A 288358-nucleotide genomic window follows, 5' to 3' on the forward strand; every position below is an offset into this window, starting at 1 on the left:
TGCATTATTTAAGGACTCTGCTGCATTATTTAAGGACTTTGCTGCATTATTTAATAACTTTGTTGCATTATATAAGTACTCTGCTGCATTATTTAAGGACTTTGTTGCATTATGTAAGGAGTCTGCTGCATTATTTAAGGACTTTGCTGCATTATTTAACGACTCTGCTGAAGCATTTGAGGACTCAGCTGCATTATTTAAGGACACTGCTGCATTATTTAAGGAATTTGCTGCATTATTTAAGGACTCTGCTGCGGTATTTAAGGACTCTGCTGCATTATTTAAGGAATTTGCTGCATTATTTAAGGACTCTGCTGCGATATTTAAGGACTCTTCTGCATTATTTAAGGACTTTGATGCATTATTTAAGGACGCTGCTGCAGAATTTAAGGAATCTGCTGCATTATTTAAGGACTTTGTTGCATTATTTAAGGTCTCTGCTGCATTATTTAAGGACTCTGCTGTGGTATTTAATTACTCTGCTGCATTATTTAAGGAATTTGTTGCATTATTTAAGGACGCTGCTGCATTATTTAAGGACTTTGTTGCATTATTTAAGGACTTTGCTGCATTAATTAAGGACTTTGCTGCATTACTTAAGAACTCTGCTGCATTATTTAATTACTTGCTGCATTATTTAAGGACTCTGCTGCGGTGTTTAAGAACTCTGCTGCATTATTTAAGGACTTTGCTGCATTATTTTAGGACTCTGCTGCATTATTTAAGGACTTTGCTGTATTATTTAAGGACTCTACTGAATTATTTAAGGACTTTGTTGCATTATTTAAGGACTCTGCTGCATTATTTAAGGACTTTGCTGTATTATTTAAGGACTCTGCAGCATTATTTAAGGACTTTTTTGCATTATTTAATGACTCTGCTGCATTATTTAAGGACTTTGCTGCATTATTTAAGGACTCTGTTGCATTATTTAAGGACTTTATTGCATTATTTAATGACTCTGCTGCATTATTTAAGGAATTTGCTGCATTATTTAAGGACTCTGCTGCATTATTTAAGGACTTTGCTGCATTATTTAATGACTCTGCTGCATTATTTAAGGACTTTGTTGTATTATTTAAGGACTTTGCTGCATTATTTAAGGACTCTGCTGCGGTATTTAAGGACTCTGCTGCATTATTTAAGGACTTTGTTGCATTATTTAAGGACTCTGCTGCATTATTTAAGGACTTTGCTGCATTATTTAAGGACTATGCTGTGGTATTTAAGGACTCTGCTGTATTATTTAAGGACTTTGCTGCATTATTTAAGGACTCTGCTGCATTATTTAATGACTTTGTTGCATTATATAAAGACTCTGCTGCATTATTTAAGGACTATGTTGCATTATGTTAGAAGTCTGCTGCATTATTTAAGGACTTTGCTGCATTACTTAAGGACTTTATTGCATTATTTAAGGACTCTGCTGCATTATTTAATGACTCTGCTGAAGCATTTGAGGACTCAGCTGCATTATTTAAGGTCTCTGCTGTATTATTTAAGGACTCTGCTGCATTATTTAATGACTCTGCTGCGGTATTTAAGGACTCTGCTGCATTATTTAAGGACTTTGCTGCATTACTTAAGGACTGCTGCGTTATTTAAGGACTCTGCTGCATTATTTAAGACTTTGCTGCATTATTTAAGGACTCTGCTGCAGTGCTTAATGACTCTGCTGAAGCAATTGGGGACTCAGATGCATTATTTAAGGACTCTGCTGCATTATGTAAGGACTTTGCTGCTTTATTTAAGGACTTTGCTGCATTATTTAAGGACTTTGTTGCATTATTTAAGGACTCTGCTGCATTATTTAAGGACTTTGTTGCATTATTTAAGGACTCTGCTGCATTATTTAAGGACTTTGCTGCATTATTTAAGGACTATGCTGTGGTATTTAAGGACTATGCTTTGGCATTATTTAAGGACTTTGCTGCATTATTTAAGGACTCTGCTGCATTATTTAATTACTTTGCTGCATTATTAAAGGACCCTGCTGCGGCATTTAAGGATTCTGCTGCATTATTTAAGGACTTTGATGCATTATTTAAGGACGCTGCTGCAGAATTTAAGGAATCTGCTGCATTATTTAAGGACTTTGTTGCATTATTTAAGGTCTCTGCTGCATTATTTAAGGACTCTGCTATGGTACTTAACGACTTTGCTGCATTATTTAAGGACTTTGCTGCATTATTTATGGACTTTGATGCATTATTTAAGAACTTTGTTGCATTATTTAAGGACTCTGCTGCATTATTTAAGGACTTTGTTGCATTATGTAAGGACTCTGCTGCATTATTTAAGGACTTTGCTGCATTATTTAAGGACTCTGTTGCATAATTTAAGGACTTTATTGCATTATTTAAGGATCCTGCTGCATTATTTAAGGATCCTGCTGAAGCATTTGAGGACTCAGCTGCATTATTTAACGACTCTGCTGCATTATCTAAGGACTCTGCTGCTTTATTTAAGGACTTTCCTGCATTATTTAAGGAGTCTTCTGCATTATTTAATGACTCTGCTGAAGCATTTGAGGACTCAGCTGCATTATTTAAGGACTCTGCTGCATTATTTAAGGACTTTGCTGCATTATTTAATGACTCTGCTGAAGCATTTGAGGACTCAGCTGCATTATTTAAGGACTTTGCTGCATTATTTAACGACTCTGCTGCGTTATTTAAGGACTCTGCTGCATTATTTAAGAACTTTGCTGCATTATTTAAGGACTCTTCTGCATTATTTAATGACTCTGCTGAAGTATTTGAGGACTCAGCTGCATTATTTAAGGACTCTGCTGCATTATTTAAGGAATTTGCTGCATTATTTAAGGACTCTGCTGCGTTATTTAAGGACTCTGCTGCATTATTTAAGGACTTTGATGCATTATTTAAGGACGCTGCTGCAGAATTTAAGGAATCTGCTGCATTATTTAAGGACTTTGTTGCATTATTTAAGGTCTCTGCTGCATTATTTAAGGACTCTGCTGTGGTATTTAAGGACTCTGCTGCATTATTTAAGGAATTTGTTGCATTATTTAAGGACGCTGCTGCATTATTTAAGGACTTTGTTGCTTTATTTAAGGACTCTGCTGCAGTATTTAATGACTCTGCTGAAGCATTTGGGGACTCAGATGCATTATTTAAGGACTCTGCTGCATTATGTAAGGGCTTTGCTGCTTTATTTAAGGACTCTTTTGCATTATTTAAGGACTTTGTTGCATTATTTAAGGACTCTGCTGCATTATTTAAGGACTTTGCTGCATTATTTAAGGACTATGCTTTGGTATTTAAGGACTCTGCTGCATTATTTAAGGACTTTGCTGCATTATTTAAGGACTCTGCTGCATTATTTAATTACTTTGCTGCATTATTTAAGGACTCTGCTGCGGTATTTAAGGACTCTGCTGCATTATTTAAGGACTTTGATGCATTATTTAAGGACTCTGCTGCATTATTTAAGGAATTTGTTGCATTATTTAAGGACTCTGCTGCATTATTTAAGGACTTTGCTGCATTATTTAATAACTTTGTTGCATTATATAAGTACTCTGCTGCATTATTTAAGGACTTTGTTGCATTATGTAAGGAGTCTGCTGCATTATTTAAGGACTTTGCTGCATTATTTAACGACTCTGCTGAAGCATTTGAGGACTCAGCTGCATTATTTAAGGACTCTGCTGCATTATTTAAGGAATTTGCTGCATTATTTAAGGACTCTGCTGCGGTATTTAAGGACTCTGCTGCATTATTTAAGGACTTTGTTGCATTATGTAAGGAGTCTGCTGCATTATTTAAGGACTTTGCTGCATTATTTAATGAATCTGCTGAAGCATTTGAGGACTCAACTGCATTATTTAAGGTCTCTGCTGCATTATTTAAGGACTCTGCTGAAGCATTTGAGGACTCAGCTGCATGATTTAAGGACTTTGCTGCATTAGTTAAGGACTCTGCTGCATTATTTAAGGAATTTGTTGCATTATTTAAGGACTCTGCTGCATTATTTAAGGACTTTGCTGCATTATTTAATAACTTTGTTGCATTATATAAGTACTCTGCTGCATTATTTAAGGACTTTGTTGCATTATGTAAGGAGTCTGCTGCATTATTTAAGGACTTTGCTGCATTATTTAACGACTCTGCTGAAGCATTTGAGGACTCAGCTGCATTATTTAAGGACACTGCTGCATTATTTAAGGAATTTGCTGCATTATTTAAGGACTCTGCTGCGGTATTTAAGGACTCTGCTGCATTATTTAAGGACTTTGTTGCATTATTTAAGGTCTCTGCTGCAGTATTTAATGACTCTGCTGAAGCATTTGGGCACTCAGATGCATTATTTAAGGACTCTGCTGCATTATGTAAGGGCTTTGCTGCTTTATTTAAGGACTCTTTTGCATTATTTAAGGACTTTGTTGCATTATTTAAGGACTCTGCTGCATTATTTAAGGACTTTGTTGCATTATTTAAGGATTCTGCTGCATTATTTAAGGACTTTGCTGCATTATTTAAGGACTTTGCCGCATTATTTAAGGACTATGCTTTGGTATTTAAGGACTCTGCTGCATTATTTAAGGACTCTGCTGCATTATTTAAGGACTCTGCTGCATTATTTAATTACTTTGCTGCATTATTTAAGGACTCTGCTGCGGTATTTAAGGACTCTGCTGCGGTATTTAAGGACTCTGCTGCATTATTTAAGGACACTGCTGCAGAATTTAAGGAATCTGCTTCATTATTTAAGGACTTTGTTGCTTTATTTAAGGTCTCTGCTGCATTATTTAAGGACTCTGCTATGGTACTTAAGGACTTTGCTGCATTATTTAAGGACTTTGCTGCATTATTTAAGGACTCTGCTGCATTATTTAAGAACTTTGTTGCATTATTTAAGGACTCTGCTGCATTATTTAAGGACTTTGTTGCATTATGTAAGGACTCTGCTGCATTATTTAACGACTTTGCTGCATTATTTAAGGACTCTGCTGCATAATTTAAGGACTTTATTGCATTATTTTAGGATCCTGCTGCATTATTTAATGACTCTGCTGAAGCATTTGAGGACTCAGCTGCATTATTAAAGGTCTCTGCTGCATTATTTAAGGATCCTGCTGAAGCATTTGAGGACTCAGTTGCATTATTTAAGGACTTTGCTGCATTATTTAACGACTCTGCTGCGTTATTTAAGGACTCTGCTGCTTTATTTAAGAACTTTGCTGTATTATTTAAGGACTCTTCTGCATTATTTAATGACTCTGCTGAAGCATTTGAGGACTCAGCTGCATAATTTAAGGACTCTGCTGCATTATTTAAGGAATTTGCTGCATTATTTAAGGACTCTGCTGCGATATTTAAGGACTCTTCTGCATTATTTAAGGACTTTGATGCATTATTTAAGGACGCTGCTGCAGAATTTAAGGAATCTGCTGCATTATTTAAGGACTTTGTTGCATTATTTAAGGTCTCTGCTGCATTATTTAAGGACTCTGCTGTGGTATTTAATTACTCTGCTGCATTATTTAAGGAATTTGTTGCATTATTTAAGGACGCTGCTGCATTATTTAAGGACTTTGTTGCATTATTTAAGGACTTTGCTGCATTAATTAAGGACTTTGCTGCATTACTTAAGAACTCTGCTGCATTATTTAATTACTTGCTGCATTATTTAAGGACTCTGCTGCGGTGTTTAAGAACTCTGCTGCATTATTTAAGGACTTTGCTGCATTATTTTAGGACTCTGCTGCATTATTTAAGGACTTTGCTGTATTATTTAAGGACTCTACTGAATTATTTAAGGACTTTGTTGCATTATTTAAGGACTCTGCTGCATTATTTAAGGACTTTGCTGTATTATTTAAGGACTCTGCAGCATTATTTAAGGACTTTTTTGCATTATTTAATGACTCTGCTGCATTATTTAAGGACTTTGCTGCATTATTTAAGGACTCTGTTGCATTATTTAAGGACTTTATTGCATTATTTAATGACTCTGCTGCATTATTTAAGGAATTTGCTGCATTATTTAAGGACTCTGCTGCATTATTTAAGGACTTTGCTGCATTATTTAATGACTCTGCTGCATTATTTAAGGACTTTGTTGTATTATTTAAGGACTTTGCTGCATTATTTAAGGACTCTGCTGCGGTATTTAAGGACTCTGCTGCATTATTTAAGGACTTTGTTGCATTATTTAAGGACTCTGCTGCATTATTTAAGGACTTTGCTGCATTATTTAAGGACTATGCTGTGGTATTTAAGGACTCTGCTGTATTATTTAAGGACTTTGCTGCATTATTTAAGGACTCTGCTGCATTATTTAATGACTTTGTTGCATTATATAAAGACTCTGCTGCATTATTTAAGGACTATGTTGCATTATGTTAGAAGTCTGCTGCATTATTTAAGGACTTTGCTGCATTATTTAAGGACTCTGCTGCATTATTTAAGGACTTTATTGCATTATTTAAGGACTCTGCTGCATTATTTAATGACTCTGCTGAAGCATTTGAGGACTCAGCTGCATTATTTAAGGTCTCTGCTGTATTATTTAAGGACTCTGCTGCATTATTTAATGACTCTGCTGCGGTATTTAAGGACTCTGCTGCATTATTTAAGGACTTTGCTGCATTACTTAAGGACTGCTGCGTTATTTAAGGACTCTGCTGCATTATTTAAGACTTTGCTGCATTATTTAAGGACTCTGCTGCAGTGCTTAATGACTCTGCTGAAGCAATTGGGGACTCAGATGCATTATTTAAGGACTCTGCTGCATTATGTAAGGACTTTGCTGCTTTATTTAAGGACTTTGCTGCATTATTTAAGGACTTTGTTGCATTATTTAAGGACTCTGCTGCATTATTTAAGGACTTTGTTGCATTATTTAAGGACTCTGCTGCATTATTTAAGGACTTTGCTGCATTATTTAAGGACTATGCTGTGGTATTTAAGGACTATGCTTTGGCATTATTTAAGGACTTTGCTGCATTATTTAAGGACTCTGCTGCATTATTTAATTACTTTGCTGCATTATTAAAGGACCCTGCTGCGGCATTTAAGGATTCTGCTGCATTATTTAAGGACTTTGATGCATTATTTAAGGACGCTGCTGCAGAATTTAAGGAATCTGCTGCATTATTTAAGGACTTTGTTGCATTATTTAAGGTCTCTGCTGCATTATTTAAGGACTCTGCTATGGTACTTAACGACTTTGCTGCATTATTTAAGGACTTTGCTGCATTATTTAAGGACTTTGATGCATTATTTAAGAACTTTGTTGCATTATTTAAGGACTCTGCTGCATTATTTAAGGACTTTGTTGCATTATGTAAGGACTCTGCTGCATTATTTAAGGACTTTGCTGCATTATTTAAGGACTCTGTTGCATAATTTAAGGACTTTATTGCATTATTTAAGGATCCTGCTGCATTATTTAAGGATCCTGCTGAAGCATTTGAGGACTCAGCTGCATTATTTAACGACTCTGCTGCATTATCTAAGGACTCTGCTGCTTTATTTAAGGACTTTCCTGCATTATTTAAGGAGTCTTCTGCATTATTTAATGACTCTGCTGAAGCATTTGAGGACTCAGCTGCATTATTTAAGGACTCTGCTGCATTATTTAAGGACTTTGCTGCATTATTTAATGACTCTGCTGAAGCATTTGAGGACTCAGCTGCATTATTTAAGGACTTTGCTGCATTATTTAACGACTCTGCTGCGTTATTTAAGGACTCTGCTGCATTATTTAAGAACTTTGCTGCATTATTTAAGGACTCTTCTGCATTATTTAATGACTCTGCTGAAGTATTTGAGGACTCAGCTGCATTATTTAAGGACTCTGCTGCATTATTTAAGGAATTTGCTGCATTATTTAAGGACTCTGCTGCGTTATTTAAGGACTCTGCTGCATTATTTAAGGACTTTGATGCATTATTTAAGGACGCTGCTGCAGAATTTAAGGAATCTGCTGCATTATTTAAGGACTTTGTTGCATTATTTAAGGTCTCTGCTGCATTATTTAAGGACTCTGCTGTGGTATTTAAGGACTCTGCTGCATTATTTAAGGAATTTGTTGCATTATTTAAGGACGCTGCTGCATTATTTAAGGACTTTGTTGCTTTATTTAAGGACTCTGCTGCAGTATTTAATGACTCTGCTGAAGCATTTGGGGACTCAGATGCATTATTTAAGGACTCTGCTGCATTATGTAAGGGCTTTGCTGCTTTATTTAAGGACTCTTTTGCATTATTTAAGGACTTTGTTGCATTATTTAAGGACTCTGCTGCATTATTTAAGGACTTTGCTGCATTATTTAAGGACTATGCTTTGGTATTTAAGGACTCTGCTGCATTATTTAAGGACTTTGCTGCATTATTTAAGGACTCTGCTGCATTATTTAATTACTTTGCTGCATTATTTAAGGACTCTGCTGCGGTATTTAAGGACTCTGCTGCATTATTTAAGGACTTTGATGCATTATTTAAGGACTCTGCTGCATTATTTAAGGAATTTGTTGCATTATTTAAGGACTCTGCTGCATTATTTAAGGACTTTGCTGCATTATTTAATAACTTTGTTGCATTATATAAGTACTCTGCTGCATTATTTAAGGACTTTGTTGCATTATGTAAGGAGTCTGCTGCATTATTTAAGGACTTTGCTGCATTATTTAACGACTCTGCTGAAGCATTTGAGGACTCAGCTGCATTATTTAAGGACTCTGCTGCATTATTTAAGGAATTTGCTGCATTATTTAAGGACTCTGCTGCGGTATTTAAGGACTCTGCTGCATTATTTAAGGACTTTGTTGCATTATGTAAGGAGTCTGCTGCATTATTTAAGGACTTTGCTGCATTATTTAATGAATCTGCTGAAGCATTTGAGGACTCAACTGCATTATTTAAGGTCTCTGCTGCATTATTTAAGGACTCTGCTGAAGCATTTGAGGACTCAGCTGCATGATTTAAGGACTTTGCTGCATTAGTTAAGGACTCTGCTGCATTATTTAAGGAATTTGTTGCATTATTTAAGGACTCTGCTGCATTATTTAAGGACTTTGCTGCATTATTTAATAACTTTGTTGCATTATATAAGTACTCTGCTGCATTATTTAAGGACTTTGTTGCATTATGTAAGGAGTCTGCTGCATTATTTAAGGACTTTGCTGCATTATTTAACGACTCTGCTGAAGCATTTGAGGACTCAGCTGCATTATTTAAGGACACTGCTGCATTATTTAAGGAATTTGCTGCATTATTTAAGGACTCTGCTGCGGTATTTAAGGACTCTGCTGCATTATTTAAGGACTTTGTTGCATTATTTAAGGTCTCTGCTGCAGTATTTAATGACTCTGCTGAAGCATTTGGGCACTCAGATGCATTATTTAAGGACTCTGCTGCATTATGTAAGGGCTTTGCTGCTTTATTTAAGGACTCTTTTGCATTATTTAAGGACTTTGTTGCATTATTTAAGGACTCTGCTGCATTATTTAAGGACTTTGTTGCATTATTTAAGGATTCTGCTGCATTATTTAAGGACTTTGCTGCATTATTTAAGGACTTTGCCGCATTATTTAAGGACTATGCTTTGGTATTTAAGGACTCTGCTGCATTATTTAAGGACTCTGCTGCATTATTTAAGGACTCTGCTGCATTATTTAATTACTTTGCTGCATTATTTAAGGACTCTGCTGCGGTATTTAAGGACTCTGCTGCGGTATTTAAGGACTCTGCTGCATTATTTAAGGACACTGCTGCAGAATTTAAGGAATCTGCTTCATTATTTAAGGACTTTGTTGCTTTATTTAAGGTCTCTGCTGCATTATTTAAGGACTCTGCTATGGTACTTAAGGACTTTGCTGCATTATTTAAGGACTTTGCTGCATTATTTAAGGACTCTGCTGCATTATTTAAGAACTTTGTTGCATTATTTAAGGACTCTGCTGCATTATTTAAGGACTTTGTTGCATTATGTAAGGACTCTGCTGCATTATTTAAGGACTTTGCTGCATTATTTAAGGACTCTGCTGCATAATTTAAGGACTTTATTGCATTATTTTAGGATCCTGCTGCATTATTTAATGACTCTGCTGAAGCATTTGAGGACTCAGCTGCATTATTAAAGGTCTCTGCTGCATTATTTAAGGATCCTGCTGAAGCATTTGAGGACTCAGTTGCATTATTTAAGGACTTTGCTGCATTATTTAACGACTCTGCTGCGTTATTTAAGGACTCTGCTGCATTATTTAAGAACTTTGCTGTATTATTTAAGGACTCTTCTGCATTATTTAATGACTCTGCTGAAGTATTTGAGGACTCAGCTGCATTATTTAAGGACTCTGCTGCATTATTTAAGGAATTTGCTGCATTATTTAAGGACTCTGCTGCGTTATTTAAGGACTCTGCTGCATTATTTAAGGACTTTGATGCATTATTTAAGGACGCTGCTGCAGAATTTAAGGAATCTGCTGCATTATTTAAGGACTTTGTTGCAATATTTAAGGTCTCTGCTGCATTATTTAAGGACTCTGCTGTGGTATTTAAGGACTCTGCTGCATTATTTAAGGAATTTGTTGCATTATTTAAGGACGCTGCTGCATTATTTAAGGTCTTTGTTGCATTATTTAAGGACTCTGCTGCAGTATTTAATGACTCTGCTGAAGCATTTGGGGACTCAGATGCATTATTTAAGGACTCTGCTGCATTATGTAAGGGCTTTGCTGCTTTATTTAAGGACTCTTTTGCATTATTTAAGGACTTTGTTGCATTATTTAAGGACTCTGCTGCATTATTTAAGGACTTTGTTGCATTATTTAAGGATTCTGCTGCATTATTTAAGGACTTTGCTGCATTATTTAAGGACTATGCTTTGGTATTTAAGGTCTCTGCTGCATTATTTAAGGACTCTGCTATGGTACTTAAGGACTTTGCTGCATTATTTAAGGACTTTGCTGCATTATTTAAGGACTCTGCTGCATTATTTAAGAACTTTGTTGCATTATTTAAGGACTCTGCTGCATTATTTAAGGACTTTGTTGCATTATGTAAGGACTCTGCTGCATTATTTAAGGACTTTGCTGCATTATTTAAGGACTCTGCTGCATAATTTAAGGACTTTATTGCATTATTTTAGGATCCTGCTGCATTATTTAATGACTCTGCTGAAGCATTTGAGGACTCAGCTGCATTATTAAAGGTCTCTGCTGCATTATTTAAGGATCCTGCTGAAGCATTTGAGGACTCAGTTGCATTATTTAAGGACTTTGCTGCATTATTTAACGACTCTGCTGCGTTATTTAAGGACTCTGCTGCATTATTTAAGAACTTTGCTGTATTATTTAAGGACTCTTCTGCATTATTTAATGACTCTGCTGAAGTATTTGAGGACTCAGCTGCATTATTTAAGGACTCTGCTGCATTATTTAAGGAATTTGCTGCATTATTTAAGGACTCTGCTGCGTTATTTAAGGACTCTGCTGCATTATTTAAGGACTTTGATGCATTATTTAAGGACGCTGCTGCAGAATTTAAGGAATCTGCTGCATTATTTAAGGACTTTGTTGCAATATTTAAGGTCTCTGCTGCATTATTTAAGGACTCTGCTGTGGTATTTAAGGACTCTGCTGCATTATTTAAGGAATTTGTTGCATTATTTAAGGACGCTGCTGCATTATTTAAGGTCTTTGTTGCATTATTTAAGGACTCTGCTGCAGTATTTAATGACTCTGCTGAAGCATTTGGGGACTCAGATGCATTATTTAAGGACTCTGCTGCATTATGTAAGGGCTTTGCTGCTTTATTTAAGGACTCTTTTGCATTATTTAAGGACTTTGTTGCATTATTTAAGGACTCTGCTGCATTATTTAAGGACTTTGTTGCATTATTTAAGGATTCTGCTGCATTATTTAAGGACTTTGCTGCATTATTTAAGGACTATGCTTTGGTATTTAAGGACTCTGCTGCATTATTTAAGGACTTTGCTGCATTATTTAAGGACTCTGCTGCATTATTTAATTACTTTGCTGCATTATTTAAGGACTCTGCTGCGGTATTTAAGGACTCTGCTGCATTATTTAAGGACTTTGATGCATTATTTAAGGACTCTGCTGCATTATTTAAGGAATTTGTTGCATTATTTAAGGACTCTGCTGCATTATTTAAGGACTTTGCTGCATTATTTAATAACTTTGTTGCATTATATAAGTACTCTGCTGCATTATTTAAGGACTTTGTTGCATTATGTAAGGAGTCTGCTGCATTATTTAAGGACTTTGCTGCATTATTTAACGACTCTGCTGAAGCATTTGAGGACTCAGCTGCATTATTTAAGGACTCTGCTGCATTATTTAAGGAATTTGCTGCATTATTTAAGGACTCTGCTGCGGTATTTAAGGACTCTGCTGCATTATTTAAGGACTTTGTTGCATTATGTAAGGAGTCTGCTGCATTATTTAAGGACTTTGCTGCATTATTTAATGAATCTGCTGAAGCATTTGAGGACTCAACTGCATTATTTAAGGTCTCTGCTGCATTATTTAAGGACTCTGCTGAAGCATTTGAGGACTCAGCTGCATGATTTAAGGACTTTGCTGCATTATTTAAGGACTCTGCTGCATTATTTAAGGAATTTGTTGCATTATTTAAGGACTCTGCTGCATTATTTAAGGACTTTGCTGCATTATTTAATAACTTTGTTGCATTATATAAGTACTCTGCTGCATTATTTAAGGACTTTGTTGCATTATGTAAGGAGTCTGCTGCATTATTTAAGGACTTTGCTGCATTATTTAACGACTCTGCTGAAGCATTTGAGGACTCAGCTGCATTATTTAAGGACTCTGCTGCATTATTTAAGGAATTTGCTGCATTATTTAAGGACTCTGCTGCGGTATTTAAGGACTCTGCTGCATTATTTAAGGACTTTGTTGCATTATGTAAGGAGCCTGCTGCATTATTTAAGGACTTTGCTGCCTTATTTAATGACTCTGCTGAAGCATTTGAGGACTCAGCTGCATAATTTAAGGACTCTGCTGCATTATTTAAGGAATTTGCTGCATTATTTAAGGACTCTGCTGCGATATTTAAGGACTCTTCTGCATTATTTAAGGACTTTGATGCATTATTTAAGGACGCTGCTGCAGAATTTAAGGAATCTGCTGCATTATTTAAGGACTTTGTTGCATTATTTAAGGTCTCTGCTGCATTATTTAAGGACTCTGCTGTGGTATTTAATTACTCTGCTGCATTATTTAAGGAATTTGTTGCATTATTTAAGGACGCTGCTGCATTATTTAAGGACTTTGTTGCATTATTTAAGGACTTTGCTGCATTAATTAAGGACTTTGCTGCATTACTTAAGAACTCTGCTGCATTATTTAATTACTTGCTGCATTATTTAAGGACTCTGCTGCGGTGTTTAAGAACTCTGCTGCATTATTTAAGGACTTTGCTGCATTATTTTAGGACTCTGCTGCATTATTTAAGGACTTTGCTGTATTATTTAAGGACTCTACTGAATTATTTAAGGACTTTGTTGCATTATTTAAGGACTCTGCTGCATTATTTAAGGACTTTGCTGTATTATTTAAGGACTCTGCAGCATTATTTAAGGACTTTTTTGCATTATTTAATGACTCTGCTGCATTATTTAAGGACTTTGCTGCATTATTTAAGGACTCTGTTGCATTATTTAAGGACTTTATTGCATTATTTAATGACTCTGCTGCATTATTTAAGGAATTTGCTGCATTATTTAAGGACTCTGCTGCATTATTTAAGGACTTTGCTGCATTATTTAATGACTCTGCTGCATTATTTAAGGACTTTGTTGTATTATTTAAGGACTTTGCTGCATTATTTAAGGACTCTGCTGCGGTATTTAAGGACTCTGCTGCATTATTTAAGGACTTTGTTGCATTATTTAAGGACTCTGCTGCATTATTTAAGGACTTTGCTGCATTATTTAAGGACTATGCTGTGGTATTTAAGGACTCTGCTGTATTATTTAAGGACTTTGCTGCATTATTTAAGGACTCTGCTGCATTATTTAATGACTTTGTTGCATTATATAAAGACTCTGCTGCATTATTTAAGGACTATGTTGCATTATGTTAGAAGTCTGCTGCATTATTTAAGGACTTTGCTGCATTATTTAAGGACTCTGCTGCATTATTTAAGGACTTTATTGCATTATTTAAGGACTCTGCTGCATTATTTAATGACTCTGCTGAAGCATTTGAGGACTCAGCTGCATTATTTAAGGTCTCTGCTGTATTATTTAAGGACTCTGCTGCATTATTTAATGACTCTGCTGCGGTATTTAAGGACTCTGCTGCATTATTTAAGGACTTTGCTGCATTACTTAAGGACTGCTGCGTTATTTAAGGACTCTGCTGCATTATTTAAGACTTTGCTGCATTATTTAAGGACTCTGCTGCAGTGCTTAATGACTCTGCTGAAGCAATTGGGGACTCAGATGCATTATTTAAGGACTCTGCTGCATTATGTAAGGACTTTGCTGCTTTATTTAAGGACTTTGCTGCATTTTTTAAGGACTTTGTTGCATTATTTAAGGACTCTGCTGCATTATTTAAGGACTTTGTTGCATTATTTAAGGACTCTGCTGCATTATTTAAGGACTTTGCTGCATTATTTAAGGACTATGCTGTGGTATTTAAGGACTATGCTTTGGCATTATTTAAGGACTTTGCTGCATTATTTAAGGACTCTGCTGCATTATTTAATTACTTTGCTGCATTATTAAAGGACCCTGCTGCGGCATTTAAGGATTCTGCTGCATTATTTAAGGACTTTGATGCATTATTTAAGGACGCTGCTGCAGAATTTAAGGAATCTGCTGCATTATTTAAGGACTTTGTTGCATTATTTAAGGTCTCTGCTGCATTATTTAAGGACTCTGCTATGGTACTTAACGACTTTGCTGCATTATTTAAGGACTTTGCTGCATTATTTAAGGACTTTGATGCATTATTTAAGAACTTTGTTGCATTATTTAAGGACTCTGCTGCATTATTTAAGGACTTTGTTGCATTATGTAAGGACTCTGCTGCATTATTTAAGGACTTTGCTGCATTATTTAAGGACTCTGTTGCATAATTTAAGGACTTTATTGCATTATTTAAGGATCCTGCTGCATTATTTAAGGATCCTGCTGAAGCATTTGAGGACTCAGCTGCATTATTTAACTACTCTGCTGCATTATCTAAGGACTCTGCTGCTTTATTTAAGGACTTTCCTGCATTATTTAAGGAGTCTTCTGCATTATTTAATGACTCTGCTGAAGCATTTGAGGACTCAGCTGCATTATTTAAGGACTCTGCTGCATTATTTAAGGACTTTGCTGCATTATTTAATGACTCTGCTGAAGCATTTGAGGACTCAGCTGCATTATTTAAGGACTTTGCTGCATTATTTAACGACTCTGCTGCGTTATTTAAGGACTCTGCTGCATTATTTAAGAACTTTGCTGCATTATTTAAGGACTCTTCTGCATTATTTAATGACTCTGCTGAAGTATTTGAGGACTCAGCTGCATTATTTAAGGACTCTGCTGCATTATTTAAGGAATTTGCTGCATTATTTAAGGACTCTGCTGCGTTATTTAAGGACTCTGCTGCATTATTTAAGGACTTTGATGCATTATTTAAGGACGCTGCTGCAGAATTTAAGGAATCTGCTGCATTATTTAAGGACTTTGTTGCATTATTTAAGGTCTCTGCTGCATTATTTAAGGACTCTGCTGTGGTATTTAAGGACTCTGCTGCATTATTTAAGGAATTTGTTGCATTATTTAAGGACGCTGCTGCATTATTTAAGGACTTTGTTGCTTTATTTAAGGACTCTGCTGCAGTATTTAATGACTCTGCTGAAGCATTTGGGGACTCAGATGCATTATTTAAGGACTCTGCTGCATTATGTAAGGGCTTTGCTGCTTTATTTAAGGACTCTTTTGCATTATTTAAGGACTTTGTTGCATTATTTAAGGACTCTGCTGCATTATTTAAGGACTTTGCTGCATTATTTAAGGACTATGCTTTGGTATTTAAGGACTCTGCTGCATTATTTAAGGACTTTGCTGCATTATTTAAGGACTCTGCTGCATTATTTAATTACTTTGCTGCATTATTTAAGGACTCTGCTGCGGTATTTAAGGACTCTGCTGCATTATTTAAGGACTTTGATGCATTATTTAAGGACTCTGCTGCATTATTTAAGGAATTTGTTGCATTATTTAAGGACTCTGCTGCATTATTTAAGGACTTTGCTGCATTATTTAATAACTTTGTTGCATTATATAAGTACTCTGCTGCATTATTTAAGGACTTTGTTGCATTATGTAAGGAGTCTGCTGCATTATTTAAGGACTTTGCTGCATTATTTAACGACTCTGCTGAAGCATTTGAGGACTCAGCTGCATTATTTAAGGACTCTGCTGCATTATTTAAGGAATTTGCTGCATTATTTAAGGACTCTGCTGCGGTATTTAAGGACTCTGCTGCATTATTTAAGGACTTTGTTGCATTATGTAAGGAGTCTGCTGCATTATTTAAGGACTTTGCTGCATTATTTAATGAATCTGCTGAAGCATTTGAGGACTCAACTGCATTATTTAAGGTCTCTGCTGCATTATTTAAGGACTCTGCTGAAGCATTTGAGGACTCAGCTGCATGATTTAAGGACTTTGCTGCATTAGTTAAGGACTCTGCTGCATTATTTAAGGAATTTGTTGCATTATTTAAGGACTCTGCTGCATTATTTAAGGACTTTGCTGCATTATTTAATAACTTTGTTGCATTATATAAGTACTCTGCTGCATTATTTAAGGACTTTGTTGCATTATGTAAGGAGTCTGCTGCATTATTTAAGGACTTTGCTGCATTATTTAACGACTCTGCTGAAGCATTTGAGGACTCAGCTGCATTATTTAAGGACACTGCTGCATTATTTAAGGAATTTGCTGCATTATTTAAGGACTCTGCTGCGGTATTTAAGGACTCTGCTGCATTATTTAAGGACTTTGTTGCATTATTTAAGGTCTCTGCTGCAGTATTTAATGACTCTGCTGAAGCATTTGGGCACTCAGATGCATTATTTAAGGACTCTGCTGCATTATGTAAGGGCTTTGCTGCTTTATTTAAGGACTCTTTTGCATTATTTAAGGACTTTGTTGCATTATTTAAGGACTCTGCTGCATTATTTAAGGACTTTGTTGCATTATTTAAGGATTCTGCTGCATTATTTAAGGACTTTGCTGCATTATTTAAGGACTTTGCCGCATTATTTAAGGACTATGCTTTGGTATTTAAGGACTCTGCTGCATTATTTAAGGACTCTGCTGCATTATTTAAGGACTCTGCTGCATTATTTAATTACTTTGCTGCATTATTTAAGGACTCTGCTGCGGTATTTAAGGACTCTGCTGCGGTATTTAAGGACTCTGCTGCATTATTTAAGGACACTGCTGCAGAATTTAAGGAATCTGCTTCATTATTTAAGGACTTTGTTGCTTTATTTAAGGTCTCTGCTGCATTATTTAAGGACTCTGCTATGGTACTTAAGGACTTTGCTGCATTATTTAAGGACTTTGCTGCATTATTTAAGGACTCTGCTGCATTATTTAAGAACTTTGTTGCATTATTTAAGGACTCTGCTGCATTATTTAAGGACTTTGTTGCATTATGTAAGGACTCTGCTGCATTATTTAAGGACTTTGCTGCATTATTTAAGGACTCTGCTGCATAATTTAAGGACTTTATTGCATTATTTTAGGATCCTGCTGCATTACTTAATGACTCTGCTGAAGCATTTGAGGACTCAGCTGCATTATTAAAGGTCTCTGCTGCATTATTTAAGGATCCTGCTGAAGCATTTGAGGACTCAGTTGCATTATTTAAGGACTTTGCTGCATTATTTAACGACTCTGCTGCGTTATTTAAGGACTCTGCTGCATTATTTAAGAACTTTGCTGTATTATTTAAGGACTCTTCTGCATTATTTAATGACTCTGCTGAAGTATTTGAGGACTCAGCTGCATTATTTAAGGACTCTGCTGCATTATTTAAGGAATTTGCTGCATTATTTAAGGACTCTGCTGCGTTATTTAAGGACTCTGCTGCATTATTTAAGGACTTTGATGCATTATTTAAGGACGCTGCTGCAGAATTTAAGGAATCTGCTGCATTATTTAAGGACTTTGTTGCAATATTTAAGGTCTCTGCTGCATTATTTAAGGACTCTGCTGTGGTATTTAAGGACTCTGCTGCATTATTTAAGGAATTTGTTGCATTATTTAAGGACGCTGCTGCATTATTTAAGGTCTTTGTTGCATTATTTAAGGACTCTGCTGCAGTATTTAATGACTCTGCTGAAGCATTTGGGGACTCAGATGCATTATTTAAGGACTCTGCTGCATTATGTAAGGGCTTTGCTGCTTTATTTAAGGACTCTTTTGCATTATTTAAGGACTTTGTTGCATTATTTAAGGACTCTGCTGCATTATTTAAGGACTTTGTTGCATTATTTAAGGATTCTGCTGCATTATTTAAGGACTTTGCTGCATTATTTAAGGACTATGCTTTGGTATTTAAGGTCTCTGCTGCATTATTTAAGGACTCTGCTATGGTACTTAAGGACTTTGCTGCATTATTTAAGGACTTTGCTGCATTATTTAAGGACTCTGCTGCATTATTTAAGAACTTTGTTGCATTATTTAAGGACTCTGCTGCATTATTTAAGGACTTTGTTGCATTATGTAAGGACTCTGCTGCATTATTTAAGGACTTTGCTGCATTATTTAAGGACTCTGCTGCATAATTTAAGGACTTTATTGCATTATTTTAGGATCCTGCTGCATTATTTAATGACTCTGCTGAAGCATTTGAGGACTCAGCTGCATTATTAAAGGTCTCTGCTGCATTATTTAAGGATCCTGCTGAAGCATTTGAGGACTCAGTTGCATTATTTAAGGACTTTGCTGCATTATTTAACGACTCTGCTGCGTTATTTAAGGACTCTGCTGCATTATTTAAGAACTTTGCTGTATTATTTAAGGACTCTTCTGCATTATTTAATGACTCTGCTGAAGTATTTGAGGACTCAGCTGCATTATTTAAGGACTCTGCTGCATTATTTAAGGAATTTGCTGCATTATTTAAGGACTCTGCTGCGTTATTTAAGGACTCTGCTGCATTATTTAAGGACTTTGATGCATTATTTAAGGACGCTGCTGCAGAATTTAAGGAATCTGCTGCATTATTTAAGGACTTTGTTGCAATATTTAAGGTCTCTGCTGCATTATTTAAGGACTCTGCTGTGGTATTTAAGGACTCTGCTGCATTATTTAAGGAATTTGTTGCATTATTTAAGGACGCTGCTGCATTATTTAAGGTCTTTGTTGCATTATTTAAGGACTCTGCTGCAGTATTTAATGACTCTGCTGAAGCATTTGGGGACTCAGATGCATTATTTAAGGACTCTGCTGCATTATGTAAGGGCTTTGCTGCTTTATTTAAGGACTCTTTTGCATTATTTAAGGACTTTGTTGCATTATTTAAGGACTCTGCTGCATTATTTAAGGACTTTGTTGCATTATTTAAGGATTCTGCTGCATTATTTAAGGACTTTGCTGCATTATTTAAGGACTATGCTTTGGTATTTAAGGACTCTGCTGCATTATTTAAGGACTTTGCTGCATTATTTAAGGACTCTGCTGCATTATTTAATTACTTTGCTGCATTATTTAAGGACTCTGCTGCGGTATTTAAGGACTCTGCTGCATTATTTAAGGACTTTGATGCATTATTTAAGGACTCTGCTGCATTATTTAAGGAATTTGTTGCATTATTTAAGGACTCTGCTGCATTATTTAAGGACTTTGCTGCATTATTTAATAACTTTGTTGCATTATATAAGTACTCTGCTGCATTATTTAAGGACTTTGTTGCATTATGTAAGGAGTCTGCTGCATTATTTAAGGACTTTGCTGCATTATTTAACGACTCTGCTGAAGCATTTGAGGACTCAGCTGCATTATTTAAGGACTCTGCTGCATTATTTAAGGAATTTGCTGCATTATTTAAGGACTCTGCTGCGGTATTTAAGGACTCTGCTGCATTATTTAAGGACTTTGTTGCATTATGTAAGGAGTCTGCTGCATTATTTAAGGACTTTGCTGCATTATTTAATGAATCTGCTGAAGCATTTGAGGACTCAACTGCATTATTTAAGGTCTCTGCTGCATTATTTAAGGACTCTGCTGAAGCATTTGAGGACTCAGCTGCATGATTTAAGGACTTTGCTGCATTATTTAAGGACTCTGCTGCATTATTTAAGGAATTTGTTGCATTATTTAAGGACTCTGCTGCATTATTTAAGGACTTTGCTGCATTATTTAATAACTTTGTTGCATTATATAAGTACTCTGCTGCATTATTTAAGGACTTTGTTGCATTATGTAAGGAGTCTGCTGCATTATTTAAGGACTTTGCTGCATTATTTAACGACTCTGCTGAAGCATTTGAGGACTCAGCTGCATTATTTAAGGACTCTGCTGCATTATTTAAGGAATTTGCTGCATTATTTAAGGACTCTGCTGCGGTATTTAAGGACTCTGCTGCATTATTTAAGGACTTTGTTGCATTATGTAAGGAGCCTGCTGCATTATTTAAGGACTTTGCTGCATTATTTAATGACTCTGCTGAAGCATTTGAGGACTCAGCTGCATAATTTAAGGACTCTGCTGCATTATTTAAGGAATTTGCTGCATTATTTAAGGACTCTGCTGCGATATTTAAGGACTCTTCTGCATTATTTAAGGACTTTGATGCATTATTTAAGGACGCTGCTGCAGAATTTAAGGAATCTGCTGCATTATTTAAGGACTTTGTTGCATTATTTAAGGTCTCTGCTGCATTATTTAAGGACTCTGCTGTGGTATTTAATTACTCTGCTGCATTATTTAAGGAATTTGTTGCATTATTTAAGGACGCTGCTGCATTATTTAAGGACTTTGTTGCATTATTTAAGGACTTTGCTGCATTAATTAAGGACTTTGCTGCATTACTTAAGAACTCTGCTGCATTATTTAATTACTTGCTGCATTATTTAAGGACTCTGCTGCGGTGTTTAAGAACTCTGCTGCATTATTTAAGGACTTTGCTGCATTATTTTAGGACTCTGCTGCATTATTTAAGGACTTTGCTGTATTATTTAAGGACTCTACTGAATTATTTAAGGACTTTGTTGCATTATTTAAGGACTCTGCTGCATTATTTAAGGACTTTGCTGTATTATTTAAGGACTCTGCTGCATTATTTAAGGACTTTTTTGCATTATTTAATGACTCTGCTGCATTATTTAAGGACTTTGCTGCATTATTTAAGGACTCTGTTGCATTATTTAAGGACTTTATTGCATTATTTAATGACTCTGCTGCATTATTTAAGGAATTTGCTGCATTATTTAAGGACTCTGCTGCATTATTTAAGGACTTTGCTGCATTATTTAATGACTCTGCTGCATTATTTAAGGACTTTGTTGTATTATTTAAGGACTTTGCTGCATTATTTAAGGACTCTGCTGCGGTATTTAAGGACTCTGCTGCATTATTTAAGGACTTTGTTGCATTATTTAAGGACTCTGCTGCATTATTTAAGGACTTTGCTGCATTATTTAAGGACTATGCTGTGGTATTTAAGGACTCTGCTGTATTATTTAAGGACTTTGCTGCATTATTTAAGGACTCTGCTGCATTATTTAATGACTTTGTTGCATTATATAAAGACTCTGCTGCATTATTTAAGGACTATGTTGCATTATGTTAGAAGTCTGCTGCATTATTTAAGGACTTTGCTGCATTATTTAAGGACTCTGCTGCATTATTTAAGGACTTTATTGCATTATTTAAGGACTCTGCTGCATTATTTAATGACTCTGCTGAAGCATTTGAGGACTCAGCTGCATTATTTAAGGTCTCTGCTGTATTATTTAAGGACTCTGCTGCATTATTTAATGACTCTGCTGCGGTATTTAAGGACTCTGCTGCATTATTTAAGGACTTTGCTGCATTACTTAAGGACTGCTGCGTTATTTAAGGACTCTGCTGCATTATTTAAGACTTTGCTGCATTATTTAAGGACTCTGCTGCAGTGCTTAATGACTCTGCTGAAGCAATTGGGGACTCAGATGCATTATTTAAGGACTCTGCTGCATTATGTAAGGACTTTGCTGCTTTATTTAAGGACTTTGCTGCATTATTTAAGGACTTTGTTGCATTATTTAAGGACTCTGCTGCATTATTTAAGGACTTTGTTGCATTATTTAAGGACTCTGCTGCATTATTTAAGGACTTTGCTGCATTATTTAAGGACTATGCTGTGGTATTTAAGGACTATGCTTTGGCATTATTTAAGGACTTTGCTGCATTATTTAAGGACTCTGCTGCATTATTTAATTACTTTGCTGCATTATTAAAGGACCCTGCTGCGGCATTTAAGGATTCTGCTGCATTATTTAAGGACTTTGATGCATTATTTAAGGACGCTGCTGCAGAATTTAAGGAATCTGCTGCATTATTTAAGGACTTTGTTGCATTATTTAAGGTCTCTGCTGCATTATTTAAGGACTCTGCTATGGTACTTAACGACTTTGCTGCATTATTTAAGGACTTTGCTGCATTATTTAAGGACTTTGATGCATTATTTAAGAACTTTGTTGCATTATTTAAGGACTCTGCTGCATTATTTAAGGACTTTGTTGCATTATGTAAGGACTCTGCTGCATTATTTAAGGACTTTGTTGCATTATTTAAGGTCTCTGCTGCAGTATTTAATGACTCTGCTGAAGCATTTGGGCACTCAGATGCATTATTTAAGGACTCTGCTGCATTATGTAAGGGCTTTGCTGCTTTATTTAAGGACTCTTTTGCATTATTTAAGGACTTTGTTGCATTATTTAAGGACTCTGCTGCATTATTTAAGGACTTTGTTGCATTATTTAAGGATTCTGCTGCATTATTTAAGGACTTTGCTGCATTATTTAAGGACTTTGCCGCATTATTTAAGGACTATGCTTTGGTATTTAAGGACTCTGCTGCATTATTTAAGGACTCTGCTGCATTATTTAAGGACTCTGCTGCATTATTTAATTACTTTGCTGCATTATTTAAGGACTCTGCTGCGGTATTTAAGGACTCTGCTGCGGTATTTAAGGACTCTGCTGCATTATTTAAGGACACTGCTGCAGAATTTAAGGAATCTGCTTCATTATTTAAGGACTTTGTTGCTTTATTTAAGGTCTCTGCTGCATTATTTAAGGACTCTGCTATGGTACTTAAGGACTTTGCTGCATTATTTAAGGACTTTGCTGCATTATTTAAGGACTCTGCTGCATTATTTAAGAACTTTGTTGCATTATTTAAGGACTCTGCTGCATTATTTAAGGACTTTGTTGCATTATGTAAGGACTCTGCTGCATTATTTAAGGACTTTGCTGCATTATTTAAGGACTCTGCTGCATAATTTAAGGACTTTATTGCATTATTTTAGGATCCTGCTGCATTATTTAATGACTCTGCTGAAGCATTTGAGGACTCAGCTGCATTATTAAAGGTCTCTGCTGCATTATTTAAGGATCCTGCTGAAGCATTTGAGGACTCAGTTGCATTATTTAAGGACTTTGCTGCATTATTTAACGACTCTGCTGCGTTATTTAAGGACTCTGCTGCATTATTTAAGAACTTTGCTGTATTATTTAAGGACTCTTCTGCATTATTTAATGACTCTGCTGAAGTATTTGAGGACTCAGCTGCATTATTTAAGGACTCTGCTGCATTATTTAAGGAATTTGCTGCATTATTTAAGGACTCTGCTGCGTTATTTAAGGACTCTGCTGCATTATTTAAGGACTTTGATGCATTATTTAAGGACGCTGCTGCAGAATTTAAGGAATCTGCTGCATTATTTAAGGACTTTGTTGCAATATTTAAGGTCTCTGCTGCATTATTTAAGGACTCTGCTGTGGTATTTAAGGACTCTGCTGCATTATTTAAGGAATTTGTTGCATTATTTAAGGACGCTGCTGCATTATTTAAGGTCTTTGTTGCATTATTTAAGGACTCTGCTGCAGTATTTAATGACTCTGCTGAAGCATTTGGGGACTCAGATGCATTATTTAAGGACTCTGCTGCATTATGTAAGGGCTTTGCTGCTTTATTTAAGGACTCTTTTGCATTATTTAAGGACTTTGTTGCATTATTTAAGGACTCTGCTGCATTATTTAAGGACTTTGATGCATTATTTAAGGACTCTGCTGCATTATTTAAGGAATTTGTTGCATTATTTAAGGACTCTGCTGCATTATTTAAGGACTTTGCTGCATTATTTAATAACTTTGTTGCATTATATAAGTACTCTGCTGCATTATTTAAGGACTTTGTTGCATTATGTAAGGAGTCTGCTGCATTATTTAAGGACTTTGCTGCATTATTTAACGACTCTGCTGAAGCATTTGAGGACTCAGCTGCATTATTTAAGGACTCTGCTGCTTTATTTAAGGAATTTGCTGCATTATTTAAGTGCTCTGCTGCGGTATTTAAGGACTCTGCTGCATTATTTAAGGACTTTGTTGCATTATGTAAGGAGTCTGCTGCATTATTTAAGGACTTTGCTGCATTATTTAATGAATCTGCTGAAGCATTTGAGGACTCAACTGCATTATTTAAGGTCTCTGCTGCATTATTTAAGGACTCTGCTGAAGCATTTGAGGACTCAGCTGCATGATTTAAGGACTTTGCTGCATTATTTAAGGACTCTGCTGCATTATTTAAGGAATTTGTTGCATTATTTAAGGACTCTGCTGCATTATTTAAGGACTTTGCTGCATTATTTAATAACTTTGTTGCATTATATAAGTACTCTGCTGCATTATTTAAGGACTTTGTTGCATTATGTAAGGAGTCTGCTGCATTATTTAAGGACTTTGCTGCATTATTTAACGACTCTGCTGAAGCATTTGAGGACTCAGCTGCATTATTTAAGGACTCTGCTGCATTATTTAAGGAATTTGCTGCATTATTTAAGGACTCTGCTGCGGTATTTAAGGACTCTGCTGCATTATTTAAGGACTTTGTTGCATTATGTAAGGAGCCTGCTGCATTATTTAAGGACTTTGCTGCATTATTTAATGACTCTGCTGAAGCATTTGAGGACTCAGCTGCATAATTTAAGGACTCTGCTGCATTATTTAAGGAATTTGCTGCATTATTTAAGGACTCTGCTGCGATATTTAAGGACTCTTCTGCATTATTTAAGGACTTTGATGCATTATTTAAGGACGCTGCTGCAGAATTTAAGGAATCTGCTGCATTATTTAAGGACTTTGTTGCATTATTTAAGGTCTCTGCTGCATTATTTAAGGACTCTGCTGTGGTATTTAATTACTCTGCTGCATTATTTAAGGAATTTGTTGCATTATTTAAGGACGCTGCTGCATTATTTAAGGACTTTGTTGCATTATTTAAGGACTTTGCTGCATTAATTAAGGACTTTGCTGCATTACTTAAGAACTCTGCTGCATTATTTAATTACTTGCTGCATTATTTAAGGACTCTGCTGCGGTGTTTAAGAACTCTGCTGCATTATTTAAGGACTTTGCTGCATTATTTTAGGACTCTGCTGCATTATTTAAGGACTTTGCTGTATTATTTAAGGACTCTACTGAATTATTTAAGGACTTTGTTGCATTATTTAAGGACTCTGCTGCATTATTTAAGGACTTTGCTGTATTATTTAAGGACTCTGCAGCATTATTTAAGGACTTTTTTGCATTATTTAATGACTCTGCTGCATTATTTAAGGACTTTGCTGCATTATTTAAGGACTCTGTTGCATTATTTAAGGATTTTATTGCATTATTTAATGACTCTGCTGCATTATTTAAGGAATTTGCTGCATTATTTAAGGACTCTGCTGCATTATTTAAGGACTTTGCTGCATTATTTAATGACTCTGCTGCATTATTTAAGGACTTTGTTGTATTATTTAAGGACTTTGCTGCATTATTTAAGGACTCTGCTGCGGTATTTAAGGACTCTGCTGCATTATTTAAGGACTTTGTTGCATTATTTAAGGACTCTGCTGCATTATTTAAGGACTTTGCTGCATTATTTAAGGACTATGCTGTGGTATTTAAGGACTCTGCTGTATTATTTAAGGACTTTGCTGCATTATTTAAGGACTCTGCTGCATTATTTAATGACTTTGTTGCATTATATAAAGACTCTGCTGCATTATTTAAGGACTATGTTGCATTATGTTAGAAGTCTGCTGCATTATTTAAGGACTTTGCTGCATTATTTAAGGACTCTGCTGCATTATTTAAGGACTTTATTGCATTATTTAAGGACTCTGCTGCATTATTTAATGACTCTGCTGAAGCATTTGAGGACTCAGCTGCATTATTTAAGGTCTCTGCTGTATTATTTAAGGACTCTGCTGCATTATTTAATGACTCTGCTGCGGTATTTAAGGACTCTGCTGCATTATTTAAGGACTTTGCTGCATTACTTAAGGACTGCTGCGTTATTTAAGGACTCTGCTGCATTATTTAAGACTTTGCTGCATTATTTAAGGACTCTGCTGCAGTGCTTAATGACTCTGCTGAAGCAATTGGGGACTCAGATGCATTATTTAAGGACTCTGCTGCATTATGTAAGGACTTTGCTGCTTTATTTAAGGACTTTGCTGCATTATTTAAGGACTTTGTTGCATTATTTAAGGACTCTGCTGCATTATTTAAGGACTTTGTTGCATTATTTAAGGACTCTGCTGCATTATTTAAGGACTTTGCTGCATTATTTAAGGACTATGCTGTGGTATTTAAGGACTATGCTTTGGCATTATTTAAGGACTTTGCTGCATTATTTAAGGACTCTGCTGCATTATTTAATTACTTTGCTGCATTATTAAAGGACCCTGCTGCGGCATTTAAGGATTCTGCTGCATTATTTAAGGACTTTGATGCATTATTTAAGGACGCTGCTGCAGAATTTAAGGAATCTGCTGCATTATTTAAGGACTTTGTTGCATTATTTAAGGTCTCTGCTGCATTATTTAAGGACTCTGCTATGGTACTTAACGACTTTGCTGCATTATTTAAGGACTTTGCTGCATTATTTAAGGACTTTGATGCATTATTTAAGAACTTTGTTGCATTATTTAAGGACTCTGCTGCATTATTTAAGGACTTTGTTGCATTATGTAAGGACTCTGCTGCATTATTTAAGGACTTTGCTGCATTATTTAAGGACTCTGTTGCATAATTTAAGGACTTTATTGCATTATTTAAGGATCCTGCTGCATTATTTAAGGATCCTGCTGAAGCATTTGAGGACTCAGCTGCATTATTTAACGACTCTGCTGCATTATCTAAGGACTCTGCTGCTTTATTTAAGGACTTTCCTGCATTATTTAAGGAGTCTTCTGCATTATTTAATGACTCTGCTGAAGCATTTGAGGACTCAGCTGCATTATTTAAGGACTCTGCTGCATTATTTAAGGACTTTGCTGCATTATTTAATGACTCTGCTGAAGCATTTGAGGACTCAGCTGCATTATTTAAGGACTTTGCTGCATTATTTAACGACTCTGCTGCGTTATTTAAGGACTCTGCTGCATTATTTAAGAACTTTGCTGCATTATTTAAGGACTCTTCTGCATTATTTAATGACTCTGCTGAAGTATTTGAGGACTCAGCTGCATTATTTAAGGACTCTGCTGCATTATTTAAGGAATTTGCTGCATTATTTAAGGACTCTGCTGCGTTATTTAAGGACTCTGCTGCATTATTTAAGGACTTTGATGCATTATTTAAGGACGCTGCTGCAGAATTTAAGGAATCTGCTGCATTATTTAAGGACTTTGTTGCATTATTTAAGGTCTCTGCTGCATTATTTAAGGACTCTGCTGTGGTATTTAAGGACTCTGCTGCATTATTTAAGGAATTTGTTGCATTATTTAAGGACGCTGCTGCATTATTTAAGGACTTTGTTGCTTTATTTAAGGACTCTGCTGCAGTATTTAATGACTCTGCTGAAGCATTTGGGGACTCAGATGCATTATTTAAGGACTCTGCTGCATTATGTAAGGGCTTTGCTGCTTTATTTAAGGACTCTTTTGCATTATTTAAGGACTTTGTTGCATTATTTAAGGACTCTGCTGCATTATTTAAGGACTTTGCTGCATTATTTAAGGACTATGCTTTGGTATTTAAGGACTCTGCTGCATTATTTAAGGACTTTGCTGCATTATTTAAGGACTCTGCTGCATTATTTAATTACTTTGCTGCATTATTTAAGGACTCTGCTGCGGTATTTAAGGACTCTGCTGCATTATTTAAGGACTTTGATGCATTATTTAAGGACTCTGCTGCATTATTTAAGGAATTTGTTGCATTATTTAAGGACTCTGCTGCATTATTTAAGGACTTTGCTGCATTATTTAATAACTTTGTTGCATTATATAAGTACTCTGCTGCATTATTTAAGGACTTTGTTGCATTATGTAAGGAGTCTGCTGCATTATTTAAGGACTTTGCTGCATTATTTAACGACTCTGCTGAAGCATTTGAGGACTCAGCTGCATTATTTAAGGACTCTGCTGCATTATTTAAGGAATTTGCTGCATTATTTAAGGACTCTGCTGCGGTATTTAAGGACTCTGCTGCATTATTTAAGGACTTTGTTGCATTATGTAAGGAGTCTGCTGCATTATTTAAGGACTTTGCTGCATTATTTAATGAATCTGCTGAAGCATTTGAGGACTCAACTGCATTATTTAAGGTCTCTGCTGCATTATTTAAGGACTCTGCTGAAGCATTTGAGGACTCAGCTGCATGATTTAAGGACTTTGCTGCATTATTTAAGGACTCTGCTGCATTATTTAAGGAATTTGTTGCATTATTTAAGGACTCTGCTGCATTATTTAAGGACTTTGCTGCATTATTTAATAACTTTGTTGCATTATATAAGTACTCTGCTGCATTATTTAAGGACTTTGTTGCATTATGTAAGGAGTCTGCTGCATTATTTAAGGACTTTGCTGCATTATTTAACGACTCTGCTGAAGCATTTGAGGACTCAGCTGCATTATTTAAGGACTCTGCTGCATTATTTAAGGAATTTGCTGCATTATTTAAGGACTCTGCTGCGGTATTTAAGGACTCTGCTGCATTATTTAAGGACTTTGTTGCATTATGTAAGGAGCCTGCTGCATTATTTAAGGACTTTGCTGCATTATTTAATGACTCTGCTGAAGCATTTGAGGACTCAGCTGCATAATTTAAGGACTCTGCTGCATTATTTAAGGAATTTGCTGCATTATTTAAGGACTCTGCTGCGATATTTAAGGACTCTTCTGCATTATTTAAGGACTTTGATGCATTATTTAAGGACGCTGCTGCAGAATTTAAGGAATCTGCTGCATTATTTAAGGACTTTGTTGCATTATTTAAGGTCTCTGCTGCATTATTTAAGGACTCTGCTGTGGTATTTAATTACTCTGCTGCATTATTTAAGGAATTTGTTGCATTATTTAAGGACGCTGCTGCATTATTTAAGGACTTTGTTGCATTATTTAAGGACTTTGCTGCATTAATTAAGGACTTTGCTGCATTACTTAAGAACTCTGCTGCATTATTTAATTACTTGCTGCATTATTTAAGGACTCTGCTGCGGTGTTTAAGAACTCTGCTGCATTATTTAAGGACTTTGCTGCATTATTTTAGGACTCTGCTGCATTATTTAAGGACTTTGCTGTATTATTTAAGGACTCTACTGAATTATTTAAGGACTTTGTTGCATTATTTAAGGACTCTGCTGCATTATTTAAGGACTTTGCTGTATTATTTAAGGACTCTGCTGCATTATTTAAGGACTTTTTTGCATTATTTAATGACTCTGCTGCATTATTTAAGGACTTTGCTGCATTATTTAAGGACTCTGTTGCATTATTTAAGGACTTTATTGCATTATTTAATGACTCTGCTGCATTATTTAAGGAATTTGCTGCATTATTTAAGGACTCTGCTGCATTATTTAAGGACTTTGCTGCATTATTTAATGACTCTGCTGCATTATTTAAGGACTTTGTTGTATTATTTAAGGACTTTGCTGCATTATTTAAGGACTCTGCTGCGGTATTTAAGGACTCTGCTGCATTATTTAAGGACTTTGTTGCATTATTTAAGGACTCTGCTGCATTATTTAAGGACTTTGCTGCATTATTTAAGGACTATGCTGTGGTATTTAAGGACTCTGCTGTATTATTTAAGGACTTTGCTGCATTATTTAAGGACTCTGCTGCATTATTTAATGACTTTGTTGCATTATATAAAGACTCTGCTGCATTATTTAAGGACTATGTTGCATTATGTTAGAAGTCTGCTGCATTATTTAAGGACTTTGCTGCATTATTTAAGGACTCTGCTGCATTATTTAAGGACTTTATTGCATTATTTAAGGACTCTGCTGCATTATTTAATGACTCTGCTGAAGCATTTGAGGACTCAGCTGCATTATTTAAGGTCTCTGCTGTATTATTTAAGGACTCTGCTGCATTATTTAATGACTCTGCTGCGGTATTTAAGGACTCTGCTGCATTATTTAAGGACTTTGCTGCATTACTTAAGGACTGCTGCGTTATTTAAGGACTCTGCTGCATTATTTAAGACTTTGCTGCATTATTTAAGGACTCTGCTGCAGTGCTTAATGACTCTGCTGAAGCAATTGGGGACTCAGATGCATTATTTAAGGACTCTGCTGCATTATGTAAGGAATTTGCTGCTTTATTTAAGGACTTTGCTGCATTATTTAAGGACTTTGTTGCATTATTTAAGGACTCTGCTGCATTATTTAAGGACTTTGTTGCATTATTTAAGGACTCTGCTGCATTATTTAAGGACTTTGCTGCATTATTTAAGGACTATGCTGTGGTATTTAAGGACTATGCTTTGGCATTATTTAAGGACTTTGCTGCATTATTTAAGGACTCTGCTGCATTATTTAATTACTTTGCTGCATTATTAAAGGACCCTGCTGCGGCATTTAAGGATTCTGCTGCATTATTTAAGGACTTTGATGCATTATTTAAGGACGCTGCTGCAGAATTTAAGGAATCTGCTGCATTATTTAAGGACTTTGTTGCATTATTTAAGGTCTCTGCTGCATTATTTAAGGACTCTGCTATGGTACTTAACGACTTTGCTGCATTATTTAAGGACTTTGCTGCATTATTTAAGGACTTTGATGCATTATTTAAGAACTTTGTTGCATTATTTAAGGACTCTGCTGCATTATTTAAGGACTTTGTTGCATTATGTAAGGACTCTGCTGCATTATTTAAGGACTTTGTTGCATTATTTAAGGTCTCTGCTGCAGTATTTAATGACTCTGCTGAAGCATTTGGGCACTCAGATGCATTATTTAAGGACTCTGCTGCATTATGTAAGGGCTTTGCTGCTTTATTTAAGGACTCTTTTGCATTATTTAAGGACTTTGTTGCATTATTTAAGGACTCTGCTGCATTATTTAAGGACTTTGTTGCATTATTTAAGGATTCTGCTGCATTATTTAAGGACTTTGCTGCATTATTTAAGGACTTTGCCGCATTATTTAAGGACTATGCTTTGGTATTTAAGGACTCTGCTGCATTATTTAAGGACTCTGCTGCATTATTTAAGGACTCTGCTGCATTATTTAATTACTTTGCTGCATTATTTAAGGACTCTGCTGCGGTATTTAAGGACTCTGCTGCGGTATTTAAGGACTCTGCTGCATTATTTAAGGACACTGCTGCAGAATTTAAGGAATCTGCTTCATTATTTAAGGACTTTGTTGCTTTATTTAAGGTCTCTGCTGCATTATTTAAGGACTCTGCTATGGTACTTAAGGACTTTGCTGCATTATTTAAGGACTTTGCTGCATTATTTAAGGACTCTGCTGCATTATTTAAGAACTTTGTTGCATTATTTAAGGACTCTGCTGCATTATTTAAGGACTTTGTTGCATTATGTAAGGACTCTGCTGCATTATTTAAGGACTTTGCTGCATTATTTAAGGACTCTGCTGCATAATTTAAGGACTTTATTGCATTATTTTAGGATCCTGCTGCATTATTTAATGACTCTGCTGAAGCATTTGAGGACTCAGCTGCATTATTAAAGGTCTCTGCTGCATTATTTAAGGATCCTGCTGAAGCATTTGAGGACTCAGTTGCATTATTTAAGGACTTTGCTGCATTATTTAACGACTCTGCTGCGTTATTTAAGGACTCTGCTGCATTATTTAAGAACTTTGCTGTATTATTTAAGGACTCTTCTGCATTATTTAATGACTCTGCTGAAGTATTTGAGGACTCAGCTGCATTATTTAAGGACTCTGCTGCATTATTTAAGGAATTTGCTGCATTATTTAAGGACTCTGCTGCGTTATTTAAGGACTCTGCTGCATTATTTAAGGACTTTGATGCATTATTTAAGGACGCTGCTGCAGAATTTAAGGAATCTGCTGCATTATTTAAGGACTTTGTTGCAATATTTAAGGTCTCTGCTGCATTATTTAAGGACTCTGCTGTGGTATTTAAGGACTCTGCTGCATTATTTAAGGAATTTGTTGCATTATTTAAGGACGCTGCTGCATTATTTAAGGTCTTTGTTGCATTATTTAAGGACTCTGCTGCAGTATTTAATGACTCTGCTGAAGCATTTGGGGACTCAGATGCATTATTTAAGGACTCTGCTGCATTATGTAAGGGCTTTGCTGCTTTATTTAAGGACTCTTTTGCATTATTTAAGGACTTTGTTGCATTATTTAAGGACTCTGCTGCATTATTTAAGGACTTTGTTGCATTATTTAAGGATTCTGCTGCATTATTTAAGGACTTTGCTGCATTATTTAAGGACTATGCTTTGGTATTTAAGGACTCTGCTGCATTATTTAAGGACTTTGCTGCATTATTTAAGGACTCTGCTGCATTATTTAATTACTTTGCTGCATTATTTAAGGACTCTGCTGCGGTATTTAAGGACTCTGCTGCATTATTTAAGGACTTTGATGCATTATTTAAGGACTCTGCTGCATTATTTAAGGAATTTGTTGCATTATTTAAGGACTCTGCTGCATTATTTAAGGACTTTGCTGCATTATTTAATAACTTTGTTGCATTATATAAGTACTCTGCTGCATTATTTAAGGACTTTGTTGCATTATGTAAGGAGTCTGCTGCATTATTTAAGGACTTTGCTGCATTATTTAACGACTCTGCTGAAGCATTTGAGGACTCAGCTGCATTATTTAAGGACTCTGCTGCTTTATTTAAGGAATTTGCTGCATTATTTAAGGACTCTGCTGCGGTATTTAAGGACTCTGCTGCATTATTTAAGGACTTTGTTGCATTATGTAAGGAGTCTGCTGCATTATTTAAGGACTTTGCTGCATTATTTAATGAATCTGCTGAAGCATTTGAGGACTCAACTGCATTATTTAAGGTCTCTGCTGCATTATTTAAGGACTCTGCTGAAGCATTTGAGGACTCAGCTGCATGATTTAAGGACTTTGCTGCATTATTTAAGGACTCTGCTGCATTATTTAAGGAATTTGTTGCATTATTTAAGGACTCTGCTGCATTATTTAAGGACTTTGCTGCATTATTTAATAACTTTGTTGCATTATATAAGTACTCTGCTGCATTATTTAAGGACTTTGTTGCATTATGTAAGGAGTCTGCTGCATTATTTAAGGACTTTGCTGCATTATTTAACGACTCTGCTGAAGCATTTGAGGACTCAGCTGCATTATTTAAGGACTCTGCTGCATTATTTAAGGAATTTGCTGCATTATTTAAGGACTCTGCTGCGGTATTTAAGGACTCTGCTGCATTATTTAAGGACTTTGTTGCATTATGTAAGGAGCCTGCTGCATTATTTAAGGACTTTGCTGCATTATTTAATGACTCTGCTGAAGCATTTGAGGACTCAGCTGCATAATTTAAGGACTCTGCTGCATTATTTAAGGAATTTGCTGCATTATTTAAGGACTCTGCTGCGATATTTAAGGACTCTTCTGCATTATTTAAGGACTTTGATGCATTATTTAAGGACGCTGCTGCAGAATTTAAGGAATCTGCTGCATTATTTAAGGACTTTGTTGCATTATTTAAGGTCTCTGCTGCATTATTTAAGGACTCTGCTGTGGTATTTAATTACTCTGCTGCATTATTTAAGGAATTTGTTGCATTATTTAAGGACGCTGCTGCATTATTTAAGGACTTTGTTGCATTATTTAAGGACTTTGCTGCATTAATTAAGGACTTTGCTGCATTACTTAAGAACTCTGCTGCATTATTTAATTACTTGCTGCATTATTTAAGGACTCTGCTGCGGTGTTTAAGAACTCTGCTGCATTATTTAAGGACTTTGCTGCATTATTTTAGGACTCTGCTGCATTATTTAAGGACTTTGCTGTATTATTTAAGGACTCTACTGAATTATTTAAGGACTTTGTTGCATTATTTAAGGACTCTGCTGCATTATTTAAGGACTTTGCTGTATTATTTAAGGACTCTGCAGCATTATTTAAGGACTTTTTTGCATTATTTAATGACTCTGCTGCATTATTTAAGGACTTTGCTGCATTATTTAAGGACTCTGTTGCATTATTTAAGGATTTTATTGCATTATTTAATGACTCTGCTGCATTATTTAAGGAATTTGCTGCATTATTTAAGGACTCTGCTGCATTATTTAAGGACTTTGCTGCATTATTTAATGACTCTGCTGCATTATTTAAGGACTTTGTTGTATTATTTAAGGACTTTGCTGCATTATTTAAGGACTCTGCTGCGGTATTTAAGGACTCTGCTGCATTATTTAAGGACTTTGTTGCATTATTTAAGGACTCTGCTGCATTATTTAAGGACTTTGCTGCATTATTTAAGGACTATGCTGTGGTATTTAAGGACTCTGCTGTATTATTTAAGGACTTTGCTGCATTATTTAAGGACTCTGCTGCATTATTTAATGACTTTGTTGCATTATATAAAGACTCTGCTGCATTATTTAAGGACTATGTTGCATTATGTTAGAAGTCTGCTGCATTATTTAAGGACTTTGCTGCATTATTTAAGGACTCTGCTGCATTATTTAAGGACTTTATTGCATTATTTAAGGACTCTGCTGCATTATTTAATGACTCTGCTGAAGCATTTGAGGACTCAGCTGCATTATTTAAGGTCTCTGCTGTATTATTTAAGGACTCTGCTGCATTATTTAATGACTCTGCTGCGGTATTTAAGGACTCTGCTGCATTATTTAAGGACTTTGCTGCATTACTTAAGGACTGCTGCGTTATTTAAGGACTCTGCTGCATTATTTAAGACTTTGCTGCATTATTTAAGGACTCTGCTGCAGTGCTTAATGACTCTGCTGAAGCAATTGGGGACTCAGATGCATTATTTAAGGACTCTGCTGCATTATGTAAGGACTTTGCTGCTTTATTTAAGGACTTTGCTGCATTATTTAAGGACTTTGTTGCATTATTTAAGGACTCTGCTGCATTATTTAAGGACTTTGTTGCATTATTTAAGGACTCTGCTGCATTATTTAAGGACTTTGCTGCATTATTTAAGGACTATGCTGTGGTATTTAAGGACTATGCTTTGGCATTATTTAAGGACTTTGCTGCATTATTTAAGGACTCTGCTGCATTATTTAATTACTTTGCTGCATTATTAAAGGACCCTGCTGCGGCATTTAAGGATTCTGCTGCATTATTTAAGGACTTTGATGCATTATTTAAGGACGCTGCTGCAGAATTTAAGGAATCTGCTGCATTATTTAAGGACTTTGTTGCATTATTTAAGGTCTCTGCTGCATTATTTAAGGACTCTGCTATGGTACTTAACGACTTTGCTGCATTATTTAAGGACTTTGCTGCATTATTTAAGGACTTTGATGCATTATTTAAGAACTTTGTTGCATTATTTAAGGACTCTGCTGCATTATTTAAGGACTTTGTTGCATTATGTAAGGACTCTGCTGCATTATTTAAGGACTTTGCTGCATTATTTAAGGACTCTGTTGCATAATTTAAGGACTTTATTGCATTATTTAAGGATCCTGCTGCATTATTTAAGGATCCTGCTGAAGCATTTGAGGACTCAGCTGCATTATTTAACGACTCTGCTGCATTATCTAAGGACTCTGCTGCTTTATTTAAGGACTTTCCTGCATTATTTAAGGAGTCTTCTGCATTATTTAATGACTCTGCTGAAGCATTTGAGGACTCAGCTGCATTATTTAAGGACTCTGCTGCATTATTTAAGGACTTTGCTGCATTATTTAATGACTCTGCTGAAGCATTTGAGGACTCAGCTGCATTATTTAAGGACTTTGCTGCATTATTTAACGACTCTGCTGCGTTATTTAAGGACTCTGCTGCATTATTTAAGAACTTTGCTGCATTATTTAAGGACTCTTCTGCATTATTTAATGACTCTGCTGAAGGATTTGAGGACTCAGCTGCATTATTTAAGGACTCTGCTGCATTATTTAAGGAATTTGCTGCATTATTTAAGGACTCTGCTGCGTTATTTAAGGACTCTGCTGCATTATTTAAGGACTTTGATGCATTATTTAAGGACGCTGCTGCAGAATTTAAGGAATCTGCTGCATTATTTAAGGACTTTGTTGCATTATTTAAGGTCTCTGCTGCATTATTTAAGGACTCTGCTGTGGTATTTAAGGACTCTGCTGCATTATTTAAGGAATTTGTTGCATTATTTAAGGACGCTGCTGCATTATTTAAGGACTTTGTTGCTTTATTTAAGGACTCTGCTGCAGTATTTAATGACTCTGCTGAAGCATTTGGGGACTCAGATGCATTATTTAAGGACTCTGCTGCATTATGTAAGGGCTTTGCTGCTTTATTTAAGGACTCTTTTGCATTATTTAAGGACTTTGTTGCATTATTTAAGGACTCTGCTGCATTATTTAAGGACTTTGCTGCATTATTTAAGGACTATGCTTTGGTATTTAAGGACTCTGCTGCATTATTTAAGGACTTTGCTGCATTATTTAAGGACTCTGCTGCATTATTTAATTACTTTGCTGCATTATTTAAGGACTCTGCTGCGGTATTTAAGGACTCTGCTGCATTATTTAAGGACTTTGATGCATTATTTAAGGACTCTGCTGCATTATTTAAGGAATTTGTTGCATTATTTAAGGACTCTGCTGCATTATTTAAGGACTTTGCTGCATTATTTAATAACTTTGTTGCATTATATAAGTACTCTGCTGCATTATTTAAGGACTTTGTTGCATTATGTAAGGAGTCTGCTGCATTATTTAAGGACTTTGCTGCATTATTTAACGACTCTGCTGAAGCATTTGAGGACTCAGCTGCATTATTTAAGGACTCTGCTGCATTATTTAAGGAATTTGCTGCATTATTTAAGGACTCTGCTGCGGTATTTAAGGACTCTGCTGCATTATTTAAGGACTTTGTTGCATTATGTAAGGAGTCTGCTGCATTATTTAAGGACTTTGCTGCATTATTTAATGAATCTGCTGAAGCATTTGAGGACTCAACTGCATTATTTAAGGTCTCTGCTGCATTATTTAAGGACTCTGCTGAAGCATTTGAGGACTCAGCTGCATGATTTAAGGACTTTGCTGCATTAGTTAAGGACTCTGCTGCATTATTTAAGGAATTTGTTGCATTATTTAAGGACTCTGCTGCATTATTTAAGGACTTTGCTGCATTATTTAATAACTTTGTTGCATTATATAAGTACTCTGCTGCATTATTTAAGGACTTTGTTGCATTATGTAAGGAGTCTGCTGCATTATTTAAGGACTTTGCTGCATTATTTAACGACTCTGCTGAAGCATTTGAGGACTCAGCTGCATTATTTAAGGACACTGCTGCATTATTTAAGGAATTTGCTGTATTATTTAAGGACTCTGCTGCATTATTTAAGGACTTTTTTGCATTATTTAATGACTCTGCTGCATTATTTAAGGACTTTGCTGCATTATTTAAGGACTCTGTTGCATTATTTAAGGACTTTATTGCATTATTTAATGACTCTGCTGCATTATTTAAGGAATTTGCTGCATTATTTAAGGACTCTGCTGCATTATTTAAGGACTTTGCTGCATTATTTAATGACTCTGCTGCATTATTTAAGGACTTTGTTGTATTATTTAAGGACTTTGCTGCATTATTTAAGGACTCTGCTGCGGTATTTAAGGACTCTGCTGCATTATTTAAGGACTTTGTTGCATTATTTAAGGACTCTGCTGCATTATTTAAGGACTTTGCTGCATTATTTAAGGACTATGCTGTGGTATTTAAGGACTCTGCTGTATTATTTAAGGACTTTGCTGCATTATTTAAGGACTCTGCTGCATTATTTAATGACTTTGTTGCATTATATAAAGACTCTGCTGCATTATTTAAGGACTATGTTGCATTATGTTAGAAGTCTGCTGCATTATTTAAGGACTTTGCTGCATTATTTAAGGACTCTGCTGCATTATTTAAGGACTTTATTGCATTATTTAAGGACTCTGCTGCATTATTTAATGACTCTGCTGAAGCATTTGAGGACTCAGCTGCATTATTTAAGGTCTCTGCTGTATTATTTAAGGACTCTGCTGCATTATTTAATGACTCTGCTGCGGTATTTAAGGACTCTGCTGCATTATTTAAGGACTTTGCTGCATTACTTAAGGACTGCTGCGTTATTTAAGGACTCTGCTGCATTATTTAAGACTTTGCTGCATTATTTAAGGACTCTGCTGCAGTGCTTAATGACTCTGCTGAAGCAATTGGGGACTCAGATGCATTATTTAAGGACTCTGCTGCATTATGTAAGGACTTTGCTGCTTTATTTAAGGACTTTGCTGCATTATTTAAGGACTTTGTTGCATTATTTAAGGACTCTGCTGCATTATTTAAGGACTTTGTTGCATTATTTAAGGACTCTGCTGCATTATTTAAGGACTTTGCTGCATTATTTAAGGACTATGCTGTGGTATTTAAGGACTATGCTTTGGCATTATTTAAGGACTTTGCTGCATTATTTAAGGACTCTGCTGCATTATTTAATTACTTTGCTGCATTATTAAAGGACCCTGCTGCGGCATTTAAGGATTCTGCTGCATTATTTAAGGACTTTGATGCATTATTTAAGGACGCTGCTGCAGAATTTAAGGAATCTGCTGCATTATTTAAGGACTTTGTTGCATTATTTAAGGTCTCTGCTGCATTATTTAAGGACTCTGCTATGGTACTTAACGACTTTGCTGCATTATTTAAGGACTTTGCTGCATTATTTAAGGACTTTGATGCATTATTTAAGAACTTTGTTGCATTATTTAAGGACTCTGCTGCATTATTTAAGGACTTTGTTGCATTATGTAAGGACTCTGCTGCATTATTTAAGGACTTTGTTGCATTATTTAAGGTCTCTGCTGCAGTATTTAATGACTCTGCTGAAGCATTTGGGCACTCAGATGCATTATTTAAGGACTTTGCTGCATTATGTAAGGGCTTTGCTGCTTTATTTAAGGACTCTTTTGCATTATTTAAGGACTTTGTTGCATTATTTAAGGACTCTGCTGCATTATTTAAGGACTTTGTTGCATTATTTAAGGATTCTGCTGCATTATTTAAGGACTTTGCTGCATTATTTAAGGACTTTGCCGCATTATTTAAGGACTATGCTTTGGTATTTAAGGACTCTGCTGCATTATTTAAGGACTCTGCTGCATTATTTAAGGACTCTGCTGCATTATTTAATTACTTTGCTGCATTATTTAAGGACTCTGCTGCGGTATTTAAGGACTCTGCTGCGGTATTTAAGGACTCTGCTGCATTATTTAAGGACACTGCTGCAGAATTTAAGGAATCTGCTTCATTATTTAAGGACTTTGTTGCTTTATTTAAGGTCTCTGCTGCATTATTTAAGGACTCTGCTATGGTACTTAAGGACTTTGCTGCATTATTTAAGGACTTTGCTGCATTATTTAAGGACTCTGCTGCATTATTTAAGAACTTTGTTGCATTATTTAAGGACTCTGCTGCATTATTTAAGGACTTTGTTGCATTATGTAAGGACTCTGCTGCATTATTTAAGGACTTTGCTGCATTATTTAAGGACTCTGCTGCATAATTTAAGGACTTTATTGCATTATTTTAGGATCCTGCTGCATTATTTAATGACTCTGCTGAAGCATTTGAGGACTCAGCTGCATTATTAAAGGTCTCTGCTGCATTATTTAAAGATCCTGCTGAAGCATTTGAGGACTCAGTTGCATTATTTAAGGACTTTGCTGCATTATTTAACGACTCTGCTGCGTTATTTAAGGACTCTGCTGCATTATTTAAGAACTTTGCTGTATTATTTAAGGACTCTTCTGCATTATTTAATGACTCTGCTGAAGTATTTGAGGACTCAGCTGCATTATTTAAGGACTCTGCTGCATTATTTAAGGAATTTGCTGCATTATTTAAGGACTCTGCTGCGTTATTTAAGGACTCTGCTGCATTATTTAAGGACTTTGATGCATTATTTAAGGACGCTGCTGCAGAATTTAAGGAATCTGCTGCATTATTTAAGGACTTTGTTGCAATATTTAAGGTCTCTGCTGCATTATTTAAGGACTCTGCTGTGGTATTTAAGGACTCTGCTGCATTATTTAAGGAATTTGTTGCATTATTTAAGGACGCTGCTGCATTATTTAAGGTCTTTGTTGCATTATTTAAGGACTCTGCTGCAGTATTTAATGACTCTGCTGAAGCATTTGGGGACTCAGATGCATTATTTAAGGACTCTGCTGCATTATGTAAGGGCTTTGCTGCTTTATTTAAGGACTCTTTTGCATTATTTAAGGACTTTGTTGCATTATTTAAGGACTCTGCTGCATTATTTAAGGACTTTGTTGCATTATTTAAGGATTCTGCTGCATTATTTAAGGACTTTGCTGCATTATTTAAGGACTATGCTTTGGTATTTAAGGACTCTGCTGCATTATTTAAGGACTTTGCTGCATTATTTAAGGACTCTGCTGCATTATTTAATTACTTTGCTGCATTATTTAAGGACTCTGCTGCGGTATTTAAGGACTCTGCTGCATTATTTAAGGACTTTGATGCATTATTTAAGGACTCTGCTGCATTATTTAAGGAATTTGTTGCATTATTTAAGGACTCTGCTGCATTATTTAAGGACTTTGCTGCATTATTTAATAACTTTGTTGCATTATATAAGTACTCTGCTGCATTATTTAAGGACTTTGTTGCATTATGTAAGGAGTCTGCTGCATTATTTAAGGACTTTGCTGCATTATTTAACGACTCTGCTGAAGCATTTGAGGACTCAGCTGCATTATTTAAGGACTCTGCTGCTTTATTTAAGGAATTTGCTGCATTATTTAATGACTCTGCTGCGGTATTTAAGGACTCTGCTGCATTATTTAAGGACTTTGTTGCATTATGTAAGGAGTCTGCTGCATTATTTAAGGACTTTGCTGCATTATTTAATGAATCTGCTGAAGCATTTGAGGACTCAACTGCATTATTTAAGGTCTCTGCTGCATTATTTAAGGACTCTGCTGAAGCATTTGAGGACTCAGCTGCATGATTTAAGGACTTTGCTGCATTATTTAAGGACTCTGCTGCATTATTTAAGGAATTTGTTGCATTATTTAAGGACTCTGCTGCATTATTTAAGGACTTTGCTGCATTATTTAATAACTTTGTTGCATTATATAAGTACTCTGCTGCATTATTTAAGGACTTTGTTGCATTATGTAAGGAGTCTGCTGCATTATTTAAGGACTTTGCTGCATTATTTAACGACTCTGCTGAAGCATTTGAGGACTCAGCTGCATTATTTAAGGACTCTGCTGCATTATTTAAGGAATTTGCTGCATTATTTAAGGACTCTGCTGCGGTATTTAAGGACTCTGCTGCATTATTTAAGGACTTTGTTGCATTATGTAAGGAGCCTGCTGCATTATTTAAGGACTTTGCTGCATTATTTAATGACTCTGCTGAAGCATTTGAGGACTCAGCTGCATAATTTAAGGACTCTGCTGCATTATTTAAGGAATTTGCTGCATTATTTAAGGACTCTGCTGCGATATTTAAGGACTCTTCTGCATTATTTAAGGACTTTGATGCATTATTTAAGGACGCTGCTGCAGAATTTAAGGAATCTGCTGCATTATTTAAGGACTTTGTTGCATTATTTAAGGTATCTGCTGCATTATTTAAGGACTCTGCTGTGGTATTTAATTACTCTGCTGCATTATTTAAGGAATTTGTTGCATTATTTAAGGACGCTGCTGCATTATTTAAGGACTTTGTTGCATTATTTAAGGACTTTGCTGCATTAATTAAGGACTTTGCTGCATTACTTAAGAACTCTGCTGCATTATTTAATTACTTGCTGCATTATTTAAGGACTCTGCTGCGGTGTTTAAGAACTCTGCTGCATTATTTAAGGACTTTGCTGCATTATTTTAGGACTCTGCTGCATTATTTAAGGACTTTGCTGTATTATTTAAGGACTCTACTGAATTATTTAAGGACTTTGTTGCATTATTTAAGGACTCTGCTGCATTATTTAAGGACTTTGCTGTATTATTTAAGGACTCTGCAGCATTATTTAAGGACTTTTTTGCATTATTTAATGACTCTGCTGCATTATTTAACGACTTTGCTGCATTATTTAAGGACTCTGTTGCATTATTTAAGGATTTTATTGCATTATTTAATGACTCTGCTGCATTATTTAAGGAATTTGCTGCATTATTTAAGGACTCTGCTGCATTATTTAAGGACTTTGCTGCATTATTTAATGACTCTGCTGCATTATTTAAGGACTTTGTTGTATTATTTAAGGACTTTGCTGCATTATTTAAGGACTCTGCTGCGGTATTTAAGGACTCTGCTGCATTATTTAAGGACTTTGTTGCATTATTTAAGGACTCTGCTGCATTATTTAAGGACTTTGCTGCATTATTTAAGGACTATGCTGTGGTATTTAAGGACTCTGCTGTATTATTTAAGGACTTTGCTGCATTATTTAAGGACTCTGCTGCATTATTTAATGACTTTGTTGCATTATATAAAGACTCTGCTGCATTATTTAAGGACTATGTTGCATTATGTTAGAAGTCTGCTGCATTATTTAAGGACTTTGCTGCATTATTTAAGGACTCTGCTGCATTATTTAAGGACTTTATTGCATTATTTAAGGACTCTGCTGCATTATTTAATGACTCTGCTGAAGCATTTGAGGACTCAGCTGCATTATTTAAGGTCTCTGCTGTATTATTTAAGGACTCTGCTGCATTATTTAATGACTCTGCTGCGGTATTTAAGGACTCTGCTGCATTATTTAAGGACTTTGCTGCATTACTTAAGGACTGCTGTGTTATTTAAGGACTCTGCTGCATTATTTAAGACTTTGCTGCATTATTTAAGGACTCTGCTGCAGTGCTTAATGACTCTGCTGAAGCAATTGGGGACTCAGATGCATTATTTAAGGACTCTGCTGCATTATGTAAGGACTTTGCTGCTTTATTTAAGGACTTTGCTGCATTATTTAAGGACTTTGTTGCATTATTTAAGGACTCTGCTGCATTATTTAAGGACTTTGTTGCATTATTTAAGGACTCTGCTGCATTATTTAAGGACTTTGCTGCATTATTTAAGGACTATGCTGTGGTATTTAAGGACTATGCTTTGGCATTATTTAAGGACTTTGCTGCATTATTTAAGGACTCTGCTGCATTATTTAATTACTTTGCTGCATTATTAAAGGACCCTGCTGCGGCATTTAAGGATTCTGCTGCATTATTTAAGGACTTTGATGCATTATTTAAGGACGCTGCTGCAGAATTTAAGGAATCTGCTGCATTATTTAAGGACTTTGTTGCATTATTTAAGGTCTCTGCTGCATTATTTAAGGACTCTGCTATGGTACTTAACGACTTTGCTGCATTATTTAAGGACTTTGCTGCATTATTTAAGGACTTTGATGCATTATTTAAGAACTTTGTTGCATTATTTAAGGACTCTGCTGCATTATTTAAGGACTTTGTTGCATTATGTAAGGACTCTGCTGCATTATTTAAGGACTTTGCTGCATTATTTAAGGACTCTGTTGCATAATTTAAGGACTTTATTGCATTATTTAAGGATCCTGCTGCATTATTTAAGGATCCTGCTGAAGCATTTGAGGACTCAGCTGCATTATTTAACGACTCTGCTGCATTATCTAAGGACTCTGCTGCTTTATTTAAGGACTTTCCTGCATTATTTAAGGAGTCTTCTGCATTATTTAATGACTCTGCTGAAGCATTTGAGGACTCAGCTGCATTATTTAAGGACTCTGCTGCATTATTTAAGGACTTTGCTGCATTATTTAATGACTCTGCTGAAGCATTTGAGGACTCAGCTGCATTATTTAAGGACTTTGCTGCATTATTTAACGACTCTGCTGCGTTATTTAAGGACTCTGCTGCATTATTTAAGAACTTTGCTGCATTATTTAAGGACTCTTCTGCATTATTTAATGACTCTGCTGAAGTATTTGAGGACTCAGCTGCATTATTTAAGGACTCTGCTGCATTATTTAAGGACTTTGCTGCATTATTTAAGGACTATGCTGTGGTATTTAAGGACTCTGCTGTATTATTTAAGGACTTTGCTGCATTATTTAAGGACTCTGCTGCATTATTTAATGACTTTGTTGCATTATATAAAGACTCTGCTGCATTATTTAAGGACTATGTTGCATTATGTTAGAAGTCTGCTGCATTATTTAAGGACTTTGCTGCATTATTTAAGGACTCTGCTGCATTATTTAAGGACTTTATTGCATTATTTAAGGACTCTGCTGCATTATTTAATGACTCTGCTGAAGCATTTGAGGACTCAGCTGCATTATTTAAGGTCTCTGCTGTATTATTTAAGGACTCTGCTGCATTATTTAATGACTCTGCTGCGGTATTTAAGGACTCTGCTGCATTATTTAAGGACTTTGCTGCATTACTTAAGGACTGCTGTGTTATTTAAGGACTCTGCTGCATTATTTAAGACTTTGCTGCATTATTTAAGGACTCTGCTGCAGTGCTTAATGACTCTGCTGAAGCAATTGGGGACTCAGATGCATTATTTAAGGACTCTGCTGCATTATGTAAGGACTTTGCTGCTTTATTTAAGGACTTTGCTGCATTATTTAAGGACTTTGTTGCATTATTTAAGGACTCTGCTGCATTATTTAAGGACTTTGTTGCATTATTTAAGGACTCTGCTGCATTATTTAAGGACTTTGCTGCATTATTTAAGGACTATGCTGTGGTATTTAAGGACTATGCTTTGGCATTATTTAAGGACTTTGCTGCATTATTTAAGGACTCTGCTGCGTTATTTAATTACTTTGCTGCATTATTAAAGGACCCTGCTGCGGCATTTAAGGATTCTGCTGCATTATTTAAGGACTTTGATGCATTATTTAAGGACGCTGCTGCAGAATTTAAGGAATCTGCTGCATTATTTAAGGACTTTGTTGCATTATTTAAGGTCTCTGCTGCATTATTTAAGGACTCTGCTATGGTACTTAACGACTTTGCTGCATTATTTAAGGACTTTGCTGCATTATTTAAGGACTTTGATGCATTATTTAAGAACTTTGTTGCATTATTTAAGGACTCTGCTGCATTATTTAAGGACTTTGTTGCATTATGTAAGGACTCTGCTGCATTATTTAAGGACTTTGCTGCATTATTTAAGGACTCTGTTGCATAATTTAAGGACTTTATTGCATTATTTAAGGATCCTGCTGCATTATTTAAGGATCCTGCTGAAGCATTTGAGGACTCAGCTGCATTATTTAACGACTCTGCTGCATTATCTAAGGACTCTGCTGCTTTATTTAAGGACTTTCCTGCATTATTTAAGGAGTCTTCTGCATTATTTAATGACTCTGCTGAAGCATTTGAGGACTCAGCTGCATTATTTAAGGACTCTGCTGCATTATTTAAGGACTTTGCTGCATTATTTAATGACTCTGCTGAAGCATTTGAGGACTCAGCTGCATTATTTAAGGACTTTGCTGCATTATTTAACGACTCTGCTGCGTTATTTAAGGACTCTGCTGCATTATTTAAGAACTTTGCTGCATTATTTAAGGACTCTTCTGCATTATTTAATGACTCTGCTGAAGTATTTGAGGACTCAGCTGCATTATTTAAGGACTCTGCTGCATTATTTAAGGAATTTGCTGCATTATTTAAGGACTCTGCTGCGTTATTTAAGGACTCTGCTGCATTATTTAAGGACTTTGATGCATTATTTAAGGACGCTGCTGCAGAATTTAAGGAATCTGCTGCATTATTTAAGGACTTTGTTGCATTATTTAAGGTCTCTGCTGCATTATTTAAGGACTCTGCTGTGGTATTTAAGGACTCTGCTGCATTATTTAAGGAATTTGTTGCATTATTTAAGGACGCTGCTGCATTATTTAAGGACTTTGTTGCTTTATTTAAGGACTCTGCTGCAGTATTTAATGACTCTGCTGAAGCATTTGGGGACTCAGATGCATTATTTAAGGACTCTGCTGCATTATGTAAGGGCTTTGCTGCTTTATTTAAGGACTCTTTTGCATTATTTAAGGACTTTGTTGCATTATTTAAGGACTCTGCTGCATTATTTAAGGACTTTGCTGCATTATTTAAGGACTATGCTTTGGTATTTAAGGACTCTGCTGCATTATTTAAGGACTTTGCTGCATTATTTAAGGACTCTGCTGCATTATTTAATTACTTTGCTGCATTATTTAAGGACTCTGCTGCGGTATTTAAGGACTCTGCTGCATTATTTAAGGACTTTGATGCATTATTTAAGGACTCTGCTGCATTATTTAAGGAATTTGTTGCATTATTTAAGGACTCTGCTGCATTATTTAAGGACTTTGCTGCATTATTTAATAACTTTGTTGCATTATATAAGTACTCTGCTGCATTATTTAAGGACTTTGTTGCATTATGTAAGGAGTCTGCTGCATTATTTAAGGACTTTGCTGCATTATTTAACGACTCTGCTGAAGCATTTGAGGACTCAGCTGCATTATTTAAGGACTCTGCTGCATTATTTAAGGAATTTGCTGCATTATTTAAGGACTCTGCTGCGGTATTTAAGGACTCTGCTGCATTATTTAAGGACTTTGTTGCATTATGTAAGGAGTCTGCTGCATTATTTAAGGACTTTGCTGCATTATTTAATGAATCTGCTGAAGCATTTGAGGACTCAACTGCATTATTTAAGGTCTCTGCTGCATTATTTAAGGACTCTGCTGAAGCATTTGAGGACTCAGCTGCATGATTTAAGGACTTTGCTGCATTAGTTAAGGACTCTGCTGCATTATTTAAGGAATTTGTTGCATTATTTAAGGACTCTGCTGCATTATTTAAGGACTTTGCTGCATTATTTAATAACTTTGTTGCATTATATAAGTACTCTGCTGCATTATTTAAGGACTTTGTTGCATTATGTAAGGAGTCTGCTGCATTATTTAAGGACTTTGCTGCATTATTTAACGACTCTGCTGAAGCATTTGAGGACTCAGCTGCATTATTTAAGGACACTGCTGCATTATTTAAGGAATTTGCTGCATTATTTAAGGACTCTGCTGCGGTATTTAAGGACTCTGCTGCATTATTTAAGGACTTTGTTGCATTATTTAAGGTCTCTGCTGCAGTATTTAATGACTCTGCTGAAGCATTTGGGCACTCAGATGCATTATTTAAGGACTCTGCTGCATTATGTAAGGGCTTTGCTGCTTTATTTAAGGACTCTTTTGCATTATTTAAGGACTTTGTTGCATTATTTAAGGACTCTGCTGCATTATTTAAGGACTTTGTTGCATTATTTAAGGATTCTGCTGCATTATTTAAGGACTTTGCTGCATTATTTAAGGACTTTGCCGCATTATTTAAGGACTATGCTTTGGTATTTAAGGACTCTGCTGCATTATTTAAGGACTCTGCTGCATTATTTAAGGACTCTGCTGCATTATTTAATTACTTTGCTGCATTATTTAAGGACTCTGCTGCGGTATTTAAGGACTCTGCTGCGGTATTTAAGGACTCTGCTGCATTATTTAAGGACACTGCTGCAGAATTTAAGGAATCTGCTTCATTATTTAAGGACTTTGTTGCTTTATTTAAGGTCTCTGCTGCATTATTTAAGGACTCTGCTATGGTACTTAAGGACTTTGCTGCATTATTTAAGGACTTTGCTGCATTATTTAAGGACTCTGCTGCATTATTTAAGAACTTTGTTGCATTATTTAAGGACTCTGCTGCATTATTTAAGGACTTTGTTGCATTATGTAAGGACTCTGCTGCATTATTTAAGGACTTTGCTGCATTATTTAAGGACTCTGCTGCATAATTTAAGGACTTTATTGCATTATTTTAGGATCCTGCTGCATTATTTAATGACTCTGCTGAAGCATTTGAGGACTCAGCTGCATTATTAAAGGTCTCTGCTGCATTATTTAAGGATCCTGCTGAAGCATTTGAGGACTCAGTTGCATTATTTAAGGACTTTGCTGCATTATTTAACGACTCTGCTGCGTTATTTAAGGACTCTGCTGCATTATTTAAGAACTTTGCTGTATTATTTAAGGACTCTTCTGCATTATTTAATGACTCTGCTGAAGTATTTGAGGACTCAGCTGCATTATTTAAGGACTCTGCTGCATTATTTAAGGAATTTGCTGCATTATTTAAGGACTCTGCTGCGTTATTTAAGGACTCTGCTGCATTATTTAAGGACTTTGATGCATTATTTAAGGACGCTGCTGCAGAATTTAAGGAATCTGCTGCATTATTTAAGGACTTTGTTGCAATATTTAAGGTCTCTGCTGCATTATTTAAGGACTCTGCTGTGGTATTTAAGGACTCTGCTGCATTATTTAAGGAATTTGTTGCATTATTTAAGGACGCTGCTGCATTATTTAAGGTCTTTGTTGCATTATTTAAGGACTCTGCTGCAGTATTTAATGACTCTGCTGAAGCATTTGGGGACTCAGATGCATTATTTAAGGACTCTGCTGCATTATGTAAGGGCTTTGCTGCTTTATTTAAGGACTCTTTTGCATTATTTAAGGACTTTGTTGCATTATTTAAGGACTCTGCTGCATTATTTAAGGACTTTGTTGCATTATTTAAGGATTCTGCTGCATTATTTAAGGACTTTGCTGCATTATTTAAGGACTATGCTTTGGTATTTAAGGACTCTGCTGCATTATTTAAGGACTTTGCTGCATTATTTAAGGACTCTGCTGCATTATTTAATTACTTTGCTGCATTATTTAAGGACTCTGCTGCGGTATTTAAGGACTCTGCTGCATTATTTAAGGACTTTGATGCATTATTTAAGGACTCTGCTGCATTATTTAAGGAATTTGTTGCATTATTTAAGGACTCTGCTGCATTATTTAAGGACTTTGCTGCATTATTTAATAACTTTGTTGCATTATATAAGTACTCTGCTGCATTATTTAAGGACTTTGTTGCATTATGTAAGGAGTCTGCTGCATTATTTAAGGACTTTGCTGCATTATTTAACGACTCTGCTGAAGCATTTGAGGACTCAGCTGCATTATTTAAGGACTCTGCTGCATTATTTAAGGAATTTGCTGCATTATTTAAGGACTCTGCTGCGGTATTTAAGGACTCTGCTGCATTATTTAAGGACTTTGTTGCATTATGTAAGGAGTCTGCTGCATTATTTAAGGACTTTGCTGCATTATTTAATGAATCTGCTGAAGCATTTGAGGACTCAACTGCATTATTTAAGGTCTCTGCTGCATTATTTAAGGACTCTGCTGAAGCATTTGAGGACTCAGCTGCATGATTTAAGGACTTTGCTGCATTATTTAAGGACTCTGCTGCATTATTTAAGGAATTTGTTGCATTATTTAAGGACTCTGCTGCATTATTTAAGGACTTTGCTGCATTATTTAATAACTTTGTTGCATTATATAAGTACTCTGCTGCATTATTTAAGGACTTTGTTGCATTATGTAAGGAGTCTGCTGCATTATTTAAGGACTTTGCTGCATTATTTAACGACTCTGCTGAAGCATTTGAGGACTCAGCTGCATTATTTAAGGACTCTGCTGCATTATTTAAGGAATTTGCTGCATTATTTAAGGACTCTGCTGCGGTATTTAAGGACTCTGCTGCATTATTTAAGGACTTTGTTGCATTATGTAAGGAGCCTGCTGCATTATTTAAGGACTTTGCTGCATTATTTAATGACTCTGCTGAAGCATTTGAGGACTCAGCTGCATAATTTAAGGACTCTGCTGCATTATTTAAGGAATTTGCTGCATTATTTAAGGACTCTGCTGCGATATTTAAGGACTCTTCTGCATTATTTAAGGACTTTGATGCATTATTTAAGGACGCTGCTGCAGAATTTAAGGAATCTGCTGCATTATTTAAGGACTTTGTTGCATTATTTAAGGTCTCTGCTGCATTATTTAAGGACTCTGCTGTGGTATTTAATTACTCTGCTGCATTATTTAAGGAATTTGTTGCATTATTTAAGGACGCTGCTGCATTATTTAAGGACTTTGTTGCATTATTTAAGGACTTTGCTGCATTAATTAAGGACTTTGCTGCATTACTTAAGAACTCTGCTGCATTATTTAATTACTTGCTGCATTATTTAAGGACTCTGCTGCGGTGTTTAAGAACTCTGCTGCATTATTTAAGGACTTTGCTGCATTATTTTAGGACTCTGCTGCATTATTTAAGGACTTTGCTGTATTATTTAAGGACTCTACTGAATTATTTAAGGACTTTGTTGCATTATTTAAGGACTCTGCTGCATTATTTAAGGACTTTGCTGTATTATTTAAGGACTCTGCTGCATTATTTAAGGACTTTTTTGCATTATTTAATGACTCTGCTGCATTATTTAAGGACTTTGCTGCATTATTTAAGGACTCTGTTGCATTATTTAAGGACTTTATTGCATTATTTAATGACTCTGCTGCATTATTTAAGGAATTTGCTGCATTATTTAAGGACTCTGCTGCATTATTTAAGGACTTTGCTGCATTATTTAATGACTCTGCTGCATTATTTAAGGACTTTGTTGTATTATTTAAGGACTTTGCTGCATTATTTAAGGACTCTGCTGCGGTATTTAAGGACTCTGCTGCATTATTTAAGGACTTTGTTGCATTATTTAAGGACTCTGCTGCATTATTTAAGGACTTTGCTGCATTATTTAAGGACTATGCTGTGGTATTTAAGGACTCTGCTGTATTATTTAAGGACTTTGCTGCATTATTTAAGGACTCTGCTGCATTATTTAATGACTTTGTTGCATTATATAAAGACTCTGCTGCATTATTTAAGGACTATGTTGCATTATGTTAGAAGTCTGCTGCATTATTTAAGGACTTTGCTGCATTATTTAAGGACTCTGCTGCATTATTTAAGGACTTTATTGCATTATTTAAGGACTCTGCTGCATTATTTAATGACTCTGCTGAAGCATTTGAGGACTCAGCTGCATTATTTAAGGTCTCTGCTGTATTATTTAAGGACTCTGCTGCATTATTTAATGACTCTGCTGCGGTATTTAAGGACTCTGCTGCATTATTTAAGGACTTTGCTGCATTACTTAAGGACTGCTGCGTTATTTAAGGACTCTGCTGCATTATTTAAGACTTTGCTGCATTATTTAAGGACTCTGCTGCAGTGCTTAATGACTCTGCTGAAGCAATTGGGGACTCAGATGCATTATTTAAGGACTCTGCTGCATTATGTAAGGACTTTGCTGCTTTATTTAAGGACTTTGCTGCATTATTTAAGGACTTTGTTGCATTATTTAAGGACTCTGCTGCATTATTTAAGGACTTTGTTGCATTATTTAAGGACTCTGCTGCATTATTTAAGGACTTTGCTGCATTATTTAAGGACTATGCTGTGGTATTTAAGGACTATGCTTTGGCATTATTTAAGGACTTTGCTGCATTATTTAAGGACTCTGCTGCATTATTTAATTACTTTGCTGCATTATTAAAGGACCCTGCTGCGGCATTTAAGGATTCTGCTGCATTATTTAAGGACTTTGATGCATTATTTAAGGACGCTGCTGCAGAATTTAAGGAATCTGCTGCATTATTTAAGGACTTTGTTGCATTATTTAAGGTCTCTGCTGCATTATTTAAGGACTCTGCTATGGTACTTAACGACTTTGCTGCATTATTTAAGGACTTTGCTGCATTATTTAAGGACTTTGATGCATTATTTAAGAACTTTGTTGCATTATTTAAGGACTCTGCTGCATTATTTAAGGACTTTGTTGCATTATGTAAGGACTCTGCTGCATTATTTAAGGACTTTGTTGCATTATTTAAGGTCTCTGCTGCAGTATTTAATGACTCTGCTGAAGCATTTGGGCACTCAGATGCATTATTTAAGGACTCTGCTGCATTATGTAAGGGCTTTGCTGCTTTATTTAAGGAATCTTTTGCATTATTTAAGGACTTTGTTGCATTATTTAAGGACTCTGCTGCATTATTTAAGGACTTTGTTGCATTATTTAAGGATTCTGCTGCATTATTTAAGGACTTTGCTGCATTATTTAAGGACTTTGCCGCATTATTTAAGGACTATGCTTTGGTATTTAAGGACTCTGCTGCATTATTTAAGGACTCTGCTGCATTATTTAAGGACTCTGCTGCATTATTTAATTACTTTGCTGCATTATTTAAGGACTCTGCTGCGGTATTTAAGGACTCTGCTGCGGTATTTAAGGACTCTGCTGCATTATTTAAGGACACTGCTGCAGAATTTAAGGAATCTGCTTCATTATTTAAGGACTTTGTTGCTTTATTTAAGGTCTCTGCTGCATTATTTAAGGACTCTGCTATGGTACTTAAGGACTTTGCTGCATTATTTAAGGACTTTGCTGCATTATTTAAGGACTCTGCTGCATTATTTAAGAACTTTGTTGCATTATTTAAGGACTCTGCTGCATTATTTAAGGACTTTGTTGCATTATGTAAGGACTCTGCTGCATTATTTAAGGACTTTGCTGCATTATTTAAGGACTCTGCTGCATAATTTAAGGACTTTATTGCATTATTTTAGGATCCTGCTGCATTATTTAATGACTCTGCTGAAGCATTTGAGGACTCAGCTGCATTATTAAAGGTCTCTGCTGCATTATTTAAGGATCCTGCTGAAGCATTTGAGGACTCAGTTGCATTATTTAAGGACTTTGCTGCATTATTTAACGACTCTGCTGCGTTATTTAAGGACTCTGCTGCATTATTTAAGAACTTTGCTGTATTATTTAAGGACTCTTCTGCATTATTTAATGACTCTGCTGAAGTATTTGAGGACTCAGCTGCATTATTTAAGGACTCTGCTGCATTATTTAAGGAATTTGCTGCATTATTTAAGGACTCTGCTGCGTTATTTAAGGACTCTGCTGCATTATTTAAGGACTTTGATGCATTATTTAAGGACGCTGCTGCAGAATTTAAGGAATCTGCTGCATTATTTAAGGACTTTGTTGCAATATTTAAGGTCTCTGCTGCATTATTTAAGGACTCTGCTGTGGTATTTAAGGACTCTGCTGCATTATTTAGGGAATTTGTTGCATTATTTAAGGACGCTGCTGCATTATTTAAGGTCTTTGTTGCATTATTTAAGGACTCTGCTGCAGTATTTAATGACTCTGCTGAAGCATTTGGGGACTCAGATGCATTATTTAAGGACTCTGCTGCATTATGTAAGGGCTTTGCTGCTTTATTTAAGGACTCTTTTGCATTATTTAAGGACTTTGTTGCATTATTTAAGGACTCTGCTGCATTATTTAAGGACTTTGTTGCATTATTTAAGGATTCTGCTGCATTATTTAAGGACTTTGCTGCATTATTTAAGGACTATGCTTTGGTATTTAAGGACTCTGCTGCATTATTTAAGGACTTTGCTGCATTATTTAAGGACTCTGCTGCATTATTTAATTACTTTGCTGCATTATTTAAGGACTCTGCTGCGGTATTTAAGGACTCTGCTGCATTATTTAAGGACTTTGATGCATTATTTAAGGACTCTGCTGCATTATTTAAGGAATTTGTTGCATTATTTAAGGACTCTGCTGCATTATTTAAGGACTTTGCTGCATTATTTAATAACTTTGTTGCATTATATAAGTACTCTGCTGCATTATTTAAGGACTTTGTTGCATTATGTAAGGAGTCTGCTGCATTATTTAAGGACTTTGCTGCATTATTTAACGACTCTGCTGAAGCATTTGAGGACTCAGCTGCATTATTTAAGGACTCTGCTGCTTTATTTAAGGAATTTGCTGCATTATTTAAGGACTCTGCTGCGGTATTTAAGGACTCTGCTGCATTATTTAAGGACTTTGTTGCATTATGTAAGGAGTCTGCTGCATTATTTAAGGACTTTGCTGCATTATTTAATGAATCTGCTGAAGCATTTGAGGACTCAACTGCATTATTTAAGGTCTCTGCTGCATTATTTAAGGACTCTGCTGAAGCATTTGAGGACTCAGCTGCATGATTTAAGGACTTTGCTGCATTATTTAAGGACTCTGCTGCATTATTTAAGGAATTTGTTGCATTATTTAAGGACTCTGCTGCATTATTTAAGGACTTTGCTGCATTATTTAATAACTTTGTTGCATTATATAAGTACTCTGCTGCATTATTTAAGGACTTTGTTGCATTATGTAAGGAGTCTGCTGCATTATTTAAGGACTTTGCTGCATTATTTAACGACTCTGCTGAAGCATTTGAGGACTCAGCTGCATTATTTAAGGACTCTGCTGCATTATTTAAGGAATTTGCTGCATTATTTAAGGACTCTGCTGCGGTATTTAAGGACTCTGCTGCATTATTTAAGGACTTTGTTGCATTATGTAAGGAGCCTGCTGCATTATTTAAGGACTTTGCTGCATTATTTAATGACTCTGCTGAAGCATTTGAGGACTCAGCTGCATAATTTAAGGACTCTGCTGCATTATTTAAGGAATTTGCTGCATTATTTAAGGACTCTGCTGCGATATTTAAGGACTCTTCTGCATTATTTAAGGACTTTGATGCATTATTTAAGGACGCTGCTGCAGAATTTAAGGAATCTGCTGCATTATTTAAGGACTTTGTTGCATTATTTAAGGTCTCTGCTGCATTATTTAAGGACTCTGCTGTGGTATTTAATTACTCTGCTGCATTATTTAAGGAATTTGTTGCATTATTTAAGGACGCTGCTGCATTATTTAAGGACTTTGTTGCATTATTTAAGGACTTTGCTGCATTAATTAAGGACTTTGCTGCATTACTTAAGAACTCTGCTGCATTATTTAATTACTTGCTGCATTATTTAAGGACTCTGCTGCGGTGTTTAAGAACTCTGCTGCATTATTTAAGGACTTTGCTGCATTATTTTAGGACTCTGCTGCATTATTTAAGGACTTTGCTGTATTATTTAAGGACTCTACTGAATTATTTAAGGACTTTGTTGCATTATTTAAGGACTCTGCTGCATTATTTAAGGACTTTGCTGTATTATTTAAGGACTCTGCAGCATTATTTAAGGACTTTTTTGCATTATTTAATGACTCTGCTGCATTATTTAAGGACTTTGCTGCATTATTTAAGGACTCTGTTGCATTATTTAAGGACTTTATTGCATTATTTAATGACTCTGCTGCATTATTTAAGGAATTTGCTGCATTATTTAAGGACTCTGCTGCATTATTTAAGGACTTTGCTGCATTATTTAATGACTCTGCTGCATTATTTAAGGACTTTGTTGTATTATTTAAGGACTTTGCTGCATTATTTAAGGACTCTGCTGCGGTATTTAAGGACTCTGCTGCATTATTTAAGGACTTTGTTGCATTATTTAAGGACTCTGCTGCATTATTTAAGGACTTTGCTGCATTATTTAAGGACTATGCTGTGGTATTTAAGGACTCTGCTGTATTATTTAAGGACTTTGCTGCATTATTTAAGGACTCTGCTGCATTATTTAATGACTTTGTTGCATTATATAAAGACTCTGCTGCATTATTTAAGGACTATGTTGCATTATGTTAGAAGTCTGCTGCATTATTTAAGGACTTTGCTGCATTATTTAAGGACTCTGCTGCATTATTTAAGGACTTTATTGCATTATTTAAGGACTCTGCTGCATTATTTAATGACTCTGCTGAAGCATTTGAGGACTCAGCTGCATTATTTAAGGTCTCTGCTGTATTATTTAAGGACTCTGCTGCATTATTTAATGACTCTGCTGCGGTATTTAAGGACTTTGCTGCATTACTTAAGGACTGCTGCGTTATTTAAGGACTCTGCTGCATTATTTAAGACTTTGCTGCATTATTTAAGGACTCTGCTGCAGTGCTTAATGACTCTGCTGAAGCAATTGGGGACTCAGATGCATTATTTAAGGACTCTGCTGCATTATGTAAGGACTTTGCTGCTTTATTTAAGGACTTTGCTGCATTATTTAAGGACTTTGTTGCATTATTTAAGGACTCTGCTGCATTATTTAAGGACTTTGTTGCATTATTTAAGGACTCTGCTGCATTATTTAAGGACTTTGCTGCATTATTTAAGGACTATGCTGTGGTATTTAAGGACTATGCTTTGGCATTATTTAAGGACTTTGCTGCATTATTTAAGGACTCTGCTGCATTATTTAATTACTTTGCTGCATTATTAAAGGACCCTGCTGCGGCATTTAAGGATTCTGCTGCATTATTTAAGGACTTTGATGCATTATTTAAGGACGCTGCTGCAGAATTTAAGGAATCTGCTGCATTATTTAAGGACTTTGTTGCATTATTTAAGGTCTCTGCTGCATTATTTAAGGACTCTGCTATGGTACTTAACGACTTTGCTGCATTATTTAAGGACTTTGCTGCATTATTTAAGGACTTTGATGCATTATTTAAGAACTTTGTTGCATTATTTAAGGACTCTGCTGCATTATTTAAGGACTTTGTTGCATTATGTAAGGACTCTGCTGCATTATTTAAGGACTTTGTTGCATTATTTAAGGTCTCTGCTGCAGTATTTAATGACTCTGCTGAAGCATTTGGGCACTCAGATGCATTATTTAAGGACTCTGCTGCATTATGTAAGGGCTTTGCTGCTTTATTTAAGGAATCTTTTGCATTATTTAAGGACTTTGTTGCATTATTTAAGGACTCTGCTGCATTATTTAAGGACTTTGTTGCATTATTTAAGGATTCTGCTGCATTATTTAAGGACTTTGCTGCATTATTTAAGGACTTTGCCGCATTATTTAAGGACTATGCTTTGGTATTTAAGGACTCTGCTGCATTATTTAAGGACTCTGCTGCATTATTTAAGGACTCTGCTGCATTATTTAATTACTTTGCTGCATTATTTAAGGACTCTGCTGCGGTATTTAAGGACTCTGCTGCGGTATTTAAGGACTCTGCTGCATTATTTAAGGACACTGCTGCAGAATTTAAGGAATCTGCTTCATTATTTAAGGACTTTGTTGCTTTATTTAAGGTCTCTGCTGCATTATTTAAGGACTCTGCTATGGTACTTAAGGACTTTGCTGCATTATTTAAGGACTTTGCTGCATTATTTAAGGACTCTGCTGCATTATTTAAGAACTTTGTTGCATTATTTAAGGACTCTGCTGCATTATTTAAGGACTTTGTTGCATTATGTAAGGACTCTGCTGCATTATTTAAGGACTTTGCTGCATTATTTAAGGACTCTGCTGCATAATTTAAGGACTTTATTGCATTATTTTAGGATCCTGCTGCATTATTTAATGACTCTGCTGAAGCATTTGAGGACTCAGCTGCATTATTAAAGGTCTCTGCTGCATTATTTAAGGATCCTGCTGAAGCATTTGAGGACTCAGTTGCATTATTTAAGGACTTTGCTGCATTATTTAACGACTCTGCTGCGTTATTTAAGGACTCTGCTGCATTATTTAAGAACTTTGCTGTATTATTTAAGGACTCTTCTGCATTATTTAATGACTCTGCTGAAGTATTTGAGGACTCAGCTGCATTATTTAAGGACTCTGCTGCATTATTTAAGGAATTTGCTGCATTATTTAAGGACTCTGCTGCGTTATTTAAGGACTCTGCTGCATTATTTAAGGACTTTGATGCATTATTTAAGGACGCTGCTGCAGAATTTAAGGAATCTGCTGCATTATTTAAGGACTTTGTTGCAATATTTAAGGTCTCTGCTGCATTATTTAAGGACTCTGCTGTGGTATTTAAGGACTCTGCTGCATTATTTAAGGAATTTGTTGCATTATTTAAGGACGCTGCTGCATTATTTAAGGTCTTTGTTGCATTATTTAAGGACTCTGCTGCAGTATTTAATGACTCTGCTGAAGCATTTGGGGACTCAGATGCATTATTTAAGGACTCTGCTGCATTATGTAAGGGCTTTGCTGCTTTATTTAAGGACTCTTTTGCATTATTTAAGGACTTTGTTGCATTATTTAAGGACTCTGCTGCATTATTTAAGGACTTTGTTGCATTATTTAAGGATTCTGCTGCATTATTTAAGGACTTTGCTGCATTATTTAAGGACTATGCTTTGGTATTTAAGGACTCTGCTGCATTATTTAAGGACTTTGCTGCATTATTTAAGGACTCTGCTGCATTATTTAATTACTTTGCTGCATTATTTAAGGACTCTGCTGCGGTATTTAAGGACTCTGCTGCATTATTTAAGGACTTTGATGCATTATTTAAGGACTCTGCTGCATTATTTAAGGAATTTGTTGCATTATTTAAGGACTCTGCTGCATTATTTAAGGACTTTGCTGCATTATTTAATAACTTTGTTGCATTATATAAGTACTCTGCTGCATTATTTAAGGACTTTGTTGCATTATGTAAGGAGTCTGCTGCATTATTTAAGGACTTTGCTGCATTATTTAACGACTCTGCTGAAGCATTTGAGGACTCAGCTGCATTATTTAAGGACTCTGCTGCATTATTTAAGGAATTTGCTGCATTATTTAAGGACTCTGCTGCGGTATTTAAGGACTCTGCTGCATTATTTAAGGACTTTGTTGCATTATGTAAGGAGTCTGCTGCATTATTTAAGGACTTTGCTGCATTATTTAATGAATCTGCTGAAGCATTTGAGGACTCAACTGCATTATTTAAGGTCTCTGCTGCATTATTTAAGGACTCTGCTGAAGCATTTGAGGACTCAGCTGCATGATTTAAGGACTTTGCTGCATTATTTAAGGACTCTGCTGCATTATTTAAGGAATTTGTTGCATTATTTAAGGACTCTGCTGCATTATTTAAGGACTTTGCTGCATTATTTAATAACTTTGTTGCATTATATAAGTACTCTGCTGCATTATTTAAGGACTTTGTTGCATTATGTAAGGAGTCTGCTGCATTATTTAAGGACTTTGCTGCATTATTTAACGACTCTGCTGAAGCATTTGAGGACTCAGCTGCATTATTTAAGGACTCTGCTGCATTATTTAAGGAATTTGCTGCATTATTTAAGGACTCTGCTGCGGTATTTAAGGACTCTGCTGCATTATTTAAGGACTTTGTTGCATTATGTAAGGAGCCTGCTGCATTATTTAAGGACTTTGCTGCATTATTTAATGACTCTGCTGAAGCATTTGAGGACTCAGCTGCATAATTTAAGGACTCTGCTGCATTATTTAAGGAATTTGCTGCATTATTTAAGGACTCTGCTGCGATATTTAAGGACTCTTCTGCATTATTTAAGGACTTTGATGCATTATTTAAGGACGCTGCTGCAGAATTTAAGGAATCTGCTGCATTATTTAAGGACTTTGTTGCATTATTTAAGGTCTCTGCTGCATTATTTAAGGACTCTGCTGTGGTATTTAATTACTCTGCTGCATTATTTAAGGAATTTGTTGCATTATTTAAGGACGCTGCTGCATTATTTAAGGACTTTGTTGCATTATTTAAGGACTTTGCTGCATTAATTAAGGACTTTGCTGCATTACTTAAGAACTCTGCTGCATTATTTAATTACTTGCTGCATTATTTAAGGACTCTGCTGCGGTGTTTAAGAACTCTGCTGCATTATTTAAGGACTTTGCTGCATTATTTTAGGACTCTGCTGCATTATTTAAGGACTTTGCTGTATTATTTAAGGACTCTACTGAATTATTTAAGGACTTTGTTGCATTATTTAAGGACTCTGCTGCATTATTTAAGGACTTTGCTGTATTATTTAAGGACTCTGCTGCATTATTTAAGGACTTTTTTGCATTATTTAATGACTCTGCTGCATTATTTAAGGACTTTGCTGCATTATTTAAGGACTCTGTTGCATTATTTAAGGACTTTATTGCATTATTTAATGACTCTGCTGCATTATTTAAGGAATTTGCTGCATTATTTAAGGACTCTGCTGCATTATTTAAGGACTTTGCTGCATTATTTAATGACTCTGCTGCATTATTTAAGGACTTTGTTGTATTATTTAAGGACTTTGCTGCATTATTTAAGGACTCTGCTGCGGTATTTAAGGACTCTGCTGCATTATTTAAGGACTTTGTTGCATTATTTAAGGACTCTGCTGCATTATTTAAGGACTTTGCTGCATTATTTAAGGACTATGCTGTGGTATTTAAGGACTCTGCTGTATTATTTAAGGACTTTGCTGCATTATTTAAGGACTCTGCTGCATTATTTAATGACTTTGTTGCATTATATAAAGACTCTGCTGCATTATTTAAGGACTATGTTGCATTATGTTAGAAGTCTGCTGCATTATTTAAGGACTTTGCTGCATTATTTAAGGACTCTGCTGCATTATTTAAGGACTTTATTGCATTATTTAAGGACTCTGCTGCATTATTTAATGACTCTGCTGAAGCATTTGAGGACTCAGCTGCATTATTTAAGGTCTCTGCTGTATTATTTAAGGACTCTGCTGCATTATTTAATGACTCTGCTGCGGTATTTAAGGACTCTGCTGCATTATTTAAGGACTTTGCTGCATTACTTAAGGACTGCTGCGTTATTTAAGGACTCTGCTGCATTATTTAAGACTTTGCTGCATTATTTAAGGACTCTGCTGCAGTGCTTAATGACTATGCTGAAGCAATTGGGGACTCAGATGCATTATTTAAGGACTCTGCTGCATTATGTAAGGACTTTGCTGCTTTATTTAAGGACTTTGCTGCATTATTTAAGGACTTTGTTGCATTATTTAAGGACTCTGCTGCATTATTTAAGGAATTTGTTGCATTATTTAAGGACTCTGCTGCATTATTTAAGGACTTTGCTGCATTATTTAAGGACTATGCTGTGGTATTTAAGGACTATGCTTTGGCATTATTTAAGGACTTTGCTGCATTATTTAAGGACTCTGCTGCATTATTTAATTACTTTGCTGCATTATTAAAGGACCCTGCTGCGGCATTTAAGGATTCTGCTGCATTATTTAAGGACTTTGATGCATTATTTAAGGACGCTGCTGCAGAATTTAAGGAATCTGCTGCATTATTTAAGGACTTTGTTGCATTATTTAAGGTCTCTGCTGCATTATTTAAGGACTCTGCTATGGTACTTAACGACTTTGCTGCATTATTTAAGGACTTTGCTGCATTATTTAAGGACTTTGATGCATTATTTAAGAACTTTGTTGCATTATTTAAGGACTCTGCTGCATTATTTAAGGACTTTGTTGCATTATGTAAGGACTCTGCTGCATTATTTAAGGACTTTGCTGCATTATTTAAGGACTCTGTTGCATAATTTAAGGACTTTATTGCATTATTTAAGGATCCTGCTGCATTATTTAAGGATCCTGCTGAAGCATTTGAGGACTCAGCTGCATTATTTAACGACTCTGCTGCATTATCTAAGAACTCTGCTGCTTTATTTAAGGACTTTCCTGCATTATTTAAGGAGTCTTCTGCATTATTTAATGACTCTGCTGAAGCATTTGAGGACTCAGCTGCATTATTTAAGGACTCTGCTGCATTATTTAAGGACTTTGCTGCATTATTTAATGACTCTGCTGAAGCATTTGAGGACTCAGCTGCATTATTTAAGGACTCTGCTGCATTATTTAAGGAGTTTGCTGCATTATTTAAGGACTCTGCTGCGGTATTTATGGACTCTGCTGCATTATTTAAGGACTTTGATGCATTATTTAAGGACGCTGCTGCAGAATTTAAGGAATCTGCTGCATTATTTAAGGACTTTGTTGCATTATTTAAGGTCTCTGCTGCATTATTTAAGGACTCTGCTGTGGTATTTAAGGACTCTGCTGCATTATTTAAGGAATTTGTTGCATTATTTAAGGACGCTGCTGCATTATTTAAGGAATTTGTTGCATTATTTAAGGACTTTGCTGCATTAATTAAGGACTTTGCTGCATTACTTAAGGACTCTGCTGCATTATTTAATTACTTGCTGCATTATTTAAGGACTCTGCTGCTGTGTTTAAGAACTCTGCTGCATTATTTAAGGACTTTGCTGCATTATTTTAGGACTCTGCTGCATTATTTAAGGACTTTGCTGTATTATTTAAGGACTCTACTGCATTATTTAAGGACTTTGTTGCATTATTTAAGGACTCTGCTGCATTATTTAAGGACTTTGCTGCATTATTTAAGGACTTTTTTGCATTATTTAAGGACTCTGCTGCATTATTTAAGGACTTTGCTGCATTATTTAAGGACTCTGTTGCATTATTTAAGGACTTTATTGCATTATTTAATGACTCTGCTGCATTATTTAAGGAATTTGCTGCATTATTTAAGGATTCTGCTGCATTATTTAAGGACTTTGCTGCATTATTTAATGACTCTGCTGCATTATTTAAGGACTTTGTTGTATTATTTAAGGACTTTGCTGCATTATTTAAGGACTCTGCTGCGGTATTTAAGGACTCTGCTGCATTATTTAAGGACTTTGTTGCATTATTTAAGGACTCTGCTGCATTATTTAAGGACTTTGCTGCATTATTTAAGGACTATGCTGTGGTACTTAAGGACTCTGCTGTATTATTTAAGGACTTTGCTGCATTATTTAAGGACTCTGCTGCATTATTTAATGACTTTGTTGCATTATATAAGGACTCTGCTGCATTATTTAAGGACTATGTTGCATTATGTTAGAAGTCTGCTGCATTATTTAAGGACTTTGCTGCATTATTTAAGGACTCTGCTGCATTATTTAAGGACTTTATTGCATTATTTAATGACTCTGCTGAAGCATTTGAGGACTCAGCTGCATTATTTAAGGTCTCTGCTGTATTATTTAAGGACTCTGCTGCATTATTTAATGACTCTGCTGCGGTATTTAAGGACTCTGCTGCATTATTTAAGGACTTTGCTGCATTATTTAAGGACTGCTGCGTTATTTAAGGACTCTGCTGCATTATTTAAGACTTTGCTGCATTATTTAAGGACTCTGCTGCAGTGTTTAATGACTCTGCTGAAGCAATTGGGGACTCAGATGCATTGTTTAAGGACTCTGCTGCATTATGTAAGGACTTTGCTGCTTTATTTAAGGACTTTGCTGCATTATTTAAGGACTTTGTTGCATTATTTAAGGACTCTGCTGCATTATTTAAGGACTTTGTTGCATTATTTAAGGACTCTGCCGCATTATTTAAGGACTATGCTTTGGTATTTAAGGACTCTGCTGCATTATTTAAGGACTTTGCTGCATTATTTAAGGACTCTGCTGCATTATTTAATTACTTTGCTACATTATTTAAGGACTCTGCTGCGGTATTTAAGGACTCTGCTGCATTATTTAAGGACTTTGATGCATTATTTAAGGACACTGCTGCAGAATTTAAGGAATCTGCTTCATTATTTAAGGACTTTGTTGCATTATTTAAGGTCTCTGCTGCATTATTTAAGGACTCTGCTATGGTACTTAAGGACTTTGCTGCATTATTTAAGGACTCTGCTGCATTATTTAAGAACTTTGTTGCATTATTTAAGGACTCTGCTGCATTATTTAAGGACTTTGTTGCATTATGTAAGGACTCTGCTGCATTATTTAAGGACTTTGCTGCATTATTTAAGGACTCTGCTGCATAATTTAAGGACTTTATTGCATTATTTTAGGATCCTGCTGCATTATTTAATGACTCTGCTGAAGCATTTGAGGACTCAGCTGCATTATTAAAGGTCTCTGCTGCATTATTTAAGGATCCTGCTGAAGCATTTGAGGACTCAGCTGCATTATTTAAGGACTTTGCTGCATTATTTAACGACTCTGCTGCATTATTTAAGGACTCTGCTGCATTATTTAAGAACTTTGCTGCATTATTTAAGGACTCTTCTGCATTATTTAATGACTCTGCTGAAGTATTTGAGGACTCAGCTGCATTATTTAAGGACTCTGCTGCATTATTTAAGGAATTTGCTGCATTATTTAAGGACTCTGCTGCGTTATTTAAGGACTCTGCTGCATTATTTAAGGACTTTGATGCATTATTTAAGGACGCTGCTGCAGAATTTAAGGAATGTGCTGCACTATTTAAGGACTTTGTTGCATTATTTAAGGTCTCTGCTGCATTATTTAAGGACTCTGCTGTGGTATTTAAGGACTCTGCTGCATTATTTAAGGAATTTGTTGCATTATTTAAGGACGCTGCTGCATTATTTAAGGACTTTGTTGCATTATTTAAGGACTCTGCTGCAGTATTTAATGACTCTGCTGAAGCATTTGGGGACTCAGATGCATTATTTAAGGACTTTGATGCATTATGTAAGGGCTTTGCTGCTTTATTTAAGGACTCTTTTGCATTATTTAAGGACTTTGTTGCATTATTTAAGGACTCTGCTGCATTATTTAAGGACTTTGTTGCATTATTTAAGGATTCTGCTGCATTATTTAAGGACTTTGCTGCATTATTTAAGGACTATGCTTTGGTATTTAAGGACTCTGCTGCATTATTTAAGGACTTTGCTGCATTATTTAAGAACTCTGCTGCATTATTTAATTACTTTGCTGCATTATTTAAGGACTCTGCTGCGGTATTTAAGGACTCTGCTGCATTATTTAAGGACTTTGATGCATTATTTAAGGACTCTGCTGCATTATTTAAGGAATTTGTTGCATTATTTAAGGACTCTGCTGCATTATTTAAGGACTTTGCTGCATTATTTAATAACTTTGTTGCATTATATAAGTACTCTGCTGCATTATTTAAGGACTTTGTTGCATTATGTAAGGAGTCTGCTGCATTATTTAAGGACTTTGCTGCATTATTTAACGACTCTGCTGAAGCATTTGAGGACTCAGCTGCATTATTTAAGGACTCTGCTGCATTATTTAAGGAATTTGCTGCATTATTTAAGGACTCTGCTGCGGTATTTAAGGACTCTGCTGCATTATTTAAGGACTTTGTTGCATTATGTAAGGAGTCTGCTGCATTATTTAAGGACTTTGCTGCATTATTTAATGAATCTGCTGAAGCATTTGAGGACTCAACTGCATTATTTAAGGTCTCTGCTGCATTATTTAAGGACTCTGCTGAAGTATTTGAGGACTCAGCTGCATTATTTAAGGACTCTGCTGCATTATTTAAGGAATTTGCTGCATTATTTAAGGACTCTGCTGCGTTATTTAAGGACTCTGCTGCATTATTTAAGGACTTTGATGCATTATTTAAGGACGCTGCTGCAGAATTTAAGGAATCTGCTGCATTATTTAAGGACTTTGTTGCAATATTTAAGGTCTCTGCTGCATTATTTAAGGACTCTGCTGTGGTATTTAAGGACTCTGCTGCATTATTTAAGGAATTTGTTGCATTATTTAAGGACGCTGCTGCATTATTTAAGGTCTTTGTTGCATTATTTAAGGACTCTGCTGCAGTATTTAATGACTCTGCTGAAGCATTTGGGGACTCAGATGCATTATTTAAGGACTCTGCTGCATTATGTAAGGGCTTTGCTGCTTTATTTAAGGACTCTTTTGCATTATTTAAGGACTTTGTTGCATTATTTAAGGACTCTGCTGCATTATTTAAGGACTTTGTTGCATTATTTAAGGATTCTGCTGCATTATTTAAGGACTTTGCTGCATTATTTAAGGACTATGCTTTGGTATTTAAGGACTCTGCTGCATTATTTAAGGACTTTGCTGCATTATTTAAGGACTCTGCTGCATTATTTAATTACTTTGCTGCATTATTTAAGGACTCTGCTGCGGTATTTAAGGACTCTGCTGCATTATTTAAGGACTTTGATGCATTATTTAAGGACTCTGCTGCATTATTTAAGGAATTTGTTGCATTATTTAAGGACTCTGCTGCATTATTTAAGGACTTTGCTGCATTATTTAATAACTTTGTTGCATTATATAAGTACTCTGCTGCATTATTTAAGGACTTTGTTGCATTATGTAAGGAGTCTGCTGCATTATTTAAGGACTTTGCTGCATTATTTAACGACTCTGCTGAAGCATTTGAGGACTCAGCTGCATTATTTAAGGACTCTGCTGCTTTATTTAAGGAATTTGCTGCATTATTTAAGGACTCTGCTGCGGTATTTAAGGACTCTGCTGCATTATTTAAGGACTTTGTTGCATTATGTAAGGAGTCTGCTGCATTATTTAAGGACTTTGCTGCATTATTTAATGAATCTGCTGAAGCATTTGAGGACTCAACTGCATTATTTAAGGTCTCTGCTGCATTATTTAAGGACTCTGCTGAAGCATTTGAGGACTCAGCTGCATGATTTAAGGACTTTGCTGCATTATTTAAGGACTCTGCTGCATTATTTAAGGAATTTGTTGCATTATTTAAGGACTCTGCTGCATTATTTAAGGACTTTGCTGCATTATTTAATAACTTTGTTGCATTATATAAGTACTCTGCTGCATTATTTAAGGACTTTGTTGCATTATGTAAGGAGTCTGCTGCATTATTTAAGGACTTTGCTGCATTATTTAACGACTCTGCTGAAGCATTTGAGGACTCAGCTGCATTATTTAAGGACTCTGCTGCATTATTTAAGGAATTTGCTGCATTATTTAAGGACTCTGCTGCGGTATTTAAGGACTCTGCTGCATTATTTAAGGACTTTGTTGCATTATGTAAGGAGCCTGCTGCATTATTTAAGGACTTTGCTGCATTATTTAATGACTCTGCTGAAGCATTTGAGGACTCAGCTGCATAATTTAAGGACTCTGCTGCATTATTTAAGGAATTTGCTGCATTATTTAAGGACTCTGCTGCGATATTTAAGGACTCTTCTGCATTATTTAAGGACTTTGATGCATTATTTAAGGACGCTGCTGCAGAATTTAAGGAATCTGCTGCATTATTTAAGGACTTTGTTGCATTATTTAAGGTCTCTGCTGCATTATTTAAGGACTCTGCTGTGGTATTTAATTACTCTGCTGCATTATTTAAGGAATTTGTTGCATTATTTAAGGACGCTGCTGCATTATTTAAGGACTTTGTTGCATTATTTAAGGACTTTGCTGCATTAATTAAGGACTTTGCTGCATTACTTAAGAACTCTGCTGCATTATTTAATTACTTGCTGCATTATTTAAGGACTCTGCTGCGGTGTTTAAGAACTCTGCTGCATTATTTAAGGACTTTGCTGCATTATTTTAGGACTCTGCTGCATTATTTAAGGACTTTGCTGTATTATTTAAGGACTCTACTGAATTATTTAAGGACTTTGTTGCATTATTTAAGGACTCTGCTGCATTATTTAAGGACTTTGCTGTATTATTTAAGGACTCTGCAGCATTATTTAAGGACTTTTTTGCATTATTTAATGACTCTGCTGCATTATTTAAGGACTTTGCTGCATTATTTAAGGACTCTGTTGCATTATTTAAGGACTTTATTGCATTATTTAATGACTCTGCTGCATTATTTAAGGAATTTGCTGCATTATTTAAGGACTCTGCTGCATTATTTTAGGACTTTGCTGCATTATTTAATGACTCTGCTGCATTATTTAAGGACTTTGTTGTATTATTTAAGGACTTTGCTGCATTATTTAAGGACTCTGCTGCGGTATTTAAGGACTCTGCTGCATTATTTAAGGACTTTGTTGCATTATTTAAGGACTCTGCTGCATTATTTAAGGACTTTGCTGCATTATTTAAGGACTATGCTGTGGTATTTAAGGACTCTGCTGTATTATTTAAGGACTTTGCTGCATTATTTAAGAACTCTGCTGCATTATTTAATGACTTTGTTGCATTATATAAAGACTCTGCTGCATTATTTAAGGACTATGTTGCATTATGTTAGAAGTCTGCTGCATTATTTAAGGACTTTGCTGCATTATTTAAGGACTCTGCTGCATTATTTAAGGACTTTATTGCATTATTTAAGGACTCTGCTGCATTATTTAATGACTCTGCTGAAGCATTTGAGGACTCAGCTGCATTATTTAAGGTCTCTGCTGTATTATTTAAGGACTCTGCTGCATTATTTAATGACTCTGCTGCGGTATTTAAGGACTCTGCTGCATTATTTAAGGACTTTGCTGCATTACTTAAGGACTGCTGCGTTATTTAAGGACTCTGCTGCATTATTTAAGACTTTGCTGCATTATTTAAGGACTCTGCTGCAGTGCTTAATGACTCTGCTGAAGCAATTGGGGACTCAGATGCATTATTTAAGGACTCTGCTGCATTATGTAAGGACTTTGCTGCTTTATTTAAGGACTTTGCTGCATTATTTAAGGACTTTGTTGCATTATTTAAGGACTCTGCTGCATTATTTAAGGACTTTGTTGCATTATTTAAGGACTCTGCTGCATTATTTAAGGACTTTGCTGCATTATTTAAGGACTATGCTGTGGTATTTAAGGACTATGCTTTGGCATTATTTAAGGACTTTGCTGCATTATTTAAGGACTCTGCTGCATTATTTAATTACTTTGCTGCATTATTAAAGGACCCTGCTGCGGCATTTAAGGATTCTGCTGCATTATTTAAGGACTTTGATGCATTATTTAAGGACGCTGCTGCAGAATTTAAGGAATCTGCTGCATTATTTAAGGACTTTGTTGCATTATTTAAGGTCTCTGCTGCATTATTTAAGGACTCTGCTATGGTACTTAACGACTTTGCTGCATTATTTAAGGACTTTGCTGCATTATTTAAGGACTTTGATGCATTATTTAAGAACTTTGTTGCATTATTTAAGGACTCTGCTGCATTATTTAAGGACTTTGTTGCATTATGTAAGGACTCTGCTGCATTATTTAAGGACTTTGCTGCATTATTTAAGGACTCTGTTGCATAATTTAAGGACTTTATTGCATTATTTAAGGATCCTGCTGCATTATTTAAGGATCCTGCTGAAGCATTTGAGGACTCAGCTGCATTATTTAACGACTCTGCTGCATTATCTAAGGACTCTGCTGCTTTATTTAAGGACTTTCCTGCATTATTTAAGGAGTCTTCTGCATTATTTAATGACTCTGCTGAAGCATTTGAGGACTCAGCTGCATTATTTAAGGACTCTGCTGCATTATTTAAGGACTTTGCTGCATTATTTAATGACTCTGCTGAAGCATTTGAGGACTCAGCTGCATTATCTAAGGACTCTGCTGCATTATTTAAGGAGTTTGCTGCATTATTTAAGGACTCTGCTGCGGTATTTATGGACTCTGCTGCATTATTTAAGGACTTTGATGCATTATTTAAGGACGCTGCTGCAGAATTTAAGGAATCTGCTGCATTATTTAAGGACTTTGTTGCATTATTTAAGGTCTCTGCTGCATTATTTAAGGACTCTGCTGTGGTATTTAAGGACTCTGCTGCATTATTTAAGGAATTTGTTGCATTATTTAAGGACGCTGCTGCATTATTTAAGGAATTTGTTGCATTATTTAAGGACTTTGCTGCATTAATTAAGGACTTTTTTGCATTACTTAAGGACTCTGCTGCATTATTTAATTACTTGCTGCATTATTTAAGGACTCTGCTGCTGTGTTTAAGAACTCTGCTGCATTATTTAAGGACTTTGCTGCATTATTTTAGGACTCTGCTGCATTATTTAAGGACTTTGCTGTATTATTTAAGGACTCTACTGCATTATTTAAGGACTTTGTTGCATTATTTAAGGACTCTGCTGCATTATTTAAGGACTTTGCTGCATTATTTAAGGACTTTTTTGCATTATTTAAGGACTCTGCTGCATTATTTAAGGACTTTGCTGCATTATTTAAGGACTCTGTTGCATTATTTAAGGACTTTATTGCATTATTTAATGACTCTGCTGCATTATTTAAGGAATTTGCTGCATTATTTAAGGATTCTGCTGCATTATTTAAGGACTTTGCTGCATTATTTAATGACTCTGCTGCATTATTTAAGGACTTTGTTGTATTATTTAAGGACTTTGCTGCATTATTTAAGGACTCTGCTGCGGTATTTAAGGACTCTGCTGCATTATTTAAGGACTTTGTTGCATTATTTAAGGACTCTGCTGCATTATTTAAGGACTTTGCTGCATTATTTAAGGACTATGCTGTGGTACTTAAGGACTCTGCTGTATTATTTAAGGACTTTGCTGCATTATTTAAGGACTCTGCTGCATTATTTAATGACTTTGTTGCATTATATAAGGACTCTGCTGCATTATTTAAGGACTATGTTGCATTATGTTAGAAGTCTGCTGCATTATTTAAGGACTTTGCTGCATTATTTAAGGACTCTGCTGCATTATTTAAGGACTTTATTGCATTATTTAATGACTCTGCTGAAGCATTTGAGGACTCAGCTGCATTATTTAAGGTCTCTGCTGTATTATTTAAGGACTCTGCTGCATTATTTAATGACTCTGCTGCGGTATTTAAGGACTCTGCTGCATTATTTAAGGACTTTGCTGCATTATTTAAGGACTGCTGCGTTATTTAAGGACTCTGCTGCATTATTTAAGACTTTGCTGCATTATTTAAGGACTCTGCTGCAGTGTTTAATGACTCTGCTGAAGCAATTGGGGACTCAGATGCATTGTTTAAGGACTCTGCTGCATTATGTAAGGACTTTGCTGCTTTATTTAAGGACTTTGCTGCATTATTTAAGGACTTTGTTGCATTATTTAAGGACTCTGCTGCATTATTTAAGGACTTTGTTGCATTATTTAAGGACTCTGCCGCATTATTTAAGGACTATGCTTTGGTATTTAAGGACTCTGCTGCATTATTTAAGGACTTTGCTGCATTATTTAAGGACTCTGCTGCATTATTTAATTACTTTGCTACATTATTTAAGGACTCTGCTGCGGTATTTAAGGACTCTGCTGCATTATTTAAGGACTTTGATGCATTATTTAAGGACACTGCTGCAGAATTTAAGGAATCTGCTTCATTATTTAAGGACTTTGTTGCATTATTTAAGGTCTCTGCTGCATTATTTAAGGACTCTGCTATGGTACTTAAGGACTTTGCTGCATTATTTAAGGACTCTGCTGCATTATTTAAGAACTTTGTTGCATTATTTAAGGACTCTGCTGCATTATTTAAGGACTTTGTTGCATTATGTAAGGACTCTGCTGCATTATTTAAGGACTTTGCTGCATTATTTAAGGACTCTGCTGCATAATTTAAGGACTTTATTGCATTATTTTAGGATCCTGCTGCATTATTTAATGACTCTGCTGAAGCATTTGAGGACTCAGCTGCATTATTAAAGGTCTCTGCTGCATTATTTAAGGATCCTGCTGAAGCATTTGAGGACTCAGCTGCATTATTTAAGGACTTTGCTGCATTATTTAACGACTCTGCTGCATTATTTAAGGACTCTGCTGCATTATTTAAGAACTTTGCTGCATTATTTAAGGACTCTTCTGCATTATTTAATGACTCTGCTGAAGTATTTGAGGACTCAGCTGCATTATTTAAGGACTCTGCTGCATTATTTAAGGAATTTGCTGCATTATTTAAGGACTCTGCTGCGTTATTTAAGGACTCTGCTGCATTATTTAAGGACTTTGATGCATTATTTAAGGACGCTGCTGCAGAATTTAAGGAATGTGCTGCACTATTTAAGGACTTTGTTGCATTATTTAAGGTCTCTGCTGCATTATTTAAGGACTCTGCTGTGGTATTTAAGGACTCTGCTGCATTATTTAAGGAATTTGTTGCATTATTTAAGGACGCTGCTGCATTATTTAAGGACTTTGTTGCATTATTTAAGGACTCTGCTGCAGTATTTAATGACTCTGCTGAAGCATTTGGGGACTCAGATGCATTATTTAAGGACTTTGCTGCATTATGTAAGGGCTTTGCTGCTTTATTTAAGGACTCTTTTGCATTATTTAAGGACTTTGTTGCATTATTTAAGGACTCTGCTGCATTATTTAAGGACTTTGTTGCATTATTTAAGGATTCTGCTGCATTATTTAAGGACTTTGCTGCATTATTTAAGGACTCTGCTGCATTATTTAATTACTTTGCTGCATTATTTAAGGACTCTGCTGCGGTATTTAAGGACTCTGCTGCATTATTTAAGGACTTTGATGCATTATTTAAGGACTCTGCTGCATTATTTAAGGAATTTGTTGCATTATTTAAGGACTCTGCTGCATTATTTAAGGACTTTGCTGCATTATTTAATAACTTTGTTGCATTATATAAGTACTCTGCTGCATTATTTAAGGCCTTTGTTGCATTATGTAAGGAGTCTGCTGCATTATTTAAGGACTTTGCTGCATTATTTAACGACTCTGCTGAAGCATTTGAGGACTCAGCTGCATTATTTAAGGACTCTGCTGCATTATTTAAGGAATTTGCTGCATTATTTAAGGACTCTGCTGCGGTATTTAAGGACTCTGCTGCATTATTTAAGGACTTTGTTGCATTATGTAAGGAGTCTGCTGCATTATTTAAGGACTTTGCTGCATTATTTAATGAATCTGCTGAAGCATTTGAGGACTCAACTGCATTATTTAAGGTCTCTGCTGCATTATTTAAGGACTCTGCTGAAGCATTTGAGGACTCAGCTGCATGATTTAAGGACTTTGCTGCATTATTTAAGGACTCTGCTGCATTATTTAAGGAATTTGTTGCATTATTTAAGGACTCTGCTGCATTATTTAAGGACTTTGCTGCATTATTTAATAACTTTGTTGCATTATATAAGTACTCTGCTGCATTATTTAAGGACTTTGTTGCTTTATGTAAGGAGTCTGCTGCATTATTTAAGGACTTTGCTGCATTATTTAACGACTCTGCTGAAGCATTTGAGGACTCAGCTGCATTATTTAAGGACTCTGCTGCATTATTTAAGGAATTTGCTGCATTATTTAAGGACTCTGCTGCGGTATTTAAGGACTCTGCTGCATTATTTAAGGACTTTGTTGCATTATGTAAGGAGCCTGCTGCATTATTTAAGGACTTTGCTGCATTATTTAATGACTCTGCTGAAGCATTTGAGGACTCAGCTGCATAATTTAAGGACTCTGCTGCATTATTTAAGGAATTTGCTGCATTATTTAAGGACTCTGCTGCGATATTTAAGGACTCTTCTGCATTATTTAAGGACTTTGATGCATTATTTAAGGACGCTGCTGCAGAATTTAAGGAATCTGCTGCATTATTTAAGGACTTTGTTGCATTATTTAAGGTCTCTGCTGCATTATTTAAGGACTCTGCTGTGGTATTTAATTACTCTGCTGCATTATTTAAGGAATTTGTTGCATTATTTAAGGACGCTGCTGCATTATTTAAGGACTTTGTTGCATTATTTAAGGACTTTGCTGCATTAATTAAGGACTTTGCTGCATTACTTAAGAACTCTGCTGCATTATTTAATTACTTGCTGCATTATTTAAGGACTCTGCTGCGGTGTTTAAGAACTCTGCTGCATTATTTAAGGACTTTGCTGCATTATTTTAGGACTCTGCTGCATTATTTAAGGACTTTGCTGAATTATTTAAGGACTTTGCTGCATTATTTAAGGACTCTGCTGCATAATTTAAGGACTTTATTGCATTATTTTAGGATCCTGCTGCATTATTTAATGACTCTGCTGAAGCATTTGAGGACTCAGCTGCATTATTAAAGGTCTCTGCTGCATTATTTAAGGATCCTGCTGAAGCATTTGAGGACTCAGCTGCATTATTTAAGGACTTTGCTGCATTATTTAACGACTCTGCTGCATTATTTAAGGACTCTGCTGCATTATTTAAGAACTTTGCTGCATTATTTAAGGACTCTTCTGCATTATTTAATGACTCTGCTGAAGTATTTGAGGACTCAGCTGCATTATTTAAGGACTCTGCTGCATTATTTAAGGAATTTGCTGCATTATTTAAGGACTCTGCTGCGTTATTTAAGGACTCTGCTGCATTATTTAAGGACTTTGATGCATTATTTAAGGACGCTGCTGCAGAATTTAAGGAATGTGCTGCACTATTTAAGGACTTTGTTGCATTATTTAAGGTCTCTGCTGCATTATTTAAGGACTCTGCTGTGGTATTTAAGGACTCTGCTGCATTATTTAAGGAATTTGTTGCATTATTTAAGGACGCTGCTGCATTATTTAAGGACTTTGTTGCATTATTTAAGGACTCTGCTGCAGTATTTAATGACTCTGCTGAAGCATTTGGGGACTCAGATGCATTATTTAAGGACTTTGCTGCATTATGTAAGGGCTTTGCTGCTTTATTTAAGGACTCTTTTGCATTATTTAAGGACTTTGTTGCATTATTTAAGGACTCTGCTGCATTATTTAAGGACTTTGTTGCATTATTTAAGGATTCTGCTGCATTATTTAAGGACTTTGCTGCATTATTTAAGGACTCTGCTGCATTATTTAATTACTTTGCTGCATTATTTAAGGACTCTGCTGCGGTATTTAAGGACTCTGCTGCATTATTTAAGGACTTTGATGCATTATTTAAGGACTCTGCTGCATTATTTAAGGAATTTGTTGCATTATTTAAGGACTCTGCTGCATTATTTAAGGACTTTGCTGCATTATTTAATAACTTTGTTGCATTATATAAGTACTCTGCTGCATTATTTAAGGCCTTTGTTGCATTATGTAAGGAGTCTGCTGCATTATTTAAGGACTTTGCTGCATTATTTAACGACTCTGCTGAAGCATTTGAGGACTCAGCTGCATTATTTAAGGACTCTGCTGCATTATTTAAGGAATTTGCTGCATTATTTAAGGACTCTGCTGCGGTATTTAAGGACTCTGCTGCATTATTTAAGGACTTTGTTGCATTATGTAAGGAGTCTGCTGCATTATTTAAGGACTTTGCTGCATTATTTAATGAATCTGCTGAAGCATTTGAGGACTCAACTGCATTATTTAAGGTCTCTGCTGCATTATTTAAGGACTCTGCTGAAGCATTTGAGGACTCAGCTGCATGATTTAAGGACTTTGCTGCATTATTTAAGGACTCTGCTGCATTATTTAAGGAATTTGTTGCATTATTTAAGGACTCTGCTGCATTATTTAAGGACTTTGCTGCATTATTTAATAACTTTGTTGCATTATATAAGTACTCTGCTGCATTATTTAAGGACTTTGTTGCTTTATGTAAGGAGTCTGCTGCATTATTTAAGGACTTTGCTGCATTATTTAACGACTCTGCTGAAGCATTTGAGGACTCAGCTGCATTATTTAAGGACTCTGCTGCATTATTTAAGGAATTTGCTGCATTATTTAAGGACTCTGCTGCGGTATTTAAGGACTCTGCTGCATTATTTAAGGACTTTGTTGCATTATGTAAGGAGCCTGCTGCATTATTTAAGGACTTTGCTGCATTATTTAATGACTCTGCTGAAGCATTTGAGGACTCAGCTGCATAATTTAAGGACTCTGCTGCATTATTTAAGGAATTTGCTGCATTATTTAAGGACTCTGCTGCGATATTTAAGGACTCTTCTGCATTATTTAAGGACTTTGATGCATTATTTAAGGACGCTGCTGCAGAATTTAAGGAATCTGCTGCATTATTTAAGGACTTTGTTGCATTATTTAAGGTCTCTGCTGCATTATTTAAGGACTCTGCTGTGGTATTTAATTACTCTGCTGCATTATTTAAGGAATTTGTTGCATTATTTAAGGACGCTGCTGCATTATTTAAGGACTTTGTTGCATTATTTAAGGACTTTGCTGCATTAATTAAGGACTTTGCTGCATTACTTAAGAACTCTGCTGCATTATTTAATTACTTGCTGCATTATTTAAGGACTCTGCTGCGGTGTTTAAGAACTCTGCTGCATTATTTAAGGACTTTGCTGCATTATTTTAGGACTCTGCTGCATTATTTAAGGACTTTGCTGAATTATTTAAGGACTCTACTGAATTATTTAAGGACTTTGTTGCATTATTTAAGGACTCTGCTGCATTATTTAAGGACTTTGCTGTATTATTTAAGGACTCTGCAGCATTATTTAAGGACTTTTTTGCATTATTTAATGACTCTGCTGCATTATTTAAGGACTTTGCTGCATTATTTAAGGACTCTGTTGCATTATTTAAGGACTTTATTGCATTATTTAATGACTCTGCTGCATTATTTAAGGAATTTGCTGCATTATTTAAGGACTCTGCTGCATTATTTAAGGACTTTGCTGCATTATTTAATGACTCTGCTGCATTATTTAAGGACTTTGTTGTATTATTTAAGGACTTTGCTGCATTATTTAAGGACTCTGCTGCGGTATTTAAGGACTCTGCTGCATTATTTAAGGACTTTGTTGCATTATTTAAGGACTCTGCTGCATTATTTAAGGACTTTGCTGCATTATTTAAGGACTATGCTGTGGTATTTAAGGACTCTGCTGTATTATTTAAGGACTTTGCTGCATTATTTAAGAACTCTGCTGCATTATTTAATGACTTTGTTGCATTATATAAAGACTCTGCTGCATTATTTAAGGACTATGTTGCATTATGTTAGAAGTCTGCTGCATTATTTAAGGACTTTGCTGCATTATTTAAGGACTCTGCTGCATTATTTAAGGACTTTATTGCATTATTTAAGGACTCTGCTGCATTATTTAATGACTCTGCTGAAGCATTTGAGGACTCAGCTGCATTATTTAAGGTCTCTGCTGTATTATTTAAGGACTCTGCTGCATTATTTAATGACTCTGCTGCGGTATTTAAGGACTCTGCTGCATTATTTAAGGACTTTGCTGCATTACTTAAGGACTGCTGCGTTATTTAAGGACTCTGCTGCATTATTTAAGACTTTGCTGCATTATTTAAGGACTCTGCTGCAGTGCTTAATGACTCTGCTGAAGCAATTGGGGACTCAGATGCATTATTTAAGGACTCTGCTGCATTATGTAAGGACTTTGCTGCTTTATTTAAGGACTTTGCTGCATTATTTAAGGACTTTGTTGCATTATTTAAGGACTCTGCTGCATTATTTAAGGACTTTGTTGCATTATTTAAGGACTCTGCTGCATTATTTAAGGACTTTGCTGCATTATTTAAGGACTATGCTGTGGTATTTAAGGACTATGCTTTGGCATTATTTAAGGACTTTGCTGCATTATTTAAGGACTCTGCTGCATTATTTAATTACTTTGCTGCATTATTAAAGGACCCTGCTGCGGCATTTAAGGATTCTGCTGCATTATTTAAGGACTTTGATGCATTATTTAAGGACGCTGCTGCAGAATTTAAGGAATCTGCTGCATTATTTAAGGACTTTGTTGCATTATTTAAGGTCTCTGCTGCATTATTTAAGGACTCTGCTATGGTACTTAACGACTTTGCTGCATTATTTAAGGACTTTGCTGCATTATTTAAGGACTTTGATGCATTATTTAAGAACTTTGTTGCATTATTTAAGGACTCTGCTGCATTATTTAAGGACTTTGTTGCATTATGTAAGGACTCTGCTGCATTATTTAAGGACTTTGCTGCATTATTTAAGGACTCTGTTGCATAATTTAAGGACTTTATTGCATTATTTAAGGATCCTGCTGCATTATTTAAGGATCCTGCTGAAGCATTTGAGGACTCAGCTGCATTATTTAACGACTCTGCTGCATTATCTAAGGACTCTGCTGCTTTATTTAAGGACTTTCCTGCATTATTTAAGGAGTCTTCTGCATTATTTAATGACTCTGCTGAAGCATTTGAGGACTCAGCTGCATTATTTAAGGACTCTGCTGCATTATTTAAGGACTTTGCTGCATTATTTAATGACTCTGCTGAAGCATTTGAGGACTCAGCTGCATTATTTAAGGACTCTGCTGCATTATTTAAGGAGTTTGCTGCATTATTTAAGGACTCTGCTGCGGTATTTATGGACTCTGCTGCATTATTTAAGGACTTTGATGCATTATTTAAGGACGCTGCTGCAGAATTTAAGGAATCTGCTGCATTATTTTAGGACTTTGTTGCATTATTTAAGGTCTCTGCTGCATTATTTAAGGACTCTGCTGTGGTATTTAAGGACTCTGCTGCATTATTTAAGGAATTTGTTGCATTATTTAAGGACGCTGCTGCATTATTTAAGGAATTTGTTGCATTATTTAAGGACTTTGCTGCATTAATTAAGGACTTTGCTGCATTACTTAAGGACTCTGCTGCATTATTTAATTACTTGCTGCATTATTTAAGGACTCTGCTGCTGTGTTTAAGAACTCTGCTGCATTATTTAAGGACTTTGCTGCATTATTTTAGGACTCTGCTGCATTATTTAAGGACTTTGCTGTATTATTTAAGGACTCTACTGCATTATTTAAGGACTTTGTTGCATTATTTAAGGACTCTGCTGCATTATTTAAGGACTTTGCTGCATTATTTAAGGACTTTTTTGCATTATTTAAGGACTCTGCTGCATTATTTAAGGACTTTGCTGCATTATTTAAGGACTCTGTTGCATTATTTAAGGACTTTATTGCATTATTTAATGACTCTGCTGCATTATTTAAGGAATTTGCTGCATTATTTAAGGATTCTGCTGCATTATTTAAGGACTTTGCTGCATTATTTAATGACTCTGCTGCATTATTTAAGGACTTTGTTGTATTATTTAAGGACTTTGCTGCATTATTTAAGGACTCTGCTGCGGTATTTAAGGACTCTGCTGCATTATTTAAGGACTTTGTTGCATTATTTAAGGACTCTGCTGCATTATTTAAGGACTTTGCTGCATTATTTAAGGACTATGCTGTGGTACTTAAGGACTCTGCTGTATTATTTAAGGACTTTGCTGCATTATTTAAGGACTCTGCTGCATTATTTAATGACTTTGTTGCATTATATAAGGACTCTGCTGCATTATTTAAGGACTATGTTGCATTATGTTAGAAGTCTGCTGCATTATTTAAGGACTTTGCTGCATTATTTAAGGACTCTGCTGCATTATTTAAGGACTTTATTGCATTATTTAATGACTCTGCTGAAGCATTTGAGGACTCAGCTGCATTATTTAAGGTCTCTGCTGTATTATTTAAGGACTCTGCTGCATTATTTAATGACTCTGCTGCGGTATTTAAGGACTCTGCTGCATTATTTAAGGACTTTGCTGCATTATTTAAGGACTGCTGCGTTATTTAAGGACTCTGCTGCATTATTTAAGACTTTGCTGCATTATTTAAGGACTCTGCTGCAGTGTTTAATGACTCTGCTGAAGCAATTGGGGACTCAGATGCATTGTTTAAGGACTCTGCTGCATTATGTAAGGACTTTGCTGCTTTATTTAAGGACTTTGCTGCATTATTTAAGGACTTTGTTGCATTATTTAAGGACTCTGCTGCATTATTTAAGGACTTTGTTGCATTATTTAAGGACTCTGCCGCATTATTTAAGGACTATGCTTTGGTATTTAAGGACTCTGCTGCATTATTTAAGGACTTTGCTGCATTATTTAAGGACTCTGCTGCATTATTTAATTACTTTGCTACATTATTTAAGGACTCTGCTGCGGTATTTAAGGACTCTGCTGCATTATTTAAGGACTTTGATGCATTATTTAAGGACACTGCTGCAGAATTTAAGGAATCTGCTTCATTATTTAAGGACTTTGTTGCATTATTTAAGGTCTCTGCTGCATTATTTAAGGACTCTGCTATGGTACTTAAGGACTTTGCTGCATTATTTAAGGACTCTGCTGCATTATTTAAGAACTTTGTTGCATTATTTAAGGACTCTGCTGCATTATTTAAGGACTTTGTTGCATTATGTAAGGACTCTGCTGCATTATTTAAGGACTTTGCTGCATTATTTAAGGACTCTGCTGCATAATTTAAGGACTTTATTGCATTATTTTAGGATCCTGCTGCATTATTTAATGACTCTGCTGAAGCATTTGAGGACTCAGCTGCATTATTAAAGGTCTCTGCTGCATTATTTAAGGATCCTGCTGAAGCATTTGAGGACTCAGCTGCATTATTTAAGGACTTTGCTGCATTATTTAACGACTCTGCTGCATTATTTAAGGACTCTGCTGCATTATTTAAGAACTTTGCTGCATTATTTAAGGACTCTTCTGCATTATTTAATGACTCTGCTGAAGTATTTGAGGACTCAGCTGCATTATTTAAGGACTCTGCTGCATTATTTAAGGAATTTGCTGCATTATTTAAGGACTCTGCTGCGTTATTTAAGGACTCTGCTGCATTATTTAAGGACTTTGATGCATTATTTAAGGACGCTGCTGCAGAATTTAAGGAATGTGCTGCACTATTTAAGGACTTTGTTGCATTATTTAAGGTCTCTGCTGCATTATTTAAGGACTCTGCTGTGGTATTTAAGGACTCTGCTGCATTATTTAAGGAATTTGTTGCATTATTTAAGGACGCTGCTGCATTATTTAAGGACTTTGTTGCATTATTTAAGGACTCTGCTGCAGTATTTAATGACTCTGCTGAAGCATTTGGGGACTCAGATGCATTATTTAAGGACTTTGCTGCATTATGTAAGGGCTTTGCTGCTTTATTTAAGGACTCTTTTGCATTATTTAAGGACTTTGTTGCATTATTTAAGGACTCTGCTGCATTATTTAAGGACTTTGTTGCATTATTTAAGGATTCTGCTGCATTATTTACGGACTTTGCTGCATTATTTAAGGACTATGCTTTGGTATTTAAGGACTCTGCTGCATTATTTAAGGACTTTGCTGCATTATTTAAGAACTCTGCTGCATTATTTAATTACTTTGCTGCATTATTTAAGGACTCTGCTGCGGTATTTAAGGACTCTGCTGCATTATTTAAGGACTTTGATGCATTATTTAAGGACTCTGCTGCATTATTTAAGGAATTTGTTGCATTATTTAAGGACTCTGCTGCATTATTTAAGGACTTTGCTGCATTACTTAATAACTTTGTTGCATTATATAAGTACTCTGCTGCATTATTTAAGGACTTTGTTGCATTATGTAAGGAGTCTTCTGCATTATTTAAGGACTTTGCTGCATTATTTAACGACTCTGCTGAAGCATTTGAGGACTCAGCTGCATTATTTAAGGACTCTGCTGCATTATTTAAGGAATTTGCTGCATTATTTAAGGACTCTGCTGCGGTATTTAAGGACTCTGCTGCATTATTTAAGGACTTTGTTGCATTATGTAAGGAGTCTGCTGCATTATTTAAGGACTTTGCTGCATTATTTAATGAATCTGCTGAAGCATTTGAGGACTCAACTGCATTATTTAAGGTCTCTGCTGCATTATTTAAGGACTCTGCTGAAGCATTTGAGGACTCAGCTGCATGATTTAAGGACTTTGCTGCATTATTTAAGGACTCTGCTGCATTATTTAAGGAATTTGTTGCATTATTTAAGGACTCTGCTGCATTATTTAAGGACTTTGCTGCATTATTTAATAACTTTGTTGCATTATATAAGTACTCTGCTGCATTATTTAAGGACTTTGTTGCATTATGTAAGGAGTCTGCTGCATTATTTAAGGACTTTGCTGCATTATTTAACGACTCTGCTGAAGCATTTGAGGACTCAGCTGCATTATTTAAGGACTCTGCTGCATTATTTAAGGAGTTTGCTGCATTATTTAAGGACTCTGCTGCGGTATTTAAGGACTCTGCTGCATTATTTAAGGACTTTGTTGCATTATTTAAGGTCTCTGCTGCAGTATTTAATGACTTTGCTGAAGCATTTGGGCACTCAGATGCATTATTTAAGGACTCTGCTGCATTATGTAAGGGCTTTGCTGCTTTATTTAAGGACTCTTTTGCATTATTTAAGGACTTTGTTGCATTATTTATGGACTCTGCTGCATTATTTAAGGACTTTGTTGCATTATTTAAGGATTCTGCTGCATTATTTAAGGACTTTGCCGCATTATTTAAGGACTATGCTTTGGTATTTAAGGACTCTGCTGCATTATTTAAGGACTTTGCTGCATTATTTAAGGACTCTGCTGCATTATTTAAGGACTTTGTTGCATTATGCAAGGAGCCTGCTGCATTATTTAAGGACTTTGCTGCATTATTTAATGACTCTGCTGAAGCATTTGAGGACTCAGCTGCATAATTTAAGGACTCTGCTGCATTATTTAAGGAATTTGCTGCATTATTTAAGGACTCTGCTGCGATATTTAAGGACTCTTCTGCATTATTTAAGGACTTTGATGCATTATTTAAGGACGCTGCTGCAGAATTTAAGGAATCTGCTGCATTATTTAAGGACTTTGTTGCATTATTTAAGGTCTCTGCTGCATTATTTAAGGACTCTGCTGTGGTATTTAATTACTCTGCTGCATTATTTAAGGAATTTGTTGCATTATTTAAGGACGCTGCTGCATTATTTAAGGACTTTGTTGCATTATTTAAGGACTTTGCTGCATTAATTAAGGACTTTGCTGCATTACTTAAGAACTCTGCTGCATTATTTAATTACTTGCTGCATTATTTAAGGACTCTGCTGCGGTGTTTAAGAACTCTGCTGCATTATTTAAGGACTTTGCTGCATTATTTTAGGACTCTGCTGCATTATTTAAGGACTTTGCTGTATTATTTAAGGACTCTACTGAATTATTTAAGGACTTTGTTGCATTATTTAAGGACTCTGCTGCATTATTTAAGGACTTTGCTGTATTATTTAAGGACTCTGCAGCATTATTTAAGGACTTTTTTGCATTATTTAATGACTCTGCTGCATTATTTAAGGACTTTGCTGCATTATTTAAGGACTCTGTTGCATTATTTAAGGACTTTATTGCATTATTTAATGACTCTGCTGCATTATTTAAGGAATTTGCTGCATTATTTAAGGACTCTGCTGCATTATTTTAGGACTTTGCTGCATTATTTAATGACTCTGCTGCATTATTTAAGGACTTTGTTGTATTATTTAAGGACTTTGCTGCATTATTTAAGGACTCTGCTGCGGTATTTAAGGACTCTGCTGCATTATTTAAGGACTTTGTTGCATTATTTAAGGACTCTGCTGCATTATTTAAGGACTTTGCTGCATTATTTAAGGACTATGCTGTGGTATTTAAGGACTCTGCTGTATTATTTAAGGACTTTGCTGCATTATTTAAGAACTCTGCTGCATTATTTAATGACTTTGTTGCATTATATAAAGACTCTGCTGCATTATTTAAGGACTATGTTGCATTATGTTAGAAGTCTGCTGCATTATTTAAGGACTTTGCTGCATTATTTAAGGACTCTGCTGCATTATTTAAGGACTTTATTGCATTATTTAAGGACTCTGCTGCATTATTTAATGACTCTGCTGAAGCATTTGAGGACTCAGCTGCATTATTTAAGGTCTCTGCTGTATTATTTAAGGACTCTGCTGCATTATTTAATGACTCTGCTGCGGTATTTAAGGACTCTGCTGCATTATTTAAGGACTTTGCTGCATTACTTAAGGACTGCTGCGTTATTTAAGGACTCTGCTGCATTATTTAAGACTTTGCTGCATTATTTAAGGACTCTGCTGCAGTGCTTAATGACTCTGCTGAAGCAATTGGGGACTCAGATGCATTATTTAAGGACTCTGCTGCATTATGTAAGGACTTTGCTGCTTTATTTAAGGACTTTGCTGCATTATTTAAGGACTTTGTTGCATTATTTAAGGACTCTGCTGCATTATTTAAGGACTTTGTTGCATTATTTAAGGACTCTGCTGCATTATTTAAGGACTTTGCTGCATTATTTAAGGACTATGCTGTGGTATTTAAGGACTATGCTTTGGCATTATTTAAGGACTTTGCTGCATTATTTAAGGACTCTGCTGCATTATTTAATTACTTTGCTGCATTATTAAAGGACCCTGCTGCGGCATTTAAGGATTCTGCTGCATTATTTAAGGACTTTGATGCATTATTTAAGGACGCTGCTGCAGAATTTAAGGAATCTGCTGCATTATTTAAGGACTTTGTTGCATTATTTAAGGTCTCTGCTGCATTATTTAAGGACTCTGCTATGGTACTTAACGACTTTGCTGCATTATTTAAGGACTTTGCTGCATTATTTAAGGACTTTGATGCATTATTTAAGAACTTTGTTGCATTATTTAAGGACTCTGCTGCATTATTTAAGGACTTTGTTGCATTATGTAAGGACTCTGCTGCATTATTTAAGGACTTTGCTGCATTATTTAAGGACTCTGTTGCATAATTTAAGGACTTTATTGCATTATTTAAGGATCCTGCTGCATTATTTAAGGATCCTGCTGAAGCATTTGAGGACTCAGCTGCATTATTTAACGACTCTGCTGCATTATCTAAGGACTCTGCTGCTTTATTTAAGGACTTTCCTGCATTATTTAAGGAGTCTTCTGCATTATTTAATGACTCTGCTGAAGCATTTGAGGACTCAGCTGCATTATTTAAGGACTCTGCTGCATTATTTAAGGACTTTGCTGCATTATTTAATGACTCTGCTGAAGCATTTGAGGACTCAGCTGCATTATCTAAGGACTCTGCTGCATTATTTAAGGAGTTTGCTGCATTATTTAAGGACTCTGCTGCGGTATTTATGGACTCTGCTGCATTATTTAAGGACTTTGATGCATTATTTAAGGACGCTGCTGCAGAATTTAAGGAATCTGCTGCATTATTTAAGGACTTTGTTGCATTATTTAAGGTCTCTGCTGCATTATTTAAGGACTCTGCTGTGGTATTTAAGGACTCTGCTGCATTATTTAAGGAATTTGTTGCATTATTTAAGGACGCTGCTGCATTATTTAAGGAATTTGTTGCATTATTTAAGGACTTTGCTGCATTAATTAAGGACTTTGCTGCATTACTTAAGGACTCTGCTGCATTATTTAATTACTTGCTGCATTATTTAAGGACTCTGCTGCTGTGTTTAAGAACTCTGCTGCATTATTTAAGGACTTTGCTGCATTATTTTAGGACTCTGCTGCATTATTTAAGGACTTTGCTGTATTATTTAAGGACTCTACTGCATTATTTAAGGACTTTGTTGCATTATTTAAGGACTCTGCTGCATTATTTAAGGACTTTGCTGCATTATTTAAGGACTTTTTTGCATTATTTAAGGACTCTGCTGCATTATTTAAGGACTTTGCTGCATTATTTAAGGACTCTGTTGCATTATTTAAGGACTTTATTGCATTATTTAATGACTCTGCTGCATTATTTAAGGAATTTGCTGCATTATTTAAGGATTCTGCTGCATTATTTAAGGACTTTGCTGCATTATTTAATGACTCTGCTGCATTATTTAAGGACTTTGTTGTATTATTTAAGGACTTTGCTGCATTATTTAAGGACTCTGCTGCGGTATTTAAGGACTCTGCTGCATTATTTAAGGACTTTGTTGCATTATTTAAGGACTCTGCTGCATTATTTAAGGACTTTGCTGCATTATTTAAGGACTATGCTGTGGTACTTAAGGACTCTGCTGTATTATTTAAGGACTTTGCTGCATTATTTAAGGACTCTGCTGCATTATTTAATGACTTTGTTGCATTATATAAGGACTCTGCTGCATTATTTAAGGACTATGTTGCATTATGTTAGAAGTCTGCTGCATTATTTAAGGACTTTGCTGCATTATTTAAGGACTCTGCTGCATTATTTAAGGACTTTATTGCATTATTTAATGACTCTGCTGAAGCATTTGAGGACTCAGCTGCATTATTTAAGGTCTCTGCTGTATTATTTAAGGACTCTGCTGCATTATTTAATGACTCTGCTGCGGTATTTAAGGACTCTGCTGCATTATTTAAGGACTTTGCTGCATTATTTAAGGACTGCTGCGTTATTTAAGGACTCTGCTGCATTATTTAAGACTTTGCTGCATTATTTAAGGACTCTGCTGCAGTGTTTAATGACTCTGCTGAAGCAATTGGGGACTCAGATGCATTGTTTAAGGACTCTGCTGCATTATGTAAGGACTTTGCTGCTTTATTTAAGGACTTTGCTGCATTATTTAAGGACTTTGTTGCATTATTTAAGGACTCTGCTGCATTATTTAAGGACTTTGTTGCATTATTTAAGGACTCTGCCGCATTATTTAAGGACTATGCTTTGGTATTTAAGGACTCTGCTGCATTATTTAAGGACTTTGCTGCATTATTTAAGGACTCTGCTGCATTATTTAATTACTTTGCTACATTATTTAAGGACTCTGCTGCGGTATTTAAGGACTCTGCTGCATTATTTAAGGACTTTGATGCATTATTTAAGGACACTGCTGCAGAATTTAAGGAATCTGCTTCATTATTTAAGGACTTTGTTGCATTATTTAAGGTCTCTGCTGCATTATTTAAGGACTCTGCTATGGTACTTAAGGACTTTGCTGCATTATTTAAGGACTCTGCTGCATTATTTAAGAACTTTGTTGCATTATTTAAGGACTCTGCTGCATTATTTAAGGACTTTGTTGCATTATGTAAGGACTCTGCTGCATTATTTAAGGACTTTGCTGCATTATTTAAGGACTCTGCTGCATAATTTAAGGACTTTATTGCATTATTTTAGGATCCTGCTGCATTATTTAATGACTCTGCTGAAGCATTTGAGGACTCAGCTGCATTATTAAAGGTCTCTGCTGCATTATTTAAGGATCCTGCTGAAGCATTTGAGGACTCAGCTGCATTATTTAAGGACTTTGCTGCATTATTTAACGACTCTGCTGCATTATTTAAGGACTCTGCTGCATTATTTAAGAACTTTGCTGCATTATTTAAGGACTCTTCTGCATTATTTAATGACTCTGCTGAAGTATTTGAGGACTCAGCTGCATTATTTAAGGACTCTGCTGCATTATTTAAGGAATTTGCTGCATTATTTAAGGACTCTGCTGCGTTATTTAAGGACTCTGCTGCATTATTTAAGGACTTTGATGCATTATTTAAGGACGCTGCTGCAGAATTTAAGGAATGTGCTGCACTATTTAAGGACTTTGTTGCATTATTTAAGGTCTCTGCTGCATTATTTAAGGACTCTGCTGTGGTATTTAAGGACTCTGCTGCATTATTTAAGGAATTTGTTGCATTATTTAAGGACGCTGCTGCATTATTTAAGGACTTTGTTGCATTATTTAAGGACTCTGCTGCAGTATTTAATGACTGCTGAAGCATTTGGGGACTCAGATGCATTATTTAAGGACTTTGCTGCATTATGTAAGGGCTTTGCTGCTTTATTTAAGGACTCTTTTGCATTATTTAAGGACTTTGTTGCATTATTTAAGGACTCTGCTGCATTATTTAAGGACTTTGTTGCATTATTTAAGGATTCTGCTGCATTATTTAAGGACTTTGCTGCATTATTTAAGGACTATGCTTTGGTATTTAAGGACTCTGCTGCATTATTTAAGGACTTTGCTGCATTATTTAAGAACTCTGCTGCATTATTTAATTACTTTGCTGCATTATTTAAGGACTCTGCTGCGGTATTTAAGGACTCTGCTGCATTATTTAAGGACTTTGATGCATTATTTAAGGACTCTGCTGCATTATTTAAGGAATTTGTTGCATTATTTAAGGACTCTGCTGCATTATTTAAGGACTTTGCTGCATTATTTAATAACTTTGTTGCATTATATAAGTACTCTGCTGCATTATTTAAGGCCTTTGTTGCATTATGTAAGGAGTCTGCTGCATTATTTAAGGACTTTGCTGCATTATTTAACGACTCTGCTGAAGCATTTGAGGACTCAGCTGCATTATTTAAGGACTCTGCTGCATTATTTAAGGAATTTGCTGCATTATTTAAGGACTCTGCTGCGGTATTTAAGGACTCTGCTGCATTATTTAAGGACTTTGTTGCATTATGTAAGGAGTCTGCTGCATTATTTAAGGACTTTGCTGCATTATTTAATGAATCTGCTGAAGCATTTGAGGACTCAACTGCATTATTTAAGGTCTCTGCTGCATTATTTAAGGACTCTGCTGAAGCATTTGAGGACTCAGCTGCATGATTTAAGGACTTTGCTGCATTATTTAAGGACTCTGCTGCATTATTTAAGGAATTTGTTGCATTATTTAAGGACTCTGCTGCATTATTTAAGGACTTTGCTGCATTATTTAATAACTTTGTTGCATTATATAAGTACTCTGCTGCATTATTTAAGGACTTTGTTGCTTTATGTAAGGAGTCTGCTGCATTATTTAAGGACTTTGCTGCATTATTTAACGACTCTGCTGAAGCATTTGAGGACTCAGCTGCATTATTTAAGGACTCTGCTGCATTATTTAAGGAATTTGCTGCATTATTTAAGGACTCTGCTGCGGTATTTAAGGACTCTGCTGCATTATTTAAGGACTTTGTTGCATTATGTAAGGAGCCTGCTGCATTATTTAAGGACTTTGCTGCATTATTTAATGACTCTGCTGAAGCATTTGAGGACTCAGCTGCATAATTTAAGGACTCTGCTGCATTATTTAAGGAATTTGCTGCATTATTTAAGGACTCTGCTGCGATATTTAAGGACTCTTCTGCATTATTTAAGGACTTTGATGCATTATTTAAGGACGCTGCTGCAGAATTTAAGGAATCTGCTGCATTATTTAAGGACTTTGTTGCATTATTTAAGGTCTCTGCTGCATTATTTAAGGACTCTGCTGTGGTATTTAATTACTCTGCTGCATTATTTAAGGAATTTGTTGCATTATTTAAGGACGCTGCTGCATTATTTAAGGACTTTGTTGCATTATTTAAGGACTTTGCTGCAATAATTAAGGACTTTGCTGCATTACTTAAGAACTCTGCTGCATTATTTAATTACTTGCTGCATTATTTAAGGACTCTGCTGCGGTGTTTAAGAACTCTGCTGCATTATTTAAGGACTTTGCTGCATTATTTTAGGACTCTGCTGCATTATTTAAGGACTTTGCTGTATTATTTAAGGACTCTACTGAATTATTTAAGGACTTTGTTGCATTATTTAAGGACTCTGCTGCATTATTTAAGGACTTTGCTGTATTATTTAAGGACTCTGCAGCATTATTTAAGGACTTTTTTGCATTATTTAATGACTCTGCTGCATTATTTAAGGACTTTGCTGCATTATTTAAGGACTCTGTTGCATTATTTAAGGACTTTATTGCATTATTTAATGACTCTGCTGCATTATTTAAGGAATTTGCTGCATTATTTAAGGACTCTGCTGCATTATTTAAGGACTTTGCTGCATTATTTAATGACTCTGCTGCATTATTTAAGGACTTTGTTGTATTATTTAAGGACTTTGCTGCATTATTTAAGGACTCTGCTGCGGTATTTAAGGACTCTGCTGCATTATTTAAGGACTTTGTTGCATTATTTAAGGACTCTGCTGCATTATTTAAGGACTTTGCTGCATTATTTAAGGACTATGCTGTGGTATTTAAGGACTCTGCTGTATTATTTAAGGACTTTGCTGCATTATTTAAGAACTCTGCTGCATTATTTAATGACTTTGTTGCATTATATAAAGACTCTGCTGCATTATTTAAGGACTATGTTGCATTATGTTAGAAGTCTGCTGCATTATTTAAGGACTTTGCTGCATTATTTAAGGACTCTGCTGCATTATTTAAGGACTTTATTGCATTATTTAAGGACTCTGCTGCATTATTTAATGACTCTGCTGAAGCATTTGAGGACTCAGCTGCATTATTTAAGGTCTCTGCTGTATTATTTAAGGACTCTGCTGCATTATTTAATGACTCTGCTGCGGTATTTAAGGACTCTGCTGCATTATTTAAGGACTTTGCTGCATTACTTAAGGACTGCTGCGTTATTTAAGGACTCTGCTGCATTATTTAAGACTTTGCTGCATTATTTAAGGACTCTGCTGCAGTGCTTAATGACTCTGCTGAAGCAATTGGGGACTCAGATGCATTATTTAAGGACTCTGCTGCATTATGTAAGGACTTTGCTGCTTTATTTAAGGACTTTGCTGCATTATTTAAGGACTTTGTTGCATTATTTAAGGACTCTGCTGCATTATTTAAGGACTTTGTTGCATTATTTAAGGACTCTGCTGCATTATTTAAGGACTTTGCTGCATTATTTAAGGACTATGCTGTGGTATTTAAGGACTATGCTTTGGCATTATTTAAGGACTTTGCTGCATTATTTAAGGACTCTGCTGCATTATTTAATTACTTTGCTGCATTATTAAAGGACCCTGCTGCGGCATTTAAGGATTCTGCTGCATTATTTAAGGACTTTGATGCATTATTTAAGGACGCTGCTGCAGAATTTAAGGAATCTGCTGCATTATTTAAGGACTTTGTTGCATTATTTAAGGTCTCTGCTGCATTATTTAAGGACTCTGCTATGGTACTTAACGACTTTGCTGCATTATTTAAGGACTTTGCTGCATTATTTAAGGACTTTGATGCATTATTTAAGAACTTTGTTGCATTATTTAAGGACTCTGCTGCATTATTTAAGGACTTTGTTGCATTATGTAAGGACTCTGCTGCATTATTTAAGGACTTTGCTGCATTATTTAAGGACTCTGTTGCATAATTTAAGGACTTTATTGCATTATTTAAGGATCCTGCTGCATTATTTAAGGATCCTGCTGAAGCATTTGAGGACTCAGCTGCATTATTTAACGACTCTGCTGCATTATCTAAGGACTCTGCTGCTTTATTTAAGGACTTTCCTGCATTATTTAAGGAGTCTTCTGCATTATTTAATGACTCTGCTGAAGCATTTGAGGACTCAGCTGCATTATTTAAGGACTCTGCTGCATTATTTAAGGACTTTGCTGCATTATTTAATGACTCTGCTGAAGCATTTGAGGACTCAGCTGCATTATTTAAGGACTCTGCTGCATTATTTAAGGAGTTTGCTGCATTATTTAAGGACTCTGCTGCGGTATTTATGGACTCTGCTGCATTATTTAAGGACTTTGATGCATTATTTAAGGACGCTGCTGCAGAATTTAAGGAATCTGCTGCATTATTTAAGGACTTTGTTGCATTATTTAAGGTCTCTGCTGCATTATTTAAGGACTCTGCTGTGGTATTTAAGGACTCTGCTGCATTATTTAAGGAATTTGTTGCATTATTTAAGGACGCTGCTGCATTATTTAAGGAATTTGTTGCATTATTTAAGGACTTTGCTGCATTAATTAAGGACTTTGCTGCATTACTTAAGGACTCTGCTGCATTATTTAATTACTTGCTGCATTATTTAAGGACTCTGCTGCTGTGTTTAAGAACTCTGCTGCATTATTTAAGGACTTTGCTGCATTATTTTAGGACTCTGCTGCATTATTTAAGGACTTTGCTGTATTATTTAAGGACTCTACTGCATTATTTAAGGACTTTGTTGCATTATTTAAGGACTCTGCTGCATTATTTAAGGACTTTGCTGCATTATTTAAGGACTTTTTTGCATTATTTAAGGACTCTGCTGCATTATTTAAGGACTTTGCTGCATTATTTAAGGACTCTGTTGCATTATTTAAGGACTTTATTGCATTATTTAATGACTCTGCTGCATTATTTAAGGAATTTGCTGCATTATTTAAGGATTCTGCTGCATTATTTAAGGACTTTGCTGCATTATTTAATGACTCTGCTGCATTATTTAAGGACTTTGTTGTATTATTTAAGGACTTTGCTGCATTATTTAAGGACTCTGCTGCGGTATTTAAGGACTCTGCTGCATTATTTAAGGACTTTGTTGCATTATTTAAGGACTCTGCTGCATTATTTAAGGACTTTGCTGCATTATTTAAGGACTATGCTGTGGTACTTAAGGACTCTGCTGTATTATTTAAGGACTTTGCTGCATTATTTAAGGACTCTGCTGCATTATTTAATGACTTTGTTGCATTATATAAGGACTCTGCTGCATTATTTAAGGACTATGTTGCATTATGTTAGAAGTCTGCTGCATTATTTAAGGACTTTGCTGCATTATTTAAGGACTCTGCTGCATTATTTAAGGACTTTATTGCATTATTTAATGACTCTGCTGAAGCATTTGAGGACTCAGCTGCATTATTTAAGGTCTCTGCTGTATTATTTAAGGACTCTGCTGCATTATTTAATGACTCTGCTGCGGTATTTAAGGACTCTGCTGCATTATTTAAGGACTTTGCTGCATTATTTAAGGACTGCTGCATTATTTAAGGACTCTGCTGCATTATTTAAGACTTTGCTGCATTATTTAAGGACTCTGCTGCAGTGTTTAATGACTCTGCTGAAGCAATTGGGGACTCAGATGCATTGTTTAAGGACTCTGCTGCATTATGTAAGGACTTTGCTGCTTTATTTAAGGACTTTGCTGCATTATTTAAGGACTTTGTTGCATTATTTAAGGACTCTGCTGCATTATTTAAGGACTTTGTTGCATTATTTAAGGACTCTGCCGCATTATTTAAGGACTATGCTTTGGTATTTAAGGACTCTGCTGCATTATTTAAGGACTTTGCTGCATTATTTAAGGACTCTGCTGCATTATTTAATTACTTTGCTACATTATTTAAGGACTCTGCTGCGGTATTTAAGGACTCTGCTGCATTATTTAAGGACTTTGATGCATTATTTAAGGACACTGCTGCAGAATTTAAGGAATCTGCTTCATTATTTAAGGACTTTGTTGCATTATTTAAGGTCTCTGCTGCATTATTTAAGGACTCTGCTATGGTACTTAAGGACTTTGCTGCATTATTTAAGGACTCTGCTGCATTATTTAAGAACTTTGTTGCATTATTTAAGGACTCTGCTGCATTATTTAAGGACTTTGTTGCATTATGTAAGGACTCTGCTGCATTATTTAAGGACTTTGCTGCATTATTTAAGGACTCTGCTGCATAATTTAAGGACTTTATTGCATTATTTTAGGATCCTGCTGCATTATTTAATGACTCTGCTGAAGCATTTGAGGACTCAGCTGCATTATTAAAGGTCTCTGCTGCATTATTTAAGGATCCTGCTGAAGCATTTGAGGACTCAGCTGCATTATTTAAGGACTTTGCTGCATTATTTAACGACTCTGCTGCATTATTTAAGGACTCTGCTGCATTATTTAAGAACTTTGCTGCATTATTTAAGGACTCTTCTGCATTATTTAATGACTCTGCTGAAGTATTTGAGGACTCAGCTGCATTATTTAAGGACTCTGCTGCATTATTTAAGGAATTTGCTGCATTATTTAAGGACTCTGCTGCGTTATTTAAGGACTCTGCTGCATTATTTAAGGACTTTGATGCATTATTTAAGGACGCTGCTGCAGAATTTAAGGAATGTGCTGCACTATTTAAGGACTTTGTTGCATTATTTAAGGTCTCTGCTGCATTATTTAAGGACTCTGCTGTGGTATTTAAGGACTCTGCTGCATTATTTAAGGAATTTGTTGCATTATTTAAGGACGCTGCTGCATTATTTAAGGACTTTGTTGCATTATTTAAGGACTCTGCTGCAGTATTTAATGACTCTGCTGAAGCATTTGGGGACTCAGATGCATTATTTAAGGACTTTGCTGCATTATGTAAGGGCTTTGCTGCTTTATTTAAGGACTCGTTTGCATTATTTAAGGACTTTGTTGCATTATTTAAGGACTCTGCTGCATTATTTAAGGACTTTGTTGCATTATTTAAGGATTCTGCTGCATTATTTAAGGACTTTGCTGCATTATTTAAGGACTATGCTTTGGTATTTAAGGACTCTGCTGCATTATTTAAGGACTTTGCTGCATTATTTAAGAACTCTGCTGCATTATTTAATTACTTTGCTGCATTATTTAAGGACTCTGCTGCGGTATTTAAGGACTCTGCTGCATTATTTAAGGACTTTGATGCATTATTTAAGGACTCTGCTGCATTATTTAAGGAATTTGTTGCATTATTTAAGGACTCTGCTGCATTATTTAAGGACTTTGCTGCATTATTTAATAACTTTGTTGCATTATATAAGTACTCTGCTGCATTATTTAAGGACTTTGTTGCATTATGTAAGGAGTCTGCTGCATTATTTAAGGACTTTGCTGCATTATTTAACGACTCTGCTGAAGCATTTGAGGACTCAGCTGCATTATTTAAGGACTCTGCTGCATTATTTAAGGAATTTGCTGCATTATTTAAGGACTCTGCTGCGGTATTTAAGGACTCTGCTGCATTATTTAAGGACTTTGTTGCATTATGTAAGGAGTCTGCTGCATTATTTAAGGACTTTGCTGCATTATTTAATGAATCTGCTGAAGCATTTGAGGACTCAACTGCATTATTTAAGGTCTCTGCTGCATTATTTAAGGACTCTGCTGAAGCATTTGAGGACTCAGCTGCATGATTTAAGGACTTTGCTGCATTATTTAAGGACTCTGCTGCATTATTTAAGGAATTTGTTGCATTATTTAAGGACTCTGCTGCATTATTTAAGGACTTTGCTGCATTATTTAATAACTTTGTTGCATTATATAAGTACTCTGCTGCATTATTTAAGGACTTTGTTGCATTATGTAAGGAGTCTGCTGCATTATTTAAGGACTTTGCTGCATTATTTAACGACTCTGCTGAAGCATTTGAGGACTCAGCTGCATTATTTAAGGACTCTGCTGCATTATTTAAGGAGTTTGCTGCATTATTTAAGGACTCTGCTGCGGTATTTAAGGACTCTGCTGCATTATTTAAGGACTTTGTTGCATTATTTAAGGTCTCTGCTGCAGTATTTAATGACTTTGCTGAAGCATTTGGGCACTCAGATGCATTATTTAAGGACTCTGCTGCATTATGTAAGGGCTTTGCTGCTTTATTTAAGGACTCTTTTGCATTATTTAAGGACTTTGTTGCATTATTTATGGACTCTGCTGCATTATTTAAGGACTTTGTTGCATTATTTAAGGATTCTGCTGCATTATTTAAGGACTTTGCTGCATTATTTAAGGACTTTGCCGCATTATTTAAGGACTATGCTTTGGTATTTAAGGACTCTGCTGCATTATTTAAGGACTTTGCTGCATTATTTAAGGACTCTGCTGCATTATTTAATTACTTTGCTGCATTATTTAAGGACTCTGCTGCGGTATTTAAGGACTCTGCTGCATTATTTAAGGACTTTGATGCATTATTTAAGGACACTGCTGCAGAATTTAAGGAATCTGCTTCATTATTTAAGGACTTTGTTGCATTATTTAAGGTCTCTGCTGCATTATTTAAGGACTCTGCTATGGTACTTAAGGACTTTGCTGCATTATTTAAGGACTTTGCTGCATTATTTAAGGACTCTGCTGCATTATTTAAGAACTTTGTTGCATTATGTAAGGACTCTGCTGCATTATTTAAGGACTTTGCTGCATTATTTAAGGACTCTGCTGCATAATTTAAGGACTTTATTGCATTATTTTAGGATCCTGCTGCATTATTTAATGACTCTGCTGAAGCATTTGAGGACTCAGCTGCATTATTAAAGGTCTCTGCTGCATTATTTAAGGATCCTGCTGAAGCATTTGAGGACTCAGTTGCATTATTTAAGGACTTTGCTGCATTATTTAACGACTCTGCTGCGTTATTTAAGGACTCTGCTGCATTATTTAAGAACTTTGCTGCATTATTTAAGGACTCTTCTGCATTATTTAATGACTCTGCTGAAGTATTTGAGGACTCAGCTGCATTATTTAAGGACTCTGCTGCATTATTTAAGGAATTTGCTGCATTATTTAAGGACTCTGCTGCGTTATTTAAGGACTCTGCTGCATTATTTAAGGACTTTGATGCATTATTTAAGGATGCTGCTGCAGAATTTAAGGAATCTGCTGCATTATTTAAGGACTTTGTTGCATTATTTAAGGTCTCTGCTGCATTATTTAAGGACTCTGCTGTGGTATTTAAGGACTCTGCTGCATTATTTAAGGAATTTGTTGCATTATTTAAGGACGCTGCTGCATTATTTAAGGTCTTTGTAGCATTATTTAAGGACTCTGCTGCAGTATTTAATGACTCTGCTGAAGCATTTGGGGACTCAGATGCATTATTTAAGGACTCTGCTGCATTATGTAAGGGCTTTGCTGCTTTATTTAAGGACTCTTTTGCATTATTTAAGGACTTTGTTGCATTATTTAAGGACTCTGCTGCATTATTTAAGGACTTTGTTGCATTATTTAAGGATTCTGCTGCATTATTTAAGGACTTTGCTGCATTATTTAAGGACTATGCTTTGGTATTTAAGGACTCTGCTGCATTATTTAAGGACTTTGCTGCATTATTTAAGGACTCTGCTGCATTATTTAATTACTTTGCTGCATTATTTAAGGACTCTGCTGCGGTATTTAAGGACTCTGCTGCATTATTTAAGGACTTTGCTGCATTACTTAAGGACTCTGCTGCATTATTTAATTACTTGCTGCATTATTTAAGGACTCTGCTGCGGTGTTTAAGAACTCTGCTGCATTATTTAAGGACTTTGCTGCATTATTTTAGGACTCTGCTGCATTATTTAAGGACTTTGCTGTATTATTTAAGGACTCTACTGCATTATTTAAGGACTTTGTTGCATTATTTAAGGACTCTGCTGCATTATTTAAGGACTTTGCTGTATTATTTAAGGACTCTGCTGCATTATTTAAGGACTTTTTTGCATTATTTAAGGACTCTGCTGCATTATTTAAGGACTTTGCTGCATTATTTAAGGACTCTGTTGCATTATTTAAGGACTTTATTGCATTATTTAATGACTCTGCTGCATTATTTAAGGAATTTGCTGCATTATTTAAGGACTCTGCTGCATTATTTAAGGACTTTGCTGCATTATTTAATGACTCTGCTGCATTATTTAAGGACTTTGTTGTATTATTTAAGGACTTTGCTGCATTATTTAAGGACTCTGCTGCGGTATTTAAGGACTCTGCTGCATTATTTAAGGACTTTGTTGCATTATTTAAGGACTCTGCTGCATTATTTAAGGACTTTGCTGCATTATTTAAGGACTATGCTGTGGTATTTAAGGACTCTGCTGTATTATTTAAGGACTTTGCTGCATTATTTAAGGACTCTGCTGCATTATTTAATGACTTTGTTGCATTATATAAGGACTCTGCTGCATTATTTAAGGACTATGTTGCATTATGTTAGAAGTCTGCTGCATTATTTAAGGACTTTGCTGCATTATTTAAGGACTCTGCTGCATTATTTAAGGACTTTATTGCATTATTTAAGGACTCTGCTGCATTATTTAATGACTCTGCTGAAGCATTTGAGGACTCAGCTGCATTATTTAAGGTCTCTGCTGTATTATTTAAGGACTCTGCTGCATTATCTAATGACTCTGCTGCGGTATTTAAGGACTCTGCTGCATTATTTAAGGACTTTGCTGCATTATTTAAGGACTGCTGCGTTATTTAAGGACTCTGCTGCATTATTTAAGACTTTGCTGCATTATTTAAGGACTCTGCTGCAGTGCTTAATGACTCTGCTGAAGCAATTGGGGACTCAGATGCATTATTTAAGGACTCTGCTGCATTATGTAAGGACTTTGCTGCTTTATTTAAGGACTTTGCTGCATTATTTAAGGACTTTGTTGCATTATTTAAGGACTCTGCTGCATTATTTAAGGACTTTGTTGCATTATTTAAGGACTCTGCTGCATTATTTAAGGACTTTGCTGCATTATTTAAGGACTATGCTGTGGTATTTAAGGACTATGCTTTGGCATTATTTAAGGACTTTGCTGCATTATTTAAGGACTCTGCTGCATTATTTAATTACTTTGCTGCATTATTAAAGGACCCTGCTGCGGCATTTAAGGATTCTGCTGCATTATTTAAGGACTTTGATGCATTATTTAAGGACGCTGCTGCAGAATTTAAGGAATCTGCTGCATTATTTAAGGACTTTGTTGCATTATTTAAGGTCTCTGCTGCATTATTTAAGGACTCTGCTATGGTACTTAACGACTTTGCTGCATTATTTAAGGACTTTGCTGCATTATTTAAGGACTTTGATGCATTATTTAAGAACTTTGTTGCATTATTTAAGGACTCTGCTGCATTATTTAAGGAGTTTGTTGCATTATGTAAGGACTCTGCTGCATTATTTAAGGACTTTGCTGCATTATTTAAGGACTCTGCTGCATAATTTAAGGACTTTATTGCATTATTTAAGGATCCTGCTGCATTATTTAAGGATCCTGCTGAAGCATTTGAGGACTCAGCTGCATTATTTAAGGACTTTGCTGCATTATTTAACGACTCTGCTGCATTATCTAAGGACTCTGCTGCTTTATTTAAGGACTTTCCTGCATTATTTAAGGAGTCTTCTGCATTATTTAATGACTCTGCTGAAGCATTTGAGGACTCAGCTGCATTATTTAAGGACTCTGCTGCATTATTTAAGGAATTTGCTGCATTATTTAAGGACTCTGCTGCGGTATTTAAGGACTCTGCTGCATTATTTAAGGACTTTGATGCATTATTTAAGGACGCTGCTGCAGAATTTAAGGAATCTGCTGCATTATTTAAGGACTTTGTTGCATTATTTAAGGTTTCTGCTGCATTATTTAAGGACTCTGCTGTGGTATTTAAGGACTCTGCTGCATTATTTAAGGACTTTGTTGCATTATGTAAGGAGTCTGCTGCATTATTTAAGGACTTTGCTGCATTATTTAACGACTCTGCTGAAGCATTTGAGGACTCAGCTGCATTATTTAAGGACTCTGCTGCATTATTTAAGGAATTTGCTGCATTATTTAAGGACTCTGCTGTGGTATTTAAGGACTCTGCTGCATTATTTAAGGACTTTGTTGCATTATGTAAGGAGTCTGCTGCATTATTTAAGGACTTTGCTGCATTATTTAATGAATCTGCTGAAGCATTTGAGGACTCAACTGCATTATTTAAGGTCTCTGCTGCATTATTTAAGGACTCTGCTGAAGCATTTGAGGACTCAGCTGCATGATTTAAGGACTTTGCTGCATTATTTAAGGACTCTGCTGCATTATTTAAGGAATTTGTTGCATTATTTAAGGACTCTGCTGCATTATTTAAGGACTTTGCTGCATTATTTAATAACTTTGTTGCATTATATAAGTACTCTGCTGCATTATTTAAGGACTTTGTTGCATTATGTAAGGAGTCTGCTGCATTATTTAAGGACTTTGCTGCATTATTTAACGACTCTGCTGAAGCATTTGAGGACTCAGCTGCATTATTTAAGGACTCTGCTGCATTATTTAAGGAGTTTGCTGCATTATTTAAGGACTCTGCTGCGGTATTTAAGGACTCTGCTGCATTATTTAAGGACTTTGTTGCATTATTTAAGGTCTCTGCTGCAGTATTTAATGACTTTGCTGAAGCATTTGGGCACTCAGATGCATTATTTAAGGACTCTGCTGCATTATGTAAGGGCTTTGCTGCTTTATTTAAGGACTCTTTTGCATTATTTAAGGACTTTGTTGCATTATTTATGGACTCTGCTGCATTATTTAAGGACTTTGTTGCATTATTTAAGGATTCTGCTGCATTATTTAAGGACTTTGCTGCATTATTTAAGGACTTTGCCGCATTATTTAAGGACTATGCTTTGGTATTTAAGGACTCTGCTGCATTATTTAAGGACTTTGCTGCATTATTTAAGGACTCTGCTGCAATATTTAATTACTTTGCTGCATTATTTAAGGACTCTGCTGCGGTATTTAAGGACTCTGCTGCATTATTTAAGGACTTTGATGCATAATTTAAGGACACTGCTGCAGAATTTAAGGAATCTGCTTCATTATTTAAGGACTTTGTTGCATTATTTAAGGTCTCTGCTGCATTATTTAAGGACTCTGCTATGGTACTTAAGGACTTTGCTGCATTATTTAAGGACTTTGCTGCAATATTTAAGGACTCTGCTGCATTATTTAAGAACTTTGTTGCATTATGTAAGGACTCTGCTGCATTATTTAAGGACTTTGCTGCATTATTTAAGGACTCTGCTGCATAATTTAAGGACTTTATTGCATTATTTTAGGATCCTGCTGCATTATTTAATGACTCTGCTGAAGCATTTGAGGACTCAGCTGCATTATTAAAGGTCTCTGCTGCATTATTTAAGGATCCTGCTGAAGCATTTGAGGACTCAGTTGCATTATTTAAGGACTTTGCTGCATTATTTAACGACTCTGCTGCGTTATTTAAGGACTCTGCTGCATTATTTAAGAACTTTGCTGCATTATTTAAGGACTCTTCTGCATTATTTAATGACTCTGCTGAAGTATTTGAGGACTCAGCTGCATTATTTAAGGACTCTGCTGCATTATTTAAGGAATTTGCTGCATTATTTAAGGACTCTGCTGCGTTATTTAAGGACTGTGCTGCATTATTTAAGGACTTTGATGCATTATTTAAGGACGCTGCTGCAGAATTTAAGGAATCTGCTGCATTATTTAAGGACTTTGTTGCATTATTTAAGGTCTCTGCTGCGTTATTTAAGGACTCTGCTGTGGTATTTAAGGACTCTGCTGCATTATTTAAGGAATTTGTTGCATTATTTAAGGACGCTGCTGCATTATTTAAGGTCTTTGTAGCATTATTTAAGGACTCTGCTGCAGTATTTAATGACTCTGCTGAAGCATTTGGGGACTCAGATGCATTATTTAAGGACTCTGCTGCATTATGTAAGGGCTTTGCTGCTTTATTTAAGGACTCTTTTGCATTATTTAAGGACTTTGTTGCATTATTTAAGGACTCTGCTGCATTATTTAAGGACTTTGCTGCATTATTTAATGACTCTGCTGCATTATTTAAGGACTTTGTTGTATTATTTAAGGACTTTGCTGCATTATTTAAGGACTCTGCTGCGGTATTTAAGGACTCTGCTGCATTATTTAAGGACTTTGTTGCATTATTTAAGGACTCTGCTGCATTATTTAAGGACTTTGCTGCATTATTTAAGGACTATGCTGTGGTACTTAAGGACTCTGCTGTATTATTTAAGGACTTTGCTGCATTATTTAAGGACTCTGCTGCATTATTTAATGACTTTGTTGCATTATATAAGGACTCTGCTGCATTATTTAAGGACTATGTTGCATTATGTTAGAAGTCTGCTGCATTATTTAAGGACTTTGCTGCATTATTTAAGGACTCTGCTGCATTATTTAAGGACTTTATTGCATTATTTAATGACTCTGCTGAAGCATTTGAGGACTCAGCTGCATTATTTAAGGTCTCTGCTGTATTATTTAAGGACTCTGCTGCATTATTTAATGACTCTGCTGCGGTATTTAAGGACTCTGCTGCATTATTTAAGGACTTTGCTGCATTATTTAAGGACTGCTGCGTTATTTAAGGACTCTGCTGCATTATTTAAGACTTTGCTGCATTATTTAAGGACTCTGCTGCAGTGTTTAATGACTCTGCTGAAGCAATTGGGGACTCAGATGCATTGTTTAAGGACTCTGCTGCATTATGTAAGGACTTTGCTGCTTTATTTAAGGACTTTGCTGCATTATTTAAGGACTTTGTTGCATTATTTAAGGACTCTGCTGCATTATTTAAGGACTTTGTTGCATTATTTAAGGACTCTGCCGCATTATTTAAGGACTATGCTTTGGTATTTAAGGACTCTGCTGCATTATTTAAGGACTTTGCTGCATTATTTAAGGACTCTGCTGCATTATTTAATTACTTTGCTACATTATTTAAGGACTCTGCTGCGGTATTTAAGGACTCTGCTGCATTATTTAAGGACTTTGATGCATTATTTAAGGACACTGCTGCAGAATTTAAGGAATCTGCTTCATTATTTAAGGACTTTGTTGCATTATTTAAGGTCTCTGCTGCATTATTTAAGGACTCTGCTATGGTACTTAAGGACTTTGCTGCATTATTTAAGGACTCTGCTGCATTATTTAAGAACTTTGTTGCATTATTTAAGGACTCTGCTGCATTATTTAAGGACTTTGTTGCATTATGTAAGGACTCTGCTGCATTATTTAAGGACTTTGCTGCATTATTTAAGGACTCTGCTGCATAATTTAAGGACTTTATTGCATTATTTTAGGATCCTGCTGCATTATTTAATGACTCTGCTGAAGCATTTGAGGACTCAGCTGCATTATTAAAGGTCTCTGCTGCATTATTTAAGGATCCTGCTGAAGCATTTGAGGACTCAGCTGCATTATTTAAGGACTTTGCTGCATTATTTAACGACTCTGCTGCATTATTTAAGGACTCTGCTGCATTATTTAAGAACTTTGCTGCATTATTTAAGGACTCTTCTGCATTATTTAATGACTCTGCTGAAGTATTTGAGGACTCAGCTGCATTATTTAAGGACTCTGCTGCATTATTTAAGGAATTTGCTGCATTATTTAAGGACTCTGCTGCGTTATTTAAGGACTCTGCTGCATTATTTAAGGACTTTGATGCATTATTTAAGGACGCTGCTGCAGAATTTAAGGAATGTGCTGCACTATTTAAGGACTTTGTTGCATTATTTAAGGTCTCTGCTGCATTATTTAAGGACTCTGCTGTGGTATTTAAGGACTCTGCTGCATTATTTAAGGAATTTGTTGCATTATTTAAGGACGCTGCTGCATTATTTAAGGACTTTGTTGCATTATTTAAGGACTCTGCTGCAGTATTTAATGACTCTGCTGAAGCATTTGGGGACTCAGATGCATTATTTAAGGACTTTGCTGCATTATGTAAGGGCTTTGCTGCTTTATTTAAGGACTCTTTTGCATTATTTAAGGACTTTGTTGCATTATTTAAGGACTCTGCTGCATTATTTAAGGACTTTGTTGCATTATTTAAGGATTCTGCTGCATTATTTAAGGACTTTGCTGCATTATTTAAGGACTATGCTTTGGTATTTAAGGACTCTGCTGCATTATTTAAGGACTTTGCTGCATTATTTAAGAACTCTGCTGCATTATTTAATTACTTTGCTGCATTATTTAAGGACTCTGCTGCGGTATTTAAGGACTCTGCTGCATTATTTAAGGACTTTGATGCATTATTTAAGGACTCTGCTGCATTATTTAAGGAATTTGTTGCATTATTTAAGGACTCTGCTGCATTATTTAAGGACTTTGCTGCATTACTTAATAACTTTGTTGCATTATATAAGTACTCTGCTGCATTATTTAAGGACTTTGTTGCATTATGTAAGGAGTCTTCTGCATTATTTAAGGACTTTGCTGCATTATTTAACGACTCTGCTGAAGCATTTGAGGACTCAGCTGCATTATTTAAGGACTCTGCTGCATTATTTAAGGAATTTGCTGCATTATTTAAGGACTCTGCTGCGGTATTTAAGGACTCTGCTGCATTATTTAAGGACTTTGTTGCATTATGTAAGGAGTCTGCTGCATTATTTAAGGACTTTGCTGCATTATTTAATGAATCTGCTGAAGCATTTGAGGACTCAACTGCATTATTTAAGGTCTCTGCTGCATTATTTAAGGACTCTGCTGAAGCATTTGAGGACTCAGCTGCATGATTTAAGGACTTTGCTGCATTATTTAAGGACTCTGCTGCATTATTTAAGGAATTTGTTGCATTATTTAAGGACTCTGCTGCATTATTTAAGGACTTTGCTGCATTATTTAATAACTTTGTTGCATTATATAAGTACTCTGCTGCATTATTTAAGGACTTTGTTGCATTATGTAAGGAGTCTGCTGCATTATTTAAGGACTTTGCTGCATTATTTAACGACTCTGCTGAAGCATTTGAGGACTCAGCTGCATTATTTAAGGACTCTGCTGCATTATTTAAGGAGTTTGCTGCATTATTTAAGGACTCTGCTGCGGTATTTAAGGACTCTGCTGCATTATTTAAGGACTTTGTTGCATTATTTAAGGTCTCTGCTGCAGTATTTAATGACTTTGCTGAAGCATTTGGGCACTCAGATGCATTATTTAAGGACTCTGCTGCATTATGTAAGGGCTTTGCTGCTTTATTTAAGGACTCTTTTGCATTATTTAAGGACTTTGTTGCATTATTTATGGACTCTGCTGCATTATTTAAGGACTTTGTTGCATTATTTAAGGATTCTGCTGCATTATTTAAGGACTTTGCCGCATTATTTAAGGACTATGCTTTGGTATTTAAGGACTCTGCTGCATTATTTAAGGACTTTGCTGCATTATTTAAGGACTCTGCTGCATTATTTAAGGACTTTGTTGCATTATGCAAGGAGCCTGCTGCATTATTTAAGGACTTTGCTGCATTATTTAATGACTCTGCTGAAGCATTTGAGGACTCAGCTGCATAATTTAAGGACTCTGCTGCATTATTTAAGGAATTTGCTGCATTATTTAAGGACTCTGCTGCGATATTTAAGGACTCTTCTGCATTATTTAAGGACTTTGATGCATTATTTAAGGACGCTGCTGCAGAATTTAAGGAATCTGCTGCATTATTTAAGGACTTTGTTGCATTATTTAAGGTCTCTGCTGCATTATTTAAGGACTCTGCTGTGGTATTTAATTACTCTGCTGCATTATTTAAGGAATTTGTTGCATTATTTAAGGACGCTGCTGCATTATTTAAGGACTTTGTTGCATTATTTAAGGACTTTGCTGCATTAATTAAGGACTTTGCTGCATTACTTAAGAACTCTGCTGCATTATTTAATTACTTGCTGCATTATTTAAGGACTCTGCTGCGGTGTTTAAGAACTCTGCTGCATTATTTAAGGACTTTGCTGCATTATTTTAGGACTCTGCTGCATTATTTAAGGACTTTGCTGTATTATTTAAGGACTCTACTGAATTATTTAAGGACTTTGTTGCATTATTTAAGGACTCTGCTGCATTATTTAAGGACTTTGCTGTATTATTTAAGGACTCTGCAGCATTATTTAAGGACTTTTTTGCATTATTTAATGACTCTGCTGCATTATTTAAGGACTTTGCTGCATTATTTAAGGACTCTGTTGCATTATTTAAGGACTTTATTGCATTATTTAATGACTCTGCTGCATTATTTAAGGAATTTGCTGCATTATTTAAGGACTCTGCTGCATTATTTTAGGACTTTGCTGCATTATTTAATGACTCTGCTGCATTATTTAAGGACTTTGTTGTATTATTTAAGGACTTTGCTGCATTATTTAAGGACTCTGCTGCGGTATTTAAGGACTCTGCTGCATTATTTAAGGACTTTGTTGCATTATTTAAGGACTCTGCTGCATTATTTAAGGACTTTGCTGCATTATTTAAGGACTATGCTGTGGTATTTAAGGACTCTGCTGTATTATTTAAGGACTTTGCTGCATTATTTAAGAACTCTGCTGCATTATTTAATGACTTTGTTGCATTATATAAAGACTCTGCTGCATTATTTAAGGACTATGTTGCATTATGTTAGAAGTCTGCTGCATTATTTAAGGACTTTGCTGCATTATTTAAGGACTCTGCTGCATTATTTAAGGACTTTATTGCATTATTTAAGGACTCTGCTGCATTATTTAATGACTCTGCTGAAGCATTTGAGGACTCAGCTGCATTATTTAAGGTCTCTGCTGTATTATTTAAGGACTCTGCTGCATTATTTAATGACTCTGCTGCGGTATTTAAGGACTCTGCTGCATTATTTAAGGACTTTGCTGCATTACTTAAGGACTGCTGCGTTATTTAAGGACTCTGCTGCATTATTTAAGACTTTGCTGCATTATTTAAGGACTCTGCTGCAGTGCTTAATGACTCTGCTGAAGCAATTGGGGACTCAGATGCATTATTTAAGGACTCTGCTGCATTATGTAAGGACTTTGCTGCTTTATTTAAGGACTTTGCTGCATTATTTAAGGACTTTGTTGCATTATTTAAGGACTCTGCTGCATTATTTAAGGACTTTGTTGCATTATTTAAGGACTCTGCTGCATTATTTAAGGACTTTGCTGCATTATTTAAGGACTATGCTGTGGTATTTAAGGACTATGCTTTGGCATTATTTAAGGACTTTGCTGCATTATTTAAGGACTCTGCTGCATTATTTAATTACTTTGCTGCATTATTAAAGGACCCTGCTGCGGCATTTAAGGATTCTGCTGCATTATTTAAGGACTTTGATGCATTATTTAAGGACGCTGCTGCAGAATTTAAGGAATCTGCTGCATTATTTAAGGACTTTGTTGCATTATTTAAGGTCTCTGCTGCATTATTTAAGGACTCTGCTATGGTACTTAACGACTTTGCTGCATTATTTAAGGACTTTGCTGCATTATATAAGGACTTTGATGCATTATTTAAGAACTTTGTTGCATTATTTAAGGACTCTGCTGCATTATTTAAGGACTTTGTTGCATTATGTAAGGACTCTGCTGCATTATTTAAGGACTTTGCTGCATTATTTAAGGACTCTGTTGCATAATTTAAGGACTTTATTGCATTATTTAAGGATCCTGCTGCATTATTTAAGGATCCTGCTGAAGCATTTGAGGACTCAGCTGCATTATTTAACGACTCTGCTGCATTATCTAAGGACTCTGCTGCTTTATTTAAGGACTTTCCTGCATTATTTAAGGAGTCTTCTGCATTATTTAATGACTCTGCTGAAGCATTTGAGGACTCAGCTGCATTATTTAAGGACTCTGCTGCATTATTTAAGGACTTTGCTGCATTATTTAATGACTCTGCTGAAGCATTTGAGGACTCAGCTGCATTATCTAAGGACTCTGCTGCATTATTTAAGGAGTTTGCTGCATTATTTAAGGACTCTGCTGCGGTATTTATGGACTCTGCTGCATTATTTAAGGACTTTGATGCATTATTTAAGGACGCTGCTGCAGAATTTAAGGAATCTGCTGCATTATTTAAGGACTTTGTTGCATTATTTAAGGTCTCTGCTGCATTATTTAAGGACTCTGCTGTGGTATTTAAGGACTCTGCTGCATTATTTAAGGAATTTGTTGCATTATTTAAGGACGCTGCTGCATTATTTAAGGAATTTGTTGCATTATTTAAGGACTTTGCTGCATTAATTAAGGACTTTGCTGCATTACTTAAGGACTCTGCTGCATTATTTAATTACTTGCTGCATTATTTAAGGACTCTGCTGCTGTGTTTAAGAACTCTGCTGCATTATTTAAGGACTTTGCTGCATTATTTTAGGACTCTGCTGCATTATTTAAGGACTTTGCTGTATTATTTAAGGACTCTACTGCATTATTTAAGGACTTTGTTGCATTATTTAAGGACTCTGCTGCATTATTTAAGGACTTTGCTGCATTATTTAAGGACTTTTTTGCATTATTTAAGGACTCTGCTGCATTATTTAAGGACTTTGCTGCATTATTTAAGGACTCTGTTGCATTATTTAAGGACTTTATTGCATTATTTAATGACTCTGCTGCATTATTTAAGGAATTTGCTGCATTATTTAAGGATTCTGCTGCATTATTTAAGGACTTTGCTGCATTATTTAATGACTCTGCTGCATTATTTAAGGACTTTGTTGTATTATTTAAGGACTTTGCTGCATTATTTAAGGACTCTGCTGCGGTATTTAAGGACTCTGCTGCATTATTTAAGGACTTTGTTGCATTATTTAAGGACTCTGCTGCATTATTTAAGGACTTTGCTGCATTATTTAAGGACTATGCTGTGGTACTTAAGGACTCTGCTGTATTATTTAAGGACTTTGCTGCATTATTTAAGGACTCTGCTGCATTATTTAATGACTTTGTTGCATTATATAAGGACTCTGCTGCATTATTTAAGGACTATGTTGCATTATGTTAGAAGTCTGCTGCATTATTTAAGGACTTTGCTGCATTATTTAAGGACTCTGCTGCATTATTTAAGGACTTTATTGCATTATTTAATGACTCTGCTGAAGCATTTGAGGACTCAGCTGCATTATTTAAGGTCTCTGCTGTATTATTTAAGGACTCTGCTGCATTATTTAATGACTCTGCTGCGGTATTTAAGGACTCTGCTGCATTATTTAAGGACTTTGCTGCATTATTTAAGGACTGCTGCGTTATTTAAGGACTCTGCTGCATTATTTAAGACTTTGCTGCATTATTTAAGGACTCTGCTGCAGTGTTTAATGACTCTGCTGAAGCAATTGGGGACTCAGATGCATTGTTTAAGGACTCTGCTGCATTATGTAAGGACTTTGCTGCTTTATTTAAGGACTTTGCTGCATTATTTAAGGACTTTGTTGCATTATTTAAGGACTCTGCTGCATTATTTAAGGACTTTGTTGCATTATTTAAGGACTCTGCCGCATTATTTAAGGACTATGCTTTGGTATTTAAGGACTCTGCTGCATTATTTAAGGACTTTGCTGCATTATTTAAGGACTCTGCTGCATTATTTAATTACTTTGCTACATTATTTAAGGACTCTGCTGCGGTATTTAAGGACTCTGCTGCATTATTTAAGGACTTTGATGCATTATTTAAGGACACTGCTGCAGAATTTAAGGAATCTGCTTCATTATTTAAGGACTTTGTTGCATTATTTAAGGTCTCTGCTGCATTATTTAAGGACTCTGCTATGGTACTTAAGGACTTTGCTGCATTATTTAAGGACTCTGCTGCATTATTTAAGAACTTTGTTGCATTATTTAAGGACTCTGCTGCATTATTTAAGGACTTTGTTGCATTATGTAAGGACTCTGCTGCATTATTTAAGGACTTTGCTGCATTATTTAAGGACTCTGCTGCATAATTTAAGGACTTTATTGCATTATTTTAGGATCCTGCTGCATTATTTAATGACTCTGCTGAAGCATTTGAGGACTCAGCTGCATTATTAAAGGTCTCTGCTGCATTATTTAAGGATCCTGCTGAAGCATTTGAGGACTCAGCTGCATTATTTAAGGACTTTGCTGCATTATTTAACGACTCTGCTGCATTATTTAAGGACTCTGCTGCATTATTTAAGAACTTTGCTGCATTATTTAAGGACTCTTCTGCATTATTTAATGACTCTGCTGAAGTATTTGAGGACTCAGCTGCATTATTTAAGGACTCTGCTGCATTATTTAAGGAATTTGCTGCATTATTTAAGGACTCTGCTGCGTTATTTAAGGACTCTGCTGCATTATTTAAGGACTTTGATGCATTATTTAAGGACGCTGCTGCAGAATTTAAGGAATGTGCTGCACTATTTAAGGACTTTGTTGCATTATTTAAGGTCTCTGCTGCATTATTTAAGGACTCTGCTGTGGTATTTAAGGACTCTGCTGCATTATTTAAGGAATTTGTTGCATTATTTAAGGACGCTGCTGCATTATTTAAGGACTTTGTTGCATTATTTAAGGACTCTGCTGCAGTATTTAATGACTGCTGAAGCATTTGGGGACTCAGATGCATTATTTAAGGACTTTGCTGCATTATGTAAGGGCTTTGCTGCTTTATTTAAGGACTCTTTTGCATTATTTAAGGACTTTGTTGCATTATTTAAGGACTCTGCTGCATTATTTAAGGACTTTGTTGCATTATTTAAGGATTCTGCTGCATTATTTAAGGACTTTGCTGCATTATTTAAGGACTATGCTTTGGTATTTAAGGACTCTGCTGCATTATTTAAGGACTTTGCTGCATTATTTAAGAACTCTGCTGCATTATTTAATTACTTTGCTGCATTATTTAAGGACTCTGCTGCGGTATTTAAGGACTCTGCTGCATTATTTAAGGACTTTGATGCATTATTTAAGGACTCTGCTGCATTATTTAAGGAATTTGTTGCATTATTTAAGGACTCTGCTGCATTATTTAAGGACTTTGCTGCATTATTTAATAACTTTGTTGCATTATATAAGTACTCTGCTGCATTATTTAAGGCCTTTGTTGCATTATGTAAGGAGTCTGCTGCATTATTTAAGGACTTTGCTGCATTATTTAACGACTCTGCTGAAGCATTTGAGGACTCAGCTGCATTATTTAAGGACTCTGCTGCATTATTTAAGGAATTTGCTGCATTATTTAAGGACTCTGCTGCGGTATTTAAGGACTCTGCTGCATTATTTAAGGACTTTGTTGCATTATGTAAGGAGTCTGCTGCATTATTTAAGGACTTTGCTGCATTATTTAATGAATCTGCTGAAGCATTTGAGGACTCAACTGCATTATTTAAGGTCTCTGCTGCATTATTTAAGGACTCTGCTGAAGCATTTGAGGACTCAGCTGCATGATTTAAGGACTTTGCTGCATTATTTAAGGACTCTGCTGCATTATTTAAGGAATTTGTTGCATTATTTAAGGACTCTGCTGCATTATTTAAGGACTTTGCTGCATTATTTAATAACTTTGTTGCATTATATAAGTACTCTGCTGCATTATTTAAGGACTTTGTTGCTTTATGTAAGGAGTCTGCTGCATTATTTAAGGACTTTGCTGCATTATTTAACGACTCTGCTGAAGCATTTGAGGACTCAGCTGCATTATTTAAGGACTCTGCTGCATTATTTAAGGAATTTGCTGCATTATTTAAGGACTCTGCTGCGGTATTTAAGGACTCTGCTGCATTATTTAAGGACTTTGTTGCATTATGTAAGGAGCCTGCTGCATTATTTAAGGACTTTGCTGCATTATTTAATGACTCTGCTGAAGCATTTGAGGACTCAGCTGCATAATTTAAGGACTCTGCTGCATTATTTAAGGAATTTGCTGCATTATTTAAGGACTCTGCTGCGATATTTAAGGACTCTTCTGCATTATTTAAGGACTTTGATGCATTATTTAAGGACGCTGCTGCAGAATTTAAGGAATCTGCTGCATTATTTAAGGACTTTGTTGCATTATTTAAGGTCTCTGCTGCATTATTTAAGGACTCTGCTGTGGTATTTAATTACTCTGCTGCATTATTTAAGGAATTTGTTGCATTATTTAAGGACGCTGCTGCATTATTTAAGGACTTTGTTGCATTATTTAAGGACTTTGCTGCAATAATTAAGGACTTTGCTGCATTACTTAAGAACTCTGCTGCATTATTTAATTACTTGCTGCATTATTTAAGGACTCTGCTGCGGTGTTTAAGAACTCTGCTGCATTATTTAAGGACTTTGCTGCATTATTTTAGGACTCTGCTGCATTATTTAAGGACTTTGCTGTATTATTTAAGGACTCTACTGAATTATTTAAGGACTTTGTTGCATTATTTAAGGACTCTGCTGCATTATTTAAGGACTTTGCTGTATTATTTAAGGACTCTGCAGCATTATTTAAGGACTTTTTTGCATTATTTAATGACTCTGCTGCATTATTTAAGGACTTTGCTGCATTATTTAAGGACTCTGTTGCATTATTTAAGGACTTTATTGCATTATTTAATGACTCTGCTGCATTATTTAAGGAATTTGCTGCATTATTTAAGGACTCTGCTGCATTATTTAAGGACTTTGCTGCATTATTTAATGACTCTGCTGCATTATTTAAGGACTTTGTTGTATTATTTAAGGACTTTGCTGCATTATTTAAGGACTCTGCTGCGGTATTTAAGGACTCTGCTGCATTATTTAAGGACTTTGTTGCATTATTTAAGGACTCTGCTGCATTATTTAAGGACTTTGCTGCATTATTTAAGGACTATGCTGTGGTATTTAAGGACTCTGCTGTATTATTTAAGGACTTTGCTGCATTATTTAAGAACTCTGCTGCATTATTTAATGACTTTGTTGCATTATATAAAGACTCTGCTGCATTATTTAAGGACTATGTTGCATTATGTTAGAAGTCTGCTGCATTATTTAAGGACTTTGCTGCATTATTTAAGGACTCTGCTGCATTATTTAAGGACTTTATTGCATTATTTAAGGACTCTGCTGCATTATTTAATGACTCTGCTGAAGCATTTGAGGACTCAGCTGCATTATTTAAGGTCTCTGCTGTATTATTTAAGGACTCTGCTGCATTATTTAATGACTCTGCTGCGGTATTTAAGGACTCTGCTGCATTATTTAAGGACTTTGCTGCATTACTTAAGGACTGCTGCGTTATTTAAGGACTCTGCTGCATTATTTAAGACTTTGCTGCATTATTTAAGGACTCTGCTGCAGTGCTTAATGACTCTGCTGAAGCAATTGGGGACTCAGATGCATTATTTAAGGACTCTGCTGCATTATGTAAGGACTTTGCTGCTTTATTTAAGGACTTTGCTGCATTATTTAAGGACTTTGTTGCATTATTTAAGGACTCTGCTGCATTATTTAAGGACTTTGTTGCATTATTTAAGGACTCTGCTGCATTATTTAAGGACTTTGCTGCATTATTTAAGGACTATGCTGTGGTATTTAAGGACTATGCTTTGGCATTATTTAAGGACTTTGCTGCATTATTTAAGGACTCTGCTGCATTATTTAATTACTTTGCTGCATTATTAAAGGACCCTGCTGCGGCATTTAAGGATTCTGCTGCATTATTTAAGGACTTTGATGCATTATTTAAGGACGCTGCTGCAGAATTTAAGGAATCTGCTGCATTATTTAAGGACTTTGTTGCATTATTTAAGGTCTCTGCTGCATTATTTAAGGACTCTGCTATGGTACTTAACGACTTTGCTGCATTATTTAAGGACTTTGCTGCATTATTTAAGGACTTTGATGCATTATTTAAGAACTTTGTTGCATTATTTAAGGACTCTGCTGCATTATTTAAGGACTTTGTTGCATTATGTAAGGACTCTGCTGCATTATTTAAGGACTTTGCTGCATTATTTAAGGACTCTGTTGCATAATTTAAGGACTTTATTGCATTATTTAAGGATCCTGCTGCATTATTTAAGGATCCTGCTGAAGCATTTGAGGACTCAGCTGCATTATTTAACGACTCTGCTGCATTATCTAAGGACTCTGCTGCTTTATTTAAGGACTTTCCTGCATTATTTAAGGAGTCTTCTGCATTATTTAATGACTCTGCTGAAGCATTTGAGGACTCAGCTGCATTATTTAAGGACTCTGCTGCATTATTTAAGGACTTTGCTGCATTATTTAATGACTCTGCTGAAGCATTTGAGGACTCAGCTGCATTATTTAAGGACTCTGCTGCATTATTTAAGGAGTTTGCTGCATTATTTAAGGACTCTGCTGCGGTATTTATGGACTCTGCTGCATTATTTAAGGACTTTGATGCATTATTTAAGGACGCTGCTGCAGAATTTAAGGAATCTGCTGCATTATTTAAGGACTTTGTTGCATTATTTAAGGTCTCTGCTGCATTATTTAAGGACTCTGCTGTGGTATTTAAGGACTCTGCTGCATTATTTAAGGAATTTGTTGCATTATTTAAGGACGCTGCTGCATTATTTAAGGAATTTGTTGCATTATTTAAGGACTTTGCTGCATTAATTAAGGACTTTGCTGCATTACTTAAGGACTCTGCTGCATTATTTAATTACTTGCTGCATTATTTAAGGACTCTGCTGCTGTGTTTAAGAACTCTGCTGCATTATTTAAGGACTTTGCTGCATTATTTTAGGACTCTGCTGCATTATTTAAGGACTTTGCTGTATTATTTAAGGACTCTACTGCATTATTTAAGGACTTTGTTGCATTATTTAAGGACTCTGCTGCATTATTTAAGGACTTTGCTGCATTATTTAAGGACTTTTTTGCATTATTTAAGGACTCTGCTGCATTATTTAAGGACTTTGCTGCATTATTTAAGGACTCTGTTGCATTATTTAAGGACTTTATTGCATTATTTAATGACTCTGCTGCATTATTTAAGGAATTTGCTGCATTATTTAAGGATTCTGCTGCATTATTTAAGGACTTTGCTGCATTATTTAATGACTCTGCTGCATTATTTAAGGACTTTGTTGTATTATTTAAGGACTTTGCTGCATTATTTAAGGACTCTGCTGCGGTATTTAAGGACTCTGCTGCATTATTTAAGGACTTTGTTGCATTATTTAAGGACTCTGCTGCATTATTTAAGGACTTTGCTGCATTATTTAAGGACTATGCTGTGGTACTTAAGGACTCTGCTGTATTATTTAAGGACTTTGCTGCATTATTTAAGGACTCTGCTGCATTATTTAATGACTTTGTTGCATTATATAAGGACTCTGCTGCATTATTTAAGGACTATGTTGCATTATGTTAGAAGTCTGCTGCATTATTTAAGGACTTTGCTGCATTATTTAAGGACTCTGCTGCATTATTTAAGGACTTTATTGCATTATTTAATGACTCTGCTGAAGCATTTGAGGACTCAGCTGCATTATTTAAGGTCTCTGCTGTATTATTTAAGGACTCTGCTGCATTATTTAATGACTCTGCTGCGGTATTTAAGGACTCTGCTGCATTATTTAAGGACTTTGCTGCATTATTTAAGGACTGCTGCGTTATTTAAGGACTCTGCTGCATTATTTAAGACTTTGCTGCATTATTTAAGGACTCTGCTGCAGTGTTTAATGACTCTGCTGAAGCAATTGGGGACTCAGATGCATTGTTTAAGGACTCTGCTGCATTATGTAAGGACTTTGCTGCTTTATTTAAGGACTTTGCTGCATTATTTAAGGACTTTGTTGCATTATTTAAGGACTCTGCTGCATTATTTAAGGACTTTGTTGCATTATTTAAGGACTCTGCCGCATTATTTAAGGACTATGCTTTGGTATTTAAGGACTCTGCTGCATTATTTAAGGACTTTGCTGCATTATTTAAGGACTCTGCTGCATTATTTAATTACTTTGCTACATTATTTAAGGACTCTGCTGCGGTATTTAAGGACTCTGCTGCATTATTTAAGGACTTTGATGCATTATTTAAGGACACTGCTGCAGAATTTAAGGAATCTGCTTCATTATTTAAGGACTTTGTTGCATTATTTAAGGTCTCTGCTGCATTATTTAAGGACTCTGCTATGGTACTTAAGGACTTTGCTGCATTATTTAAGGACTCTGCTGCATTATTTAAGAACTTTGTTGCATTATTTAAGGACTCTGCTGCATTATTTAAGGACTTTGTTGCATTATGTAAGGACTCTGCTGCATTATTTAAGGACTTTGCTGCATTATTTAAGGACTCTGCTGCATAATTTAAGGACTTTATTGCATTATTTTAGGATCCTGCTGCATTATTTAATGACTCTGCTGAAGCATTTGAGGACTCAGCTGCATTATTAAAGGTCTCTGCTGCATTATTTAAGGATCCTGCTGAAGCATTTGAGGACTCAGCTGCATTATTTAAGGACTTTGCTGCATTATTTAACGACTCTGCTGCATTATTTAAGGACTCTGCTGCATTATTTAATGACTCTGCTGAAGTATTTGAGGACTCAGCTGCATTATTTAAGGACTCTGCTGCATTATTTAAGGAATTTGCTGCATTATTTAAGGACTCTGCTGCGTTATTTAAGGACTCTGCTGCATTATTTAAGGACTTTGATGCATTATTTAAGGACGCTGCTGCAGAATTTAAGGAATGTGCTGCACTATTTAAGGACTTTGTTGCATTATTTAAGGTCTCTGCTGCATTATTTAAGGACTCTGCTGTGGTATTTAAGGACTCTGCTGCATTATTTAAGGAATTTGTTGCATTATTTAAGGACGCTGCTGCATTATTTAAGGACTTTGTTGCATTATTTAAGGACTCTGCTGCAGTATTTAATGACTCTGCTGAAGCATTTGGGGACTCAGATGCATTATTTAAGGACTTTGCTGCATTATGTAAGGGCTTTGCTGCTTTATTTAAGGACTCGTTTGCATTATTTAAGGACTTTGTTGCATTATTTAAGGACTCTGCTGCATTATTTAAGGACTTTGTTGCATTATTTAAGGATTCTGCTGCATTATTTAAGGACTTTGCTGCATTATTTAAGGACTATGCTTTGGTATTTAAGGACTCTGCTGCATTATTTAAGGACTTTGCTGCATTATTTAAGAACTCTGCTGCATTATTTAATTACTTTGCTGCATTATTTAAGGACTCTGCTGCGGTATTTAAGGACTCTGCTGCATTATTTAAGGACTTTGATGCATTATTTAAGGACTCTGCTGCATTATTTAAGGAATTTGTTGCATTATTTAAGGACTCTGCTGCATTATTTAAGGACTTTGCTGCATTATTTAATAACTTTGTTGCATTATATAAGTACTCTGCTGCATTATTTAAGGACTTTGTTGCATTATGTAAGGAGTCTGCTGCATTATTTAAGGACTTTGCTGCATTATTTAACGACTCTGCTGAAGCATTTGAGGACTCAGCTGCATTATTTAAGGACTCTGCTGCATTATTTAAGGAATTTGCTGCATTATTTAAGGACTCTGCTGCGGTATTTAAGGACTCTGCTGCATTATTTAAGGACTTTGTTGCATTATGTAAGGAGTCTGCTGCATTATTTAAGGACTTTGCTGCATTATTTAATGAATCTGCTGAAGCATTTGAGGACTCAACTGCATTATTTAAGGTCTCTGCTGCATTATTTAAGGACTCTGCTGAAGCATTTGAGGACTCAGCTGCATGATTTAAGGACTTTGCTGCATTATTTAAGGACTCTGCTGCATTATTTAAGGAATTTGTTGCATTATTTAAGGACTCTGCTGCATTATTTAAGGACTTTGCTGCATTATTTAATAACTTTGTTGCATTATATAAGTACTCTGCTGCATTATTTAAGGACTTTGTTGCATTATGTAAGGAGTCTGCTGCATTATTTAAGGACTTTGCTGCATTATTTAACGACTCTGCTGAAGCATTTGAGGACTCAGCTGCATTATTTAAGGACTCTGCTGCATTATTTAAGGAGTTTGCTGCATTATTTAAGGACTCTGCTGCGGTATTTAAGGACTCTGCTGCATTATTTAAGGACTTTGTTGCATTATTTAAGGTCTCTGCTGCAGTATTTAATGACTTTGCTGAAGCATTTGGGCACTCAGATGCATTATTTAAGGACTCTGCTGCATTATGTAAGGGCTTTGCTGCTTTATTTAAGGACTCTTTTGCATTATTTAAGGACTTTGTTGCATTATTTATGGACTCTGCTGCATTATTTAAGGACTTTGTTGCATTATTTAAGGATTCTGCTGCATTATTTAAGGACTTTGCTGCATTATTTAAGGACTTTGCCGCATTATTTAAGGACTATGCTTTGGTATTTAAGGACTCTGCTGCATTATTTAAGGACTTTGCTGCATTATTTAAGGACTCTGCTGCATTATTTAATTACTTTGCTGCATTATTTAAGGACTCTGCTGCGGTATTTAAGGACTCTGCTGCATTATTTAAGGACTTTGATGCATTATTTAAGGACACTGCTGCAGAATTTAAGGAATCTGCTTCATTATTTAAGGACTTTGTTGCATTATTTAAGGTCTCTGCTGCATTATTTAAGGACTCTGCTATGGTACTTAAGGACTTTGCTGCATTATTTAAGGACTTTGCTGCATTATTTAAGGACTCTGCTGCATTATTTAAGGACTTTGCTGCATTATTTAACGACTCTGCTGCGTTATTTAAGGACTCTGCTGCATTATTTAAGAACTTTGCTGCATTATTTAAGGACTCTTCTGCATTATTTAATGACTCTGCTGAAGTATTTGAGGACTCAGCTGCATTATTTAAGGACTCTGCTGCATTATTTAAGGAATTTGCTGCATTATTTAAGGACTCTGCTGCGTTATTTAAGGACTCTGCTGCATTATTTAAGGACTTTGATGCATTATTTAAGGATGCTGCTGCAGAATTTAAGGAATCTGCTGCATTATTTAAGGACTTTGTTGCATTATTTAAGGTCTCTGCTGCATTATTTAAGGACTCTGCTGTGGTATTTAAGGACTCTGCTGCATTATTTAAGGAATTTGTTGCATTATTTAAGGACGCTGCTGCATTATTTAAGGTCTTTGTAGCATTATTTAAGGACTCTGCTGCAGTATTTAATGACTCTGCTGAAGCATTTGGGGACTCAGATGCATTATTTAAGGACTCTGCTGCATTATGTAAGGGCTTTGCTGCTTTATTTAAGGACTCTTTTGCATTATTTAAGGACTTTGTTGCATTATTTAAGGACTCTGCTGCATTATTTAAGGACTTTGTTGCATTATTTAAGGATTCTGCTGCATTATTTAAGGACTTTGCTGCATTATTTAAGGACTATGCTTTGGTATTTAAGGACTCTGCTGCATTATTTAAGGACTTTGCTGCATTATTTAAGGACTCTGCTGCATTATTTAATTACTTTGCTGCATTATTTAAGGACTCTGCTGCGGTATTTAAGGACTCTGCTGCATTATTTAAGGACTTTGCTGCATTACTTAAGGACTCTGCTGCATTATTTAATTACTTGCTGCATTATTTAAGGACTCTGCTGCGGTGTTTAAGAACTCTGCTGCATTATTTAAGGACTTTGCTGCATTATTTTAGGACTCTGCTGCATTATTTAAGGACTTTGCTGTATTATTTAAGGACTCTACTGCATTATTTAAGGACTTTGTTGCATTATTTAAGGACTCTGCTGCATTATTTAAGGACTTTGCTGTATTATTTAAGGACTCTGCTGCATTATTTAAGGACTTTTTTGCATTATTTAAGGACTCTGCTGCATTATTTAAGGACTTTGCTGCATTATTTAAGGACTCTGTTGCATTATTTAAGGACTTTATTGCATTATTTAATGACTCTGCTGCATTATTTAAGGAATTTGCTGCATTATTTAAGGACTCTGCTGCATTATTTAAGGACTTTGCTGCATTATTTAATGACTCTGCTGCATTATTTAAGGACTTTGTTGTATTATTTAAGGACTTTGCTGCATTATTTAAGGACTCTGCTGCGGTATTTAAGGACTCTGCTGCATTATTTAAGGACTTTGTTGCATTATTTAAGGACTCTGCTGCATTATTTAAGGACTTTGCTGCATTATTTAAGGACTATGCTGTGGTATTTAAGGACTCTGCTGTATTATTTAAGGACTTTGCTGCATTATTTAAGGACTCTGCTGCATTATTTAATGACTTTGTTGCATTATATAAGGACTCTGCTGCATTATTTAAGGACTATGTTGCATTATGTTAGAAGTCTGCTGCATTATTTAAGGACTTTGCTGCATTATTTAAGGACTCTGCTGCATTATTTAAGGACTTTATTGCATTATTTAAGGACTCTGCTGCATTATTTAATGACTCTGCTGAAGCATTTGAGGACTCAGCTGCATTATTTAAGGTCTCTGCTGTATTATTTAAGGACTCTGCTGCATTATCTAATGACTCTGCTGCGGTATTTAAGGACTCTGCTGCATTATTTAAGGACTTTGCTGCATTATTTAAGGACTGCTGCGTTATTTAAGGACTCTGCTGCATTATTTAAGACTTTGCTGCATTATTTAAGGACTCTGCTGCAGTGCTTAATGACTCTGCTGAAGCAATTGGGGACTCAGATGCATTATTTAAGGACTCTGCTGCATTATGTAAGGACTTTGATGCTTTATTTAAGGACTTTGCTGCATTATTTAAGGACTTTGTTGCATTATTTAAGGACTCTGCTGCATTATTTAAGGACTTTGTTGCATTATTTAAGGACTCTGCTGCATTATTTAAGGACTTTGCTGCATTATTTAAGGACTATGCTGTGGTATTTAAGGACTATGCTTTGGCATTATTTAAGGACTTTGCTGCATTATTTAAGGACTCTGCTGCATTATTTAATTACTTTGCTGCATTATTAAAGGACCCTGCTGCGGCATTTAAGGATTCTGCTGCATTATTTAAGGACTTTGATGCATTATTTAAGGACGCTGCTGCAGAATTTAAGGAATCTGCTGCATTATTTAAGGACTTTGTTGCATTATTTAAGGTCTCTGCTGCATTATTTAAGGACTCTGCTATGGTACTTAACGACTTTGCTGCATTATTTAAGGACTTTGCTGCATTATTTAAGGACTTTGATGCATTATTTAAGAACTTTGTTGCATTATTTAAGGACTCTGCTGCATTATTTAAGGAGTTTGTTGCATTATGTAAGGACTCTGCTGCATTATTTAAGGACTTTGCTGCATTATTTAAGGACTCTGCTGCATAATTTAAGGACTTTATTGCATTATTTAAGGATCCTGCTGCATTATTTAAGGATCCTGCTGAAGCATTTGAGGACTCAGCTGCATTATTTAAGGACTTTGCTGCATTATTTAACGACTCTGCTGCATTATCTAAGGACTCTGCTGCTTTATTTAAGGACTTTCCTGCATTATTTAAGGAGTCTTCTGCATTATTTAATGACTCTGCTGAAGCATTTGAGGACTCAGCTGCATTATTTAAGGACTCTGCTGCATTATTTAAGGACTTTGCTGCATTATTTAATGACTCTGCTGAAGCATTTGAGGACTCAGCTGCATTATTTAAGGACTCTGCTGCATTATTTAAGGAATTTGCTGCATTATTTAAGGACTCTGCTGCGGTATTTAAGGACTCTGCTGCATTATTTAAGGACTTTGATGCATTATTTAAGGACGCTGCTGCAGAATTTAAGGAATCTGCTGCATTATTTAAGGACTTTGTTGCATTATTTAAGGTCTCTGCTGCATTATTTAAGGACTCTGCTGTGGTATTTAAGGACTCTGCTGCATTATTTAAGGACTTTGTTGCATTATGTAAGGAGTCTGCTGCATTATTTAAGGACTTTGCTGCATTATTTAACGACTCTGCTGAAGCATTTGAGGACTCAGCTGCATTATTTAAGGACTCTGCTGCATTATTTAAGGAATTTGCTGCATTATTTAAGGACTCTGCTGTGGTATTTAAGGACTCTGCTGCATTATTTAAGGACTTTGTTGCATTATGTAAGGAGTCTGCTGCATTATTTAAGGACTTTGCTGCATTATTTAATGAATCTGCTGAAGCATTTGAGGACTCAACTGCATTATTTAAGGTCTCTGCTGCATTATTTAAGGACTCTGCTGAAGCATTTGAGGACTCAGCTGCATGATTTAAGGACTTTGCTGCATTATTTAAGGACTCTGCTGCATTATTTAAGGAATTTGTTGCATTATTTAAGGACTCTGCTGCATTATTTAAGGACTTTGCTGCATTATTTAATAACTTTGTTGCATTATATAAGTACTCTGCTGCATTATTTAAGGACTTTGTTGCATTATGTAAGGAGTCTGCTGCATTATTTAAGGACTTTGCTGCATTATTTAACGACTCTGCTGAAGCATTTGAGGACTCAGCTGCATTATTTAAGGACTCTGCTGCATTATTTAAGGAGTTTGCTGCATTATTTAAGGACTCTGCTGCGGTATTTAAGGACTCTGCTGCATTATTTAAGGACTTTGTTGCATTATTTAAGGTCTCTGCTGCAGTATTTAATGACTTTGCTGAAGCATTTGGGCACTCAGATGCATTATTTAAGGACTCTGCTGCATTATGTAAGGGCTTTGCTGCTTTATTTAAGGACTCTTTTGCATTATTTAAGGACTTTGTTGCATTATTTATGGACTCTGCTGCATTATTTAAGGACTTTGTTGCATTATTTAAGGATTCTGCTGCATTATTTAAGGACTTTGCTGCATTATTTAAGGACTTTGCCGCATTATTTAAGGACTATGCTTTGGTATTTAAGGACTCTGCTGCATTATTTAAGGACTTTGCTGCATTATTTAAGGACTCTGCTGCAATATTTAATTACTTTGCTGCATTATTTAAGGACTCTGCTGCGGTATTTAAGGACTCTGCTGCATTATTTAAGGACTTTGATGCATAATTTAAGGACACTGCTGCAGAATTTAAGGAATCTGCTTCATTATTTAAGGACTTTGTTGCATTATTTAAGGTCTCTGCTGCATTATTTAAGGACTCTGCTATGGTACTTAAGGACTTTGCTGCATTATTTAAGGACTTTGCTGCAATATTTAAGGACTCTGCTGCATTATTTAAGAACTTTGTTGCATTATGTAAGGACTCTGCTGCATTATTTAAGGACTTTGCTGCATTATTTAAGGACTCTGCTGCATAATTTAAGGACTTTATTGCATTATTTTAGGATCCTGCTGCATTATTTAATGACTCTGCTGAAGCATTTGAGGACTCAGCTGCATTATTAAAGGTCTCTGCTGCATTATTTAAGGATCCTGCTGAAGCATTTGAGGACTCAGTTGCATTATTTAAGGACTTTGCTGCATTATTTAACGACTCTGCTGCGTTATTTAAGGACTCTGCTGCATTATTTAAGAACTTTGCTGCATTATTTAAGGACTCTTCTGCATTATTTAATGACTCTGCTGAAGTATTTGAGGACTCAGCTGCATTATTTAAGGACTCTGCTGCATTATTTAAGGAATTTGCTGCATTATTTAAGGACTCTGCTGCGTTATTTAAGGACTCTGCTGCATTATTTAAGGACTTTGATGCATTATTTAAGGACGCTGCTGCAGAATTTAAGGAATCTGCTGCATTATTTAAGGACTTTGTTGCATTATTTAAGGTCTCTGCTGCGTTATTTAAGGACTCTGCTGTGGTATTTAAGGACTCTGCTGCATTATTTAAGGAATTTGTTGCATTATTTAAGGACGCTGCTGCATTATTTAAGGTCTTTGTAGCATTATTTAAGGACTCTGCTGCAGTATTTAATGACTCTGCTGAAGCATTTGGGGACTCAGATGCATTATTTAAGGACTCTGCTGCATTATGTAAGGGCTTTGCTGCTTTATTTAAGGACTCTTTTGCATTATTTAAGGACTTTGTTGCATTATTTAAGGACTCTGCTGCATTATTTAAGGACTTTGTTGCATTATTTAAGGATTCTGCTGCATTATTTAAGGACTTTGCTGCATTATTTAAGGACTATGCTTTGGTATTTAAGGACTCTGCTGCATTATTTAAGGACTTTGCTGCATTATTTAAGGACTCTGCTGCATTATTTAATTACTTTGCTGCATTATTTAAGGACTCTGCTGCGGTATTTAAGGACTCTGCTGCATTATTTAAGGACTTTGCTGCATTACTTAAGGACTCTGCTGCATTATTTAATTACTTGCTGCATTATTTAAGGACTCTGCTGCGGTGTTTAAGAACTCTGCTGCATTATTTAAGGACTTTGCTGCATTATTTTAGGACTCTGCTGCATTATTTAAGGACTTTGCTGTATTATTTAAGGACTCTACTGCATTATTTAAGGACTTTGTTGCATTATTTAAGGACTCTGCTGCATTATTTAAGGACTTTGCTGTATTATTTAAGGACTCTGCTGCATTATTTAAGGACTTTTTTGCATTATTTAAGGACTCTGCTGCATTATTTAAGGACTTTGCTGCATTATTTAAGGACTCTGTTGCATTATTTAAGGACTTTATTGCATTATTTAATGACTCTGCTGCATTATTTAAGGAATTTGCTGCATTATTTAAGGACTCTGCTGCATTATTTAAGGACTTTGCTGCATTATTTAATGACTCTGCTGCATTATTTAAGGACTTTGTTGTATTATTTAAGGACTTTGCTGCATTATTTAAGGACTCTGCTGCGGTATTTAAGGACTCTGCTGCATTATTTAAGGACTTTGTTGCATTATTTAAGGACTCTGCTGCATTATTTAAGGACTTTGCTGCATTATTTAAGGACTATGCTGTGGTATTTAAGGACTCTGCTGTATTATTTAAGGACTTTGCTGCATTATTTAAGGACTCTGCTGCATTATTTAATGACTTTGTTGCATTATATAAGGACTCTGCTGCATTATTTAAGGACTATGTTGCATTATGTTAGAAGTCTGCTGCATTATTTAAGGACTTTGCTGCATTATTTAAGGACTCTGCTGCATTATTTAAGGACTTTATTGCATTATTTAAGGACTCTGCTGCATTATTTAATGACTCTGCTGAAGCATTTGAGGACTCAGCTGCATTATTTAAGGTCTCTGCTGTATTATTTAAGGACTCTGCTGCATTATCTAATGACTCTGCTGCGGTATTTAAGGACTCTGCTGCATTATTTAAGGACTTTGCTGCATTATTTAAGGACTGCTGCGTTATTTAAGGACTCTGCTGCATTATTTAAGACTTTGCTGCATTATTTAAGGACTCTGCTGCAGTGCTTAATGACTCTGCTGAAGCAATTGGGGACTCAGATGCATTATTTAAGGACTCTGCTGCATTATGTAAGGACTTTGCTGCTTTATTTAAGGACTTTGCTGCATTATTTAAGGACTTTGTTGCATTATTTAAGGACTCTGCTGCATTATTTAAGGACTTTGTTGCATTATTTAAGGACTCTGCTGCATTATTTAAGGACTTTGTTGCATTATTTAAGGACTCTGCTGCATTATTTAAGGACTTTGCTGCATTATTTAAGGACTATGCTGTGGTATTTAAGGACTATGCTTTGGCATTATTTAAGGACTTTGCTGCATTATTTAAGGACTCTGCTGCATTATTTAATTACTTTGCTGCATTATTAAAGGACCCTGCTGCGGCATTTAAGGATTCTGCTGCATTATTTAAGGACTTTGATGCATTATTTAAGGACGCTGCTGCAGAATTTAAGGAATCTGCTGCATTATTTAAGGACTTTGTTGCATTATTTAAGGTCTCTGCTGCATTATTTAAGGACTCTGCTATGGTACTTAACGACTTTGCTGCATTATTTAAGGACTTTGCTGCATTATTTAAGGACTTTGATGCATTATTTAAGAACTTTGTTGCATTATTTAAGGACTCTGCTGCATTATTTAAGGAGTTTGTTGCATTATGTAAGGACTCTGCTGCATTATTTAAGGACTTTGCTGCATTATTTAAGGACTCTGCTGCATAATTTAAGGACTTTATTGCATTATTTAAGGATCCTGCTGCATTATTTAAGGATCCTGCTGAAGCATTTGAGGACTCAGCTGCATTATTTAAGGACTTTGCTGCATTATTTAACGACTCTGCTGCATTATCTAAGGACTCTGCTGCTTTATTTAAGGACTTTCCTGCATTATTTAAGGAGTCTTCTGCATTATTTAATGACTCTGCTGAAGCATTTGAGGACTCAGCTGCATTATTTAAGGACTCTGCTGCATTATTTAAGGACTTTGCTGCATTATTTAATGACTCTGCTGAAGCATTTGAGGACTCAGCTGCATTATTTAAGGACTCTGCTGCATTATTTAAGGAATTTGCTGCATTATTTAAGGACTCTGCTGCGGTATTTAAGGACTCTGCTGCATTATTTAAGGACTTTGATGCATTATTTAAGGACGCTGCTGCAGAATTTAAGGAATCTGCTGCATTATTTAAGGACTTTGTTGCATTATTTAAGGTCTCTGCTGCATTATTTAAGGACTCTGCTGTGGTATTTAAGGACTCTGCTGCATTATTTAAGGACTTTGTTGCATTATGTAAGGAGTCTGCTGCATTATTTAAGGACTTTGCTGCATTATTTAACGACTCTGCTGAAGCATTTGAGGACTCAGCTGCATTATTTAAGGACTCTGCTGCATTATTTAAGGAATTTGCTGCATTATTTAAGGACTCTGCTGTGGTATTTAAGGACTCTGCTGCATTATTTAAGGACTTTGTTGCATTATGTAAGGAGTCTGCTGCATTATTTAAGGACTTTGCTGCATTATTTAATGAATCTGCTGAAGCATTTGAGGACTCAACTGCATTATTTAAGGTCTCTGCTGCATTATTTAAGGACTCTGCTGAAGCATTTGAGGACTCAGCTGCATGATTTAAGGACTTTGCTGCATTATATAAGGACTCTGCTGCATTATTTAAGGAATTTGTTGCATTATTTAAGGACTCTGCTGCATTATTTAAGGACTTTGCTGCATTATTTAATAACTTTGTTGCATTATATAAGTACTCTGCTGCATTATTTAAGGACTTTGTTGCATTATGTAAGGAGTCTGCTGCATTATTTAAGGACTTTGCTGCATTATTTAACGACTCTGCTGAAGCATTTGAGGACTCAGCTGCATTATTTAAGGACTCTGCTGCATTATTTAAGGAGTTTGCTGCATTATTTAAGGACTCTGCTGCGGTATTTAAGGACTCTGCTGCATTATTTAAGGACTTTGTTGCATTATTTAAGGTCTCTGCTGCAGTATTTAATGACTTTGCTGAAGCATTTGGGCACTCAGATGCATTATTTAAGGACTCTGCTGCATTATGTAAGGGCTTTGCTGCTTTATTTAAGGACTCTTTTGCATTATTTAAGGACTTTGTTGCATTATTTATGGACTCTGCTGCATTATTTAAGGACTTTGTTGCATTATTTAAGGATTCTGCTGCATTATTTAAGGACTTTGCTGCATTATTTAAGGACTTTGCCGCATTATTTAAGGACTATGCTTTGGTATTTAAGGACTCTGCTGCATTATTTAAGGACTTTGCTGCATTATTTAAGGACTCTGCTGCAATATTTAATTACTTTGCTGCATTATTTAAGGACTCTGCTGCGGTATTTAAGGACTCTGCTGCATTATTTAAGGACTTTGATGCATAATTTAAGGACACTGCTGCAGAATTTAAGGAATCTGCTTCATTATTTAAGGACTTTGTTGCATTATTTAAGGTCTCTGCTGCATTATTTAAGGACTCTGCTATGGTACTTAAGGACTTTGCTGCATTATTTAAGGACTTTGCTGCAATATTTAAGGACTCTGCTGCATTATTTAAGAACTTTGTTGCATTATGTAAGGACTCTGCTGCATTATTTAAGGACTTTGCTGCATTATTTAAGGACTCTGCTGCATAATTTAAGGACTTTATTGCATTATTTTAGGATCCTGCTGCATTATTTAATGACTCTGCTGAAGCATTTGAGGACTCAGCTGCATTATTAAAGGTCTCTGCTGCATTATTTAAGGATCCTGCTGAAGCATTTGAGGACTCAGTTGCATTATTTAAGGACTTTGCTGCATTATTTAACGACTCTGCTGCGTTATTTAAGGACTCTGCTGCATTATTTAAGAACTTTGCTGCATTATTTAAGGACTCTTCTGCATTATTTAATGACTCTGCTGAAGTATTTGAGGACTCAGCTGCATTATTTAAGGACTCTGCTGCATTATTTAAGGAATTTGCTGCATTATTTAAGGACTCTGCTGCGTTATTTAAGGACTCTGCTGCATTATTTAAGGACTTTGATGCATTATTTAAGGATGCTGCTGCAGAATTTAAGGAATCTGCTGCATTATTTAAGGACTTTGATGCATTATTTAAGGACGCTGCTGCAGAATTTAAGGAATCTGCTGCATTATTTAAGGACTTTGTTGCATTATTTAAGGTCTCTGCTGCATTATTTAAGGACTCTGCTATGGTACTTAACGACTTTGCTGCATTATTTAAGGACTTTGCTGCATTATTTAAGGACTTTGATGCATTATTTAAGAACTTTGTTGCATTATTTAAGGACTCTGCTGCATTATTTAAGGAGTTTGTTGCATTATGTAAGGACTCTGCTGCATTATTTAAGGACTTTGCTGCATTATTTAAGGACTCTGCTGCATAATTTAAGGACTTTATTGCATTATTTAAGGATCCTGCTGCATTATTTAAGGATCCTGCTGAAGCATTTGAGGACTCAGCTGCATTATTTAAGGACTTTGCTGCATTATTTAACGACTCTGCTGCATTATCTAAGGACTCTGCTGCTTTATTTAAGGACTTTCCTGCATTATTTAAGGAGTCTTCTGCATTATTTAATGACTCTGCTGAAGCATTTGAGGACTCAGCTGCATTATTTAAGGACTCTGCTGCATTATTTAAGGACTTTGCTGCATTATTTAATGACTCTGCTGAAGCATTTGAGGACTCAGCTGCATTATTTAAGGACTCTGCTGCATTATTTAAGGAATTTGCTGCATTATTTAAGGACTCTGCTGCGGTATTTAAGGACTCTGCTGCATTATTTAAGGACTTTGATGCATTATTTAAGGACGCTGCTGCAGAATTTAAGGAATCTGCTGCATTATTTAAGGACTTTGTTGCATTATTTAAGGTCTCTGCTGCATTATTTAAGGACTCTGCTGTGGTATTTAAGGACTCTGCTGCATTATTTAAGGACTTTGTTGCATTATGTAAGGAGTCTGCTGCATTATTTAAGGACTTTGCTGCATTATTTAACGACTCTGCTGAAGCATTTGAGGACTCAGCTGCATTATTTAAGGACTCTGCTGCATTATTTAAGGAATTTGCTGCATTATTTAAGGACTCTGCTGTGGTATTTAAGGACTCTGCTGCATTATTTAAGGACTTTGTTGCATTATGTAAGGAGTCTGCTGCATTATTTAAGGACTTTGCTGCATTATTTAATGAATCTGCTGAAGCATTTGAGGACTCAACTGCATTATTTAAGGTCTCTGCTGCATTATTTAAGGACTCTGCTGAAGCATTTGAGGACTCAGCTGCATGATTTAAGGACTTTGCTGCATTATTTAAGGACTCTGCTGCATTATTTAAGGAATTTGTTGCATTATTTAAGGACTCTGCTGCATTATTTAAGGACTTTGCTGCATTATTTAATAACTTTGTTGCATTATATAAGTACTCTGCTGCATTATTTAAGGACTTTGTTGCATTATGTAAGGAGTCTGCTGCATTATTTAAGGACTTTGCTGCATTATTTAACGACTCTGCTGAAGCATTTGAGGACTCAGCTGCATTATTTAAGGACTCTGCTGCATTATTTAAGGAGTTTGCTGCATTATTTAAGGACTCTGCTGCGGTATTTAAGGACTCTGCTGCATTATTTAAGGACTTTGTTGCATTATTTAAGGTCTCTGCTGCAGTATTTAATGACTTTGCTGAAGCATTTGGGCACTCAGATGCATTATTTAAGGACTCTGCTGCATTATGTAAGGGCTTTGCTGCTTTATTTAAGGACTCTTTTGCATTATTTAAGGACTTTGTTGCATTATTTATGGACTCTGCTGCATTATTTAAGGACTTTGTTGCATTATTTAAGGATTCTGCTGCATTATTTAAGGACTTTGCTGCATTATTTAAGGACTTTGCCGCATTATTTAAGGACTATGCTTTGGTATTTAAGGACTCTGCTGCATTATTTAAGGACTTTGCTGCATTATTTAAGGACTCTGCTGCAATATTTAATTACTTTGCTGCATTATTTAAGGACTCTGCTGCGGTATTTAAGGACTCTGCTGCATTATTTAAGGACTTTGATGCATAATTTAAGGACACTGCTGCAGAATTTAAGGAATCTGCTTGATTATTTAAGGACTTTGTTGCATTATTTAAGGTCTCTGCTGCATTATTTAAGGACTCTGCTATGGTACTTAAGGACTTTGCTGCATTATTTAAGGACTTTGCTGCAATATTTAAGGACTCTGCTGCATTATTTAAGAACTTTGTTGCATTATGTAAGGACTCTGCTGCATTATTTAAGGACTTTGCTGCATTATTTAAGGACTCTGCTGCATAATTTAAGGACTTTATTGCATTATTTTAGGATCCTGCTGCATTATTTAATGACTCTGCTGAAGCATTTGAGGACTCAGCTGCATTATTAAAGGTCTCTGCTGCATTATTTAAGGATCCTGCTGAAGCATTTGAGGACTCAGTTGCATTATTTAAGGACTTTGCTGCATTATTTAACGACTCTGCTGCGTTATTTAAGGACTCTGCTGCATTATTTAAGAACTTTGCTGCATTATTTAAGGACTCTTCTGCATTATTTAATGACTCTGCTGAAGTATTTGAGGACTCAGCTGCATTATTTAAGGACTCTGCTGCATTATTTAAGGAATTTGCTGCATTATTTAAGGACTCTGCTGCGTTATTTAAGGACTCTGCTGCATTATTTAAGGACTTTGATGCATTATTTAAGGACGCTGCTGCAGAATTTAAGGAATCTGCTGCATTATTTAAGGACTTTGTTGCATTATTTAAGGTCTCTGCTGCGTTATTTAAGGACTCTGCTGTGGTATTTAAGGACTCTGCTGCATTATTTAAGGAATTTGTTGCATTATTTAAGGACGCTGCTGCATTATTTAAGGACTTTGTTGCATTATTTAAGGTCTCTGCTGCATTATTTAAGGACTCTGCTATGGTACTTAAGGACTTTGCTGCATTATTTAAGGACTTTGCTGCAATATTTAAGGACTCTGCTGCATTATTTAAGAACTTTGTTGCATTATGTAAGGACTCTGCTGCATTATTTAAGGACTTTGCTGCATTATTTAAGGACTCTGCTGCATAATTTAAGGACTTTATTGCATTATTTTAGGATCCTGCTGCATTATTTAATGACTCTGCTGAAGCATTTGAGGACTCAGCTGCATTATTAAAGGTCTCTGCTGCATTATTTAAGGATCCTGCTGAAGCATTTGAGGACTCAGTTGCATTATTTAAGGACTTTGCTGCATTATTTAACGACTCTGCTGCGTTATTTAAGGACTCTGCTGCATTATTTAAGAACTTTGCTGCATTATTTAAGGACTCTTCTGCATTATTTAATGACTCTGCTGAAGTATTTGAGGACTCAGCTGCATTATTTAAGGACTCTGCTGCATTATTTAAGGAATTTGCTGCATTATTTAAGGACTCTGCTGCGTTATTTAAGGACTCTGCTGCATTATTTAAGGACTTTGATGCATTATTTAAGGACGCTGCTGCAGAATTTAAGGAATCTGCTGCATTATTTAAGGACTTTGTTGCATTATTTAAGGTCTCTGCTGCGTTATTTAAGGACTCTGCTGTGGTATTTAAGGACTCTGCTGCATTATTTAAGGAATTTGTTGCATTATTTAAGGACGCTGCTGCATTATTTAAGGTCTTTGTAGCATTATTTAAGGACTCTGCTGCAGTATTTAATGACTCTGCTGAAGCATTTGGGGACTCAGATGCATTATTTAAGGACTCTGCTGCATTATGTAAGGGCTTTGCTGCTTTATTTAAGGACTCTTTTGCATTATTTAAGGACTTTGTTGCATTATTTAAGGACTCTGCTGCATTATTTAAGGACTTTGTTGCATTATTTAAGGATTCTGCTGCATTATTTAAGGACTTTGCTGCATTATTTAAGGACTATGCTTTGGTATTTAAGGACTCTGCTGCATTATTTAAGGACTTTGCTGCATTATTTAAGGACTCTGCTGCATTATTTAATTACTTTGCTGCATTATTTAAGGACTCTGCTGCGGTATTTAAGGACTCTGCTGCATTATTTAAGGACTTTGCTGCATTACTTAAGGACTCTGCTGCATTATTTAATTACTTGCTGCATTATTTAAGGACTCTGCTGCGGTGTTTAAGAACTCTGCTGCATTATTTAAGGACTTTGCTGCATTATTTTAGGACTCTGCTGCATTATTTAAGGACTTTGCTGTATTATTTAAGGACTCTACTGCATTATTTAAGGACTTTGTTGCATTATTTAAGGACTCTGCTGCATTATTTAAGGACTTTGCTGTATTATTTAAGGACTCTGCTGCATTATTTAAGGACTTTTTTGCATTATTTAAGGACTCTGCTGCATTATTTAAGGACTTTGCTGCATTATTTAAGGACTCTGTTGCATTATTTAAGGACTTTATTGCATTATTTAATGACTCTGCTGCATTATTTAAGGAATTTGCTGCATTATTTAAGGACTCTGCTGCATTATTTAAGGACTTTGCTGCATTATTTAATGACTCTGCTGCATTATTTAAGGACTTTGTTGTATTATTTAAGGACTTTGCTGCATTATTTAAGGACTCTGCTGCGGTATTTAAGGACTCTGCTGCATTATTTAAGGACTTTGTTGCATTATTTAAGGACTCTGCTGCATTATTTAAGGACTTTGCTGCATTATTTAAGGACTATGCTGTGGTATTTAAGGACTCTGCTGTATTATTTAAGGACTTTGCTGCATTATTTAAGGACTCTGCTGCATTATTTAATGACTTTGTTGCATTATATAAGGACTCTGCTGCATTATTTAAGGACTATGTTGCATTATGTTAGAAGTCTGCTGCATTATTTAAGGACTTTGCTGCATTATTTAAGGACTCTGCTGCATTATTTAAGGACTTTATTGCATTATTTAAGGACTCTGCTGCATTATTTAATGACTCTGCTGAAGCATTTGAGGACTCAGCTGCATTATTTAAGGTCTCTGCTGTATTATTTAAGGACTCTGCTGCATTATCTAATGACTCTGCTGCGGTATTTAAGGACTCTGCTGCATTATTTAAGGACTTTGCTGCATTATTTAAGGACTGCTGCGTTATTTAAGGACTCTGCTGCATTATTTAAGACTTTGCTGCATTATTTAAGGACTCTGCTGCAGTGCTTAATGACTCTGCTGAAGCAATTGGGGACTCAGATGCATTATTTAAGGACTCTGCTGCATTATGTAAGGACTTTGCTGCTTTATTTAAGGACTTTGCTGCATTATTTAAGGACTTTGTTGCATTATTTAAGGACTCTGCTGCATTATTTAAGGACTTTGTTGCATTATTTAAGGACTCTGCTGCATTATTTAAGGACTTTGTTGCATTATTTAAGGACTCTGCTGCATTATTTAAGGACTTTGCTGCATTATTTAAGGACTATGCTGTGGTATTTAAGGACTATGCTTTGGCATTATTTAAGGACTTTGCTGCATTATTTAAGGACTCTGCTGCATTATTTAATTACTTTGCTGCATTATTAAAGGACCCTGCTGCGGCATTTAAGGATTCTGCTGCATTATTTAAGGACTTTGATGCATTATTTAAGGACGCTGCTGCAGAATTTAAGGAATCTGCTGCATTATTTAAGGACTTTGTTGCATTATTTAAGGTCTCTGCTGCATTATTTAAGGACTCTGCTATGGTACTTAACGACTTTGCTGCATTATTTAAGGACTTTGCTGCATTATTTAAGGACTTTGATGCATTATTTAAGAACTTTGTTGCATTATTTAAGGACTCTGCTGCATTATTTAAGGAGTTTGTTGCATTATGTAAGGACTCTGCTGCATTATTTAAGGACTTTGCTGCATTATTTAAGGACTCTGCTGCATAATTTAAGGACTTTATTGCATTATTTAAGGATCCTGCTGCATTATTTAAGGATCCTGCTGAAGTATTTGAGGACTCAGCTGCATTATTTAAGGACTTTGCTGCATTATTTAACGACTCTGCTGCATTATCTAAGGACTCTGCTGCTTTATTTAAGGACTTTCCTGCATTATTTAAGGAGTCTTCTGCATTATTTAATGACTCTGCTGAAGCATTTGAGGACTCAGCTGCATTATTTAAGGACTCTGCTGCATTATTTAAGGAATTTGCTGCATTATTTAAGGACTATGCTGCGGTATTTAAGGACTCTGCTGCATTATTTAAGGACTTTGATGCATTATTTAAGGACGCTGCTGCAGAATTTAAGGAATCTGCTGCATTATTTAAGGACTTTGTTGCATTATTTAAGGTCTCTGCTGCATTATTTAAGGACTCTGCTGTGGTATTTAAGGACTCTGCTGCATTATTTAAGGACTTTGTTGCATTATGTAAGGAGTCTGCTGCATTATTTAAGGACTTTGCTGCATTATTTAACGACTCTGCTGAAGCATTTGAGGACTCAGCTGCATTATTTAAGGACTCTGCTGCATTATTTAAGGAATTTGCTGCATTATTTAAGGACTCTGCTGTGGTATTTAAGGACTCTGCTGCATTATTTAAGGACTTTGTTGCATTATGTAAGGAGTCTGCTGCATTATTTAAGGACTTTGCTGCATTATTTAATGAATCTGCTGAAGCATTTGAGGACTCAACTGCATTATTTAAGGTCTCTGCTGCATTATTTAAGGACTCTGCTGAAGCATTTGAGGACTCAGCTGCATGATTTAAGGACTTTGCTGCATTATTTAAGGACTCTGCTGCATTATTTAAGGAATTTGTTGCATTATTTAAGGACTCTGCTGCATTATTTAAGGACTTTGCTGCATTATTTAATAACTTTGTTGCATTATATAAGTACTCTGCTGCATTATTTAAGGACTTTGTTGCATTATGTAAGGAGTCTGCTGCATTATTTAAGGACTTTGCTGCATTATTTAACGACTCTGCTGAAGCATTTGAGGACTCAGCTGCATTATTTAAGGACTCTGCTGCATTATTTAAGGAGTTTGCTGCATTATTTAAGGACTCTGCTGCGGTATTTAAGGACTCTGCTGCATTATTTAAGGACTTTGTTGCATTATTTAAGGTCTCTGCTGCAGTATTTAATGACTTTGCTGAAGCATTTGGGCACTCAGATGCATTATTTAAGGACTCTGCTGCATTATGTAAGGGCTTTGCTGCTTTATTTAAGGACTCTTTTGCATTATTTAAGGACTTTGTTGCATTATTTATGGACTCTGCTGCATTATTTAAGGACTTTGTTGCATTATTTAAGGATTCTGCTGCATTATTTAAGGACTTTGCTGCATTATTTAAGGACTTTGCCGCATTATTTAAGGACTATGCTTTGGTATTTAAGGACTCTGCTGCATTATTTAAGGACTTTGCTGCATTATTTAAGGACTCTGCTGCAATATTTAATTACTTTGCTGCATTATTTAAGGACTCTGCTGCGGTATTTAAGGACTCTGCTGCATTATTTAAGGACTTTGATGCATAATTTAAGGACACTGCTGCAGAATTTAAGGAATCTGCTTCATTATTTAAGGACTTTGTTGCATTATTTAAGGTCTCTGCTGCATTATTTAAGGACTCTGCTATGGTACTTAAGGACTTTGCTGCATTATTTAAGGACTTTGCTGCAATATTTAAGGACTCTGCTGCATTATTTAAGAACTTTGTTGCATTATGTAAGGACTCTGCTGCATTATTTAAGGACTTTGCTGCATTATTTAAGGACTCTGCTGCATAATTTAAGGACTTTATTGCATTATTTTAGGATCCTGCTGCATTATTTAATGACTCTGCTGAAGCATTTGAGGACTCAGCTGCATTATTAAAGGTCTCTGCTGCATTATTTAAGGATCCTGCTGAAGCATTTGAGGACTCAGTTGCATTATTTAAGGACTTTGCTGCATTATTTAACGACTCTGCTGCGTTATTTAAGGACTCTGCTGCATTATTTAAGAACTTTGCTGCATTATTTAAGGACTCTTCTGCATTATTTAATGACTCTGCTGAAGTATTTGAGGACTCAGCTGCATTATTTAAGGACTCTGCTGCATTATTTAAGGAATTTGCTGCATTATTTAAGGACTCTGCTGCGTTATTTAAGGACTCTGCTGCATTATTTAAGGACTTTGATGCATTATTTAAGGACGCTGCTGCAGAATTTAAGGAATCTGCTGCATTATTTAAGGACTTTGTTGCATTATTTAAGGTCTCTGCTGCGTTATTTAAGGACTCTGCTGTGGTATTTAAGGACTCTGCTGCATTATTTAAGGAATTTGTTGCATTATTTAAGGACGCTGCTGCATTATTTAAGGTCTTTGTAGCATTATTTAAGGACTCTGCTGCAGTATTTAATGACTCTGCTGAAGCATTTGGGGACTCTGCTGCATTATTTAAGGACTTTGCTGTATTATTTAAGGACTCTGCTGCATTATTTAAGGACTTTTTTGCATTATTTAAGGACTCTGCTGCATTATTTAAGGACTTTGCTGCATTATTTAAGGACTCTGTTGCATTATTTAAGGACTTTATTGCATTATTTAATGACTCTGCTGCATTATTTAAGGAATTTGCTGCATTATTTAAGGACTCTGCTGCATTATTTAAGGACTTTGCTGCATTATTTAATGACTCTGCTGCATTATTTAAGGACTTTGTTGTATTATTTAAGGACTTTGCTGCATTATTTAAGGACTCTGCTGTGGTATTTAAGGACTCTGCTGCATTATTTAAGGACTTTGTTGCATTATTTAAGGACTCTGCTGCATTATTTAAGGACTTTGCTGCATTATTTAAGGACTATGCTGTGGTATTTAAGGACTCTGCTGTATTATTTAAGGACTTTGCTGCATTATTTAAGGACTCTGCTGCATTATTTAATGACTTTGTTGCATTATATAAGGACTCTGCTGCATTATTTAAGGACTATGTTGCATTATGTTAGAAGTCTGCTGCATTATTTAAGGACTTTGCTGCATTATTTAAGGACTCTGCTGCATTATTTAAGGACTTTATTGCATTATTTAAGGACTCTGCTGCATTATTTAATGACTCTGCTGAAGCATTTGAGGACTCAGCTGCATTATTTAAGGTCTCTGCTGTATTATTTAAGGACTCTGCTGCATTATCTAATGACTCTGCTGCGGTATTTAAGGACTCTGCTGCATTATTTAAGGACTTTGCTGCATTATTTAAGGACTGCTGCGTTATTTAAGGACTCTGCTGCATTATTTAAGACTTTGCTGCATTATTTAAGGACTCTGCTGCAGTGCTTAATGACTCTGCTGAAGCAATTGGGGACTCAGATGCATTATTTAAGGACTCTGCTGCATTATGTAAGGACTTTGCTGCTTTATTTAAGGACTTTGCTGCATTATTTAAGGACTTTGTTGCATTATTTAAGGACTCTGCTGCATTATTTAAGGACTTTGTTGCATTATTTAAGGACTCTGCTGCATTATTTAAGGACTTTGCTGCATTATTTAAGGACTATGCTGTGGTATTTAAGGACTATGCTTTGGCATTATTTAAGGACTTTGCTGCATTATTTAAGGACTCTGCTGCATTATTTAATTACTTTGCTGCATTATTAAAGGACCCTGCTGCGGCATTTAAGGATTCTGCTGCATTATTTAAGGACTTTGATGCATTATTTAAGGACGCTGCTGCAGAATTTAAGGAATCTGCTGCATTATTTAAGGACTTTGTTGCATTATTTAAGGTCTCTGCTGCATTATTTAAGGACTCTGCTATGGTACTTAACGACTTTGCTGCATTATTTAAGGACTTTGCTGCATTATTTAAGGACTTTGATGCATTATTTAAGAACTTTGTTGCATTATTTAAGGACTCTGCTGCATTATTTAAGGAGTTTGTTGCATTATGTAAGGACTCTGCTGCATTATTTAAGGACTTTGCTGCATTATTTAAGGACTCTGCTGCATAATTTAAGGACTTTATTGCATTATTTAAGGATCCTGCTGCATTATTTAAGGATCCTGCTGAAGCATTTGAGGACTCAGCTGCATTATTTAAGGACTTTGCTGCATTATTTAACGACTCTGCTGCATTATCTAAGGACTCTGCTGCTTTATTTAAGGACTTTCCTGCATTATTTAAGGAGTCTTCTGCATTATTTAATGACTCTGCTGAAGCATTTGAGGACTCAGCTGCATTATTTAAGGACTCTGCTGCATTATTTAAGGACTTTGCTGCATTATTTAAGGACTCTGCTGCATTATTTAAGAACTTTGCTGCATTATTTAAGGACTCTTCTGCATTATTTAATGACTCTGCTGAAGTATTTGAGGACTCAGCTGCATTATTTAAGGACTCTGCTGCATTATTTAAGGAATTTGCTGCATTATTTAAGGATCCTGCTGCATTATTTAAGGATCCTGCTGAAGCATTTGAGGACTCAGCTGCATTATTTAAGGACTTTGCTGCATTATTTAACGACTCTGCTGCATTATCTAAGGACTCTGCTGCTTTATTTAAGGACTTTCCTGCATTATTTAAGGAGTCTTCTGCATTATTTAATGACTCTGCTGAAGCATTTGAGGACTCAGCTGCATTATTTAAGGACTCTGCTGCATTATTTAAGGACTTTGCTGCATTATTTAATGACTCTGCTGAAGCATTTGAGGACTCAGCTGCATTATTTAAGGACTCTGCTGCATTATTTAAGGAATTTGCTGCATTATTTAAGGACTCTGCTGCGGTATTTAAGGACTCTGCTGCATTATTTAAGGACTTTGATGCATTATTTAAGGACGCTGCTGCAGAATTTAAGGAATCTGCTGCATTATTTAAGGACTTTGTTGCATTATTTAAGGTCTCTGCTGCATTATTTAAGGACTCTGCTGTGGTATTTAAGGACTCTGCTGCATTATTTAAGGAATTTGTTGCATTATTTAAGGACGCTGCTGCATTATTTAAGGACTTTGTTGCTTTATTTAAGGACTCTGCTGCAGTATTTAATGACTCTGCTGAAGCATTTGGGGACTCAGATGCATTATTTAAGGACTCTGCTGCATTATGTAAGGGCTTTGCTGCTTTATTTAAGGACTCTTTTGCATTATTTAAGGACTTTGTTGCATTATTTAAGGACTCTGCTGCATTATTTAAGGACTTTGCTGCATTATTTAAGGACTATGCTTTGGTATTTAAGGACTCTGCTGCATTATTTAAGGACTTTGCTGCATTATTTAAGGACTCTGCTGCATTATTTAATTACTTTGCTGCATTATTTAAGGTCTCTGCTGCGGTATTTAAGGACTCTGCTGCATTATTTAAGGACTTTGATGCATTATTTAAGGACTCTGCTGCATTATTTAAGGAATTTGTTGCATTATTTAAGGACTCTGCTGCATTATTTAATGACTCTGCTGAAGCATTTGAGGACTCAGCTGCATTATTTAAGGTCTCTGCTGTATTATTTAAGGACTCTGCTGCATTATCTAATGACTCTGCTGCGGTATTTAAGGACTCTGCTGCATTATTTAAGGACTTTGCTGCATTATTTAAGGACTGCTGCGTTATTTAAGGACTCTGCTGCATTATTTAAGACTTTGCTGCATTATTTAAGGACTCTGCTGCAGTGCTTAATGACTCTGCTGAAGCAATTGGGGACTCAGATGCATTATTTAAGGACTCTGCTGCATTATGTAAGGACTTTGCTGCTTTATTTAAGGACTTTGCTGCATTATTTAAGGACTTTGTTGCATTATTTAAGGACTCTGCTGCATTATTTAAGGACTTTGTTGCATTATTTAAGGACTCTGCTGCATTATTTAAGGACTTTGCTGCATTATTTAAGGACTATGCTGTGGTATTTAAGGACTATGCTTTGGCATTATTTAAGGACTTTGCTGCATTATTTAAGGACTCTGCTGCATTATTTAATTACTTTGCTGCATTATTAAAGGACCCTGCTGCGGCATTTAAGGATTCTGCTGCATTATTTAAGGACTTTGATGCATTATTTAAGGACGCTGCTGCAGAATTTAAGGAATCTGCTGCATTATTTAAGGACTTTGTTGCATTATTTAAGGTCTCTGCTGCATTATTTAAGGACTCTGCTATGGTACTTAACGACTTTGCTGCATTATTTAAGGACTTTGCTGCATTATTTAAGGACTTTGATGCATTATTTAAGAACTTTGTTGCATTATTTAAGGACTCTGCTGCATTATTTAAGGAGTTTGTTGCATTATGTAAGGACTCTGCTGCATTATTTAAGGACTTTGCTGCATTATTTAAGGACTCTGCTGCATAATTTAAGGACTTTATTGCATTATTTAAGGATCCTGCTGCATTATTTAAGGATCCTGCTGAAGCATTTGAGGACTCAGCTGCATTATTTAAGGACTTTGCTGCATTATTTAACGACTCTGCTGCATTATCTAAGGACTCTGCTGCTTTATTTAAGGACTTTCCTGCATTATTTAAGGAGTCTTCTGCATTATTTAATGACTCTGCTGAAGCATTTGAGGACTCAGCTGCATTATTTAAGGACTCTGCTGCATTATTTAAGGACTTTGCTGCATTATTTAAGGACTCTGCTGCATTATTTAAGAACTTTGCTGCATTATTTAAGGACTCTTCTGCATTATTTAATGACTCTGCTGAAGTATTTGAGGACTCAGCTGCATTATTTAAGGACTCTGCTGCATTATTTAAGGAATTTGCTGCATTATTTAAGGATCCTGCTGCATTATTTAAGGATCCTGCTGAAGCATTTGAGGACTCAGCTGCATTATTTAAGGACTTTGCTGCATTATTTAACGACTCTGCTGCATTATCTAAGGACTCTGCTGCTTTATTTAAGGACTTTCCTGCATTATTTAAGGAGTCTTCTGCATTATTTAATGACTCTGCTGAAGCATTTGAGGACTCAGCTGCATTATTTAAGGACTCTGCTGCATTATTTAAGGACTTTGCTGCATTATTTAATGACTCTGCTGAAGCATTTGAGGACTCAGCTGCATTATTTAAGGACTCTGCTGCATTATTTAAGGAATTTGCTGCATTATTTAAGGACTCTGCTGCGGTATTTAAGGACTCTGCTGCATTATTTAAGGACTTTGATGCATTATTTAAGGACGCTGCTGCAGAATTTAAGGAATCTGCTGCATTATTTAAGGACTTTGTTGCATTATTTAAGGTCTCTGCTGCATTATTTAAGGACTCTGCTGTGGTATTTAAGGACTCTGCTGCATTATTTAAGGAATTTGTTGCATTATTTAAGGACGCTGCTGCATTATTTAAGGACTTTGTTGCTTTATTTAAGGACTCTGCTGCAGTATTTAATGACTCTGCTGAAGCATTTGGGGACTCAGATGCATTATTTAAGGACTCTGCTGCATTATGTAAGGGCTTTGCTGCTTTATTTAAGGACTCTTTTGCATTATTTAAGGACTTTGTTGCATTATTTAAGGACTCTGCTGCATTATTTAAGGACTTTGCTGCATTATTTAAGGACTATGCTTTGGTATTTAAGGACTCTGCTGCATTATTTAAGGACTTTGCTGCATTATTTAAGGACTCTGCTGCATTATTTAATTACTTTGCTGCATTATTTAAGGTCTCTGCTGCGGTATTTAAGGACTCTGCTGCATTATTTAAGGACTTTGATGCATTATTTAAGGACTCTGCTGCATTATTTAAGGAATTTGTTGCATTATTTAAGGACTCTGCTGCATTATTTAAGGACTTTGCTGCATTATTTAATAACTTTGTTGCATTATATAAGTACTCTGCTGCATTATTTAAGGACTTTGTTGCATTATGTAAGGAGTCTGCTGCATTATTTAAGGACTTTGCTGCATTATTTAACGACTCTGCTGAAGCATTTGAGGACTCAGCTGCATTATTTAAGGACTCTGCTGCATTATTTAAGGAATTTGCTGCATTATTTAAGGACTCTGCTGCGGTATTTAAGGACTCTGCTGCATTATTTAAGGACTTTGTTGCATTATGTAAGGAGTCTGCTGCATTATTTAAGGACTTTGCTGCATTATTTAATGAATCTGCTGAAGCATTTGAGGACTCAACTGCATTATTTAAGGTCTCTGCTGCATTATTTAAGGACTCTGCTGAAGCATTTGAGGACTCAGCTGCATGATTTAAGGACTTTGCTGCATTAGTTAAGGACTCTGCTGCATTATTTAAGGAATTTGTTGCATTATTTAAGGACTCTGCTGCATTATTTAAGGACTTTGCTGCATTATTTAATAACTTTGTTGCATTATATAAGTACTCTGCTGCATTATTTAAGGACTTTGTTGCATTATGTAAGGAGTCTGCTGCATTATTTAAGGACTTTGCTGCATTATTTAACGACTCTGCTGAAGCATTTGAGGACTCAGCTGCATTATTTAAGGACACTGCTGCATTATTTAAGGAATTTGCTGCATTATTTAAGGACTCTGCTGCGGTATTTAAGGACTCTGCTGCATTATTTAAGGACTTTGTTGCATTATTTAAGGTCTCTGCTGCAGTATTTAATGACTCTGCTGAAGCATTTGGGCACTCAGATGCATTATTTAAGGACTCTGCTGCATTATGTAAGGGCTTTGCTGCTTTATTTAAGGACTCTTTTGCATTATTTAAGGACTTTGTTGCATTATTTAAGGACTCTGCTGCATTATTTAAGGACTTTGTTGCATTATTTAAGGATTCTGCTGCATTATTTAAGGACTTTGCTGCATTATTTAAGGACTTTGCCGCATTATTTAAGGACTATGCTTTGGTATTTAAGGACTCTGCTGCATTATTTAAGGACTCTGCTGCATTATTTAAGGACTCTGCTGCATTATTTAATTACTTTGCTGCATTATTTAAGGACTCTGCTGCGGTATTTAAGGACTCTGCTGCGGTATTTAAGGACTCTGCTGCATTATTTAAGGACACTGCTGCAGAATTTAAGGAATCTGCTTCATTATTTAAGGACTTTGTTGCTTTATTTAAGGTCTCTGCTGCATTATTTAAGGACTCTGCTATGGTACTTAAGGACTTTGCTGCATTATTTAAGGACTTTGCTGCAATATTTAAGGACTCTGCTGCATTATTTAAGAACTTTGTTGCATTATGTAAGGACTCTGCTGCATTATTTAAGGACTTTGCTGCATTATTTAAGGACTCTGCTGCATAATTTAAGGACTTTATTGCATTATTTTAGGATCCTGCTGCATTATTTAATGACTCTGCTGAAGCATTTGAGGACTCAGCTGCATTATTAAAGGTCTCTGCTGCATTATTTAAGGATCCTGCTGAAGCATTTGAGGACTCAGTTGCATTATTTAAGGACTTTGCTGCATTATTTAACGACTCTGCTGCGTTATTTAAGGACTCTGCTGCATTATTTAAGAACTTTGCTGCATTATTTAAGGACTCTTCTGCATTATTTAATGACTCTGCTGAAGTATTTGAGGACTCAGCTGCATTATTTAAGGACTCTGCTGCATTATTTAAGGAATTTGCTGCATTATTTAAGGACTCTGCTGCGTTATTTAAGGACTCTGCTGCATTATTTAAGGACTTTGATGCATTATTTAAGGACGCTGCTGCAGAATTTAAGGAATCTGCTGCATTATTTAAGGACTTTGTTGCATTATTTAAGGTCTCTGCTGCGTTATTTAAGGACTCTGCTGTGGTATTTAAGGACTCTGCTGCATTATTTAAGGAATTTGTTGCATTATTTAAGGACGCTGCTGCATTATTTAAGGTCTTTGTAGCATTATTTAAGGACTCTGCTGCAGTATTTAATGACTCTGCTGAAGCATTTGGGGACTCTGCTGCATTATTTAAGGACTTTGCTGTATTATTTAAGGACTCTGCTGCATTATTTAAGGACTTTTTTGCATTATTTAAGGACTCTGCTGCATTATTTAAGGACTTTGCTGCATTATTTAAGGACTCTGTTGCATTATTTAAGGACTTTATTGCATTATTTAATGACTCTGCTGCATTATTTAAGGAATTTGCTGCATTATTTAAGGACTCTGCTGCATTATTTAAGGACTTTGCTGCATTATTTAATGACTCTGCTGCATTATTTAAGGACTTTGTTGTATTATTTAAGGACTTTGCTGCATTATTTAAGGACTCTGCTGCGGTATTTAAGGACTCTGCTGCATTATTTAAGGACTTTGTTGCATTATTTAAGGACTCTGCTGCATTATTTAAGGACTTTGCTGCATTATTTAAGGACTATGCTGTGGTATTTAAGGACTCTGCTGTATTATTTAAGGACTTTGCTGCATTATTTAAGGACTCTGCTGCATTATTTAATGACTTTGTTGCATTATATAAGGACTCTGCTGCATTATTTAAGGACTATGTTGCATTATGTTAGAAGTCTGCTGCATTATTTAAGGACTTTGCTGCATTATTTAAGGACTCTGCTGCATTATTTAAGGACTTTATTGCATTATTTAAGGACTCTGCTGCATTATTTAATGACTCTGCTGAAGCATTTGAGGACTCAGCTGCATTATTTAAGGTCTCTGCTGTATTATTTAAGGACTCTGCTGCATTATCTAATGACTCTGCTGCGGTATTTAAGGACTCTGCTGCATTATTTAAGGACTTTGCTGCATTATTTAAGGACTGCTGCGTTATTTAAGGACTCTGCTGCATTATTTAAGACTTTGCTGCATTATTTAAGGACTCTGCTGCAGTGCTTAATGACTCTGCTGAAGCAATTGGGGACTCAGATGCATTATTTAAGGACTCTGCTGCATTATGTAAGGACTTTGCTGCTTTATTTAAGGACTTTGCTGCATTATTTAAGGACTTTGTTGCATTATTTAAGGACTCTGCTGCATTATTTAAGGACTTTGTTGCATTATTTAAGGACTCTGCTGCATTATTTAAGGACTTTGCTGCATTATTTAAGGACTATGCTGTGGTATTTAAGGACTATGCTTTGGCATTATTTAAGGACTTTGCTGCATTATTTAAGGACTCTGCTGCATTATTTAATTACTTTGCTGCATTATTAAAGGACCCTGCTGCGGCATTTAAGGATTCTGCTGCATTATTTAAGGACTTTGATGCATTATTTAAGGACGCTGCTGCAGAATTTAAGGAATCTGCTGCATTATTTAAGGACTTTGTTGCATTATTTAAGGTCTCTGCTGCATTATTTAAGGACTCTGCTATGGTACTTAACGACTTTGCTGCATTATTTAAGGACTTTGCTGCATTATTTAAGGACTTTGATGCATTATTTAAGAACTTTGTTGCATTATTTAAGGACTCTGCTGCATTATTTAAGGAGTTTGTTGCATTATGTAAGGACTCTGCTGCATTATTTAAGGACTTTGCTGCATTATTTAAGGACTCTGCTGCATAATTTAAGGACTTTATTGCATTATTTAAGGATCCTGCTGCATTATTTAAGGATCCTGCTGAAGCATTTGAGGACTCAGCTGCATTATTTAAGGACTTTGCTGCATTATTTAACGACTTTGCTGCATTATCTAAGGACTCTGCTGCTTTATTTAAGGACTTTCCTGCATTATTTAAGGAGTCTTCTGCATTATTTAATGACTCTGCTGAAGCATTTGAGGACTCAGCTGCATTATTTAAGGACTCTGCTGCATTATTTAAGGACTTTGCTGCATTATTTAATGACTCTGCTGAAGCATTTGAGGACTCAGCTGCATTATTTAAGGACTCTGCTGCATTATTTAAGGAATTTGCTGCATTATTTAAGGACTCTGCTGCGGTATTTAAGGACTCTGCTGCATTATTTAAGGACTTTGATGCATTATTTAAGGACGCTGCTGCAGAATTTAAGGAATCTGCTGCATTATTTAAGGACTTTGTTGCATTATTTAAGGTCTCTGCTGCATTATTTAAGGACTCTGCTGTGGTATTTAAGGACTCTGCTGCATTATTTAAGGACTTTGTTGCATTATGTAAGGAGTCTGCTGCATTATTTAAGGACTTTGCTGCATTATTTAACGACTCTGCTGAAGCATTTGAGGACTCAGCTGCATTATTTAAGGACTCTGCTGCATTATTTAAGGAATTTGCTGCATTATTTAAGGACTCTGCTGCGTTATTTAAGGACTCTGCTGCATTATTTAAGGACTTTGATGCATTATTTAAGGACGCTGCTGCAGAATTTAAGGAATCTGCTGCATTATTTAAGGACTTTGTTGCATTATTTAAGGTCTCTGCTGCATTATTTAAGGACTCTGCTGTGGTATTTAAGGACTCTGCTGCATTATTTAAGGAATTTGTTGCATTATTTAAGGACGCTGCTGCATTATTTAAGGACTTTGTTGCTTTATTTAAGGACTCTGCTGCAGTATTTAATGACTCTGCTGAAGCATTTGGGGACTCAGATGCATTATTTAAGGACTCTGCTGCATTATGTAAGGGCTTTGCTGCTTTATTTAAGGACTCTTTTGCATTATTTAAGGACTTTGTTGCATTATTTAAGGACTCTGCTGCATTATTTAAGGACTTTGCTGCATTATTTAAGGACTATGCTTTGGTATTTAAGGACTCTGCTGCATTATTTAAGGACTTTGCTGCATTATTTAAGGACTCTGCTGCATTATTTAATTACTTTGCTGCATTATTTAAGGACTCTGCTGCGGTATTTAAGGACTCTGCTGCATTATTTAAGGACTTTGATGCATTATTTAAGGACTCTGCTGCATTATTTAAGGAATTTGTTGCATTATTTAAGGACTCTGCTGCATTATTTAAGGACTTTGCTGCATTATTTAATAACTTTGTTGCATTATATAAGTACTCTGCTGCATTATTTAAGGACTTTGTTGCATTATGTAAGGAGTCTGCTGCATTATTTAAGGACTTTGCTGCATTATTTAACGACTCTGCTGAAGCATTTGAGGACTCAGCTGCATTATTTAAGGACTCTGCTGCATTATTTAAGGAATTTGCTGCATTATTTAAGGACTCTGCTGCGGTATTTAAGGACTCTGCTGCATTATTTAAGGACTTTGTTGCATTATGTAAGGAGTCTGCTGCATTATTTAAGGACTTTGCTGCATTATTTAATGAATCTGCTGAAGCATTTGAGGACTCAACTGCATTATTTAAGGTCTCTGCTGCATTATTTAAGGACTCTGCTGAAGCATTTGAGGACTCAGCTGCATGATTTAAGGACTTTGCTGCATTAGTTAAGGACTCTGCTGCATTATTTAAGGAATTTGTTGCATTATTTAAGGACTCTGCTGCATTATTTAAGGACTTTGCTGCATTATTTAATAACTTTGTTGCATTATATAAGTACTCTGCTGCATTATTTAAGGACTTTGTTGCATTATGTAAGGAGTCTGCTGCATTATTTAAGGACTTTGCTGCATTATTTAACGACTCTGCTGAAGCATTTGAGGACTCAGCTGCATTATTTAAGGACACTGCTGCATTATTTAAGGAATTTGCTGCATTATTTAAGGACTCTGCTGCGGTATTTAAGGACTCTGCTGCATTATTTAAGGACTTTGTTGCATTATTTAAGGTCTCTGCTGCAGTATTTAATGACTCTGCTGAAGCATTTGGGCACTCAGATGCATTATTTAAGGACTCTGCTGCATTATGTAAGGGCTTTGCTGCTTTATTTAAGGACTCTTTTGCATTATTTAAGGACTTTGTTGCATTATTTAAGGACTCTGCTGCATTATTTAAGGACTTTGTTGCATTATTTAAGGATTCTGCTGCATTATTTAAGGACTTTGCTGCATTATTTAAGGACTTTGCCGCATTATTTAAGGACTATGCTTTGGTATTTAAGGACTCTGCTGCATTATTTAAGGACTCTGCTGCATTATTTAAGGACTCTGCTGCATTATTTAATTACTTTGCTGCATTATTTAAGGACTCTGCTGCGGTATTTAAGGACTCTGCTGCGGTATTTAAGGACTCTGCTGCATTATTTAAGGACACTGCTGCAGAATTTAAGGAATCTGCTTCATTATTTAAGGACTTTGTTGCTTTATTTAAGGTCTCTGCTGCATTATTTAAGGACTCTGCTATGGTACTTAAGGACTTTGCTGCATTATTTAAGGACTTTGCTGCAATATTTAAGGACTCTGCTGCATTATTTAAGAACTTTGTTGCATTATGTAAGGACTCTGCTGCATTATTTAAGGACTTTGCTGCATTATTTAAGGACTCTGCTGCATAATTTAAGGACTTTATTGCATTATTTTAGGATCCTGCTGCATTATTTAATGACTCTGCTGAAGCATTTGAGGACTCAGCTGCATTATTAAAGGTCTCTGCTGCATTATTTAAGGATCCTGCTGAAGCATTTGAGGACTCAGTTGCATTATTTAAGGACTTTGCTGCATTATTTAACGACTCTGCTGCGTTATTTAAGGACTCTGCTGCATTATTTAAGAACTTTGCTGCATTATTTAAGGACTCTTCTGCATTATTTAATGACTCTGCTGAAGTATTTGAGGACTCAGCTGCATTATTTAAGGACTCTGCTGCATTATTTAAGGAATTTGCTGCATTATTTAAGGACTCTGCTGCGTTATTTAAGGACTCTGCTGCATTATTTAAGGACTTTGATGCATTATTTAAGGACGCTGCTGCAGAATTTAAGGAATCTGCTGCATTATTTAAGGACTTTGTTGCATTATTTAAGGTCTCTGCTGCGTTATTTAAGGACTCTGCTGTGGTATTTAAGGACTCTGCTGCATTATTTAAGGAATTTGTTGCATTATTTAAGGACGCTGCTGCATTATTTAAGGTCTTTGTAGCATTATTTAAGGACTCTGCTGCAGTATTTAATGACTCTGCTGAAGCATTTGGGGACTCTGCTGCATTATTTAAGGACTTTGCTGTATTATTTAAGGACTCTGCTGCATTATTTAAGGACTTTTTTGCATTATTTAAGGACTCTGCTGCATTATTTAAGGACTTTGCTGCATTATTTAAGGACTCTGTTGCATTATTTAAGGACTTTATTGCATTATTTAATGACTCTGCTGCATTATTTAAGGAATTTGCTGCATTATTTAAGGACTCTGCTGCATTATTTAAGGACTTTGCTGCACTATTTAATGACTCTGCTGCATTATTTAAGGACTTTGTTGTATTATTTAAGGACTTTGCTGCATTATTTAAGGACTCTGCTGCGGTATTTAAGGACTCTGCTGCATTATTTAAGGACTTTGTTGCATTATTTAAGGACTCTGCTGCATTATTTAAGGACTTTGCTGCATTATTTAAGGACTATGCTGTGGTATTTAAGGACGCTGCTGTATTATTTAAGGACTTTGCTGCATTATTTAAGGACTCTGCTGCATTATTTAATGACTTTGTTGCATTATATAAGGACTCTGCTGCATTATTTAAGGACTATGTTGCATTATGTTAGAAGTCTGCTGCATTATTTAAGGACTTTGCTGCATTATTTAAGGACTCTGCTGCATTATTTAAGGACTTTATTGCATTATTTAAGGACTCTGCTGCATTATTTAATGACTCTGCTGAAGCATTTGAGGACTCAGCTGCATTATTTAAGGTCTCTGCTGTATTATTTAAGGACTCTGCTGCATTATCTAATGACTCTGCTGCGGTATTTAAGGACTCTGCTGCATTATTTAAGGACTTTGCTGCATTATTTAAGGACTGCTGCGTTATTTAAGGACTCTGCTGCATTATTTAAGACTTTGCTGCATTATTTAAGGACTCTGCTGCAGTGCTTAATGACTCTGCTGAAGCAATTGGGGACTCAGATGCATTATTTAAGGACTCTGCTGCATTATGTAAGGACTTTGCTGCTTTATTTAAGGACTTTGCTGCATTATTTAAGGACTTTGTTGCATTATTTAAGGACTCTGCTGCATTATTTAAGGACTTTGTTGCATTATTTAAGGACTCTGCTGCATTATTTAAGGACTTTGCTGCATTATTTAAGGACTATGCTGTGGTATTTAAGGACTATGCTTTGGCATTATTTAAGGACTTTGCTGCATTATTTAAGGACTCTGCTGCATTATTTAATTACTTTGCTGCATTATTAAAGGACCCTGCTGCGGCATTTAAGGATTCTGCTGCATTATTTAAGGACTTTGATGCATTATTTAAGGACGCTGCTGCAGAATTTAAGGAATCTGCTGCATTATTTAAGGACTTTGTTGCATTATTTAAGGTCTCTGCTGCATTATTTAAGGACTCTGCTATGGTACTTAACGACTTTGCTGCATTATTTAAGGACTTTGCTGCATTATTTAAGGACTTTGATGCATTATTTAAGAACTTTGTTGCATTATTTAAGGACTCTGCTGCATTATTTAAGGAGTTTGTTGCATTATGTAAGGACTCTGCTGCATTATTTAAGGACTTTGCTGCATTATTTAAGGACTCTGCTGCATAATTTAAGGACTTTATTGCATTATTTAAGGATCCTGCTGCATTATTTAAGGATCCTGCTGAAGCATTTGAGGACTCAGCTGCATTATTTAAGGACTTTGCTGCATTATTTAACGACTCTGCTGCATTATCTAAGGACTCTGCTGCTTTATTTAAGGACTTTCCTGCATTATTTAAGGAGTCTTCTGCATTATTTAATGACTCTGCTGAAGCATTTGAGGACTCAGCTGCATTATTTAAGGACTCTGCTGCATTATTTAAGGACTTTGCTGCATTATTTAATGACTCTGCTGAAGCATTTGAGGACTCAGCTGCATTATTTAAGGACTCTGCTGCATTATTTAAGGAATTTGCTGCATTATTTAAGGACTCTGCTGCGGTATTTAAGGACTCTGCTGCATTATTTAAGGACTTTGATGCATTATTTAAGGACGCTGCTGCAGAATTTAAGGAATCTGCTGCATTATTTAAGGACTTTGTTGCATTATTTAAGGTCTCTGCTGCATTATTTAAGGACTCTGCTGTGGTATTTAAGGACTCTGCTGCATTATTTAAGGACTTTGTTGCATTATGTAAGGAGTCTGCTGCATTATTTAAGGACTTTGCTGCATTATTTAACGACTCTGCTGAAGCATTTGAGGACTCAGCTGCATTATTTAAGGACTCTGCTGCATTATTTAAGGAATTTGCTGCATTATTTAAGGACTCTGCTGCGTTATTTAAGGACTCTGCTGCATTATTTAAGGACTTTGATGCATTATTTAAGGACGCTGCTGCAGAATTTAAGGAATCTGCTGCATTATTTAAGGACTTTGTTGCATTATTTAAGGTCTCTGCTGCATTATTTAAGGACTCTGCTGTGGTATTTAAGGACTCTGCTGCATTATTTAAGGAATTTGTTGCATTATTTAAGGACGCTGCTGCATTATTTAAGGACTTTGTTGCTTTATTTAAGGACTCTGCTGCAGTATTTAATGACTCTGCTGAAGCATTTGGGGACTCAGATGCATTATTTAAGGACTCTGCTGCATTATGTAAGGGCTTTGCTGCTTTATTTAAGGACTCTTTTGCATTATTTAAGGACTTTGTTGCATTATTTAAGGACTCTGCTGCATTATTTAAGGACTTTGCTGCATTATTTAAGGACTATGCTTTGGTATTTAAGGACTCTGCTGCATTATTTAAGGACTTTGCTGCATTATTTAAGGACTCTGCTGCATTATTTAATTACTTTGCTGCATTATTTAAGGACTCTGCTGCGGTATTTAAGGACTCTGCTGCATTATTTAAGGACTTTGATGCATTATTTAAGGACTCTGCTGCATTATTTAAGGAATTTGTTGCATTATTTAAGGACTCTGCTGCATTATTTAAGGACTTTGCTGCATTATTTAATAACTTTGTTGCATTATATAAGTACTCTGCTGCATTATTTAAGGACTTTGTTGCATTATGTAAGGAGTCTGCTGCATTATTTAAGGACTTTGCTGCATTATTTAACGACTCTGCTGAAGCATTTGAGGACTCAGCTGCATTATTTAAGGACTCTGCTGCATTATTTAAGGAATTTGCTGCATTATTTAAGGACTCTGCTGCGGTATTTAAGGACTCTGCTGCATTATTTAAGGACTTTGTTGCATTATGTAAGGAGTCTGCTGCATTATTTAAGGACTTTGCTGCATTATTTAATGAATCTGCTGAAGCATTTGAGGACTCAACTGCATTATTTAAGGTCTCTGCTGCATTATTTAAGGACTCTGCTGAAGCATTTGAGGACTCAGCTGCATGATTTAAGGACTTTGCTGCATTAGTTAAGGACTCTGCTGCATTATTTAAGGAATTTGTTGCATTATTTAAGGACTCTGCTGCATTATTTAAGGACTTTGCTGCATTATTTAATAACTTTGTTGCATTATATAAGTACTCTGCTGCATTATTTAAGGACTTTGTTGCATTATGTAAGGAGTCTGCTGCATTATTTAAGGACTTTGCTGCATTATTTAACGACTCTGCTGAAGCATTTGAGGACTCAGCTGCATTATTTAAGGACACTGCTGCATTATTTAAGGAATTTGCTGCATTATTTAAGGACTCTGCTGCGGTATTTAAGGACTCTGCTGCATTATTTAAGGACTTTGTTGCATTATTTAAGGTCTCTGCTGCAGTATTTAATGACTCTGCTGAAGCATTTGGGCACTCAGATGCATTATTTAAGGACTCTGCTGCATTATGTAAGGGCTTTGCTGCTTTATTTAAGGACTCTTTTGCATTATTTAAGGACTTTGTTGCATTATTTAAGGACTCTGCTGCATTATTTAAGGACTTTGTTGCATTATTTAAGGATTCTGCTGCATTATTTAAGGACTTTGCTGCATTATTTAAGGACTTTGCCGCATTATTTAAGGACTATGCTTTGGTATTTAAGGACTCTGCTGCATTATTTAAGGACTCTGCTGCATTATTTAAGGACTCTGCTGCATTATTTAATTACTTTGCTGCATTATTTAAGGACTCTGCTGCGGTATTTAAGGACTCTGCTGCGGTATTTAAGGACTCTGCTGCATTATTTAAGGACACTGCTGCAGAATTTAAGGAATCTGCTTCATTATTTAAGGACTTTGTTGCTTTATTTAAGGTCTCTGCTGCATTATTTAAGGACTCTGCTATGGTACTTAAGGACTTTGCTGCATTATTTAAGGACTTTGCTGCATTATTTAAGGACTCTGCTGCATTATTTAAGAACTTTGTTGCATTATTTAAGGACTCTGCTGCATTATTTAAGGACTTTGTTGCATTATGTAAGGACTCTGCTGCATTATTTAAGGACTTTGCTGCATTATTTAAGGACTCTGCTGCATAATTTAAGGACTTTATTGCATTATTTTAGGATCCTGCTGCATTATTTAATGACTCTGCTGAAGCATTTGAGGACTCAGCTGCATTATTAAAGGTCTCTGCTGCATTATTTAAGGATCCTGCTGAAGCATTTGAGGACTCAGTTGCATTATTTAAGGACTTTGCTGCATTATTTAACGACTCTGCTGCGTTATTTAAGGACTCTGCTGCATTATTTAAGAACTTTGCTGTATTATTTAAGGACTCTTCTGCATTATTTAATGACTCTGCTGAAGTATTTGAGGACTCAGCTGCATTATTTAAGGACTCTGCTGCATTATTTAAGGAATTTGCTGCATTATTTAAGGACTCTGCTGCGTTATTTAAGGACTCTGCTGCATTATTTAAGGACTTTGATGCATTATTTAAGGACGCTGCTGCAGAATTTAAGGAATCTGCTGCATTATTTAAGGACTTTGTTGCAATATTTAAGGTCTCTGCTGCATTATTTAAGGACTCTGCTGTGGTATTTAAGGACTCTGCTGCATTATTTAAGGAATTTGTTGCATTATTTAAGGACGCTGCTGCATTATTTAAGGTCTTTGTTGCATTATTTAAGGACTCTGCTGCAGTATTTAATGACTCTGCTGAAGCATTTGGGGACTCAGATGCATTATTTAAGGACTCTGCTGCATTATGTAAGGGCTTTGCTGCTTTATTTAAGGACTCTTTTGCATTATTTAAGGACTTTGTTGCATTATTTAAGGACTCTGCTGCATTATTTAAGGACTTTGTTGCATTATTTAAGGATTCTGCTGCATTATTTAAGGACTTTGCTGCATTATTTAAGGACTATGCTTTGGTATTTAAGGACTCTGCTGCATTATTTAAGGACTTTGCTGCATTATTTAAGGACTCTGCTGCATTATTTAATTACTTTGCTGCATTATTTAAGGACTCTGCTGCGGTATTTAAGGACTCTGCTGCATTATTTAAGGACTTTGATGCATTATTTAAGGACTCTGCTGCATTATTTAAGGAATTTGTTGCATTATTTAAGGACTCTGCTGCATTATTTAAGGACTTTGCTGCATTATTTAATAACTTTGTTGCATTATATAAGTACTCTGCTGCATTATTTAAGGACTTTGTTGCATTATGTAAGGAGTCTGCTGCATTATTTAAGGACTTTGCTGCATTATTTAACGACTCTGCTGAAGCATTTGAGGACTCAGCTGCATTATTTAAGGACTCTGCTGCATTATTTAAGGAATTTGCTGCATTATTTAAGGACTCTGCTGCGGTATTTAAGGACTCTGCTGCATTATTTAAGGACTTTGTTGCATTATGTAAGGAGTCTGCTGCATTATTTAAGGACTTTGCTGCATTATTTAATGAATCTGCTGAAGCATTTGAGGACTCAACTGCATTATTTAAGGTCTCTGCTGCATTATTTAAGGACTCTGCTGAAGCATTTGAGGACTCAGCTGCATGATTTAAGGACTTTGCTGCATTATTTAAGGACTCTGCTGCATTATTTAAGGAATTTGTTGCATTATTTAAGGACTCTGCTGCATTATTTAAGGACTTTGCTGCATTATTTAATAACTTTGTTGCATTATATAAGTACTCTGCTGCATTATTTAAGGACTTTGTTGCATTATGTAAGGAGTCTGCTGCATTATTTAAGGACTTTGCTGCATTATTTAACGACTCTGCTGAAGCATTTGAGGACTCAGCTGCATTATTTAAGGACTCTGCTGCATTATTTAAGGAATTTGCTGCATTATTTAAGGACTCTGCTGCGGTAGTTAAGGACTCTGCTGCATTATTTAAGGACTTTGTTGCATTATGTAAGGAGCCTGCTGCATTATTTAAGGACTTTGCTGCATTATTTAATGACTCTGCTGAAGCATTTGAGGACTCAGCTGCATAATTTAAGGACTCTGCTGCATTATTTAAGGAATTTGCTGCATTATTTAAGGACTCTGCTGCGATATTTAAGGACTCTTCTGCATTATTTAAGGACTTTGATGCATTATTTAAGGACGCTGCTGCAGAATTTAAGGAATCTGCTGCATTATTTAAGGACTTTGTTGCATTATTTAAGGTCTCTGCTGCATTATTTAAGGACTCTGCTGTGGTATTTAATTACTCTGCTGCATTATTTAAGGAATTTGTTGCATTATTTAAGGACGCTGCTGCATTATTTAAGGACTTTGTTGCATTATTTAAGGACTTTGCTGCATTAATTAAGGACTTTGCTGCATTACTTAAGAACTCTGCTGCATTATTTAATTACTTGCTGCATTATTTAAGGACTCTGCTGCGGTGTTTAAGAACTCTGCTGCATTATTTAAGGACTTTGCTGCATTATTTTAGGACTCTGCTGCATTATTTAAGGACTTTGCTGTATTATTTAAGGACTCTACTGAATTATTTAAGGACTTTGTTGCATTATTTAAGGACTCTGCTGCATTATTTAAGGACTTTGCTGTATTATTTAAGGACTCTGCTGCATTATTTAAGGACTTTTTTGCATTATTTAATGACTCTGCTGCATTATTTAAGGACTTTGCTGCATTATTTAAGGACTCTGTTGCATTATTTAAGGACTTTATTGCATTATTTAATGACTCTGCTGCATTATTTAAGGAATTTGCTGCATTATTTAAGGACTCTGCTGCATTATTTAAGGACTTTGCTGCATTATTTAATGACTCTGCTGCATTATTTAAGGACTTTGTTGTATTATTTAAGGACTTTGCTGCATTATTTAAGGACTCTGCTGCGGTATTTAAGGACTCTGCTGCATTATTTAAGGACTTTGTTGCATTATTTAAGGACTCTGCTGCATTATTTAAGGACTTTGCTGCATTATTTAAGGACTATGCTGTGGTATTTAAGGACTCTGCTGTATTATTTAAGGACTTTGCTGCATTATTTAAGGACTCTGCTGCATTATTTAATGACTTTGTTGCATTATATAAAGACTCTGCTGCATTATTTAAGGACTATGTTGCATTATGTTAGAAGTCTGCTGCATTATTTAAGGACTTTGCTGCATTATTTAAGGACTCTGCTGCATTATTTAAGGACTTTATTGCATTATTTAAGGACTCTGCTGCATTATTTAATGACTCTGCTGAAGCATTTGAGGACTCAGCTGCATTATTTAAGGTCTCTGCTGTATTATTTAAGGACTCTGCTGCATTATTTAATGACTCTGCTGCGGTATTTAAGGACTCTGCTGCATTATTTAAGGACTTTGCTGCATTACTTAAGGACTGCTGCGTTATTTAAGGACTCTGCTGCATTATTTAAGACTTTGCTGCATTATTTAAGGACTCTGCTGCAGTGCTTAATGACTCTGCTGAAGCAATTGGGGACTCAGATGCATTATTTAAGGACTCTGCTGCATTATGTAAGGACTTTGCTGCTTTATTTAAGGACTTTGCTGCATTATTTAAGGACTTTGTTGCATTATTTAAGGACTCTGCTGCATTATTTAAGGACTTTGTTGCATTATTTAAGGACTCTGCTGCATTATTTAAGGACTTTGCTGCATTATTTAAGGACTATGCTGTGGTATTTAAGGACTATGCTTTGGCATTATTTAAGGACTTTGCTGCATTATTTAAGGACTCTGCTGCATTATTTAATTACTTTGCTGCATTATTAAAGGACCCTGCTGCGGCATTTAAGGATTCTGCTGCATTATTTAAGGACTTTGATGCATTATTTAAGGACGCTGCTGCAGAATTTAAGGAATCTGCTGCATTATTTAAGGACTTTGTTGCATTATTTAAGGTCTCTGCTGCATTATTTAAGGACTCTGCTATGGTACTTAACGACTTTGCTGCATTATTTAAGGACTTTGCTGCATTATTTAAGGACTTTGATGCATTATTTAAGAACTTTGTTGCATTATTTAAGGACTCTGCTGCATTATTTAAGGACTTTGTTGCATTATGTAAGGACTCTGCTGCATTATTTAAGGACTTTGTTGCATTATTTAAGGTCTCTGCTGCAGTATTTAATGACTCTGCTGAAGCATTTGGGCACTCAGATGCATTATTTAAGGACTCTGCTGCATTATGTAAGGGCTTTGCTGCTTTATTTAAGGACTCTTTTGCATTATTTAAGGACTTTGTTGCATTATTTAAGGACTCTGCTGCATTATTTAAGGACTTTGTTGCATTATTTAAGGATTCTGCTGCATTATTTAAGGACTTTGCTGCATTATTTAAGGACTTTGCCGCATTATTTAAGGACTATGCTTTGGTATTTAAGGACTCTGCTGCATTATTTAAGGACTCTGCTGCATTATTTAAGGACTCTGCTGCATTATTTAATTACTTTGCTGCATTATTTAAGGACTCTGCTGCGGTATTTAAGGACTCTGCTGCGGTATTTAAGGACTCTGCTGCATTATTTAAGGACACTGCTGCAGAATTTAAGGAATCTGCTTCATTATTTAAGGACTTTGTTGCTTTATTTAAGGTCTCTGCTGCATTATTTAAGGACTCTGCTATGGTACTTAAGGACTTTGCTGCATTATTTAAGGACTTTGCTGCATTATTTAAGGACTCTGCTGCATTATTTAAGAACTTTGTTGCATTATTTAAGGACTCTGCTGCATTATTTAAGGACTTTGTTGCATTATGTAAGGACTCTGCTGCATTATTTAAGGACTTTGCTGCATTATTTAAGGACTCTGCTGCATAATTTAAGGACTTTATTGCATTATTTTAGGATCCTGCTGCATTATTTAATGACTCTGCTGAAGCATTTGAGGACTCAGCTGCATTATTAAAGGTCTCTGCTGCATTATTTAAGGATCCTGCTGAAGCATTTGAGGACTCAGTTGCATTATTTAAGGACTTTGCTGCATTATTTAACGACTCTGCTGCGTTATTTAAGGACTCTGCTGCATTATTTAAGAACTTTGCTGTATTATTTAAGGACTCTTCTGCATTATTTAATGACTCTGCTGAAGTATTTGAGGACTCAGCTGCATTATTTAAGGACTCTGCTGCATTATTTAAGGAATTTGCTGCATTATTTAAGGACTCTGCTGCGTTATTTAAGGACTCTGCTGCATTATTTAAGGACTTTGATGCATTATTTAAGGACGCTGCTGCAGAATTTAAGGAATCTGCTGCATTATTTAAGGACTTTGTTGCAATATTTAAGGTCTCTGCTGCATTATTTAAGGACTCTGCTGTGGTATTTAAGGACTCTGCTGCATTATTTAAGGAATTTGTTGCATTATTTAAGGACGCTGCTGCATTATTTAAGGTCTTTGTTGCATTATTTAAGGACTCTGCTGCAGTATTTAATGACTCTGCTGAAGCATTTGGGGACTCAGATGCATTATTTAAGGACTCTGCTGCATTATGTAAGGGCTTTGCTGCTTTATTTAAGGACTCTTTTGCATTATTTAAGGACTTTGTTGCATTATTTAAGGACTCTGCTGCATTATTTAAGGACTTTGTTGCATTATTTAAGGATTCTGCTGCATTATTTAAGGACTTTGCTGCATTATTTAAGGACTATGCTTTGGTATTTAAGGACTCTGCTGCATTATTTAAGGACTTTGCTGCATTATTTAAGGACTCTGCTGCATTATTTAATTACTTTGCTGCATTATTTAAGGACTCTGCTGCGGTATTTAAGGACTCTGCTGCATTATTTAAGGACTTTGATGCATTATTTAAGGACTCTGCTGCATTATTTAAGGAATTTGTTGCATTATTTAAGGACTCTGCTGCATTATTTAAGGACTTTGCTGCATTATTTAATAACTTTGTTGCATTATATAAGTACTCTGCTGCATTATTTAAGGACTTTGTTGCATTATGTAAGGAGTCTGCTGCATTATTTAAGGACTTTGCTGCATTATTTAACGACTCTGCTGAAGCATTTGAGGACTCAGCTGCATTATTTAAGGACTCTGCTGCATTATTTAAGGAATTTGCTGCATTATTTAAGGACTCTGCTGCGGTATTTAAGGACTCTGCTGCATTATTTAAGGACTTTGTTGCATTATGTAAGGAGTCTGCTGCATTATTTAAGGACTTTGCTGCATTATTTAATGAATCTGCTGAAGCATTTGAGGACTCAACTGCATTATTTAAGGTCTCTGCTGCATTATTTAAGGACTCTGCTGAAGCATTTGAGGACTCAGCTGCATGATTTAAGGACTTTGCTGCATTATTTAAGGACTCTGCTGCATTATTTAAGGAATTTGTTGCATTATTTAAGGACTCTGCTGCATTATTTAAGGACTTTGCTGCATTATTTAATAACTTTGTTGCATTATATAAGTACTCTGCTGCATTATTTAAGGACTTTGTTGCATTATGTAAGGAGTCTGCTGCATTATTTAAGGACTTTGCAGCATTATTTAACGACTCTGCTGAAGCATTTGAGGACTCAGCTGCATTATTTAAGGACTCTGCTGCATTATTTAAGGAATTTGCTGCATTATTTAAGGACTCTGCTGCGGTATTTAAGGACTCTGCTGCATTATTTAAGGACTTTGTTGCATTATGTAAGGAGCCTGCTGCATTATTTAAGGACTTTGCTGCATTATTTAATGACTCTGCTGAAGCATTTGAGGACTCAGCTGCATAATTTAAGGACTCTGCTGCATTATTTAAGGAATTTGCTGCATTATTTAAGGACTCTGCTGCGATATTTAAGGACTCTTCTGCATTATTTAAGGACTTTGATGCATTATTTAAGGACGCTGCTGCAGAATTTAAGGAATCTGCTGCATTATTTAAGGACTTTGTTGCATTATTTAAGGTCTCTGCTGCAGTATTTAATGACTCTGCTGAAGCATTTGGGCACTCAGATGCATTATTTAAGGACTCTGCTGCATTATGTAAGGGCTTTGCTGCTTTATTTAAGGACTCTTTTGCATTATTTAAGGACTTTGTTGCATTATTTAAGGACTCTGCTGCATTATTTAAGGACTTTGTTGCATTATTTAAGGATTCTGCTGCATTATTTAAGGACTTTGCTGCATTATTTAAGGACTTTGCCGCATTATTTAAGGACTATGCTTTGGTATTTAAGGACTCTGCTGCATTATTTAAGGACTCTGCTGCATTATTTAAGGACTCTGCTGCATTATTTAATTACTTTGCTGCATTATTTAAGGACTCTGCTGCGGTATTTAAGGACTCTGCTGCGGTATTTAAGGACTCTGCTGCATTATTTAAGGACACTGCTGCAGAATTTAAGGAATCTGCTTCATTATTTAAGGACTTTGTTGCTTTATTTAAGGTCTCTGCTGCATTATTTAAGGACTCTGCTATGGTACTTAAGGACTTTGCTGCATTATTTAAGGACTTTGCTGCATTATTTAAGGACTCTGCTGCATTATTTAAGAACTTTGTTGCATTATTTAAGGACTCTGCTGCATTATTTAAGGACTTTGTTGCATTATGTAAGGACTCTGCTGCATTATTTAAGGACTTTGCTGCATTATTTAAGGACTCTGCTGCATAATTTAAGGACTTTATTGCATTATTTTAGGATCCTGCTGCATTATTTAATGACTCTGCTGAAGCATTTGAGGACTCAGCTGCATTATTAAAGGTCTCTGCTGCATTATTTAAGGATCCTGCTGAAGCATTTGAGGACTCAGTTGCATTATTTAAGGACTTTGCTGCATTATTTAACGACTCTGCTGCGTTATTTAAGGACTCTGCTGCATTATTTAAGAACTTTGCTGTATTATTTAAGGACTCTTCTGCATTATTTAATGACTCTGCTGAAGTATTTGAGGACTCAGCTGCATTATTTAAGGACTCTGCTGCATTATTTAAGGAATTTGCTGCATTATTTAAGGACTCTGCTGCGTTATTTAAGGACTCTGCTGCATTATTTAAGGACTTTGATGCATTATTTAAGGACGCTGCTGCAGAATTTAAGGAATCTGCTGCATTATTTAAGGACTTTGTTGCAATATTTAAGGTCTCTGCTGCATTATTTAAGGACTCTGCTGTGGTATTTAAGGACTCTGCTGCATTATTTAAGGAATTTGTTGCATTATTTAAGGACGCTGCTGCATTATTTAAGGTCTTTGTTGCATTATTTAAGGACTCTGCTGCAGTATTTAATGACTCTGCTGAAGCATTTGGGGACTCAGATGCATTATTTAAGGACTCTGCTGCATTATGTAAGGGCTTTGCTGCTTTATTTAAGGACTCTTTTGCATTATTTAAGGACTTTGTTGCATTATTTAAGGACTCTGCTGCATTATTTAAGGACTTTGTTGCATTATTTAAGGATTCTGCTGCATTATTTAAGGACTTTGCTGCATTATTTAAGGACTATGCTTTGGTATTTAAGGACTCTGCTGCATTATTTAAGGACTTTGCTGCATTATTTAAGGACTCTGCTGCATTATTTAATTACTTTGCTGCATTATTTAAGGACTCTGCTGCGGTATTTAAGGACTCTGCTGCATTATTTAAGGACTTTGATGCATTATTTAAGGACTCTGCTGCATTATTTAAGGAATTTGTTGCATTATTTAAGGACTCTGCTGCATTATTTAAGGACTTTGCTGCATTATTTAATAACTTTGTTGCATTATATAAGTACTCTGCTGCATTATTTAAGGACTTTGTTGCATTATGTAAGGAGTCTGCTGCATTATTTAAGGACTTTGCTGCATTATTTAACGACTCTGCTGAAGCATTTGAGGACTCAGCTGCATTATTTAAGGACTCTGCTGCATTATTTAAGGAATTTGCTGCATTATTTAAGGACTCTGCTGCGGTATTTAAGGACTCTGCTGCATTATTTAAGGACTTTGTTGCATTATGTAAGGAGTCTGCTGCATTATTTAAGGACTTTGCTGCATTATTTAATGAATCTGCTGAAGCATTTGAGGACTCAACTGCATTATTTAAGGTCTCTGCTGCATTATTTAAGGACTCTGCTGAAGCATTTGAGGACTCAGCTGCATGATTTAAGGACTTTGCTGCATTATTTAAGGACTCTGCTGCATTATTTAAGGAATTTGTTGCATTATTTAAGGACTCTGCTGCATTATTTAAGGACTTTGCTGCATTATTTAATAACTTTGTTGCATTATATAAGTACTCTGCTGCATTATTTAAGGACTTTGTTGCATTATGTAAGGAGTCTGCTGCATTATTTAAGGACTTTGCTGCATTATTTAACGACTCTGCTGAAGCATTTGAGGACTCAGCTGCATTATTTAAGGACTCTGCTGCATTATTTAAGGAATTTGCTGCATTATTTAAGGACTCTGCTGCGGTATTTAAGGACTCTGCTGCATTATTTAAGGACTTTGTTGCATTATGTAAGGAGCCTGCTGCATTATTTAAGGACTTTGCTGCATTATTTAATGACTCTGCTGAAGCATTTGAGGACTCAGCTGCATAATTTAAGGACTCTGCTGCATTATTTAAGGAATTTGCTGCATTATTTAAGGACTCTGCTGCGATATTTAAGGACTCTTCTGCATTATTTAAGGACTTTGATGCATTATTTAAGGACGCTGCTGCAGAATTTAAGGAATCTGCTGCATTATTTAAGGACTTTGTTGCATTATTTAAGGTCTCTGCTGCATTATTTAAGGACTCTGCTGTGGTATTTAATTACTCTGCTGCATTATTTAAGGAATTTGTTGCATTATTTAAGGACGCTGCTGCATTATTTAAGGACTTTGTTGCATTATTTAAGGACTTTGCTGCATTAATTAAGGACTTTGCTGCATTACTTAAGAACTCTGCTGCATTATTTAATTACTTGCTGCATTATTTAAGGACTCTGCTGCGGTGTTTAAGAACTCTGCTGCATTATTTAAGGACTTTGCTGCATTATTTTAGGACTCTGCTGCATTATTTAAGGACTTTGCTGTATTATTTAAGGACTCTACTGAATTATTTAAGGACTTTGTTGCATTATTTAAGGACTCTGCTGCATTATTTAAGGACTTTGCTGTATTATTTAAGGACTCTGCTGCATTATTTAAGGACTTTTTTGCATTATTTAATGACTCTGCTGCATTATTTAAGGACTTTGCTGCATTATTTAAGGACTCTGTTGCATTATTTAAGGACTTTATTGCATTATTTAATGACTCTGCTGCATTATTTAAGGAATTTGCTGCATTATTTAAGGACTCTGCTGCATTATTTAAGGACTTTGCTGCATTATTTAATGACTCTGCTGCATTATTTAAGGACTTTGTTGTATTATTTAAGGACTTTGCTGCATTATTTAAGGACTCTGCTGCGGTATTTAAGGACTCTGCTGCATTATTTAAGGACTTTGTTGCATTATTTAAGGACTCTGCTGCATTATTTAAGGACTTTGCTGCATTATTTAAGGACTATGCTGTGGTATTTAAGGACTCTGCTGTATTATTTAAGGACTTTGCTGCATTATTTAAGGACTCTGCTGCATTATTTAATGACTTTGTTGCATTATATAAAGACTCTGCTGCATTATTTAAGGACTATGTTGCATTATGTTAGAAGTCTGCTGCATTATTTAAGGACTTTGCTGCATTATTTAAGGACTCTGCTGCATTATTTAAGGACTTTATTGCATTATTTAAGGACTCTGCTGCATTATTTAATGACTCTGCTGAAGCATTTGAGGACTCAGCTGCATTATTTAAGGTCTCTGCTGTATTATTTAAGGACTCTGCTGCATTATTTAATGACTCTGCTGCGGTATTTAAGGACTCTGCTGCATTATTTAAGGACTTTGCTGCATTACTTAAGGACTGCTGCGTTATTTAAGGACTCTGCTGCATTATTTAAGACTTTGCTGCATTATTTAAGGACTCTGCTGCAGTGCTTAATGACTCTGCTGAAGCAATTGGGGACTCAGATGCATTATTTAAGGACTCTGCTGCATTATGTAAGGACTTTGCTGCTTTATTTAAGGACTTTGCTGCATTATTTAAGGACTTTGTTGCATTATTTAAGGACTCTGCTGCATTATTTAAGGACTTTGTTGCATTATTTAAGGACTCTGCTGCATTATTTAAGGACTTTGCTGCATTATTTAAGGACTATGCTGTGGTATTTAAGGACTATGCTTTGGCATTATTTAAGGACTTTGCTGCATTATTTAAGGACTCTGCTGCATTATTTAATTACTTTGCTGCATTATTAAAGGACCCTGCTGCGGCATTTAAGGATTCTGCTGCATTATTTAAGGACTTTGATGCATTATTTAAGGACGCTGCTGCAGAATTTAAGGAATCTGCTGCATTATTTAAGGACTTTGTTGCATTATTTAAGGTCTCTGCTGCATTATTTAAGGACTCTGCTATGGTACTTAACGACTTTGCTGCATTATTTAAGGACTTTGCTGCATTATTTAAGGACTTTGATGCATTATTTAAGAACTTTGTTGCATTATTTAAGGACTCTGCTGCATTATTTAAGGACTTTGTTGCATTATGTAAGGACTCTGCTGCATTATTTAAGGACTTTGTTGCATTATTTAAGGTCTCTGCTGCAGTATTTAATGACTCTGCTGAAGCATTTGGGCACTCAGATGCATTATTTAAGGACTCTGCTGCATTATGTAAGGGCTTTGCTGCTTTATTTAAGGACTCTTTTGCATTATTTAAGGACTTTGTTGCATTATTTAAGGACTCTGCTGCATTATTTAAGGACTTTGTTGCATTATTTAAGGATTCTGCTGCATTATTTAAGGACTTTGCTGCATTATTTAAGGACTTTGCCGCATTATTTAAGGACTATGCTTTGGTATTTAAGGACTCTGCTGCATTATTTAAGGACTCTGCTGCATTATTTAAGGACTCTGCTGCATTATTTAATTACTTTGCTGCATTATTTAAGGACTCTGCTGCGGTATTTAAGGACTCTGCTGCGGTATTTAAGGACTCTGCTGCATTATTTAAGGACACTGCTGCAGAATTTAAGGAATCTGCTTCATTATTTAAGGACTTTGTTGCTTTATTTAAGGTCTCTGCTGCATTATTTAAGGACTCTGCTATGGTACTTAAGGACTTTGCTGCATTATTTAAGGACTTTGCTGCATTATTTAAGGACTCTGCTGCATTATTTAAGAACTTTGTTGCATTATTTAAGGACTCTGCTGCATTATTTAAGGACTTTGTTGCATTATGTAAGGACTCTGCTGCATTATTTAAGGACTTTGCTGCATTATTTAAGGACTCTGCTGCATAATTTAAGGACTTTATTGCATTATTTTAGGATCCTGCTGCATTATTTAATGACTCTGCTGAAGCATTTGAGGACTCAGCTGCATTATTAAAGGTCTCTGCTGCATTATTTAAGGATCCTGCTGAAGCATTTGAGGACTCAGTTGCATTATTTAAGGACTTTGCTGCATTATTTAACGACTCTGCTGCGTTATTTAAGGACTCTGCTGCATTATTTAAGAACTTTGCTGTATTATTTAAGGACTCTTCTGCATTATTTAATGACTCTGCTGAAGTATTTGAGGACTCAGCTGCATTATTTAAGGACTCTGCTGCATTATTTAAGGAATTTGCTGCATTATTTAAGGACTCTGCTGCGTTATTTAAGGACTCTGCTGCATTATTTAAGGACTTTGATGCATTATTTAAGGACGCTGCTGCAGAATTTAAGGAATCTGCTGCATTATTTAAGGACTTTGTTGCAATATTTAAGGTCTCTGCTGCATTATTTAAGGACTCTGCTGTGGTATTTAAGGACTCTGCTGCATTATTTAAGGAATTTGTTGCATTATTTAAGGACGCTGCTGCATTATTTAAGGTCTTTGTTGCATTATTTAAGGACTCTGCTGCAGTATTTAATGACTCTGCTGAAGCATTTGGGGACTCAGATGCATTATTTAAGGACTCTGCTGCATTATGTAAGGGCTTTGCTGCTTTATTTAAGGACTCTTTTGCATTATTTAAGGACTTTGTTGCATTATTTAAGGACTCTGCTGCATTATTTAAGGACTTTGTTGCATTATTTAAGGATTCTGCTGCATTATTTAAGGACTTTGCTGCATTATTTAAGGACTATGCTTTGGTATTTAAGGACTCTGCTGCATTATTTAAGGACTTTGCTGCATTATTTAAGGACTCTGCTGCATTATTTAATTACTTTGCTGCATTATTTAAGGACTCTGCTGCGGTATTTAAGGACTCTGCTGCATTATTTAAGGACTTTGATGCATTATTTAAGGACTCTGCTGCATTATTTAAGGAATTTGTTGCATTATTTAAGGACTCTGCTGCATTATTTAAGGACTTTGCTGCATTATTTAATAACTTTGTTGCATTATATAAGTACTCTGCTGCATTATTTAAGGACTTTGTTGCATTATGTAAGGAGTCTGCTGCATTATTTAAGGACTTTGCTGCATTATTTAACGACTCTGCTGAAGCATTTGAGGACTCAGCTGCATTATTTAAGGACTCTGCTGCATTATTTAAGGAATTTGCTGCATTATTTAAGGACTCTGCTGCGGTATTTAAGGACTCTGCTGCATTATTTAAGGACTTTGTTGCATTATGTAAGGAGTCTGCTGCATTATTTAAGGACTTTGCTGCATTATTTAATGAATCTGCTGAAGCATTTGAGGACTCAACTGCATTATTTAAGGTCTCTGCTGCATTATTTAAGGACTCTGCTGAAGCATTTGAGGACTCAGCTGCATGATTTAAGGACTTTGCTGCATTATTTAAGGACTCTGCTGCATTATTTAAGGAATTTGTTGCATTATTTAAGGACTCTGCTGCATTATTTAAGGACTTTGCTGCATTATTTAATAACTTTGTTGCATTATATAAGTACTCTGCTGCATTATTTAAGGACTTTGTTGCATTATGTAAGGAGTCTGCTGCATTATTTAAGGACTTTGCTGCATTATTTAACGACTCTGCTGAAGCATTTGAGGACTCAGCTGCATTATTTAAGGACTCTGCTGCATTATTTAAGGAATTTGCTGCATTATTTAAGGACTCTGCTGCGGTATTTAAGGACTCTGCTGCATTATTTAAGGACTTTGTTGCATTATGTAAGGAGCCTGCTGCATTATTTAAGGACTTTGCTGCATTATTTAATGACTCTGCTGAAGCATTTGAGGACTCAGCTGCATAATTTAAGGACTCTGCTGCATTATTTAAGGAATTTGCTGCATTATTTAAGGACTCTGCTGCGATATTTAAGGACTCTTCTGCATTATTTAAGGACTTTGATGCATTATTTAAGGACGCTGCTGCAGAATTTAAGGAATCTGCTGCATTATTTAAGGACTTTGTTGCATTATTTAAGGTCTCTGCTGCATTATTTAAGGACTCTGCTGTGGTATTTAATTACTCTGCTGCATTATTTAAGGAATTTGTTGCATTATTTAAGGACGCTGCTGCATTATTTAAGGACTTTGTTGCATTATTTAAGGACTTTGCTGCATTAATTAAGGACTTTGCTGCATTACTTAAGAACTCTGCTGCATTATTTAATTACTTGCTGCATTATTTAAGGACTCTGCTGCGGTGTTTAAGAACTCTGCTGCATTATTTAAGGACTTTGCTGCATTATTTTAGGACTCTGCTGCATTATTTAAGGACTTTGCTGTATTATTTAAGGACTCTACTGAATTATTTAAGGACTTTGGTGCATTATTTAAGGACTCTGCTGCATTATTTAAGGACTTTGCTGTATTATTTAAGGACTCTGCTGCATTATTTAAGGACTTTTTTGCATTATTTAATGACTCTGCTGCATTATTTAAGGACTTTGCTGCATTATTTAAGGACTCTGTTGCATTATTTAAGGACTTTATTGCATTATTTAATGACTCTGCTGCATTATTTAAGGAATTTGCTGCATTATTTAAGGACTCTGCTGCATTATTTAAGGACTTTGCTGCATTATTTAATGACTCTGCTGCATTATTTAAGGACTTTGTTGTATTATTTAAGGACTTTGCTGCATTATTTAAGGACTCTGCTGCGGTATTTAAGGACTCTGCTGCATTATTTAAGGACTTTGTTGCATTATTTAAGGACTCTGCTGCATTATTTAAGGACTTTGCTGCATTATTTAAGGACTATGCTGTGGTATTTAAGGACTCTGCTGTATTATTTAAGGACTTTGCTGCATTATTTAAGGACTCTGCTGCATTATTTAATGACTTTGTTGCATTATATAAAGACTCTGCTGCATTATTTAAGGACTATGTTGCATTATGTTAGAAGTCTGCTGCATTATTTAAGGACTTTGCTGCATTATTTAAGGACTCTGCTGCATTATTTAAGGACTTTATTGCATTATTTAAGGACTCTGCTGCATTATTTAATGACTCTGCTGAAGCATTTGAGGACTCAGCTGCATTATTTAAGGTCTCTGCTGTATTATTTAAGGACTCTGCTGCATTATTTAATGACTCTGCTGCGGTATTTAAGGACTCTGCTGCATTATTTAAGGACTTTGCTGCATTACTTAAGGACTGCTGCGTTATTTAAGGACTCTGCTGCATTATTTAAGACTTTGCTGCATTATTTAAGGACTCTGCTGCAGTGCTTAATGACTCTGCTGAAGCAATTGGGGACTCAGATGCATTATTTAAGGACTCTGCTGCATTATGTAAGGACTTTGCTGCTTTATTTAAGGACTTTGCTGCATTATTTAAGGACTTTGTTGCATTATTTAAGGACTCTGCTGCATTATTTAAGGACTTTGTTGCATTATTTAAGGACTCTGCTGCATTATTTAAGGACTTTGCTGCATTATTTAAGGACTATGCTGTGGTATTTAAGGACTATGCTTTGGCATTATTTAAGGACTTTGCTGCATTATTTAAGGACTCTGCTGCATTATTTAATTACTTTGCTGCATTATTAAAGGACCCTGCTGCGGCATTTAAGGATTCTGCTGCATTATTTAAGGACTTTGATGCATTATTTAAGGACGCTGCTGCAGAATTTAAGGAATCTGCTGCATTATTTAAGGACTTTGTTGCATTATTTAAGGTCTCTGCTGCATTATTTAAGGACTCTGCTATGGTACTTAACGACTTTGCTGCATTATTTAAGGACTTTGCTGCATTATTTAAGGACTTTGATGCATTATTTAAGAACTTTGTTGCATTATTTAAGGACTCTGCTGCATTATTTAAGGACTTTGTTGCATTATGTAAGGACTCTGCTGCATTATTTAAGGACTTTGTTGCATTATTTAAGGTCTCTGCTGCAGTATTTAATGACTCTGCTGAAGCATTTGGGCACTCAGATGCATTATTTAAGGACTCTGCTGCATTATGTAAGGGCTTTGCTGCTTTATTTAAGGACTCTTTTGCATTATTTAAGGACTTTGTTGCATTATTTAAGGACTCTGCTGCATTATTTAAGGACTTTGTTGCATTATTTAAGGATTCTGCTGCATTATTTAAGGACTTTGCTGCATTATTTAAGGACTTTGCCGCATTATTTAAGGACTATGCTTTGGTATTTAAGGACTCTGCTGCATTATTTAAGGACTCTGCTGCATTATTTAAGGACTCTGCTGCATTATTTAATTACTTTGCTGCATTATTTAAGGACTCTGCTGCGGTATTTAAGGACTCTGCTGCGGTATTTAAGGACTCTGCTGCATTATTTAAGGACACTGCTGCAGAATTTAAGGAATCTGCTTCATTATTTAAGGACTTTGTTGCTTTATTTAAGGTCTCTGCTGCATTATTTAAGGACTCTGCTATGGTACTTAAGGACTTTGCTGCATTATTTAAGGACTTTGCTGCATTATTTAAGGACTCTGCTGCATTATTTAAGAACTTTGTTGCATTATTTAAGGACTCTGCTGCATTATTTAAGGACTTTGTTGCATTATGTAAGGACTCTGCTGCATTATTTAAGGACTTTGCTGCATTATTTAAGGACTCTGCTGCATAATTTAAGGACTTTATTGCATTATTTTAGGATCCTGCTGCATTATTTAATGACTCTGCTGAAGCATTTGAGGACTCAGCTGCATTATTAAAGGTCTCTGCTGCATTATTTAAGGATCCTGCTGAAGCATTTGAGGACTCAGTTGCATTATTTAAGGACTTTGCTGCATTATTTAACGACTCTGCTGCGTTATTTAAGGACTCTGCTGCATTATTTAAGAACTTTGCTGTATTATTTAAGGACTCTTCTGCATTATTTAATGACTCTGCTGAAGTATTTGAGGACTCAGCTGCATTATTTAAGGACTCTGCTGCATTATTTAAGGAATTTGCTGCATTATTTAAGGACTCTGCTGCGTTATTTAAGGACTCTGCTGCATTATTTAAGGACTTTGATGCATTATTTAAGGACGCTGCTGCAGAATTTAAGGAATCTGCTGCATTATTTAAGGACTTTGTTGCAATATTTAAGGTCTCTGCTGCATTATTTAAGGACTCTGCTGTGGTATTTAAGGACTCTGCTGCATTATTTAAGGAATTTGTTGCATTATTTAAGGACGCTGCTGCATTATTTAAGGTCTTTGTTGCATTATTTAAGGACTCTGCTGCAGTATTTAATGACTCTGCTGAAGCATTTGGGGACTCAGATGCATTATTTAAGGACTCTGCTGCATTATGTAAGGGCTTTGCTGCTTTATTTAAGGACTCTTTTGCATTATTTAAGGACTTTGTTGCATTATTTAAGGACTCTGCTGCATTATTTAAGGACTTTGTTGCATTATTTAAGGATTCTGCTGCATTATTTAAGGACTTTGCTGCATTATTTAAGGACTATGCTTTGGTATTTAAGGACTCTGCTGCATTATTTAAGGACTTTGCTGCATTATTTAAGGACTCTGCTGCATTATTTAATTACTTTGCTGCATTATTTAAGGACTCTGCTGCGGTATTTAAGGACTCTGCTGCATTATTTAAGGACTTTGATGCATTATTTAAGGACTCTGCTGCATTATTTAAGGAATTTGTTGCATTATTTAAGGACTCTGCTGCATTATTTAAGGACTTTGCTGCATTATTTAATAACTTTGTTGCATTATATAAGTACTCTGCTGCATTATTTAAGGACTTTGTTGCATTATGTAAGGAGTCTGCTGCATTATTTAAGGACTTTGCTGCATTATTTAACGACTCTGCTGAAGCATTTGAGGACTCAGCTGCATTATTTAAGGACTCTGCTGCATTATTTAAGGAATTTGCTGCATTATTTAAGGACTCTGCTGCGGTATTTAAGGACTCTGCTGCATTATTTAAGGACTTTGTTGCATTATGTAAGGAGTCTGCTGCATTATTTAAGGACTTTGCTGCATTATTTAATGAATCTGCTGAAGCATTTGAGGACTCAACTGCATTATTTAAGGTCTCTGCTGCATTATTTAAGGACTCTGCTGAAGCATTTGAGGACTCAGCTGCATGATTTAAGGACTTTGCTGCATTATTTAAGGACTCTGCTGCATTATTTAAGGAATTTGTTGCATTATTTAAGGACTCTGCTGCATTATTTAAGGACTTTGCTGCATTATTTAATAACTTTGTTGCATTATATAAGTACTCTGCTGCATTATTTAAGGACTTTGTTGCATTATGTAAGGAGTCTGCTGCATTATTTAAGGACTTTGCTGCATTATTTAACGACTCTGCTGAAGCATTTGAGGACTCAGCTGCATTATTTAAGGACTCTGCTGCATTATTTAAGGAATTTGCTGCATTATTTAAGGACTCTGCTGCGGTATTTAAGGACTCTGCTGCATTATTTAAGGACTTTGTTGCATTATGTAAGGAGCCTGCTGCATTATTTAAGGACTTTGCTGCATTATTTAATGACTCTGCTGAAGCATTTGAGGACTCAGCTGCATAATTTAAGGACTCTGCTGCATTATTTAAGGAATTTGCTGCATTATTTAAGGACTCTGCTGCGATATTTAAGGACTCTTCTGCATTATTTAAGGACTTTGATGCATTATTTAAGGACGCTGCTGCAGAATTTAAGGAATCTGCTGCATTATTTAAGGACTTTGTTGCATTATTTAAGGTCTCTGCTGCATTATTTAAGGACTCTGCTGTGGTATTTAATTACTCTGCTGCATTATTTAAGGAATTTGTTGCATTATTTAAGGACGCTGCTGCATTATTTAAGGACTTTGTTGCATTATTTAAGGACTTTGCTGCATTAATTAAGGACTTTGCTGCATTACTTAAGAACTCTGCTGCATTATTTAATTACTTGCTGCATTATTTAAGGACTCTGCTGCGGTGTTTAAGAACTCTGCTGCATTATTTAAGGACTTTGCTGCATTATTTTAGGACTCTGCTGCATTATTTAAGGACTTTGCTGTATTATTTAAGGACTCTACTGAATTATTTAAGGACTTTGTTGCATTATTTAAGGACTCTGCTGCATTATTTAAGGACTTTGCTGTATTATTTAAGGACTCTGCTGCATTATTTAAGGACTTTTTTGCATTATTTAATGACTCTGCTGCATTATTTAAGGACTTTGCTGCATTATTTAAGGACTCTGTTGCATTATTTAAGGACTTTATTGCATTATTTAATGACTCTGCTGCATTATTTAAGGAATTTGCTGCATTATTTAAGGACTCTGCTGCATTATTTAAGGACTTTGCTGCATTATTTAATGACTCTGCTGCATTATTTAAGGACTTTGTTGTATTATTTAAGGACTTTGCTGCATTATTTAAGGACTCTGCTGCGGTATTTAAGGACTCTGCTGCATTATTTAAGGACTTTGTTGCATTATTTAAGGACTCTGCTGCATTATTTAAGGACTTTGCTGCATTATTTAAGGACTATGCTGTGGTATTTAAGGACTCTGCTGTATTATTTAAGGACTTTGCTGCATTATTTAAGGACTCTGCTGCATTATTTAATGACTTTGTTGCATTATATAAAGACTCTGCTGCATTATTTAAGGACTATGTTGCATTATGTTAGAAGTCTGCTGCATTATTTAAGGACTTTGCTGCATTATTTAAGGACTCTGCTGCATTATTTAAGGACTTTATTGCATTATTTAAGGACTCTGCTGCATTATTTAATGACTCTGCTGAAGCATTTGAGGACTCAGCTGCATTATTTAAGGTCTCTGCTGTATTATTTAAGGACTCTGCTGCATTATTTAATGACTCTGCTGCGGTATTTAAGGACTCTGCTGCATTATTTAAGGACTTTGCTGCATTACTTAAGGACTGCTGCGTTATTTAAGGACTCTGCTGCATTATTTAAGACTTTGCTGCATTATTTAAGGACTCTGCTGCAGTGCTTAATGACTCTGCTGAAGCAATTGGGGACTCAGATGCATTATTTAAGGACTCTGCTGCATTATGTAAGGACTTTGCTGCTTTATTTAAGGACTTTGCTGCATTATTTAAGGACTTTGTTGCATTATTTAAGGACTCTGCTGCATTATTTAAGGACTTTGTTGCATTATTTAAGGACTCTGCTGCATTATTTAAGGACTTTGCTGCATTATTTAAGGACTATGCTGTGGTATTTAAGGACTATGCTTTGGCATTATTTAAGGACTTTGCTGCATTATTTAAGGACTCTGCTGCATTATTTAATTACTTTGCTGCATTATTAAAGGACCCTGCTGCGGCATTTAAGGATTCTGCTGCATTATTTAAGGACTTTGATGCATTATTTAAGGACGCTGCTGCAGAATTTAAGGAATCTGCTGCATTATTTAAGGACTTTGTTGCATTATTTAAGGTCTCTGCTGCATTATTTAAGGACTCTGCTATGGTACTTAACGACTTTGCTGCATTATTTAAGGACTTTGCTGCATTATTTAAGGACTTTGATGCATTATTTAAGAACTTTGTTGCATTATTTAAGGACTCTGCTGCATTATTTAAGGACTTTGTTGCATTATGTAAGGACTCTGCTGCATTATTTAAGGACTTTGTTGCATTATTTAAGGTCTCTGCTGCAGTATTTAATGACTCTGCTGAAGCATTTGGGCACTCAGATGCATTATTTAAGGACTCTGCTGCATTATGTAAGGGCTTTGCTGCTTTATTTAAGGACTCTTTTGCATTATTTAAGGACTTTGTTGCATTATTTAAGGACTCTGCTGCATTATTTAAGGACTTTGTTGCATTATTTAAGGATTCTGCTGCATTATTTAAGGACTTTGCTGCATTATTTAAGGACTTTGCCGCATTATTTAAGGACTATGCTTTGGTATTTAAGGACTCTGCTGCATTATTTAAGGACTCTGCTGCATTATTTAAGGACTCTGCTGCATTATTTAATTACTTTGCTGCATTATTTAAGGACTCTGCTGCGGTATTTAAGGACTCTGCTGCGGTATTTAAGGACTCTGCTGCATTATTTAAGGACACTGCTGCAGAATTTAAGGAATCTGCTTCATTATTTAAGGACTTTGTTGCTTTATTTAAGGTCTCTGCTGCATTATTTAAGGACTCTGCTATGGTACTTAAGGACTTTGCTGCATTATTTAAGGACTTTGCTGCATTATTTAAGGACTCTGCTGCATTATTTAAGAACTTTGTTGCATTATTTAAGGACTCTGCTGCATTATTTAAGGACTTTGTTGCATTATGTAAGGACTCTGCTGCATTATTTAAGGACTTTGCTGCATTATTTAAGGACTCTGCTGCATAATTTAAGGACTTTATTGCATTATTTTAGGATCCTGCTGCATTATTTAATGACTCTGCTGAAGCATTTGAGGACTCAGCTGCATTATTAAAGGTCTCTGCTGCATTATTTAAGGATCCTGCTGAAGCATTTGAGGACTCAGTTGCATTATTTAAGGACTTTGCTGCATTATTTAACGACTCTGCTGCGTTATTTAAGGACTCTGCTGCATTATTTAAGAACTTTGCTGTATTATTTAAGGACTCTTCTGCATTATTTAATGACTCTGCTGAAGTATTTGAGGACTCAGCTGCATTATTTAAGGACTCTGCTGCATTATTTAAGGAATTTGCTGCATTATTTAAGGACTCTGCTGCGTTATTTAAGGACTCTGCTGCATTATTTAAGGACTTTGATGCATTATTTAAGGACGCTGCTGCAGAATTTAAGGAATCTGCTGCATTATTTAAGGACTTTGTTGCAATATTTAAGGTCTCTGCTGCATTATTTAAGGACTCTGCTGTGGTATTTAAGGACTCTGCTGCATTATTTAAGGAATTTGTTGCATTATTTAAGGACGCTGCTGCATTATTTAAGGTCTTTGTTGCATTATTTAAGGACTCTGCTGCAGTATTTAATGACTCTGCTGAAGCATTTGGGGACTCAGATGCATTATTTAAGGACTCTGCTGCATTATGTAAGGGCTTTGCTGCTTTATTTAAGGACTCTTTTGCATTATTTAAGGACTTTGTTGCATTATTTAAGGACTCTGCTGCATTATTTAAGGACTTTGTTGCATTATTTAAGGATTCTGCTGCATTATTTAAGGACTTTGCTGCATTATTTAAGGACTATGCTTTGGTATTTAAGGACTCTGCTGCATTATTTAAGGACTTTGCTGCATTATTTAAGGACTCTGCTGCATTATTTAATTACTTTGCTGCATTATTTAAGGACTCTGCTGCGGTATTTAAGGACTCTGCTGCATTATTTAAGGACTTTGATGCATTATTTAAGGACTCTGCTGCATTATTTAAGGAATTTGTTGCATTATTTAAGGACTCTGCTGCATTATTTAAGGACTTTGCTGCATTATTTAATAACTTTGTTGCATTATATAAGTACTCTGCTGCATTATTTAAGGACTTTGTTGCATTATGTAAGGAGTCTGCTGCATTATTTAAGGACTTTGCTGCATTATTTAACGACTCTGCTGAAGCATTTGAGGACTCAGCTGCATTATTTAAGGACTCTGCTGCATTATTTAAGGAATTTGCTGCATTATTTAAGGACTCTGCTGCGGTATTTAAGGACTCTGCTGCATTATTTAAGGACTTTGTTGCATTATGTAAGGAGTCTGCTGCATTATTTAAGGACTTTGCTGCATTATTTAATGAATCTGCTGAAGCATTTGAGGACTCAACTGCATTATTTAAGGTCTCTGCTGCATTATTTAAGGACTCTGCTGAAGCATTTGAGGACTCAGCTGCATGATTTAAGGACTTTGCTGCATTAGTTAAGGACTCTGCTGCATTATTTAAGGAATTTGTTGCATTATTTAAGGACTCTGCTGCATTATTTAAGGACTTTGCTGCATTATTTAATAACTTTGTTGCATTATATAAGTACTCTGCTGCATTATTTAAGGACTTTGTTGCATTATGTAAGGAGTCTGCTGCATTATTTAAGGACTTTGCTGCATTATTTAACGACTCTGCTGAAGCATTTGAGGACTCAGCTGCATTATTTAAGGACACTGCTGCATTATTTAAGGAATTTGCTGCATTATTTAAGGACTCTGCTGCGGTATTTAAGGACTCTGCTGCATTATTTAAGGACTTTGTTGCATTATTTAAGGTCTCTGCTGCAGTATTTAATGACTCTGCTGAAGCATTTGGGCACTCAGATGCATTATTTAAGGACTCTGCTGCATTATGTAAGGGCTTTGCTGCTTTATTTAAGGACTCTTTTGCATTATTTAAGGACTTTGTTGCATTATTTAAGGACTCTGCTGCATTATTTAAGGACTTTGTTGCATTATTTAAGGATTCTGCTGCATTATTTAAGGACTTTGCTGCATTATTTAAGGACTTTGCCGCATTATTTAAGGACTATGCTTCGGTATTTAAGGACTCTGCTGCATTATTTAAGGACTCTGCTGCATTATTTAAGGACTCTGCTGCATTATTTAATTACTTTGCTGCATTATTTAAGGACTCTGCTGCGGTATTTAAGGACTCTGCTGCGGTATTTAAGGACTCTGCTGCATTATTTAAGGACACTGCTGCAGAATTTAAGGAATCTGCTTCATTATTTAAGGACTTTGTTGCTTTATTTAAGGTCTCTGCTGCATTATTTAAGGACTCTGCTATGGTACTTAAGGACTTTGCTGCATTATTTAAGGACTTTGCTGCATTATTTAAGGACTCTGCTGCATTATTTAAGAACTTTGTTGCATTATTTAAGGACTCTGCTGCATTATTTAAGGACTTTGTTGCATTATGTAAGGACTCTGCTGCATTATTTAAGGACTTTGCTGCATTATTTAAGGACTCTGCTGCATAATTTAAGGACTTTATTGCATTATTTTAGGATCCTGCTGCATTATTTAATGACTCTGCTGAAGCATTTGAGGACTCAGCTGCATTATTAAAGGTCTCTGCTGCATTATTTAAGGATCCTGCTGAAGCATTTGAGGACTCAGTTGCATTATTTAAGGACTTTGCTGCATTATTTAACGACTCTGCTGCGTTATTTAAGGACTCTGCTGCATTATTTAAGAACTTTGCTGTATTATTTAAGGACTCTTCTGCATTATTTAATGACTCTGCTGAAGTATTTGAGGACTCAGCTGCATTATTTAAGGACTCTGCTGCATTATTTAAGGAATTTGCTGCATTATTTAAGGACTCTGCTGCGTTATTTAAGGACTCTGCTGCATTATTTAAGGACTTTGATGCATTATTTAAGGACGCTGCTGCAGAATTTAAGGAATCTGCTGCATTATTTAAGGACTTTGTTGCAATATTTAAGGTCTCTGCTGCATTATTTAAGGACTCTGCTGTGGTATTTAAGGACTCTGCTGCATTATTTAAGGAATTTGTTGCATTATTTAAGGACGCTGCTGCATTATTTAAGGTCTTTGTTGCATTATTTAAGGACTCTGCTGCAGTATTTAATGACTCTGCTGAAGCATTTGGGGACTCAGATGCATTATTTAAGGACTCTGCTGCATTATGTAAGGGCTTTGCTGCTTTATTTAAGGACTCTTTTGCATTATTTAAGGACTTTGTTGCATTATTTAAGGACTCTGCTGCATTATTTAAGGACTTTGTTGCATTATTTAAGGATTCTGCTGCATTATTTAAGGACTTTGCTGCATTATTTAAGGACTATGCTTTGGTATTTAAGGACTCTGCTGCATTATTTAAGGACTTTGCTGCATTATTTAAGGACTCTGCTGCATTATTTAATTACTTTGCTGCATTATTTAAGGACTCTGCTGCGGTATTTAAGGACTCTGCTGCATTATTTAAGGACTTTGATGCATTATTTAAGGACTCTGCTGCATTATTTAAGGAATTTGTTGCATTATTTAAGGACTCTGCTGCATTATTTAAGGACTTTGCTGCATTATTTAATAACTTTGTTGCATTATATAAGTACTCTGCTGCATTATTTAAGGACTTTGTTGCATTATGTAAGGAGTCTGCTGCATTATTTAAGGACTTTGCTGCATTATTTAACGACTCTGCTGAAGCATTTGAGGACTCAGCTGCATTATTTAAGGACTCTGCTGCATTATTTAAGGAATTTGCTGCATTATTTAAGGACTCTGCTGCGGTATTTAAGGACTCTGCTGCATTATTTAAGGACTTTGTTGCATTATGTAAGGAGTCTGCTGCATTATTTAAGGACTTTGCTGCATTATTTAATGAATCTGCTGAAGCATTTGAGGACTCAACTGCATTATTTAAGGTCTCTGCTGCATTATTTAAGGACTCTGCTGAAGCATTTGAGGACTCAGCTGCATGATTTAAGGACTTTGCTGCATTATTTAAGGACTCTGCTGCATTATTTAAGGAATTTGTTGCATTATTTAAGGACTCTGCTGCATTATTTAAGGACTTTGCTGCATTATTTAATAACTTTTTTGCATTATATAAGTACTCTGCTGCATTATTTAAGGACTTTGTTGCATTATGTAAGGAGTCTGCTGCATTATTTAAGGACTTTGCTGCATTATTTAACGACTCTGCTGAAGCATTTGAGGACTCAGCTGCATTATTTAAGGACTCTGCTGCATTATTTAAGGAATTTGCTGCATTATTTAAGGACTCTGCTGCGGTATTTAAGGACTCTGCTGCATTATTTAAGGACTTTGTTGCATTATGTAAGGAGCCTGCTGCATTATTTAAGGACTTTGCTGCATTATTTAATGACTCTGCTGAAGCATTTGAGGACTCAGCTGCATAATTTAAGGACTCTGCTGCATTATTTAAGGAATTTGCTGCATTATTTAAGGACTCTGCTGCGATATTTAAGGACTCTTCTGCATTATTTAAGGACTTTGATGCATTATTTAAGGACGCTGCTGCAGAATTTAAGGAATCTGCTGCATTATTTAAGGACTTTGTTGCATTATTTAAGGTCTCTGCTGCATTATTTAAGGACTCTGCTGTGGTATTTAATTACTCTGCTGCATTATTTAAGGAATTTGTTGCATTATTTAAGGACGCTGCTGCATTATTTAAGGACTTTGTTGCATTATTTAAGGACTTTGCTGCATTAATTAAGGACTTTGCTGCATTACTTAAGAACTCTGCTGCATTATTTAATTACTTGCTGCATTATTTAAGGACTCTGCTGCGGTGTTTAAGAACTCTGCTGCATTATTTAAGGACTTTGCTGCATTATTTTAGGACTCTGCTGCATTATTTAAGGACTTTGCTGTATTATTTAAGGACTCTACTGAATTATTTAAGGACTTTGGTGCATTATTTAAGGACTCTGCTGCATTATTTAAGGACTTTGCTGTATTATTTAAGGACTCTGCTGCATTATTTAAGGACTTTTTTGCATTATTTAATGACTCTGCTGCATTATTTAAGGACTTTGCTGCATTATTTAAGGACTCTGTTGCATTATTTAAGGACTTTATTGCATTATTTAATGACTCTGCTGCATTATTTAAGGAATTTGCTGCATTATTTAAGGACTCTGCTGCATTATTTAAGGACTTTGCTGCATTATTTAATGACTCTGCTGCATTATTTAAGGACTTTGTTGTATTATTTAAGGACTTTGCTGCATTATTTAAGGACTCTGCTGCGGTATTTAAGGACTCTGCTGCATTATTTAAGGACTTTGTTGCATTATTTAAGGACTCTGCTGCATTATTTAAGGACTTTGCTGCATTATTTAAGGACTATGCTGTGGTATTTAAGGACTCTGCTGTATTATTTAAGGACTTTGCTGCATTATTTAAGGACTCTGCTGCATTATTTAATGACTTTGTTGCATTATATAAAGACTCTGCTGCATTATTTAAGGACTATGTTGCATTATGTTAGAAGTCTGCTGCATTATTTAAGGACTTTGCTGCATTATTTAAGGACTCTGCTGCATTATTTAAGGACTTTATTGCATTATTTAAGGACTCTGCTGCATTATTTAATGACTCTGCTGAAGCATTTGAGGACTCAGCTGCATTATTTAAGGTCTCTGCTGTATTATTTAAGGACTCTGCTGCATTATTTAATGACTCTGCTGCGGTATTTAAGGACTCTGCTGCATTATTTAAGGACTTTGCTGCATTACTTAAGGACTGCTGCGTTATTTAAGGACTCTGCTGCATTATTTAAGACTTTGCTGCATTATTTAAGGACTCTGCTGCAGTGCTTAATGACTCTGCTGAAGCAATTGGGGACTCAGATGCATTATTTAAGGACTCTGCTGCATTATGTAAGGACTTTGCTGCTTTATTTAAGGACTTTGCTGCATTATTTAAGGACTTTGTTGCATTATTTAAGGACTCTGCTGCATTATTTAAGGACTTTGTTGCATTATTTAAGGACTCTGCTGCATTATTTAAGGACTTTGCTGCATTATTTAAGGACTATGCTGTGGTATTTAAGGACTATGCTTTGGCATTATTTAAGGACTTTGCTGCATTATTTAAGGACTCTGCTGCATTATTTAATTACTTTGCTGCATTATTAAAGGACCCTGCTGCGGCATTTAAGGATTCTGCTGCATTATTTAAGGACTTTGATGCATTATTTAAGGACGCTGCTGCAGAATTTAAGGAATCTGCTGCATTATTTAAGGACTTTGTTGCATTATTTAAGGTCTCTGCTGCATTATTTAAGGACTCTGCTATGGTACTTAACGACTTTGCTGCATTATTTAAGGACTTTGCTGCATTATTTAAGGACTTTGATGCATTATTTAAGAACTTTGTTGCATTATTTAAGGACTCTGCTGCATTATTTAAGGACTTTGTTGCATTATGTAAGGACTCTGCTGCATTATTTAAGGACTTTGTTGCATTATTTAAGGTCTCTGCTGCAGTATTTAATGACTCTGCTGAAGCATTTGGGCACTCAGATGCATTATTTAAGGACTCTGCTGCATTATGTAAGGGCTTTGCTGCTTTATTTAAGGACTCTTTTGCATTATTTAAGGACTTTGTTGCATTATTTAAGGACTCTGCTGCATTATTTAAGGACTTTGTTGCATTATTTAAGGATTCTGCTGCATTATTTAAGGACTTTGCTGCATTATTTAAGGACTTTGCCGCATTATTTAAGGACTATGCTTTGGTATTTAAGGACTCTGCTGCATTATTTAAGGACTCTGCTGCATTATTTAAGGACTCTGCTGCATTATTTAATTACTTTGCTGCATTATTTAAGGACTCTGCTGCGGTATTTAAGGACTCTGCTGCGGTATTTAAGGACTCTGCTGCATTATTTAAGGACACTGCTGCAGAATTTAAGGAATCTGCTTCATTATTTAAGGACTTTGTTGCTTTATTTAAGGTCTCTGCTGCATTATTTAAGGACTCTGCTATGGTACTTAAGGACTTTGCTGCATTATTTAAGGACTTTGCTGCATTATTTAAGGACTCTGCTGCATTATTTAAGAACTTTGTTGCATTATTTAAGGACTCTGCTGCATTATTTAAGGACTTTGTTGCATTATGTAAGGACTCTGCTGCATTATTTAAGGACTTTGCTGCATTATTTAAGGACTCTGCTGCATAATTTAAGGACTTTATTGCATTATTTTAGGATCCTGCTGCATTATTTAATGACTCTGCTGAAGCATTTGAGGACTCAGCTGCATTATTAAAGGTCTCTGCTGCATTATTTAAGGATCCTGCTGAAGCATTTGAGGACTCAGTTGCATTATTTAAGGACTTTGCTGCATTATTTAACGACTCTGCTGCGTTATTTAAGGACTCTGCTGCATTATTTAAGAACTTTGCTGTATTATTTAAGGACTCTTCTGCATTATTTAATGACTCTGCTGAAGTATTTGAGGACTCAGCTGCATTATTTAAGGACTCTGCTGCATTATTTAAGGAATTTGCTGCATTATTTAAGGACTCTGCTGCGTTATTTAAGGACTCTGCTGCATTATTTAAGGACTTTGATGCATTATTTAAGGACGCTGCTGCAGAATTTAAGGAATCTGCTGCATTATTTAAGGACTTTGTTGCAATATTTAAGGTCTCTGCTGCATTATTTAAGGACTCTGCTGTGGTATTTAAGGACTCTGCTGCATTATTTAAGGAATTTGTTGCATTATTTAAGGACGCTGCTGCATTATTTAAGGTCTTTGTTGCATTATTTAAGGACTCTGCTGCAGTATTTAATGACTCTGCTGAAGCATTTGGGGACTCAGATGCATTATTTAAGGACTCTGCTGCATTATGTAAGGGCTTTGCTGCTTTATTTAAGGACTCTTTTGCATTATTTAAGGACTTTGTTGCATTATTTAAGGACTCTGCTGCATTATTTAAGGACTTTGTTGCATTATTTAAGGATTCTGCTGCATTATTTAAGGACTTTGCTGCATTATTTAAGGACTATGCTTTGGTATTTAAGGACTCTGCTGCATTATTTAAGGACTTTGCTGCATTATTTAAGGACTCTGCTGCATTATTTAATTACTTTGCTGCATTATTTAAGGACTCTGCTGCGGTATTTAAGGACTCTGCTGCATTATTTAAGGACTTTGATGCATTATTTAAGGACTCTGCTGCATTATTTAAGGAATTTGTTGCATTATTTAAGGACTCTGCTGCATTATTTAAGGACTTTGCTGCATTATTTAATAACTTTGTTGCATTATATAAGTACTCTGCTGCATTATTTAAGGACTTTGTTGCATTATGTAAGGAGTCTGCTGCATTATTTAAGGACTTTGCTGCATTATTTAACGACTCTGCTGAAGCATTTGAGGACTCAGCTGCATTATTTAAGGACTCTGCTGCATTATTTAAGGAATTTGCTGCATTATTTAAGGACTCTGCTGCGGTATTTAAGGACTCTGCTGCATTATTTAAGGACTTTGTTGCATTATGTAAGGAGTCTGCTGCATTATTTAAGGACTTTGCTGCATTATTTAATGAATCTGCTGAAGCATTTGAGGACTCAACTGCATTATTTAAGGTCTCTGCTGCATTATTTAAGGACTCTGCTGAAGCATTTGAGGACTCAGCTGCATGATTTAAGGACTTTGCTGCATTATTTAAGGACTCTGCTGCATTATTTAAGGAATTTGTTGCATTATTTAAGGACTCTGCTGCATTATTTAAGGACTTTGCTGCATTATTTAATAACTTTGTTGCATTATATAAGTACTCTGCTGCATTATTTAAGGACTTTGTTGCATTATGTAAGGAGTCTGCTGCATTATTTAAGGACTTTGCTGCATTATTTAACGACTCTGCTGAAGCATTTGAGGACTCAGCTGCATTATTTAAGGACTCTGCTGCATTATTTAAGGAATTTGCTGCATTATTTAAGGACTCTGCTGCGGTATTTAAGGACTCTGCTGCATTATTTAAGGACTTTGTTGCATTATGTAAGGAGCCTGCTGCATTATTTAAGGACTTTGCTGCATTATTTAATGACTCTGCTGAAGCATTTGAGGACTCAGCTGCATAATTTAAGGACTCTGCTGCATTATTTAAGGAATTTGCTGCATTATTTAAGGACTCTGCTGCGATATTTAAGGACTCTTCTGCATTATTTAAGGACTTTGATGCATTATTTAAGGACGCTGCTGCAGAATTTAAGGAATCTGCTGCATTATTTAAGGACTTTGTTGCATTATTTAAGGTCTCTGCTGCATTATTTAAGGACTCTGCTGTGGTATTTAATTACTCTGCTGCATTATTTAAGGAATTTGTTGCATTATTTAAGGATGCTGCTGCATTATTTAAGGACTTTGTTGCATTATTTAAGGACTTTGCTGCATTAATTAAGGACTTTGCTGCATTACTTAAGAACTCTGCTGCATTATTTAATTACTTGCTGCATTATTTAAGGACTCTGCTGCGGTGTTTAAGAACTCTGCTGCATTATTTAAGGACTTTGCTGCATTATTTTAGGACTCTGCTGCATTATTTAAGGACTTTGCTGTATTATTTAAGGACTCTACTGAATTATTTAAGGACTTTGTTGCATTATTTAAGGACTCTGCTGCATTATTTAAGGACTTTGCTGTATTATTTAAGGACTCTGCTGCATTATTTAAGGACTTTTTTGCATTATTTAATGACTCTGCTGCATTATTTAAGGACTTTGCTGCATTATTTAAGGACTCTGTTGCATTATTTAAGGACTTTATTGCATTATTTAATGACTCTGCTGCATTATTTAAGGAATTTGCTGCATTATTTAAGGACTCTGCTGCATTATTTAAGGACTTTGCTGCATTATTTAATGACTCTGCTGCATTATTTAAGGACTTTGTTGTATTATTTAAGGACTTTGCTGCATTATTTAAGGACTCTGCTGCGGTATTTAAGGACTCTGCTGCATTATTTAAGGACTTTGTTGCATTATTTAAGGACTCTGCTGCATTATTTAAGGACTTTGCTGCATTATTTAAGGACTATGCTGTGGTATTTAAGGACTCTGCTGTATTATTTAAGGACTTTGCTGCATTATTTAAGGACTCTGCTGCATTATTTAATGACTTTGTTGCATTATATAAAGACTCTGCTGCATTATTTAAGGACTATGTTGCATTATGTTAGAAGTCTGCTGCATTATTTAAGGACTTTGCTGCATTATTTAAGGACTCTGCTGCATTATTTAAGGACTTTATTGCATTATTTAAGGACTCTGCTGCATTATTTAATGACTCTGCTGAAGCATTTGAGGACTCAGCTGCATTATTTAAGGTCTCTGCTGTATTATTTAAGGACTCTGCTGCATTATTTAATGACTCTGCTGCGGTATTTAAGGACTCTGCTGCATTATTTAAGGACTTTGCTGCATTACTTAAGGACTGCTGCGTTATTTAAGGACTCTGCTGCATTATTTAAGACTTTGCTGCATTATTTAAGGACTCTGCTGCAGTGCTTAATGACTCTGCTGAAGCAATTGGGGACTCAGATGCATTATTTAAGGACTCTGCTGCATTATGTAAGGACTTTGCTGCTTTATTTAAGGACTTTGCTGCATTATTTAAGGACTTTGTTGCATTATTTAAGGACTCTGCTGCATTATTTAAGGACTTTGTTGCATTATTTAAGGACTCTGCTGCATTATTTAAGGACTTTGCTGCATTATTTAAGGACTATGCTGTGGTATTTAAGGACTATGCTTTGGCATTATTTAAGGACTTTGCTGCATTATTTAAGGACTCTGCTGCATTATTTAATTACTTTGCTGCATTATTAAAGGACCCTGCTGCGGCATTTAAGGATTCTGCTGCATTATTTAAGGACTTTGATGCATTATTTAAGGACGCTGCTGCAGAATTTAAGGAATCTGCTGCATTATTTAAGGACTTTGTTGCATTATTTAAGGTCTCTGCTGCATTATTTAAGGACTCTGCTATGGTACTTAACGACTTTGCTGCATTATTTAAGGACTTTGCTGCATTATTTAAGGACTTTGATGCATTATTTAAGAACTTTGTTGCATTATTTAAGGACTCTGCTGCATTATTTAAGGACTTTGTTGCATTATGTAAGGACTCTGCTGCATTATTTAAGGACTTTGTTGCATTATTTAAGGTCTCTGCTGCAGTATTTAATGACTCTGCTGAAGCATTTGGGCACTCAGATGCATTATTTAAGGACTCTGCTGCATTATGTAAGGGCTTTGCTGCTTTATTTAAGGACTCTTTTGCATTATTTAAGGACTTTGTTGCATTATTTAAGGACTCTGCTGCATTATTTAAGGACTTTGTTGCATTATTTAAGGATTCTGCTGCATTATTTAAGGACTTTGCTGCATTATTTAAGGACTTTGCCGCATTATTTAAGGACTATGCTTTGGTATTTAAGGACTCTGCTGCATTATTTAAGGACTCTGCTGCATTATTTAAGGACTCTGCTGCATTATTTAATTACTTTGCTGCATTATTTAAGGACTCTGCTGCGGTATTTAAGGACTCTGCTGCGGTATTTAAGGACTCTGCTGCATTATTTAAGGAATTTGTTGCATTATTTAAGGACTCTGCTGCATTATTTAAGGACTTTGCTGCATTATTTAATAACTTTGTTGCATTATATAAGTACTCTGCTGCATTATTTAAGGACTTTGTTGCATTATGTAAGGAGTCTGCTGCATTATTTAAGGACTTTGCTGCATTATTTAACGACTCTGCTGAAGCATTTGAGGACTCAGCTGCATTATTTAAGGACACTGCTGCATTATTTAAGGAATTTGCTGCATTATTTAAGGACTCTGCTGCGGTATTTAAGGACTCTGCTGCATTATTTAAGGACTTTGTTGCATTATTTAAGGTCTCTGCTGCAGTATTTAATGACTCTGCTGAAGCATTTGGGCACTCAGATGCATTATTTAAGGACTCTGCTGCATTATGTAAGGGCTTTGCTGCTTTATTTAAGGACTCTTTTGCATTATTTAAGGACTTTGTTGCATTATTTAAGGACTCTGCTGCATTATTTAAGGACTTTGTTGCATTATTTAAGGATTCTGCTGCATTATTTAAGGACTTTGCTGCATTATTTAAGGACTTTGCCGCATTATTTAAGGACTATGCTTTGGTATTTAAGGACTCTGCTGCATTATTTAAGGACTCTGCTGCATTATTTAAGGACTCTGCTGCATTATTTAATTACTTTGCTGCATTATTTAAGGACTCTGCTGCGGTATTTAAGGACTCTGCTGCGGTATTTAAGGACTCTGCTGCATTATTTAAGGACACTGCTGCAGAATTTAAGGAATCTGCTTCATTATTTAAGGACTTTGTTGCTTTATTTAAGGTCTCTGCTGCATTATTTAAGGACTCTGCTATGGTACTTAAGGACTTTGCTGCATTATTTAAGGACTTTGCTGCATTATTTAAGGACTCTACTGCATTATTTAAGAACTTTGTTGCATTATTTAAGGACTCTGCTGCATTATTTAAGGACTTTGTTGCATTATGTAAGGACTCTGCTGCATTATTTAAGGACTTTGCTGCATTATTTAAGGACTCTGCTGCATAATTTAAGGACTTTATTGCATTATTTTAGGATCCTGCTGCATTATTTAATGACTCTGCTGAAGCATTTGAGGACTCAGCTGCATTATTAAAGGTCTCTGCTGCATTATTTAAGGATCCTGCTGAAGCATTTGAGGACTCAGTTGCATTATTTAAGGACTTTGCTGCATTATTTAACGACTCTGCTGCGTTATTTAAGGACTCTGCTGCATTATTTAAGAACTTTGCTGTATTATTTAAGGACTCTTCTGCATTATTTAATGACTCTGCTGAAGTATTTGAGGACTCAGCTGCATTATTTAAGGACTCTGCTGCATTATTTAAGGAATTTGCTGCATTATTTAAGGACTCTGCTGCGTTATTTAAGGACTCTGCTGCATTATTTAAGGACTTTGATGCATTATTTAAGGACGCTGCTGCAGAATTTAAGGAATCTGCTGCATTATTTAAGGACTTTGTTGCAATATTTAAGGTCTCTGCTGCATTATTTAAGGACTCTGCTGTGGTATTTAAGGACTCTGCTGCATTATTTAAGGAATTTGTTGCATTATTTAAGGACGCTGCTGCATTATTTAAGGTCTTTGTTGCATTATTTAAGGACTCTGCTGCAGTATTTAATGACTCTGCTGAAGCATTTGGGGACTCAGATGCATTATTTAAGGACTCTGCTGCATTATGTAAGGGCTTTGCTGCTTTATTTAAGGACTCTTTTGCATTATTTAAGGACTTTGTTGCATTATTTAAGGACTCTGCTGCATTATTTAAGGACTTTGTTGCATTATTTAAGGATTCTGCTGCATTATTTAAGGACTTTGCTGCATTATTTAAGGACTATGCTTTGGTATTTAAGGACTCTGCTGCATTATTTAAGGACTTTGCTGCATTATTTAAGGACTCTGCTGCATTATTTAATTACTTTGCTGCATTATTTAAGGACTCTGCTGCGGTATTTAAGGACTCTGCTGCATTATTTAAGGACTTTGATGCATTATTTAAGGACTCTGCTGCATTATTTAAGGAATTTGTTGCATTATTTAAGGACTCTGCTGCATTATTTAAGGACTTTGCTGCATTATTTAATAACTTTGTTGCATTATATAAGTACTCTGCTGCATTATTTAAGGACTTTGTTGCATTATGTAAGGAGTCTGCTGCATTATTTAAGGACTTTGCTGCATTATTTAACGACTCTGCTGAAGCATTTGAGGACTCAGCTGCATTATTTAAGGACTCTGCTGCATTATTTAAGGAATTTGCTGCATTATTTAAGGACTCTGCTGCGGTATTTAAGGACTCTGCTGCATTATTTAAGGACTTTGTTGCATTATGTAAGGAGTCTGCTGCATTATTTAAGGACTTTGCTGCATTATTTAATGAATCTGCTGAAGCATTTGAGGACTCAACTGCATTATTTAAGGTCTCTGCTGCATTATTTAAGGACTCTGCTGAAGCATTTGAGGACTCAGCTGCATGATTTAAGGACTTTGCTGCATTATTTAAGGACTCTGCTGCATTATTTAAGGAATTTGTTGCATTATTTAAGGACTCTGCTGCATTATTTAAGGACTTTGCTGCATTATTTAATAACTTTGTTGCATTATATAAGTACTCTGCTGCATTATTTAAGGACTTTGTTGCATTATGTAAGGAGTCTGCTGCATTATTTAAGGACTTTGCTGCATTATTTAACGACTCTGCTGAAGCATTTGAGGACTCAGCTGCATTATTTAAGGACTCTGCTGCATTATTTAAGGAATTTGCTGCATTATTTAAGGACTCTGCTGCGGTATTTAAGGACTCTGCTGCATTATTTAAGGACTTTGTTGCATTATGTAAGGAGCCTGCTGCATTATTTAAGGACTTTGCTGCATTATTTAATGACTCTGCTGAAGCATTTGAGGACTCAGCTGCATAATTTAAGGACTCTGCTGCATTATTTAAGGAATTTGCTGCATTATTTAAGGACTCTGCTGTGATATTTAAGGACTCTTCTGCATTATTTAAGGACTTTGATGCATTATTTAAGGACGCTGCTGCAGAATTTAAGGAATCTGCTGCATTATTTAAGGACTTTGTTGCATTATTTAAGGTCTCTGCTGCATTATTTAAGGACTCTGCTGTGGTATTTAATTACTCTGCTGCATTATTTAAGGAATTTGTTGCATTATTTAAGGACGCTGCTGCATTATTTAAGGACTTTGTTGCATTATTTAAGGACTTTGCTGCATTAATTAAGGACTTTGCTGCATTACTTAAGAACTCTGCTGCATTATTTAATTACTTGCTGCATTATTTAAGGACTCTGCTGCGGTGTTTAAGAACTCTGCTGCATTATTTAAGGACTTTGCTGCATTATTTTAGGTCTCTGCTGCATTATTTAAGGACTTTGCTGTATTATTTAAGGACTCTACTGAATTATTTAAGGACTTTGTTGCATTATTTAAGGACTCTGCTGCATTATTTAAGGACTTTGCTGTATTATTTAAGGACTCTGCTGCATTATTTAAGGACTTTTTTGCATTATTTAATGACTCTGCTGCATTATTTAAGGACTTTGCTGCATTATTTAAGGACTCTGTTGCATTATTTAAGGACTTTATTGCATTATTTAATGACTCTGCTGCATTATTTAAGGAATTTGCTGCATTATTTAAGGACTCTGCTGCATTATTTAAGGACTTTGCTGCATTATTTAATGACTCTGCTGCATTATTTAAGGACTTTGTTGTATTATTTAAGGACTTTGCTGCATTATTTAAGGACTCTGCTGCGGTATTTAAGGACTCTGCTGCATTATTTAAGGACTTTGTTGCATTATTTAAGGACTCTGCTGCATTATTTAAGGACTTTGCTGCATTATTTAAGGACTATGCTGTGGTATTTAAGGACTCTGCTGTATTATTTAAGGACTTTGCTGCATTATTTAAGGACTCTGCTGCATTATTTAATGACTTTGTTGCATTATATAAAGACTCTGCTGCATTATTTAAGGACTATGTTGCATTATGTTAGAAGTCTGCTGCATTATTTAAGGACTTTGCTGCATTATTTAAGGACTCTGCTGCATTATTTAAGGACTTTATTGCATTATTTAAGGACTCTGCTGCATTATTTAATGACTCTGCTGAAGCATTTGAGGACTCAGCTGCATTATTTAAGGTCTCTGCTGTATTATTTAAGGACTCTGCTGCATTATTTAATGACTCTGCTGCGGTATTTAAGGACTCTGCTGCATTATTTAAGGACTTTGCTGCATTACTTAAGGACTGCTGCGTTATTTAAGGACTCTGCTGCATTATTTAAGACTTTGCTGCATTATTTAAGGACTCTGCTGCAGTGCTTAATGACTCTGCTGAAGCAATTGGGGACTCAGATGCATTATTTAAGGACTCTGCTGCATTATGTAAGGACTTTGCTGCTTTATTTAAGGACTTTGCTGCATTATTTAAGGACTTTGTTGCATTATTTAAGGACTCTGCTGCATTATTTAAGGACTTTGTTGCATTATTTAAGGACTCTGCTGCATTATTTAAGGACTTTGCTGCATTATTTAAGGACTATGCTGTGGTATTTAAGGACTATGCTTTGGCATTATTTAAGGACTTTGCTGCATTATTTAAGGACTCTGCTGCATTATTTAATTACTTTGCTGCATTATTAAAGGACCCTGCTGCGGCATTTAAGGATTCTGCTGCATTATTTAAGGACTTTGATGCATTATTTAAGGACGCTGCTGCAGAATTTAAGGAATCTGCTGCATTATTTAAGGACTTTGTTGCATTATTTAAGGTCTCTGCTGCATTATTTAAGGACTCTGCTATGGTACTTAACGACTTTGCTGCATTATTTAAGGACTTTGCTGCATTATTTAAGGACTTTGATGCATTATTTAAGAACTTTGTTGCATTATTTAAGGACTCTGCTGCATTATTTAAGGACTTTGTTGCATTATGTAAGGACTCTGCTGCATTATTTAAGGACTTTGTTGCATTATTTAAGGTCTCTGCTGCAGTATTTAATGACTCTGCTGAAGCATTTGGGCACTCAGATGCATTATTTAAGGACTCTGCTGCATTATGTAAGGGCTTTGCTGCTTTATTTAAGGACTCTTTTGCATTATTTAAGGACTTTGTTGCATTATTTAAGGACTCTGCTGCATTATTTAAGGACTTTGTTGCATTATTTAAGGATTCTGCTGCATTATTTAAGGACTTTGCTGCATTATTTAAGGACTTTGCCGCATTATTTAAGGACTATGCTTTGGTATTTAAGGACTCTGCTGCATTATTTAAGGACTCTGCTGCATTATTTAAGGACTCTGCTGCATTATTTAATTACTTTGCTGCATTATTTAAGGACTCTGCTGCGGTATTTAAGGACTCTGCTGCGGTATTTAAGGACTCTGCTGCATTATTTAAGGACACTGCTGCAGAATTTAAGGAATCTGCTTCATTATTTAAGGACTTTGTTGCTTTATTTAAGGTCTCTGCTGCATTATTTAAGGACTCTGCTATGGTACTTAAGGACTTTGCTGCATTATTTAAGGACTTTGCTGCATTATTTAAGGACTCTGCTGCATTATTTAAGAACTTTGTTGCATTATTTAAGGACTCTGCTGCATTATTTAAGGACTTTGTTGCATTATGTAAGGACTCTGCTGCATTATTTAAGGACTTTGCTGCATTATTTAAGGACTCTGCTGCATTATTTAAGGACTTTGTTGCATTATGTAAGGACTCTGCTGCATTATTTAAGGACTTTGCTGCATTATTTAAGGACTCTGCTGCATAATTTAAGGACTTTATTGCATTATTTTAGGATCCTGCTGCATTATTTAATGACTCTGCTGAAGCATTTGAGGACTCAGCTGCATTATTAAAGGTCTCTGCTGCATTATTTAAGGATCCTGCTGAAGCATTTGAGGACTCAGTTGCATTATTTAAGGACTTTGCTGCATTATTTAACGACTCTGCTGCGTTATTTAAGGACTCTGCTGCATTATTTAAGAACTTTGCTGTATTATTTAAGGACTCTTCTGCATTATTTAATGACTCTGCTGAAGTATTTGAGGACTCAGCTGCATTATTTAAGGACTCTGCTGCATTATTTAAGGAATTTGCTGCATTATTTAAGGACTCTGCTGCGTTATTTAAGGACTCTGCTGCATTATTTAAGGACTTTGATGCATTATTTAAGGACGCTGCTGCAGAATTTAAGGAATCTGCTGCATTATTTAAGGACTTTGTTGCAATATTTAAGGTCTCTGCTGCATTATTTAAGGACTCTGCTGTGGTATTTAAGGACTCTGCTGCATTATTTAAGGAATTTGTTGCATTATTTAAGGACGCTGCTGCATTATTTAAGGTCTTTGTTGCATTATTTAAGGACTCTGCTGCAGTATTTAATGACTCTGCTGAAGCATTTGGGGACTCAGATGCATTATTTAAGGACTCTGCTGCATTATGTAAGGGCTTTGCTGCTTTATTTAAGGACTCTTTTGCATTATTTAAGGACTTTGTTGCATTATTTAAGGACTCTGCTGCATTATTTAAGGACTTTGTTGCATTATTTAAGGATTCTGCTGCATTATTTAAGGACTTTGCTGCATTATTTAAGGACTATGCTTTGGTATTTAAGGACTCTGCTGCATTATTTAAGGACTTTGCTGCATTATTTAAGGACTCTGCTGCATTATTTAATTACTTTGCTGCATTATTTAAGGACTCTGCTGCGGTATTTAAGGACTCTGCTGCATTATTTAAGGACTTTGATGCATTATTTAAGGACTCTGCTGCATTATTTAAGGAATTTGTTGCATTATTTAAGGACTCTGCTGCATTATTTAAGGACTTTGCTGCATTATTTAATAACTTTGTTGCATTATATAAGTACTCTGCTGCATTATTTAAGGACTTTGTTGAATTATGTAAGGAGTCTGCTGCATTATTTAAGGACTTTGCTGCATTATTTAACGACTCTGCTGAAGCATTTGAGGACTCAGCTGCATTATTTAAGGACTCTGCTGCATTATTTAAGGACTTTGCTGCATTATTTAATAACTTTGTTGCATTATATAAGTACTCTGCTGCATTATTTAAGGACTTTGTTGCATTATGTAAGGAGTCTGCTGCATTATTTAAGGACTTTGCTGCATTATTTAACGACTCTGCTGAAGCATTTGAGGACTCAGCTGCATTATTTAAGGACACTGCTGCATTATTTAAGGAATTTGCTGCATTATTTAAGGACTCTGCTGCGGTATTTAAGGACTCTGCTGCATTATTTAAGGACTTTGTTGCATTATTTAAGGTCTCTGCTGCAGTATTTAATGACTCTGCTGAAGCATTTGGGCACTCAGATGCATTATTTAAGGACTCTGCTGCATTATGTAAGGGCTTTGCTGCTTTATTTAAGGACTCTTTTGCATTATTTAAGGACTTTGTTGCATTATTTAAGGACTCTGCTGCATTATTTAAGGACTTTGTTGCATTATTTAAGGATTCTGCTGCATTATTTAAGGACTTTGCTGCATTATTTAAGGACTTTGCCGCATTATTTAAGGACTATGCTTTGGTATTTAAGGACTCTGCTGCATTATTTAAGGACTCTGCTGCATTATTTAAGGACTCTGCTGCATTATTTAATTACTTTGCTGCATTATTTAAGGACTCTGCTGCGGTATTTAAGGACTCTGCTGCGGTATTTAAGGACTCTGCTGCATTATTTAAGGACACTGCTGCAGAATTTAAGGAATCTGCTTCATTATTTAAGGACTTTGTTGCTTTATTTAAGGTCTCTGCTGCATTATTTAAGGACTCTGCTATGGTACTTAAGGACTTTGCTGCATTATTTAAGGACTTTGCTGCATTATTTAAGGACTCTGCTGCATTATTTAAGAACTTTGTTGCATTATTTAAGGACTCTGCTGCATTATTTAAGGACTTTGTTGCATTATGTAAGGACTCTGCTGCATTATTTAAGGACTTTGCTGCATTATTTAAGGACTCTGCTGCATAATTTAAGGACTTTATTGCATTATTTTAGGATCCTGCTGCATTATTTAATGACTCTGCTGAAGCATTTGAGGACTCAGCTGCATTATTAAAGGTCTCTGCTGCATTATTTAAGGATCCTGCTGAAGCATTTGAGGACTCAGTTGCATTATTTAAGGACTTTGCTGCATTATTTAACGACTCTGCTGCGTTATTTAAGGACTCTGCTGCATTATTTAAGAACTTTGCTGTATTATTTAAGGACTCTTCTGCATTATTTAATGACTCTGCTGAAGTATTTGAGGACTCAGCTGCATTATTTAATGACTCTGCTGCATTATTTAAGGAATTTGCTGCATTATTTAAGGACTCTGCTGCGTTATTTAAGGACTCTGCTGCATTATTTAAGGACTTTGATGCATTATTTAAGGACGCTGCTGCAGAATTTAAGGAATCTGCTGCATTATTTAAGGACTTTGTTGCAATATTTAAGGTCTCTGCTGCATTATTTAAGGACTCTGCTGTGGTATTTAAGGACTCTGCTGCATTATTTAAGGAATTTGTTGCATTATTTAAGGACGCTGCTGCATTATTTAAGGTCTTTGTTGCATTATTTAAGGACTCTGCTGCAGTATTTAATGACTCTGCTGAAGCATTTGGGGACTCAGATGCATTATTTAAGGACTCTGCTGCATTATGTAAGGGCTTTGCTGCTTTATTTAAGGACTCTTTTGCATTATTTAAGGACTTTGTTGCATTATTTAAGGACTCTGCTGCATTATTTAAGGACTTTGTTGCATTATTTAAGGATTCTGCTGCATTATTTAAGGACTTTGCTGCATTATTTAAGGACTATGCTTTGGTATTTAAGGACTCTGCTGCATTATTTAAGGACTTTGCTGCATTATTTAAGGACTCTGCTGCATTATTTAATTACTTTGCTGCATTATTTAAGGACTCTGCTGCGGTATTTAAGGACTCTGCTGCATTATTTAAGGACTTTGATGCATTATTTAAGGACTCTGCTGCATTATTTAAGGAATTTGTTGCATTATTTAAGGACTCTGCTGCATTATTTAAGGACTTTGCTGCATTATTTAATAACTTTGTTGCATTATATAAGTACTCTGCTGCATTATTTAAGGACTTTGTTGCATTATGTAAGGAGTCTGCTGCATTATTTAAGGACTTTGCTGCATTATTTAACGACTCTGCTGAAGCATTTGAGGACTCAGCTGCATTATTTAAGGACTCTGCTGCATTATTTAAGGAATTTGCTGCATTATTTAAGGACTCTGCTGCGGTATTTAAGGACTCTGCTGCATTATTTAAGGACTTTGTTGCATTATGTAAGGAGTCTGCTGCATTATTTAAGGACTTTGCTGCATTATTTAATGAATCTGCTGAAGCATTTGAGAACTCAACTGCATTATTTAAGGTCTCTGCTGCATTATTTAAGGACTCTGCTGAAGCATTTGAGGACTCAGCTGCATGATTTAAGGACTTTGCTGCATTATTTAAGGACTCTGCTGCATTATTTAAGGAATTTGTTGCATTATTTAAGGACTCTGCTGCATTATTTAAGGACTTTGCTGCATTATTTAATAACTTTGTTGCATTATATAAGTACTCTGCTGCATTATTTAAGGACTTTGTTGCATTATGTAAGGAGTCTGCTGCATTATTTAAGGACTTTGCTGCATTATTTAACGACTCTGCTGAAGCATTTGAGGACTCAGCTGCATTATTTAAGGACTCTGCTGCATTATTTAAGGAATTTGCTGCATTATTTAAGGACTCTGCTGCGGTATTTAAGGACTCTGCTGCATTATTTAAGGACTTTGTTGCATTATGTAAGGAGCCTGCTGCATTATTTAAGGACTTTGCTGCATTATTTAATGACTCTGCTGAAGCATTTGAGGACTCAGCTGCATAATTTAAGGACTCTGCTGCATTATTTAAGGAATTTGCTGCATTATTTAAGGACTCTGCTGTGATATTTAAGGACTCTTCTGCATTATTTAAGGACTTTGATGCATTATTTAAGGACGCTGCTGCAGAATTTAAGGAATCTGCTGCATTATTTAAGGACTTTGTTGCATTATTTAAGGTCTCTGCTGCATTATTTAAGGACTCTGCTGTGGTATTTAATTACTCTGCTGCATTATTTAAGGAATTTGTTGCATTATTTAAGGACGCTGCTGCATTATTTAAGGACTTTGTTGCATTATTTAAGGACTTTGCTGCATTAATTAAGGACTTTGCTGCATTACTTAAGAACTCTGCTGCATTATTTAATTACTTGCTGCATTATTTAAGGACTCTGCTGCGGTGTTTAAGAACTCTGCTGCATTATTTAAGGACTTTGCTGCATTATTTTAGGTCTCTGCTGCATTATTTAAGGACTTTGCTGTATTATTTAAGGACTCTACTGAATTATTTAAGGACTTTGTTGCATTATTTAAGGACTCTGCTGCATTATTTAAGGACTTTGCTGTATTATTTAAGGACTCTGCTGCATTATTTAAGGACTTTTTTGCATTATTTAATGACTCTGCTGCATTATTTAAGGACTTTGCTGCATTATTTAAGGACTCTGTTGCATTATTTAAGGACTTTATTGCATTATTTAATGACTCTGCTGCATTATTTAAGGAATTTGCTGCATTATTTAAGGACTCTGCTGCATTATTTAAGGACTTTGCTGCATTATTTAATGACTCTGCTGCATTATTTAAGGACTTTGTTGTATTATTTAAGGACTTTGCTGCATTATTTAAGGACTCTGCTGCGGTATTTAAGGACTCTGCTGCATTATTTAAGGACTTTGTTGCATTATTTAAGGACTCTGCTGCATTATTTAAGGACTTTGCTGCATTATTTAAGGACTATGCTGTGGTATTTAAGGACTCTGCTGTATTATTTAAGGACTTTGCTGCATTATTTAAGGACTCTGCTGCATTATTTAATGACTTTGTTGCATTATATAAAGACTCTGCTGCATTATTTAAGGACTATGTTGCATTATGTTAGAAGTCTGCTGCATTATTTAAGGACTTTGCTGCATTATTTAAGGACTCTGCTGCATTATTTAAGGACTTTATTGCATTATTTAAGGACTCTGCTGCATTATTTAATGACTCTGCTGAAGCATTTGAGGACTCAGCTGCATTATTTAAGGTCTCTGCTGTATTATTTAAGGACTCTGCTGCATTATTTAATGACTCTGCTGCGGTATTTAAGGACTCTGCTGCATTATTTAAGGACTTTGCTGCATTACTTAAGGACTGCTGCGTTATTTAAGGACTCTGCTGCATTATTTAAGACTTTGCTGCATTATTTAAGGACTCTGCTGCAGTGCTTAATGACTCTGCTGAAGCAATTGGGGACTCAGATGCATTATTTAAGGACTCTGCTGCATTATGTAAGGACTTTGCTGCTTTATTTAAGGACTTTGCTGCATTATTTAAGGACTTTGTTGCATTATTTAAGGACTCTGCTGCATTATTTAAGGACTTTGTTGCATTATTTAAGGACTCTGCTGCATTATTTAAGGACTTTGCTGCATTATTTAAGGACTATGCTGTGGTATTTAAGGACTATGCTTTGGCATTATTTAAGGACTTTGCTGCATTATTTAAGGACTCTGCTGCATTATTTAATTACTTTGCTGCATTATTAAAGGACCCTGCTGCGGCATTTAAGGATTCTGCTGCATTATTTAAGGACTTTGATGCATTATTTAAGGACGCTGCTGCAGAATTTAAGGAATCTGCTGCATTATTTAAGGACTTTGTTGCATTATTTAAGGTCTCTGCTGCATTATTTAAGGACTCTGCTATGGTACTTAACGACTTTGCTGCATTATTTAAGGACTTTGCTGCATTATTTAAGGACTTTGATGCATTATTTAAGAACTTTGTTGCATTATTTAAGGACTCTGCTGCATTATTTAAGGACTTTGTTGCATTATGTAAGGACTCTGCTGCATTATTTAAGGACTTTGTTGCATTATTTAAGGTCTCTGCTGCAGTATTTAATGACTCTGCTGAAGCATTTGGGCACTCAGATGCATTATTTAAGGACTCTGCTGCATTATGTAAGGGCTTTGCTGCTTTATTTAAGGACTCTTTTGCATTATTTAAGGACTTTGTTGCATTATTTAAGGACTCTGCTGCATTATTTAAGGACTTTGTTGCATTATTTAAGGATTCTGCTGCATTATTTAAGGACTTTGCTGCATTATTTAAGGACTTTGCCGCATTATTTAAGGACTATGCTTTGGTATTTAAGGACTCTGCTGCATTATTTAAGGACTCTGCTGCATTATTTAAGGACTCTGCTGCATTATTTAATTACTTTGCTGCATTATTTAAGGACTCTGCTGCGGTATTTAAGGACTCTGCTGCGGTATTTAAGGACTCTGCTGCATTATTTAAGGACACTGCTGCAGAATTTAAGGAATCTGCTTCATTATTTAAGGACTTTGTTGCTTTATTTAAGGTCTCTGCTGCATTATTTAAGGACTCTGCTATGGTACTTAAGGACTTTGCTGCATTATTTAAGGACTTTGCTGCATTATTTAAGGACTCTGCTGCATTATTTAAGAACTTTGTTGCATTATTTAAGGACTCTGCTGCATTATTTAAGGACTTTGTTGCATTATGTAAGGACTCTGCTGCATTATTTAAGGACTTTGCTGCATTATTTAAGGACTCTGCTGCATTATTTAAGGACTTTGTTGCATTATGTAAGGACTCTGCTGCATTATTTAAGGACTTTGCTGCATTATTTAAGGACTCTGCTGCATAATTTAAGGACTTTATTGCATTATTTTAGGATCCTGCTGCATTATTTAATGACTCTGCTGAAGCATTTGAGGACTCAGCTGCATTATTAAAGGTCTCTGCTGCATTATTTAAGGATCCTGCTGAAGCATTTGAGGACTCAGTTGCATTATTTAAGGACTTTGCTGCATTATTTAACGACTCTGCTGCGTTATTTAAGGACTCTGCTGCATTATTTAAGAACTTTGCTGTATTATTTAAGGACTCTTCTGCATTATTTAATGACTCTGCTGAAGTATTTGAGGACTCAGCTGCATTATTTAAGGACTCTGCTGCATTATTTAAGGAATTTGCTGCATTATTTAAGGACTCTGCTGCGTTATTTAAGGACTCTGCTGCATTATTTAAGGACTTTGATGCATTATTTAAGGACGCTGCTGCAGAATTTAAGGAATCTGCTGCATTATTTAAGGACTTTGTTGCAATATTTAAGGTCTCTGCTGCATTATTTAAGGACTCTGCTGTGGTATTTAAGGACTCTGCTGCATTATTTAAGGAATTTGTTGCATTATTTAAGGACGCTGCTGCATTATTTAAGGTCTTTGTTGCATTATTTAAGGACTCTGCTGCAGTATTTAATGACTCTGCTGAAGCATTTGGGGACTCAGATGCATTATTTAAGGACTCTGCTGCATTATGTAAGGGCTTTGCTGCTTTATTTAAGGACTCTTTTGCATTATTTAAGGACTTTGTTGCATTATTTAAGGACTCTGCTGCATTATTTAAGGACTTTGTTGCATTATTTAAGGATTCTGCTGCATTATTTAAGGACTTTGCTGCATTATTTAAGGACTATGCTTTGGTATTTAAGGACTCTGCTGCATTATTTAAGGACTTTGCTGCATTATTTAAGGACTCTGCTGCATTATTTAATTACTTTGCTGCATTATTTAAGGACTCTGCTGCGGTATTTAAGGACTCTGCTGCATTATTTAAGGACTTTGATGCATTATTTAAGGACTCTGCTGCATTATTTAAGGAATTTGTTGCATTATTTAAGGACTCTGCTGCATTATTTAAGGACTTTGCTGCATTATTTAATAACTTTGTTGCATTATATAAGTACTCTGCTGCATTATTTAAGGACTTTGTTGAATTATGTAAGGAGTCTGCTGCATTATTTAAGGACTTTGCTGCATTATTTAACGACTCTGCTGAAGCATTTGAGGACTCAGCTGCATTATTTAAGGACTCTGCTGCATTATTTAAGGACTTTGCTGCATTATTTAATAACTTTGTTGCATTATATAAGTACTCTGCTGCATTATTTAAGGACTTTGTTGCATTATGTAAGGAGTCTGCTGCATTATTTAAGGACTTTGCTGCATTATTTAACGACTCTGCTGAAGCATTTGAGGACTCAGCTGCATTATTTAAGGACACTGCTGCATTATTTAAGGAATTTGCTGCATTATTTAAGGACTCTGCTGCGGTATTTAAGGACTCTGCTGCATTATTTAAGGACTTTGTTGCATTATTTAAGGTCTCTGCTGCAGTATTTAATGACTCTGCTGAAGCATTTGGGCACTCAGATGCATTATTTAAGGACTCTGCTGCATTATGTAAGGGCTTTGCTGCTTTATTTAAGGACTCTTTTGCATTATTTAAGGACTTTGTTGCATTATTTAAGGACTCTGCTGCATTATTTAAGGACTTTGTTGCATTATTTAAGGATTCTGCTGCATTATTTAAGGACTTTGCTGCATTATTTAAGGACTTTGCCGCATTATTTAAGGACTATGCTTTGGTATTTAAGGACTCTGCTGCATTATTTAAGGACTCTGCTGCATTATTTAAGGACTCTGCTGCATTATTTAATTACTTTGCTGCATTATTTAAGGACTCTGCTGCGGTATTTAAGGACTCTGCTGCGGTATTTAAGGACTCTGCTGCATTATTTAAGGACACTGCTGCAGAATTTAAGGAATCTGCTTCATTATTTAAGGACTTTGTTGCTTTATTTAAGGTCTCTGCTGCATTATTTAAGGACTCTGCTATGGTACTTAAGGACTTTGCTGCATTATTTAAGGACTTTGCTGCATTATTTAAGGACTCTGCTGCATTATTTAAGAACTTTGTTGCATTATTTAAGGACTCTGCTGCATTATTTAAGGACTTTGTTGCATTATGTAAGGACTCTGCTGCATTATTTAAGGACTTTGCTGCATTATTTAAGGACTCTGCTGCATAATTTAAGGACTTTATTGCATTATTTTAGGATCCTGCTGCATTATTTAATGACTCTGCTGAAGCATTTGAGGACTCAGCTGCATTATTAAAGGTCTCTGCTGCATTATTTAAGGATCCTGCTGAAGCATTTGAGGACTCAGTTGCATTATTTAAGGACTTTGCTGCATTATTTAACGACTCTGCTGCGTTATTTAAGGACTCTGCTGCATTATTTAAGAACTTTGCTGTATTATTTAAGGACTCTTCTGCATTATTTAATGACTCTGCTGAAGTATTTGAGGACTCAGCTGCATTATTTAAGGACTCTGCTGCATTATTTAAGGAATTTGCTGCATTATTTAAGGACTCTGCTGCGTTATTTAAGGACTCTGCTGCATTATTTAAGGACTTTGATGCATTATTTAAGGACGCTGCTGCAGAATTTAAGGAATCTGCTGCATTATTTAAGGACTTTGTTGCAATATTTAAGGTCTCTGCTGCATTATTTAAGGACTCTGCTGTGGTATTTAAGGACTCTGCTGCATTATTTAAGGAATTTGTTGCATTATTTAAGGACGCTGCTGCATTATTTAAGGTCTTTGTTGCATTATTTAAGGACTCTGCTGCAGTATTTAATGACTCTGCTGAAGCATTTGGGGACTCAGATGCATTATTTAAGGACTCTGCTGCATTATGTAAGGGCTTTGCTGCTTTATTTAAGGACTCTTTTGCATTATTTAAGGACTTTGTTGCATTATTTAAGGACTCTGCTGCATTATTTAAGGACTTTGTTGCATTATTTAAGGATTCTGCTGCATTATTTAAGGACTTTGCTGCATTATTTAAGGACTATGCTTTGGTATTTAAGGACTCTGCTGCATTATTTAAGGACTTTGCTGCATTATTTAAGGACTCTGCTGCATTATTTAATTACTTTGCTGCATTATTTAAGGACTCTGCTGCGGTATTTAAGGACTCTGCTGCATTATTTAAGGACTTTGATGCATTATTTAAGGACTCTGCTGCATTATTTAAGGAATTTGTTGCATTATTTAAGGACTCTGCTGCATTATTTAAGGACTTTGCTGCATTATTTAATAACTTTGTTGCATTATATAAGTACTCTGCTGCATTATTTAAGGACTTTGTTGCATTATGTAAGGAGTCTGCTGCATTATTTAAGGACTTTGCTGCATTATTTAACGACTCTGCTGAAGCATTTGAGGACTCAGCTGCATTATTTAAGGACTCTGCTGCATTATTTAAGGAATTTGCTGCATTATTTAAGGACTCTGCTGCGGTATTTAAGGACTCTGCTGCATTATTTAAGGACTTTGTTGCATTATGTAAGGAGTCTGCTGCATTATTTAAGGACTTTGCTGCATTATTTAATGAATCTGCTGAAGCATTTGAGGACTCAACTGCATTATTTAAGGTCTCTGCTGCATTATTTAAGGACTCTGCTGAAGCATTTGAGGACTCAGCTGCATGATTTAAGGACTTTGCTGCATTATTTAAGGACTCTGCTGCATTATTTAAGGAATTTGTTGCATTATTTAAGGACTCTGCTGCATTATTTAAGGACTTTGCTGCATTATTTAATAACTTTGTTGCATTATATAAGTACTCTGCTGCATTATTTAATGACTTTGTTGCATTATGTAAGGAGTCTGCTGCATTATTTAAGGACTTTGCTGCATTATTTAACGACTCTGCTGAAGCATTTGAGGACTCAGCTGCATTATTTAAGGACTCTGCTGCATTATTTAAGGAATTTGCTGCATTATTTAAGGACTCTGCTGCGGTATTTAAGGACTCTGCTGCATTATTTAAGGACTTTGTTGCATTATGTAAGGAGCCTGCTGCATTATTTAAGGACTTTGCTGCATTATTTAATGACTCTGCTGAAGCATTTGAGGACTCAGCTGCATAATTTAAGGACTCTGCTGCATTATTTAAGGAATTTGCTGCATTATTTAAGGACTCTGCTGTGATATTTAAGGACTCTTCTGCATTATTTAAGGACTTTGATGCATTATTTAAGGACGCTGCTGCAGAATTTAAGGAATCTGCTGCATTATTTAAGGACTTTGTTGCATTATTTAAGGTCTCTGCTGCATTATTTAAGGACTCTGCTGTGGTATTTAATTACTCTGCTGCATTATTTAAGGAATTTGTTGCATTATTTAAGGACGCTGCTGCATTATTTAAGGACTTTGTTGCATTATTTAAGGACTTTGCTGCATTAATTAAGGACTTTGCTGCATTACTTAAGAACTCTGCTGCATTATTTAATTACTTGCTGCATTATTTAAGGACTCTGCTGCGGTGTTTAAGAACTCTGCTGCATTATTTAAGGACTTTGCTGCATTATTTTAGGTCTCTGCTGCATTATTTAAGGACTTTGCTGTATTATTTAAGGACTCTACTGAATTATTTAAGGACTTTGTTGCATTATTTAAGGACTCTGCTGCATTATTTAAGGACTTTGCTGTATTATTTAAGGACTCTGCTGCATTATTTAAGGACTTTTTTGCATTATTTAATGACTCTGCTGCATTATTTAAGGACTTTGCTGCATTATTTAAGGACTCTGTTGCATTATTTAAGGACTTTATTGCATTATTTAATGACTCTGCTGCATTATTTAAGGAATTTGCTGCATTATTTAAGGACTCTGCTGCATTATTTAAGGACTTTGCTGCATTATTTAATGACTCTGCTGCATTATTTAAGGACTTTGTTGTATTATTTAAGGACTTTGCTGCATTATTTAAGGACTCTGCTGCGGTATTTAAGGACTCTGCTGCATTATTTAAGGACTTTGTTGCATTATTTAAGGACTCTGCTGCATTATTTAAGGACTTTGCTGCATTATTTAAGGACTATGCTGTGGTATTTAAGGACTCTGTTGTATTATTTAAGGACTTTGCTGCATTATTTAAGGACTCTGCTGCATTATTTAATGACTTTGTTGCATTATATAAAGACTCTGCTGCATTATTTAAGGACTATGTTGCATTATGTTAGAAGTCTGCTGCATTATTTAAGGACTTTGCTGCATTATTTAAGGACTCTGCTGCATTATTTAAGGACTTTATTGCATTATTTAAGGACTCTGCTGCATTATTTAATGACTCTGCTGAAGCATTTGAGGACTCAGCTGCATTATTTAAGGTCTCTGCTGTATTATTTAAGGACTCTGCTGCATTATTTAATGACTCTGCTGCGGTATTTAAGGACTCTGCTGCATTATTTAAGGACTTTGCTGCATTACTTAAGGACTGCTGCGTTATTTAAGGACTCTGCTGCATTATTTAAGACTTTGCTGCATTATTTAAGGACTCTGCTGCAGTGCTTAATGACTCTGCTGAAGCAATTGGGGACTCAGATGCATTATTTAAGGACTCTGCTGCATTATGTAAGGACTTTGCTGCTTTATTTAAGGACTTTGCTGCATTATTTAAGGACTTTGTTGCATTATTTAAGGACTCTGCTGCATTATTTAAGGACTTTGTTGCATTATTTAAGGACTCTGCTGCATTATTTAAGGACTTTGCTGCATTATTTAAGGACTATGCTGTGGTATTTAAGGACTATGCTTTGGCATTATTTAAGGACTTTGCTGCATTATTTAAGGACTCTGCTGCATTATTTAATTACTTTGCTGCATTATTAAAGGACCCTGCTGCGGCATTTAAGGATTCTGCTGCATTATTTAAGGACTTTGATGCATTATTTAAGGACGCTGCTGCAGAATTTAAGGAATCTGCTGCATTATTTAAGGACTTTGTTGCATTATTTAAGGTCTCTGCTGCATTATTTAAGGACTCTGCTATGGTACTTAACGACTTTGCTGCATTATTTAAGGACTTTGCTGCATTATTTAAGGACTTTGATGCATTATTTAAGAACTTTGTTGCATTATTTAAGGACTCTGCTGCATTATTTAAGGACTTTGTTGCATTATGTAAGGACTCTGCTGCATTATTTAAGGACTTTGTTGCATTATTTAAGGTCTCTGCTGCAGTATTTAATGACTCTGCTGAAGCATTTGGGCACTCAGATGCATTATTTAAGGACTCTGCTGCATTATGTAAGGGCTTTGCTGCTTTATTTAAGGACTCTTTTGCATTATTTAAGGACTTTGTTGCATTATATAAGGACTCTGCTGCATTATTTAAGGACTTTGTTGCATTATTTAAGGATTCTGCTGCATTATTTAAGGACTTTGCTGCATTATTTAAGGACTTTGCCGCATTATTTAAGGACTATGCTTTGGTATTTAAGGACTCTGCTGCATTATTTAAGGACTCTGCTGCATTATTTAAGGACTCTGCTGCATTATTTAATTACTTTGCTGCATTATTTAAGGACTCTGCTGCGGTATTTAAGGACTCTGCTGCGGTATTTAAGGACTCTGCTGCATTATTTAAGGACACTGCTGCAGAATTTAAGGAATCTGCTTCATTATTTAAGGACTTTGTTGCTTTATTTAAGGTCTCTGCTGCATTATTTAAGGACTCTGCTATGGTACTTAAGGACTTTGCTGCATTATTTAAGGACTTTGCTGCATTATTTAAGGACTCTGCTGCATTATTTAAGAACTTTGTTGCATTATTTAAGGACTCTGCTGCATTATTTAAGGACTTTGTTGCATTATGTAAGGACTCTGCTGCATTATTTAAGGACTTTGCTGCATTATTTAAGGACTCTGCTGCATTATTTAAGGACTTTGTTGCATTATGTAAGGACTCTGCTGCATTATTTAAGGACTTTGCTGCATTATTTAAGGACTCTGCTGCATAATTTAAGGACTTTATTGCATTATTTTAGGATCCTGCTGCATTATTTAATGACTCTGCTGAAGCATTTGAGGACTCAGCTGCATTATTAAAGGTCTCTGCTGCATTATTTAAGGATCCTGCTGAAGCATTTGAGGACTCAGTTGCATTATTTAAGGACTTTGCTGCATTATTTAACGACTCTGCTGCGTTATTTAAGGACTCTGCTGCATTATTTAAGAACTTTGCTGTATTATTTAAGGACTCTTCTGCATTATTTAATGACTCTGCTGAAGTATTTGAGGACTCAGCTGCATTATTTAAGGACTCTGCTGCATTATTTAAGGAATTTGCTGCATTATTTAAGGACTCTGCTGCGTTATTTAAGGACTCTGCTGCATTATTTAAGGACTTTGATGCATTATTTAAGGACGCTGCTGCAGAATTTAAGGAATCTGCTGCATTATTTAAGGACTTTGTTGCAATATTTAAGGTCTCTGCTGCATTATTTAAGGACTCTGCTGTGGTATTTAAGGACTCTGCTGCATTATTTAAGGAATTTGTTGCATTATTTAAGGACGCTGCTGCATTATTTAAGGTCTTTGTTGCATTATTTAAGGACTCTGCTGCAGTATTTAATGACTCTGCTGAAGCATTTGGGGACTCAGATGCATTATTTAAGGACTCTGCTGCATTATGTAAGGGCTTTGCTGCTTTATTTAAGGACTCTTTTGCATTATTTAAGGACTTTGTTGCATTATTTAAGGACTCTGCTGCATTATTTAAGGACTTTGTTGCATTATTTAAGGATTCTGCTGCATTATTTAAGGACTTTGCTGCATTATTTAAGGACTATGCTTTGGTATTTAAGGACTCTGCTGCATTATTTAAGGACTTTGCTGCATTATTTAAGGACTCTGCTGCATTATTTAATTACTTTGCTGCATTATTTAAGGACTCTGCTGCGGTATTTAAGGACTCTGCTGCATTATTTAAGGACTTTGATGCATTATTTAAGGACTCTGCTGCATTATTTAAGGAATTTGTTGCATTATTTAAGGACTCTGCTGCATTATTTAAGGACTTTGCTGCATTATTTAATAACTTTGTTGCATTATATAAGTACTCTGCTGCATTATTTAAGGACTTTGTTGAATTATGTAAGGAGTCTGCTGCATTATTTAAGGACTTTGCTGCATTATTTAACGACTCTGCTGAAGCATTTGAGGACTCAGCTGCATTATTTAAGGACTCTGCTGCATTATTTAAGGACTTTGCTGCATTATTTAATAACTTTGTTGCATTATATAAGTACTCTGCTGCATTATTTAAGGACTTTGTTGCATTATGTAAGGAGTCTGCTGCATTATTTAAGGACTTTGCTGCATTATTTAACGACTCTGCTGAAGCATTTGAGGACTCAGCTGCATTATTTAAGGACACTGCTGCATTATTTAAGGAATTTGCTGCATTATTTAAGGACTCTGCTGCGGTATTTAAGGACTCTGCTGCATTATTTAAGGACTTTGTTGCATTATTTAAGGTCTCTGCTGCAGTATTTAATGACTCTGCTGAAGCATTTGGGCACTCAGATGCATTATTTAAGGACTCTGCTGCATTATGTAAGGGCTTTGCTGCTTTATTTAAGGACTCTTTTGCATTATTTAAGGACTTTGTTGCATTATTTAAGGACTCTGCTGCATTATTTAAGGACTTTGTTGCATTATTTAAGGATTCTGCTGCATTATTTAAGGACTTTGCTGCATTATTTAAGGACTTTGCCGCATTATTTAAGGACTATGCTTTGGTATTTAAGGACTCTGCTGCATTATTTAAGGACTCTGCTGCATTATTTAAGGACTCTGCTGCATTATTTAATTACTTTGCTGCATTATTTAAGGACTCTGCTGCGGTATTTAAGGACTCTGCTGCGGTATTTAAGGACTCTGCTGCATTATTTAAGGACACTGCTGCAGAATTTAAGGAATCTGCTTCATTATTTAAGGACTTTGTTGCTTTATTTAAGGTCTCTGCTGCATTATTTAAGGACTCTGCTATGGTACTTAAGGACTTTGCTGCATTATTTAAGGACTTTGCTGCATTATTTAAGGACTCTGCTGCATTATTTAAGAACTTTGTTGCATTATTTAAGGACTCTGCTGCATTATTAAAGGACTTTGTTGCATTATGTAAGGACTCTGCTGCATTATTTAAGGACTTTGCTGCATTATTTAAGGACTCTGCTGCATAATTTAAGGACTTTATTGCATTATTTTAGGATCCTGCTGCATTATTTAATGACTCTGCTGAAGCATTTGAGGACTCAGCTGCATTATTAAAGGTCTCTGCTGCATTATTTAAGGATCCTGCTGAAGCATTTGAGGACTCAGTTGCATTATTTAAGGACTTTGCTGCATTATTTAACGACTCTGCTGCGTTATTTAAGGACTCTGCTGCATTATTTAAGAACTTTGCTGTATTATTTAAGGACTCTTCTGCATTATTTAATGACTCTGCTGAAGTATTTGAGGACTCAGCTGCATTATTTAAGGACTCTGCTGCATTATTTAAGGAATTTGCTGCATTATTTAAGGACTCTGCTGCGTTATTTAAGGACTCTGCTGCATTATTTAAGGACTTTGATGCATTATTTAAGGACGCTGCTGCAGAATTTAAGGAATCTGCTGCATTATTTAAGGACTTTGTTGCAATATTTAAGGTCTCTGCTGCATTATTTAAGGACTCTGCTGTGGTATTTAAGGACTCTGCTGCATTATTTAAGGAATTTGTTGCATTATTTAAGGACGCTGCTGCATTATTTAAGGTCTTTGTTGCATTATTTAAGGACTCTGCTGCAGTATTTAATGACTCTGCTGAAGCATTTGGGGACTCAGATGCATTATTTAAGGACTCTGCTGCATTATGTAAGGGCTTTGCTGCTTTATTTAAGGACTCTTTTGCATTATTTAAGGACTTTGTTGCATTATTTAAGGACTCTGCTGCATTATTTAAGGACTTTGTTGCATTATTTAAGGATTCTGCTGCATTATTTAAGGACTTTGCTGCATTATTTAAGGACTATGCTTTGGTATTTAAGGACTCTGCTGCATTATTTAAGGACTTTGCTGCATTATTTCAGGACTCTGCTGCATTATTTAATTACTTTGCTGCATTATTTAAGGACTCTGCTGCGGTATTTAAGGACTCTGCTGCATTATTTAAGGACTTTGATGCATTATTTAAGGACTCTGCTGCATTATTTAAGGAATTTGTTGCATTATTTAAGGACTCTGCTGCATTATTTAAGGACTTTGCTGCATTATTTAATAACTTTGTTGCATTATATAAGTACTCTGCTGCATTATTTAAGGACTTTGTTGCATTATGTAAGGAGTCTGCTGCATTATTTAAGGACTTTGCTGCATTATTTAACGACTCTGCTGAAGCATTTGAGGACTCAGCTGCATTATTTAAGGACTCTGCTGCATTATTTAAGGACTTTGCTGCATTATTTAAGGACTCTGCTGCATAATTTAAGGACTTTATTGCATTATTTTAGGATCCTGCTGCATTATTTAATGACTCTGCTGAAGCATTTGAGGACTCAGCTGCATTATTAAAGGTCTCTGCTGCATTATTTAAGGATCCTGCTGAAGCATTTGAGGACTCAGTTGCATTATTTAAGGACTTTGCTGCATTATTTAACGACTCTGCTGCGTTATTTAAGGACTCTGCTGCATTATTTAAGAACTTTGCTGTATTATTTAAGGACTCTTCTGCATTATTTAATGACTCTGCTGAAGTATTTGAGGACTCAGCTGCATTATTTAAGGACTCTGCTGCATTATTTAAGGAATTTGCTGCATTATTTAAGGACTCTGCTGCGTTATTTAAGGACTCTGCTGCATTATTTAAGGACTTTGATGCATTATTTAAGGACGCTGCTGCAGAATTTAAGGAATCTGCTGCATTATTTAAGGACTTTGTTGCAATATTTAAGGTCTCTGCTGCATTATTTAAGGACTCTGCTGTGGTATTTAAGGACTCTGCTGCATTATTTAAGGAATTTGTTGCATTATTTAAGGACGCTGCTGCATTATTTAAGGTCTTTGTTGCATTATTTAAGGACTCTGCTGCAGTATTTAATGACTCTGCTGAAGCATTTGGGGACTCAGATGCATTATTTAAGGACTCTGCTGCATTATGTAAGGGCTTTGCTGCTTTATTTAAGGACTCTTTTGCATTATTTAAGGACTTTGTTGCATTATTTAAGGACTCTGCTGCATTATTTAAGGACTTTGTTGCATTATTTAAGGATTCTGCTGCATTATTTAAGGACTTTGCTGCATTATTTAAGGACTATGCTTTGGTATTTAAGGACTCTGCTGCATTATTTAAGGACTTTGCTGCATTATTTAAGGACTCTGCTGCATTATTTAATTACTTTGCTGCATTATTTAAGGACTCTGCTGCGGTATTTAAGGACTCTGCTGCATTATTTAAGGACTTTGATGCATTATTTAAGGACTCTGCTGCATTATTTAAGGAATTTGTTGCATTATTTAAGGACTCTGCTGCATTATTTAAGGACTTTGCTGCATTATTTAATAACTTTGTTGCATTATATAAGTACTCTGCTGCATTATTTAAGGACTTTGTTGAATTATGTAAGGAGTCTGCTGCATTATTTAAGGACTTTGCTGCATTATTTAACGACTCTGCTGAAGCATTTGAGGACTCAGCTGCATTATTTAAGGACTCTGCTGCATTATTTAAGGACTTTGCTGCATTATTTAATAACTTTGTTGCATTATATAAGTACTCTGCTGCATTATTTAAGGACTTTGTTGCATTATGTAAGGAGTCTGCTGCATTATTTAAGGACTTTGCTGCATTATTTAACGACTCTGCTGAAGCATTTGAGGACTCAGCTGCATTATTTAAGGACACTGCTGCATTATTTAAGGAATTTGCTGCATTATTTAAGGACTCTGCTGCGGTATTTAAGGACTCTGCTGCATTATTTAAGGACTTTGTTGCATTATTTAAGGTCTCTGCTGCAGTATTTAATGACTCTGCTGAAGCATTTGGGCACTCAGATGCATTATTTAAGGACTCTGCTGCATTATGTAAGGGCTTTGCTGCTTTATTTAAGGACTCTTTTGCATTATTTAAGGACTTTGTTGCATTATTTAAGGACTCTGCTGCATTATTTAAGGACTTTGTTGCATTATTTAAGGATTCTGCTGCATTATTTAAGGACTTTGCTGCATTATTTAAGGACTTTGCCGCATTATTTAAGGACTATGCTTTGGTATTTAAGGACTCTGCTGCATTATTTAAGGACTCTGCTGCATTATTTAAGGACTCTGCTGCATTATTTAATTACTTTGCTGCATTATTTAAGGACTCTGCTGCGGTATTTAAGGACTCTGCTGCGGTATTTAAGGACTCTGCTGCATTATTTAAGGACACTGCTGCAGAATTTAAGGAATCTGCTTCATTATTTAAGGACTTTGTTGCTTTATTTAAGGTCTCTGCTGCATTATTTAAGGACTCTGCTATGGTACTTAAGGACTTTGCTGCATTATTTAAGGACTTTGCTGCATTATTTAAGGACTCTGCTGCATTATTTAAGAACTTTGTTGCATTATTTAAGGACTCTGCTGCATTATTTAAGGACTTTGTTGCATTATGTAAGGACTCTGCTGCATTATTTAAGGACTTTGCTGCATTATTTAAGGACTCTGCTGCATAATTTAAGGACTTTATTGCATTATTTTAGGATCCTGCTGCATTATTTAATGACTCTGCTGAAGCATTTGAGGACTCAGCTGCATTATTAAAGGTCTCTGCTGCATTATTTAAGGATCCTGCTGAAGCATTTGAGGACTCAGTTGCATTATTTAAGGACTTTGCTGCATTATTTAACGACTCTGCTGCGTTATTTAAGGACTCTGCTGCATTATTTAAGAACTTTGCTGTATTATTTAAGGACTCTTCTGCATTATTTAATGACTCTGCTGAAGTATTTGAGGACTCAGCTGCATTATTTAAGGACTCTGCTGCATTATTTAAGGAATTTGCTGCATTATTTAAGGACTCTGCTGCGTTATTTAAGGACTCTGCTGCATTATTTAAGGACTTTGATGCATTATTTAAGGACGCTGCTGCAGAATTTAAGGAATCTGCTGCATTATTTAAGGACTTTGTTGCAATATTTAAGGTCTCTGCTGCATTATTTAAGGACTCTGCTGTGGTATTTAAGGACTCTGCTGCATTATTTAAGGAATTTGTTGCATTATTTAAGGACGCTGCTGCATTATTTAAGGTCTTTGTTGCATTATTTAAGGACTCTGCTGCAGTATTTAATGACTCTGCTGAAGCATTTGGGGACTCAGATGCATTATTTAAGGACTCTGCTGCATTATGTAAGGGCTTTGCTGCTTTATTTAAGGACTCTTTTGCATTATTTAAGGACTTTGTTGCATTATTTAAGGACTCTGCTGCATTATTTAAGGACTTTGTTGCATTATTTAAGGATTCTGCTGCATTATTTAAGGACTTTGCTGCATTATTTAAGGACTATGCTTTGGTATTTAAGGACTCTGCTGCATTATTTAAGGACTTTGCTGCATTATTTAAGGACTCTGCTGCATTATTTAATTACTTTGCTGCATTATTTAAGGACTCTGCTGCGGTATTTAAGGACTCTGCTGCATTATTTAAGGACTTTGATGCATTATTTAAGGACTCTGCTGCATTATTTAAGGAATTTGTTGCATTATTTAAGGACTCTGCTGCATTATTTAAGGACTTTGCTGCATTATTTAATAACTTTGTTGCATTATATAAGTACTCTGCTGCATTATTTAAGGACTTTGTTGCATTATGTAAGGAGTCTGCTGCATTATTTAAGGACTTTGCTGCATTATTTAACGACTCTGCTGAAGCATTTGAGGACTCAGCTGCATTATTTAAGGACTCTGCTGCATTATTTAAGGAATTTGCTGCATTATTTAAGGACTCTGCTGCGGTATTTAAGGACTCTGCTGCATTATTTAAGGACTTTGTTGCATTATGTAAGGAGTCTGCTGCATTATTTAAGGACTTTGCTGCATTATTTAATGAATCTGCTGAAGCATTTGAGGACTCAACTGCATTATTTAAGGTCTCTGCTGCATTATTTAAGGACTCTGCTGAAGCATTTGAGGACTCAGCTGCATGATTTAAGGACTTTGCTGCATTATTTAAGGACTCTGCTGCATTATTTAAGGAATTTGTTGCATTATTTAAGGACTCTGCTGCATTATTTAAGGACTTTGCTGCATTATTTAATAACTTTGTTGCATTATATAAGTACTCTGCTGCATTATTTAAGGACTTTGTTGCATTATGTAAGGAGTCTGCTGCATTATTTAAGGACTTTGCTGCATTATTTAACGACTCTGCTGAAGCATTTGAGGACTCAGCTGCATTATTTAAGGACTCTGCTGCATTATTTAAGGAATTTGCTGCATTATTTAAGGACTCTGCTGCGGTATTTAAGGACTCTGCTGCATTATTTAAGGACTTTGTTGCATTATGTAAGGAGCCTGCTGCATTATTTAAGGACTTTGCTGCATTATTTAATGACTCTGCTGAAGCATTTGAGGACTCAGCTGCATAATTTAAGGACTCTGCTGCATTATTTAAGGAATTTGCTGCATTATTTAAGGACTCTGCTGTGATATTTAAGGACTCTTCTGCATTATTTAAGGACTTTGATGCATTATTTAAGGACGCTGCTGCAGAATTTAAGGAATCTGCTGCATTATTTAAGGACTTTGTTGCATTATTTAAGGTCTCTGCTGCATTATTTAAGGACTCTGCTGTGGTATTTAATTACTCTGCTGCATTATTTAAGGAATTTGTTGCATTATTTAAGGACGCTGCTGCATTATTTAAGGACTTTGTTGCATTATTTAAGGACTTTGCTGCATTAATTAAGGACTTTGCTGCATTACTTAAGAACTCTGCTGCATTATTTAATTACTTGCTGCATTATTTAAGGACTCTGCTGCGGTGTTTAAGAACTCTGCTGCATTATTTAAGGACTTTGCTGCATTATTTTAGGACTCTGCTGCATTATTTAAGGACTTTGCTGTATTATTTAAGGACTCTACTGAATTATTTAAGGACTTTGTTGCATTATTTAAGGACTCTGCTGCATTATTTAAGGACTTTGCTGTATTATTTAAGGACTCTGCTGCATTATTTAAGGACTTTTTTGCATTATTTAATGACTCTGCTGCATTATTTAAGGACTTTGCTGCATTATTTAAGGACTCTGTTGCATTATTTAAGGACTTTATTGCATTATTTAATGACTCTGCTGCATTATTTAAGGAATTTGCTGCATTATTTAAGGACTCTGCTGCATTATTTAAGGACTTTGCTGCATTATTTAATGACTCTGCTGCATTATTTAAGGACTTTGTTGTATTATTTAAGGACTTTGCTGCATTATTTAAGGACTCTGCTGCGGTATTTAAGGACTCTGCTGCATTATTTAAGGACTTTGTTGCATTATTTAAGGACTCTGCTGCATTATTTAAGGACTTTGCTGCATTATTTAAGGACTATGCTGTGGTATTTAAGGACTCTGCTGTATTATTTAAGGACTTTGCTGCATTATTTAAGGACTCTGCTGCATTATTTAATGACTTTGTTGCATTATATAAAGACTCTGCTGCATTATTTAAGGACTATGTTGCATTATGTTAGAAGTCTGCTGCATTATTTAAGGACTTTGCTGCATTATTTAAGGACTCTGCTGCATTATTTAAGGACTTTATTGCATTATTTAAGGACTCTGCTGCATTATTTAATGACTCTGCTGAAGCATTTGAGGACTCAGCTGCATTATTTAAGGTCTCTGCTGTATTATTTAAGGACTCTGCTGCATTATTTAATGACTCTGCTGCGGTATTTAAGGACTCTGCTGCATTATTTAAGGACTTTGCTGCATTACTTAAGGACTGCTGCGTTATTTAAGGACTCTGCTGCATTATTTAAGACTTTGCTGCATTATTTAAGGACTCTGCTGCAGTGCTTAATGACTCTGCTGAAGCAATTGGGGACTCAGATGCATTATTTAAGGACTCTGCTGCATTATGTAAGGACTTTGCTGCTTTATTTAAGGACTTTGCTGCATTATTTAAGGACTTTGTTGCATTATTTAAGGACTCTGCTGCATTATTTAAGGACTTTGTTGCATTATTTAAGGACTCTGCTGCATTATTTAAGGACTTTGCTGCATTATTTAAGGACTATGCTGTGGTATTTAAGGACTATGCTTTGGCATTATTTAAGGACTTTGCTGCATTATTTAAGGACTCTGCTGCATTATTTAATTACTTTGCTGCATTATTAAAGGACCCTGCTGCGGCATTTAAGGATTCTGCTGCATTATTTAAGGACTTTGATGCATTATTTAAGGACGCTGCTGCAGAATTTAAGGAATCTGCTGCATTATTTAAGGACTTTGTTGCATTATTTAAGGTCTCTGCTGCATTATTTAAGGACTCTGCTATGGTACTTAACGACTTTGCTGCATTATTTAAGGACTTTGCTGCATTATTTAAGGACTTTGATGCATTATTTAAGAACTTTGTTGCATTATTTAAGGACTCTGCTGCATTATTTAAGGACTTTGTTGCATTATGTAAGGACTCTGCTGCATTATTTAAGGACTTTGTTGCATTATTTAAGGTCTCTGCTGCAGTATTTAATGACTCTGCTGAAGCATTTGGGCACTCAGATGCATTATTTAAGGACTCTGCTGCATTATGTAAGGGCTTTGCTGCTTTATTTAAGGACTCTTTTGCATTATTTAAGGACTTTGTTGCATTATTTAAGGACTCTGCTGCATTATTTAAGGACTTTGTTGCATTATTTAAGGATTCTGCTGCATTATTTAAGGACTTTGCTGCATTATTTAAGGACTTTGCCGCATTATTTAAGGACTATGCTTTGGTATTTAAGGACTCTGCTGCATTATTTAAGGACTCTGCTGCATTATTTAAGAACTTTGCTGTATTATTTAAGGACTTTGCCGCATTATTTAAGGACTATGCTTTGGTATTTAACGACTCTGCTGCGTTATTTAAGGACTCTGCTGCATTATTTAAGAACTTTGCTGTATTATTTAAGGACTCTTCTGCATTATTTAATGACTCTGCTGAAGTATTTGAGGACTCAGCTGCATTATTTAAGGACTCTGCTGCATTATTTAAGGAATTTGCTGCATTATTTAAGGACTCTGCTGCGTTATTTAAGGACTCTGCTGCATTATTTAAGGACTTTGATGCATTATTTAAGGACGCTGCTGCAGAATTTAAGGAATCTGCTGCATTATTTAAGGACTTTGTTGCAATATTTAAGGTCTCTGCTGCATTATTTAAGGACTCTGCTGTGGTATTTAAGGACTCTGCTGCATTATTTAAGGAATTTGTTGCATTATTTAAGGACGCTGCTGCATTATTTAAGGTCTTTGTTGCATTATTTAAGGACTCTGCTGCAGTATTTAATGACTCTGCTGAAGCATTTGGGGACTCAGATGCATTATTTAAGGACTCTGCTGCATTATGTAAGGGCTTTGCTGCTTTATTTAAGGACTCTTTTGCATTATTTAAGGACTTTGTTGCATTATTTAAGGACTCTGCTGCATTATTTAAGGACTTTGTTGCATTATTTAAGGATTCTGCTGCATTATTTAAGGACTTTGCTGCATTATTTAAGGACTATGCTTTGGTATTTAAGGACTCTGCTGCATTATTTAAGGACTTTGCTGCATTATTTAAGGACTCTGCTGCATTATTTAATTACTTTGCTGCATTATTTAAGGACTCTGCTGCGGTATTTAAGGACTCTGCTGCATTATTTAAGGACTTTGATGCATTATTTAAGGACTCTGCTGCATTATTTAAGGAATTTGTTGCATTATTTAAGGACTCTGCTGCATTATTTAAGGACTTTGCTGCATTATTTAATAACTTTGTTGCATTATATAAGTACTCTGCTGCATTATTTAAGGACTTTGTTGAATTATGTAAGGAGTCTGCTGCATTATTTAAGGACTTTGCTGCATTATTTAACGACTCTGCTGAAGCATTTGAGGACTCAGCTGCATTATTTAAGGACTCTGCTGCATTATTTAAGGACTTTGCTGCATTATTTAATAACTTTGTTGCATTATATAAGTACTCTGCTGCATTATTTAAGGACTTTGTTGCATTATGTAAGGAGTCTGCTGCATTATTTAAGGACTTTGCTGCATTATTTAACGACTCTGCTGAAGCATTTGAGGACTCAGCTGCATTATTTAAGGACACTGCTGCATTATTTAAGGAATTTGCTGCATTATTTAAGGACTCTGCTGCGGTATTTAAGGACTCTGCTGCATTATTTAAGGACTTTGTTGCATTATTTAAGGTCTCTGCTGCAGTATTTAATGACTCTGCTGAAGCATTTGGGCACTCAGATGCATTATTTAAGGACTCTGCTGCATTATGTAAGGGCTTTGCTGCTTTATTTAAGGACTCTTTTGCATTATTTAAGGACTTTGTTGCATTATTTAAGGACTCTGCTGCATTATTTAAGGACTTTGTTGCATTATTTAAGGATTCTGCTGCATTATTTAAGGACTTTGCTGCATTATTTAAGGACTTTGCCGCATTATTTAAGGACTATGCTTTGGTATTTAAGGACTCTGCTGCATTATTTAAGGACTCTGCTGCATTATTTAAGGACTCTGCTGCATTATTTAATTACTTTGCTGCATTATTTAAGGACTCTGCTGCGGTATTTAAGGACTCTGCTGCGGTATTTAAGGACTCTGCTGCATTATTTAAGGACACTGCTGCAGAATTTAAGGAATCTGCTTCATTATTTAAGGACTTTGTTGCTTTATTTAAGGTCTCTGCTGCATTATTTAAGGACTCTGCTATGGTACTTAAGGACTTTGCTGCATTATTTAAGGACTTTGCTGCATTATTTAAGGACTCTGCTGCATTATTTAAGAACTTTGTTGCATTATTTAAGGACTCTGCTGCATTATTTAAGGACTTTGTTGCATTATGTAAGGACTCTGCTGCATTATTTAAGGACTTTGCTGCATTATTTAAGGACTCTGCTGCATAATTTAAGGACTTTATTGCATTATTTTAGGATCCTGCTGCATTATTTAATGACTCTGCTGAAGCATTTGAGGACTCAGCTGCATTATTAAAGGTCTCTGCTGCATTATTTAAGGATCCTGCTGAAGCATTTGAGGACTCAGTTGCATTATTTAAGGACTTTGCTGCATTATTTAACGACTCTGCTGCGTTATTTAAGGACTCTGCTGCATTATTTAAGAACTTTGCTGTATTATTTAAGGACTCTTCTGCATTATTTAATGACTCTGCTGAAGTATTTGAGGACTCAGCTGCATTATTTAAGGACTCTGCTGCATTATTTAAGGAATTTGCTGCATTATTTAAGGACTCTGCTGCGTTATTTAAGGACTCTGCTGCATTATTTAAGGACTTTGATGCATTATTTAAGGACGCTGCTGCAGAATTTAAGGAATCTGCTGCATTATTTAAGGACTTTGTTGCAATATTTAAGGTCTCTGCTGCATTATTTAAGGACTCTGCTGTGGTATTTAAGGACTCTGCTGCATTATTTAAGGAATTTGTTGCATTATTTAAGGACGCTGCTGCATTATTTAAGGTCTTTGTTGCATTATTTAAGGACTCTGCTGCAGTATTTAATGACTCTGCTGAAGCATTTGGGGACTCAGATGCATTATTTAAGGACTCTGCTGCATTATGTAAGGGCTTTGCTGCTTTATTTAAGGACTCTTTTGCATTATTTAAGGACTTTGTTGCATTATTTAAGGACTCTGCTGCATTATTTAAGGACTTTGTTGCATTATTTAAGGATTCTGCTGCATTATTTAAGGACTTTGCTGCATTATTTAAGGACTATGCTTTGGTATTTAAGGACTCTGCTGCATTATTTAAGGACTTTGCTGCATTATTTAAGGACTCTGCTGCATTATTTAATTACTTTGCTGCATTATTTAAGGACTCTGCTGCGGTATTTAAGGACTCTGCTGCATTATTTAAGGACTTTGATGCATTATTTAAGGACTCTGCTGCATTATTTAAGGAATTTGTTGCATTATTTAAGGACTCTGCTGCATTATTTAAGGACTTTGCTGCATTATTTAATAACTTTGTTGCATTATATAAGTACTCTGCTGCATTATTTAAGGACTTTGTTGCATTATGTAAGGAGTCTGCTGCATTATTTAAGGACTTTGCTGCATTATTTAACGACTCTGCTGAAGCATTTGAGGACTCAGCTGCATTATTTAAGGACTCTGCTGCATTATTTAAGGAATTTGCTGCATTATTTAAGGACTCTGCTGCGGTATTTAAGGACTCTGCTGCATTATTTAAGGACTTTGTTGCATTATGTAAGGAGTCTGCTGCATTATTTAAGGACTTTGCTGCATTATTTAATGAATCTGCTGAAGCATTTGAGGACTCAACTGCATTATTTAAGGTCTCTGCTGCATTATTTAAGGACTCTGCTGAAGCATTTGAGGACTCAGCTGCATGATTTAAGGACTTTGCTGCATTATTTAAGGACTCTGCTGCATTATTTAAGGAATTTGTTGCATTATTTAAGGACTCTGCTGCATTATTTAAGGACTTTGCTGCATTATTTAATAACTTTGTTGCATTATATAAGTACTCTGCTGCATTATTTAAGGACTTTGTTGCATTATGTAAGGAGTCTGCTGCATTATTTAAGGACTTTGCTGCATTATTTAACGACTCTGCTGAAGCATTTGAGGACTCAGCTGCATTATTTAAGGACTCTGCTGCATTATTTAAGGAATTTGCTGCATTATTTAAGGACTCTGCTGCGGTATTTAAGGACTCTGCTGCATTATTTAAGGACTTTGTTGCATTATGTAAGGAGCCTGCTGCATTATTTAAGGACTTTGCTGCATTATTTAATGACTCTGCTGAAGCATTTGAGGACTCAGCTGCATAATTTAAGGACTCTGCTGCATTATTTAAGGAATTTGCTGCATTATTTAAGGACTCTGCTGTGATATTTAAGGACTCTTCTGCATTATTTAAGGACTTTGATGCATTATTTAAGGACGCTGCTGCAGAATTTAAGGAATCTGCTGCATTATTTAAGGACTTTGTTGCATTATTTAAGGTCTCTGCTGCATTATTTAAGGACTCTGCTGTGGTATTTAATTACTCTGCTGCATTATTTAAGGAATTTGTTGCATTATTTAAGGACGCTGCTGCATTATTTAAGGACTTTGTTGCATTATTTAAGGACTTTGCTGCATTAATTAAGGACTTTGCTGCATTACTTAAGAACTCTGCTGCATTATTTAATTACTTGCTGCATTATTTAAGGACTCTGCTGCGGTGTTTAAGAACTCTGCTGCATTATTTAAGGACTTCGCTGCATTATTTTAGGACTCTGCTGCATTATTTAAGGACTTTGCTGTATTATTTAAGGACTCTACTGAATTATTTAAGGACTTTGTTGCATTATTTAAGGACTCTGCTGCATTATTTAAGGACTTTGCTGTATTATTTAAGGACTCTGCTGCATTATTTAAGGACTTTTTTGCATTATTTAATGACTCTGCTGCATTATTTAAGGACTTTGCTGCATTATTTAAGGACTCTGTTGCATTATTTAAGGACTTTATTGCATTATTTAATGACTCTGCTGCATTATTTAAGGAATTTGCTGCATTATTTAAGGACTCTGCTGCATTATTTAAGGACTTTGCTGCATTATTTAATGACTCTGCTGCATTATTTAAGGACTTTGTTGTATTATTTAAGGACTTTGCTGCATTATTTAAGGACTCTGCTGCGGTATTTAAGGACTCTGCTGCATTATTTAAGGACTTTGTTGCATTATTTAAGGACTCTGCTGCATTATTTAAGGACTTTGCTGCATTATTTAAGGACTATGCTGTGGTATTTAAGGACTCTGCTGTATTATTTAAGGACTTTGCTGCATTATTTAAGGACTCTGCTGCATTATTTAATGACTTTGTTGCATTATATAAAGACTCTGCTGCATTATTTAAGGACTATGTTGCATTATGTTAGAAGTCTGCTGCATTATTTAAGGACTTTGCTGCATTATTTAAGGACTCTGCTGCATTATTTAAGGACTTTATTGCATTATTTAAGGACTCTGCTGCATTATTTAATGACTCTGCTGAAGCATTTGAGGACTCAGCTGCATTATTTAAGGTCTCTGCTGTATTATTTAAGGACTCTGCTGCATTATTTAATGACTCTGCTGCGGTATTTAAGGACTCTGCTGCATTATTTAAGGACTTTGCTGCATTACTTAAGGACTGCTGCGTTATTTAAGGACTCTGCTGCATTATTTAAGACTTTGCTGCATTATTTAAGGACTCTGCTGCAGTGCTTAATGACTCTGCTGAAGCAATTGGGGACTCAGATGCATTATTTAAGGACTCTGCTGCATTATGTAAGGACTTTGCTGCTTTATTTAAGGACTTTGCTGCATTATTTAAGGACTTTGTTGCATTATTTAAGGACTCTGCTGCATTATTTAAGGACTTTGTTGCATTATTTAAGGACTCTGCTGCATTATTTAAGGACTTTGCTGCATTATTTAAGGACTATGCTGTGGTATTTAAGGACTATGCTTTGGCATTATTTAAGGACTTTGCTGCATTATTTAAGGACTCTGCTGCATTATTTAATTACTTTGCTGCATTATTAAAGGACCCTGCTGCGGCATTTAAGGATTCTGCTGCATTATTTAAGGACTTTGATGCATTATTTAAGGACGCTGCTGCAGAATTTAAGGAATCTGCTGCATTATTTAAGGACTTTGTTGCATTATTTAAGGTCTCTGCTGCATTATTTAAGGACTCTGCTATGGTACTTAACGACTTTGCTGCATTATTTAAGGACTTTGCTGCATTATTTAAGGACTTTGATGCATTATTTAAGAACTTTGTTGCATTATTTAAGGACTCTGCTGCATTATTTAAGGACTTTGTTGCATTATGTAAGGACTCTGCTGCATTATTTAAGGACTTTGTTGCATTATTTAAGGTCTCTGCTGCAGTATTTAATGACTCTGCTGAAGCATTTGGGCACTCAGATGCATTATTTAAGGACTCTGCTGCATTATGTAAGGGCTTTGCTGCTTTATTTAAGGACTCTTTTGCATTATTTAAGGACTTTGTTGCATTATTTAAGGACTCTGCTGCATTATTTAAGGACTTTGTTGCATTATTTAAGGATTCTGCTGCATTATTTAAGGACTTTGCTGCATTATTTAAGGACTTTGCCGCATTATTTAAGGACTATGCTTTGGTATTTAAGGACTCTGCTGCATTATTTAAGGACTCTGCTGCATTATTTAAGGACTCTGCTGCATTATTTAATTACTTTGCTGCATTATTTAAGGACTCTGCTGCGGTATTTAAGGACTCTGCTGCGGTATTTAAGGACTCTGCTGCATTATTTAAGGACACTGCTGCAGAATTTAAGGAATCTGCTTCATTATTTAAGGACTTTGTTGCTTTATTTAAGGTCTCTGCTGCATTATTTAAGGACTCTGCTATGGTACTTAAGGACTTTGCTGCATTATTTAAGGACTTTGCTGCATTATTTAAGGACTCTGCTGCATTATTTAAGAACTTTGTTGCATTATTTAAGGACTCTGCTGCATTATTTAAGGACTTTGTTGCATTATGTAAGGACTCTGCTGCATTATTTAAGGACTTTGCTGCATTATTTAAGGACTCTGCTGCATTATTTAAGGACTTTGTTGCATTATGTAAGGACTCTGCTGCATTATTTAAGGACTTTGCTGCATTATTTAAGGACTCTGCTGCATAATTTAAGGACTTTATTGCATTATTTTAGGATCCTGCTGCATTATTTAATGACTCTGCTGAAGCATTTGAGGACTCAGCTGCATTATTAAAGGTCTCTGCTGCATTATTTAAGGATCCTGCTGAAGCATTTGAGGACTCAGTTGCATTATTTAAGGACTTTGCTGCATTATTTAACGACTCTGCTGCGTTATTTAAGGACTCTGCTGCATTATTTAAGAACTTTGCTGTATTATTTAAGGACTCTTCTGCATTATTTAATGACTCTGCTGAAGTATTTGAGGACTCAGCTGCATTATTTAAGGACTCTGCTGCATTATTTAAGGAATTTGCTGCATTATTTAAGGACTCTGCTGCGTTATTTAAGGACTCTGCTGCATTATTTAAGGACTTTGATGCATTATTTAAGGACGCTGCTGCAGAATTTAAGGAATCTGCTGCATTATTTAAGGACTTTGTTGCAATATTTAAGGTCTCTGCTGCATTATTTAAGGACTCTGCTGTGGTATTTAAGGACTCTGCTGCATTATTTAAGGAATTTGTTGCATTATTTAAGGACGCTGCTGCATTATTTAAGGTCTTTGTTGCATTATTTAAGGACTCTGCTGCAGTATTTAATGACTCTGCTGAAGCATTTGGGGACTCAGATGCATTATTTAAGGACTCTGCTGCATTATGTAAGGGCTTTGCTGCTTTATTTAAGGACTCTTTTGCATTATTTAAGGACTTTGTTGCATTATTTAAGGACTCTGCTGCATTATTTAAGGACTTTGTTGCATTATTTAAGGATTCTGCTGCATTATTTAAGGACTTTGCTGCATTATTTAAGGACTATGCTTTGGTATTTAAGGACTCTGCTGCATTATTTAAGGACTTTGCTGCATTATTTAAGGACTCTGCTGCATTATTTAATTACTTTGCTGCATTATTTAAGGACTCTGCTGCGGTATTTAAGGACTCTGCTGCATTATTTAAGGACTTTGATGCATTATTTAAGGACTCTGCTGCATTATTTAAGGAATTTGTTGCATTATTTAAGGACTCTGCTGCATTATTTAAGGACTTTGCTGCATTATTTAATAACTTTGTTGCATTATATAAGTACTCTGCTGCATTATTTAAGGACTTTGTTGAATTATGTAAGGAGTCTGCTGCATTATTTAAGGACTTTGCTGCATTATTTAACGACTCTGCTGAAGCATTTGAGGACTCAGCTGCATTATTTAAGGACTCTGCTGCATTATTTAAGGACTTTGCTGCATTATTTAATAACTTTGTTGCATTATATAAGTACTCTGCTGCATTATTTAAGGACTTTGTTGCATTATGTAAGGAGTCTGCTGCATTATTTAAGGACTTTGCTGCATTATTTAACGACTCTGCTGAAGCATTTGAGGACTCAGCTGCATTATTTAAGGACTCTGCTGCATTATTTAAGGAATTTGTTGCATTATTTAAGGACGCTGCTGCATTATTTAAGGTCTTTGTTGCATTATTTAAGGACTCTGCTGCAGTATTTAATGACTCTGCTGAAGCATTTGGGGACTCAGATGCATTATTTAAGGACTCTGCTGCATTATGTAAGGGCTTTGCTGCTTTATTTAAGGACTCTTTTGCATTATTTAAGGACTTTGTTGCATTATTTAAGGACTCTGCTGCATTATTTAAGGACTTTGTTGCATTATTTAAGGATTCTGCTGCATTATTTAAGGACTTTGCTGCATTATTTAAGGACTATGCTTTGGTATTTAAGGACTCTGCTGCATTATTTAAGGACTTTGCTGCATTATTTAAGGACTCTGCTGCATTATTTAATTACTTTGCTGCATTATTTAAGGACTCTGCTGCGGTATTTAAGGACTCTGCTGCATTATTTAAGGACTTTGATGCATTATTTAAGGACTCTGCTGCATTATTTAAGGAATTTGTTGCATTATTTAAGGACTCTGCTGCATTATTTAAGGACTTTGCTGCATTATTTAATAACTTTGTTGCATTATATAAGTACTCTGCTGCATTATTTAAGGACTTTGTTGCATTATGTAAGGAGTCTGCTGCATTATTTAAGGACTTTGCTGCATTATTTAACGACTCTGCTGAAGCATTTGAGGACTCAGCTGCATTATTTAAGGACTCTGCTGCATTATTTAAGGAATTTGCTGCATTATTTAAGGACTCTGCTGCGGTATTTAAGGACTCTGCTGCATTATTTAAGGACTTTGTTGCATTATGTAAGGAGTCTGCTGCATTATTTAAGGACTTTGCTGCATTATTTAATGAATCTGCTGAAGCATTTGAGGACTCAACTGCATTATTTAAGGTCTCTGCTGCATTATTTAAGGACTCTGCTGAAGCATTTGAGGACTCAGCTGCATGATTTAAGGACTTTGCTGCATTATTTAAGGACTCTGCTGCATTATTTAAGGAATTTGTTGCATTATTTAAGGACTCTGCTGCATTATTTAAGGACTTTGCTGCATTATTTAATAACTTTGTTGCATTATATAAGTACTCTGCTGCATTATTTAAGGACTTTGTTGCATTATGTAAGGAGCCTGCTGCATTATTTAAGGACTTTGCTGCATTATTTAATGACTCTGCTGAAGCATTTGAGGACTCAGCTGCATAATTTAAGGACTCTGCTGCATTATTTAAGGAATTTGCTGCATTATTTAAGGACTCTGCTGTGATATTTAAGGACTCTTCTGCATTATTTAAGGACTTTGATGCATTATTTAAGGACGCTGCTGCAGAATTTAAGGAATCTGCTGCATTATTTAAGGACTTTGTTGCATTATTTAAGGTCTCTGCTGCATTATTTAAGGACTCTGCTGTGGTATTTAATTACTCTGCTGCATTATTTAAGGAATTTGTTGCATTATTTAAGGACGCTGCTGCATTATTTAAGGACTTTGTTGCATTATTTAAGGACTTTGCTGCATTAATTAAGGACTTTGCTGCATTACTTAAGAACTCTGCTGCATTATTTAATTACTTGCTGCATTATTTAAGGACTCTGCTGCGGTGTTTAAGAACTCTGCTGCATTATTTAAGGACTTTGCTGCATTATTTTAGGACTCTGCTGCATTATTTAAGGACTTTGCTGTATTATTTAAGGACTCTACTGAATTATTTAAGGACTTTGTTGCATTATTTAAGGACTCTGCTGCATTATTTAAGGACTTTGCTGTATTATTTAAGGACTCTGCTGCATTATTTAAGGACTTTTTTGCATTATTTAATGACTCTGCTGCATTATTTAAGGACTTTGCTGCATTATTTAAGGACTCTGTTGCATTATTTAAGGACTTTATTGCATTATTTAATGACTCTGCTGCATTATTTAAGGAATTTGCTGCATTATTTAAGGACTCTGCTGCATTATTTAAGGACTTTGCTGCATTATTTAATGACTCTGCTGCATTATTTAAGGACTTTGTTGTATTATTTAAGGACTTTGCTGCATTATTTAAGGACTCTGCTGCAGTATTTAAGGACTCTGCTGCATTATTTAAGGACTTTGTTGCATTATTTAAGGACTCTGCTGCATTATTTAAGGACTTTGCTGCATTATTTAAGGACTATGCTGTGGTATTTAAGGACTCTGCTGTATTATTTAAGGACTTTGCTGCATTATTTAAGGACTCTGCTGCATTATTTAATGACTTTGTTGCATTATATAAAGACTCTGCTGCATTATTTAAGGACTATGTTGCATTATGTTAGAAGTCTGCTGCATTATTTAAGGACTTTGCTGCATTATTTAAGGACTCTGCTGCATTATTTAAGGACTTTATTGCATTATTTAATGACTCTGCTGAAGCATTTGAGGACTCAGCTGCATTATTTAAGGTCTCTGCTGTATTATTTAAGGACTCTGCTGCATTATTTAATGACTCTGCTGCGGTATTTAAGGACTCTGCTGCATTATTTAAGGACTTTGCTGCATTACTTAAGGACTGCTGCGTTATTTAAGGACTCTGCTGCATTATTTAAGACTTTGCTGCATTATTTAAGGACTCTGCTGCAGTGCTTAATGACTCTGCTGAAGCAATTGGGGACTCAGATGCATTATTTAAGGACTCTGCTGCATTATGTAAGGACTTTGCTGCTTTATTTAAGGACTTTGCTGCATTATTTAAGGACTTTGTTGCATTATTTAAGGACTCTGCTGCATTATTTAAGGACTTTGTTGCATTATTTAAGGACTCTGCTGCATTATTTAAGGACTTTGCTGCATTATTTAAGGACTATGCTGTGGTATTTAAGGACTATGCTTTGGCATTATTTAAGGACTTTGCTGCATTATTTAAGGACTCTGCTGCATTATTTAATTACTTTGCTGCATTATTAAAGGACCCTGCTGCGGCATTTAAGGATTCTGCTGCATTATTTAAGGACTTTGATGCATTATTTAAGGACGCTGCTGCAGAATTTAAGGAATCTGCTGCATTATTTAAGGACTTTGTTGCATTATTTAAGGTCTCTGCTGCATTATTTAAGGACTCTGCTATGGTACTTAACGACTTTGCTGCATTATTTAAGGACTTTGCTGCATTATTTAAGGACTTTGATGCATTATTTAAGAACTTTGTTGCATTATTTAAGGACTCTGCTGCATTATTTAAGGACTTTGTTGCATTATGTAAGGACTCTGCTGCATTATTTAAGGACTTTGTTGCATTATTTAAGGTCTCTGCTGCAGTATTTAATGACTCTGCTGAAGCATTTGGGCACTCAGATGCATTATTTAAGGACTCTGCTGCATTATGTAAGGGCTTTGCTGCTTTATTTAAGGACTCTTTTGCATTATTTAAGGACTTTGTTGCATTATTTAAGGACTCTGCTGCATTATTTAAGGACTTTGTTGCATTATTTAAGGATTCTGCTGCATTATTTAAGGACTTTGCTGCATTATTTAAGGACTTTGCCGCATTATTTAAGGACTATGCTTTGGTATTTAAGGACTCTGCTGCATTATTTAAGGACTCTGCTGCATTATTTAAGGACTCTGCTGCATTATTTAATTACTTTGCTGCATTATTTAAGGACTCTGCTGCGGTATTTAAGGACTCTGCTGCGGTATTTAAGGACTCTGCTGCATTATTTAAGGACACTGCTGCAGAATTTAAGGAATCTGCTTCATTATTTAAGGACTTTGTTGCTTTATTTAAGGTCTCTGCTGCATTATTTAAGGACTCTGCTATGGTACTTAAGGACTTTGCTGCATTATTTAAGGACTTTGCTGCATTATTTAAGGACTCTGCTGCATTATTTAAGAACTTTGTTGCATTATTTAAGGACTCTGCTGCATTATTTAAGGACTTTGTTGCATTATGTAAGGACTCTGCTGCATTATTTAAGGACTTTGCTGCATTATTTAAGGACTCTGCTGCATTATTTAAGGACTTTGTTGCATTATGTAAGGACTCTGCTGCATTATTTAAGGACTTTGCTGCATTATTTAAGGACTCTGCTGCATAATTTAAGGACTTTATTGCATTATTTTAGGATCCTGCTGCATTATTTAATGACTCTGCTGAAGCATTTGAGGACTCAGCTGCATTATTAAAGGTCTCTGCTGCATTATTTAAGGATCCTGCTGAAGCATTTGAGGACTCAGTTGCATTATTTAAGGACTTTGCTGCATTATTTAACGACTCTGCTGCGTTATTTAAGGACTCTGCTGCATTATTTAAGAACTTTGCTGTATTATTTAAGGACTCTTCTGCATTATTTAATGACTCTGCTGAAGTATTTGAGGACTCAGCTGCATTATTTAAGGACTCTGCTGCATTATTTAAGGAATTTGCTGCATTATTTAAGGACTCTGCTGCGTTATTTAAGGACTCTGCTGCATTATTTAAGGACTTTGATGCATTATTTAAGGACGCTGCTGCAGAATTTAAGGAATCTGCTGCATTATTTAAGGACTTTGTTGCAATATTTAAGGTCTCTGCTGCATTATTTAAGGACTCTGCTGTGGTATTTAAGGACTCTGCTGCATTATTTAAGGAATTTGTTGCATTATTTAAGGACGCTGCTGCATTATTTAAGGTCTTTGTTGCATTATTTAAGGACTCTGCTGCAGTATTTAATGACTCTGCTGAAGCATTTGGGGACTCAGATGCATTATTTAAGGACTCTGCTGCATTATGTAAGGGCTTTGCTGCTTTATTTAAGGACTCTTTTGCATTATTTAAGGACTTTGTTGCATTATTTAAGGACTCTGCTGCATTATTTAAGGACTTTGTTGCATTATTTAAGGATTCTGCTGCATTATTTAAGGACTTTGCTGCATTATTTAAGGACTATGCTTTGGTATTTAAGGACTCTGCTGCATTATTTAAGGACTTTGCTGCATTATTTAAGGACTCTGCTGCATTATTTAATTACTTTGCTGCATTATTTAAGGACTCTGCTGCGGTATTTAAGGACTCTGCTGCATTATTTAAGGACTTTGATGCATTATTTAAGGACTCTGCTGCATTATTTAAGGAATTTGTTGCATTATTTAAGGACTCTGCTGCATTATTTAAGGACTTTGCTGCATTATTTAATAACTTTGTTGCATTATATAAGTACTCTGCTGCATTATTTAAGGACTTTGTTGCATTATGTAAGGAGTCTGCTGCATTATTTAAGGACTTTGCTGCATTATTTAACGACTCTGCTGAAGCATTTGAGGACTCAGCTGCATTATTTAAGGACTCTGCTGCATTATTTAAGGAATTTGCTGCATTATTTAAGGACTCTGCTGCGGTATTTAAGGACTCTGCTGCATTATTTAAGGACTTTGTTGCATTATGTAAGGAGTCTGCTGCATTATTTAAGGACTTTGCTGCATTATTTAATGAATCTGCTGAAGCATTTGAGGACTCAACTGCATTATTTAAGGTCTCTGCTGCATTATTTAAGGACTCTGCTGAAGCATTTGAGGACTCAGCTGCATGATTTAAGGACTTTGCTGCATTATTTAAGGACTCTGCTGCATTATTTAAGGAATTTGTTGCATTATTTAAGGACTCTGCTGCATTATTTAAGGACTTTGCTGCATTATTTAATAACTTTGTTGCATTATATAAGTACTCTGCTGCATTATTTAAGGACTTTGTTGCATTATGTAAGGAGTCTGCTGCATTATTTAAGGACTTTGCTGCATTATTTAACGACTCTGCTGAAGCATTTGAGGACTCAGCTGCATTATTTAAGGACTCTGCTGCATTATTTAAGGAATTTGCTGCATTATTTAAGGACTCTGCTGCGGTATTTAAGGACTCTGCTGCATTATTTAAGGACTTTGTTGCATTATGTAAGGAGCCTGCTGCATTATTTAAGGACTTTGCTGCATTATTTAATGACTCTGCTGAAGCATTTGAGGACTCAGCTGCATAATTTAAGGACTCTGCTGCATTATTTAAGGAATTTGCTGCATTATTTAAGGACTCTGCTGTGATATTTAAGGACTCTTCTGCATTATTTAAGGACTTTGATGCATTATTTAAGGACGCTGCTGCAGAATTTAAGGAATCTGCTGCATTATTTAAGGACTTTGTTGCATTATTTAAGGTCTCTGCTGCATTATTTAAGGACTCTGCTGTGGTATTTAATTACTCTGCTGCATTATTTAAGGAATTTGTTGCATTATTTAAGGACGCTGCTGCATTATTTAAGGACTTTGTTGCATTATTTAAGGACTTTGCTGCATTAATTAAGGACTTTGCTGCATTACTTAAGAACTCTGCTGCATTATTTAATTACTTGCTGCATTATTTAAGGACTCTGCTGCGGTGTTTAAGAACTCTGCTGCATTATTTAAGGACTTTGCTGCATTATTTTAGGACTCTGCTGCATTATTTAAGGACTTTGCTGTATTATTTAAGGACTCTACTGAATTATTTAAGGACTTTGTTGCATTATTTAAGGACTCTGCTGCATTATTTAAGGACTTTGCTGTATTATTTAAGGACTCTGCTGCATTATTTAAGGACTTTTTTGCATTATTTAATGACTCTGCTGCATTATTTAAGGACTTTGCTGCATTATTTAAGGACTCTGTTGCATTATTTAAGGACTTTATTGCATTATTTAATGACTCTGCTGCATTATTTAAGGAATTTGCTGCATTATTTAAGGACTCTGCTGCATTATTTAAGGACTTTGCTGCATTATTTAATGACTCTGCTGCATTATTTAAGGACTTTGTTGTATTATTTAAGGACTTTGCTGCATTATTTAAGGACTCTGCTGCGGTATTTAAGGACTCTGCTGCATTATTTAAGGACTTTGTTGCATTATTTAAGGACTCTGCTGCATTATTTAAGGACTTTGCTGCATTATTTAAGGACTATGCTGTGGTATTTAAGGACTCTGCTGTATTATTTAAGGACTTTGCTGCATTATTTAAGGACTCTGCTGCATTATTTAATGACTTTGTTGCATTATATAAAGACTCTGCTGCATTATTTAAGGACTATGTTGCATTATGTTAGAAGTCTGCTGCATTATTTAAGGACTTTGCTGCATTATTTAAGGACTCTGCTGCATTATTTAAGGACTTTATTGCATTATTTAAGGACTCTGCTGCATTATTTAATGACTCTGCTGAAGCATTTGAGGACTCAGCTGCATTATTTAAGGTCTCTGCTGTATTATTTAAGGACTCTGCTGCATTATTTAATGACTCTGCTGCGGTATTTAAGGACTCTGCTGCATTATTTAAGGACTTTGCTGCATTACTTAAGGACTGCTGCGTTATTTAAGGACTCTGCTGCATTATTTAAGACTTTGCTGCATTATTTAAGGACTCTGCTGCAGTGCTTAATGACTCTGCTGAAGCAATTGGGGACTCAGATGCATTATTTAAGGACTCTGCTGCATTATGTAAGGACTTTGCTGCTTTATTTAAGGACTTTGCTGCATTATTTAAGGACTTTGTTGCATTATTTAAGGACTCTGCTGCATTATTTAAGGACTTTGTTGCATTATTTAAGGACTCTGCTGCATTATTTAAGGACTTTGCTGCATTATTTAAGGACTATGCTGTGGTATTTAAGGACTATGCTTTGGCATTATTTAAGGACTTTGCTGCATTATTTAAGGACTCTGCTGCATTATTTAATTACTTTGCTGCATTATTAAAGGACCCTGCTGCGGCATTTAAGGATTCTGCTGCATTATTTAAGGACTTTGATGCATTATTTAAGGACGCTGCTGCAGAATTTAAGGAATCTGCTGCATTATTTAAGGACTTTGTTGCATTATTTAAGGTCTCTGCTGCATTATTTAAGGACTCTGCTATGGTACTTAACGACTTTGCTGCATTATTTAAGGACTTTGCTGCATTATTTAAGGACTTTGATGCATTATTTAAGAACTTTGTTGCATTATTTAAGGACTCTGCTGCATTATTTAAGGACTTTGTTGCATTATGTAAGGACTCTGCTGCATTATTTAAGGACTTTGTTGCATTATTTAAGGTCTCTGCTGCAGTATTTAATGACTCTGCTGAAGCATTTGGGCACTCAGATGCATTATTTAAGGACTCTGCTGCATTATGTAAGGGCTTTGCTGCTTTATTTAAGGACTCTTTTGCATTATTTAAGGACTTTGTTGCATTATTTAAGGACTCTGCTGCATTATTTAAGGACTTTGTTGCATTATTTAAGGATTCTGCTGCATTATTTAAGGACTTTGCTGCATTATTTAAGGACTTTGCCGCATTATTTAAGGACTATGCTTTGGTATTTAAGGACTCTGCTGCATTATTTAAGGACTCTGCTGCATTATTTAAGGACTCTGCTGCATTATTTAATTACTTTGCTGCATTATTTAAGGACTCTGCTGCGGTATTTAAGGACTCTGCTGCGGTATTTAAGGACTCTGCTGCATTATTTAAGGACACTGCTGCAGAATTTAAGGAATCTGCTTCATTATTTAAGGACTTTGTTGCTTTATTTAAGGTCTCTGCTGCATTATTTAAGGACTCTGCTATGGTACTTAAGGACTTTGCTGCATTATTTAAGGACTTTGCTGCATTATTTAAGGACTCTGCTGCATTATTTAAGAACTTTGTTGCATTATTTAAGGACTCTGCTGCATTATTTAAGGACTTTGTTGCATTATGTAAGGACTCTGCTGCATTATTTAAGGACTTTGCTGCATTATTTAAGGACTCTGCTGCATTATTTAAGGACTTTGTTGCATTATGTAAGGACTCTGCTGCATTATTTAAGGACTTTGCTGCATTATTTAAGGACTCTGCTGCATAATTTAAGGACTTTATTGCATTATTTTAGGATCCTGCTGCATTATTTAATGACTCTGCTGAAGCATTTGAGGACTCAGCTGCATTATTAAAGGTCTCTGCTGCATTATTTAAGGATCCTGCTGAAGCATTTGAGGACTCAGTTGCATTATTTAAGGACTTTGCTGCATTATTTAACGACTCTGCTGCGTTATTTAAGGACTCTGCTGCATTATTTAAGAACTTTGCTGTATTATTTAAGGACTCTTCTGCATTATTTAATGACTCTGCTGAAGTATTTGAGGACTCAGCTGCATTATTTAAGGACTCTGCTGCATTATTTAAGGAATTTGCTGCATTATTTAAGGACTCTGCTGCGTTATTTAAGGACTCTGCTGCATTATTTAAGGACTTTGATGCATTATTTAAGGACGCTGCTGCAGAATTTAAGGAATCTGCTGCATTATTTAAGGACTTTGTTGCAATATTTAAGGTCTCTGCTGCATTATTTAAGGACTCTGCTGTGGTATTTAAGGACTCTGCTGCATTATTTAAGGAATTTGTTGCATTATTTAAGGACGCTGCTGCATTATTTAAGGTCTTTGTTGCATTATTTAAGGACTCTGCTGCAGTATTTAATGACTCTGCTGAAGCATTTGGGGACTCAGATGCATTATTTAAGGACTCTGCTGCATTATGTAAGGGCTTTGCTGCTTTATTTAAGGACTCTTTTGCATTATTTAAGGACTTTGTTGCATTATTTAAGGACTCTGCTTCATTATTTAAGGACTTTGTTGCATTATTTAAGGATTCTGCTGCATTATTTAAGGACTTTGCTGCATTATTTAAGGACTATGCTTTGGTATTTAAGGACTCTGCTGCATTATTTAAGGACTTTGCTGCATTATTTAAGGACTCTGCTGCATTATTTAATTACTTTGCTGCATTATTTAAGGACTCTGCTGCGGTATTTAAGGACTCTGCTGCATTATTTAAGGACTTTGATGCATTATTTAAGGACTCTGCTGCATTATTTAAGGAATTTGTTGCATTATTTAAGGACTCTGCTGCATTATTTAAGGACTTTGCTGCATTATTTAATAACTTTGTTGCATTATATAAGTACTCTGCTGCATTATTTAAGGACTTTGTTGAATTATGTAAGGAGTCTGCTGCATTATTTAAGGACTTTGCTGCATTATTTAACGACTCTGCTGAAGCATTTGAGGACTCAGCTGCATTATTTAAGGACTCTGCTGCATTATTTAAGGACTTTGCTGCATTATTTAATAACTTTGTTGCATTATATAAGTACTCTGCTGCATTATTTAAGGACTTTGTTGCATTATGTAAGGAGTCTGCTGCATTATTTAAGGACTTTGCTGCATTATTTAACGACTCTGCTGAAGCATTTGAGGACTCAGTTGCATTATTTAAGGACTCTGCTGCATTATTTAAGGAATTTGTTGCATTATTTAAGGACGCTGCTGCATTATTTAAGGTCTTTGTTGCATTATTTAAGGACTCTGCTGCAGTATTTAATGACTCTGCTGAAGCATTTGGGGACTCAGATGCATTATTTAAGGACTCTGCTGCATTATGTAAGGGCTTTGCTGCTTTATTTAAGGACTCTTTTGCATTATTTAAGGACTTTGTTGCATTATTTAAGGACTCTGCTGCATTATTTAAGGACTTTGTTGCATTATTTAAGGATTCTGCTGCATTATTTAAGGACTTTGCTGCATTATTTAAGGACTATGCTTTGGTATTTAAGGACTCTGCTGCATTATTTAAGGACTTTGCTGCATTATTTAAGGACTCTGCTGCATTATTTAATTACTTTGCTGCATTATTTAAGGACTCTGCTGCGGTATTTAAGGACTCTGCTGCATTATTTAAGGACTTTGATGCATTATTTAAGGACTCTGCTGCATTATTTAAGGAATTTGTTGCATTATTTAAGGACTCTGCTGAATTATTTAAGGACTTTGCTGCATTATTTAATAACTTTGTTGCATTATATAAGTACTCTGCTGCATTATTTAAGGACTTTGTTGCATTATGTAAGGAGTCTGCTGCATTATTTAAGGACTTTGCTGCATTATTTAACGACTCTGCTGAAGCATTTGAGGACTCAGCTGCATTATTTAAGGACTCTGCTGCATTATTTAAGGAATTTGCTGCATTATTTAAGGACTCTGCTGCGGTATTTAAGGACTCTGCTGCATTATTTAAGGACTTTGTTGCATTATGTAAGGAGTCTGCTGCATTATTTAAGGACTTTGCTGCATTATTTAATGAATCTGCTGAAGCATTTGAGGACTCAACTGCATTATTTAAGGTCTCTGCTGCATTATTTAAGGACTCTGCTGAAGCATTTGAGGACTCAGCTGCATGATTTAAGGACTTTGCTGCATTATTTAAGGACTCTGCTGCATTATTTAAGGAATTTGTTGCATTATTTAAGGACTCTGCTGCATTATTTAAGGACTTTGCTGCATTATTTAATAACTTTGTTGCATTATATAAGTACTCTGCTGCATTATTTAAGGACTTTGTTGCATTATGTAAGGAGCCTGCTGCATTATTTAAGGACTTTGCTGCATTATTTAATGACTCTGCTGAAGCATTTGAGGACTCAGCTGCATAATTTAAGGACTCTGCTGCATTATTTAAGGAATTTGCTGCATTATTTAAGGACTCTGCTGTGATATTTAAGGACTCTTCTGCATTATTTAAGGACTTTGATGCATTATTTAAGGACGCTGCTGCAGAATTTAAGGAATCTGCTGCATTATTTAAGGACTTTGTTGCATTATTTAAGGTCTCTGCTGCATTATTTAAGGACTCTGCTGTGGTATTTAATTACTCTGCTGCATTATTTAAGGAATTTGTTGCATTATTTAAGGACGCTGCTGCATTATTTAAGGACTTTGTTGCATTATTTAAGGACTTTGCTGCATTAATTAAGGACTTTGCTGCATTACTTAAGAACTCTGCTGCATTATTTAATTACTTGCTGCATTATTTAAGGACTCTGCTGCGGTGTTTAAGAACTCTGCTGCATTATTTAAGGACTTTGCTGCATTATTTTAGGACTCTGCTGCATTATTTAAGGACTTTGCTGTATTATTTAAGGACTCTACTGAATTATTTAAGGACTTTGTTGCATTATTTAAGGACTCTGCTGCATTATTTAAGGACTTTGCTGTATTATTTAAGGACTCTGCTGCATTATTTAAGGACTTTTTTGCATTATTTAATGACTCTGCTGCATTATTTAAGGACTTTGCTGCATTATTTAAGGACTCTGTTGCATTATTTAAGGACTTTATTGCATTATTTAATGACTCTGCTGCATTATTTAAGGAATTTGCTGCATTATTTAAGGACTCTGCTGCATTATTTAAGGACTTTGCTGCATTATTTAATGACTCTGCTGCATTATTTAAGGACTTTGTTGTATTATTTAAGGACTTTGCTGCATTATTTAAGGACTCTGCTGCGGTATTTAAGGACTCTGCTGCATTATTTAAGGACTTTGTTGCATTATTTAAGGACTCTGCTGCATTATTTAAGGACTTTGCTGCATTATTTAAGGACTATGCTGTGGTATTTAAGGACTCTGCTGTATTATTTAAGGACTTTGCTGCATTATTTAAGGACTCTGCTGCATTATTTAATGACTTTGTTGCATTATATAAAGACTCTGCTGCATTATTTAAGGACTATGTTGCATTATGTTAGAAGTCTGCTGCATTATTTAAGGACTTTGCTGCATTATTTAAGGACTCTGCTGCATTATTTAAGGACTTTATTGCATTATTTAAGGACTCTGCTGCATTATTTAATGACTCTGCTGAAGCATTTGAGGACTCAGCTGCATTATTTAAGGTCTCTGCTGTATTATTTAAGGACTCTGCTGCATTATTTAATGACTCTGCTGCGGTATTTAAGGACTCTGCTGCATTATTTAAGGACTTTGCTGCATTACTTAAGGACTGCTGCGTTATTTAAGGACTCTGCTGCATTATTTAAGACTTTGCTGCATTATTTAAGGACTCTGCTGCAGTGCTTAATGACTCTGCTGAAGCAATTGGGGACTCAGATGCATTATTTAAGGACTCTGCTGCATTATGTAAGGACTTTGCTGCTTTATTTAAGGACTTTGCTGCATTATTTAAGGACTTTGTTGCATTATTTAAGGACTCTGCTGCATTATTTAAGGACTTTGTTGCATTATTTAAGGACTCTGCTGCATTATTTAAGGACTTTGCTGCATTATTTAAGGACTATGCTGTGGTATTTAAGGACTATGCTTTGGCATTATTTAAGGACTTTGCTGCATTATTTAAGGACTCTGCTGCATTATTTAATTACTTTGCTGCATTATTAAAGGACCCTGCTGCGGCATTTAAGGATTCTGCTGCATTATTTAAGGACTTTGATGCATTATTTAAGGACGCTGCTGCAGAATTTAAGGAATCTGCTGCATTATTTAAGGACTTTGTTGCATTATTTAAGGTCTCTGCTGCATTATTTAAGGACTCTGCTATGGTACTTAACGACTTTGCTGCATTATTTAAGGACTTTGCTGCATTATTTAAGGACTTTGATGCATTATTTAAGAACTTTGTTGCATTATTTAAGGACTCTGCTGCATTATTTAAGGACTTTGTTGCATTATGTAAGGACTCTGCTGCATTATTTAAGGACTTTGTTGCATTATTTAAGGTCTCTGCTGCAGTATTTAATGACTCTGCTGAAGCATTTGGGCACTCAGATGCATTATTTAAGGACTCTGCTGCATTATGTAAGGGCTTTGCTGCTTTATTTAAGGACTCTTTTGCATTATTTAAGGACTTTGTTGCATTATTTAAGGACTCTGCTGCATTATTTAAGGACTTTGTTGCATTATTTAAGGATTCTGCTGCATTATTTAAGGACTTTGCTGCATTATTTAAGGACTTTGCCGCATTATTTAAGGACTATGCTTTGGTATTTAAGGACTCTGCTGCATTATTTAAGGACTCTGCTGCATTATTTAAGGACTCTGCTGCATTATTTAATTACTTTGCTGCATTATTTAAGGACTCTGCTGCGGTATTTAAGGACTCTGCTGCGGTATTTAAGGACTCTGCTGCATTATTTAAGGACACTGCTGCAGAATTTAAGGAATCTGCTTCATTATTTAAGGACTTTGTTGCTTTATTTAAGGTCTCTGCTGCATTATTTAAGGACTCTGCTATGGTACTTAAGGACTTTGCTGCATTATTTAAGGACTTTGCTGCATTATTTAAGGACTCTGCTGCATTATTTAAGAACTTTGTTGCATTATTTAAGGACTCTGCTGCATTATTTAAGGACTTTGTTGCATTATGTAAGGACTCTGCTGCATTATTTAAGGACTCTGCTGCATTATTTAAGGACTTTGTTGCATTATGTAAGGACTCTGCTGCATTATTTAAGGACTTTGCTGCATTATTTAAGGACTCTGCTGCATTATTTAAGGACTTTGTTGCATTATGTAAGGACTCTGCTGCATTATTTAAGGACTTTGCTGCATTATTTAAGGACTCTGCTGCATAATTTAAGGACTTTATTGCATTATTTTAGGATCCTGCTGCATTATTTAATGACTCTGCTGAAGCATTTGAGGACTCAGCTGCATTATTAAAGGTCTCTGCTGCATTATTTAAGGATCCTGCTGAAGCATTTGAGGACTCAGTTGCATTATTTAAGGACTTTGCTGCATTATTTAACGACTCTGCTGCGTTATTTAAGGACTCTGCTGCATTATTTAAGAACTTTGCTGTATTATTTAAGGACTCTTCTGCATTATTTAATGACTCTGCTGAAGTATTTGAGGACTCAGCTGCATTATTTAAGGACTCTGCTGCATTATTTAAGGAATTTGCTGCATTATTTAAGGACTCTGCTGCGTTATTTAAGGACTCTGCTGCATTATTTAAGGACTTTGATGCATTATTTAAGGACGCTGCTGCAGAATTTAAGGAATCTGCTGCATTATTTAAGGACTTTGTTGCAATATTTAAGGTCTCTGCTGCATTATTTAAGGACTCTGCTGTGGTATTTAAGGACTCTGCTGCATTATTTAAGGAATTTGTTGCATTATTTAAGGACGCTGCTGCATTATTTAAGGTCTTTGTTGCATTATTTAAGGACTCTGCTGCAGTATTTAATGACTCTGCTGAAGCATTTGGGGACTCAGATGCATTATTTAAGGACTCTGCTGCATTATGTAAGGGCTTTGCTGCTTTATTTAAGGACTCTTTTGCATTATTTAAGGACTTTGTTGCATTATTTAAGGACTCTGCTTCATTATTTAAGGACTTTGTTGCATTATTTAAGGATTCTGCTGCATTATTTAAGGACTTTGCTGCATTATTTAAGGACTATGCTTTGGTATTTAAGGACTCTGCTGCATTATTTAAGGACTTTGCTGCATTATTTAAGGACTCTGCTGCATTATTTAATTACTTTGCTGCATTATTTAAGGACTCTGCTGCGGTATTTAAGGACTCTGCTGCATTATTTAAGGACTTTGATGCATTATTTAAGGACTCTGCTGCATTATTTAAGGAATTTGTTGCATTATTTAAGGACTCTGCTGCATTATTTAAGGACTTTGCTGCATTATTTAATAACTTTGTTGCATTATATAAGTACTCTGCTGCATTATTTAAGGACTTTGTTGAATTATGTAAGGAGTCTGCTGCATTATTTAAGGACTTTGCTGCATTATTTAACGACTCTGCTGAAGCATTTGAGGACTCAGCTGCATTATTTAAGGACTCTGCTGCATTATTTAAGGACTTTGCTGCATTATTTAATAACTTTGTTGCATTATATAAGTACTCTGCTGCATTATTTAAGGACTTTGTTGCATTATGTAAGGAGTCTGCTGCATTATTTAAGGACTTTGCTGCATTATTTAACGACTCTGCTGAAGCATTTGAGGACTCAGTTGCATTATTTAAGGACTCTGCTGCATTATTTAAGGAATTTGTTGCATTATTTAAGGACGCTGCTGCATTATTTAAGGTCTTTGTTGCATTATTTAAGGAATCTGCTGCAGTATTTAATGACTCTGCTGAAGCATTTGGGGACTCAGATGCATTATTTAAGGACTCTGCTGCATTATGTAAGGGCTTTGCTGCTTTATTTAAGGACTCTTTTGCATTATTTAAGGACTTTGTTGCATTATTTAAGGACTCTGCTGCATTATTTAAGGACTTTGTTGCATTATTTAAGGATTCTGCTGCATTATTTAAGGACTTTGCTGCATTATTTAAGGACTATGCTTTGGTATTTAAGGACTCTGCTGCATTATTTAAGGACTTTGCTGCATTATTTAAGGACTCTGCTGCATTATTTAATTACTTTGCTGCATTATTTAAGGACTCTGCTGCGGTATTTAAGGACTCTGCTGCATTATTTAAGGACTTTGATGCATTATTTAAGGACTCTGCTGCATTATTTAAGGAATTTGTTGCATTATTTAAGGACTCTGCTGAATTATTTAAGGACTTTGCTGCATTATTTAATAACTTTGTTGCATTATATAAGTACTCTGCTGCATTATTTAAGGACTTTGTTGCATTATGTAAGGAGTCTGCTGCATTATTTAAGGACTTTGCTGCATTATTTAACGACTCTGCTGAAGCATTTGAGGACTCAGCTGCATTATTTAAGGACTCTGCTGCATTATTTAAGGAATTTGCTGCATTATTTAAGGACTCTGCTGCGGTATTTAAGGACTCTGCTGCATTATTTAAGGACTTTGTTGCATTATGTAAGGAGTCTGCTGCATTATTTAAGGACTTTGCTGCATTATTTAATGAATCTGCTGAAGCATTTGAGGACTCAACTGCATTATTTAAGGTCTCTGCTGCATTATTTAAGGACTCTGCTGAAGCATTTGAGGACTCAGCTGCATGATTTAAGGACTTTGCTGCATTATTTAAGGACTCTGCTGCATTATTTAAGGAATTTGTTGCATTATTTAAGGACTCTGCTGCATTATTTAAGGACTTTGCTGCATTATTTAATAACTTTGTTGCATTATATAAGTACTCTGCTGCATTATTTAAGGACTTTGTTGCATTATGTAAGGAGCCTGCTGCATTATTTAAGGACTTTGCTGCATTATTTAATGACTCTGCTGAAGCATTTGAGGACTCAGCTGCATAATTTAAGGACTCTGCTGCATTATTTAAGGAATTTGCTGCATTATTTAAGGACTCTGCTGTGATATTTAAGGACTCTTCTGCATTATTTAAGGACTTTGATGCATTATTTAAGGACGCTGCTGCAGAATTTAAGGAATCTGCTGCATTATTTAAGGACTTTGTTGCATTATTTAAGGTCTCTGCTGCATTATTTAAGGACTCTGCTGTGGTATTTAATTACTCTGCTGCATTATTTAAGGAATTTGTTGCATTATTTAAGGACGCTGCTGCATTATTTAAGGACTTTGTTGCATTATTTAAGGACTTTGCTGCATTAATTAAGGACTTTGCTGCATTACTTAAGAACTCTGCTGCATTATTTAATTACTTGCTGCATTATTTAAGGACTCTGCTGCGGTGTTTAAGAACTCTGCTGCATTATTTAAGGACTTTGCTGCATTATTTTAGGACTCTGCTGCATTATTTAAGGACTTTGCTGTATTATTTAAGGACTCTACTGAATTATTTAAGGACTTTGTTGCATTATTTAAGGACTCTGCTGCATTATTTAAGGACTTTGCTGTATTATTTAAGGACTCTGCTGCATTATTTAAGGACTTTTTTGCATTATTTAATGACTCTGCTGCATTATTTAAGGACTTTGCTGCATTATTTAAGGACTCTGTTGCATTATTTAAGGACTTTATTGCATTATTTAATGACTCTGCTGCATTATTTAAGGAATTTGCTGCATTATTTAAGGACTCTGCTGCATTATTTAAGGACTTTGCTGCATTATTTAATGACTCTGCTGCATTATTTAAGGACTTTGTTGTATTATTTAAGGACTTTGCTGCATTATTTAAGGACTCTGCTGCAGTATTTAAGGACTCTGCTGCATTATTTAAGGACTTTGTTGCATTATTTAAGGACTCTGCTGCATTATTTAAGGACTTTGCTGCATTATTTAAGGACTATGCTGTGGTATTTAAGGACTCTGCTGTATTATTTAAGGACTTTGCTGCATTATTTAAGGACTCTGCTGCATTATTTAATGACTTTGTTGCATTATATAAAGACTCTGCTGCATTATTTAAGGACTATGTTGCATTATGTTAGAAGTCTGCTGCATTATTTAAGGACTTTGCTGCATTATTTAAGGACTCTGCTGCATTATTTAAGGACTTTATTGCATTATTTAATGACTCTGCTGAAGCATTTGAGGACTCAGCTGCATTATTTAAGGTCTCTGCTGTATTATTTAAGGACTCTGCTGCATTATTTAATGACTCTGCTGCGGTATTTAAGGACTCTGCTGCATTATTTAAGGACTTTGCTGCATTACTTAAGGACTGCTGCGTTATTTAAGGACTCTGCTGCATTATTTAAGACTTTGCTGCATTATTTAAGGACTCTGCTGCAGTGCTTAATGACTCTGCTGAAGCAATTGGGGACTCAGATGCATTATTTAAGGACTCTGCTGCATTATGTAAGGACTTTGCTGCTTTATTTAAGGACTTTGCTGCATTATTTAAGGACTTTGTTGCATTATTTAAGGACTCTGCTGCATTATTTAAGGACTTTGTTGCATTATTTAAGGACTCTGCTGCATTATTTAAGGACTTTGCTGCATTATTTAAGGACTATGCTGTGGTATTTAAGGACTATGCTTTGGCATTATTTAAGGACTTTGCTGCATTATTTAAGGACTCTGCTGCATTATTTAATTACTTTGCTGCATTATTAAAGGACCCTGCTGCGGCATTTAAGGATTCTGCTGCATTATTTAAGGACTTTGATGCATTATTTAAGGACGCTGCTGCAGAATTTAAGGAATCTGCTGCATTATTTAAGGACTTTGTTGCATTATTTAAGGTCTCTGCTGCATTATTTAAGGACTCTGCTATGGTACTTAACGACTTTGCTGCATTATTTAAGGACTTTGCTGCATTATTTAAGGACTTTGATGCATTATTTAAGAACTTTGTTGCATTATTTAAGGACTCTGCTGCATTATTTAAGGACTTTGTTGCATTATGTAAGGACTCTGCTGCATTATTTAAGGACTTTGTTGCATTATTTAAGGTCTCTGCTGCAGTATTTAATGACTCTGCTGAAGCATTTGGGCACTCAGATGCATTATTTAAGGACTCTGCTGCATTATGTAAGGGCTTTGCTGCTTTATTTAAGGACTCTTTTGCATTATTTAAGGACTTTGTTGCATTATTTAAGGACTCTGCTGCATTATTTAAGGACTTTGTTGCATTATTTAAGGATTCTGCTGCATTATTTAAGGACTTTGCTGCATTATTTAAGGACTTTGCCGCATTATTTAAGGACTATGCTTTGGTATTTAAGGACTCTGCTGCATTATTTAAGGACTCTGCTGCATTATTTAAGGACTCTGCTGCATTATTTAATTACTTTGCTGCATTATTTAAGGACTCTGCTGCGGTATTTAAGGACTCTGCTGCGGTATTTAAGGACTCTGCTGCATTATTTAAGGACACTGCTGCAGAATTTAAGGAATCTGCTTCATTATTTAAGGACTTTGTTGCTTTATTTAAGGTCTCTGCTGCATTATTTAAGGACTCTGCTATGGTACTTAAGGACTTTGCTGCATTATTTAAGGACTTTGCTGCATTATTTAAGGACTCTGCTGCATTATTTAAGAACTTTGTTGCATTATTTAAGGACTCTGCTGCATTATTTAAGGACTTTGTTGCATTATGTAAGGACTCTGCTGCATTATTTAAGGACTTTGCTGCATTATTTAAGGACTCTGCTGCATTATTTAAGGACTTTGTTGCATTATGTAAGGACTCTGCTGCATTATTTAAGGACTTTGCTGCATTATTTAAGGACTCTGCTGCATAATTTAAGGACTTTATTGCATTATTTTAGGATCCTGCTGCATTATTTAATGACTCTGCTGAAGCATTTGAGGACTCAGCTGCATTATTAAAGGTCTCTGCTGCATTATTTAAGGATCCTGCTGAAGCATTTGAGGACTCAGTTGCATTATTTAAGGACTTTGCTGCATTATTTAACGACTCTGCTGCGTTATTTAAGGACTCTGCTGCATTATTTAAGAACTTTGCTGTATTATTTAAGGACTCTTCTGCATTATTTAATGACTCTGCTGAAGTATTTGAGGACTCAGCTGCATTATTTAAGGACTCTGCTGCATTATTTAAGGAATTTGCTGCATTATTTAAGGACTCTGCTGCGTTATTTAAGGACTCTGCTGCATTATTTAAGGACTTTGATGCATTATTTAAGGACGCTGCTGCAGAATTTAAGGAATCTGCTGCATTATTTAAGGACTTTGTTGCAATATTTAAGGTCTCTGCTGCATTATTTAAGGACTCTGCTGTGGTATTTAAGGACTCTGCTGCATTATTTAAGGAATTTGTTGCATTATTTAAGGACGCTGCTGCATTATTTAAGGTCTTTGTTGCATTATTTAAGGACTCTGCTGCAGTATTTAATGACTCTGCTGAAGCATTTGGGGACTCAGATGCATTATTTAAGGACTCTGCTGCATTATGTAAGGGCTTTGCTGCTTTATTTAAGGACTCTTTTGCATTATTTAAGGACTTTGTTGCATTATTTAAGGACTCTGCTGCATTATTTAAGGACTTTGTTGCATTATTTAAGGATTCTGCTGCATTATTTAAGGACTTTGCTGCATTATTTAAGGACTATGCTTTGGTATTTAAGGACTCTGCTGCATTATTTAAGGACTTTGCTGCATTATTTAAGGACTCTGCTGCATTATTTAATTACTTTGCTGCATTATTTAAGGACTCTGCTGCGGTATTTAAGGACTCTGCTGCATTATTTAAGGACTTTGATGCATTATTTAAGGACTCTGCTGCATTATTTAAGGAATTTGTTGCATTATTTAAGGACTCTGCTGCATTATTTAAGGACTTTGCTGCATTATTTAATAACTTTGTTGCATTATATAAGTACTCTGCTGCATTATTTAAGGACTTTGTTGAATTATGTAAGGAGTCTGCTGCATTATTTAAGGACTTTGCTGCATTATTTAACGACTCTGCTGAAGCATTTGAGGACTCAGCTGCATTATTTAAGGACTCTGCTGCATTATTTAAGGACTTTGCTGCATTATTTAATAACTTTGTTGCATTATATAAGTACTCTGCTGCATTATTTAAGGACTTTGTTGCATTATGTAAGGAGTCTGCTGCATTATTTAAGGACTTTGCTGCATTATTTAACGACTCTGCTGAAGCATTTGAGGACTCAGCTGCATTATTTAAGGACTCTGCTGCATTATTTAAGGAATTTGTTGCATTATTTAAGGACGCTGCTGCATTATTTAAGGTCTTTGTTGCATTATTTAAGGACTCTGCTGCAGTATTTAATGACTCTGCTGAAGCATTTGGGGACTCAGATGCATTATTTAAGGACTCTGCTGCATTATGTAAGGGCTTTGCTGCTTTATTTAAGGACTCTTTTGCATTATTTAAGGACTTTGTTGCATTATTTAAGGACTCTGCTGCATTATTTAAGGACTTTGTTGCATTATTTAAGGATTCTGCTGCATTATTTAAGGACTTTGCTGCATTATTTAAGGACTATGCTTTGGTATTTAAGGACTCTGCTGCATTATTTAAGGACTTTGCTGCATTATTTAAGGACTCTGCTGCATTATTTAATTACTTTGCTGCATTATTTAAGGACTCTGCTGCGGTATTTAAGGACTCTGCTGCATTATTTAAGGACTTTGATGCATTATTTAAGGACTCTGCTGCATTATTTAAGGAATTTGTTGCATTATTTAAGGACTCTGCTGCATTATTTAAGGACTTTGCTGCATTATTTAATAACTTTGTTGCATTATATAAGTACTCTGCTGCATTATTTAAGGACTTTGTTGCATTATGTAAGGAGTCTGCTGCATTATTTAAGGACTTTGCTGCATTATTTAACGACTCTGCTGAAGCATTTGAGGACTCAGCTGCATTATTTAAGGACTCTGCTGCATTATTTAAGGAATTTGCTGCATTATTTAAGGACTCTGCTGCGGTATTTAAGGACTCTGCTGCATTATTTAAGGACTTTGTTGCATTATGTAAGGAGTCTGCTGCATTATTTAAGGACTTTGCTGCATTATTTAATGAATCTGCTGAAGCATTTGAGGACTCAACTGCATTATTTAAGGTCTCTGCTGCATTATTTAAGGACTCTGCTGAAGCATTTGAGGACTCAGCTGCATGATTTAAGGACTTTGCTGCATTATTTAAGGACTCTGCTGCATTATTTAAGGAATTTGTTGCATTATTTAAGGACTCTGCTGCATTATTTAAGGACTTTGCTGCATTATTTAATAACTTTGTTGCATTATATAAGTACTCTGCTGCATTATTTAAGGACTTTGTTGCATTATGTAAGGAGCCTGCTGCATTATTTAAGGACTTTGCTGCATTATTTAATGACTCTGCTGAAGCATTTGAGGACTCAGCTGCATAATTTAAGGACTCTGCTGCATTATTTAAGGAATTTGCTGCATTATTTAAGGACTCTGCTGTGATATTTAAGGACTCTTCTGCATTATTTAAGGACTTTGATGCATTATTTAAGGACGCTGCTGCAGAATTTAAGGAATCTGCTGCATTATTTAAGGACTTTGTTGCATTATTTAAGGTCTCTGCTGCATTATTTAAGGACTCTGCTGTGGTATTTAATTACTCTGCTGCATTATTTAAGGAATTTGTTGCATTATTTAAGGACGCTGCTGCATTATTTAAGGACTTTGTTGCATTATTTAAGGACTTTGCTGCATTAATTAAGGACTTTGCTGCATTACTTAAGAACTCTGCTGCATTATTTAATTACTTGCTGCATTATTTAAGGACTCTGCTGCGGTGTTTAAGAACTCTGCTGCATTATTTAAGGACTTTGCTGCATTATTTTAGGACTCTGCTGCATTATTTAAGGACTTTGCTGTATTATTTAAGGACTCTACTGAATTATTTAAGGACTTTGTTGCATTATTTAAGGACTCTGCTGCATTATTTAAGGACTTTGCTGTATTATTTAAGGACTCTGCTGCATTATTTAAGGACTTTTTTGCATTATTTAATGACTCTGCTGCATTATTTAAGGACTTTGCTGCATTATTTAAGGACTCTGTTGCATTATTTAAGGACTTTATTGCATTATTTAATGACTCTGCTGCATTATTTAAGGAATTTGCTGCATTATTTAAGGACTCTGCTGCATTATTTAAGGACTTTGCTGCATTATTTAATGACTCTGCTGCATTATTTAAGGACTTTGTTGTATTATTTAAGGACTTTGCTGCATTATTTAAGGACTCTGCTGCAGTATTTAAGGACTCTGCTGCATTATTTAAGGACTTTGTTGCATTATTTAAGGACTCTGCTGCATTATTTAAGGACTTTGCTGCATTATTTAAGGACTATGCTGTGGTATTTAAGGACTCTGCTGTATTATTTAAGGACTTTGCTGCATTATTTAAGGACTCTGCTGCATTATTTAATGACTTTGTTGCATTATATAAAGACTCTGCTGCATTATTTAAGGACTATGTTGCATTATGTTAGAAGTCTGCTGCATTATTTAAGGACTTTGCTGCATTATTTAAGGACTCTGCTGCATTATTTAAGGACTTTATTGCATTATTTAATGACTCTGCTGAAGCATTTGAGGACTCAGCTGCATTATTTAAGGTCTCTGCTGTATTATTTAAGGACTCTGCTGCATTATTTAATGACTCTGCTGCGGTATTTAAGGACTCTGCTGCATTATTTAAGGACTTTGCTGCATTACTTAAGGACTGCTGCGTTATTTAAGGACTCTGCTGCATTATTTAAGACTTTGCTGCATTATTTAAGGACTCTGCTGCAGTGCTTAATGACTCTGCTGAAGCAATTGGGGACTCAGATGCATTATTTAAGGACTCTGCTGCATTATGTAAGGACTTTGCTGCTTTATTTAAGGACTTTGCTGCATTATTTAAGGACTTTGTTGCATTATTTAAGGACTCTGCTGCATTATTTAAGGACTTTGTTGCATTATTTAAGGACTCTGCTGCATTATTTAAGGACTTTGCTGCATTATTTAAGGACTATGCTGTGGTATTTAAGGACTATGCTTTGGCATTATTTAAGGACTTTGCTGCATTATTTAAGGACTCTGCTGCATTATTTAATTACTTTGCTGCATTATTAAAGGACCCTGCTGCGGCATTTAAGGATTCTGCTGCATTATTTAAGGACTTTGATGCATTATTTAAGGACGCTGCTGCAGAATTTAAGGAATCTGCTGCATTATTTAAGGACTTTGTTGCATTATTTAAGGTCTCTGCTGCATTATTTAAGGACTCTGCTATGGTACTTAACGACTTTGCTGCATTATTTAAGGACTTTGCTGCATTATTTAAGGACTTTGATGCATTATTTAAGAACTTTGTTGCATTATTTAAGGACTCTGCTGCATTATTTAAGGACTTTGTTGCATTATGTAAGGACTCTGCTGCATTATTTAAGGACTTTGTTGCATTATTTAAGGTCTCTGCTGCAGTATTTAATGACTCTGCTGAAGCATTTGGGCACTCAGATGCATTATTTAAGGACTCTGCTGCATTATGTAAGGGCTTTGCTGCTTTATTTAAGGACTCTTTTGCATTATTTAAGGACTTTGTTGCATTATTTAAGGACTCTGCTGCATTATTTAAGGACTTTGTTGCATTATTTAAGGATTCTGCTGCATTATTTAAGGACTTTGCTGCATTATTTAAGGACTTTGCCGCATTATTTAAGGACTATGCTTTGGTATTTAAGGACTCTGCTGCATTATTTAAGGACTCTGCTGCATTATTTAAGGACTCTGCTGCATTATTTAATTACTTTGCTGCATTATTTAAGGACTCTGCTGCGGTATTTAAGGACTCTGCTGCGGTATTTAAGGACTCTGCTGCATTATTTAAGGACACTGCTGCAGAATTTAAGGAATCTGCTTCATTATTTAAGGACTTTGTTGCTTTATTTAAGGTCTCTGCTGCATTATTTAAGGACTCTGCTATGGTACTTAAGGACTTTGCTGCATTATTTAAGGACTTTGCTGCATTATTTAAGGACTCTGCTGCATTATTTAAGAACTTTGTTGCATTATTTAAGGACTCTGCTGCATTATTTAAGGACTTTGTTGCATTATGTAAGGACTCTGCTGCATTATTTAAGGACTTTGCTGCATTATTTAAGGACTCTGCTGCATTATTTAAGGACTTTGTTGCATTATGTAAGGACTCTGCTGCATTATTTAAGGACTTTGCTGCATTATTTAAGGACTCTGCTGCATAATTTAAGGACTTTATTGCATTATTTTAGGATCCTGCTGCATTATTTAATGACTCTGCTGAAGCATTTGAGGACTCAGCTGCATTATTAAAGGTCTCTGCTGCATTATTTAAGGATCCTGCTGAAGCATTTGAGGACTCAGTTGCATTATTTAAGGACTTTGCTGCATTATTTAACGACTCTGCTGCGTTATTTAAGGACTCTGCTGCATTATTTAAGAACTTTGCTGTATTATTTAAGGACTCTTCTGCATTATTTAATGACTCTGCTGAAGTATTTGAGGACTCAGCTGCATTATTTAAGGACTCTGCTGCATTATTTAAGGAATTTGCTGCATTATTTAAGGACTCTGCTGCGTTATTTAAGGACTCTGCTGCATTATTTAAGGACTTTGATGCATTATTTAAGGACGCTGCTGCAGAATTTAAGGAATCTGCTGCATTATTTAAGGACTTTGTTGCAATATTTAAGGTCTCTGCTGCATTATTTAAGGACTCTGCTGTGGTATTTAAGGACTCTGCTGCATTATTTAAGGAATTTGTTGCATTATTTAAGGACGCTGCTGCATTATTTAAGGTCTTTGTTGCATTATTTAAGGACTCTGCTGCAGTATTTAATGACTCTGCTGAAGCATTTGGGGACTCAGATGCATTATTTAAGGACTCTGCTGCATTATGTAAGGGCTTTGCTGCTTTATTTAAGGACTCTTTTGCATTATTTAAGGACTTTGTTGCATTATTTAAGGACTCTGCTGCATTATTTAAGGACTTTGTTGCATTATTTAAGGATTCTGCTGCATTATTTAAGGACTTTGCTGCATTATTTAAGGACTATGCTTTGGTATTTAAGGACTCTGCTGCATTATTTAAGGACTTTGCTGCATTATTTAAGGACTCTGCTGCATTATTTAATTACTTTGCTGCATTATTTAAGGACTCTGCTGCGGTATTTAAGGACTCTGCTGCATTATTTAAGGACTTTGATGCATTATTTAAGGACTCTGCTGCATTATTTAAGGAATTTGTTGCATTATTTAAGGACTCTGCTGCATTATTTAAGGACTTTGCTGCATTATTTAATAACTTTGTTGCATTATATAAGTACTCTGCTGCATTATTTAAGGACTTTGTTGCATTATGTAAGGAGTCTGCTGCATTATTTAAGGACTTTGCTGCATTATTTAACGACTCTGCTGAAGCATTTGAGGACTCAGCTGCATTATTTAAGGACTCTGCTGCATTATTTAAGGAATTTGCTGCATTATTTAAGGACTCTGCTGCGGTATTTAAGGACTCTGCTGCATTATTTAAGGACTTTGTTGCATTATGTAAGGAGTCTGCTGCATTATTTAAGGACTTTGCTGCATTATTTAATGAATCTGCTGAAGCATTTGAGGACTCAACTGCATTATTTAAGGTCTCTGCTGCATTATTTAAGGACTCTGCTGAAGCATTTGAGGACTCAGCTGCATGATTTAAGGACTTTGCTGCATTATTTAAGGACTCTGCTGCATTATTTAAGGAATTTGTTGCATTATTTAAGGACTCTGCTGCATTATTTAAGGACTTTGCTGCATTATTTAATAACTTTGTTGCATTATATAAGTACTCTGCTGCATTATTTAAGGACTTTGTTGCATTATGTAAGGAGTCTGCTGCATTATTTAAGGACTTTGCTGCATTATTTAACGACTCTGCTGAAGCATTTGAGGACTCAGCTGCATTATTTAAGGACTCTGCTGCATTATTTAAGGAATTTGCTGCATTATTTAAGGACTCTGCTGCGGTATTTAAGGACTCTGCTGCATTATTTAAGGACTTTGTTGCATTATGTAAGGAGCCTGCTGCATTATTTAAGGACTTTGCTGCATTATTTAATGACTCTGCTGAAGCATTTGAGGACTCAGCTGCATAATTTAAGGACTCTGCTGCATTATTTAAGGAATTTGCTGCATTATTTAAGGACTCTGCTGCGATATTTAAGGACTCTTCTGCATTATTTAAGGACTTTGATGCATTATTTAAGGACGCTGCTGCAGAATTTAAGGAATCTGCTGCATTATTTAAGGACTTTGTTGCATTATTTAAGGTCTCTGCTGCATTATTTAACGACTTTGCTGCATTATTTAAGGACTCTGCTGCATAATTTAAGGACTTTATTGCATTATTTTAGGATCCTGCTGCATTATTTAATGACTCTGCTGAAGCATTTGAGGACTCAGCTGCATTATTAAAGGTCTCTGCTGCATTATTTAAGGATCCTGCTGAAGCATTTGAGGACTCAGCTGCATTATTTAAGGACTTTGCTGCATTATTTAACGACTCTGCTGCGTTATTTAAGGACTCTGCTGCATTATTTAAGAACTTTGCTGCATTATTTAAGGACTCTTCTGCATTATTTAATGACTCTGCTGAAGTATTTGAGGACTCAGCTGCATTATTTAAGGACTCTGCTGCATTATTTAAGGAATTTGCTGCATTATTTAAGGACTCTGCTGCGTTATTTAAGGACTCTGCTGCATTATTTAAGGACTTTGATGCATTATTTAAGGACGCTGCTGCAGAATTTAAGGAATCTGCTGCATTATTTAAGGACTTTGTTGCATTATTTAAGGTCTCTGCTGCATTATTTAAGGACTCTGCTGTGGTATTTAAGGACTCTGCTGCATTATTTAAGGAATTTGTTGCATTATTTAAGGACGCTGCTGCATTATTTAAGGACTTTGTTGCTTTATTTAAGGACTCTGCTGCAGTATTTAATGACTCTGCTGAAGCATTTGGGGACTCAGATGCATTATTTAAGGACTCTGCTGCATTATGTAAGGGCTTTGCTGCTTTATTTAAGGACTCTTTTGCATTATTTAAGGACTTTGTTGCATTATTTAAGGACTCTGCTGCATTATTTAAGGACTTTGCTGCATTATTTAAGGACTATGCTTTGGTATTTAAGGACTCTGCTGCATTATTTAAGGACTTTGCTGCATTATTTAAGGACTCTGCTGCATTATTTAATTACTTTGCTGCATTATTTAAGGACTCTGCTGCGGTATTTAAGGACTCTGCTGCATTATTTAAGGACTTTGATGCATTATTTAAGGAATCTGCTGCATTATTTAAGGAATTTGTTGCATTATTTAAGGACTCTGCTGCATTATTTAAGGACTTTGCTGCATTATTTAATAACTTTGTTGCATTATATAAGTACTCTGCTGCATTATTTAAGGACTTTGTTGCATTATGTAAGGAGTCTGCTGCATTATTTAAGGACTTTGCTGCATTATTTAACGACTCTGCTGAAGCATTTGAGGACTCAGCTGCATTATATAAGGACTCTGCTGCATTATTTAAGGAATTTGCTGCATTATTTAAGGACTCTGCTGCGGTATTTAAGGACTCTGCTGCATTATTTAAGGACTTTGTTGCATTATGTAAGGAGTCTGCTGCATTATTTAAGGACTTTGCTGCATTATTTAATGAATCTGCTGAAGCATTTGAGGACTCAACTGCATTATTTAAGGTCTCTGCTGCATTATTTAAGGACTCTGCTGAAGCATTTGAGGACTCAGCTGCATGATTTAAGGACTTTGCTGCATTAGTTAAGGACTCTGCTGCATTATTTAAGGAATTTGTTGCATTATTTAAGGACTCTGCTGCATTATTTAAGGACTTTGCTGCATTATTTAATAACTTTGTTGCATTATATAAGTACTCTGCTGCATTATTTAAGGACTTTGTTGCATTATGTAAGGAGTCTGCTGCATTATTTAAGGACTTTGCTGCATTATTTAACGACTCTGCTGAAGCATTTGAGGACTCAGCTGCATTATTTAAGGACACTGCTGCATTATTTAAGGAATTTGCTGCATTATTTAAGGACTCTGCTGCGGTATTTAAGGACTCTGCTGCATTATTTAAGGACTTTGTTGCATTATTTAAGGTCTCTGCTGCAGTATTTAATGACTCTGCTGAAGCATTTGGGCACTCAGATGCATTATTTAAGGACTCTGCTGCATTATGTAAGGGCTTTGCTGCTTTATTTAAGGACTCTTTTGCATTATTTAAGGACTTTGTTGCATTATTTAAGGACTCTGCTGCATTATTTAAGGACTTTGTTGCATTATTTAAGGATTCTGCTGCATTATTTAAGGACTTTGCTGCATTATTTAAGGACTTTGCCGCATTATTTAAGGACTATGCTTTGGTATTTAAGGACTCTGCTGCATTATTTAAGGACTCTGCTGCATTATTTAAGGACTCTGCTGCATTATTTAATTACTTTGCTGCATTATTTAAGGACTCTGCTGCGGTATTTAAGGACTCTGCTGCGGTATTTAAGGACTCTGCTGCATTATTTAAGGACACTGCTGCAGAATTTAAGGAATCTGCTTCATTATTTAAGGACTTTGTTGCTTTATTTAAGGTCTCTGCTGCATTATTTAAGGACTCTGCTATGGTACTTAAGGACTTTGCTGCATTATTTAAGGACTTTGCTGCATTATTTAAGGACTCTGCTGCATTATTTAAGAACTTTGTTGCATTATTTAAGGACTCTGCTGCATTATTTAAGGACTTTGTTGCATTATGTAAGGACTCTGCTGCATTATTTAAGGACTTTGCTGCATTATTTAAGGACTCTGCTGCATTATTTAAGGACTTTGTTGCATTATGTAAGGACTCTGCTGCATTATTTAAGGACTTTGCTGCATTATTTAAGGACTCTGCTGCATAATTTAAGGACTTTATTGCATTATTTTAGGATCCTGCTGCATTATTTAATGACTCTGCTGAAGCATTTGAGGACTCAGCTGCATTATTAAAGGTCTCTGCTGCATTATTTAAGGATCCTGCTGAAGCATTTGAGGACTCAGTTGCATTATTTAAGGACTTTGCTGCATTATTTAACGACTCTGCTGCGTTATTTAAGGACTCTGCTGCATTATTTAAGAACTTTGCTGTATTATTTAAGGACTCTTCTGCATTATTTAATGACTCTGCTGAAGTATTTGAGGACTCAGCTGCATTATTTAAGGACTCTGCTGCATTATTTAAGGAATTTGCTGCATTATTTAAGGACTCTGCTGCGTTATTTAAGGACTCTGCTGCATTATTTAAGGACTTTGATGCATTATTTAAGGACGCTGCTGCAGAATTTAAGGAATCTGCTGCATTATTTAAGGACTTTGTTGCAATATTTAAGGTCTCTGCTGCATTATTTAAGGACTCTGCTGTGGTATTTAAGGACTCTGCTGCATTATTTAAGGAATTTGTTGCATTATTTAAGGACGCTGCTGCATTATTTAAGGTCTTTGTTGCATTATTTAAGGACTCTGCTGCAGTATTTAATGACTCTGCTGAAGCATTTGGGGACTCAGATGCATTATTTAAGGACTCTGCTGCATTATGTAAGGGCTTTGCTGCTTTATTTAAGGACTCTTTTGCATTATTTAAGGACTTTGTTGCATTATTTAAGGACTCTGCTGCATTATTTAAGGACTTTGTTGCATTATTTAAGGATTCTGCTGCATTATTTAAGGACTTTGCTGCATTATTTAAGGACTATGCTTTGGTATTTAAGGACTCTGCTGCATTATTTAAGGACTTTGCTGCATTATTTAAGGACTCTGCTGCATTATTTAATTACTTTGCTGCATTATTTAAGGACTCTGCTGCGGTATTTAAGGACTCTGCTGCATTATTTAAGGACTTTGATGCATTATTTAAGGAATCTGCTGCATTATTTAAGGAATTTGTTGCATTATTTAAGGACTCTGCTGCATTATTTAAGGACTTTGCTGCATTATTTAATAACTTTGTTGCATTATATAAGTACTCTGCTGCATTATTTAAGGACTTTGTTGCATTATGTAAGGAGTCTGCTGCATTATTTAAGGACTTTGCTGCATTATTTAACGACTCTGCTGAAGCATTTGAGGACTCAGCTGCATTATTTAAGGACTCTGCTGCATTATTTAAGGAATTTGCTGCATTATTTAAGGACTCTGCTGCGGTATTTAAGGACTCTGCTGCATTATTTAAGGACTTTGTTGCATTATGTAAGGAGTCTGCTGCATTATTTAAGGACTTTGCTGCATTATTTAATGAATCTGCTGAAGCATTTGAGGACTCAACTGCATTATTTAAGGTCTCTGCTGCATTATTTAAGGACTCTGCTGAAGCATTTGAGGACTCAGCTGCATGATTTAAGGACTTTGCTGCATTATTTAAGGACTCTGCTGCATTATTTAAGGAATTTGTTGCATTATTTAAGGACTCTGCTGCATTATTTAAGGACTTTGCTGCATTATTTAATAACTTTGTTGCATTATATAAGTACTCTGCTGCATTATTTAAGGACTTTGTTGCATTATGTAAGGAGTCTGCTGCATTATTTAAGGACTTTGCTGCATTATTTAACGACTCTGCTGAAGCATTTGAGGACTCAGCTGCATTATTTAAGGACTCTGCTGCATTATTTAAGGAATTTGCTGCATTATTTAAGGACTCTGCTGCGGTATTTAAGGACTCTGCTGCATTATTTAAGGACTTTGTTGCATTATGTAAGGAGCCTGCTGCATTATTTAAGGACTTTGCTGCATTATTTAATGACTCTGCTGAAGCATTTGAGGACTCAGCTGCATAATTTAAGGACTCTGCTGCATTATTTAAGGAATTTGCTGCATTATTTAAGGACTCTGCTGCGATATTTAAGGACTCTTCTGCATTATTTAAGGACTTTGATGCATTATTTAAGGACGCTGCTGCAGAATTTAAGGAATCTGCTGCATTATTTAAGGACTTTGTTGCATTATTTAAGGTCTCTGCTGCATTATTTAACGACTTTGCTGCATTATTTAAGGACTCTGCTGCATAATTTAAGGACTTTATTGCATTATTTTAGGATCCTGCTGCATTATTTAATGACTCTGCTGAAGCATTTGAGGACTCAGCTGCATTATTAAAGGTCTCTGCTGCATTATTTAAGGATCCTGCTGAAGCATTTGAGGACTCAGCTGCATTATTTAAGGACTTTGCTGCATTATTTAACGACTCTGCTGCGTTATTTAAGGACTCTGCTGCATTATTTAAGAACTTTGCTGCATTATTTAAGGACTCTTCTGCATTATTTAATGACTCTGCTGAAGTATTTGAGGACTCAGCTGCATTATTTAAGGACTCTGCTGCATTATTTAAGGAATTTGCTGCATTATTTAAGGACTCTGCTGCGTTATTTAAGGACTCTGCTGCATTATTTAAGGACTTTGATGCATTATTTAAGGACGCTGCTGCAGAATTTAAGGAATCTGCTGCATTATTTAAGGACTTTGTTGCATTATTTAAGGTCTCTGCTGCATTATTTAAGGACTCTGCTGTGGTATTTAAGGACTCTGCTGCATTATTTAAGGAATTTGTTGCATTATTTAAGGACGCTGCTGCATTATTTAAGGACTTTGTTGCTTTATTTAAGGACTCTGCTGCAGTATTTAATGACTCTGCTGAAGCATTTGGGGACTCAGATGCATTATTTAAGGACTCTGCTGCATTATGTAAGGGCTTTGCTGCTTTATTTAAGGACTCTTTTGCATTATTTAAGGACTTTGTTGCATTATTTAAGGACTCTGCTGCATTATTTAAGGACTTTGCTGCATTATTTAAGGACTATGCTTTGGTATTTAAGGACTCTGCTGCATTATTTAAGGACTTTGCTGCATTATTTAAGGACTCTGCTGCATTATTTAATTACTTTGCTGCATTATTTAAGGACTCTGCTGCGGTATTTAAGGACTCTGCTGCATTATTTAAGGACTTTGATGCATTATTTAAGGACTCTGCTGCATTATTTAAGGAATTTGTTGCATTATTTAAGGACTCTGCTGCATTATTTAAGGACTTTGCTGCATTATTTAATAACTTTGTTGCATTATATAAGTACTCTGCTGCATTATTTAAGGACTTTGTTGCATTATGTAAGGAGTCTGCTGCATTATTTAAGGACTTTGCTGCATTATTTAACGACTCTGCTGAAGCATTTGAGGACTCAGCTGCATTATTTAAGGACTCTGCTGCATTATTTAAGGACTTTGCTGCATTATTTAAGGACTCTGCTGCGGTATTTAAGGACTCTGCTGCATTATTTAAGGACTTTGTTGCATTATGTAAGGAGTCTGCTGCATTATTTAAGGACTTTGCTGCATTATTTAATGAATCTGCTGAAGCATTTGAGGACTCAACTGCATTATTTAAGGTCTCTGCTGCATTATTTAAGGACTCTGCTGAAGCATTTGAGGACTCAGCTGCATGATTTAAGGACTTTGCTGCATTAGTTAAGGACTCTGCTGCATTATTTAAGGAATTTGTTGCATTATTTAAGGACTCTGCTGCATTATTTAAGGACTTTGCTGCATTATTTAATAACTTTGTTGCATTATATAAGTACTCTGCTGCATTATTTAAGGACTTTGTTGCATTATGTAAGGAGTCTGCTGCATTATTTAAGGACTTTGCTGCATTATTTAACGACTCTGCTGAAGCATTTGAGGACTCAGCTGCATTATTTAAGGACACTGCTGCATTATTTAAGGAATTTGCTGCATTATTTAAGGACTCTGCTGCGGTATTTAAGGACTCTGCTGCATTATTTAAGGACTTTGTTGCATTATTTAAGGTCTCTGCTGCAGTATTTAATGACTCTGCTGAAGCATTTGGGCACTCAGATGCATTATTTAAGGACTCTGCTGCATTATGTAAGGGCTTTGCTGCTTTATTTAAGGACTCTTTTGCATTATTTAAGGACTTTGTTGCATTATTTAAGGACTCTGCTGCATTATTTAAGGACTTTGTTGCATTATTTAAGGATTCTGCTGCATTATTTAAGGACTTTGCTGCATTATTTAAGGACTTTGCCGCATTATTTAAGGACTATGCTTTGGTATTTAAGGACTCTGCTGCATTATTTAAGGACTCTGCTGCATTATTTAAGGACTCTGCTGCATTATTTAATTACTTTGCTGCATTATTTAAGGACTCTGCTGCGGTATTTAAGGACTCTGCTGCGGTATTTAAGGACTCTGCTGCATTATTTAAGGACACTGCTGCAGAATTTAAGGAATCTGCTTCATTATTTAAGGACTTTGTTGCTTTATTTAAGGTCTCTGCTGCATTATTTAAGGACTCTGCTATGGTACTTAAGGACTTTGCTGCATTATTTAAGGACTTTGCTGCATTATTTAAGGACTCTGCTGCATTATTTAAGAACTTTGTTGCATTATTTAAGGACTCTGCTGCATTATTTAAGGACTTTGTTGCATTATGTAAGGACTCTGCTGCATTATTTAAGGACTTTGCTGCATTATTTAAGGACTCTGCTGCATAATTTAAGGACTTTATTGCATTATTTTAGGATCCTGCTGCATTATTTAATGACTCTGCTGAAGCATTTGAGGACTCAGCTGCATTATTAAAGGTCTCTGCTGCATTATTTAAGGATCCTGCTGAAGCATTTGAGGACTCAGTTGCATTATTTAAGGACTTTGCTGCATTATTTAACGACTCTGCTGCGTTATTTAAGGACTCTGCTGCATTATTTAAGAACTTTGCTGTATTATTTAAGGACTCTTCTGCATTATTTAATGACTCTGCTGAAGTATTTGAGGACTCAGCTGCATTATTTAAGGACTCTGCTGCATTATTTAAGGAATTTGCTGCATTATTTAAGGACTCTGCTGCGTTATTTAAGGACTCTGCTGCATTATTTAAGGACTTTGATGCATTATTTAAGGACGCTGCTGCAGAATTTAAGGAATCTGCTGCATTATTTAAGGACTTTGTTGCAATATTTAAGGTCTCTGCTGCATTATTTAAGGACTCTGCTGTGGTATTTAAGGACTCTGCTGCATTATTTAAGGAATTTGTTGCATTATTTAAGGACGCTGCTGCATTATTTAAGGTCTTTGTTGCATTATTTAAGGACTCTGCTGCAGTATTTAATGACTCTGCTGAAGCATTTGGGGACTCAGATGCATTATTTAAGGACTCTGCTGCATTATGTAAGGGCTTTGCTGCTTTATTTAAGGACTCTTTTGCATTATTTAAGGACTTTGTTGCATTATTTAAGGACTCTGCTGCATTATTTAAGGACTTTGTTGCATTATTTAAGGATTCTGCTGCATTATTTAAGGACTTTGCTGCATTATTTAAGGACTATGCTTTGGTATTTAAGGACTCTGCTGCATTATTTAAGGACTTTGCTGCATTATTTAAGGACTCTGCTGCATTATTTAATTACTTTGCTGCATTATTTAAGGACTCTGCTGCGGTATTTAAGGACTCTGCTGCATTATTTAAGGACTTTGATGCATTATTTAAGGACTCTGCTGCATTATTTAAGGAATTTGTTGCATTATTTAAGGACTCTGCTGCATTATTTAAGGACTTTGCTGCATTATTTAATAACTTTGTTGCATTATATAAGTACTCTGCTGCATTATTTAAGGACTTTGTTGCATTATGTAAGGAGTCTGCTGCATTATTTAAGGACTTTGCTGCATTATTTAACGACTCTGCTGAAGCATTTGAGGACTCAGCTGCATTATTTAAGGACTCTGCTGCATTATTTAAGGAATTTGCTGCATTATTTAAGGACTCTGCTGCGGTATTTAAGGACTCTGCTGCATTATTTAAGGACTTTGTTGCATTATGTAAGGAGTCTGCTGCATTATTTAAGGACTTTGCTGCATTATTTAATGAATCTGCTGAAGCATTTGAGGACTCAACTGCATTATTTAAGGTCTCTGCTGCATTATTTAAGGACTCTGCTGAAGCATTTGAGGACTCAGCTGCATGATTTAAGGACTTTGCTGCATTATTTAAGGACTCTGCTGCATTATTTAAGGAATTTGTTGCATTATTTAAGGACTCTGCTGCATTATTTAAGGACTTTGCTGCATTATTTAATAACTTTGTTGCATTATATAAGTACTCTGCTGCATTATTTAAGGACTTTGTTGCATTATGTAAGGAGTCTGCTGCATTATTTAAGGACTTTGCTGCATTATTTAACGACTCTGCTGAAGCATTTGAGGACTCAGCTGCATTATTTAAGGACTCTGCTGCATTATTTAAGGAATTTGCTGCATTATTTAAGGACTCTGCTGCGGTATTTAAGGACTCTGCTGCATTATTTAAGGACTTTGTTGCATTATGTAAGGAGCCTGCTGCATTATTTAAGGACTTTGCTGCATTATTTAATGACTCTGCTGAAGCATTTGAGGACTCAGCTGCATAATTTAAGGACTCTGCTGCATTATTTAAGGAATTTGCTGCATTATTTAAGGACTCTGCTGTGATATTTAAGGACTCTTCTGCATTATTTAAGGACTTTGATGCATTATTTAAGGACGCTGCTGCAGAATTTAAGGAATCTGCTGCATTATTTAAGGACTTTGTTGCATTATTTAAGGTCTCTGCTGCATTATTTAAGGACTCTGCTGTGGTATTTAATTACTCTGCTGCATTATTTAAGGAATTTGTTGCATTATTTAAGGACGCTGCTGCATTATTTAAGGACTTTGTTGCATTATTTAAGGACTTTGCTGCATTAATTAAGGACTTTGCTGCATTACTTAAGAACTCTGCTGCATTATTTAATTACTTGCTGCATTATTTAAGGACTCTGCTGCGGTGTTTAAGAACTCTGCTGCATTATTTAAGGACTTTGCTGCATTATTTTAGGACTCTGCTGCATTATTTAAGGACTTTGCTGTATTATTTAAGGACTCTACTGAATTATTTAAGGACTTTGTTGCATTATTTAAGGACTCTGCTGCATTATTTAAGGACTTTGCTGTATTATTTAAGGACTCTGCTGCATTATTTAAGGACTTTTTTGCATTATTTAATGACTCTGCTGCATTATTTAAGGACTTTGCTGCATTATTTAAGGACTCTGTTGCATTATTTAAGGACTTTATTGCATTATTTAATGACTCTGCTGCATTATTTAAGGAATTTGCTGCATTATTTAAGGACTCTGCTGCATTATTTAAGGACTTTGCTGCATTATTTAATGACTCTGCTGCATTATTTAAGGACTTTGTTGTATTATTTAAGGACTTTGCTGCATTATTTAAGGACTCTGCTGCGGTATTTAAGGACTCTGCTGCATTATTTAAGGACTTTGTTGCATTATTTAAGGACTCTGCTGCATTATTTAAGGACTTTGCTGCATTATTTAAGGACTATGCTGTGGTATTTAAGGACTCTGCTGTATTATTTAAGGACTTTGCTGCATTATTTAAGGACTCTGCTGCATTATTTAATGACTTTGTTGCATTATATAAAGACTCTGCTGCATTATTTAAGGACTATGTTGCATTATGTTAGAAGTCTGCTGCATTATTTAAGGACTTTGCTGCATTATTTAAGGACTCTGCTGCATTATTTAAGGACTTTATTGCATTATTTAAGGACTCTGCTGCATTATTTAATGACTCTGCTGAAGCATTTGAGGACTCAGCTGCATTATTTAAGGTCTCTGCTGTATTATTTAAGGACTCTGCTGCATTATTTAATGACTCTGCTGCGGTATTTAAGGACTCTGCTGCATTATTTAAGGACTTTGCTGCATTACTTAAGGACTGCTGCGTTATTTAAGGACTCTGCTGCATTATTTAAGACTTTGCTGCATTATTTAAGGACTCTGCTGCAGTGCTTAATGACTCTGCTGAAGCAATTGGGGACTCAGATGCATTATTTAAGGACTCTGCTGCATTATGTAAGGACTTTGCTGCTTTATTTAAGGACTTTGCTGCATTATTTAAGGACTTTGTTGCATTATTTAAGGACTCTGCTGCATTATTTAAGGACTTTGTTGCATTATTTAAGGACTCTGCTGCATTATTTAAGGACTTTGCTGCATTATTTAAGGACTATGCTGTGGTATTTAAGGACTATGCTTTGGCATTATTTAAGGACTTTGCTGCATTATTTAAGGACTCTGCTGCATTATTTAATTACTTTGCTGCATTATTAAAGGACCCTGCTGCGGCATTTAAGGATTCTGCTGCATTATTTAAGGACTTTGATGCATTATTTAAGGACGCTGCTGCAGAATTTAAGGAATCTGCTGCATTATTTAAGGACTTTGTTGCATTATTTAAGGTCTCTGCTGCATTATTTAAGGACTCTGCTATGGTACTTAACGACTTTGCTGCATTATTTAAGGACTTTGCTGCATTATTTAAGGACTTTGATGCATTATTTAAGAACTTTGTTGCATTATTTAAGGACTCTGCTGCATTATTTAAGGACTTTGTTGCATTATGTAAGGACTCTGCTGCATTATTTAAGGACTTTGTTGCATTATTTAAGGTCTCTGCTGCAGTATTTAATGACTCTGCTGAAGCATTTGGGCACTCAGATGCATTATTTAAGGACTCTGCTGCATTATGTAAGGGCTTTGCTGCTTTATTTAAGGACTCTTTTGCATTATTTAAGGACTTTGTTGCATTATTTAAGGACTCTGCTGCATTATTTAAGGACTTTGTTGCATTATTTAAGGATTCTGCTGCATTATTTAAGGACTTTGCTGCATTATTTAAGGACTTTGCCGCATTATTTAAGGACTATGCTTTGGTATTTAAGGACTCTGCTGCATTATTTAAGGACTCTGCTGCATTATTTAAGGACTCTGCTGCATTATTTAATTACTTTGCTGCATTATTTAAGGACTCTGCTGCGGTATTTAAGGACTCTGCTGCGGTATTTAAGGACTCTGCTGCATTATTTAAGGACACTGCTGCAGAATTTAAGGAATCTGCTTCATTATTTAAGGACTTTGTTGCTTTATTTAAGGTCTCTGCTGCATTATTTAAGGACTCTGCTATGGTACTTAAGGACTTTGCTGCATTATTTAAGGACTTTGCTGCATTATTTAAGGACTCTGCTGCATTATTTAAGAACTTTGTTGCATTATTTAAGGACTCTGCTGCATTATTTAAGGACTTTGTTGCATTATGTAAGGACTCTGCTGCATTATTTAAGGACTTTGCTGCATTATTTAAGGACTCTGCTGCATTATTTAAGGACTTTGTTGCATTATGTAAGGACTCTGCTGCATTATTTAAGGACTTTGCTGCATTATTTAAGGACTCTGCTGCATAATTTAAGGACTTTATTGCATTATTTTAGGATCCTGCTGCATTATTTAATGACTCTGCTGAAGCATTTGAGGACTCAGCTGCATTATTAAAGGTCTCTGCTGCATTATTTAAGGATCCTGCTGAAGCATTTGAGGACTCAGTTGCATTATTTAAGGACTTTGCTGCATTATTTAACGACTCTGCTGCGTTATTTAAGGACTCTGCTGCATTATTTAAGAACTTTGCTGTATTATTTAAGGACTCTTCTGCATTATTTAATGACTCTGCTGAAGTATTTGAGGACTCAGCTGCATTATTTAAGGACTCTGCTGCATTATTTAAGGAATTTGCTGCATTATTTAAGGACTCTGCTGCGTTATTTAAGGACTCTGCTGCATTATTTAAGGACTTTGATGCATTATTTAAGGACGCTGCTGCAGAATTTAAGGAATCTGCTGCATTATTTAAGGACTTTGTTGCAATATTTAAGGTCTCTGCTGCATTATTTAAGGACTCTGCTGTGGTATTTAAGGACTCTGCTGCATTATTTAAGGAATTTGTTGCATTATTTAAGGACGCTGCTGCATTATTTAAGGTCTTTGTTGCATTATTTAAGGACTCTGCTGCAGTATTTAATGACTCTGCTGAAGCATTTGGGGACTCAGATGCATTATTTAAGGACTCTGCTGCATTATGTAACGGCTTTGCTGCTTTATTTAAGGACTCTTTTGCATTATTTAAGGACTTTGTTGCATTATTTAAGGACTCTGCTGCATTATTTAAGGACTTTGTTGCATTATTTAAGGATTCTGCTGCATTATTTAAGGACTTTGCTGCATTATTTAAGGACTATGCTTTGGTATTTAAGGACTCTGCTGCATTATTTAAGGACTTTGCTGCATTATTTAAGGACTCTGCTGCATTATTTAATTACTTTGCTGCATTATTTAAGGACTCTGCTGCGGTATTTAAGGACTCTGCTGCATTATTTAAGGACTTTGATGCATTATTTAAGGACTCTGCTGCATTATTTAAGGAATTTGTTGCATTATTTAAGGACTCTGCTGCATTATTTAAGGACTTTGCTGCATTATTTAATAACTTTGTTGCATTATATAAGTACTCTGCTGCATTATTTAAGGACTTTGTTGCATTATGTAAGGAGTCTGCTGCATTATTTAAGGACTTTGCTGCATTATTTAACGACTCTGCTGAAGCATTTGAGGACTCAGCTGCATTATTTAAGGACTCTGCTGCATTATTTAAGGAATTTGCTGCATTATTTAAGGACTCTGCTGCGGTATTTAAGGACTCTGCTGCATTATTTAAGGACTTTGTTGCATTATGTAAGGAGTCTGCTGCATTATTTAAGGACTTTGCTGCATTATTTAATGAATCTGCTGAAGCATTTGAGGACTCAACTGCATTATTTAAGGTCTCTGCTGCATTATTTAAGGACTCTGCTGAAGCATTTGAGGACTCAGCTGCATGATTTAAGGACTTTGCTGCATTATTTAAGGACTCTGCTGCATTATTTAAGGAATTTGTTGCATTATTTAAGGACTCTGCTGCATTATTTAAGGACTTTGCTGCATTATTTAATAACTTTGTTGCATTATATAAGTACTCTGCTGCATTATTTAAGGACTTTGTTGCATTATGTAAGGAGTCTGCTGCATTATTTAAGGACTTTGCTGCATTATTTAACGACTCTGCTGAAGCATTTGAGGACTCAGCTGCATTATTTAAGGACTCTGCTGCATTATTTAAGGAATTTGCTGCATTATTTAAGGACTCTGCTGCGGTATTTAAGGACTCTGCTGCATTATTTAAGGACTTTGTTGCATTATGTAAGGAGTCTGCTGCATTATTTAAGGACTTTGCTGCATTATTTAATGAATCTGCTGAAGCATTTGAGGACTCAACTGCATTATTTAAGGTCTCTGCTGCATTATTTAAGGACTCTGCTGAAGCATTTGAGGACTCAGCTGCATGATTTAAGGACTTTGCTGCATTATTTAAGGACTCTGCTGCATTATTTAAGGAATTTGTTGCATTATTTAAGGACTCTGCTGCATTATTTAAGGACTTTGCTGCATTATTTAATAACTTTGTTGCATTATATAAGTACTCTGCTGCATTATTTAAGGACTTTGTTGCATTATGTAAGGAGTCTGCTGCATTATTTAAGGACTTTGCTGCATTATTTAACGACTCTGCTGAAGCATTTGAGGACTCAGCTGCATTATTTAAGGACTCTGCTGCATTATTTAAGGAATTTGCTGCATTATTTAAGGACTCTGCTGCGGTATTTAAGGACTCTGCTGCATTATTTAAGGACTTTGTTGCATTATGTAAGGAGCCTGCTGCATTATTTAAGGACTTTGCTGCATTATTTAATGACTCTGCTGAAACATTTGAGGACTCAGCTGCATAATTTAAGGACTCTGCTGCATTATTTAAGGAATTTGCTGCATTATTTAAGGACTCTGCTGCGATATTTAAGGACTCTTCTGCATTATTTAAGGACTTTGATGCATTATTTAAGGACGCTGCTGCAGAATTTAAGGAATCTGCTGCATTATTTAAGGACTTTGTTGCATTATTTAAGGTCTCTGCTGCATTATTTAAGGACTCTGCTGTGGTATTTAATTACTCTGCTGCATTATTTAAGGAATTTGTTGCATTATTTAAGGACGCTGCTGCATTATTTAAGGACTTTGTTGCATTATTTAAGGACTTTGCTGCATTAATTAAGGACTTTGCTGCATTACTTAAGAACTCTGCTGCATTATTTAATTACTTGCTGCATTATTTAAGGACTCTGCTGCGGTGTTTAAGAACTCTGCTGCATTATTTAAGGACTTTGCTGCATTATTTTAGGACTCTGCTGCATTATTTAAGGACTTTGCTGTATTATTTAAGGACTCTACTGAATTATTTAAGGACTTTGTTGCATTATTTAAGGACTCTGCTGCATTATTTAAGGACTTTGCTGTATTATTTAAGGACTCTGCTGCATTATTTAAGGACTTTTTTGCATTATTTAATGACTCTGCTGCATTATTTAAGGACTTTGCTGCATTATTTAAGGACTCTGTTGCATTATTTAAGGACTTTATTGCATTATTTAATGACTCTGCTGCATTATTTAAGGAATTTGCTGCATTATTTAAGGACTCTGCTGCATTATTTAAGGACTTTGCTGCATTATTTAATGACTCTGCTGCATTATTTAAGGACTTTGTTGTATTATTTAAGGACTTTGCTGCATTATTTAAGGACTCTGCTGCGGTATTTAAGGACTCTGCTGCATTATTTAAGGACTTTGTTGCATTATTTAAGGACTCTGCTGCATTATTTAAGGACTTTGCTGCATTATTTAAGGACTATGCTGTGGTATTTAAGGACTCTGCTGTATTATTTAAGGACTTTGCTGCATTATTTAAGGACTCTGCTGCATTATTTAATGACTTTGTTGCATTATATAAAGACTCTGCTGCATTATTTAAGGACTATGTTGCATTATGTTAGAAGTCTGCTGCATTATTTAAGGACTTTGCTGCATTATTTAAGGACTCTGCTGCATTATTTAAGGACTTTATTGCATTATTTAAGGACTCTGCTGCATTATTTAATGACTCTGCTGAAGCATTTGAGGACTCAGCTGCATTATTTAAGGTCTCTGCTGTATTATTTAAGGACTCTGCTGCATTATTTAATGACTCTGCTGCGGTATTTAAGGACTCTGCTGCATTATTTAAGGACTTTGCTGCATTACTTAAGGACTGCTGCGTTATTTAAGGACTCTGCTGCATTATTTAAGACTTTGCTGCATTATTTAAGGACTCTGCTGCAGTGCTTAATGACTCTGCTGAAGCAATTGGGGACTCAGATGCATTATTTAAGGACTCTGCTGCATTATGTAAGGACTTTGCTGCTTTATTTAAGGACTTTGCTGCATTATTTAAGGACTTTGTTGCATTATTTAAGGACTCTGCTGCATTATTTAAGGACTTTGTTGCATTATTTAAGGACTCTGCTGCATTATTTAAGGACTTTGCTGCATTATTTAAGGACTATGCTGTGGTATTTAAGGACTATGCTTTGGCATTATTTAAGGACTTTGCTGCATTATTTAAGGACTCTGCTGCATTATTTAATTACTTTGCTGCATTATTAAAGGACCCTGCTGCGGCATTTAAGGATTCTGCTGCATTATTTAAGGACTTTGATGCATTATTTAAGGACGCTGCTGCAGAATTTAAGGAATCTGCTGCATTATTTAAGGACTTTGTTGCATTATTTAAGGTCTCTGCTGCATTATTTAAGGACTCTGCTATGGTACTTAACGACTTTGCTGCATTATTTAAGGACTTTGCTGCATTATTTAAGGACTTTGATGCATTATTTAAGAACTTTGTTGCATTATTTAAGGACTCTGCTGCATTATTTAAGGACTTTGTTGCATTATGTAAGGACTCTGCTGCATTATTTAAGGACTTTGTTGCATTATTTAAGGTCTCTGCTGCAGTATTTAATGACTCTGCTGAAGCATTTGGGCACTCAGATGCATTATTTAAGGACTCTGCTGCATTATGTAAGGGCTTTGCTGCTTTATTTAAGGACTCTTTTGCATTATTTAAGGACTTTGTTGCATTATTTAAGGACTCTGCTGCATTATTTAAGGACTTTGTTGCATTATTTAAGGATTCTGCTGCATTATTTAAGGACTTTGCTGCATTATTTAAGGACTTTGCCGCATTATTTAAGGACTATGCTTTGGTATTTAAGGACTCTGCTGCATTATTTAAGGACTCTGCTGCATTATTTAAGGACTCTGCTGCATTATTTAATTACTTTGCTGCATTATTTAAGGACTCTGCTGCGGTATTTAAGGACTCTGCTGCGGTATTTAAGGACTCTGCTGCATTATTTAAGGACACTGCTGCAGAATTTAAGGAATCTGCTTCATTATTTAAGGACTTTGTTGCTTTATTTAAGGTCTCTGCTGCATTATTTAAGGACTCTGCTATGGTACTTAAGGACTTTGCTGCATTATTTAAGGACTTTGCTGCATTATTTAAGGACTCTGCTGCATTATTTAAGAACTTTGTTGCATTATTTAAGGACTCTGCTGCATTATTTAAGGACTTTGTTGCATTATGTAAGGACTCTGCTGCATTATTTAAGGACTTTGCTGCATTATTTAAGGACTCTGCTGCATAATTTAAGGACTTTATTGCATTATTTTAGGATCCTGCTGCATTATTTAATGACTCTGCTGAAGCATTTGAGGACTCAGCTGCATTATTAAAGGTCTCTGCTGCATTATTTAAGGATCCTGCTGAAGCATTTGAGGACTCAGTTGCATTATTTAAGGACTTTGCTGCATTATTTAACGACTCTGCTGCGTTATTTAAGGACTCTGCTGCATTATTTAAGAACTTTGCTGTATTATTTAAGGACTCTTCTGCATTATTTAATGACTCTGCTGAAGTATTTGAGGACTCAGCTGCATTATTTAAGGACTCTGCTGCATTATTTAAGGAATTTGCTGCATTATTTAAGGACTCTGCTGCGTTATTTAAGGACTCTGCTGCATTATTTAAGGACTTTGATGCATTATTTAAGGACGCTGCTGCAGAATTTAAGGAATCTGCTGCATTATTTAAGGACTTTGTTGCAATATTTAAGGTCTCTGCTGCATTATTTAAGGACTCTGCTGTGGTATTTAAGGACTCTGCTGCATTATTTAAGGAATTTGTTGCATTATTTAAGGACGCTGCTGCATTATTTAAGGTCTTTGTTGCATTATTTAAGGACTCTGCTGCAGTATTTAATGACTCTGCTGAAGCATTTGGGGACTCAGATGCATTATTTAAGGACTCTGCTGCATTATGTAAGGGCTTTGCTGCTTTATTTAAGGACTCTTTTGCATTATTTAAGGACTTTGTTGCATTATTTAAGGACTCTGCTGCATTATTTAAGGACTTTGTTGCATTATTTAAGGATTCTGCTGCATTATTTAAGGACTTTGCTGCATTATTTAAGGACTATGCTTTGGTATTTAAGGACTCTGCTGCATTATTTAAGGACTTTGCTGCATTATTTAAGGACTCTGCTGCATTATTTAATTACTTTGCTGCATTATTTAAGGACTCTGCTGCGGTATTTAAGGACTCTGCTGCATTATTTAAGGACTTTGATGCATTATTTAAGGACTCTGCTGCATTATTTAAGGAATTTGTTGCATTATTTAAGGACTCTGCTGCATTATTTAAGGACTTTGCTGCATTATTTAATAACTTTGTTGCATTATATAAGTACTCTGCTGCATTATTTAAGGACTTTGTTGCATTATGTAAGGAGTCTGCTGCATTATTTAAGGACTTTGCTGCATTATTTAACGACTCTGCTGAAGCATTTGAGGACTCAGCTGCATTATTTAAGGACTCTGCTGCATTATTTAAGGAATTTGCTGCATTATTTAAGGACTCTGCTGCGGTATTTAAGGACTCTGCTGCATTATTTAAGGACTTTGTTGCATTATGTAAGGAGTCTGCTGCATTATTTAAGGACTTTGCTGCATTATTTAATGAATCTGCTGAAGCATTTGAGGACTCAACTGCATTATTTAAGGTCTCTGCTGCATTATTTAAGGACTCTGCTGAAGCATTTGAGGACTCAGCTGCATGATTTAAGGACTTTGCTGCATTATTTAAGGACTCTGCTGCATTATTTAAGGAATTTGTTGCATTATTTAAGGACTCTGCTGCATTATTTAAGGACTTTGCTGCATTATTTAATAACTTTGTTGCATTATATAAGTACTCTGCTGCATTATTTAAGGACTTTGTTGCATTATGTAAGGAGTCTGCTGCATTATTTAAGGACTTTGCTGCATTATTTAACGACTCTGCTGAAGCATTTGAGGACTCAGCTGCATTATTTAAGGACTCTGCTGCATTATTTAAGGAATTTGCTGCATTATTTAAGGACTCTGCTGCGGTATTTAAGGACTCTGCTGCATTATTTAAGGACTTTGTTGCATTATGTAAGGAGTCTGCTGCATTATTTAAGGACTTTGCTGCATTATTTAATGAATCTGCTGAAGCATTTGAGGACTCAACTGCATTATTTAAGGTCTCTGCTGCATTATTTAAGGACTCTGCTGAAGCATTTGAGGACTCAGCTGCATGATTTAAGGACTTTGCTGCATTATTTAAGGACTCTGCTGCATTATTTAAGGAATTTGTTGCATTATTTAAGGACTCTGCTGCATTATTTAAGGACTTTGCTGCATTATTTAATAACTTTGTTGCATTATATAAGTACTCTGCTGCATTATTTAAGGACTTTGTTGCATTATGTAAGGAGTCTGCTGCATTATTTAAGGACTTTGCTGCATTATTTAACGACTCTGCTGAAGCATTTGAGGACTCAGCTGCATTATTTAAGGACTCTGCTGCATTATTTAAGGAATTTGCTGCATTATTTAAGGACTCTGCTGCGGTATTTAAGGACTCTGCTGCATTATTTAAGGACTTTGTTGCATTATGTAAGGAGCCTGCTGCATTATTTAAGGACTTTGCTGCATTATTTAATGACTCTGCTGAAACATTTGAGGACTCAGCTGCATAATTTAAGGACTCTGCTGCATTATTTAAGGAATTTGCTGCATTATTTAAGGACTCTGCTGCGATATTTAAGGACTCTTCTGCATTATTTAAGGACTTTGATGCATTATTTAAGGACGCTGCTGCAGAATTTAAGGAATCTGCTGCATTATTTAAGGACTTTGTTGCATTATTTAAGGTCTCTGCTGCATTATTTAAGGACTCTGCTGTGGTATTTAATTACTCTGCTGCATTATTTAAGGAATTTGTTGCATTATTTAAGGACGCTGCTGCATTATTTAAGGACTTTGTTGCATTATTTAAGGACTTTGCTGCATTAATTAAGGACTTTGCTGCATTACTTAAGAACTCTGCTGCATTATTTAATTACTTGCTGCATTATTTAAGGACTCTGCTGCGGTGTTTAAGAACTCTGCTGCATTATTTAAGGACTTTGCTGCATTATTTTAGGACTCTGCTGCATTATTTAAGGACTTTGCTGTATTATTTAAGGACTCTACTGAATTATTTAAGGACTTTGTTGCATTATTTAAGGACTCTGCTGCATTATTTAAGGACTTTGCTGTATTATTTAAGGACTCTGCTGCATTATTTAAGGACTTTTTTGCATTATTTAATGACTCTGCTGCATTATTTAAGGACTTTGCTGCATTATTTAAGGACTCTGTTGCATTATTTAAGGACTTTATTGCATTATTTAATGACTCTGCTGCATTATTTAAGGAATTTGCTGCATTATTTAAGGACTCTGCTGCATTATTTAAGGACTTTGCTGCATTATTTAATGACTCTGCTGCATTATTTAAGGACTTTGTTGTATTATTTAAGGACTTTGCTGCATTATTTAAGGACTCTGCTGCGGTATTTAAGGACTCTGCTGCATTATTTAAGGACTTTGTTGCATTATTTAAGGACTCTGCTGCATTATTTAAGGACTTTGCTGCATTATTTAAGGACTATGCTGTGGTATTTAAGGACTCTGCTGTATTATTTAAGGACTTTGCTGCATTATTTAAGGACTCTGCTGCATTATTTAATGACTTTGTTGCATTATATAAAGACTCTGCTGCATTATTTAAGGACTATGTTGCATTATGTTAGAAGTCTGCTGCATTATTTAAGGACTTTGCTGCATTATTTAAGGACTCTGCTGCATTATTTAAGGACTTTATTGCATTATTTAAGGACTCTGCTGCATTATTTAATGACTCTGCTGAAGCATTTGAGGACTCAGCTGCATTATTTAAGGTCTCTGCTGTATTATTTAAGGACTCTGCTGCATTATTTAATGACTCTGCTGCGGTATTTAAGGACTCTGCTGCATTATTTAAGGACTTTGCTGCATTACTTAAGGACTGCTGCGTTATTTAAGGACTCTGCTGCATTATTTAAGACTTTGCTGCATTATTTAAGGACTCTGCTGCAGTGCTTAATGACTCTGCTGAAGCAATTGGGGACTCAGATGCATTATTTAAGGACTCTGCTGCATTATGTAAGGACTTTGCTGCTTTATTTAAGGACTTTGCTGCATTATTTAAGGACTTTGTTGCATTATTTAAGGACTCTGCTGCATTATTTAAGGACTTTGTTGCATTATTTAAGGACTCTGCTGCATTATTTAAGGACTTTGCTGCATTATTTAAGGACTATGCTGTGGTATTTAAGGACTATGCTTTGGCATTATTTAAGGACTTTGCTGCATTATTTAAGGACTCTGCTGCATTATTTAATTACTTTGCTGCATTATTAAAGGACCCTGCTGCGGCATTTAAGGATTCTGCTGCATTATTTAAGGACTTTGATGCATTATTTAAGGACGCTGCTGCAGAATTTAAGGAATCTGCTGCATTATTTAAGGACTTTGTTGCATTATTTAAGGTCTCTGCTGCATTATTTAAGGACTCTGCTATGGTACTTAACGACTTTGCTGCATTATTTAAGGACTTTGCTGCATTATTTAAGGACTTTGATGCATTATTTAAGAACTTTGTTGCATTATTTAAGGACTCTGCTGCATTATTTAAGGACTTTGTTGCATTATGTAAGGACTCTGCTGCATTATTTAAGGACTTTGTTGCATTATTTAAGGTCTCTGCTGCAGTATTTAATGACTCTGCTGAAGCATTTGGGCACTCAGATGCATTATTTAAGGACTCTGCTGCATTATGTAAGGGCTTTGCTGCTTTATTTAAGGACTCTTTTGCATTATTTAAGGACTTTGTTGCATTATTTAAGGACTCTGCTGCATTATTTAAGGACTTTGTTGCATTATTTAAGGATTCTGCTGCATTATTTAAGGACTTTGCTGCATTATTTAAGGACTTTGCCGCATTATTTAAGGACTATGCTTTGGTATTTAAGGACTCTGCTGCATTATTTAAGGACTCTGCTGCATTATTTAAGGACTCTGCTGCATTATTTAATTACTTTGCTGCATTATTTAAGGACTCTGCTGCGGTATTTAAGGACTCTGCTGCGGTATTTAAGGACTCTGCTGCATTATTTAAGGACACTGCTGCAGAATTTAAGGAATCTGCTTCATTATTTAAGGACTTTGTTGCTTTATTTAAGGTCTCTGCTGCATTATTTAAGGACTCTGCTATGGTACTTAAGGACTTTGCTGCATTATTTAAGGACTTTGCTGCATTATTTAAGGACTCTGCTGCATTATTTAAGAACTTTGTTGCATTATTTAAGGACTCTGCTGCATTATTTAAGGACTTTGTTGCATTATGTAAGGACTCTGCTGCATTATTTAAGGACTTTGCTGCATTATTTAAGGACTCTGCTGCATAATTTAAGGACTTTATTGCATTATTTTAGGATCCTGCTGCATTATTTAATGACTCTGCTGAAGCATTTGAGGACTCAGCTGCATTATTAAAGGTCTCTGCTGCATTATTTAAGGATCCTGCTGAAGCATTTGAGGACTCAGTTGCATTATTTAAGGACTTTGCTGCATTATTTAACGACTCTGCTGCGTTATTTAAGGACTCTGCTGCATTATTTAAGAACTTTGCTGTATTATTTAAGGACTCTTCTGCATTATTTAATGACTCTGCTGAAGTATTTGAGGACTCAGCTGCATTATTTAAGGACTCTGCTGCATTATTTAAGGAATTTGCTGCATTATTTAAGGACTCTGCTGCGTTATTTAAGGACTCTGCTGCATTATTTAAGGACTTTGATGCATTATTTAAGGACGCTGCTGCAGAATTTAAGGAATCTGCTGCATTATTTAAGGACTTTGTTGCAATATTTAAGGTCTCTGCTGCATTATTTAAGGACTCTGCTGTGGTATTTAAGGACTCTGCTGCATTATTTAAGGAATTTGTTGCATTATTTAAGGACGCTGCTGCATTATTTAAGGTCTTTGTTGCATTATTTAAGGACTCTGCTGCAGTATTTAATGACTCTGCTGAAGCATTTGGGGACTCAGATGCATTATTTAAGGACTCTGCTGCATTATGTAAGGGCTTTGCTGCTTTATTTAAGGACTCTTTTGCATTATTTAAGGACTTTGTTGCATTATTTAAGGACTCTGCTGCATTATTTAAGGACTTTGTTGCATTATTTAAGGATTCTGCTGCATTATTTAAGGACTTTGCTGCATTATTTAAGGACTATGCTTTGGTATTTAAGGACTCTGCTGCATTATTTAAGGACTTTGCTGCATTATTTAAGGACTCTGCTGCATTATTTAATTACTTTGCTGCATTATTTAAGGACTCTGCTGCGGTATTTAAGGACTCTGCTGCATTATTTAAGGACTTTGATGCATTATTTAAGGACTCTGCTGCATTATTTAAGGAATTTGTTGCATTATTTAAGGACTCTGCTGCATTATTTAAGGACTTTGCTGCATTATTTAATAACTTTGTTGCATTATATAAGTACTCTGCTGCATTATTTAAGGACTTTGTTGCATTATGTAAGGAGTCTGCTGCATTATTTAAGGACTTTGCTGCATTATTTAACGACTCTGCTGAAGCATTTGAGGACTCAGCTGCATTATTTAAGGACTCTGCTGCATTATTTAAGGAATTTGCTGCATTATTTAAGGACTCTGCTGCGGTATTTAAGGACTCTGCTGCATTATTTAAGGACTTTGTTGCATTATGTAAGGAGTCTGCTGCATTATTTAAGGACTTTGCTGCATTATTTAATGAATCTGCTGAAGCATTTGAGGACTCAACTGCATTATTTAAGGTCTCTGCTGCATTATTTAAGGACTCTGCTGAAGCATTTGAGGACTCAGCTGCATGATTTAAGGACTTTGCTGCATTATTTAAGGACTCTGCTGCATTATTTAAGGAATTTGTTGCATTATTTAAGAACTCTGCTGCATTATTTAAGGACTTTGCTGCATTATTTAATAACTTTGTTGCATTATATAAGTACTCTGCTGCATTATTTAAGGACTTTGTTGCATTATGTAAGGAGTCTGCTGCATTATTTAAGGACTTTGCTGCATTATTTAACGACTCTGCTGAAGCATTTGAGGACTCAGCTGCATTATTTAAGGACTCTGCTGCATTATTTAAGGAATTTGCTGCATTATTTAAGGACTCTGCTGCGGTATTTAAGGACTCTGCTGCATTATTTAAGGACTTTGTTGCATTATGTAAGGAGCCTGCTGCATTATTTAAGGACTTTGCTGCATTATTTAATGACTCTGCTGAAGCATTTGAGGACTCAGCTGCATAATTTAAGGACTCTGCTGCATTATTTAAGGAATTTGCTGCATTATTTAAGGACTCTGCTGCGATATTTAAGGACTCTTCTGCATTATTTAAGGACTTTGATGCATTATTTAAGGACGCTGCTGCAGAATTTAAGGAATCTGCTGCATTATTTAAGGACTTTGTTGCATTATTTAAGGTCTCTGCTGCATTATTTAAGGACTCTGCTGTGGTATTTAATTACTCTGCTGCATTATTTAAGGAATTTGTTGCATTATTTAAGGACGCTGCTGCATTATTTAAGGACTTTGTTGCATTATTTAAGGACTTTGCTGCATTAATTAAGGACTTTGCTGCATTACTTAAGAACTCTGCTGCATTATTTAATTACTTGCTGCATTATTTAAGGACTCTGCTGCGGTGTTTAAGAACTCTGCTGCATTATTTAAGGACTTTGCTGCATTATTTTAGGACTCTGCTGCATTATTTAAGGACTTTGCTGTATTATTTAAGGACTCTACTGAATTATTTAAGGACTTTGTTGCATTATTTAAGGACTCTGCTGCATTATTTAAGGACTTTGCTGTATTATTTAAGGACTCTGCTGCATTATTTAAGGACTTTTTTGCATTATTTAATGACTCTGCTGCATTATTTAAGGACTTTGCTGCATTATTTAAGGACTCTGTTGCATTATTTAAGGACTTTATTGCATTATTTAATGACTCTGCTGCATTATTTAAGGAATTTGCTGCATTATTTAAGGACTCTGCTGCATTATTTAAGGACTTTGCTGCATTATTTAATGACTCTGCTGCATTATTTAAGGACTTTGTTGTATTATTTAAGGACTTTGCTGCATTATTTAAGGACTCTGCTGCGGTATTTAAGGACTCTGCTGCATTATTTAAGGACTTTGTTGCATTATTTAAGGACTCTGCTGCATTATTTAAGGACTTTGCTGCATTATTTAAGGACTATGCTGTGGTATTTAAGGACTCTGCTGTATTATTTAAGGACTTTGCTGCATTATTTAAGGACTCTGCTGCATTATTTAATGACTTTGTTGCATTATATAAAGACTCTGCTGCATTATTTAAGGACTATGTTGCATTATGTTAGAAGTCTGCTGCATTATTTAAGGACTTTGCTGCATTATTTAAGGACTCTGCTGCATTATTTAAGGACTTTATTGCATTATTTAAGGACTCTGCTGCATTATTTAATGACTCTGCTGAAGCATTTGAGGACTCAGCTGCATTATTTAAGGTCTCTGCTGTATTATTTAAGGACTCTGCTGCATTATTTAATGACTCTGCTGCGGTATTTAAGGACTCTGCTGCATTATTTAAGGACTTTGCTGCATTACTTAAGGACTGCTGCGTTATTTAAGGACTCTGCTGCATTATTTAAGACTTTGCTGCATTATTTAAGGACTCTGCTGCAGTGCTTAATGACTCTGCTGAAGCAATTGGGGACTCAGATGCATTATTTAAGGACTCTGCTGCATTATGTAAGGACTTTGCTGCTTTATTTAAGGACTTTGCTGCATTATTTAAGGACTTTGTTGCATTATTTAAGGACTCTGCTGCATTATTTAAGGACTTTGTTGCATTATTTAAGGACTCTGCTGCATTATTTAAGGACTTTGCTGCATTATTTAAGGACTATGCTGTGGTATTTAAGGACTATGCTTTGGCATTATTTAAGGACTTTGCTGCATTATTTAAGGACTCTGCTGCATTATTTAATTACTTTGCTGCATTATTAAAGGACCCTGCTGCGGCATTTAAGGATTCTGCTGCATTATTTAAGGACTTTGATGCATTATTTAAGGACGCTGCTGCAGAATTTAAGGAATCTGCTGCATTATTTAAGGACTTTGTTGCATTATTTAAGGTCTCTGCTGCATTATTTAAGGACTCTGCTATGGTACTTAACGACTTTGCTGCATTATTTAAGGACTTTGCTGCATTATTTAAGGACTTTGATGCATTATTTAAGAACTTTGTTGCATTATTTAAGGACTCTGCTGCATTATTTAAGGACTTTGTTGCATTATGTAAGGACTCTGCTGCATTATTTAAGGACTTTGTTGCATTATTTAAGGTCTCTGCTGCAGTATTTAATGACTCTGCTGAAGCATTTGGGCACTCAGATGCATTATTTAAGGACTCTGCTGCATTATGTAAGGGCTTTGCTGCTTTATTTAAGGACTCTTTTGCATTATTTAAGGACTTTGTTGCATTATTTAAGGACTCTGCTGCATTATTTAAGGACTTTGTTGCATTATTTAAGGATTCTGCTGCATTATTTAAGGACTTTGCTGCATTATTTAAGGACTTTGCCGCATTATTTAAGGACTATGCTTTGGTATTTAAGGACTCTGCTGCATTATTTAAGGACTCTGCTGCATTATTTAAGGACTCTGCTGCATTATTTAATTACTTTGCTGCATTATTTAAGGACTCTGCTGCGGTATTTAAGGACTCTGCTGCGGTATTTAAGGACTCTGCTGCATTATTTAAGGACACTGCTGCAGAATTTAAGGAATCTGCTTCATTATTTAAGGACTTTGTTGCTTTATTTAAGGTCTCTGCTGCATTATTTAAGGACTCTGCTATGGTACTTAAGGACTTTGCTGCATTATTTAAGGACTTTGCTGCATTATTTAAGGACTCTGCTGCATTATTTAAGAACTTTGTTGCATTATTTAAGGACTCTGCTGCATTATTTAAGGACTTTGTTGCATTATGTAAGGACTCTGCTGCATTATTTAAGGACTTTGCTGCATTATTTAAGGACTCTGCTGCATAATTTAAGGACTTTATTGCATTATTTTAGGATCCTGCTGCATTATTTAATGACTCTGCTGAAGCATTTGAGGACTCAGCTGCATTATTAAAGGTCTCTGCTGCATTATTTAAGGATCCTGCTGAAGCATTTGAGGACTCAGTTGCATTATTTAAGGACTTTGCTGCATTATTTAACGACTCTGCTGCGTTATTTAAGGACTCTGCTGCATTATTTAAGAACTTTGCTGTATTATTTAAGGACTCTTCTGCATTATTTAATGACTCTGCTGAAGTATTTGAGGACTCAGCTGCATTATTTAAGGAATCTGCTGCATTATTTAAGGAATTTGCTGCATTATTTAAGGACTCTGCTGCGTTATTTAAGGACTCTGCTGCATTATTTAAGGACTTTGATGCATTATTTAAGGACGCTGCTGCAGAATTTAAGGAATCTGCTGCATTATTTAAGGACTTTGTTGCAATATTTAAGGTCTCTGCTGCATTATTTAAGGACTCTGCTGTGGTATTTAAGGACTCTGCTGCATTATTTAAGGAATTTGTTGCATTATTTAAGGACGCTGCTGCATTATTTAAGGTCTTTGTTGCATTATTTAAGGACTCTGCTGCAGTATTTAATGACTCTGCTGAAGCATTTGGGGACTCAGATGCATTATTTAAGGACTCTGCTGCATTATGTAAGGGCTTTGCTGCTTTATTTAAGGACTCTTTTGCATTATTTAAGGACTTTGTTGCATTATTTAAGGACTCTGCTGCATTATTTAAGGACTTTGTTGCATTATTTAAGGATTCTGCTGCATTATTTAAGGACTTTGCTGCATTATTTAAGGACTATGCTTTGGTATTTAAGGACTCTGCTGCATTATTTAAGGACTTTGCTGCATTATTTAAGGACTCTGCTGCATTATTTAATTACTTTGCTGCATTATTTAAGGACTCTGCTGCGGTATTTAAGGACTCTGCTGCATTATTTAAGGACTTTGATGCATTATTTAAGGACTCTGCTGCATTATTTAAGGAATTTGTTGCATTATTTAAGGACTCTGCTGCATTATTTAAGGACTTTGCTGCATTATTTAATAACTTTGTTGCTTTATATAAGTACTCTGCTGCATTATTTAAGGACTTTGTTGCATTATGTAAGGAGTCTGCTGCATTATTTAAGGACTTTGCTGCATTATTTAACGACTCTGCTGAAGCATTTGAGGACTCAGCTGCATTATTTAAGGACTCTGCTGCATTATTTAAGGAATTTGCTGCATTATTTAAGGACTCTGCTGCGGTATTTAAGGACTCTGCTGCATTATTTAAGGACTTTGTTGCATTATGTAAGGAGTCTGCTGCATTATTTAAGGACTTTGCTGCATTATTTAATGAATCTGCTGAAGCATTTGAGGACTCAACTGCATTATTTAAGGTCTCTGCTGCATTATTTAAGGACTCTGCTGAAGCATTTGAGGACTCAGCTGCATGATTTAAGGACTTTGCTGCATTAGTTAAGGACTCTGCTGCATTATTTAAGGAATTTGTTGCATTATTTAAGGACTCTGCTGCATTATTTAAGGACTTTGCTGCATTATTTAATAACTTTGTTGCATTATATAAGTACTCTGCTGCATTATTTAAGGACTTTGTTGCATTATGTAAGGAGTCTGCTGCATTATTTAAGGACTTTGCTGCATTATTTAACGACTCTGCTGAAGCATTTGAGGACTCAGCTGCATTATTTAAGGACACTGCTGCATTATTTAAGGAATTTGCTGCATTATTTAAGGACTCTGCTGCGGTATTTAAGGACTCTGCTGCATTATTTAAGGACTTTGTTGCATTATTTAAGGTCTCTGCTGCAGTATTTAATGACTCTGCTGAAGCATTTGGGCACTCAGATGCATTATTTAAGGACTCTGCTGCATTATGTAAGGGCTTTGCTGCTTTATTTAAGGACTCTTTTGCATTATTTAAGGACTTTGTTGCATTATTTAAGGACTCTGCTGCATTATTTAAGGACTTTGTTGCATTATTTAAGGATTCTGCTGCATTATTTAAGGACTTTGCTGCATTATTTAAGGACTTTGCCGCATTATTTAAGGACTATGCTTTGGTATTTAAGGACTCTGCTGCATTATTTAAGGACTCTGCTGCATTATTTAAGGACTCTGCTGCATTATTTAATTACTTTGCTGCATTATTTAAGGACTCTGCTGCGGTATTTAAGGACTCTGCTGCGGTATTTAAGGACTCTGCTGCATTATTTAAGGACACTGCTGCAGAATTTAAGGAATCTGCTTCATTATTTAAGGACTTTGTTGCTTTATTTAAGGTCTCTGCTGCATTATTTAAGGACTCTGCTATGGTACTTAAGGACTTTGCTGCATTATTTAAGGACTTTGCTGCATTATTTAAGGACTCTGCTGCATTATTTAAGAACTTTGTTGCATTATTTAAGGACTCTGCTGCATTATTTAAGGACTTTGTTGCATTATGTAAGGACTCTGCTGCATAATTTAAGGACTTTATTGCATTATTTTAGGATCCTGCTGCATTATTTAATGACTCTGCTGAAGCATTTGAGGACTCAGCTGCATTATTAAAGGTCTCTGCTGCATTATTTAAGGATCCTGCTGAAGCATTTGAGGACTCAGTTGCATTATTTAAGGACTTTGCTGCATTATTTAACGACTCTGCTGCGTTATTTAAGGACTCTGCTGCATTATTTAAGAACTTTGCTGTATTATTTAAGGACTCTTCTGCATTATTTAATGACTCTGCTGAAGTATTTGAGGACTCAGCTGCATTATTTAAGGACTTTGCTGCATTATTTAAGGACTATGCTGTGGTATTTAAGGACTCTGCTGTATTATTTAAGGACTTTGCTGCATTATTTAAGGACTCTGCTGCATTATTTAATGACTTTGTTGCATTATATAAAGACTCTGCTGCATTATTTAAGGACTATGTTGCATTATGTTAGAAGTCTGCTGCATTATTTAAGGACTTTGCTGCATTATTTAAGGACTCTGCTGCATTATTTAAGGACTTTATTGCATTATTTAAGGACTCTGCTGCATTATTTAATGACTCTGCTGAAGCATTTGAGGACTCAGCTGCATTATTTAAGGTCTCTGCTGTATTATTTAAGGACTCTGCTGCATTATTTAATGACTCTGCTGCGGTATTTAAGGACTCTGCTGCATTATTTAAGGACTTTGCTGCATTACTTAAGGACTGCTGCGTTATTTAAGGACTCTGCTGCATTATTTAAGACTTTGCTGCATTATTTAAGGACTCTGCTGCAGTGCTTAATGACTCTGCTGAAGCAATTGGGGACTCAGATGCATTATTTAAGGACTCTGCTGCATTATGTAAGGACTTTGCTGCTTTATTTAAGGACTTTGCTGCATTATTTAAGGACTTTGTTGCATTATTTAAGGACTCTGCTGCATTATTTAAGGACTTTGTTGCATTATTTAAGGACTCTGCTGCATTATTTAAGGACTTTGCTGCATTATTTAAGGACTATGCTGTGGTATTTAAGGACTATGCTTTGGCATTATTTAAGGACTTTGCTGCATTATTTAAGGACTCTGCTGCATTATTTAATTACTTTGCTGCATTATTAAAGGACCCTGCTGCGGCATTTAAGGATTCTGCTGCATTATTTAAGGACTTTGATGCATTATTTAAGGACGCTGCTGCAGAATTTAAGGAATCTGCTGCATTATTTAAGGACTTTGTTGCATTATTTAAGGTCTCTGCTGCATTATTTAAGGACTCTGCTATGGTACTTAACGACTTTGCTGCATTATTTAAGGACTTTGTTGCATTATTTAAGGACTCAGCTGCATTATTTAAGGACTTTGCTGCATTATTTAAGGACTATGCTGTGGTATTTAAGGACTCTGCTGTATTATTTAAGGACTTTGCTGCATTATTTAAGGACTCTGCTGCATTATTTAATGACTTTGTTGCATTATATAAAGACTCTGCTGCATTATTTAAGGACTATGTTGCATTATGTTAGAAGTCTGCTGCATTATTTAAGGACTTTGCTGCATTATTTAAGGACTCTGCTGCATTATTTAAGGACTTTATTGCATTATTTAAGGACTCTGCTGCATTATTTAATGACTCTGCTGAAGCATTTGAGGACTCAGCTGCATTATTTAAGGTCTCTGCTGTATTATTTAAGGACTCTGCTGCATTATTTAATGACTCTGCTGCGGTATTTAAGGACTCTGCTGCATTATTTAAGGACTTTGCTGCATTACTTAAGGACTGCTGCGTTATTTAAGGACTCTGCTGCATTATTTAAGACTTTGCTGCATTATTTAAGGACTCTGCTGCAGTGCTTAATGACTCTGCTGAAGCAATTGGGGACTCAGATGCATTATTTAAGGACTCTGCTGCATTATGTAAGGACTTTGCTGCTTTATTTAAGGACTTTGCTGCATTATTTAAGGACTTTGTTGCATTATTTAAGGACTCTGCTGCATTATTTAAGGACTTTGTTGCATTATTTAAGGACTCTGCTGCATTATTTAAGGACTTTGCTGCATTATTTAAGGACTATGCTGTGGTATTTAAGGACTATGCTTTGGCATTATTTAAGGACTTTGCTGCATTATTTAAGGACTCTGCTGCATTATTTAATTACTTTGCTGCATTATTAAAGGACCCTGCTGCGGCATTTAAGGATTCTGCTGCATTATTTAAGGACTTTGATGCATTATTTAAGGACGCTGCTGCAGAATTTAAGGAATCTGCTGCATTATTTAAGGACTTTGTTGCATTATTTAAGGTCTCTGCTGCATTATTTAAGGACTCTGCTATGGTACTTAACGACTTTGCTGCATTATTTAAGGACTTTGCTGCATTATTTAAGGACTTTGATGCATTATTTAAGAACTTTGTTGCATTATTTAAGGACTCTGCTGCATTATTTAAGGACTTTGTTGCATTATGTAAGGACTCTGCTGCATTATTTAAGGACTTTGTTGCATTATTTAAGGTCTCTGCTGCAGTATTTAATGACTCTGCTGAAGCATTTGGGCACTCAGATGCATTATTTAAGGACTCTGCTGCATTATGTAAGGGCTTTGCTGCTTTATTTAAGGACTCTTTTGCATTATTTAAGGACTTTGTTGCATTATTTAAGGACTCTGCTGCATTATTTAAGGACTTTGTTGCATTATTTAAGGATTCTGCTGCATTATTTAAGGACTTTGCTGCATTATTTAAGGACTTTGCCGCATTATTTAAGGACTATGCTTTGGTATTTAAGGACTCTGCTGCATTATTTAAGGACTCTGCTGCATTATTTAAGGACTCTGCTGCATTATTTAATTACTTTGCTGCATTATTTAAGGACTCTGCTGCGGTATTTAAGGACTCTGCTGCGGTATTTAAGGACTCTGCTGCATTATTTAAGGACACTGCTGCAGAATTTAAGGAATCTGCTTCATTATTTAAGGACTTTGTTGCTTTATTTAAGGTCTCTGCTGCATTATTTAAGGACTCTGCTATGGTACTTAAGGACTTTGCTGCATTATTTAAGGACTTTGCTGCATTATTTAAGGACTCTGCTGCATTATTTAAGAACTTTGTTGCATTATTTAAGGACTCTGCTGCATTATTTAAGGACTTTGTTGCATTATGTAAGGACTCTGCTGCATTATTTAAGGACTTTGCTGCATTATTTAAGGACTCTGCTGCATAATTTAAGGACTTTATTGCATTATTTTAGGATCCTGCTGCATTATTTAATGACTCTGCTGAAGCATTTGAGGACTCAGCTGCATTATTAAAGGTCTCTGCTGCATTATTTAAGGATCCTGCTGAAGCATTTGAGGACTCAGTTGCATTATTTAAGGACTTTGCTGCATTATTTAACGACTCTGCTGCGTTATTTAAGGACTCTGCTGCATTATTTAAGAACTTTGCTGTATTATTTAAGGACTCTTCCGCATTATTTAATGACTCTGCTGAAGTATTTGAGGACTCAGCTGCATTATTTAAGGACTCTGCTGCATTATTTAAGGAATTTGCTGCATTATTTAAGGACTCTGCTGCGTTATTTAAGGACTCTGCTACATTATTTAAGGACTTTGATGCATTATTTAAGGACGCTGCTGCAGAATTTAAGGAATCTGCTGCATTATTTAAGGACTTTGTTGCAATATTTAAGGTCTCTGCTGCATTATTTAAGGACTCTGCTGTGGTATTTAAGGACTCTGCTGCATTATTTAAGGAATTTGTTGCATTATTTAAGGACGCTGCTGCATTATTTAAGGTCTTTGTTGCATTATTTAAGGACTCTGCTGCAGTATTTAATGACTCTGCTGAAGCATTTGGGGACTCAGATGCATTATTTAAGGACTCTGCTGCATTATGTAAGGGCTTTGCTGCTTTATTTAAGGACTCTTTTGCATTATTTAAGGACTTTGTTGCATTATTTAAGGACTCTGCTGCATTATTTAAGGACTTTGTTGCATTATTTAAGGATTCTGCTGCATTATTTAAGGACTTTGCTGCATTATTTAAGGACTATGCTTTGGTATTTAAGGACTCTGCTGCATTATTTAAGGACTTTGCTGCATTATTTAAGGACTCTGCTGCATTATTTAATTACTTTGCTGCATTATTTAAGGACTCTGCTGCGGTATTTAAGGACTCTGCTGCATTATTTAAGGACTTTGATGCATTATTTAAGGACTCTGCTGCATTATTTAAGGAATTTGTTGCATTATTTAAGGACTCTGCTGCATTATTTAAGGACTTTGCTGCATTATTTAATAACTTTGTTGCATTATATAAGTACTCTGCTGCATTATTTAAGGACTTTGTTGCATTATGTAAGGAGTCTGCTGCATTATTTAAGGACTTTGCTGCATTATTTAACGACTCTGCTGAAGCATTTGAGGACTCAGCTGCATTATTTAAGGACTCTGCTGCATTATTTAAGGAATTTGCTGCATTATTTAAGGACTCTGCTGCGGTATTTAAGGACTCTGCTGCATTATTTAAGGACTTTGTTGCATTATGTAAGGAGTCTGCTGCATTATTTAAGGACTTTGCTGCATTATTTAATGAATCTGCTGAAGCATTTGAGGACTCAACTGCATTATTTAAGGTCTCTGCTGCATTATTTAAGGACTCTGCTGAAGCATTTGAGGACTCAGCTGCATGATTTAAGGACTTTGCTGCATTAGTTAAGGACTCTGCTGCATTATTTAAGGAATTTGTTGCATTATTTAAGGACTCTGCTGCATTATTTAAGGACTTTGCTGCATTATTTAATAACTTTGTTGCATTATATAAGTACTCTGCTGCATTATTTAAGGACTTTGTTGCATTATGTAAGGAGTCTGCTGCATTATTTAAGGACTTTGCTGCATTATTTAACGACTCTGCTGAAGCATTTGAGGACTCAGCTGCATTATTTAAGGACACTGCTGCATTATTTAAGGAATTTGCTGCATTATTTAAGGACTCTGCTGCGGTATTTAAGGACTCTGCTGCATTATTTAAGGACTTTGTTGCATTATTTAAGGTCTCTGCTGCAGTATTTAATGACTCTGCTGAAGCATTTGGGCACTCAGATGCATTATTTAAGGACTCTGCTGCATTATGTAAGGGCTTTGCTGCTTTATTTAAGGACTCTTTTGCATTATTTAAGGACTTTGTTGCATTATTTAAGGACTCTGCTGCATTATTTAAGGACTTTGTTGCATTATTTAAGGATTCTGCTGCATTATTTAAGGACTTTGCTGCATTATTTAAGGACTTTGCCGCATTATTTAAGGACTATGCTTTGGTATTTAAGGACTCTGCTGCATTATTTAAGGACTCTGCTGCATTATTTAAGGACTCTGCTGCATTATTTAATTACTTTGCTGCATTATTTAAGGACTCTGCTGCGGTATTTAAGGACTCTGCTGCGGTATTTAAGGACTCTGCTGCATTATTTAAGGACACTGCTGCAGAATTTAAGGAATCTGCTTCATTATTTAAGGACTTTGTTGCTTTATTTAAGGTCTCTGCTGCATTATTTAAGGACTCTGCTATGGTACTTAAGGACTTTGCTGCATTATTTAAGGACTTTGCTGCATTATTTAAGGACTCTGCTGCATTATTTAAGAACTTTGTTGCATTATTTAAGGACTCTGCTGCATTATTTAAGGACTTTGTTGCATTATGTAAGGACTCTGCTGCATTATTTAAGGACTTTGCTGCATTATTTAAGGACTCTGCTGCATAATTTAAGGACTTTATTGCATTATTTTAGGATCCTGCTGCATTATTTAATGACTCTGCTGAAGCATTTGAGGACTCAGCTGCATTATTAAAGGTCTCTGCTGCATTATTTAAGGATCCTGCTGAAGCATTTGAGGACTCAGTTGCATTATTTAAGGACTTTGCTGCATTATTTAACGACTCTGCTGCGTTATTTAAGGACTCTGCTGCATTATTTAAGGACTCTGCTATGGTACTTAAGGACTTTGCTGCATTATTTAAGGACTTTGCTGCATTATTTAAGGACTCTGCTGCATTATTTAAGAACTTTGTTGCATTATTTAAGGACTCTGCTGCATTATTTAAGAACTTTGTTGCATTATTTAAGGACTCTGCTGCATTATTTAAGGACTTTGTTGCATTATGTAAGGACTCTGCTGCATAATTTAAGGACTTTATTGCATTATTTTAGGATCCTGCTGCATTATTTAATGACTCTGCTGAAGCATTTGAGGACTCAGCTGCATTATTAAAGGTCTCTGCTGCATTATTTAAGGATCCTGCTGAAGCATTTGAGGACTCAGTTGCATTATTTAAGGACTTTGCTGCATTATTTAACGACTCTGCTGCGTTATTTAAGGACTCTGCTGCATTATTTAAGAACTTTGCTGTATTATTTAAGGACTCTTCTGCATTATTTAATGACTCTGCTGAAGTATTTGAGGACTCAGCTGCATTATTTAAGGACTTTGCTGCATTATTTAAGGACTATGCTGTGGTATTTAAGGACTCTGCTGTATTATTTAAGGACTTTGCTGCATTATTTAAGGACTCTGCTGCATTATTTAATGACTTTGTTGCATTATATAAAGACTCTGCTGCATTATTTAAGGACTATGTTGCATTATGTTAGAAGTCTGCTGCATTATTTAAGGACTTTGCTGCATTATTTAAGGACTCTGCTGCATTATTTAAGGACTTTATTGCATTATTTAAGGACTCTGCTGCATTATTTAATGACTCTGCTGAAGCATTTGAGGACTCAGCTGCATTATTTAAGGTCTCTGCTGTATTATTTAAGGACTCTGCTGCATTATTTAATGACTCTGCTGCGGTATTTAAGGACTCTGCTGCATTATTTAAGGACTTTGCTGCATTACTTAAGGACTGCTGCGTTATTTAAGGACTCTGCTGCATTATTTAAGACTTTGCTGCATTATTTAAGGACTCTGCTGCAGTGCTTAATGACTCTGCTGAAGCAATTGGGGACTCAGATGCATTATTTAAGGACTCTGCTGCATTATGTAAGGACTTTGCTGCTTTATTTAAGGACTTTGCTGCATTATTTAAGGACTTTGTTGCATTATTTAAGGACTCTGCTGC

Source organism: Phyllobates terribilis, unplaced genomic scaffold (assembly GCF_046119375.1).
Source record: "Phyllobates terribilis strain yellow unplaced genomic scaffold, ASM4611937v1 Scaffold_1__5_contigs__length_1240528914, whole genome shotgun sequence".
Lineage (NCBI taxonomy): Eukaryota > Metazoa > Chordata > Amphibia > Anura > Dendrobatidae > Phyllobates > Phyllobates terribilis.